This window comes from Festucalex cinctus, chromosome 19 (genome assembly GCF_051991245.1).
Source record: "Festucalex cinctus isolate MCC-2025b chromosome 19, RoL_Fcin_1.0, whole genome shotgun sequence".
Taxonomy (NCBI): domain Eukaryota; kingdom Metazoa; phylum Chordata; class Actinopteri; order Syngnathiformes; family Syngnathidae; genus Festucalex; species Festucalex cinctus.
The window spans coordinates 4,104,904-4,348,696 of NC_135429.1; the positions used below are offsets into that span (position 1 = coordinate 4,104,904).

Genomic DNA, 243,793 nt, shown 5'->3' on the forward strand with positions numbered 1-243,793 from the left:
CCCCCCTCTCCTTACCAGTTGACAGCTCTTTTGTCTCTGTACCCTTTCGTTGTGGTGCGTGAGCATCTGGGCGTGGAGCTCGCCCACTTTGCAGGTGAGGCCACCTTCATAAAGAGCCATCTCTCGCCACAGAACACCACAAAAGAAATCAACAAAAACACAAGAGAATTATTTCCTTTCTTGAACAGCCCAAAGACATTCAAGATTTCGCCGGAACACGAAGACCAGAAGGTGGCCGCAGAAGGATCCACGCCGCCAGAACACAAAGAGCAGACGACAGCCGCAAACAGGATCTGCTCCACCGAACAACGAAGACCAGAAGGTTGCCACAACAGGATCCGCTTCGCCGGAACACGAAGACCAGAAGGTGGCTGCAACAGGATCCGCACCGCCAGAACACGAAGTGCAGGAGGTTGCTGCAACAGGATCCGCTAAGCTGGAACACTAAGACCAGAAGGTTGCCGCAACAGGATCCGGTCGGCTTGAACACGAAGAGCAGACGGCAGCCGCAACAGGATATGCTCCTCCAGAACACGAAGTCCAGAAGGTGGCTGCAAAAGTATCTGCTTCGCTGGAAAACGAAAATCATACGGGTTCCGTGCCGCCGGAACATGAAGAGTAGTCGGTTGCCGCAACAGGATCCGTTCCGCGGGAACGCAAAGACCAGAAGGTCACCGCAGGAACACGTTGAGTAGACTGCGGCTGCAAGATGATTCGCTCCTCCAGAACATGAAGAACAGAAGGTGGCCGCCAACCAGATCTGCTTCGCCGGAACATGCCGGAACACGAAGACCAGAAGGTGGACGCAACAGGATACTCGCCGCCGGAACAAGAAGACCAGAAGGTGGCTACAAAAGTATTCGCTCCGTCGGAACACGAAGAGCAGAAGGTTGCCGCAGCAGAATCCACACCTCCCTGGCGCGAAGAGCAAAAGGTGGACGCAACAGGATCCGCGCCGCTGGAACACGAAGAGCCAGAAGGTTGCCGCGACAGGATCCGCTACGCCGGAACACGAAGATCAGAAGGTGGCCGCAACAGGATCCGCACCGCCAGAACACGAAGAGCAGAAGGTTGCTGCAACAGGATCCGCTAAGCTGGAACACTAAAACCAGAAGGTTGCCGCAACAGGATCCGCTAAGCTGGAACACTAAAACCAGAAGGTTGCCGCAACAGGATCCGGTCGGCTTGAACACGAAGAGCAGACGGCAGCCGCAACAGGATATGCTCCTCCGGAACACGAAGTCCAGAAGGTGGCTGCAAAAGTATCTGCTTCGCTGGAACACAAAAATCAGACGGCAGCGGCAGCAGGTTCCGTGCCGCCGGAACACGAAGAGTAGTATGTTGCCGCAACAGGTTCCGCTCCGCGGGAACGCAAAGACCAGAAGGTCGCCGCTGGAACACGAAGAGTAGACTGCGGCCGCAAGATGATTCGCTCCTCGATGATTGGCGGCCACCTTCTGTTCTTCAACAGAAGGTGGCCGCCAACCAGATCTGCTTCGCCGGAACATGAAGACTGGTGGGCACAGCAGAATCCGCTTCGCCGGAACACGAAGACAAGAAGGTGGACGCAACAGGATCCGCGCCACTGGAACACGAAGAGCCAGAAGATTGCCGCAACAGGATCCGTTCCGCCAGAACTTGAAGAAAAGAAGGTGTCCACAACAGGATGCGATCTGCTTGAACACGAAGAGCAGATGGCAGCCGCAGCAGAGTTCATGCCTTCCTGGCACGAAGAGCAGAAGGTGGACGCAACAGGATCCGCGCCACTGGAACACGAAGAGCCAGAAGGTTGCCGCAACAGGATCCGCTTCAGTAGAACACAAAGACCAGAAGGTGGGCACAGCAGGATCCACTTCGCCAGAACACGAAGACCAGAAGGTTGCCATAACAGGATCCGTCCCGCCGGAACACGAAGACCAGAAGGGGTCCGCAACAGGATCCGGTCAGCTTGAACATGAAGAGCAGACGGCAGCCGCAGCAGAGTCCATTCCTTCCTGGCACGATGAGCAGAAGGTGGTCGCAGCACGGTCCGTGCCGCCGGAACACGAAGAGCAGAAGCTGGCCACAACAGGATCCTCGCCACCGGAACACGAAGACCAGAAGGTGGCTACAAAAGTATTCGCTCCGTCAGAACACAAAGAGGAGAAGGTGGCCACAGCATCTTCCGCGCCTCCCTGGCATGAAGAGTAGAAGGTTGCCGCAGCAGAATCCACACCTCCCTGGCGCGAAGAGCCAAAGGTGGACGCAACAGGATCCGCTTCGGTAGAACACAAAGACCAGAAGGTGGGCACAGCAGGATCCACTTCGCCGGAACATGAAGACCAGAAGGTTGCCATAACAGGATCCGCACCGCCAGAACACGAAGAGCAGAAGGTTGCTGCAACAGGATCCGCTGAGCTGGAACACTAAGACCAGAAGGTTGCCGCAACAGGATCCGCTCCGCGGGAACGCAAAGACCAGAAGGTCGCCGCTGGAACACGAAGAGCCAGAAGGTTTCCGCAACAGGATCCGTTCCGCCGGAACTTGAAGACCAGAAGGTGTCCGCAACAGGATCCGGTCTGCTTGAACACGAAGAGCAGACGGCAGCCGCAGCAGAGTCCATGCCTTCCTGGCACGAAGAGCAGAAGGTGGACGCAACAGGATCCGCGCCACTGGAACACGAAGAGCCAGAAGGTTGCCGCAACAGGATCCGCTTCGGTAGAACACAAAGACCAGAAGGTGGGCACAGCAGGATCCACTTCGCCAGAACACGAAGACCAGAAGATTGCCATAACAGGATCCGTCCCGCCGGAACACGAAGACCAGAAGGTGTCCGCAAAAGGATCCGGTCAGCTTGAACATGAAGAGCAGACGGCAGCCGCAGCAGAGTCCATTCCTTCCTGGCACGAAGAGCAGAAGGTGGTCGCAGCACGGTCCGCGCCGCCGGAACACGAAGACCAGAAGGTGGCTACAAAAGTATTCGCTCCGTCGGAACACAAAGAGGAGAAGGTGGCCACAGCAGGTTCCGCGCCTCCCTGGCATGAAGAGTAGAAGGTTGCCGCAGCAGAATCCACACCTCCCTGGCACGAAGAGCAAAAGGTGGACGCAACAGGATCCGCTTCGGTAGAACACAAAGACCAGAAGGTGGGCACAGCAGGATCCACTTCGCCGGAACATGAAGACCAGAAGGTTTCCATAACAGGATCCGCACCGCCAGAACACGAAGAGCAGAAGGTTGCTGCAACAGGATCCGCTGAGCTGGAACACTAAGACCAGAAGGTTGCCGCAACAGGATCCGCTCCGCGGGAACGCAAAGACCAGAAGGTCGCCGCTAGAACACGAAGAGTAGACTGCGGCCGCAAGATGATTCGCTCCTCGATGATTGGCGGCCACCTTCTGTTCTTCAACAGAAGGTGGCCGCCAACCAGATCTCCTTCGCCGGAACACTAAGACCAGAAGGTGGACGCAACAGGATCTGCGCCACTGGAACACGAAGAGCCAGAAGGTTTCCGCAACAGGATCCGTTCCGCCGGAACTTGAAGACCAGAAGGTGTCCGCAACAGGATCCGGTCTGCTTGAACACGAAGAGCAGACGGCAGCCGCAGCAGAGTCCATGCCTTCCTGGCACGAAGAGCAGAAGGTGGACGCAACAGGATCCGCGCCACTGGAACACGAAGAGCCAGAAGGTTGCCGCAACAGGATCCGCTTCGGTCGAACACAAAGACCAGAAGGTGGGCACAGCAGAATCCACTTCGCCAGAACACGAAGACCAGAAGGTTGCCATAACAGGATCCGTCCCGCCGGAACACGAAGACCAGAAGGTGTCCGCAACAGGATCCGGTCAGCTTGAACATGAAGAGCAGATGGCAGCCACAGCAGAGTCCATTCCTTCCTGGCACGATGAGCAGAAGGTGGTCGCAGCACGGTCCGCGCCGCTGGAACACGAAGAGCAGAAGCTGGCCACAACAGGATCCTCGCCGCCGGAACACGAAGACCAGAAGGTGGCTACAAAAGTATTCGCTCCGTCGGAACACAAAGAGGAGAAGGTGGCCACAGCATCTTCCGCGCCTCCCTGGCATGAAGAGTAGAATGTTGCCGCAGCAGAATCCACACCTCCCTGGCACGAAGAGCCAAAGGTGGACGCAACAGGATCCGCTTCGGTAGAACACAAAGACCAGAAGGTGGGCACAGCAGGATCCACTTCGCCGGAACATGAAGACCAGAAGGTTTCCATAACAGGATCCGCACCGCCAGAACACGAAGAGCAGAAGGTTGCTGCAACAGGATCCGCTGAGCTGGAACACTAAGACCAGAAGGTTGCCGCAACAGGATCCGCTCCGCGGGAACGCAAAGACCAGAAGGTCGCCGCTAGAACACGAAGAGTAGACTGCGGCCGCAAGATGATTCGCTCCTCGATGATTGGCGGCCACCTTCTGTTCTTCAACAGAAGGTGGCCGCCAACCAGATCTCCTTCGCCGGAACACTAAGACCAGAAGGTGGACGCAACAGGATCTGCGCCACTGGAACACGAAGAGCCAGAAGGTTTCCGCAACAGGATCCGTTCCGCCGGAACTTGAAGACCAGAAGGTGTCCGCAACAGGATCCGGTCTGCTTGAACACGAAGAGCAGACGGCAGCCGCAGCAGAGTCCATGCCTTCCTGGCACGAAGAGCAGAAGGTGGACGCAACAGGATCCGCGCCACTGGAACACGAAGAGCCAGAAGGTTGCCGCAACAGGATCCGCTTCGGTCGAACACAAAGACCAGAAGGTGGGCACAGCAGAATCCACTTCGCCAGAACACGAAGACCAGAAGGTTGCCATAACAGGATCCGTCCCGCCGGAACACGAAGACCAGAAGGTGTCCGCAACAGGATCCGGTCAGCTTGAACATGAAGAGCAGATGGCAGCCACAGCAGAGTCCATTCCTTCCTGGCACGATGAGCAGAAGGTGGTCGCAGCACGGTCCGCGCCGCTGGAACACGAAGAGCAGAAGCTGGCCACAACAGGATCCTCGCCGCCGGAACACGAAGACCAGAAGGTGGCTACAAAAGTATTCGCTCCGTCGGAACACAAAGAGGAGAAGGTGGCCACAGCATCTTCCGCGCCTCCCTGGCATGAAGAGTAGAATGTTGCCGCAGCAGAATCCACACCTCCCTGGCACGAAGAGCCAAAGGTGGACGCAACAGGATCCGCTTCGGTAGAACACAAAGACCAGAAGGTGGGCACAGCAGGATCCACTTCGCCGGAACATGAAGACCAGAAGGTTGCCATAACAGGATCCGCACCGCCAGAACACGAAGAGCAGAAGGTTGCTGCAACAGGATCCGCTGAGCTGGAACACTAAAGACCAGAAGGTTGCCGCAACAGGATCCGCTCCGCGGGAACGCAAAGACCAGAAGGTCGCCGCTAGAACACGAAGAGTAGACTGCGGCCGCAAGATGATTCGCTCCTCGATGATTGGCGGCCACCTTCTGTTCTTCAACAGAAGGTGGCCGCCAACCAGATCTCCTTCGCCGGAACACTAAGACCAGAAGGTGGACGCAACAGGATCTGCGCCACTGGAACACGAAGAGCCAGAAGGTTTCCGCAACAGGATCCGTTCCGCCGGAACTTGAAGACCAGAAGGTGTCCGCAACAGGATCCGGTCTGCTTGAACACGAAGAGCAGACGGCAGCCGCAGCAGAGTCCATGCCTTCCTGGCACGAAGAGCAGAAGGTGGACGCAACAGGATCCGCGCCACTGGAACACGAAGAGCCAGAAGGTTGCCGCAACAGGATCCGCTTCGGTCGAACACAAAGACCAGAAGGTGGGCACAGCAGAATCCACTTCGCCAGAACACGAAGACCAGAAGGTTGCCATAACAGGATCCGTCCCGCCGGAACACGAAGACCAGAAGGTGTCCGCAACAGGATCCGGTCAGCTTGAACATGAAGAGCAGATGGCAGCCACAGCAGAGTCCATTCCTTCCTGGCACGATGAGCAGAAGGTGGTCGCAGCACGGTCCGCGCCGCTGGAACACGAAGAGCAGAAGCTGGCCACAACAGGATCCTCGCCGCCGGAACACGAAGACCAGAAGGTGGCTACAAAAGTATTCACTCCGTCGGAACACAAAGAGGAGAAGGTGGCCACAGCATCTTCCGCGCCTCCCTGGCATGAAGAGTAGAATGTTGCCGCAGCAGAATCCACACCTCCCTGGCACGAAGAGCCAAAGGTGGACGCAACAGGATCCGCTTCGGTAGAACACAAAGACCAGAAGGTGGGCACAGCAGGATCCACTTCGCCGGAACATGAAGACCAGAAGGTTGCCATAACAGGATCCGCACCGCCAGAACACGAAGAGCAGAAGGTTGCTGCAACAGGATCCGCTGAGCTGGAACACTAAAGACCAGAAGGTTGCCGCAACAGGATCCGCTCCGCGGGAACGCAAAGACCAGAAGGTCGCCGCTAGAACACGAAGAGTAGACTGCGGCCGCAAGATGATTCGCTCCTCGATGATTGGCGGCCACCTTCTGTTCTTCAACAGAAGGTGGCCGCCAACCAGATCTCCTTCGCCGGAACACTAAGACCAGAAGGTGGACGCAACAGGATCTGCGCCACTGGAACACGAAGAGCCAGAAGGTTTCCGCAACAGGATCCGTTCCGCCGGAACTTGAAGACCAGAAGGTGTCCGCAACAGGATCCGGTCTGCTTGAACACGAAGAGCAGACGGCAGCCGCAGCAGAGTCCATGCCTTCCTGGCACGAAGAGCAGAAGGTGGACGCAACAGGATCCGCGCCACTGGAACACGAAGAGCCAGAAGGTTGCCGCAACAGGATCCGCTTCGGTCGAACACAAAGACCAGAAGGTGGGCACAGCAGAATCCACTTCGCCAGAACACGAAGACCAGAAGGTTGCCATAACAGGATCCGTCCCGCCGGAACACGAAGACCAGAAGGTGTCCGCAACAGGATCCGGTCAGCTTGAACATGAAGAGCAGATGGCAGCCACAGCAGAGTCCATTCCTTCCTGGCACGATGAGCAGAAGGTGGTCGCAGCACGGTCCGCGCCGCTGGAACACGAAGAGCAGAAGCTGGCCACAACAGGATCCTCGCCGCCGGAACACGAAGACCAGAAGGTGGCTACAAAAGTATTCGCTCCGTCGGAACACAAAGAGGAGAAGGTGGCCACAGCATCTTCCGCGCCTCCCTGGCATGAAGAGTAGAATGTTGCCGCAGCAGAATCCACACCTCCCTGGCACGAAGAGCCAAAGGTGGACGCAACAGGATCCGCTTCGGTAGAACACAAAGACCAGAAGGTGGGCACAGCAGGATCCACTTCGCCGGAACATGAAGACCAGAAGGTTGCCAAAACAGGATCCGCACCGCCAGAACACGAAGAGCAGAAGGTTGCTGCAACAGGATCCGCTGAGCTGGAACACTAAAGACCAGAAGGTTGCCGCAACAGGATCCGCTCCGCGGGAACGCAAAGACCAGAAGGTCGCCGCTAGAACACGAAGAGTAGACTGCGGCCGCAAGATGATTCGCTCCTCGATGATTGGCGGCCACCTTCTGTTCTTCAACAGAAGGTGGCCGCCAACCAGATCTGCTTCGCCGGAACACGAAGACCAGAAGGTGGACGCAACAGGATCCGCGCCACTGGAACACGAAGAGCCAGAAGGTTTCCGCAACAGGATCCGTTCCGCCGGAACTTGAAGACCAGAAGGTGTCCGCAACAGGATCCGGTCTGCTTGAACACGAAGAGCAGACGGCAGCCGCAGCAGAGTCCATGCCTTCCTGGCACGAAGAGCAGAAGGTGGACGCAACAGGATCCGCGCCACTGGAACACGAAGAGCCAGAAGGTTGCCGCAACAGGATCCGCTTCGGTAGAACACAAAGACCAGAAGGTGGGCACAGCAGGATCCACTTCGCCAGAACACGAAGACCAGAAGGTTGCCATAACAGGATCCGTCCCGCCGGAACACGAAGACCAGAAGGTGTCCGCAAAAGGATCCGGTCAGCTTGAACATGAAGAGCAGACGGCAGCCGCAGCAGAGTCCATTCCTTCCTGGCACGAAGAGCAGAAGGTGGTCGCAGCACGGTCCGCGCCGCCGGAACACGAAGACCAGAAGGTGGCTACAAAAGTATTCGCTCCGTCGGAACACAAAGAGGAGAAGGTGGCCACAGCAGGTTCCGCGCCTCCCTGGCATGAAGAGTAGAAGGTTGCCGCAGCAGAATCCACACCTCCCTGGCACGAAGAGCAAAAGGTGGACGCAACAGGATCCGCTTCGTTAGAACACAAAGACCAGAAGGTGGGCACAGCAGGATCCACTTCGCCGGAACATGAAGACCAGAAGGTTTCCATAACAGGATCCGCACCGCCAGAACACGAAGAGCAGAAGGTGGGCACAGCAGGATCCACTTCACCGGAACATGAAGACTAGAAGGTTTCCATAACAGGATCCGCACCGCCAGAACACGAAGAGCAGAAGGTTGCTGCAACAGGATCCGCTGAGATGGAACACTACGACCAGAAGGTTGCCGCAACAGGATCCGCTCCGCGGGAACGCAAAGACCAGAAGGTTGCCGCTGGAACACGAAGAGTAGACTGCGGCCGCAAGATGATTCGCTCCTCGATGATTGGCGGCCACCTTCTGTTCTTCAACAGAAGGTGGCCGCCAACCAGATCTGCTTCGCCGGAACACGAAGACCAGAAGGTGGACGCAACAGGATCCGCGCCACTGGAACACGAAGAGCCAGAAGGTTGCCGCAACAGGATCCGCTTCGGTAGAACACAAAGACCAGAAGGTGGGCACAGCAGGATCCACTTCGCCAGAACACGAAGACCAGAAGGTTGCCATAACAGGATCCGTCCCGCCGGAACACGAAGACCAGAAGGTGTCCGCAAAAGGATCCGGTCAGCTTGAACATGAAGAGCAGACGGCAGCCGCAGCAGAGTCCATTCCTTCCTGGCACGAAGAGCAGAAGGTGGTCGCAGCACGGTCCGCGCCGCCGGAACACGAAGACCAGAAGGTGGCTACAAAAGTATTCGCTCCGTCGGAACACAAAGAGGAGAAGGTGGCCACAGCAGGTTCCGCGCCTCCCTGGCATGAAGAGTAGAAGGTTGCCGCAGCAGAATCCACACCTCCCTGGCACGAAGAGCAAAAGGTGGACGCAACAGGATCCGCTTCGTTAGAACACAAAGACCAGAAGGTGGGCACAGCAGGATCCACTTCGCCGGAACATGAAGACCAGAAGGTTGCCATAACAGGATCCGCACCGCCAGAACACGAAGAGCAGAAGGTTGCTGCAACAGGATCCGCTGATCTGGAACACTAAAGACCAGAAGGTTGCCGCAACAGGATCCGGTCTGCTTGAACACGAAGAGCAGACGGCAGCCGCAGCAGAGTCCATGCCTTCCTGGCACGAAGAGCAGAAGGTGGACGCAACAGGATCCGCGCCACTGGAACACGAAGAGCCAGAAGGTTGCCGCAACAGGATCCGCTTCGGTAGAACACAAAGACCAGAAGGTGGGCACAGCAGGATCCACTTCGCCAGAACACGAAGACCAGAAGGTTGCCATAACAGGATCCGTCCCGCCGGAACACGAAGACCAGAAGGTGGACGCAACAGGATCGCGCCACTGGAACACGAAGAGCCAGAAGGTTTCCGCAACAGGATCCGTTCCGCCGGAACTTGAAGACCAGAAGGTGTCCGCAACAGGATCCGGTCAGCTTGAACATGAAGAGCAGATGGCAGCCGCAGCAGAGTCCATTCCTTCCTGGCACGATGAGCAGAAGGTGGTCGCAGCACGGTCCGCGCCGCTGGAACACGAAGAGCAGAAGCTGGCCACAACAGGATCCTCGCCGCCGGAACACGAAGACCAGAAGGTGGCTACAAAAGTATTCGCTCCGTCGGAACACAAAGAGGAGAAGGTGGCCACAGCATCTTCCGCGCCTCCCTGGCATGAAGAGTAGAAGGTTGCCGCAGCAGAATCCACACCTCCCTGGCACGAAGAGCCAAAGGTGGACGCAACAGGATCCGCTTCGGTAGAACACAAAGACCAGAAGGTGGGCACAGCAGGATCCACTTCGCCGGAACATGAAGACCAGAAGGTTGCCAAAACAGGATCCGCACCGCCAGAACACGAAGAGCAGAAGGTTGCTGCAACAGGATCCGCTGAGCTGGAACACTAAAGACCAGAAGGTTGCCGCAACAGGATCCGCTCCGCGGGAACGCAAAGACCAGAAGGTCGCCGCTAGAACACGAAGAGTAGACTGCGGCCGCAAGATGATTCGCTCCTCGATGATTGGCGGCCACCTTCTGTTCTTCAACAGAAGGTGGCCGCCAACCAGATCTGCTTCGCCGGAACACGAAGACCAGAAGGTGGACGCAACAGGATCCGCGCCACTGGAACACGAAGAGCCAGAAGGTTTCCGCAACAGGATCCGTTCCGCCGGAACTTGAAGACCAGAAGGTGTCCGCAACAGGATCCGGTCTGCTTGAACACGAAGAGCAGACGGCAGCCGCAGCAGAGTCCATGCCTTCCTGGCACGAAGAGCAGAAGGTGGACGCAACAGGATCCGCGCCACTGGAACACGAAGAGCCAGAAGGTTGCCGCAACAGGATCCGCTTCGGTCGAACACAAAGACCAGAAGGTGGGCACAGCAGAATCCACTTCGCCAGAACACGAAGACCAGAAGGTTGCCATAACAGGATCCGTCCCGCCGGAACACGAAGACCAGAAGGTGTCCGCAACAGGATCCGGTCAGCTTGAACATGAAGAGCAGATGGCAGCCACAGCAGAGTCCATTCCTTCCTGGCACGATGAGCAGAAGGTGGTCGCAGCACGGTCCGCGCCGCTGGAACACGAAGAGCAGAAGCTGGCCACAACAGGATCCTCGCCGCCGGAACACGAAGACCAGAAGGTGGCTACAAAAGTATTCGCTCCGTCGGAACACAAAGAGGAGAAGGTGGCCACAGCATCTTCCGCGCCTCCCTGGCATGAAGAGTAGAATGTTGCCGCAGCAGAATCCACACCTCCCTGGCACGAAGAGCCAAAGGTGGACGCAACAGGATCCGCTTCGGTAGAACACAAAGACCAGAAGGTGGGCACAGCAGGATCCACTTCGCCGGAACATGAAGACCAGAAGGTTGCCAAAACAGGATCCGCACCGCCAGAACACGAAGAGCAGAAGGTTGCTGCAACAGGATCCGCTGAGCTGGAACACTAAAGACCAGAAGGTTGCCGCAACAGGATCCGCTCCGCGGGAACGCAAAGACCAGAAGGTCGCCGCTAGAACACGAAGAGTAGACTGCGGCCGCAAGATGATTCGCTCCTCGATGATTGGCGGCCACCTTCTGTTCTTCAACAGAAGGTGGCCGCCAACCAGATCTGCTTCGCCGGAACACGAAGACCAGAAGGTGGACGCAACAGGATCCGCGCCACTGGAACACGAAGAGCCAGAAGGTTTCCGCAACAGGATCCGTTCCGCCGGAACTTGAAGACCAGAAGGTGTCCGCAACAGGATCCGGTCTGCTTGAACACGAAGAGCAGACGGCAGCCGCAGCAGAGTCCATGCCTTCCTGGCACGAAGAGCAGAAGGTGGACGCAACAGGATCCGCGCCACTGGAACACGAAGAGCCAGAAGGTTGCCGCAACAGGATCCGCTTCGGTAGAACACAAAGACCAGAAGGTGGGCACAGCAGGATCCACTTCGCCAGAACACGAAGACCAGAAGGTTGCCATAACAGGATCCGTCCCGCCGGAACACGAAGACCAGAAGGTGTCCGCAAAAGGATCCGGTCAGCTTGAACATGAAGAGCAGACGGCAGCCGCAGCAGAGTCCATTCCTTCCTGGCACGAAGAGCAGAAGGTGGTCGCAGCACGGTCCGCGCCGCCGGAACACGAAGACCAGAAGGTGGCTACAAAAGTATTCGCTCCGTCGGAACACAAAGAGGAGAAGGTGGCCACAGCAGGTTCCGCGCCTCCCTGGCATGAAGAGTAGAAGGTTGCCGCAGCAGAATCCACACCTCCCTGGCACGAAGAGCAAAAGGTGGACGCAACAGGATCCGCTTCGTTAGAACACAAAGACCAGAAGGTGGGCACAGCAGGATCCACTTCGCCGGAACATGAAGACCAGAAGGTTTCCATAACAGGATCCGCACCGCCAGAACACGAAGAGCAGAAGGTGGGCACAGCAGGATCCACTTCACCGGAACATGAAGACTAGAAGGTTTCCATAACAGGATCCGCACCGCCAGAACACGAAGAGCAGAAGGTTGCTGCAACAGGATCCGCTGAGATGGAACACTACGACCAGAAGGTTGCCGCAACAGGATCCGCTCCGCGGGAACGCAAAGACCAGAAGGTTGCCGCTGGAACACGAAGAGTAGACTGCGGCCGCAAGATGATTCGCTCCTCGATGATTGGCGGCCACCTTCTGTTCTTCAACAGAAGGTGGCCGCCAACCAGATCTGCTTCGCCGGAACACGAAGACCAGAAGGTGGACGCAACAGGATCCGCGCCACTGGAACACGAAGAGCCAGAAGGTTGCCGCAACAGGATCCGCTTCGGTAGAACACAAAGACCAGAAGGTGGGCACAGCAGGATCCACTTCGCCAGAACACGAAGACCAGAAGGTTGCCATAACAGGATCCGTCCCGCCGGAACACGAAGACCAGAAGGTGTCCGCAAAAGGATCCGGTCAGCTTGAACATGAAGAGCAGACGGCAGCCGCAGCAGAGTCCATTCCTTCCTGGCACGAAGAGCAGAAGGTGGTCGCAGCACGGTCCGCGCCGCCGGAACACGAAGACCAGAAGGTGGCTACAAAAGTATTCGCTCCGTCGGAACACAAAGAGGAGAAGGTGGCCACAGCAGGTTCCGCGCCTCCCTGGCATGAAGAGTAGAAGGTTGCCGCAGCAGAATCCACACCTCCCTGGCACGAAGAGCAAAAGGTGGACGCAACAGGATCCGCTTCGTTAGAACACAAAGACCAGAAGGTGGGCACAGCAGGATCCACTTCGCCGGAACATGAAGACCAGAAGGTTGCCATAACAGGATCCGCACCGCCAGAACACGAAGAGCAGAAGGTTGCTGCAACAGGATCCGCTGATCTGGAACACTAAAGACCAGAAGGTTGCCGCAACAGGATCCGGTCTGCTTGAACACGAAGAGCAGACGGCAGCCGCAGCAGAGTCCATGCCTTCCTGGCACGAAGAGCAGAAGGTGGACGCAACAGGATCCGCGCCACTGGAACACGAAGAGCCAGAAGGTTGCCGCAACAGGATCCGCTTCGGTAGAACACAAAGACCAGAAGGTGGGCACAGCAGGATCCACTTCGCCAGAACACGAAGACCAGAAGGTTGCCATAACAGGATCCGTCCCGCCGGAACACGAAGACCAGAAGGTGGACGCAACAGGATCGCGCCACTGGAACACGAAGAGCCAGAAGGTTTCCGCAACAGGATCCGTTCCGCCGGAACTTGAAGACCAGAAGGTGTCCGCAACAGGATCCGGTCAGCTTGAACATGAAGAGCAGATGGCAGCCGCAGCAGAGTCCATTCCTTCCTGGCACGATGAGCAGAAGGTGGTCGCAGCACGGTCCGCGCCGCTGGAACACGAAGAGCAGAAGCTGGCCACAACAGGATCCTCGCCGCCGGAACACGAAGACCAGAAGGTGGCTACAAAAGTATTCGCTCCGTCGGAACACAAAGAGGAGAAGGTGGCCACAGCATCTTCCGCGCCTCCCTGGCATGAAGAGTAGAAGGTTGCCGCAGCAGAATCCACACCTCCCTGGCACGAAGAGCCAAAGGTGGACGCAACAGGATCCGCTTCGGTAGAACACAAAGACCAGAAGGTGGGCACAGCAGGATCCACTTCGCTGGAACATGAAGACCAGAAGGTTGCCATAACAGGATCCGCACCGCCAGAACACGAAGAGCAGAAGGTTGCTGCAACAGGATCCGCTGAGCTGGAACACTAAAGACCAGAAGGTTGCCGCAACAGGATCCGCTCCGCGGGAACGCAAAGACCAGAAGGTCGCCGCTAGAACACGAAGAGTAGACTGCGGCCGCAAGATGATTCGCTCCTCGATGATTGGCGGCCACCTTCTGTTCTTCAACAGAAGGTGGCCGCCAACCAGATCTGCCTCGCCGGAACACGAAGACCAGAAGGTGGACGCAACAGGATCCGCGCCACTGGAACACGAAGAGCCAGAAGGTTTCCGCAACAGGATCCGTTCCGCCGGAACTTGAAGACCAGAAGGTGTCCGCAACAGGATCCGGTCTGCTTGAACACGAAGAGCAGACGGCAGCCGCAGCAGAGTCCATGCCTTCCTGGCACGAAGAGCAGAAGGTGGACGCAACAGGATCCGCGCCACTGGAACACGAAGAGCCAGAAGGTTGCCGCAACAGGATCCGCTTCGGTAGAACACAAAGACCAGAAGGTGGGCACAGCAGGATCCACTTCGCCAGAACACGAAGACCAGAAGGTTGCCATAACAGGATCCGTCCCGCCGGAACACGAAGACCAGAAGGTGTCCGCAAAAGGATCCGGTCAGCTTGAACATGAAGAGCAGACGGCAGCCGCAGCAGAGTCCATTCCTTCCTGGCACGAAGAGCAGAAGGTGGTCGCAGCACGGTCCGCGCCGCCGGAACACGAAGACCAGAAGGTGGCTACAAAAGTATTCGCTCCGTCGGAACACAAAGAGGAGAAGGTGGCCACAGCAGGTTCCGCGCCTCCCTGGCATGAAGAGTGGAAGGTTGCCGCAGCAGAATCCACACCTCCCTGGCACGAAGAGCAAAAGGTGGACGCAACAGGATCCGCTTCGTTAGAACACAAAGACCAGAAGGTGGGCACAGCAGGATCCACTTCGCCGGAACATGAAGACCAGAAGGTTTCCATAACAGGATCCGCACCGCCAGAACACGAAGAGCAGAAGGTGGGCACAGCAGGATCCACTTCGCCGGAACATGAAGACTAGAAGGTTTCCATAACAGGATCCGCACCGCCAGAACACGAAGAGCAGAAGGTTGCTGCAACAGGATCCGCTGAGATGGAACACTACGACCAGAAGGTTGCCGCAACAGGATCCGCTCCGCGGGAACGCAAAGACCAGAAGGTTGCCGCTGGAACACGAAGAGTAGACTGCGGCCGCAAGATGATTCGCTCCTCGATGATTGGCGGCCACCTTCTGTTCTTCAACAGAAGGTGGCCGCCAACCAGATCTGCTTCGCCGGAACACGAAGACCAGAAGGTGGACGCAACAGGATCCGCGCCACTGGAACACGAAGAGCCAGAAGGTTGCCGCAACAGGATCCGCTTCGGTAGAACACAAAGACCAGAAGGTGGGCACAGCAGGATCCACTTCGCCAGAACACGAAGACCAGAAGGTTGCCATAACAGGATCCGTCCCGCCGGAACACGAAGACCAGAAGGTGTCCGCAAAAGGATCCGGTCAGCTTGAACATGAAGAGCAGACGGCAGCCGCAGCAGAGTCCATTCCTTCCTGGCACGAAGAGCAGAAGGTGGTCGCAGCACGGTCCGCGCCGCCGGAACACGAAGACCAGAAGGTGGCTACAAAAGTATTCGCTCCGTCGGAACACAAAGAGGAGAAGGTGGCCACAGCAGGTTCCGCGCCTCCCTGGCATGAAGAGTAGAAGGTTGCCGCAGCAGAATCCACACCTCCCTGGCACGAAGAGCAAAAGGTGGACGCAACAGGATCCGCTTCGTTAGAACACAAAGACCAGAAGGTGGGCACAGCAGGATCCACTTCGCCGGAACATGAAGACCAGAAGGTTGCCATAACAGGATCCGCACCGCCAGAACACGAAGAGCAGAAGGTTGCTGCAACAGGATCCGCTGATCTGGAACACTAAAGACCAGAAGGTTGCCGCAACAGGATCCGGTCTGCTTGAACACGAAGAGCAGACGGCAGCCGCAGCAGAGTCCATGCCTTCCTGGCACGAAGAGCAGAAGGTGGACGCAACAGGATCCGCGCCACTGGAACACGAAGAGCCAGAAGGTTGCCGCAACAGGATCCGCTTCGGTAGAACACAAAGACCAGAAGGTGGGCACAGCAGGATCCACTTCGCCAGAACACGAAGACCAGAAGGTTGCCATAACAGGATCCGTCCCGCCGGAACACGAAGACCAGAAGGTGGACGCAACAGGATCGCGCCACTGGAACACGAAGAGCCAGAAGGTTTCCGCAACAGGATCCGTTCCGCCGGAACTTGAAGACCAGAAGGTGTCCGCAACAGGATCCGGTCAGCTTGAACATGAAGAGCAGATGGCAGCCGCAGCAGAGTCCATTCCTTCCTGGCACGATGAGCAGAAGGTGGTCGCAGCACGGTCCGCGCCGCTGGAACACGAAGAGCAGAAGCTGGCCACAACAGGATCCTCGCCGCCGGAACACGAAGACCAGAAGGTGGCTACAAAAGTATTCGCTCCGTCGGAACACAAAGAGGAGAAGGTGGCCACAGCATCTTCCGCGCCTCCCTGGCATGAAGAGTAGAAGGTTGCCGCAGCAGAATCCACACCTCCCTGGCACGAAGAGCCAAAGGTGGACGCAACAGGATCCGCTTCGGTAGAACACAAAGACCAGAAGGTGGGCACAGCAGGATCCACTTCGCCGGAACATGAAGACCAGAAGGTTGCCAAAACAGGATCCGCACCGCCAGAACACGAAGAGCAGAAGGTTGCTGCAACAGGATCCGCTGAGCTGGAACACTAAAGACCAGAAGGTTGCCGCAACAGGATCCGCTCCGCGGGAACGCAAAGACCAGAAGGTCGCCGCTAGAACACGAAGAGTAGACTGCGGCCGCAAGATGATTCGCTCCTCGATGATTGGCGGCCACCTTCTGTTCTTCAACAGAAGGTGGCCGCCAACCAGATCTGCTTCGCCGGAACACGAAGACCAGAAGGTGGACGCAACAGGATCCGCGCCACTGGAACACGAAGAGCCAGAAGGTTTCCGCAACAGGATCCGTTCCGCCGGAACTTGAAGACCAGAAGGTGTCCGCAACAGGATCCGGTCTGCTTGAACACGAAGAGCAGACGGCAGCCGCAGCAGAGTCCATGCCTTCCTGGCACGAAGAGCAGAAGGTGGACGCAACAGGATCCGCGCCACTGGAACACGAAGAGCCAGAAGGTTGCCGCAACAGGATCCGCTTCGGTCGAACACAAAGACCAGAAGGTGGGCACAGCAGAATCCACTTCGCCAGAACACGAAGACCAGAAGGTTGCCATAACAGGATCCGTCCCGCCGGAACACGAAGACCAGAAGGTGTCCGCAACAGGATCCGGTCAGCTTGAACATGAAGAGCAGATGGCAGCCACAGCAGAGTCCATTCCTTCCTGGCACGATGAGCAGAAGGTGGTCGCAGCACGGTCCGCGCCGCTGGAACACGAAGAGCAGAAGCTGGCCACAACAGGATCCTCGCCGCCGGAACACGAAGACCAGAAGGTGGCTACAAAAGTATTCGCTCCGTCGGAACACAAAGAGGAGAAGGTGGCCACAGCATCTTCCGCGCCTCCCTGGCATGAAGAGTAGAATGTTGCCGCAGCAGAATCCACACCTCCCTGGCACGAAGAGCCAAAGGTGGACGCAACAGGATCCGCTTCGGTAGAACACAAAGACCAGAAGGTGGGCACAGCAGGATCCACTTCGCCGGAACATGAAGACCAGAAGGTTGCCAAAACAGGATCCGCACCGCCAGAACACGAAGAGCAGAAGGTTGCTGCAACAGGATCCGCTGAGCTGGAACACTAAAGACCAGAAGGTTGCCGCAACAGGATCCGCTCCGCGGGAACGCAAAGACCAGAAGGTCGCCGCTAGAACACGAAGAGTAGACTGCGGCCGCAAGATGATTCGCTCCTCGATGATTGGCGGCCACCTTCTGTTCTTCAACAGAAGGTGGCCGCCAACCAGATCTGCTTCGCCGGAACACGAAGACCAGAAGGTGGACGCAACAGGATCCGCGCCACTGGAACACGAAGAGCCAGAAGGTTTCCGCAACAGGATCCGTTCCGCCGGAACTTGAAGACCAGAAGGTGTCCGCAACAGGATCCGGTCTGCTTGAACACGAAGAGCAGACGGCAGCCGCAGCAGAGTCCATGCCTTCCTGGCACGAAGAGCAGAAGGTGGACGCAACAGGATCCGCGCCACTGGAACACGAAGAGCCAGAAGGTTGCCGCAACAGGATCCGCTTCGGTAGAACACAAAGACCAGAAGGTGGGCACAGCAGGATCCACTTCGCCAGAACACGAAGACCAGAAGGTTGCCATAACAGGATCCGTCCCGCCGGAACACGAAGACCAGAAGGTGTCCGCAAAAGGATCCGGTCAGCTTGAACATGAAGAGCAGACGGCAGCCGCAGCAGAGTCCATTCCTTCCTGGCACGAAGAGCAGAAGGTGGTCGCAGCACGGTCCGCGCCGCCGGAACACGAAGACCAGAAGGTGGCTACAAAAGTATTCGCTCCGTCGGAACACAAAGAGGAGAAGGTGGCCACAGCAGGTTCCGCGCCTCCCTGGCATGAAGAGTAGAAGGTTGCCGCAGCAGAATCCACACCTCCCTGGCACGAAGAGCAAAAGGTGGACGCAACAGGATCCGCTTCGTTAGAACACAAAGACCAGAAGGTGGGCACAGCAGGATCCACTTCGCCGGAACATGAAGACCAGAAGGTTTCCATAACAGGATCCGCACCGCCAGAACACGAAGAGCAGAAGGTGGGCACAGCAGGATCCACTTCACCGGAACATGAAGACTAGAAGGTTTCCATAACAGGATCCGCACCGCCAGAACACGAAGAGCAGAAGGTTGCTGCAACAGGATCCGCTGAGATGGAACACTACGACCAGAAGGTTGCCGCAACAGGATCCGCTCCGCGGGAACGCAAAGACCAGAAGGTTGCCGCTGGAACACGAAGAGTAGACTGCGGCCGCAAGATGATTCGCTCCTCGATGATTGGCGGCCACCTTCTGTTCTTCAACAGAAGGTGGCCGCCAACCAGATCTGCTTCGCCGGAACACGAAGACCAGAAGGTGGACGCAACAGGATCCGCGCCACTGGAACACGAAGAGCCAGAAGGTTGCCGCAACAGGATCCGCTTCGGTAGAACACAAAGACCAGAAGGTGGGCACAGCAGGATCCACTTCGCCAGAACACGAAGACCAGAAGGTTGCCATAACAGGATCCGTCCCGCCGGAACACGAAGACCAGAAGGTGTCCGCAAAAGGATCCGGTCAGCTTGAACATGAAGAGCAGACGGCAGCCGCAGCAGAGTCCATTCCTTCCTGGCACGAAGAGCAGAAGGTGGTCGCAGCACGGTCCGCGCCGCCGGAACACGAAGACCAGAAGGTGGCTACAAAAGTATTCGCTCCGTCGGAACACAAAGAGGAGAAGGTGGCCACAGCAGGTTCCGCGCCTCCCTGGCATGAAGAGTAGAAGGTTGCCGCAGCAGAATCCACACCTCCCTGGCACGAAGAGCAAAAGGTGGACGCAACAGGATCCGCTTCGTTAGAACACAAAGACCAGAAGGTGGGCACAGCAGGATCCACTTCGCCGGAACATGAAGACCAGAAGGTTGCCATAACAGGATCCGCACCGCCAGAACACGAAGAGCAGAAGGTTGCTGCAACAGGATCCGCTGATCTGGAACACTAAAGACCAGAAGGTTGCCGCAACAGGATCCGGTCTGCTTGAACACGAAGAGCAGACGGCAGCCGCAGCAGAGTCCATGCCTTCCTGGCACGAAGAGCAGAAGGTGGACGCAACAGGATCCGCGCCACTGGAACACGAAGAGCCAGAAGGTTGCCGCAACAGGATCCGCTTCGGTAGAACACAAAGACCAGAAGGTGGGCACAGCAGGATCCACTTCGCCAGAACACGAAGACCAGAAGGTTGCCATAACAGGATCCGTCCCGCCGGAACACGAAGACCAGAAGGTGGACGCAACAGGATCGCGCCACTGGAACACGAAGAGCCAGAAGGTTTCCGCAACAGGATCCGTTCCGCCGGAACTTGAAGACCAGAAGGTGTCCGCAACAGGATCCGGTCAGCTTGAACATGAAGAGCAGATGGCAGCCGCAGCAGAGTCCATTCCTTCCTGGCACGATGAGCAGAAGGTGGTCGCAGCACGGTCCGCGCCGCTGGAACACGAAGAGCAGAAGCTGGCCACAACAGGATCCTCGCCGCCGGAACACGAAGACCAGAAGGTGGCTACAAAAGTATTCGCTCCGTCGGAACACAAAGAGGAGAAGGTGGCCACAGCATCTTCCGCGCCTCCCTGGCATGAAGAGTAGAAGGTTGCCGCAGCAGAATCCACACCTCCCTGGCACGAAGAGCCAAAGGTGGACGCAACAGGATCCGCTTCGGTAGAACACAAAGACCAGAAGGTGGGCACAGCAGGATCCACTTCGCTGGAACATGAAGACCAGAAGGTTGCCATAACAGGATCCGCACCGCCAGAACACGAAGAGCAGAAGGTTGCTGCAACAGGATCCGCTGAGCTGGAACACTAAAGACCAGAAGGTTGCCGCAACAGGATCCGCTCCGCGGGAACGCAAAGACCAGAAGGTCGCCGCTAGAACACGAAGAGTAGACTGCGGCCGCAAGATGATTCGCTCCTCGATGATTGGCGGCCACCTTCTGTTCTTCAACAGAAGGTGGCCGCCAACCAGATCTGCCTCGCCGGAACACGAAGACCAGAAGGTGGACGCAACAGGATCCGCGCCACTGGAACACGAAGAGCCAGAAGGTTTCCGCAACAGGATCCGTTCCGCCGGAACTTGAAGACCAGAAGGTGTCCGCAACAGGATCCGGTCTGCTTGAACACGAAGAGCAGACGGCAGCCGCAGCAGAGTCCATGCCTTCCTGGCACGAAGAGCAGAAGGTGGACGCAACAGGATCCGCGCCACTGGAACACGAAGAGCCAGAAGGTTGCCGCAACAGGATCCGCTTCGGTAGAACACAAAGACCAGAAGGTGGGCACAGCAGGATCCACTTCGCCAGAACACGAAGACCAGAAGGTTGCCATAACAGGATCCGTCCCGCCGGAACACGAAGACCAGAAGGTGTCCGCAAAAGGATCCGGTCAGCTTGAACATGAAGAGCAGACGGCAGCCGCAGCAGAGTCCATTCCTTCCTGGCACGAAGAGCAGAAGGTGGTCGCAGCACGGTCCGCGCCGCCGGAACACGAAGACCAGAAGGTGGCTACAAAAGTATTCGCTCCGTCGGAACACAAAGAGGAGAAGGTGGCCACAGCAGGTTCCGCGCCTCCCTGGCATGAAGAGTGGAAGGTTGCCGCAGCAGAATCCACACCTCCCTGGCACGAAGAGCAAAAGGTGGACGCAACAGGATCCGCTTCGTTAGAACACAAAGACCAGAAGGTGGGCACAGCAGGATACACTTCGCCGGAACATGAAGACCAGAAGGTTTCCATAACAGGATCCGCACCGCCAGAACACGAAGAGCAGAAGGTGGGCACAGCAGGATCCACTTCGCCGGAACATGAAGACTAGAAGGTTTCCATAACAGGATCCGCACCGCCAGAACACGAAGAGCAGAAGGTTGCTGCAACAGGATCCGCTGAGATGGAACACTACGACCAGAAGGTTGCCGCAACAGGATCCGCTCCGCGGGAACGCAAAGACCAGAAGGTTGCCGCTGGAACACGAAGAGTAGACTGCGGCCGCAAGATGATTCGCTCCTCGATGATTGGCGGCCACCTTCTGTTCTTCAACAGAAGGTGGCCGCCAACCAGATCTGCTTCGCCGGAACACGAAGACCAGAAGGTGGACGCAACAGGATCCGCGCCACTGGAACACGAAGAGCCAGAAGGTTGCCGCAACAGGATCCGCTTCGGTAGAACACAAAGACCAGAAGGTGGGCACAGCAGGATCCACTTCGCCAGAACACGAAGACCAGAAGGTTGCCATAACAGGATCCGTCCCGCCGGAACACGAAGACCAGAAGGTGTCCGCAAAAGGATCCGGTCAGCTTGAACATGAAGAGCAGACGGCAGCCGCAGCAGAGTCCATTCCTTCCTGGCACGAAGAGCAGAAGGTGGTCGCAGCACGGTCCGCGCCGCCGGAACACGAAGACCAGAAGGTGGCTACAAAAGTATTCGCTCCGTCGGAACACAAAGAGGAGAAGGTGGCCACAGCAGGTTCCGCGCCTCCCTGGCATGAAGAGTAGAAGGTTGCCGCAGCAGAATCCACACCTCCCTGGCACGAAGAGCAAAAGGTGGACGCAACAGGATCCGCTTCGTTAGAACACAAAGACCAGAAGGTGGGCACAGCAGGATCCACTTCGCCGGAACATGAAGACCAGAAGGTTTCCATAACAGGATCCGCACCGCCAGAACACGAAGAGCAGAAGGTTGCTGCAACAGGATCCGCTGAGCTGGAACACTAAAGACCAGAAGGTTGCCGCAACAGGATCCGCTCCGCGGGAACGCAAAGACCAGAAGGTCGCCGCTAGAACACGAAGAGTAGACTGCGGCCGCAAGATGATTCGCTCCTCGATGATTGGCGGCCACCTTCTGTTCTTCAACAGAAGGTGGCCGCCAACCAGATCTGCCTCGCCGGAACACGAAGACCAGAAGGTGGACGCAACAGGATCCGCGCCACTGGAACACGAAGAGCCAGAAGGTTTCCGCAACAGGATCCGTTCCGCCGGAACTTGAAGACCAGAAGGTGTCCGCAACAGGATCCGGTCTGCTTGAACACGAAGAGCAGACGGCAGCCGCAGCAGAGTCCATGCCTTCCTGGCACGAAGAGCAGAAGGTGGACGCAACAGGATCCGCGCCACTGGAACACGAAGAGCCAGAAGGTTGCCGCAACAGGATCCGCTTCGGTAGAACACAAAGACCAGAAGGTGGGCACAGCAGGATCCACTTCGCCAGAACACGAAGACCAGAAGGTTGCCATAACAGGATCCGTCCCGCCGGAACACGAAGACCAGAAGGTGTCCGCAAAAGGATCCGGTCTGCTTGAACACGAAGAGCAGACGGCAGCCGCAGCAGAGTCCATGCCTTCCTGGCACGAAGAGCAGAAGGTGGACGCAACAGGATCCGCGCCACTGGAACACGAAGAGCCAGAAGGTTGCCGCAACAGGATCCGCTTCGGTAGAACACAAAGACCAGAAGGTGGGCACAGCAGGATCCACTTCGCCAGAACACGAAGACCAGAAGGTTGCCATAACAGGATCCGTCCCGCCGGAACACGAAGACCAGAAGGTGGACGCAACAGGATCGCGCCACTGGAACACGAAGAGCCAGAAGGTTTCCGTAACAGGATCCGTTCCGCCGGAACTTGAAGACCAGAAGGTGTCCGCAACAGGATCCGGTCAGCTTGAACATGAAGAGCAGATGGCAGCCGCAGCAGAGTCCATTCCTTCCTGGCACGATGAGCAGAAGGTGGTCGCAGCACGGTCCGCGCCGCTGGAACACGAAGAGCAGAAGCTGGCCACAACAGGATCCTCGCCGCCGGAACACGAAGACCAGAAGGTGGCTACAAAAGTATTCGCTCCGTCGGAACACAAAGAGGAGAAGGTGGCCACAGCATCTTCCGCGCCTCCCTGGCATGAAGAGTAGAAGGTTGCCGCAGCAGAATCCACACCTCCCTGGCACGAAGAGCCAAAGGTGGACGCAACAGGATCCGCTTCGGTAGAACACAAAGACCAGAAGGTGGGCACAGCAGGATCCACTTCGCTGGAACATGAAGACCAGAAGGTTGCCATAACAGGATCCGCACCGCCAGAACACGAAGAGCAGAAGGTTGCTGCAACAGGATCCGCTGAGCTGGAACACTAAAGACCAGAAGGTTGCCGCAACAGGATCCGCTCCGCGGGAACGCAAAGACCAGAAGGTCGCCGCTAGAACACGAAGAGTAGACTGCGGCCGCAAGATGATTCGCTCCTCGATGATTGGCGGCCACCTTCTGTTCTTCAACAGAAGGTGGCCGCCAACCAGATCTGCCTCGCCGGAACACGAAGACCAGAAGGTGGACGCAACAGGATCCGCGCCACTGGAACACGAAGAGCCAGAAGGTTTCCGCAACAGGATCCGTTCCGCCGGAACTTGAAGACCAGAAGGTGTCCGCAACAGGATCCGGTCTGCTTGAACACGAAGAGCAGACGGCAGCCGCAGCAGAGTCCATGCCTTCCTGGCACGAAGAGCAGAAGGTGGACGCAACAGGATCCGCGCCACTGGAACACGAAGAGCCAGAAGGTTGCCGCAACAGGATCCGCTTCGGTAGAACACAAAGACCAGAAGGTGGGCACAGCAGGATCCACTTCGCCAGAACACGAAGACCAGAAGGTTGCCATAACAGGATCCGTCCCGCCGGAACACGAAGACCAGAAGGTGTCCGCAAAAGGATCCGGTCAGCTTGAACATGAAGAGCAGACGGCAGCCGCAGCAGAGTCCATTCCTTCCTGGCACGAAGAGCAGAAGGTGGTCGCAGCACGGTCCGCGCCGCCGGAACACGAAGACCAGAAGGTGGCTACAAAAGTATTCGCTCCGTCGGAACACAAAGAGGAGAAGGTGGCCACAGCAGGTTCCGCGCCTCCCTGGCATGAAGAGTAGAAGGTTGCCGCAGCAGAATCCACACCTCCCTGGCACGAAGAGCAAAAGGTGGACGCAACAGGATCCGCTTCGCCAGAACACGAAGAGCAGAAGGTGGGCACAGCAGGATCCACTTCGCCGGAACATGAAGACTAGAAGGTTTCCATAACAGGATCCGCACCGCCAGAACACGAAGAGCAGAAGGTTGCTGCAACAGGATCCGCTGAGCTGGAACACTACGACCAGAAGGTTGCCGCAACAGGATCCGCTCCGCGGGAACGCAAAGACCAGAAGGTTGCCGCTGGAACACGAAGAGTAGACTGCGGCCGCAAGATGATTCGCTCCTCGATGATTGGCGGCCACCTTCTGTTCTTCAACAGAAGGTGGCCGCCAACCAGATCTGCTTCGCCGGAACACGAAGACCAGAAGGTGGACGCAACAGGATCCGCGCCACTGGAACACGAAGAGCCAGAAGGTTGCCGCAACAGGATCCGCTTCGGTAGAACACAAAGACCAGAAGGTGGGCACAGCAGGATCCACTTCGCCAGAACACGAAGACCAGAAGGTTGCCATAACAGGATCCGTCCCGCCGGAACACGAAGACCAGAAGGTGTCCGCAAAAGGATCCGGTCAGCTTGAACATGAAGAGCAGACGGCAGCCGCAGCAGAGTCCATTCCTTCCTGGCACGAAGAGCAGAAGGTGGTCGCAGCACGGTCCGCGCCGCCGGAACACGAAGACCAGAAGGTGGCTACAAAAGTATTCGCTCCGTCGGAACACAAAGAGGAGAAGGTGGCCACAGCAGGTTCCGCGCCTCCCTGGCATGAAGAGTAGAAGGTTGCCGCAGCAGAATCCACACCTCCCTGGCACGAAGAGCAAAAGGTGGACGCAACAGGATCCGCTTCGTTAGAACACAAAGACCAGAAGGTGGGCACAGCAGGATCCACTTCGCCGGAACATGAAGACCAGAAGGTTTCCATAACAGGATCCGCACCGCCAGAACACGAAGAGCAGAAGGTTGCTGCAACAGGATCCGCTGAGCTGGAACACTAAAGACCAGAAGGTTGCCGCAACAGGATCCGGTCTGCTTGAACACGAAGAGCAGACGGCAGCCGCAGCAGAGTCCATGCCTTCCTGGCACGAAGAGCAGAAGGTGGACGCAACAGGATCCGCGCCACTGGAACACGAAGAGCCAGAAGGTTGCCGCAACAGGATCCGCTTCGGTAGAACACAAAGACCAGAAGGTGGGCACAGCAGGATCCACTTCGCCAGAACACGAAGACCAGAAGGTTGCCATAACAGGATCCGTCCCGCCGGAACACGAAGACCAGAAGGTGGACGCAACAGGATCGCGCCACTGGAACACGAAGAGCCAGAAGGTTTCCGTAACAGGATCCGTTCCGCCGGAACTTGAAGACCAGAAGGTGTCCGCAACAGGATCCGGTCAGCTTGAACATGAAGAGCAGATGGCAGCCGCAGCAGAGTCCATTCCTTCCTGGCACGATGAGCAGAAGGTGGTCGCAGCACGGTCCGCGCCGCTGGAACACGAAGAGCAGAAGCTGGCCACAACAGGATCCTCGCCGCCGGAACACGAAGACCAGAAGGTGGCTACAAAAGTATTCGCTCCGTCGGAACACAAAGAGGAGAAGGTGGCCACAGCATCTTCCGCGCCTCCCTGGCATGAAGAGTAGAAGGTTGCCGCAGCAGAATCCACACCTCCCTGGCACGAAGAGCCAAAGGTGGACGCAACAGGATCCGCTTCGGTAGAACACAAAGACCAGAAGGTGGGCACAGCAGGATCCACTTCGCTGGAACATGAAGACCAGAAGGTTGCCATAACAGGATCCGCACCGCCAGAACACGAAGAGCAGAAGGTTGCTGCAACAGGATCCGCTGAGCTGGAACACTAAAGACCAGAAGGTTGCCGCAACAGGATCCGCTCCGCGGGAACGCAAAGACCAGAAGGTCGCCGCTAGAACACGAAGAGTAGACTGCGGCCGCAAGATGATTCGCTCCTCGATGATTGGCGGCCACCTTCTGTTCTTCAACAGAAGGTGGCCGCCAACCAGATCTGCCTCGCCGGAACACGAAGACCAGAAGGTGGACGCAACAGGATCCGCGCCACTGGAACACGAAGAGCCAGAAGGTTTCCGCAACAGGATCCGTTCCGCCGGAACTTGAAGACCAGAAGGTGTCCGCAACAGGATCCGGTCTGCTTGAACACGAAGAGCAGACGGCAGCCGCAGCAGAGTCCATGCCTTCCTGGCACGAAGAGCAGAAGGTGGACGCAACAGGATCCGCGCCACTGGAACACGAAGAGCCAGAAGGTTGCCGCAACAGGATCCGCTCCGCGGGAACGCAAAGACCAGAAGGTTGCCGCTGGAACACGAAGAGTAGACTGCGGCCGCAAGATGATTCGCTCCTCGATGATTGGCGGCCACCTTCTGTTCTTCAACAGAAGGTGGCCGCCAACCAGATCTGCTTCGCCGGAACACGAAGACCAGAAGGTGGACGCAACAGGATCCGCGCCACTGGAACACGAAGAGCCAGAAGGTTGCCGCAACAGGATCCGCTTCGGTAGAACACAAAGACCAGAAGGTGGGCACAGCAGGATCCACTTCGCCAGAACACGAAGACCAGAAGGTTGCCATAACAGGATCCGTCCCGCCGGAACACGAAGACCAGAAGGTGTCCGCAAAAGGATCCGGTCAGCTTGAACATGAAGAGCAGACGGCAGCCGCAGCAGAGTCCATTCCTTCCTGGCACGAAGAGCAGAAGGTGGTCGCAGCACGGTCCGCGCCGCCGGAACACGAAGACCAGAAGGTGGCTACAAAAGTATTCGCTCCGTCGGAACACAAAGAGGAGAAGGTGGCCACAGCAGGTTCCGCGCCTCCCTGGCATGAAGAGTAGAAGGTTGCCGCAGCAGAATCCACACCTCCCTGGCACGAAGAGCAAAAGGTGGACGCAACAGGATCCGCTTCGTTAGAACACAAAGACCAGAAGGTGGGCACAGCAGGATCCACTTCGCCGGAACATGAAGACCAGAAGGTTTCCATAACAGGATCCGCACCGCCAGAACACGAAGAGCAGAAGGTTGCTGCAACAGGATCCGCTGAGCTGGAACACTAAAGACCAGAAGGTTGCCGCAACAGGATCCGGTCTGCTTGAACACGAAGAGCAGACGGCAGCCGCAGCAGAGTCCATGCCTTCCTGGCACGAAGAGCAGAAGGTGGACGCAACAGGATCCGCGCCACTGGAACACGAAGAGCCAGAAGGTTGCCGCAACAGGATCCGCTTCGGTAGAACACAAAGACCAGAAGGTGGGCACAGCAGGATCCACTTCGCCAGAACACGAAGACCAGAAGGTTGCCATAACAGGATCCGTCCCGCCGGAACACGAAGACCAGAAGGTGGACGCAACAGGATCGCGCCACTGGAACACGAAGAGCCAGAAGGTTTCCGTAACAGGATCCGTTCCGCCGGAACTTGAAGACCAGAAGGTGTCCGCAACAGGATCCGGTCAGCTTGAACATGAAGAGCAGATGGCAGCCGCAGCAGAGTCCATTCCTTCCTGGCACGATGAGCAGAAGGTGGTCGCAGCACGGTCCGCGCCGCTGGAACACGAAGAGCAGAAGCTGGCCACAACAGGATCCTCGCCGCCGGAACACGAAGACCAGAAGGTGGCTACAAAAGTATTCGCTCCGTCGGAACACAAAGAGGAGAAGGTGGCCACAGCATCTTCCGCGCCTCCCTGGCATGAAGAGTAGAAGGTTGCCGCAGCAGAATCCACACCTCCCTGGCACGAAGAGCCAAAGGTGGACGCAACAGGATCCGCTTCGGTAGAACACAAAGACCAGAAGGTGGGCACAGCAGGATCCACTTCGCTGGAACATGAAGACCAGAAGGTTGCCATAACAGGATCCGCACCGCCAGAACACGAAGAGCAGAAGGTTGCTGCAACAGGATCCGCTGAGCTGGAACACTAAAGACCAGAAGGTTGCCGCAACAGGATCCGCTCCGCGGGAACGCAAAGACCAGAAGGTCGCCGCTAGAACACGAAGAGTAGACTGCGGCCGCAAGATGATTCGCTCCTCGATGATTGGCGGCCACCTTCTGTTCTTCAACAGAAGGTGGCCGCCAACCAGATCTGCCTCGCCGGAACACGAAGACCAGAAGGTGGACGCAACAGGATCCGCGCCACTGGAACACGAAGAGCCAGAAGGTTTCCGCAACAGGATCCGTTCCGCCGGAACTTGAAGACCAGAAGGTGTCCGCAACAGGATCCGGTCTGCTTGAACACGAAGAGCAGACGGCAGCCGCAGCAGAGTCCATGCCTTCCTGGCACGAAGAGCAGAAGGTGGACGCAACAGGATCCGCGCCACTGGAACACGAAGAGCCAGAAGGTTGCCGCAACAGGATCCGCTTCGGTAGAACACAAAGACCAGAAGGTGGGCACAGCAGGATCCACTTCGCCAGAACACGAAGACCAGAAGGTTGCCATAACAGGATCCGTCCCGCCGGAACACGAAGACCAGAAGGTGTCCGCAAAAGGATCCGGTCAGCTTGAACATGAAGAGCAGACGGCAGCCGCAGCAGAGTCCATTCCTTCCTGGCACGAAGAGCAGAAGGTGGTCGCAGCACGGTCCGCGCCGCCGGAACACGAAGACCAGAAGGTGGCTACAAAAGTATTCGCTCCGTCGGAACACAAAGAGGAGAAGGTGGCCACAGCAGGTTCCGCGCCTCCCTGGCATGAAGAGTAGAAGGTTGCCGCAGCAGAATCCACACCTCCCTGGCACGAAGAGCAAAAGGTGGACGCAACAGGATCCGCTTCGTTAGAACACAAAGACCAGAAGGTGGGCACAGCAGGATACACTTCGCCGGAACATGAAGACCAGAAGGTTTCCATAACAGGATCCGCACCGCCAGAACACGAAGAGCAGAAGGTGGGCACAGCAGGATCCACTTCGCCGGAACATGAAGACTAGAAGGTTTCCATAACAGGATCCGCACCGCCAGAACACGAAGAGCAGAAGGTTGCTGCAACAGGATCCGCTGAGCTGGAACACTACGACCAGAAGGTTGCCGCAACAGGATCCGCTCCGCGGGAACGCAAAGACCAGAAGGTTGCCGCTGGAACACGAAGAGTAGACTGCGGCCGCAAGATGATTCGCTCCTCGATGATTGGCGGCCACCTTCTGTTCTTCAACAGAAGGTGGCCGCCAACCAGATCTGCTTCGCCGGAACACGAAGACCAGAAGGTGGACGCAACAGGATCCGCGCCACTGGAACACGAAGAGCCAGAAGGTTGCCGCAACAGGATCCGCTTCGGTAGAACACAAAGACCAGAAGGTGGGCACAGCAGGATCCACTTCGCCAGAACACGAAGACCAGAAGGTTGCCATAACAGGATCCGTCCCGCCGGAACACGAAGACCAGAAGGTGTCCGCAAAAGGATCCGGTCAGCTTGAACATGAAGAGCAGACGGCAGCCGCAGCAGAGTCCATTCCTTCCTGGCACGAAGAGCAGAAGGTGGTCGCAGCACGGTCCGCGCCGCCGGAACACGAAGACCAGAAGGTGGCTACAAAAGTATTCGCTCCGTCGGAACACAAAGAGGAGAAGGTGGCCACAGCAGGTTCCGCGCCTCCCTGGCATGAAGAGTAGAAGGTTGCCGCAGCAGAATCCACACCTCCCTGGCACGAAGAGCAAAAGGTGGACGCAACAGGATCCGCTTCGTTAGAACACAAAGACCAGAAGGTGGGCACAGCAGGATCCACTTCGCCGGAACATGAAGACCAGAAGGTTTCCATAACAGGATCCGCACCGCCAGAACACGAAGAGCAGAAGGTTGCTGCAACAGGATCCGCTGAGCTGGAACACTAAAGACCAGAAGGTTGCCGCAACAGGATCCGGTCTGCTTGAACACGAAGAGCAGACGGCAGCCGCAGCAGAGTCCATGCCTTCCTGGCACGAAGAGCAGAAGGTGGACGCAACAGGATCCGCGCCACTGGAACACGAAGAGCCAGAAGGTTGCCGCAACAGGATCCGCTTCGGTAGAACACAAAGACCAGAAGGTGGGCACAGCAGGATCCACTTCGCCAGAACACGAAGACCAGAAGGTTGCCATAACAGGATCCGTCCCGCCGGAACACGAAGACCAGAAGGTGGACGCAACAGGATCGCGCCACTGGAACACGAAGAGCCAGAAGGTTTCCGTAACAGGATCCGTTCCGCCGGAACTTGAAGACCAGAAGGTGTCCGCAACAGGATCCGGTCAGCTTGAACATGAAGAGCAGATGGCAGCCGCAGCAGAGTCCATTCCTTCCTGGCACGATGAGCAGAAGGTGGTCGCAGCACGGTCCGCGCCGCTGGAACACGAAGAGCAGAAGCTGGCCACAACAGGATCCTCGCCGCCGGAACACGAAGACCAGAAGGTGGCTACAAAAGTATTCGCTCCGTCGGAACACAAAGAGGAGAAGGTGGCCACAGCATCTTCCGCGCCTCCCTGGCATGAAGAGTAGAAGGTTGCCGCAGCAGAATCCACACCTCCCTGGCACGAAGAGCCAAAGGTGGACGCAACAGGATCCGCTTCGGTAGAACACAAAGACCAGAAGGTGGGCACAGCAGGATCCACTTCGCTGGAACATGAAGACCAGAAGGTTGCCATAACAGGATCCGCACCGCCAGAACACGAAGAGCAGAAGGTTGCTGCAACAGGATCCGCTGAGCTGGAACACTAAAGACCAGAAGGTTGCCGCAACAGGATCCGCTCCGCGGGAACGCAAAGACCAGAAGGTCGCCGCTAGAACACGAAGAGTAGACTGCGGCCGCAAGATGATTCGCTCCTCGATGATTGGCGGCCACCTTCTGTTCTTCAACAGAAGGTGGCCGCCAACCAGATCTGCCTCGCCGGAACACGAAGACCAGAAGGTGGACGCAACAGGATCCGCGCCACTGGAACACGAAGAGCCAGAAGGTTTCCGCAACAGGATCCGTTCCGCCGGAACTTGAAGACCAGAAGGTGTCCGCAACAGGATCCGGTCTGCTTGAACATGAAGAGCAGATGGCAGCCGCAGCAGAGTCCATTCCTTCCTGGCACGATGAGCAGAAGGTGGTCGCAGCACGGTCCGCGCCGCTGGAACACGAAGAGCAGAAGCTGGCCACAACAGGATCCTCGCCGCCGGAACACGAAGACCAGAAGGTGGCTACAAAAGTATTCGCTCCGTCGGAACACAAAGAGGAGAAGGTGGCCACAGCATCTTCCGCGCCTCCCTGGCATGAAGAGTAGAAGGTTGCCGCAGCAGAATCCACACCTCCCTGGCACGAAGAGCCAAAGGTGGACGCAACAGGATCCGCTTCGGTAGAACACAAAGACCAGAAGGTGGGCACAGCAGGATCCACTTCGCTGGAACATGAAGACCAGAAGGTTGCCATAACAGGATCCGCACCGCCAGAACACGAAGAGCAGAAGGTTGCTGCAACAGGATCCGCTGAGCTGGAACACTAAAGACCAGAAGGTTGCCGCAACAGGATCCGCTCCGCGGGAACGCAAAGACCAGAAGGTCGCCGCTAGAACACGAAGAGTAGACTGCGGCCGCAAGATGATTCGCTCCTCGATGATTGGCGGCCACCTTCTGTTCTTCAACAGAAGGTGGCCGCCAACCAGATCTGCCTCGCCGGAACACGAAGACCAGAAGGTGGACGCAACAGGATCCGCGCCACTGGAACACGAAGAGCCAGAAGGTTTCCGCAACAGGATCCGTCCCGCCGGAACACGAAGACCAGAAGGTGTCCGCAAAAGGATCCGGTCAGCTTGAACATGAAGAGCCAGAAGGTTGCCGCAACAGGATCCGCTTCGGTAGAACACAAAGACCAGAAGGTGGGCACAGCAGGATCCACTTCGCCAGAACACGAAGACCAGAAGGTTGCCATAACAGGATCCGTCCCGCCGGAACACGAAGACCAGAAGGTGTCCGCAAAAGGATCCGGTCAGCTTGAACATGAAGAGCAGACGGCAGCCGCAGCAGAGTCCATTCCTTCCTGGCACGAAGAGCAGAAGGTGGTCGCAGCACGGTCCGCGCCGCCGGAACACGAAGACCAGAAGGTGGCTACAAAAGTATTCGCTCCGTCGGAACACAAAGAGGAGAAGGTGGCCACAGCAGGTTCCGCGCCTCCCTGGCATGAAGAGTAGAAGGTTGCCGCAGCAGAATCCACACCTCCCTGGCACGAAGAGCAAAAGGTGGACGCAACAGGATCCGCTTCGTTAGAACACAAAGACCAGAAGGTGGGCACAGCAGGATACACTTCGCCGGAACATGAAGACCAGAAGGTTTCCATAACAGGATCCGCACCGCCAGAACACGAAGAGCAGAAGGTGGGCACAGCAGGATCCACTTCGCCGGAACATGAAGACTAGAAGGTTTCCATAACAGGATCCGCACCGCCAGAACACGAAGAGCAGAAGGTTGCTGCAACAGGATCCGCTGAGCTGGAACACTACGACCAGAAGGTTGCCGCAACAGGATCCGCTCCGCGGGAACGCAAAGACCAGAAGGTTGCCGCTGGAACACGAAGAGTAGACTGCGGCCGCAAGATGATTCGCTCCTCGATGATTGGCGGCCACCTTCTGTTCTTCAACAGAAGGTGGCCGCCAACCAGATCTGCTTCGCCGGAACACGAAGAGCAGAAGGTGGACGCAACAGGATCCGCGCCACTGGAACACGAAGAGCCAGAAGGTTGCCGCAACAGGATCCGCTTCGGTAGAACACAAAGACCAGAAGGTGGGCACAGCAGGATCCACTTCGCCAGAACACGAAGACCAGAAGGTTGCCATAACAGGATCCGTCCCGCCGGAACACGAAGACCAGAAGGTGGACGCAACAGGATCGCGCCACTGGAACACGAAGAGCCAGAAGGTTTCCGTAACAGGATCCGTTCCGCCGGAACTTGAAGACCAGAAGGTGTCCGCAACAGGATCCGGTCAGCTTGAACATGAAGAGCAGATGGCAGCCGCAGCAGAGTCCATTCCTTCCTGGCACGATGAGCAGAAGGTGGTCGCAGCACGGTCCGCGCCGCTGGAACACGAAGAGCAGAAGCTGGCCACAACAGGATCCTCGCCGCCGGAACACGAAGACCAGAAGGTGGCTACAAAAGTATTCGCTCCGTCGGAACACAAAGAGGAGAAGGTGGCCACAGCATCTTCCGCGCCTCCCTGGCATGAAGAGTAGAAGGTTGCCGCAGCAGAATCCACACCTCCCTGGCACGAAGAGCCAAAGGTGGACGCAACAGGATCCGCTTCGGTAGAACACAAAGACCAGAAGGTGGGCACAGCAGGATCCACTTCGCTGGAACATGAAGACCAGAAGGTTGCCATAACAGGATCCGCACCGCCAGAACACGAAGAGCAGAAGGTTGCTGCAACAGGATCCGCTGAGCTGGAACACTAAAGACCAGAAGGTTGCCGCAACAGGATCCGCTCCGCGGGAACGCAAAGACCAGAAGGTCGCCGCTAGAACACGAAGAGTAGACTGCGGCCGCAAGATGATTCGCTCCTCGATGATTGGCGGCCACCTTCTGTTCTTCAACAGAAGGTGGCCGCCAACCAGATCTGCCTCGCCGGAACACGAAGACCAGAAGGTGGACGCAACAGGATCCGCGCCACTGGAACACGAAGAGCCAGAAGGTTTCCGCAACAGGATCCGTTCCGCCGGAACTTGAAGACCAGAAGGTGTCCGCAACAGGATCCGGTCTGCTTGAACACGAAGAGCAGACGGCAGCCGCAGCAGAGTCCATGCCTTCCTGGCACGAAGAGCAGAAGGTGGACGCAACAGGATCCGCGCCACTGGAACACGAAGAGCCAGAAGGTTGCCGCAACAGGATCCGCTTCGGTAGAACACAAAGACCAGAAGGTGGGCACAGCAGGATCCACTTCGCCAGAACACGAAGACCAGAAGGTTGCCATAACAGGATCCGTCCCGCCGGAACACGAAGACCAGAAGGTGTCCGCAAAAGGATCCGGTCAGCTTGAACATGAAGAGCAGACGGCAGCCGCAGCAGAGTCCATTCCTTCCTGGCACGAAGAGCAGAAGGTGGTCGCAGCACGGTCCGCGCCGCCGGAACACGAAGACCAGAAGGTGGCTACAAAAGTATTCGCTCCGTCGGAACACAAAGAGGAGAAGGTGGCCACAGCAGGTTCCGCGCCTCCCTGGCATGAAGAGTAGAAGGTTGCCGCAGCAGAATCCACACCTCCCTGGCACGAAGAGCAAAAGGTGGACGCAACAGGATCCGCTTCGCCAGAACACGAAGAGCAGAAGGTGGGCACAGCAGGATCCACTTCGCCGGAACATGAAGACTAGAAGGTTTCCATAACAGGATCCGCACCGCCAGAACACGAAGAGCAGAAGGTTGCTGCAACAGGATCCGCTGAGCTGGAACACTACGACCAGAAGGTTGCCGCAACAGGATCCGCTCCGCGGGAACGCAAAGACCAGAAGGTTGCCGCTGGAACACGAAGAGTAGACTGCGGCCGCAAGATGATTCGCTCCTCGATGATTGGCGGCCACCTTCTGTTCTTCAACAGAAGGTGGCCGCCAACCAGATCTGCTTCGCCGGAACACGAAGACCAGAAGGTGGACGCAACAGGATCCGCGCCACTGGAACACGAAGAGCCAGAAGGTTGCCGCAACAGGATCCGCTTCGGTAGAACACAAAGACCAGAAGGTGGGCACAGCAGGATCCACTTCGCCAGAACACGAAGACCAGAAGGTTGCCATAACAGGATCCGTCCCGCCGGAACACGAAGACCAGAAGGTGTCCGCAAAAGGATCCGGTCAGCTTGAACATGAAGAGCAGACGGCAGCCGCAGCAGAGTCCATTCCTTCCTGGCACGAAGAGCAGAAGGTGGTCGCAGCACGGTCCGCGCCGCCGGAACACGAAGACCAGAAGGTGGCTACAAAAGTATTCGCTCCGTCGGAACACAAAGAGGAGAAGGTGGCCACAGCAGGTTCCGCGCCTCCCTGGCATGAAGAGTAGAAGGTTGCCGCAGCAGAATCCACACCTCCCTGGCACGAAGAGCAAAAGGTGGACGCAACAGGATCCGCTTCGTTAGAACACAAAGACCAGAAGGTGGGCACAGCAGGATCCACTTCGCCGGAACATGAAGACCAGAAGGTTTCCATAACAGGATCCGCACCGCCAGAACACGAAGAGCAGAAGGTTGCTGCAACAGGATCCGCTGAGCTGGAACACTAAAGACCAGAAGGTTGCCGCAACAGGATCCGGTCTGCTTGAACACGAAGAGCAGACGGCAGCCGCAGCAGAGTCCATGCCTTCCTGGCACGAAGAGCAGAAGGTGGACGCAACAGGATCCGCGCCACTGGAACACGAAGAGCCAGAAGGTTGCCGCAACAGGATCCGCTTCGGTAGAACACAAAGACCAGAAGGTGGGCACAGCAGGATCCACTTCGCCAGAACACGAAGACCAGAAGGTTGCCATAACAGGATCCGTCCCGCCGGAACACGAAGACCAGAAGGTGGACGCAACAGGATCGCGCCACTGGAACACGAAGAGCCAGAAGGTTTCCGTAACAGGATCCGTTCCGCCGGAACTTGAAGACCAGAAGGTGTCCGCAACAGGATCCGGTCAGCTTGAACATGAAGAGCAGATGGCAGCCGCAGCAGAGTCCATTCCTTCCTGGCACGATGAGCAGAAGGTGGTCGCAGCACGGTCCGCGCCGCTGGAACACGAAGAGCAGAAGGTGTCCGCAAAAGGATCCGGTCTGCTTGAACACGAAGAGCAGACGGCAGCCGCAGCAGAGTCCATGCCTTCCTGGCACGAAGAGCAGAAGGTGGACGCAACAGGATCCGCGCCACTGGAACACGAAGAGCCAGAAGGTTGCCGCAACAGGATCCGCTTCGGTAGAACACAAAGACCAGAAGGTGGGCACAGCAGGATCCACTTCGCCAGAACACGAAGACCAGAAGGTTGCCATAACAGGATCCGTCCCGCCGGAACACGAAGACCAGAAGGTGGACGCAACAGGATCGCGCCACTGGAACACGAAGAGCCAGAAGGTTTCCGTAACAGGATCCGTTCCGCCGGAACTTGAAGACCAGAAGGTGTCCGCAACAGGATCCGGTCAGCTTGAACATGAAGAGCAGATGGCAGCCGCAGCAGAGTCCATTCCTTCCTGGCACGATGAGCAGAAGGTGGTCGCAGCACGGTCCGCGCCGCTGGAACACGAAGAGCAGAAGCTGGCCACAACAGGATCCTCGCCGCCGGAACACGAAGACCAGAAGGTGGCTACAAAAGTATTCGCTCCGTCGGAACACAAAGAGGAGAAGGTGGCCACAGCATCTTCCGCGCCTCCCTGGCATGAAGAGTAGAAGGTTGCCGCAGCAGAATCCACACCTCCCTGGCACGAAGAGCCAAAGGTGGACGCAACAGGATCCGCTTCGGTAGAACACAAAGACCAGAAGGTGGGCACAGCAGGATCCACTTCGCTGGAACATGAAGACCAGAAGGTTGCCATAACAGGATCCGCACCGCCAGAACACGAAGAGCAGAAGGTTGCTGCAACAGGATCCGCTGAGCTGGAACACTAAAGACCAGAAGGTTGCCGCAACAGGATCCGCTCCGCGGGAACGCAAAGACCAGAAGGTCGCCGCTAGAACACGAAGAGTAGACTGCGGCCGCAAGATGATTCGCTCCTCGATGATTGGCGGCCACCTTCTGTTCTTCAACAGAAGGTGGCCGCCAACCAGATCTGCCTCGCCGGAACACGAAGACCAGAAGGTGGACGCAACAGGATCCGCGCCACTGGAACACGAAGAGCCAGAAGGTTTCCGCAACAGGATCCGTTCCGCCGGAACTTGAAGACCAGAAGGTGTCCGCAACAGGATCCGGTCTGCTTGAACACGAAGAGCAGACGGCAGCCGCAGCAGAGTCCATGCCTTCCTGGCACGAAGAGCAGAAGGTGGACGCAACAGGATCCGCGCCACTGGAACACGAAGAGCCAGAAGGTTGCCGCAACAGGATCCGCTTCGGTAGAACACAAAGACCAGAAGGTGGGCACAGCAGGATCCACTTCGCCAGAACACAAAGACCAGAAGATTGCCATAACAGGATCCGTCCCGCCGGAACACGAAGACCAGAAGGTGTCCGCAAAAGGATCCGGTCAGCTTGAACATGAAGAGCAGACGGCAGCCGCAGCAGAGTCCATTCCTTCCTGGCACGAAGAGCAGAAGGTGGTCGCAGCACGGTCCGCGCCGCCGGAACACGAAGACCAGAAGGTGGCTACAAAAGTATTCGCTCCGTCGGAACACAAAGAGGAGAAGGTGGCCACAGCAGGTTCCGCGCCACCCTGGCATGAAGAGTAGAAGGTTGCCGCAGCAGAATCCACACCTCCCTGGCACGAAGAGCAAAAGGTGGACGCAACAGGATCCGCTTCGGTAGAACACAAAGACCAGAAGGTGGGCACAGCAGGATCCACTTCGCCGGAACATGAAGACCAGAAGGTTTCCATAACAGGATCCGCACCGCCAGAACACGAAGAGCAGAAGGTTGCTGCAACAGGATCCGCTGAGCTGGAACACTAAGACCAGAAGGTTGCCGCAACAGGATCCGCTCCGCGGGAACGCAAAGACCAGAAGGTCGCCGCTAGAACACGAAGAGTAGACTGCGGCCGCAAGATGATTCGCTCCTCGATGATTGGCGGCCACCTTCTGTTCTTCAACAGAAGGTGGCCGCCAACCAGATCTCCTTCGCCGGAACACTAAGACCAGAAGGTGGACGCAACAGGATCTGCGCCACTGGAACACGAAGAGCCAGAAGGTTTCCGCAACAGGATCCGTTCCGCCGGAACTTGAAGACCAGAAGGTGTCCGCAACAGGATCCGGTCTGCTTGAACACGAAGAGCAGACGGCAGCCGCAGCAGAGTCCATGCCTTCCTGGCACGAAGAGCAGAAGGTGGACGCAACAGGATCCGCGCCACTGGAACACGAAGAGCCAGAAGGTTGCCGCAACAGGATCCGCTTCGGTCGAACACAAAGACCAGAAGGTGGGCACAGCAGAATCCACTTCGCCAGAACACGAAGACCAGAAGGTTGCCATAACAGGATCCGTCCCGCCGGAACACGAAGACCAGAAGGTGTCCGCAACAGGATCCGGTCAGCTTGAACATGAAGAGCAGATGGCAGCCACAGCAGAGTCCATTCCTTCCTGGCACGATGAGCAGAAGGTGGTCGCAGCACGGTCCGCGCCGCTGGAACACGAAGAGCAGAAGCTGGCCACAACAGGATCCTCGCCGCCGGAACACGAAGACCAGAAGGTGGCTACAAAAGTATTCGCTCCGTCGGAACACAAAGAGGAGAAGGTGGCCACAGCATCTTCCGCGCCTCCCTGGCATGAAGAGTAGAATGTTGCCGCAGCAGAATCCACACCTCCCTGGCACGAAGAGCCAAAGGTGGACGCAACAGGATCCGCTTCGGTAGAACACAAAGACCAGAAGGTGGGCACAGCAGGATCCACTTCGCCGGAACATGAAGACCAGAAGGTTGCCATAACAGGATCCGCACCGCCAGAACACGAAGAGCAGAAGGTTGCTGCAACAGGATCCGCTGAGCTGGAACACTAAAGACCAGAAGGTTGCCGCAACAGGATCCGCTCCGCGGGAACGCAAAGACCAGAAGGTCGCCGCTAGAACACGAAGAGTAGACTGCGGCCGCAAGATGATTCGCTCCTCGATGATTGGCGGCCACCTTCTGTTCTTCAACAGAAGGTGGCCGCCAACCAGATCTCCTTCGCCGGAACACTAAGACCAGAAGGTGGACGCAACAGGATCTGCGCCACTGGAACACGAAGAGCCAGAAGGTTTCCGCAACAGGATCCGTTCCGCCGGAACTTGAAGACCAGAAGGTGTCCGCAACAGGATCCGGTCTGCTTGAACACGAAGAGCAGACGGCAGCCGCAGCAGAGTCCATGCCTTCCTGGCACGAAGAGCAGAAGGTGGACGCAACAGGATCCGCGCCACTGGAACACGAAGAGCCAGAAGGTTGCCGCAACAGGATCCGCTTCGGTCGAACACAAAGACCAGAAGGTGGGCACAGCAGAATCCACTTCGCCAGAACACGAAGACCAGAAGGTTGCCATAACAGGATCCGTCCCGCCGGAACACGAAGACCAGAAGGTGTCCGCAACAGGATCCGGTCAGCTTGAACATGAAGAGCAGATGGCAGCCACAGCAGAGTCCATTCCTTCCTGGCACGATGAGCAGAAGGTGGTCGCAGCACGGTCCGCGCCGCTGGAACACGAAGAGCAGAAGCTGGCCACAACAGGATCCTCGCCGCCGGAACACGAAGACCAGAAGGTGGCTACAAAAGTATTCACTCCGTCGGAACACAAAGAGGAGAAGGTGGCCACAGCATCTTCCGCGCCTCCCTGGCATGAAGAGTAGAATGTTGCCGCAGCAGAATCCACACCTCCCTGGCACGAAGAGCCAAAGGTGGACGCAACAGGATCCGCTTCGGTAGAACACAAAGACCAGAAGGTGGGCACAGCAGGATCCACTTCGCCGGAACATGAAGACCAGAAGGTTGCCATAACAGGATCCGCACCGCCAGAACACGAAGAGCAGAAGGTTGCTGCAACAGGATCCGCTGAGCTGGAACACTAAAGACCAGAAGGTTGCCGCAACAGGATCCGCTCCGCGGGAACGCAAAGACCAGAAGGTCGCCGCTAGAACACGAAGAGTAGACTGCGGCCGCAAGATGATTCGCTCCTCGATGATTGGCGGCCACCTTCTGTTCTTCAACAGAAGGTGGCCGCCAACCAGATCTCCTTCGCCGGAACACTAAGACCAGAAGGTGGACGCAACAGGATCTGCGCCACTGGAACACGAAGAGCCAGAAGGTTTCCGCAACAGGATCCGTTCCGCCGGAACTTGAAGACCAGAAGGTGTCCGCAACAGGATCCGGTCTGCTTGAACACGAAGAGCAGACGGCAGCCGCAGCAGAGTCCATGCCTTCCTGGCACGAAGAGCAGAAGGTGGACGCAACAGGATCCGCGCCACTGGAACACGAAGAGCCAGAAGGTTGCCGCAACAGGATCCGCTTCGGTCGAACACAAAGACCAGAAGGTGGGCACAGCAGAATCCACTTCGCCAGAACACGAAGACCAGAAGGTTGCCATAACAGGATCCGTCCCGCCGGAACACGAAGACCAGAAGGTGTCCGCAACAGGATCCGGTCAGCTTGAACATGAAGAGCAGATGGCAGCCACAGCAGAGTCCATTCCTTCCTGGCACGATGAGCAGAAGGTGGTCGCAGCACGGTCCGCGCCGCTGGAACACGAAGAGCAGAAGCTGGCCACAACAGGATCCTCGCCGCCGGAACACGAAGACCAGAAGGTGGCTACAAAAGTATTCGCTCCGTCGGAACACAAAGAGGAGAAGGTGGCCACAGCATCTTCCGCGCCTCCCTGGCATGAAGAGTAGAATGTTGCCGCAGCAGAATCCACACCTCCCTGGCACGAAGAGCCAAAGGTGGACGCAACAGGATCCGCTTCGGTAGAACACAAAGACCAGAAGGTGGGCACAGCAGGATCCACTTCGCCGGAACATGAAGACCAGAAGGTTGCCAAAACAGGATCCGCACCGCCAGAACACGAAGAGCAGAAGGTTGCTGCAACAGGATCCGCTGAGCTGGAACACTAAAGACCAGAAGGTTGCCGCAACAGGATCCGCTCCGCGGGAACGCAAAGACCAGAAGGTCGCCGCTAGAACACGAAGAGTAGACTGCGGCCGCAAGATGATTCGCTCCTCGATGATTGGCGGCCACCTTCTGTTCTTCAACAGAAGGTGGCCGCCAACCAGATCTGCTTCGCCGGAACACGAAGACCAGAAGGTGGACGCAACAGGATCCGCGCCACTGGAACACGAAGAGCCAGAAGGTTTCCGCAACAGGATCCGTTCCGCCGGAACTTGAAGACCAGAAGGTGTCCGCAACAGGATCCGGTCTGCTTGAACACGAAGAGCAGACGGCAGCCGCAGCAGAGTCCATGCCTTCCTGGCACGAAGAGCAGAAGGTGGACGCAACAGGATCCGCGCCACTGGAACACGAAGAGCCAGAAGGTTGCCGCAACAGGATCCGCTTCGGTAGAACACAAAGACCAGAAGGTGGGCACAGCAGGATCCACTTCGCCAGGACACGAAGACCAGAAGGTTGCCATAACAGGATCCGTCCCGCCGGAACACGAAGACCAGAAGGTGTCCGCAAAAGGATCCGGTCAGCTTGAACATGAAGAGCAGACGGCAGCCGCAGCAGAGTCCATTCCTTCCTGGCACGAAGAGCAGAAGGTGGTCGCAGCACGGTCCGCGCCGCCGGAACACGAAGACCAGAAGGTGGCTACAAAAGTATTCGCTCCGTCGGAACACAAAGAGGAGAAGGTGGCCACAGCAGGTTCCGCGCCTCCCTGGCATGAAGAGTAGAAGGTTGCCGCAGCAGAATCCACACCTCCCTGGCACGAAGAGCAAAAGGTGGACGCAACAGGATCCGCTTCGTTAGAACACAAAGACCAGAAGGTGGGCACAGCAGGATCCACTTCGCCGGAACATGAAGACCAGAAGGTTTCCATAACAGGATCCGCACCGCCAGAACACGAAGAGCAGAAGGTGGGCACAGCAGGATCCACTTCGCCGGAACATGAAGACTAGAAGGTTTCCATAACAGGATCCGCACCGCCAGAACACGAAGAGCAGAAGGTTGCTGCAACAGGATCCGCTGAGATGGAACACTACGACCAGAAGGTTGCCGCAACAGGATCCGCTCCGCGGGAACGCAAAGACCAGAAGATTGCCGCTGGAACACGAAGAGTAGACTGCGGCCGCAAGATGATTCGCTCCTCGATGATTGGCGGCCACCTTCTGTTCTTCAACAGAAGGTGGCCGCCAACCAGATCTGCTTCGCCGGAACACGAAGACCAGAAGGTGGACGCAACAGGATCCGCGCCACTGGAACACGAAGAGCCAGAAGGTTGCCGCAACAGGATCCGCTTCGGTAGAACACAAAGACCAGAAGGTGGGCACAGCAGGATCCACTTCGCCAGAACACGAAGACCAGAAGGTTGCCATAACAGGATCCGTCCCGCCGGAACACGAAGACCAGAAGGTGTCCGCAAAAGGATCCGGTCAGCTTGAACATGAAGAGCAGACGGCAGCCGCAGCAGAGTCCATTCCTTCCTGGCACGAAGAGCAGAAGGTGGTCGCAGCACGGTCCGCGCCGCCGGAACACGAAGACCAGAAGGTGGCTACAAAAGTATTCGCTCCGTCGGAACACAAAGAGGAGAAGGTGGCCACAGCAGGTTCCGCGCCTCCCTGGCATGAAGAGTAGAAGGTTGCCGCAGCAGAATCCACACCTCCCTGGCACGAAGAGCAAAAGGTGGACGCAACAGGATCCGCTTCGTTAGAACACAAAGACCAGAAGGTGGGCACAGCAGGATCCACTTCGCCGGAACATGAAGACCAGAAGGTTGCCATAACAGGATCCGCACCGCCAGAACACGAAGAGCAGAAGGTTGCTGCAACAGGATCCGCTGAGCTGGAACACTAAAGACCAGAAGGTTGCCGCAACAGGATCCGGTCTGCTTGAACACGAAGAGCAGACGGCAGCCGCAGCAGAGTCCATGCCTTCCTGGCACGAAGAGCAGAAGGTGGACGCAACAGGATCCGCGCCACTGGAACACGAAGAGCCAGAAGGTTGCCGCAACAGGATCCGCTTCGGTAGAACACAAAGACCAGAAGGTGGGCACAGCAGGATCCACTTCGCCAGAACACGAAGACCAGAAGGTTGCCATAACAGGATCCGTCCCGCCGGAACACGAAGACCAGAAGGTGGACGCAACAGGATCGCGCCACTGGAACACGAAGAGCCAGAAGGTTTCCGCAACAGGATCCGTTCCGCCGGAACTTGAAGACCAGAAGGTGTCCGCAACAGGATCCGGTCAGCTTGAACATGAAGAGCAGATGGCAGCCGCAGCAGAGTCCATTCCTTCCTGGCACGATGAGCAGAAGGTGGTCGCAGCACGGTCCGCGCCGCTGGAACACGAAGAGCAGAAGCTGGCCACAACAGGATCCTCGCCGCCGGAACACGAAGACCAGAAGGTGGCTACAAAAGTATTCGCTCCGTCGGAACACAAAGAGGAGAAGGTGGCCACAGCATCTTCCGCGCCTCCCTGGCATGAAGAGTAGAAGGTTGCCGCAGCAGAATCCACACCTCCCTGGCACGAAGAGCCAAAGGTGGACGCAACAGGATCCGCTTCGGTAGAACACAAAGACCAGAAGGTGGGCACAGCAGGATCCACTTCGCTGGAACATGAAGACCAGAAGGTTGCCATAACAGGATCCGCACCGCCAGAACACGAAGAGCAGAAGGTTGCTGCAACAGGATCCGCTGAGCTGGAACACTAAAGACCAGAAGGTTGCCGCAACAGGATCCGCTCCGCGGGAACGCAAAGACCAGAAGGTCGCCGCTAGAACACGAAGAGTAGACTGCGGCCGCAAGATGATTCGCTCCTCGATGATTGGCGGCCACCTTCTGTTCTTCAACAGAAGGTGGCCGCCAACCAGATCTGCCTCGCCGGAACACGAAGACCAGAAGGTGGACGCAACAGGATCCGCGCCACTGGAACACGAAGAGCCAGAAGGTTTCCGCAACAGGATCCGTTCCGCCGGAACTTGAAGACCAGAAGGTGTCCGCAACAGGATCCGGTCTGCTTGAACACGAAGAGCAGACGGCAGCCGCAGCAGAGTCCATGCCTTCCTGGCACGAAGAGCAGAAGGTGGACGCAACAGGATCCGCGCCACTGGAACACGAAGAGCCAGAAGGTTGCCGCAACAGGATCCGCTTCGGTAGAACACAAAGACCAGAAGGTGGGCACAGCAGGATCCACTTCGCCAGAACACGAAGACCAGAAGGTTGCCATAACAGGATCCGTCCCGCCGGAACACGAAGACCAGAAGGTGTCCGCAAAAGGATCCGGTCAGCTTGAACATGAAGAGCAGACGGCAGCCGCAGCAGAGTCCATTCCTTCCTGGCACGAAGAGCAGAAGGTGGTCGCAGCACGGTCCGCGCCGCCGGAACACGAAGACCAGAAGGTGGCTACAAAAGTATTCGCTCCGTCGGAACACAAAGAGGAGAAGGTGGCCACAGCAGGTTCCGCGCCTCCCTGGCATGAAGAGTAGAAGGTTGCCGCAGCAGAATCCACACCTCCCTGGCACGAAGAGCAAAAGGTGGACGCAACAGGATCCGCTTCGTTAGAACACAAAGACCAGAAGGTGGGCACAGCAGGATACACTTCGCCGGAACATGAAGACCAGAAGGTTTCCATAACAGGATCCGCACCGCCAGAACACGAAGAGCAGAAGGTGGGCACAGCAGGATCCACTTCGCCGGAACATGAAGACTAGAAGGTTTCCATAACAGGATCCGCACCGCCAGAACACGAAGAGCAGAAGGTTGCTGCAACAGGATCCGCTGAGCTGGAACACTACGACCAGAAGGTTGCCGCAACAGGATCCGCTCCGCGGGAACGCAAAGACCAGAAGGTTGCCGCTGGAACACGAAGAGTAGACTGCGGCCGCAAGATGATTCGCTCCTCGATGATTGGCGGCCACCTTCTGTTCTTCAACAGAAGGTGGCCGCCAACCAGATCTGCTTCGCCGGAACACGAAGACCAGAAGGTGGACGCAACAGGATCCGCGCCACTGGAACACGAAGAGCCAGAAGGTTGCCGCAACAGGATCCGCTTCGGTAGAACACAAAGACCAGAAGGTGGGCACAGCAGGATCCACTTCGCCAGAACACGAAGACCAGAAGGTTGCCATAACAGGATCCGTCCCGCCGGAAAACGAAGACCAGAAGGTGTCCGCAAAAGGATCCGGTCAGCTTGAACATGAAGAGCAGACGGCAGCCGCAGCAGAGTCCATTCCTTCCTGGCACGAAGAGCAGAAGGTGGTCGCAGCACGGTCCGCGCCGCCGGAACACGAAGACCAGAAGGTGGCTACAAAAGTATTCGCTCCGTCGGAACACAAAGAGGAGAAGGTGGCCACAGCAGGTTCCGCGCCTCCCTGGCATGAAGAGTAGAAGGTTGCCGCAGCAGAATCCACACCTCCCTGGCACGAAGAGCAAAAGGTGGACGCAACAGGATCCGCTTCGTTAGAACACAAAGACCAGAAGGTGGGCACAGCAGGATCCACTTCGCCGGAACATGAAGACCAGAAGGTTTCCATAACAGGATCCGCACCGCCAGAACACGAAGAGCAGAAGGTTGCTGCAACAGGATCCGCTGAGCTGGAACACTAAAGACCAGAAGGTTGCCGCAACAGGATCCGGTCTGCTTGAACACGAAGAGCAGACGGCAGCCGCAGCAGAGTCCATGCCTTCCTGGCACGAAGAGCAGAAGGTGGACGCAACAGGATCCACGCCACTGGAACACGAAGAGCCAGAAGGTTGCCGCAACAGGATCCGCTTCGGTAGAACACAAAGACCAGAAGGTGGGCACAGCAGGATCCACTTCGCCAGAACACGAAGACCAGAAGGTTGCCATAACAGGATCCGTCCCGCCGGAACACGAAGACCAGAAGGTGGACGCAACAGGATCGCGCCACTGGAACACGAAGAGCCAGAAGGTTTCCGTAACAGGATCCGTTCCGCCGGAACTTGAAGACCAGAAGGTGTCCGCAACAGGATCCGGTCAGCTTGAACATGAAGAGCAGATGGCAGCCGCAGCAGAGTCCATTCCTTCCTGGCACGATGAGCAGAAGGTGGTCGCAGCACGGTCCGCGCCGCTGGAACACGAAGAGCAGAAGCTGGCCACAACAGGATCCTCGCCGCCGGAACACGAAGACCAGAAGGTGGCTACAAAAGTATTCGCTCCGTCGGAACACAAAGAGGAGAAGGTGGCCACAGCATCTTCCGCGCCTCCCTGGCATGAAGAGTAGAAGGTTGCCGCAGCAGAATCCACACCTCCCTGGCACGAAGAGCCAAAGGTGGACGCAACAGGATCCGCTTCGGTAGAACACAAAGACCAGAAGGTGGGCACAGCAGGATCCACTTCGCTGGAACATGAAGACCAGAAGGTTGCCATAACAGGATCCGCACCGCCAGAACACGAAGAGCAGAAGGTTGCTGCAACAGGATCCGCTGAGCTGGAACACTAAAGACCAGAAGGTTGCCGCAACAGGATCCGCTCCGCGGGAACGCAAAGACCAGAAGGTCGCCGCTAGAACACGAAGAGTAGACTGCGGCCGCAAGATGATTCGCTCCTCGATGATTGGCGGCCACCTTCTGTTCTTCAACAGAAGGTGGCCGCCAACCAGATCTGCCTCGCCGGAACACGAAGACCAGAAGGTGGACGCAACAGGATCCGCGCCACTGGAACACGAAGAGCCAGAAGGTTTCCGCAACAGGATCCGTTCCGCCGGAACTTGAAGACCAGAAGGTGTCCGCAACAGGATCCGGTCTGCTTGAACACGAAGAGCAGACGGCAGCCGCAGCAGAGTCCATGCCTTCCTGGCACGAAGAGCAGAAGGTGGACGCAACAGGATCCGCGCCACTGGAACACGAAGAGCCAGAAGGTTGCCGCAACAGGATCCGCTTCGGTAGAACACAAAGACCAGAAGGTGGGCACAGCAGGATCCACTTCGCCAGAACACGAAGACCAGAAGGTTGCCATAACAGGATCCGTCCCGCCGGAACACGAAGACCAGAAGGTGTCCGCAAAAGGATCCGGTCAGCTTGAACATGAAGAGCAGACGGCAGCCGCAGCAGAGTCCATTCCTTCCTGGCACGAAGAGCAGAAGGTGGTCGCAGCACGGTCCGCGCCGCCGGAACACGAAGACCAGAAGGTGGCTACAAAAGTATTCGCTCCGTCGGAACACAAAGAGGAGAAGGTGGCCACAGCAGGTTCCGCGCCTCCCTGGCATGAAGAGTAGAAGGTTGCCGCAGCAGAATCCACACCTCCCTGGCACGAAGAGCAAAAGGTGGACGCAACAGGATCCGCTTCGTTAGAACACAAAGACCAGAAGGTGGGCACAGCAGGATACACTTCGCCGGAACATGAAGACCAGAAGGTTTCCATAACAGGATCCGCACCGCCAGAACACGAAGAGCAGAAGGTGGGCACAGCAGGATCCACTTCGCCGGAACATGAAGACTAGAAGGTTTCCATAACAGGATCCGCACCGCCAGAACACGAAGAGCAGAAGGTTGCTGCAACAGGATCCGCTGAGCTGGAACACTACGACCAGAAGGTTGCCGCAACAGGATCCGCTCCGCGGGAACGCAAAGACCAGAAGGTTGCCGCTGGAACACGAAGAGTAGACTGCGGCCGCAAGATGATTCGCTCCTCGATGATTGGCGGCCACCTTCTGTTCTTCAACAGAAGGTGGCCGCCAACCAGATCTGCTTCGCCGGAACACGAAGAGCAGAAGGTGGACGCAACAGGATCCGCGCCACTGGAACACGAAGAGCCAGAAGGTTGCCGCAACAGGATCCGCTTCGGTAGAACACAAAGACCAGAAGGTGGGCACAGCAGGATCCACTTCGCCAGAACACGAAGACCAGAAGGTTGCCATAACAGGATCCGTCCCGCCGGAACACGAAGACCAGAAGGTGGGCACAGCAGGATCCACTTCGCCGGAACATGAAGACTAGAAGGTTTCCATAACAGGATCCGCACCGCCAGAACACGAAGAGCAGAAGGTTGCTGCAACAGGATCCGCTGAGCTGGAACACTACGACCAGAAGGTTGCCGCAACAGGATCCGCTCCGCGGGAACGCAAAGACCAGAAGGTTGCCGCTGGAACACGAAGAGTAGACTGCGGCCGCAAGATGATTCGCTCCTCGATGATTGGCGGCCACCTTCTGTTCTTCAACAGAAGGTGGCCGCCAACCAGATCTGCTTCGCCGGAACACGAAGAGCAGAAGGTGGACGCAACAGGATCCGCGCCACTGGAACACGAAGAGCCAGAAGGTTGCCGCAACAGGATCCGCTTCGGTAGAACACAAAGACCAGAAGGTGGGCACAGCAGGATCCACTTCGCCAGAACACGAAGACCAGAAGGTTGCCATAACAGGATCCGTCCCGCCGGAACACGAAGACCAGAAGGTGGACGCAACAGGATCGCGCCACTGGAACACGAAGAGCCAGAAGGTTTCCGTAACAGGATCCGTTCCGCCGGAACTTGAAGACCAGAAGGTGTCCGCAACAGGATCCGGTCAGCTTGAACATGAAGAGCAGATGGCAGCCGCAGCAGAGTCCATTCCTTCCTGGCACGATGAGCAGAAGGTGGTCGCAGCACGGTCCGCGCCGCTGGAACACGAAGAGCAGAAGCTGGCCACAACAGGATCCTCGCCGCCGGAACACGAAGACCAGAAGGTGGCTACAAAAGTATTCGCTCCGTCGGAACACAAAGAGGAGAAGGTGGCCACAGCATCTTCCGCGCCTCCCTGGCATGAAGAGTAGAAGGTTGCCGCAGCAGAATCCACACCTCCCTGGCACGAAGAGCCAAAGGTGGACGCAACAGGATCCGCTTCGGTAGAACACAAAGACCAGAAGGTGGGCACAGCAGGATCCACTTCGCTGGAACATGAAGACCAGAAGGTTGCCATAACAGGATCCGCACCGCCAGAACACGAAGAGCAGAAGGTTGCTGCAACAGGATCCGCTGAGCTGGAACACTAAAGACCAGAAGGTTGCCGCAACAGGATCCGCTCCGCGGGAACGCAAAGACCAGAAGGTCGCCGCTAGAACACGAAGAGTAGACTGCGGCCGCAAGATGATTCGCTCCTCGATGATTGGCGGCCACCTTCTGTTCTTCAACAGAAGGTGGCCGCCAACCAGATCTGCCTCGCCGGAACACGAAGACCAGAAGGTGGACGCAACAGGATCCGCGCCACTGGAACACGAAGAGCCAGAAGGTTTCCGCAACAGGATCCGTTCCGCCGGAACTTGAAGACCAGAAGGTGTCCGCAACAGGATCCGGTCTGCTTGAACACGAAGAGCAGACGGCAGCCGCAGCAGAGTCCATGCCTTCCTGGCACGAAGAGCAGAAGGTGGACGCAACAGGATCCGCGCCACTGGAACACGAAGAGCCAGAAGGTTGCCGCAACAGGATCCGCTTCGGTAGAACACAAAGACCAGAAGGTGGGCACAGCAGGATCCACTTCGCCAGAACACGAAGACCAGAAGGTTGCCATAACAGGATCCGTCCCGCCGGAACACGAAGACCAGAAGGTGTCCGCAAAAGGATCCGGTCAGCTTGAACATGAAGAGCAGACGGCAGCCGCAGCAGAGTCCATTCCTTCCTGGCACGAAGTGCAGAAGGTGGTCGCAGCACGGTCCGCGCCGCCGGAACACGAAGACCAGAAGGTGGCTACAAAAGTATTCGCTCCGTCGGAACACAAAGAGGAGAAGGTGGCCACAGCAGGTTCCGCGCCTCCCTGGCATGAAGAGTAGAAGGTTGCCGCAGCAGAATCCACACCTCCCTGGCACGAAGAGCAAAAGGTGGACGCAACAGGATCCGCTTCGTTAGAACACAAAGACCAGAAGGTGGGCACAGCAGGATCCACTTCGCCGGAACATGAAGACCAGAAGGTTTCCATAACAGGATCCGCACCGCCAGAACACGAAGAGCAGAAGGTTGCTGCAACAGGATCCGCTGAGCTGGAACACTACGACCAGAAGGTTGCCGCAACAGGATCTGCTCCGCGGGAACGCAAAGACCAGAAGGTTGCCGCTGGAACACGAAGAGTAGACTGCGGCCGCAAGATGATTCGCTCCTCGATGATTGGCGGCCACCTTCTGTTCTTCAACAGAGGGTGGCCGCCAACCAGATCTCCTTCGCCGGAACACTAAGACCAGAAGGTGGACGCAACAGGATCCGCTTCGGTCGAACACAAAGACCAGAAGGTGGGCACAGCAGAATCCACTTCGCCAGAACACGAAGACCAGAAGGTTGCCATAACAGGATCCGTCCCGCCGGAACACGAAGACCAGAAGGTGTCCGCAACAGGATCCGGTCTGCTTGAACACGAAGAGCAGACGGCAGCCGCAGCAGAGTCCATGCCTTCCTGGCACGAAGAGCAGAAGGTGGACGCAACAGGATCCGCGCCACTGGAACACGAAGAGCCAGAAGGTTGCCGCAACAGGATCCGCTTCGGTAGAACACAAAGACCAGAAGGTGGGCACAGCAGGATCCACTTCGCCAGAACACGAAGACCAGAAGGTTGCCATAACAGGATCCGTCCCGCCGGAACACGAAGACCAGAAGGTGGACGCAACAGGATCCGCGCCACTGGAACACGAAGAGCCAGAAGGTTTCCGCAACAGGATCCGTTCCGCCGGAACTTGAAGACCAGAAGGTGTCCGCAACAGGATCCGGTCTGCTTGAACACGAAGAGCAGACGGCAGCCGCAGCAGAGTCCATGCCTTCCTGGCACGAAGAGCAGAAGGTGGACGCAACAGGATCCGCGCCACTGGAACACGAAGAGCCAGAAGGTTGCCGCAACAGGATCCGCTTCGGTCGAACACAAAGACCAGAAGGTGGGCACAGCAGAATCCACTTCGCCAGAACACGAAGACCAGAAGGTTGCCATAACAGGATCCGTCCCGCCGGAACACGAAGACCAGAAGGTGTCCGCAACAGGATCCGGTCAGCTTGAACATGAAGAGCAGATGGCAGCCACAGCAGAGTCCATTCCTTCCTGGCACGATGAGCAGAAGGTGGTCGCAGCACGGTCCGCGCCGCTGGAACACGAAGAGCAGAAGCTGGCCACAACAGGATCCTCGCCGCCGGAACACGAAGACCAGAAGGTGGCTACAAAAGTATTCGCTCCGTCGGAACACAAAGAGGAGAAGGTGGCCACAGCATCTTCCGCGCCTCCCTGGCATGAAGAGTAGAATGTTGCCGCAGCAGAATCCACACCTCCCTGGCACGAAGAGCCAAAGGTGGACGCAACAGGATCCGCTTCGGTAGAACACAAAGACCAGAAGGTGGGCACAGCAGGATCCACTTCGCCGGAACATGAAGACCATAAGGTTGCCATAACAGGATCCGCACCGCCAGAACACGAAGAGCAGAAGGTTGCTGCAACAGGATCCGCTGAGCTGGAACACTAAAGACCAGAAGGTTGCCGCAACAGGATCCGCTCCGCGGGAACGCAAAGACCAGAAGGTCGCCGCTAGAACACGAAGAGTAGACTGCGGCCGCAAGATGATTCGCTCCTCGATGATTGGCGGCCACCTTCTGTTCTTCAACAGAGGGTGGCCGCCAACCAGATCTCCTTCGCCGGAACACTAAGACCAGAAGGTGGACGCAACAGGATCCGCGCCACTGGAACACGAAGAGCCAGAAGGTTTCCGCAACAGGATCCGTTCCGCCGGAACTTGAAGACCAGAAGGTGTCCGCAACAGGATCCGGTCTGCTTGAACACGAAGAGCAGACGGCAGCCGCAGCAGAGTCCATGCCTTCCTGGCACGAAGAGCAGAAGGTGGACGCAACAGGATCCGCGCCACTGGAACACGAAGAGCCAGAAGGTTGCCGCAACAGGATCCGCTTCGGTAGAACACAAAGACCAGAAGGTGGGCACAGCAGGATCCACTTCGCCAGAACACGAAGACCAGAAGATTGCCATAACAGGATCCGTCCCGCCGGAACACGAAGACCAGAAGGTGTCCGCAAAAGGATCCGGTCAGCTTGAACATGAAGAGCAGACGGCAGCCGCAGCAGAGTCCATTCCTTCCTGGCACGAAGAGCAGAAGGTGGTCGCAGCACGGTCCGCGCCGCCGGAACACGAAGACCAGAAGGTGGCTACAAAAGTATTCGCTCCGTCGGAACACAAAGAGGAGAAGGTGGCCACAGCAGGTTCCGCGCCACCCTGGCATGAAGAGTAGAAGGTTGCCGCAGCAGAATCCACACCTCCCTGGCACGAAGAGCAAAAGGTGGACGCAACAGGATCCGCTTCGGTAGAACACAAAGACCAGAAGGTGGGCACAGCAGGATCCACTTCGCCGGAACATGAAGACCAGAAGGTTTCCATAACAGGATCCGCACCGCCAGAACACGAAGAGCAGAAGGTTGCTGCAACAGGATCCGCTGAGCTGGAACACTAAGACCAGAAGGTTGCCGCAACAGGATCCGCTCCGCGGGAACGCAAAGACCAGAAGGTCGCCGCTAGAACACGAAGAGTAGACTGCGGCCGCAAGATGATTCGCTCCTCGATGATTGGCGGCCACCTTCTGTTCTTCAACAGAAGGTGGCCGCCAACCAGATCTCCTTCGCCGGAACACTAAGACCAGAAGGTGGACGCAACAGGATCTGCGCCACTGGAACACGAAGAGCCAGAAGGTTTCCGCAACAGGATCCGTTCCGCCGGAACTTGAAGACCAGAAGGTGTCCGCAACAGGATCCGGTCTGCTTGAACACGAAGAGCAGACGGCAGCCGCAGCAGAGTCCATGCCTTCCTGGCACGAAGAGCAGAAGGTGGACGCAACAGGATCCGCGCCACTGGAACACGAAGAGCCAGAAGGTTGCCGCAACAGGATCCGCTTCGGTCGAACACAAAGACCAGAAGGTGGGCACAGCAGAATCCACTTCGCCAGAACACGAAGACCAGAAGGTTGCCATAACAGGATCCGTCCCGCCGGAACACGAAGACCAGAAGGTGTCCGCAACAGGATCCGGTCAGCTTGAACATGAAGAGCAGATGGCAGCCACAGCAGAGTCCATTCCTTCCTGGCACGATGAGCAGAAGGTGGTCGCAGCACGGTCCGCGCCGCTGGAACACGAAGAGCAGAAGCTGGCCACAACAGGATCCTCGCCGCCGGAACACGAAGACCAGAAGGTGGCTACAAAAGTATTCGCTCCGTCGGAACACAAAGAGGAGAAGGTGGCCACAGCATCTTCCGCGCCTCCCTGGCATGAAGAGTAGAATGTTGCCGCAGCAGAATCCACACCTCCCTGGCACGAAGAGCCAAAGGTGGACGCAACAGGATCCGCTTCGTTAGAACACAAAGACCAGAAGGTGGGCACAGCAGGATACACTTCGCCGGAACATGAAGACCAGAAGGTTTCCATAACAGGATCCGCACCGCCAGAACACGAAGAGCAGAAGGTGGGCACAGCAGGATCCACTTCGCCGGAACATGAAGACTAGAAGGTTTCCATAACAGGATCCGCACCGCCAGAACACGAAGAGCAGAAGGTTGCTGCAACAGGATCCGCTGAGCTGGAACACTACGACCAGAAGGTTGCCGCAACAGGATCCGCTCCGCGGGAACGCAAAGACCAGAAGGTTGCCGCTGGAACACGAAGAGTAGACTGCGGCCGCAAGATGATTCGCTCCTCGATGATTGGCGGCCACCTTCTGTTCTTCAACAGAAGGTGGCCGCCAACCAGATCTGCTTCGCCGGAACACGAAGACCAGAAGGTGGACGCAACAGGATCCGCGCCACTGGAACACGAAGAGCCAGAAGGTTGCCGCAACAGGATCCGCTTCGGTAGAACACAAAGACCAGAAGGTGGGCACAGCAGGATCCACTTCGCCAGAACACGAAGACCAGAAGGTTGCCATAACAGGATCCGTCCCGCCGGAACACGAAGACCAGAAGGTGTCCGCAAAAGGATCCGGTCAGCTTGAACATGAAGAGCAGACGGCAGCCGCAGCAGAGTCCATTCCTTCCTGGCACGAAGAGCAGAAGGTGGTCGCAGCACGGTCCGCGCCGCCGGAACACGAAGACCAGAAGGTGGCTACAAAAGTATTCGCTCCGTCGGAACACAAAGAGGAGAAGGTGGCCACAGCAGGTTCCGCGCCTCCCTGGCATGAAGAGTAGAAGGTTGCCGCAGCAGAATCCACACCTCCCTGGCACGAAGAGCAAAAGGTGGACGCAACAGGATCCGCTTCGTTAGAACACAAAGACCAGAAGGTGGGCACAGCAGGATCCACTTCGCCGGAACATGAAGACCAGAAGGTTTCCATAACAGGATCCGCACCGCCAGAACACGAAGAGCAGAAGGTTGCTGCAACAGGATCCGCTGAGCTGGAACACTACGACCAGAAGGTTGCCGCAACAGGATCTGCTCCGCGGGAACGCAAAGACCAGAAGGTTGCCGCTGGAACACGAAGAGTAGACTGCGGCCGCAAGATGATTCGCTCCTCGATGATTGGCGGCCACCTTCTGTTCTTCAACAGAGGGTGGCCGCCAACCAGATCTCCTTCGCCGGAACACTAAGACCAGAAGGTGGACGCAACAGGATCCGCTTCGGTCGAACACAAAGACCAGAAGGTGGGCACAGCAGAATCCACTTCGCCAGAACACGAAGACCAGAAGGTTGCCATAACAGGATCCGTCCCGCCGGAACACGAAGACCAGAAGGTGTCCGCAACAGGATCCGGTCTGCTTGAACACGAAGAGCAGACGGCAGCCGCAGCAGAGTCCATGCCTTCCTGGCACGAAGAGCAGAAGGTGGACGCAACAGGATCCGCGCCACTGGAACACGAAGAGCCAGAAGGTTGCCGCAACAGGATCCGCTTCGGTAGAACACAAAGACCAGAAGGTGGGCACAGCAGGATCCACTTCGCCAGAACACGAAGACCAGAAGGTTGCCATAACAGGATCCGTCCCGCCGGAACACGAAGACCAGAAGGTGGACGCAACAGGATCCGCGCCACTGGAACACGAAGAGCCAGAAGGTTTCCGCAACAGGATCCGTTCCGCCGGAACTTGAAGACCAGAAGGTGTCCGCAACAGGATCCGGTCTGCTTGAACACGAAGAGCAGACGGCAGCCGCAGCAGAGTCCATGCCTTCCTGGCACGAAGAGCAGAAGGTGGACGCAACAGGATCCGCGCCACTGGAACACGAAGAGCCAGAAGGTTGCCGCAACAGGATCCGCTTCGGTCGAACACAAAGACCAGAAGGTGGGCACAGCAGAATCCACTTCGCCAGAACACGAAGACCAGAAGGTTGCCATAACAGGATCCGTCCCGCCGGAACACGAAGACCAGAAGGTGTCCGCAACAGGATCCGGTCAGCTTGAACATGAAGAGCAGATGGCAGCCACAGCAGAGTCCATTCCTTCCTGGCACGATGAGCAGAAGGTGGTCGCAGCACGGTCCGCGCCGCTGGAACACGAAGAGCAGAAGCTGGCCACAACAGGATCCTCGCCGCCGGAACACGAAGACCAGAAGGTGGCTACAAAAGTATTCGCTCCGTCGGAACACAAAGAGGAGAAGGTGGCCACAGCATCTTCCGCGCCTCCCTGGCATGAAGAGTAGAATGTTGCCGCAGCAGAATCCACACCTCCCTGGCACGAAGAGCCAAAGGTGGACGCAACAGGATCCGCTTCGGTAGAACACAAAGACCAGAAGGTGGGCACAGCAGGATCCACTTCGCCGGAACATGAAGACCATAAGGTTGCCATAACAGGATCCGCACCGCCAGAACACGAAGAGCAGAAGGTTGCTGCAACAGGATCCGCTGAGCTGGAACACTAAAGACCAGAAGGTTGCCGCAACAGGATCCGCTCCGCGGGAACGCAAAGACCAGAAGGTCGCCGCTAGAACACGAAGAGTAGACTGCGGCCGCAAGATGATTCGCTCCTCGATGATTGGCGGCCACCTTCTGTTCTTCAACAGAAGGTGGCCGCCAACCAGATCTGCTTCGCCGGAACACGAAGACCAGAAGGTGGACGCAACAGGATCCGCGCCACTGGAACACGAAGAGCCAGAAGGTTTCCGCAACAGGATCCGTTCCGCCGGAACTTGAAGACCAGAAGGTGTCCGCAACAGGATCCGGTCTGCTTGAACACGAAGAGCAGACGGCAGCCGCAGCAGAGTCCATGCCTTCCTGGCACGAAGAGCAGAAGGTGGACGCAACAGGATCCGCGCCACTGGAACACGAAGAGCCAGAAGGTTGCCGCAACAGGATCCGCTTCGGTAGAACACAAAGACCAGAAGGTGGGCACAGCAGGATCCACTTCGCCAGAACACGAAGACCAGAAGATTGCCATAACAGGATCCGTCCCGCCGGAACACGAAGACCAGAAGGTGTCCGCAAAAGGATCCGGTCAGCTTGAACATGAAGAGCAGACGGCAGCCGCAGCAGAGTCCATTCCTTCCTGGCACGAAGAGCAGAAGGTGGTCGCAGCACGGTCCGCGCCGCCGGAACACGAAGACCAGAAGGTGGCTACAAAAGTATTCGCTCCGTCGGAACACAAAGAGGAGAAGGTGGCCACAGCAGGTTCCGCGCCACCCTGGCATGAAGAGTAGAAGGTTGCCGCAGCAGAATCCACACCTCCCTGGCACGAAGAGCAAAAGGTGGACGCAACAGGATCCGCTTCGGTAGAACACAAAGACCAGAAGGTGGGCACAGCAGGATCCACTTCGCCGGAACATGAAGACCAGAAGGTTTCCATAACAGGATCCGCACCGCCAGAACACGAAGAGCAGAAGGTTGCTGCAACAGGATCCGCTGAGCTGGAACACTAAGACCAGAAGGTTGCCGCAACAGGATCCGCTCCGCGGGAACGCAAAGACCAGAAGGTCGCCGCTAGAACACGAAGAGTAGACTGCGGCCGCAAGATGATTCGCTCCTCGATGATTGGCGGCCACCTTCTGTTCTTCAACAGAAGGTGGCCGCCAACCAGATCTCCTTCGCCGGAACACTAAGACCAGAAGGTGGACGCAACAGGATCTGCGCCACTGGAACACGAAGAGCCAGAAGGTTTCCGCAACAGGATCCGTTCCGCCGGAACTTGAAGACCAGAAGGTGTCCGCAACAGGATCCGGTCTGCTTGAACACGAAGAGCAGACGGCAGCCGCAGCAGAGTCCATGCCTTCCTGGCACGAAGAGCAGAAGGTGGACGCAACAGGATCCGCGCCACTGGAACACGAAGAGCCAGAAGGTTGCCGCAACAGGATCCGCTTCGGTCGAACACAAAGACCAGAAGGTGGGCACAGCAGAATCCACTTCGCCAGAACACGAAGACCAGAAGGTTGCCATAACAGGATCCGTCCCGCCGGAACACGAAGACCAGAAGGTGTCCGCAACAGGATCCGGTCAGCTTGAACATGAAGAGCAGATGGCAGCCACAGCAGAGTCCATTCCTTCCTGGCACGATGAGCAGAAGGTGGTCGCAGCACGGTCCGCGCCGCTGGAACACGAAGAGCAGAAGCTGGCCACAACAGGATCCTCGCCGCCGGAACACGAAGACCAGAAGGTGGCTACAAAAGTATTCGCTCCGTCGGAACACAAAGAGGAGAAGGTGGCCACAGCATCTTCCGCGCCTCCCTGGCATGAAGAGTAGAATGTTGCCGCAGCAGAATCCACACCTCCCTGGCACGAAGAGCCAAAGGTGGACGCAACAGGATCCGCTTCGTTAGAACACAAAGACCAGAAGGTGGGCACAGCAGGATACACTTCGCCGGAACATGAAGACCAGAAGGTTTCCATAACAGGATCCGCACCGCCAGAACACGAAGAGCAGAAGGTGGGCACAGCAGGATCCACTTCGCCGGAACATGAAGACTAGAAGGTTTCCATAACAGGATCCGCACCGCCAGAACACGAAGAGCAGAAGGTTGCTGCAACAGGATCCGCTGAGCTGGAACACTACGACCAGAAGGTTGCCGCAACAGGATCCGCTCCGCGGGAACGCAAAGACCAGAAGGTTGCCGCTGGAACACGAAGAGTAGACTGCGGCCGCAAGATGATTCGCTCCTCGATGATTGGCGGCCACCTTCTGTTCTTCAACAGAAGGTGGCCGCCAACCAGATCTGCTTCGCCGGAACACGAAGACCAGAAGGTGGACGCAACAGGATCCGCGCCACTGGAACACGAAGAGCCAGAAGGTTGCCGCAACAGGATCCGCTTCGGTAGAACACAAAGACCAGAAGGTGGGCACAGCAGGATCCACTTCGCCAGAACACGAAGACCAGAAGGTTGCCATAACAGGATCCGTCCCGCCGGAACACGAAGACCAGAAGGTGTCCGCAAAAGGATCCGGTCAGCTTGAACATGAAGAGCAGACGGCAGCCGCAGCAGAGTCCATTCCTTCCTGGCACGAAGAGCAGAAGGTGGTCGCAGCACGGTCCGCGCCGCCGGAACACGAAGACCAGAAGGTGGCTACAAAAGTATTCGCTCCGTCGGAACACAAAGAGGAGAAGGTGGCCACAGCAGGTTCCGCGCCTCCCTGGCATGAAGAGTAGAAGGTTGCCGCAGCAGAATCCACACCTCCCTGGCACGAAGAGCAAAAGGTGGACGCAACAGGATCCGCTTCGTTAGAACACAAAGACCAGAAGGTGGGCACAGCAGGATCCACTTCGCCGGAACATGAAGACCAGAAGGTTTCCATAACAGGATCCGCACCGCCAGAACACGAAGAGCAGAAGGTTGCTGCAACAGGATCCGCTGAGCTGGAACACTACGACCAGAAGGTTGCCGCAACAGGATCTGCTCCGCGGGAACGCAAAGACCAGAAGGTTGCCGCTGGAACACGAAGAGTAGACTGCGGCCGCAAGATGATTCGCTCCTCGATGATTGGCGGCCACCTTCTGTTCTTCAACAGAGGGTGGCCGCCAACCAGATCTCCTTCGCCGGAACACTAAGACCAGAAGGTGGACGCAACAGGATCCGCTTCGGTCGAACACAAAGACCAGAAGGTGGGCACAGCAGAATCCACTTCGCCAGAACACGAAGACCAGAAGGTTGCCATAACAGGATCCGTCCCGCCGGAACACGAAGACCAGAAGGTGTCCGCAACAGGATCCGGTCTGCTTGAACACGAAGAGCAGACGGCAGCCGCAGCAGAGTCCATGCCTTCCTGGCACGAAGAGCAGAAGGTGGACGCAACAGGATCCGCGCCACTGGAACACGAAGAGCCAGAAGGTTGCCGCAACAGGATCCGCTTCGGTAGAACACAAAGACCAGAAGGTGGGCACAGCAGGATCCACTTCGCCAGAACACGAAGACCAGAAGGTTGCCATAACAGGATCCGTCCCGCCGGAACACGAAGACCAGAAGGTGGACGCAACAGGATCCGCGCCACTGGAACACGAAGAGCCAGAAGGTTTCCGCAACAGGATCCGTTCCGCCGGAACTTGAAGACCAGAAGGTGTCCGCAACAGGATCCGGTCTGCTTGAACACGAAGAGCAGACGGCAGCCGCAGCAGAGTCCATGCCTTCCTGGCACGAAGAGCAGAAGGTGGACGCAACAGGATCCGCGCCACTGGAACACGAAGAGCCAGAAGGTTGCCGCAACAGGATCCGCTTCGGTCGAACACAAAGACCAGAAGGTGGGCACAGCAGAATCCACTTCGCCAGAACACGAAGACCAGAAGGTTGCCATAACAGGATCCGTCCCGCCGGAACACGAAGACCAGAAGGTGTCCGCAACAGGATCCGGTCAGCTTGAACATGAAGAGCAGATGGCAGCCACAGCAGAGTCCATTCCTTCCTGGCACGATGAGCAGAAGGTGGTCGCAGCACGGTCCGCGCCGCTGGAACACGAAGAGCAGAAGCTGGCCACAACAGGATCCTCGCCGCCGGAACACGAAGACCAGAAGGTGGCTACAAAAGTATTCGCTCCGTCGGAACACAAAGAGGAGAAGGTGGCCACAGCATCTTCCGCGCCTCCCTGGCATGAAGAGTAGAATGTTGCCGCAGCAGAATCCACACCTCCCTGGCACGAAGAGCCAAAGGTGGACGCAACAGGATCCGCTTCGGTAGAACACAAAGACCAGAAGGTGGGCACAGCAGGATCCACTTCGCCGGAACATGAAGACCATAAGGTTGCCATAACAGGATCCGCACCGCCAGAACACGAAGAGCAGAAGGTTGCTGCAACAGGATCCGCTGAGCTGGAACACTAAAGACCAGAAGGTTGCCGCAACAGGATCCGCTCCGCGGGAACGCAAAGACCAGAAGGTCGCCGCTAGAACACGAAGAGTAGACTGCGGCCGCAAGATGATTCGCTCCTCGATGATTGGCGGCCACCTTCTGTTCTTCAACAGAAGGTGGCCGCCAACCAGATCTGCTTCGCCGGAACACGAAGACCAGAAGGTGGACGCAACAGGATCCGCGCCACTGGAACACGAAGAGCCAGAAGGTTTCCGCAACAGGATCCGTTCCGCCGGAACTTGAAGACCAGAAGGTGTCCGCAACAGGATCCGGTCTGCTTGAACACGAAGAGCAGACGGCAGCCGCAGCAGAGTCCATGCCTTCCTGGCACGAAGAGCAGAAGGTGGACGCAACAGGATCCGCGCCACTGGAACACGAAGAGCCAGAAGGTTGCCGCAACAGGATCCGCTTCGGTAGAACACAAAGACCAGAAGGTGGGCACAGCAGGATCCACTTCGCCAGAACACGAAGACCAGAAGATTGCCATAACAGGATCCGTCCCGCCGGAACACGAAGACCAGAAGGTGTCCGCAAAAGGATCCGGTCAGCTTGAACATGAAGAGCAGACGGCAGCCGCAGCAGAGTCCATTCCTTCCTGGCACGAAGAGCAGAAGGTGGTCGCAGCACGGTCCGCGCCGCCGGAACACGAAGACCAGAAGGTGGCTACAAAAGTATTCGCTCCGTCGGAACACAAAGAGGAGAAGGTGGCCACAGCAGGTTCCGCGCCACCCTGGCATGAAGAGTAGAAGGTTGCCGCAGCAGAATCCACACCTCCCTGGCACGAAGAGCAAAAGGTGGACGCAACAGGATCCGCTTCGGTAGAACACAAAGACCAGAAGGTGGGCACAGCAGGATCCACTTCGCCGGAACATGAAGACCAGAAGGTTTCCATAACAGGATCCGCACCGCCAGAACACGAAGAGCAGAAGGTTGCTGCAACAGGATCCGCTGAGCTGGAACACTAAGACCAGAAGGTTGCCGCAACAGGATCCGCTCCGCGGGAACGCAAAGACCAGAAGGTCGCCGCTAGAACACGAAGAGTAGACTGCGGCCGCAAGATGATTCGCTCCTCGATGATTGGCGGCCACCTTCTGTTCTTCAACAGAAGGTGGCCGCCAACCAGATCTCCTTCGCCGGAACACTAAGACCAGAAGGTGGACGCAACAGGATCTGCGCCACTGGAACACGAAGAGCCAGAAGGTTTCCGCAACAGGATCCGTTCCGCCGGAACTTGAAGACCAGAAGGTGTCCGCAACAGGATCCGGTCTGCTTGAACACGAAGAGCAGACGGCAGCCGCAGCAGAGTCCATGCCTTCCTGGCACGAAGAGCAGAAGGTGGACGCAACAGGATCCGCGCCACTGGAACACGAAGAGCCAGAAGGTTGCCGCAACAGGATCCGCTTCGGTCGAACACAAAGACCAGAAGGTGGGCACAGCAGAATCCACTTCGCCAGAACACGAAGACCAGAAGGTTGCCATAACAGGATCCGTCCCGCCGGAACACGAAGACCAGAAGGTGTCCGCAACAGGATCCGGTCAGCTTGAACATGAAGAGCAGATGGCAGCCACAGCAGAGTCCATTCCTTCCTGGCACGATGAGCAGAAGGTGGTCGCAGCACGGTCCGCGCCGCTGGAACACGAAGAGCAGAAGCTGGCCACAACAGGATCCTCGCCGCCGGAACACGAAGACCAGAAGGTGGCTACAAAAGTATTCGCTCCGTCGGAACACAAAGAGGAGAAGGTGGCCACAGCATCTTCCGCGCCTCCCTGGCATGAAGAGTAGAATGTTGCCGCAGCAGAATCCACACCTCCCTGGCACGAAGAGCCAAAGGTGGACGCAACAGGATCCGCTTCGGTAGAACACAAAGACCAGAAGGTGGGCACAGCAGGATCCACTTCGCCGGAACATGAAGACCAGAAGGTTGCCATAACAGGATCCGCACCGCCAGAACACGAAGAGCAGAAGGTTGCTGCAACAGGATCCGCTGAGCTGGAACACTAAAGACCAGAAGGTTGCCGCAACAGGATCCGCTCCGCGGGAACGCAAAGACCAGAAGGTCGCCGCTAGAACACGAAGAGTAGACTGCGGCCGCAAGATGATTCGCTCCTCGATGATTGGCGGCCACCTTCTGTTCTTCAACAGAAGGTGGCCGCCAACCATATCTGCTTCGCCGGAACACGAAGACCAGAAGGTGGACGCAACAGGATCCGCGCCACTGGAACACGAAGAGCCAGAAGGTTTCCGCAACAGGATCCGTTCCGCCGGAACTTGAAGACCAGAAGGTGTCCGCAACAGGATCCGGTCTGCTTGAACACGAAGAGCAGACGGCAGCCGCAGCAGAGTCCATGCCTTCCTGGCACGAAGAGCAGAAGGTGGACGCAACAGGATCCGCGCCACTGGAACACGAAGAGCCAGAAGGTTGCCGCAACAGGATCCGCTTCGGTAGAACACAAAGACCAGAAGGTGGGCACAGCAGGATCCACTTCGCCAGAACACGAAGACCAGAAGGTTGCCATAACAGGATCCGTCCCGCCGGAACACGAAGACCAGAAGGTGTCCGCAAAAGGATCCGGTCAGCTTGAACATGAAGAGCAGACGGCAGCCGCAGCAGAGTCCATTCCTTCCTGGCACGAAGAGCAGAAGGTGGTCGCAGCACGGTCCGCGCCGCCGGAACACGAAGACCAGAAGGTGGCTACAAAAGTATTCGCTCCGTCGGAACACAAAGAGGAGAAGGTGGCCACAGCAGGTTCCGCGCCTCCCTGGCATGAAGAGTAGAAGGTTGCCGCAGCAGAATCCACACCTCCCTGGCACGAAGAGCAAAAGGTGGACGCAACAGGATCCGCTTCGTTAGAACACAAAGACCAGAAGGTGGGCACAGCAGGATCCACTTCGCCGGAACATGAAGACCAGAAGGTTTCCATAACAGGATCCGCACCGCCAGAACACGAAGAGCAGAAGGTGGGCACAGCAGGATCCACTTCGCCGGAACATGAAGACTAGAAGGTTTCCATAACAGGATCCGCATCGCCAGAACACGAAGAGCAGAAGGTTGCTGCAACAGGATCCGCTGAGATGGAACACTACGACCAGAAGGTTGCCGCAACAGGATCCGCTCCGCGGGAACGCAAAGACCAGAAGGTTGCCGCTGGAACACGAAGAGTAGACTGCGGCCGCAAGATGATTCGCTCCTCGATGATTGGCGGCCACCTTCTGTTCTTCAACAGAAGGTGGCCGCCAACCAGATCTGCTTCGCCGGAACACGAAGACCAGAAGGTGGACGCAACAGGATCCGCGCCACTGGAACACGAAGAGCCAGAAGGTTGCCGCAACAGGATCCGCTTCGGTAGAACACAAAGACCAGAAGGTGGGCACAGCAGGATCCACTTCGCCAGAACACGAAGACCAGAAGGTTGCCATAACAGGATCCGTCCCGCCGGAACACGAAGACCAGAAGGTGTCCGCAAAAGGATCCGGTCAGCTTGAACATGAAGAGCAGACGGCAGCCGCAGCAGAGTCCATTCCTTCCTGGCACGAAGAGCAGAAGGTGGTCGCAGCACGGTCCGCGCCGCCGGAACACGAAGACCAGAAGGTGGCTACAAAAGTATTCGCTCCGTCGGAACACAAAGAGGAGAAGGTGGCCACAGCAGGTTCCGCGCCTCCCTGGCATGAAGAGTAGAAGGTTGCCGCAGCAGAATCCACACCTCCCTGGCACGAAGAGCAAAAGGTGGACGCAACAGGATCCGCTTCGTTAGAACACAAAGACCAGAAGGTGGGCACAGCAGGATCCACTTCGCCGGAACATGAAGACCAGAAGGTTTCCATAACAGGATCCGCACCGCCAGAACACGAAGAGCAGAAGGTGGGCACAGCAGGATCCACTTCGCCGGAACATGAAGACTAGAAGGTTTCCATAACAGGATCTGCACCGCCAGAACACGAAGAGCAGAAGGTTGCTGCAACAGGATCCGCTGAGCTGGAACACTACGACCAGAAGGTTGCCGCAACAGGATCCGCTCCGCGGGAACGCAAAGACCAGAAGGTTGCCGCTGGAACACGAAGAGTAGACTGCGGCCGCAAGATGATTCGCTCCTCGATGATTGGCGGCCACCTTCTGTTCTTCAACAGAAGGTGGCCGCCAACCAGATCTGCTTCGCCGGAACACGAAGACCAGAAGGTGGACGCAACAGGATCCGCGCCACTGGAACACGAAGAGCCAGAAGGTTGCCGCAACAGGATCCGCTTCGGTAGAACACAAAGACCAGAAGGTGGGCACAGCAGGATCCACTTCGCCAGAACACGAAGACCAGAAGGTTGCCATAACAGGATCCGTCCCGCCGGAACACGAAGACCAGAAGGTGTCCGCAAAAGGATCCCGTCAGCTTGAACATGAAGAGCAGACGGCAGCCGCAGCAGAGTCCATTCCTTCCTGGCACGAAGAGCAGAAGGTGGTCGCAGCACGGTCCGCGCCGCCGGAACACGAAGACCAGAAGGTGGCTACAAAAGTATTCGCTCCGTCGGAACACAAAGAGGAGAAGGTGGCCACAGCAGGTTCCGCGCCTCCCTGGCATGAAGAGTAGAAGGTTGCCGCAGCAGAATCCACACCTCCCTGGCACGAAGAGCAAAAGGTGGACGCAACAGGATCCGCTTCGTTAGAACACAAAGACCAGAAGGTGGGCACAGCAGGATCCACTTCGCCGGAACATGAAGACCAGAAGGTTTCCATAACAGGATCCGCACCGCCAGAACACGAAGAGCAGAAGGTGGGCACAGCAGGATCCACTTCGCCGGAACATGAAGACTAGAAGGTTTCCATAACAGGATCCGCACCGCCAGAACACGAAGAGCAGAAGGTTGCTGCAACAGGATCCGCTGAGATGGAACACTACGACCAGAAGGTTGCCGCAACAGGATCCGCTTCGGTAGAACACAAAGACCAGAAGGTGGGCACAGCAGGATCCACTTCGCCAGAACACGAAGACCAGAAGGTTGCCATAACAGGATCCGTCCCGCCGGAACACGAAGACCAGAAGGTGGACGCAACAGGATCCGCGCCACTGGAACACGAAGAGCCAGAAGGTTTCCGCAACAGGATCCGTTCCGCCGGAACTTGAAGACCAGAAGGTGTCCGCAACAGGATCCGGTCAGCTTGAACATGAAGAGCAGATGGCAGCCGCAGCAGAGTCCATTCCTTCCTGGCACGATGAGCAGAAGGTGGTCGCAGCACGGTCCGCGCCGCTGGAACACGAAGAGCAGAAGCTGGCCACAACAGGATCCTCGCCGCCGGAACACGAAGACCAGAAGGTGGCTACAAAAGTATTCGCTCCGTCGGAACACAAAGAGGAGAAGGTGGCCACAGCATCTTCCGCGCCTCCCTGGCATGAAGAGTAGAAGGTTGCCGCAGCAGAATCCACACCTCCCTGGCACGAAGAGCCAAAGGTGGACGCAACAGGATCCGCTTCGGTAGAACACAAAGACCAGAAGGTGGGCACAGCAGGATCCACTTCGCTGGAACATGAAGACCAGAAGGTTGCCATAACAGGATCCGCACCGCCAGAACACGAAGAGCAGAAGGTTGCTGCAACAGGATCCGCTGAGCTGGAACACTAAAGACCAGAAGGTTGCCGCAACAGGATCCGCTCCGCGGGAACGCAAAGACCAGAAGGTCGCCGCTAGAACACGAAGAGTAGACTGCGGCCGCAAGATGATTCGCTCCTCGATGATTGGCGGCCACCTTCTGTTCTTCAACAGAAGGTGGCCGCCAACCAGATCTGCCTCGCCGGAACACGAAGACCAGAAGGTGGACGCAACAGGATCCGCGCCACTGGAACACGAAGAGCCAGAAGGTTTCCGCAACAGGATCCGTTCCGCCGGAACTTGAAGACCAGAAGGTGTCCGCAACAGGATCCGGTCTGCTTGAACACGAAGAGCAGACGGCAGCCGCAGCAGAGTCCATGCCTTCCTGGCACGAAGAGCAGAAGGTGGACGCAACAGGATCCGCGCCACTGGAACACGAAGAGCCAGAAGGTTGCCGCAACAGGATCCGCTTCGGTAGAACACAAAGACCAGAAGGTGGGCACAGCAGGATCCACTTCGCCAGAACACGAAGACCAGAAGGTTGCCATAACAGGATCCGTCCCGCCGGAACACGAAGACCAGAAGGTGTCCGCAAAAGGATCCGGTCAGCTTGAACATGAAGAGCAGACGGCAGCCGCAGCAGAGTCCATTCCTTCCTGGCACGAAGAGCAGAAGGTGGTCGCAGCACGGTCCGCGCCGCCGGAACACGAAGACCAGAAGGTGGCTACAAAAGTATTCGCTCCGTCGGAACACAAAGAGGAGAAGGTGGCCACAGCAGGTTCCGCGCCTCCCTGGCATGAAGAGTAGAAGGTTGCCGCAGCAGAATCCACACCTCCCTGGCACGAAGAGCAAAAGGTGGACGCAACAGGATCCGCTTCGTTAGAACACAAAGACCAGAAGGTGGGCACAGCAGGATCCACTTCGCCGGAACATGAAGACTAGAAGGTTTCCATAACAGGATCCGCACCGCCAGAACACGAAGAGCAGAAGGTTGCTGCAACAGGATCCGCTGAGATGGAACACTACGACCAGAAGGTTGCCGCAACAGGATCCGCTCCGCGGGAACGCAAAGACCAGAAGGTTGCCGCTGGAACACGAAGAGTAGACTGCGGCCGCAAGATGATTCGCTCCTCGATGATTGGCGGCCACCTTCTGTTCTTCAACAGAAGGTGGCCGCCAACCAGATCTGCTTCGCCGGAACACGAAGACCAGAAGGTTGCCATAACAGGATCCGTCCCGCCGGAACACGAAGACCAGAAGGTGTCCGCAAAAGGATCCGGTCAGCTTGAACATGAAGAGCAGACGGCAGCCGCAGCAGAGTCCATTCCTTCCTGGCACGAAGAGCAGAAGGTGGTCGCAGCACGGTCCGCGCCGCCGGAACACGAAGACCAGAAGGTGGCTACAAAAGTATTCGCTCCGTCGGAACACAAAGAGGAGAAGGTGGCCACAGCAGGTTCCGCGCCTCCCTGGCATGAAGAGTAGAAGGTTGCCGCAGCAGAATCCACACCTCCCTGGCACGAAGAGCAAAAGGTGGACGCAACAGGATCCGCTTCGTTAGAACACAAAGACCAGAAGGTGGGCACAGCAGGATCCACTTCGCCGGAACATGAAGACCAGAAGGTTTCCATAACAGGATCCGCACCGCCAGAACACGAAGAGCAGAAGGTGGGCACAGCAGGATCCACTTCGCCGGAACATGAAGACTAGAAGGTTTCCATAACAGGATCCGCACCGCCAGAACACGAAGAGCAGAAGGTTGCTGCAACAGGATCCGCTGAGATGGAACACTACGACCAGAAGGTTGCCGCAACAGGATCCGCTCCGCGGGAACGCAAAGACCAGAAGGTTGCCGCTGGAACACGAAGAGTAGACTGCGGCCGCAAGATGATTCGCTCCTCGATGATTGGCGGTCACCTTCTGTTCTTCAACAGAAGGTGGCCGCCAACCAGATCTGCTTCGCCGGAACACGAAGACCAGAAGGTGGACGCAACAGGATCCGCGCCACTGGAACACGAAGAGCCAGAAGGTTGCCGCAACAGGATCCGCTTCGGTAGAACACAAAGACCAGAAGGTGGGCACAGCAGGATCCACTTCGCCAGAACACGAAGACCAGAAGGTTGCCATAACAGGATCCGTCCCGCCGGAACACGAAGACCAGAAGGTGTCCGCAAAAGGATCCGGTCAGCTTGAACATGAAGAGCAGACGGCAGCCGCAGCAGAGTCCATTCCTTCCTGGCACGAAGAGCAGAAGGTGGTCGCAGCACGGTCCGCGCCGCCGGAACACGAAGACCAGAAGGTGGCTACAAAAGTATTCGCTCCGTCGGAACACAAAGAGGAGAAGGTGGCCACAGCAGGTTCCGCGCCTCCCTGGCATGAAGAGTAGAAGGTTGCCGCAGCAGAATCCACACCTCCCTGGCACGAAGAGCAAAAGGTGGACGCAACAGGATCCGCTTCGTTAGAACACAAAGACCAGAAGGTGGGCACAGCAGGATCCACTTCGCCGGAACATGAAGACCAGAAGGTTTCCATAACAGGATCCGCACCGCCAGAACACGAAGAGCAGAAGGTTGCTGCAACAGGATCCGCTGAGCTGGAACACTACGACCAGAAGGTTGCCGCAACAGGATCCGCTCCGCGGGAACGCAAAGACCAGAAGGTTGCCGCTGGAACACGAAGAGTAGACTGCGGCCGCAAGATGATTCGCTCCTCGATGATTGGCGGCCACCTTCTGTTCTTCAACAGAGGGTGGCCGCCAACCAGATCTCCTTCGCCGGAACACTAAGACCAGAAGGTGGACGCAACAGGATCCGCGCCACTGGAACACGAAGCGCCAGAAGGTTTCCGCAACAGGATCCGTTCCGCCGGAACTTGAAGACCAGAAGGTGTCCGCAACAGGATCCGGTCTGCTTGAACACGAAGAGCAGACGGCAGCCGCAGCAGAGTCCATGCCTTCCTGGCACGAAGAGCAGAAGGTGGACGCAACAGGATCCGCGCCACTGGAACACGAAGAGCCAGAAGGTTGCCGCAACAGGATCCGCTTCGGTAGAACACAAAGACCAGAAGGTGGGCACAGCAGGATCCACTTCGCCAGAACACGAAGACCAGAAGGTTGCCATAACAGGATCCGTCCCGCCGGAACACGAAGACCAGAAGGTGGACGCAACAGGATCCGCGCCACTGGAACACGAAGAGCCAGAAGGTTTCCGCAACAGGATCCGTTCCGCCGGAACTTGAAGACCAGAAGGTGTCCGCAACAGGATCCGGTCAGCTTGAACATGAAGAGCAGATGGCAGCCGCAGCAGAGTCCATTCCTTCCTGGCACGATGAGCAGAAGGTGGTCGCAGCACGGTCCGCGCCGCTGGAACACGAAGAGCAGAAGCTGGCCACAACAGGATCCTCGCCGCCGGAACACGAAGACCAGAAGGTGGCTACAAAAGTATTCGCTCCGTCGGAACACAAAGAGGAGAAGGTGGCCACAGCATCTTCCGCGCCTCCCTGGCATGAAGAGTAGAAGGTTGCCGCAGCAGAATCCACACCTCCCTGGCACGAAGAGCCAAAGGTGGACGCAACAGGATCCGCTTCGGTAGAACACAAAGACCAGAAGGTGGGCACAGCAGGATCCACTTCGCTGGAACATGAAGACCAGAAGGTTGCCATAACAGGATCCGCACCGCCAGAACACGAAGAGCAGAAGGTTGCTGCAACAGGATCCGCTGAGCTGGAACACTAAAGACCAGAAGGTTGCCGCAACAGGATCCGCTCCGCGGGAACGCAAAGACCAGAAGGTCGCCGCTAGAACACGAAGAGTAGACTGCGGCCGCAAGATGATTCGCTCCTCGATGATTGGCGGCCACCTTCTGTTCTTCAACAGAAGGTGGCCGCCAACCAGATCTGCCTCGCCGGAACACGAAGACCAGAAGGTGGACGCAACAGGATCCGCGCCACTGGAACACGAAGAGCCAGAAGGTTTCCGCAACAGGATCCGTTCCGCCGGAACTTGAAGACCAGAAGGTGTCCGCAACAGGATCCGGTCTGCTTGAACACGAAGAGCAGACGGCAGCCGCAGCAGAGTCCATGCCTTCCTGGCACGAAGAGCAGAAGGTGGACGCAACAGGATCCGCGCCACTGGAACACGAAGAGCCAGAAGGTTGCCGCAACAGGATCCGCTTCGGTAGAACACAAAGACCAGAAGGTGGGCACAGCAGGATCCACTTCGCCAGAACACGAAGACCAGAAGGTTGCCATAACAGGATCCGTCCCGCCGGAACACGAAGACCAGAAGATGTCCGCAAAAGGATCCGGTCAGCTTGAACATGAAGAGCAGACGGCAGCCGCAGCAGAGTCCATTCCTTCCTGGCACGAAGAGCAGAAGGTGGTCGCAGCACGGTCCGCGCCGCCGGAACACGAAGACCAGAAGGTGGCTACAAAAGTATTCGCTCCGTCGGAACACAAAGAGGAGAAGGTGGCCACAGCAGGTTCCGCGCCTCCCTGGCATGAAGAGTAGAAGTTTGCCGCAGCAGAATCCACACCTCCCTGGCACGAAGAGCAAAAGGTGGACGCAACAGGATCCGCTTCGTTAGAACACAAAGACCAGAAGGTGGGCACAGCAGGATCCACTTCGCCGGAACATGAAGACCAGAAGGTTTCCATAACAGGATCCGCACCGCCAGAACACGAAGAGCCGAAGGTGGGCACAGCAGGATCCACTTCGCCGGAACATGAAGACTAGAAGGTTTCCATAACAGGATCCGCACCGCCAGAACACGAAGAGCAGAAGGTTGCTGCAACAGGATCCGCTGAGCTGGAACACTACGACCAGAAGGTTGCCGCAACAGGATCCGCTCCGCGGGAACGCAAAGACCAGAAGGTTGCCGCTGGAACACGAAGAGTAGACTGCGGCCGCAAGATGATTCGCTCCTCGATGATTGGCGGCCACCTTCTGTTCTTCAACAGAAGGTGGCCGCCAACCAGATCTGCTTCGCCGGAACACGAAGACCAGAAGGTGGACGCAACAGGATCCGCGCCACTGGAACACGAAGAGCCAGAAGGTTGCCGCAACAGGATCCGCTTCGGTAGAACACAAAGACCAGAAGGTGGGCACAGCAGGATCCACTTCGCCAGAACACGAAGACCAGAAGGTTGCCATAACAGGATCCGTCCCGCCGGAACACGAAGACCAGAAGGTGTCCGCAAAAGGATCCGGTCAGCTTGAACATGAAGAGCAGACGGCAGCCGCAGCAGAGTCCATTCCTTCCTGGCACGAAGAGCAGAAGGTGGTCGCAGCACGGTCCGCGCCGCCGGAACACGAAGACCAGAAGGTGGCTACAAAAGTATTCGCTCCGTCGGAACACAAAGAGGAGAAGGTGGCCACAGCAGGTTCCGCGCCTCCCTGGCATGAAGAGTAGAAGGTTGCCGCAGCAGAATCCACACCTCCCTGGCACGAAGAGCAAAAGGTGGACGCAACAGGATCCGCTTCGTTAGAACACAAAGACCAGAAGGTGGGCACAGCAGGATCCACTTCGCCGGAACATGAAGACCAGAAGGTTTCCATAACAGGATCCGCACCGCCAGAACACGAAGAGCCGAAGGTGGGCACAGCAGGATCCACTTCGCCGGAACATGAAGACTAGAAGGTTTCCATAACAGGATCCGCACCGCCAGAACACGAAGAGCAGAAGGTTGCTGCAACAGGATCCGCTGAGATGGAACACTACGACCAGAAGGTTGCCGCAACAGGATCCGCTCCGCGGGAACGCAAAGACCAGAAGGTTGCCGCTGGAACACGAAGAGTAGACTGCGGCCGCAAGATGATTCGCTCCTCGATGATTGGCGGCCACCTTCTGTTCTTCAACAGAAGGTGGCCGCCAACCAGATCTGCTTCGCCGGAACACGAAGACCAGAAGGTGGACGCAACAGGATCCGCGCCACTGGAACACGAAGAGCCAGAAGGTTGCCGCAACAGGATCCGCTTCGGTAGAACACAAAGACCAGAAGGTGGGCACAGCAGGATCCACTTCGCCAGAACACGAAGACCAGAAGGTTGCCATAACAGGATCCGTCCCGCCGGAACACGAAGACCAGAAGGTGTCCGCAAAAGGATCCGGTCAGCTTGAACATGAAGAGCAGACGGCAGCCGCAGCAGAGTCCATTCCTTCCTGGCACGAAGAGCAGAAGGTGGTCGCAGCACGGTCCGCGCCGCCGGAACACGAAGACCAGAAGGTGGCTACAAAAGTATTCGCTCCGTCGGAACACAAAGAGGAGAAGGTGGCCACAGCAGGTTCCGCGCCTCCCTGGCATGAAGAGTAGAAGGTTGCCGCAGCAGAATCCACACCTCCCTGGCACGAAGAGCAAAAGGTGGACGCAACAGGATCCGCTTCGTTAGAACACAAAGACCAGAAGGTGGGCACAGCAGGATCCACTTCGCCGGAACATGAAGACCAGAAGGTTTCCATAACAGGATCCGCACCGCCAGAACACGAAGAGCAGAAGGTTGCTGCAACAGGATCCGCTGAGCTGGAACACTACGACCAGAAGGTTGCCGCAACAGGATCCGCTCCGCGGGAACGCAAAGACCAGAAGGTTGCCGCTGGAACACGAAGAGTAGACTGCGGCCGCAAGATGATTCGCTCCTCGATGATTGGCGGCCACCTTCTGTTCTTCAACAGAGGGTGGCCGCCAACCAGATCTCCTTCGCCGGAACACTAAGACCAGAAGGTGGACGCAACAGGATCCGCGCCACTGGAACACGAAGACCAGAAGGTGTCCGCAACAGGATCCGCACCGCCAGAACACGAAGAGCAGAAGGTGGGCACAGCAGGATCCACTTCGCCGGAACATGAAGACTAGAAGGTTTCCATAACAGGATCCGCACCGCCAGAACACGAAGAGCAGAAGGTTGCTGCAACAGGATCCGCTGAGCTGGAACACTACGACCAGAAGGTTGCCGCAACAGGATCCGCTCCGCGGGAACGCAAAGACCAGAAGGTTGCCGCTGGAACACGAAGAGTAGACTGCGGCCGCAAGATGATTCGCTCCTCGATGATTGGCGGCCACCTTCTGTTCTTCAACAGAAGGTGGCCGCCAACCAGATCTGCTTCGCCGGAACACGAAGACCAGAAGGTGGACGCAACAGGATCCGCGCCACTGGAACACGAAGAGCCAGAAGGTTGCCGCAACAGGATCCGCTTCGGTAGAACACAAAGACCAGAAGGTGGGCACAGCAGGATCCACTTCGCCAGAACACGAAGACCAGAAGGTTGCCATAACAGGATCCGTCCCGCCGGAACACGAAGACCAGAAGGTGTCCGCAAAAGGATCCGGTCAGCTTGAACATGAAGAGCAGACGGCAGCCGCAGCAGAGTCCATTCCTTCCTGGCACGAAGAGCAGAAGGTGGTCGCAGCACGGTCCGCGCCGCCGGAACACGAAGACCAGAAGGTGGCTACAAAAGTATTCGCTCCGTCGGAACACAAAGAGGAGAAGGTGGCCACAGCAGGTTCCGCGCCTCCCTGGCATGAAGAGTAGAAGGTTGCCGCAGCAGAATCCACACCTCCCTGGCACGAAGAGCAAAAGGTGGACGCAACAGGATCCGCTTCGTTAGAACACAAAGACCAGAAGGTGGGCACAGCAGGATCCACTTCGCCGGAACATGAAGACCAGAAGGTTTCCATAACAGGATCCGCACCGCCAGAACACGAAGAGCAGAAGGTGGGCACAGCAGGATCCACTTCGCCGGAACATGAAGACTAGAAGGTTTCCATAACAGGATCCGCACCGCCAGAACACGAAGAGCAGAAGGTTGCTGCAACAGGATCCGCTGAGATGGAACACTACGACCAGAAGGTTGCCGCAACAGGATCCGCTCCGCGGGAACGCAAAGACCAGAAGGTTGCCGCTGGAACACGAAGAGTAGACTGCGGCCGCAAGATGATTCGCTCCTCGATGATTGGCGGCCACCTTCTGTTCTTCAACAGAAGGTGGCCGCCAACCAGATCTGCTTCGCCGGAACACGAAGACCAGAAGGTGGACGCAACAGGATCCGCGCCACTGGAACACGAAGAGCCAGAAGGTTGCCGCAACAGGATCCGCTTCGGTAGAACACAAAGACCAGAAGGTGGGCACAGCAGGATCCACTTCGCCAGAACACGAAGACCAGAAGGTTGCCATAACAGGATCCGTCCCGCCGGAACACGAAGACCAGAAGGTGTCCGCAAAAGGATCCGGTCAGCTTGAACATGAAGAGCAGACGGCAGCCGCAGCAGAGTCCATTCCTTCCTGGCACGAAGAGCAGAAGGTGGTCGCAGCACGGTCCGCGCCGCCGGAACACGAAGACCAGAAGGTGGCTACAAAAGTATTCGCTCCGTCGGAACACAAAGAGGAGAAGGTGGCCACAGCAGGTTCCGCGCCTCCCTGGCATGAAGAGTAGAAGGTTGCCGCAGCAGAATCCACACCTCCCTGGCACGAAGAGCAAAAGGTGGACGCAACAGGATCCGCTTCGTTAGAACACAAAGACCAGAAGGTGGGCACAGCAGGATCCACTTCGCCGGAACATGAAGACCAGAAGGTTTCCATAACAGGATCCGCACCGCCAGAACACGAAGAGCCGAAGGTGGGCACAGCAGGATCCACTTCGCCGGAACATGAAGACTAGAAGGTTTCCATAACAGGATCCGCACCGCCAGAACACGAAGAGCAGAAGGTTGCTGCAACAGGATCCGCTGAGCTGGAACACTACGACCAGAAGGTTGCCGCAACAGGATCCGCTCCGCGGGAACGCAAAGACCAGAAGGTTGCCGCTGGAACACGAAGAGTAGACTGCGGCCGCAAGATGATTCGCTCCTCGATGATTGGCGGCCACCTTCTGTTCTTCAACAGAAGGTGGCCGCCAACCAGATCTGCTTCGCCGGAACACGAAGACCAGAAGGTGGACGCAACAGGATCCGCGCCACTGGAACACGAAGAGCCAGAAGGTTGCCGCAACAGGATCCGCTTCGGTAGAACACAAAGACCAGAAGGTGGGCACAGCAGGATCCACTTCGCCAGAACACGAAGACCAGAAGGTTGCCATAACAGGATCCGTCCCGCCGGAACACGAAGACCAGAAGGTGTCCGCAAAAGGATCCGGTCAGCTTGAACATGAAGAGCAGACGGCAGCCGCAGCAGAGTCCATTCCTTCCTGGCACGAAGAGCAGAAGGTGGTCGCAGCACGGTCCGCGCCGCCGGAACACGAAGACCAGAAGGTGGCTACAAAAGTATTCGCTCCGTCGGAACACAAAGAGGAGAAGGTGGCCACAGCAGGTTCCGCGCCTCCCTGGCATGAAGAGTAGAAGGTTGCCGCAGCAGAATCCACACCTCCCTGGCACGAAGAGCAAAAGGTGGACGCAACAGGATCCGCTTCGTTAGAACACAAAGACCAGAAGGTGGGCACAGCAGGATCCACTTCGCCGGAACATGAAGACCAGAAGGTTTCCATAACAGGATCCGCACCGCCAGAACACGAAGAGCAGAAGGTGGGCACAGCAGGATCCACTTCGCCGGAACATGAAGACTAGAAGGTTTCCATAACAGGATCCGCACCGCCAGAACACGAAGAGCAGAAGGTTGCTGCAACAGGATCCGCTGAGCTGGAACACTACGACCAGAAGGTTGCCGCAACAGGATCCGCTCCGCGGGAACGCAAAGACCAGAAGGTTGCCGCTGGAACACGAAGAGTAGACTGCGGCCGCAAGATGATTCGCTCCTCGATGATTGGCGGCCACCTTCTGTTCTTCAACAGAAGGTGGCCGCCAACCAGATCTGCTTCGCCGGAACACGAAGACCAGAAGGTGGACGCAACAGGATCCGCGCCACTGGAACACGAAGAGCCAGAAGGTTGCCGCAACAGGATCCGCTTCGGTAGAACACAAAGACCAGAAGGTGGGCACAGCAGGATCCACTTCGCCAGAACACGAAGACCAGAAGGTTGCCATAACAGGATCCGTCCCGCCGGAACACGAAGACCAGAAGGTGTCCGCAAAAGGATCCGGTCAGCTTGAACATGAAGAGCAGACGGCAGCCGCAGCAGAGTCCATTCCTTCCTGGCACGAAGAGCAGAAGGTGGTCGCAGCACGGTCCGCGCCGCCGGAACACGAAGACCAGAAGGTGGCTACAAAAGTATTCGCTCCGTCGGAACACAAAGAGGAGAAGGTGGCCACAGCAGGTTCCGCGCCTCCCTGGCATGAAGAGTAGAAGGTTGCCGCAGCAGAATCCACACCTCCCTGGCACGAAGAGCAAAAGGTGGACGCAACAGGATCCGCTTCGTTAGAACACAAAGACCAGAAGGTGGGCACAGCAGGATCCACTTCGCCGGAACATGAAGACCAGAAGGTTTCCATAACAGGATCCGCACCGCCAGAACACGAAGAGCAGAAGGTGGGCACAGCAGGATCCACTTCGCCGGAACATGAAGACTAGAAGGTTTCCATAACAGGATCCGCACCGCCAGAACACGAAGAGCAGAAGGTTGCTGCAACAGGATCCGCTGAGATGGAACACTACGACCAGAAGGTTGCCGCAACAGGATCCGCTCCGCGGGAACGCAAAGACCAGAAGGTTGCCGCTGGAACACGAAGAGTAGACTGCGGCCGCAAGATGATTCGCTCCTCGATGATTGGCGGCCACCTTCTGTTCTTCAACAGAAGGTGGCCGCCAACCAGATCTGCTTCGCCGGAACACGAAGACCAGAAGGTGGACGCAACAGGATCCGCGCCACTGGAACACGAAGAGCCAGAAGGTTGCCGCAACAGGATCCGCTTCGGTAGAACACAAAGACCAGAAGGTGGGCACAGCAGGATCCACTTCGCCAGAACACGAAGACCAGAAGGTTGCCATAACAGGATCCGTCCCGCCGGAACACGAAGACCAGAAGGTGTCCGCAAAAGGATCCGGTCAGCTTGAACATGAAGAGCAGACGGCAGCCGCAGCAGAGTCCATTCCTTCCTGGCACGAAGAGCAGAAGGTGGTCGCAGCACGGTCCGCGCCGCCGGAACACGAAGACCAGAAGGTGGCTACAAAAGTATTCGCTCCGTCGGAACACAAAGAGGAGAAGGTGGCCACAGCAGGTTCCGCGCCTCCCTGGCATGAAGAGTAGAAGGTTGCCGCAGCAGAATCCACACCTCCCTGGCACGAAGAGCAAAAGGTGGACGCAACAGGATCCGCTTCGTTAGAACACAAAGACCAGAAGGTGGGCACAGCAGGATCCACTTCGCCGGAACATGAAGACCAGAAGGTTTCCATAACAGGATCCGCACCGCCAGAACACGAAGAGCAGAAGGTGGGCACAGCAGGATCCACTTCGCCGGAACATGAAGACTAGAAGGTTTCCATAACAGGATCCGCACCGCCAGAACACGAAGAGCAGAAGGTTGCTGCAACAGGATCCGCTGAGATGGAACACTACGACCAGAAGGTTGCCGCAACAGGATCCGCTCCGCGGGAACGCAAAGACCAGAAGGTTGCCGCTGGAACACGAAGAGTAGACTGCGGCCGCAAGATGATTCGCTCCTCGATGATTGGCGGCCACCTTCTGTTCTTCAACAGAAGGTGGCCGCCAACCAGATCTGCTTCGCCGGAACACGAAGACCAGAAGGTGGACGCAACAGGATCCGCGCCACTGGAACACGAAGAGCCAGAAGGTTGCCGCAACAGGATCCGCTTCGGTAGAACACAAAGACCAGAAGGTGGGCACAGCAGGATCCACTTCGCCAGAACACGAAGACCAGAAGGTTGCCATAACAGGATCCGTCCCGCCGGAACACGAAGACCAGAAGGTGTCCGCAAAAGGATCCGGTCAGCTTGAACATGAAGAGCAGACGGCAGCCGCAGCAGAGTCCATTCCTTCCTGGCACGAAGAGCAGAAGGTGGTCGCAGCACGGTCCGCGCCGCCGGAACACGAAGACCAGAAGGTGGCTACAAAAGTATTCGCTCCGTCGGAACACAAAGAGGAGAAGGTGGCCACAGCAGGTTCCGCGCCTCCCTGGCATGAAGAGTAGAAGGTTGCCGCAGCAGAATCCACACCTCCCTGGCACGAAGAGCAAAAGGTGGACGCAACAGGATCCGCTTCGTTAGAACACAAAGACCAGAAGGTGGGCACAGCAGGATCCACTTCGCCGGAACATGAAGACCAGAAGGTTTCCATAACAGGATCCGCACCGCCAGAACACGAAGAGCAGAAGGTGGGCACAGCAGGATCCACTTCGCCGGAACATGAAGACTAGAAGGTTTCCATAACAGGATCCGCACCGCCAGAACACGAAGAGCAGAAGGTTGCTGCAACAGGATCCGCTGAGCTGGAACACTACGACCAGAAGGTTGCCGCAACAGGATCCGCTCCGCGGGAACGCAAAGACCAGAAGGTTGCCGCTGGAACACGAAGAGTAGACTGCGGCCGCAAGATGATTCGCTCCTCGATGATTGGCGGCCACCTTCTGTTCTTCAACAGAAGGTGGCCGCCAACCAGATCTGCTTCGCCGGAACACGAAGACCAGAAGGTGGACGCAACAGGATCCGCGCCACTGGAACACGAAGAGCCAGAAGGTTGCCGCAACAGGATCCGCTTCGGTAGAACACAAAGACCAGAAGGTGGGCACAGCAGGATCCACTTCGCCAGAACACGAAGACCAGAAGGTTGCCATAACAGGATCCGTCCCGCCGGAACACGAAGACCAGAAGGTGTCCGCAAAAGGATCCGGTCAGCTTGAACATGAAGAGCAGACGGCAGCCGCAGCAGAGTCCATTCCTTCCTGGCACGAAGAGCAGAAGGTGGTCGCAGCACGGTCCGCGCCGCCGGAACACGAAGACCAGAAGGTGGCTACAAAAGTATTCGCTCCGTCGGAACACAAAGAGGAGAAGGTGGCCACAGCAGGTTCCGCGCCTCCCTGGCATGAAGAGTAGAAGGTTGCCGCAGCAGAATCCACACCTCCCTGGCACGAAGAGCAAAAGGTGGACGCAACAGGATCCGCTTCGTTAGAACACAAAGACCAGAAGGTGGGCACAGCAGGATCCACTTCGCCGGAACATGAAGACCAGAAGGTTTCCATAACAGGATCCGCACCGCCAGAACACGAAGAGCAGAAGGTGGGCACAGCAGGATCCACTTCGCCGGAACATGAAGACTAGAAGGTTTCCATAACAGGATCCGCACCGCCAGAACACGAAGAGCAGAAGGTTGCTGCAACAGGATCCGCTGAGATGGAACACTACGACCAGAAGGTTGCCGCAACAGGATCCGCTCCGCGGGAACGCAAAGACCAGAAGGTTGCCGCTGGAACACGAAGAGTAGACTGCGGCCGCAAGATGATTCGCTCCTCGATGATTGGCGGCCACCTTCTGTTCTTCAACAGAAGGTGGCCGCCAACCAGATCTGCTTCGCCGGAACACGAAGACCAGAAGGTGGACGCAACAGGATCCGCGCCACTGGAACACGAAGAGCCAGAAGGTTGCCGCAACAGGATCCGCTTCGGTAGAACACAAAGACCAGAAGGTGGGCACAGCAGGATCCACTTCGCCAGAACACGAAGACCAGAAAGTTGCCATAACAGGATCCGTCCCGCCGGAACACGAAGACCAGAAGGTGTCCGCAAAAGGATCCGGTCAGCTTGAACATGAAGAGCAGACGGCAGCCGCAGCAGAGTCCATTCCTTCCTGGCACGAAGAGCAGAAGGTGGTCGCAGCACGGTCCGCGCCGCCGGAACACGAAGACCAGAAGGTGGCTACAAAAGTATTCGCTCCGTCGGAACACAAAGAGGAGAAGGTGGCCACAGCAGGTTCCGCGCCTCCCTGGCATGAAGAGTAGAAGGTTGCCGCAGCAGAATCCACACCTCCCTGGCACGAAGAGCAAAAGGTGGACGCAACAGGATCCGCTTCGTTAGAACACAAAGACCAGAAGGTGGGCACAGCAGGATCCACTTCGCCGGAACATGAAGACCAGAAGGTTTCCATAACAGGATCCGCACCGCCAGAACACGAAGAGCAGAAGGTTGCTGCAACAGGATCCGCTGAGCTGGAACACTACGACCAGAAGGTTGCCGCAACAGGATCCGCTCCGCGGGAACGCAAAGACCAGAAGGTTGCCGCTGGAACACGAAGAGTAGACTGCGGCCGCAAGATGATTCGCTCCTCGATGATTGGCGGCCACCTTCTGTTCTTCAACAGAGGGTGGCCGCCAACCAGATCTCCTTCGCCGGAACACTAAGACCAGAAGGTGGACGCAACAGGATCCGCGCCACTGGAACACGAAGCGCCAGAAGGTTTCCGCAACAGGATCCGTTCCGCCGGAACTTGAAGACCAGAAGGTGTCCGCAACAGGATCCGGTCTGCTTGAACACGAAGAGCAGACGGCAGCCGCAGCAGAGTCCATGCCTTCCTGGCACGAAGAGCAGAAGGTGGACGCAACAGGATCCGCGCCACTGGAACACGAAGAGCCAGAAGGTTGCCGCAACAGGATCCGCTTCGGTAGAACACAAAGACCAGAAGGTGGGCACAGCAGGATCCACTTCGCCAGAACACGAAGACCAGAAGGTTGCCATAACAGGATCCGTCCCGCCGGAACACGAAGACCAGAAGGTGGACGCAACAGGATCCGCGCCACTGGAACACGAAGAGCCAGAAGGTTTCCGCAACAGGATCCGTTCCGCCGGAACTTGAAGACCAGAAGGTGTCCGCAACAGGATCCGGTCAGCTTGAACATGAAGAGCAGATGGCAGCCGCAGCAGAGTCCATTCCTTCCTGGCACGATGAGCAGAAGGTGGTCGCAGCACGGTCCGCGCCGCTGGAACACGAAGAGCAGAAGCTGGCCACAACAGGATCCTCGCCGCCGGAACACGAAGACCAGAAGGTGGCTACAAAAGTATTCGCTCCGTCGGAACACAAAGAGGAGAAGGTGGCCACAGCATCTTCCGCGCCTCCCTGGCATGAAGAGTAGAAGGTTGCCGCAGCAGAATCCACACCTCCCTGGCACGAAGAGCCAAAGGTGGACGCAACAGGATCCGCTTCGGTAGAACACAAAGACCAGAAGGTGGGCACAGCAGGATCCACTTCGCTGGAACATGAAGACCAGAAGGTTGCCATAACAGGATCCGCACCGCCAGAACACGAAGAGCAGAAGGTTGCTGCAACAGGATCCGCTGAGCTGGAACACTAAAGACCAGAAGGTTGCCGCAACAGGATTCGCTCCGCGGGAACGCAAAGACCAGAAGGTCGCCGCTAGAACACGAAGAGTAGACTGCGGCCGCAAGATGATTCGCTCCTCGATGATTGGCGGCCACCTTCTGTTCTTCAACAGAAGGTGGCCGCCAACCAGATCTGCCTCGCCGGAACACGAAGACCAGAAGGTGGACGCAACAGGAGATCCGCGCCACTGGAACACGAAGAGCCAGAAGGTTTCCGCAACAGGATCCGTTCCGCCGGAACTTGAAGACCAGAAGGTGTCCGCAACAGGATCCGGTCTGCTTGAACACGAAGAGCAGACGGCAGCCGCAGCAGAGTCCATGCCTTCCTGGCACGAAGAGCAGAAGGTGGACGCAACAGGATCCGCGCCACTGGAACACGAAGAGCCAGAAGGTTGCCGCAACAGGATCCGCTTCGGTAGAACACAAAGACCAGAAGGTGGGCACAGCAGGATCCACTTCGCCAGAACACGAAGACCAGAAGGTTGCCATAACAGGATCCGTCCCGCCGGAACACGAAGACCAGAAGGTGTCCGCAAAAGGATCCGGTCAGCTTGAACATGAAGAGCAGACGGCAGCCGCAGCAGAGTCCATTCCTTCCTGGCACGAAGAGCAGAAGGTGGTCGCAGCACGGTCCGCGCCGCCGGAACACGAAGACCAGAAGGTGGCTACAAAAGTATTCGCTCCGTCGGAACACAAAGAGGAGAAGGTGGCCACAGCAGGTTCCGCGCCTCCCTGGCATGAAGAGTAGAAGGTTGCCGCAGCAGAATCCACACCTCCCTGGCACGAAGAGCAAAAGGTGGACGCAACAGGATCCGCTTCGTTAGAACACAAAGACCAGAAGGTGGGCACAGCAGGATCCACTTCGCCGGAACATGAAGACCAGAAGGTTTCCATAACAGGATCCGCACCGCCAGAACACGAAGAGCAGAAGGTGGGCACAGCAGGATCCACTTCGCCGGAACATGAAGACTAGAAGGTTTCCATAACAGGATCCGCACCGCCAGAACACGAAGAGCAGAAGGTTGCTGCAACAGGATCCGCTGAGCTGGAACACTACGACCAGAAGGTTGCCGCAACAGGATCCGCTCCGCGGGAACGCAAAGACCAGAAGGTTGCCGCTGGAACACGAAGAGTAGACTGCGGCCGCAAGATGATTCGCTCCTCGATGATTGGCGGCCACCTTCTGTTCTTCAACAGAAGGTGGCCGCCAACCAGATCTGCTTCGCCGGAACACGAAGACCAGAAGGTGGACGCAACAGGATCCGCGCCACTGGAACACGAAGAGCCAGAAGGTTGCCGCAACAGGATCCGCTTCGGTAGAACACAAAGACCAGAAGGTGGGCACAGCAGGATCCACTTCGCCAGAACACGAAGACCAGAAGGTTGCCATAACAGGATCCGTCCCGCCGGAACACGAAGACCAGAAGGTGTCCGCAAAAGGATCCGGTCAGCTTGAACATGAAGAGCAGACGGCAGCCGCAGCAGAGTCCATTCCTTCCTGGCACGAAGAGCAGAAGGTGGTCGCAGCACGGTCCGCGCCGCCGGAACACGAAGACCAGAAGGTGGCTACAAAAGTATTCGCTCCGTCGGAACACAAAGAGGAGAAGGTGGCCACAGCAGGTTCCGCGCCTCCCTGGCATGAAGAGTAGAAGGTTGCCGCAGCAGAATCCACACCTCCCTGGCACGAAGAGCAAAAGGTGGACGCAACAGGATCCGCTTCGTTAGAACACAAAGACCAGAAGGTGGGCACAGCAGGATCCACTTCGCCGGAACATGAAGACCAGAAGGTTTCCATAACAGGATCCGCACCGCCAGAACACGAAGAGCAGAAGGTTGCTGCAACAGGATCCGCTGAGCTGGAACACTACGACCAGAAGGTTGCCGCAACAGGATCCGCTCCGCGGGAACGCAAAGACCAGAAGGTTGCCGCTGGAACACGAAGAGTAGACTGCGGCCGCAAGATGATTCGCTCCTCGATGATTGGCGGCCACCTTCTGTTCTTCAACAGAGGGTGGCCGCCAACCAGATCTCCTTCGCCGGAACACTAAGACCAGAAGGTGGACGCAACAGGATCCGCGCCACTGGAACACGAAGCGCCAGAAGGTTTCCGCAACAGGATCCGTTCCGCCGGAACTTGAAGACCAGAAGGTGTCCGCAACAGGATCCGGTCTGCTTGAACACGAAGAGCAGACGGCAGCCGCAGCAGAGTCCATGCCTTCCTGGCACGAAGAGCAGAAGGTGGACGCAACAGGATCCGCGCCACTGGAACACGAAGAGCCAGAAGGTTGCCGCAACAGGATCCGCTTCGGTAGAACACAAAGACCAGAAGGTGGGCACAGCAGGATCCACTTCGCCAGAACACGAAGACCAGAAGGTTGCCATAACAGGATCCGTCCCGCCGGAACACGAAGACCAGAAGGTGGACGCAACAGGATCCGCGCCACTGGAACACGAAGAGCCAGAAGGTTTCCGCAACAGGATCCGTTCCGCCGGAACTTGAAGACCAGAAGGTGTCCGCAACAGGATCCGGTCAGCTTGAACATGAAGAGCAGATGGCAGCCGCAGCAGAGTCCATTCCTTCCTGGCACGATGAGCAGAAGGTGGTCGCAGCACGGTCCGCGCCGCTGGAACACGAAGAGCAGAAGCTGGCCACAACAGGATCCTCGCCGCCGGAACACGAAGACCAGAAGGTGGCTACAAAAGTATTCGCTCCGTCGGAACACAAAGAGGAGAAGGTGGCCACAGCATCTTCCGCGCCTCCCTGGCATGAAGAGTAGAAGGTTGCCGCAGCAGAATCCACACCTCCCTGGCACGAAGAGCCAAAGGTGGACGCAACAGGATCCGCTTCGGTAGAACACAAAGACCAGAAGGTGGGCACAGCAGGATCCACTTCGCTGGAACATGAAGACCAGAAGGTTGCCATAACAGGATCCGCACCGCCAGAACACGAAGAGCAGAAGGTTGCTGCAACAGGATCCGCTGAGCTGGAACACTACGACCAGAAGGTTGCCGCAACAGGATCCGCTCCGCGGGAACGCAAAGACCAGAAGGTTGCCGCTGGAACACGAAGAGTAGACTGCGGCCGCAAGATGATTCGCTCCTCGATGATTGGCGGCCACCTTCTGTTCTTCAACAGAAGGTGGCCGCCAACCAGATCTGCTTCGCCGGAACACGAAGACCAGAAGGTGGACGCAACAGGATCCGCGCCACTGGAACACGAAGAGCCAGAAGGTTGCCGCAACAGGATCCGCTTCGGTAGAACACAAAGACCAGAAGGTGGGCACAGCAGGATCCACTTCGCCAGAACACGAAGACCAGAAGGTTGCCATAACAGGATCCGTCCCGCCGGAACACGAAGACCAGAAGGTGTCCGCAAAAGGATCCGGTCAGCTTGAACATGAAGAGCAGACGGCAGCCGCAGCAGAGTCCATTCCTTCCTGGCACGAAGAGCAGAAGGTGGTCGCAGCACGGTCCGCGCCGCCGGAACACGAAGACCAGAAGGTGGCTACAAAAGTATTCGCTCCGTCGGAACACAAAGAGGAGAAGGTGGCCACAGCAGGTTCCGCGCCTCCCTGGCATGAAGAGTAGAAGGCGACGGAGCTGCTGGACCGCAGCTGTGCGCAGCCGGTGAGTGTTGTCCATAAAATTGATGTGTCCGGAGCACGCAGTCAAGATGCAGCAGAGTACAGATTACAGCTTCCGGTGTAATCCCGGGGTGACATCTCTGACGGAGGTTGTCCCCCTGGGCCTGCTGTCATTGCGACCCTTACAACGGTGGCTAAACAGCTTCTGTCAGGACTCATTGCTGGACCGTCGACGGCGACTCCATGTGTCTGGTTACTTCCTGATTACTCTTGCACCGTGAGGCCGCTGGTCTTTCCTGTCGGCGGGCGTTCTGCTGGGTGTGGTGCCGGCCCGCTGCAAGGTTGTCACCACCGATGCCAGCCTCATCAGAGGGTCCTTTAGGAGGACCACACACTGCTGGTGGTGGCCGCCTTTGTTTTCCCTGCTTTCTTTCAGTCCTCGTTGAGTCATTGTATTTGCTGCACCATGTTTCCTGCACCTGTGAGTCCTGCCTGTTTTCAAGTAGTAGGTTTATTCCCAGCTTTGGTTTGTAATTTTTATCTTGTGTTGTATTCTGTTTGTTCTATGTTTAAATTAAATTATGATTAAGAGCACACCTGCCACACCTCACTCTGCCTCCCCACACTTGGGTCCACAACCTCCCACAAACCCTGACAGAATGACTCGACCACCGATGGACCTAGAGGGGGCGATATCGAAGCTGTTGCTTCAAGCCGAGGCAATGCAGATTCAAAGACTTTTAACTGAGTCTTCGGTGGATGAAGCCCTGCGGTGTCTGGCTGCGGCCAGAGAATTGCGGTCTGGCGCACGCCAGCCGCTCTCTGGCCCTGTGCCAGCGGCGCGCGTCCTGCGGCCTCCACCCGACTCTGCTGAGGTGGCGCCGCACATCCTGCTGCCGCCACCCGACTCTGCTCCGGTGGCGCAGGTCCTTCTGCCGCCACCTGACCCAGTCCCGGCGGCACACGTTCTGCTGCCGCCACCCGACCCAGTTCTGGCCTCGCATGACCAGCTGCCTGCTCCTGTTCCGGCGTCTCATGACCAGCTGCCGCCACCTGCTCCTGGCGGCGCACGACCTGTGGCCACCCTCTTGTCCTTGTCCGTGGCGCACGCCCTGCAGCCGCCTTCACCCCTCGTCTGGCGACTTGGACGCCCTCCTGAACGGCCCCGCCGGGCACCCCTTGTCTGGCGACCTGGAAGCCCTCTTAAACAACGGCACTGCCGGGCCCCCTTCATCCGGCGTCCTGGACGCCCTCCTGAACGGCCCCGCTGGGCCCTCCTCGCCGGGCATCGTGGATGCCCTGTTGAAAGGTCCCTCTGGGACGGATGGGTGGGCCATGTTCCCGCCTATGTGCCCCCTTCCGCCCACGTTTTGGGACTCTTTGTGTTTTCATTTGGACATATTCGATCTGTCCCTTAGGAGGGTGGGGGTGGGGGTAATGTCATGGTCTGTGTTATGGTTTTGTTTATGGGTCATGTTTTCCTTGTGTGTCTCTTTTTTTGTCAGTGTCTCATCAATTTTTATCATGTTCTCCTGTGCTTGTTATCCCGTTCCCTTGTGTTACCCAATCAGCTCCCCAAGCCACTTGTGTCTTGCCCAGGTGTCTCTCGTTGTCTTGTTACCATATCTATTTAGTTCCCTGCTTTCTTTCAGTCCTTGTCGAGTCATTGGGTCCACAATCTCCCACAAACCGTGACAAGAACAAAATCTCTGGGATTTATTTATGACTAATGTTCCCGATTTCCTCCCAGACCATCATGAGCATCACGGTGTCCAACGTGACCTTGGTGGACAACGGCATGGGCATCATGCCCATGATCTACGGACCACCCTCTCTGTCCCACCAATATGCTGACAAGAAGGTCCGCGTGGAGGTAAGACTTCAACAGCGGTTCTCTTTTTATACGCTTGCCACACCTTTTCATACCCTCTGCTTTTTTCCCCCCAGAATGCCGTGGTGGTTGGCGGAAGCCCCCACTTCAACTGCTCTGGCACGCTCGACACGAACGACTTCAACACAATCAGTAGCAACCTCCATCGAGCACCCAGGCCTGACAATGGTAAAAAATTATATACTGTGTATTATATTAATGTATAAATGACACAAACTAAATTGGCATATTTGACGCAATTTAAAAACTACATTTACAATTTGAATTAAATATGTCAAACTACATTACAAAATTTTTATGTAAAATATTAATTTTAAAGGGTTATATTGAAATTGTAAATTAAAATTGAAAAATCAATTCTTAAATTCAATTGAATAAGTACATTTCTTTACAATTAATCAAACTAAATGTTTAAATTAGCAAATTACAAAAGTAAAATAAATTAATAAATGACATACAGGTACGTCAAAAAACTCAAAATGCGTCAGTGATTTCGTTTGTGCTTGGTTCCAGGTGGCAAATCAGGAATCTGCTGGCCGTCTTTTGCGTCCGCACACAACAATGCTCCTGTGAAATCCTTTCACGGCAACATTAACTACAACGCTATAACGGGCCTGATGGAAGTGGCAGGTGAGTTGCAAAAATGACCTTGACCATACTTGCAAACTTTGGGTTGTGAAAAATAGGGAGATTTCTTTTTCATCGGCCAATCACCGATCTTCCAAAATTAAGGAAATCGGGGCCAATCAATCGGCCGGCTGATCCGTCGGTGCACCCCTACTCACAAGTTCCTCACCGCGGTCCCCCTCATCCAGATTCGACATTTGTGGGATTCGGCCATGCATGCTCGGGCCAGACCAACGTGATGTTCATGACCAACCCTTTCAACGAAGACCTGCAGCACCCCGTGCATGTTTTCAACCTGACCATCGTCAACAGCACCAAGGACGGGCGAGTCTTCATACATAGGCCCGATGTCAGGTAAAAAATAAATAAAATAAAAAATTATACCACGTTTACGTCAACATGGCGGAAAGGAATTTCTCAAGGCTTTTTTTCCCCATTTTTAATGTTATATGTGCGTGCACGTGTATGTCAGCAAAGTGAACCCGGCTGACTGCGTGGACATGGATTGTGACGGCAAGAAGAAGACTTTGCTGCGCGACTGGGACGGTTCGTTGCTGTCGGTGGCAGGCAGCGTGGTGCCGCAGTCTGAGTTCGAGTGGAACGGAGACCCCAGGAGGGGGCTGGGCGACTACCGCATCCCCAAGGTCATGCTGATCCACCCCAACGGCACCCGCATCCCCGTGGAACAGATCGCCCCGAATAAAGGTAAACCAGCGGGCAACCTCATTGCCAAACGCGAAGTAATTGTCATTTCATTTGCAATGTGTAAATTCAAGTGAATTTGTAAATCATAGGTTTTTAAACTAAATAAGAAAATGATCATACATTTGTCAATGAGCAGACTTCCAGACTTACTTTTTCGGCGTCTTCTTCGTCATCAGGCGTGATCCGATCCAACTGCACGTACGTGAGCGCCTGGCAGGCGTATGAATGTTATGCGCTCAACTACAGGATGCTTGTCATCGAAAGTCTGGACAGCGACACGGAGACCCGACGTCTCAGCCCTGTGGCGGTGCTGAGCGAAGGCTACGTTGACCTCATCAATGGTACAAGCCATTCCACGATGTTCACGTGAATCCTGTTGGATATAAAAATTACATGGTGTTGTGACGGAATAGAAAGACCAAAATACGAGCTCAACATGACAAAGACAGTACAACTCAATTTAAAAGGGGGACTGGTTTGGACTTCCATTGACAGATCTAAACATTACTTCTCCTGAGTAATGAATCAGTACAACAACCTACATTTACTGTAATCACCAGTCTCAAAATGTATCTGTACTGCAATTAATCACGTTGACAATAAGCTCATGCGTCAATATCACTAGCCGGGCTTACATGGAGCTCGGGCTGGATGATAAATCGAATTAATTAAAGTCTTAAGCACAAGTATTTGGACGTCACGCAACCCACACGTAGCAAACCGGAACCGGAATCAAAGCTCATGTGCAAAAATAGTCCCGTCTCTTCCGTGGCATATACCCCATAAGCACACAATTCTCGAGTATGCTATTCTAAATTATACTTAAAACACAGAAAAGAACACATTAATATAACAAATTGTGTTTAAAACAATTAATTACTTGGTAGAAGCTAATCACTTTAGCACTGGACACATGCTTCCACGGCGGCGTAAAAATTCGGACTTGGTCTGTGGACGTCGCAAAATGGCAACCCATGAAATGTTTGTATATAGCCCTACGGAAGATTCGAGGGACCAAATAAGTACAACACACAATTATCGAGTACGCTACTTAAAACACCGAAAAGAACACATTAATATTCACAAGTTGTGTTTAAAACAATTAATTACTTTGGACGAAGCTAACTTCAAAGAGTGGCGCGCGGAGAGCTGTCAATCAAATCAGCGCCAAAGCTGAACGAGTCACCGAAATGGCAAATACACAGTACAAATAGTAAAATATAAAACGACAAAAAAAAAAAAAAACAGAATAAAAAAACAAACAAACAATATTTAGTCTTCTCACTCTGGTTCTGAGACGGACAAAATCACTTTAGCGGCGGCGTAAAAATTCGGACTTGGGCTGTGGACGTCGCAAAATGGCAACCCATGAAATGTTTGAAATGTTTGTATATAGCCCTACGGAAGATTCGAGGGACCAAATAAAGTACAACACACAATTATCGAGTACGCTACTTAAAACACCGAAAAGAACACATTAACATTCACAAGTTGTGTTTAAAACAATTAATTACTTTGGACGAAGCGAACTTCAAAGAGTGGCGCGCTGGGAGCTGTCAATCAAATCAGTGCCAAAGCTGAACGAGTCACCGAAATGGAAAATACACAGTACAAATAGTAAAATATAAAACGACAAAAAAAAAAAAAAAAGAATAAAACAAAAAAAAAAAACAATATTTAGTCTACTCACTCTGGTTCTGAGACGGACAAAATCACTTTAGCGGCGGCGTAAAAATTCGGACTTGGGCTGTGGACGTCGCAAAATGGCAACCCATGAAATGTTTGAAATGTTTGTATATAGCCCTACGGAAGATTCGAGGGACCAAATAAAGTACAACACACAATTATCGAGTACGCTACTTAAAACACCGAAAAGAACACATTAATATTCACAAGTTGTGTTTAAAACAATTAATTACTTTGGACGAAGCGAACTTCAAAGAGTGGCGCGCTGGGAGCTGTCAATCAAATCAGTGCCAAAGCTGAACGAGTCACCGAAATGGAAAATACACAGTACAAATAGTAAAATATAAAACGACAAAAAAAAAAAAAAAAGAATAAAACAAAAAAAAAAAACAATATTTAGTCTACTCACTCTGGTTCTGAGACGGACAAAATCACTTTAGCGGCGGCGTAAAAATTCGGACTTGGGCTGTGGACGTCGCAAAATGGCAACCCATGAAATGTTTGAAATGTTTGTATATAGCCCTACGGAAGATTCGAGGGACCAAATAAAGTACAACACACAATTATCGAGTACGCTACTTAAAACACCGAAAAGAACACATTAACATTCACAAGTTGTGTTTAAAACAATTAATTACTTTGGACGAAGCGAACTTCAAAGAGTGGCGCGCTGGGAGCTGTCAATCAAATCAGTGCCAAAGCTGAACGAGTCACCGAAATGGAAAATACACAGTACAAATAGTAAAATATAAAACGACAAAAAAAAAAAAAAAGAATAAAACAAAAAAAAAAACAATATTTAGTCTACTCACTCTGGTTCTGAGACGGACAAAATCACTTTAGCGGCGGCGTAAAAATTCGGACTTGGGCTGTGGACGTCGCAAAATGGCAACCCATGAAATGTTTGAAATGTTTGTATATAGCCCTACGGAAGATTCGAGGGACCAAATAAAGTACAACACACAATTATCGAGTACGCTACTTAAAACACCGAAAAGAACACATTAATATTCACAAGTTGTGTTTAAAACAATTAATTACTTTGGACGAAGCGAACTTCAAAGAGTGGCGCGCTGGGTGCTGTCAATCAAATCAGCGCCAAAGCTGAACGAGTCACCGAAATGGAAAATACACAGTACAAATAGTAAAATATAAAACGACAAAAAAAAAAAAAAAGAATAAAACAAAAAAAAAACAATATTTAGTCTACTCACTCTGGTTCTGAGACGGACAAAATCACTTTAGCGGCGGCGTAAAAATTCGGACTTGGGCTGTGGACGTCGCAAAATGGCAACCCATGAAATGTTTGAAATGTTTGTATATAGCCCTACGGAAGATTCGAGGGACCAAATAAAGTACAACACACAATTATCGAGTACGCTACTTAAAACACCGAAAAGAACACATTAATATTCACAAGTTGTGTTTAAAACAATTAATTACTTTGGACGAAGCGAACTTCAAAGAGTGGCGCGCTGGGAGCTGTCAATCAAATCAGTGCCAAAGCTGAACGAGTCACCGAAATGGAAAATACACAGTACAAATAGTAAAATATAAAACGACAAAAAAAAAAAAAAAGAATAAAACAAAAAAAAAAAACAATATTTAGTCTACTCACTCTGGTTCTGAGACGGACAAAATCACTTTAGCGGCGGCGTAAAAATTCGGACTTGGGCTGTGGACGTCGCAAAATGGCAACCCATGAAATGTTTGTATATAGCCCTACGGAAGATTCGAGGGACCAAATAAAGTACAACACACAATTATCGAGTACGCTACTTAAAACACCGAAAAGAACACATTAACATTCACAAGTTGTGTTTAAAACAATTAATTACTTTGGACGAAGCGAACTTCAAAGAGTGGCGCGCTGGGAGCTGTCAATCAAATCAGTGCCAAAGCTGAACGAGTCACCGAAATGGAAAATACACAGTACAAATAGTAAAATATAAAACGACAAAAAAAAAAAAAAAGAATAAAACAAAAAAAAAAAACAATATTTAGTCTACTCACTCTGGTTCTGAGACGGACAAAATCACTTTAGCGGCGGCGTAAAAATTCGGACTTGGGCTGTGGACGTCGCAAAATGGCAACCCATGAAATGTTTGAAATGTTTGTATATAGCCCTACGGAAGATTCGAGGGACCAAATAAAGTACAACACACAATTATCGAGTACGCTACTTAAAACACCGAAAAGAACACATTAATATTCACAAGTTGTGTTTAAAACAATTAATTACTTTGGACGAAGCGAACTTCAAAGAGTGGCGCGCTGGGTGCTGTCAATCAAATCAGCGCCAAAGCTGAACGAGTCACCGAAATGGAAAATACACAGTACAAATAGTAAAATATAAAACGACAACAACAAAAAAAACAGAATAAAACAAACAACAAAAACAATATTTAGTCTTCTCACTCTGGTTCTGAGACGGACAAAATCACTTTAGTGGCGGCGTAAAAATTCGGACTTGGGCTGTGGACGTCGCAAAATGGCAACCCATGAAATGTTTGAAATGTTTGTATATAGCCCTACGGAAGATTCGAGGGACCAAATAAAGTACAACATACAATTATCGAGTACGCTATTCATTCTACATTATACTTAAAACACCGAAAAGAACACATTAATATTCACAAGTTGTGTTTAAAAACATGCTAAGCGCGGCTAACTTCAAAGAGTTAGCTAAGAGCTGTCAATCAAATCTGTGCCAGGGCAGCGCGACAAATAAGTACAATATAAAGCGACAAAAAAACAAAAAAAAACAATATTTAGTTTACTCACTGTGGTTCGGAGACGGACACAATCACTTTAGCGGTGGACACATGCTTCCACCGCGGCGTAAAAATCCAGACTTCGAGCGCCAAGCTCAATCGCTGTTGAACCAATGGGCCAGCACCCAGAATGCATTGCGCAGTGCGCGCCTCACTCAGTACTGTACACCCATAGTTAACTTTAATACTTAAAAGATGTTTATCAGGACGTAAAAAATAACAGTTACATCTTCAGGACGTGGCGCTTGGAATTAAGGTAGCCTCGAGTCTAGTTAAAAGAAAGTAAAGTTCGCCCACTTACTTTTACTTTGCTTCAGTTGCATCGTTATTTAGTTAGTTACTTTGATATATTTAGGCTTACCTTTATTTGCTATTGTTATAGTTACTTGTGTACAGTTACTTGCTTACAGTTACCGTTAGTTAGGTAAGTTACTCAGTTACTTACAGCTTGTTACAAATTGGGATGTGTCTGTGTTCACAATGAACCAACATTCAAACGATTGTTAAATGGGAATTGGCACACACCTCCTAAAGAGCTAATCTCGATGTTCACTTCACTGCTGCACTCGATTCACATGAATCCTTGCAGATGTTCCCCCGTTGTAAAAGTAGCGTGTGCATGTGTGTGTGTCCAGGCCCCCAGGATCACGGCTGGTGTTCAGGTTACACATGTCAGAAGCGAGTGTCCCTCTTCCACAGCATCGTCGCCACGGGACACGCCGCGGACGTCTTCTTCACAAGCAGCAGTCCTAAGAAGCTGCGCCTCATGATGCTCAACGCCGACGAGGATGAGGTCAGAGTACATCATGTTCTGGTTTTTTTTTGTGTGTGTGTGCGTTTGGTGTAAAAAGTTAGGTTGTTGATGGCTTTGTTTGTTGCTTGGTCCCCCGCAGCACGTGCTGGTGTCCGTCTTCTACTCCAGGCCGCAGCGGATGGACGTTTATGTCGGCAACCAGCTGGTGGCGCCCACCAACGCCGAGTGGAACGACGACAACACCGACTACATTCTCAAGGAGCCCACCTTCGACGGTACTGCGATATTGTATGGTGTTTCCTGTTCTGCGTTAGCATGAAGCTCCTCCTTTTAATCCCCTGAAAGAGTTTGTCAAAGTGTTCCACGTTTTGCCCGCAGACCAATACGTCCCGGAGCTCAACGTCTCCACGCCGCACGGCTCCAACTTCTTTGATCGGGACTTCAAGATGTTGAAGGTCCTGCTGAGAGGATCACGGCCCGTGGAGATCCGGATGTCACCCTTGCTCTTTGTCTCCTTCGACCTGCCCGCCATGACCGAGGAGCAGTTCTTCGGTGACAGGCTGGTCCGCAACCTGGCCGCCCTCTTCGGCGTCCCGTCCAACAATATCCGGATCACCAAGATCATCCGGGAGGACTCCAGGCGGCGGAAGAGGTCCACGGGCCTGACGGTGGAGTTGGAGATCAAGAAACCGCCGGTCCAGCAGGTCTCCAACACCACCGATGGTGAGATTTGGATCATGGCGGGCTGCTCGCTAGCGAGCTTCGTAAGTTTGTGGTTCTGGGTTTGAATCTCATAGTGTTAATTTTATCCGCTGTTTTGAAATTTAGTCTCAGTTTTAGTCCCGTTTCAATCACGTTTGTTCGTTTTTATTATAGTTACCCATCCCGTTTTTTTTCAGTCCGTTTTTAGTCGACTATAAATATACCATTTTAGTCTTTATTTTAGTCCAAGAAAACAATTTTATTCATCTAGTTTTAGTCAACAAACAACTGTCAATGTCTTAGTCTAGTTTTAGTCAGAATAATCATTTGACCCCTGCATATTTTTTTCTTTTTTGTCAGCAGTATGTTGAACACTTTGGATCTAAAACTATTTCACATAAAATTTTCTCTGATCTTTTTGATGAAAAACAATTTGTCACACAAATTACAGCATGTCAACAAGTGGCTACCATGCGTCCACCAGGCTATAAGCTAGTAAGTTAGCTAGCATTAGTTAGCGGTCGGATTAACATTATTGTTGGAACTATATAGCCGTTGGATTAATGTTACATTAACTATAATTTATGTCCATAGACTTAGTCCAGTTTTTATGAAGTGAAGTACATTTTCGTCTCGTTTATTAGTCGACGAAAATGCAGACTGATTTAGTCCCACTTATTGTTTCCTAATGAAGGGTTTTTGTCCAGTCTAGTGAAAAATGTGCGTTGACGAAATGATTTTTGTTTTGTTTTCGTTGACGAAATTAACACTAGTTCGCTCTCATCAAGCAACATTTGACCTTTAAACCTTTAAAACCTTTTTTTTTTTTTTTTTACCCTAGACGAAGAGGACTTCAAGCAGTTGCGCAACATCGCCGACAGGTTGGGTCAGGCGGCGGTGTCGGGCAACCTCAGCCAGTCCATCGGCTTCAACGTGTCGTCGGTGGGAATGGTGGCGCCGCCGCCTCCGACTTCGGACCCCCGCTGGAGTGAGGTAAGACCGGAATCACCTGGAGTGACAAATAACGATTCATACAACCTTGGCTTCCACGTGCAGGAGGCCTCCAAGGAGCCGACGAGAGAGGAAGCCGAGGTGAGCCACGTGTCCAGCGTGGAGAAGCTGCTGGTGGTGCAGGAGCCCGTCGCCGGAACCTACGTGGGACCGTTGACGCAGCAGCCGAGCCTCATGGCCGTAGACCAGCAGGTGGGCTACTACATTGATTTACAACCCTCCCAATAATTTTTTATTTTTTTTAAACACAACCAAACTCTATTTAAGCAGCAATTTAGTTTGATTTGATTTATTTGCATCAGGGACAGTACATATTAATAATATGCCGGAATTAGACAAAAGGCTATTTTTCATCTGCAGTCCCGAGCAGGGTTATTATAGTTTGGGAATTTTTCATTTTAGTTAGTTTTTATTTCGTTTTGTTTTTTTAAATTGAGTTAGTTTTAATTAGTTTTCATGGTGGTTCTGTTAGTTTTTATTAGTCTTAGTTATTTGATAAATGCTTAGTTTTAGTTTAGTTTGAAATAGTTTCAGTATTATATTTTTTTTTAAATGTGTATTGTGCACAATATTTCAAAAAACATCATGGGAGAGATGTCATCTGAAGGTGGTTTTCTATTGGCTGCTGCTTCTGTGTGACACACTTTCAAACGTTATTAATTCCGGTTAATATCAAAATAAATCGACTTAAAATCATCCCCAAAGGCTCATGCATTAAATTAATTACCAAAGACTAAAACAAATGACATTTTTTGCTATAATTATAATTAGTTTCAATAAAATGTAGTTTCAGTTAGTTTTTGAAAAAGCATTTCCATTTTTTTTTTGTCAAATATTTTTGATGTTTTTCATTTGCTTAGTGAATACAACCAGGGGGGATAACACATACAAAAAAAAACAAAAAACGTGTTAATAAACAAGTTGCCATCAGCTTTTGCAAAGCGAGAAAAAATATTCCTACAAATTTCCATCCAAATAAGGTAAATGAAAGGCAACACCGAAACAACACGTTCAATCACACATTCACACCATACATTCCAAAACTGAGGGAAAAGCATAAAATAGTTAAATAATAAATTGAAAAAAAAAGAAAAAAAGGGGGAAATAATAAAACTAAATAATAATAATTATAATAATAATAATAATAATAATAAGTAAATAAACAACAAAAGATTAAAAAGCGGGGATAAACAAGTTATCAAAAAAATGTAATAATTTTCCTTTTTTAAAATTTAATTTAGTTAATGAAATTGTTTTTTTTGTTTTTTTTTTTTAAAAAGTTTTTTCGTTAGTTTTAGTTAACTAAAATAACCTTGGTCCCGAGACAGATCATAAATGTCACTCGAGTAAAAAATAAATAAAATCCATAGGTAACACATTCACGAAAATACTATTAAGTTAAAATTACGTTTAAGCAGCAATTCTTTCACATACCACAAGAGGGAGCCCGTGTACCAGTTTTCAATTTGACCCCCAGGGCGACTGTGTGTCGGTGGGCGTGACCACCATGACCGTGACGGCCAGCCTGAAGGATTCCACCAACGCCAGCGTGGACGGTCTTGAAGGCAACGCCACCATCTTGTTCAGCGGCTGCTGGGCCAACTTCAGCGACCTGTCGGTGGTCAACGGTGGCGACAACCTCACCATGGTTTTCCGCTTGAAAGATCTTGTGAGCGCCCACTCGCAGGAATTCAGCGTCCGGGAGATTCCCGTGCCCGCCCCGACGCCCTTCGCCAACGTCACGTGGACCGACGCGCCCGACAACAGCGTGTTCGGCGCGGGCAACGCCGTCGCGCCCGGGAGTTTGTGCCTGGTGAGCGTCGTCTACGCGTTTGCCTGCTGCACCGACGACTTGCCCCTTTGTTAGGGGTGGGGGCGCTGTTCAGGGGTAAAAAATGTGCCAGGTTAATCCATCCGTTTTCGATGTGAATATTTAATCATAATAATAATTTGGGTTTATATACTCAATATGTGATTCGCTTCTTTCTTGCTTGTGCAATTTGTGAATGCTGAAAGCATTGTTTTGACATGCATCTCCTTCCACATAATTCATCCGATCCATTTGAAATTAAAAACTCGAAGCTCAATCAATTGTCACCTGTGGCACAATTTTTAACTGCCTTAAATGCCAATTGATGAAAAATTCCCCATTCACATAATTTTAATATCATTCTGTAACATTCTATATATTTGATCAGAATTCCACACTCTTGCATATTTTTTTTTTCCATTCAGCATTTCAGCATTCACACGCAAATTCTCCAGAAATCGCAAATGTCTGATTAATAATAAAAGCTATGATTTTTAAAATTCATTCTTGTGTGTCAATTCATGAATTGGTAAGGGGGGGGGTATTAAACGACTTGTCGCCAGCTAATTGGTGATACATGTAAACAAACAAGCTGAAGTCTATCAACATGTTCAGCAGAAAAAAAAAAGCATTCGGTCGAGGGTGTGCCCCACTTCTCTCATCGAAAGTCAGATGGCATTAAAGACAGTAAAATTTCTACAGTGCGCAAGTTTAAAAAACAAAACAAAAACAGTACTCTGTCCATGGTCCTGAACTCCCGAGGAGTTTTGCGTCAGCACCACAAGAGGGCAGTATAGCTCCATGGCAACTTCCGCATGCATCTCATACAGACTCCCAAAGCAGCCGGAGTACAATGAGCTTCAAAAGTCACAATCAGTGAAAAGAAAAAGAGAAAAAAGAAAAAGAAAAGGCATCTTTTCTGTTCCCTCGCCAGGGGAGGGGTTACTCCATGGGACTCCCACAAAGACTTTTACGGCCTTCATGTGAGAGGGGGGGGGCAACACTTGACTTCGCCTACGTTTACGTGCGCACTTTGCGTGGACGCCAGCGTGTGTGGGGCCCCTTCCTCCAGGGTCCCCATGGACCTCTCTCTCGTGGCCGCTCTGTGCGGGGCTCTGGTGTTCGCCTGGCGGGTGCCCCCCGGCCGGCCCCTCGGCGTCTCGTCGCGGCCGGCCAAGGCGGTGAAGCAGTCGGAGCTCCGTGTGGAGCCCCACGACTACATGATGTCCATCTACAAGACCTTCTCCACGGCCGAGAAGTTGGGACTCAACGCCAGCTTCTTCAGGTCCTCCAAGGCGGCCAACACCATCGCCAGTTTTGTGGACCGCGGACAAGGTACATTTCTTACAAGTTACACAGTTGTTTTTGTGCGGGTTTTATGTGACGGTCTTTTTTTTTTTTTCTTAATTTAGTTTGTTTTGCAGACAATTTTATTTGATTGCTCTTGTTTTTGTGTTTATTTATTTATTTGCGTTTGGGGATTTGTTTTGTTTTTTGTGTTTATTTTGTTATGTTGACCGTGAACGTTGTATTTATTTTCTTCTGCTTGTTGTGGACAATTGGTTTTATTTTGATTTGGTGTGTGTATTTTTTTGTTTTCGTTTGTCTTTTGGGCAGTTCATTTGCTTAGTTAATATTTTTGGTGTGCAGTTTTGGTTATTTTTGTTAATTTGTAGCTATTGGTTATTGTGGTGAGTCTTTTTTTTTCTTTTTTTTTGGAGGACAATTTAGGTTTTGTTTTGTTTTTTTGCATTTTTTTAATTAAAGTTTTTATTTTATTGTGCAGGACATTTAGTTTTCCTTGTTTTTGGGTGTCCTGTTTTTTTGTTAATTGGTGGACGTTTTTGTTACCTGCTTTTTTTTGTGTGTGTGCATGTTTTGTGTACATTTCTTTGGTGTGTTTTGTGGACAACTTGTGCGCATGATCATCTCACAAATAATATAATTCACAATTTTGAATTTATTTATTTACAATATTGTCCTTTTGTGTCCTTTTAGCAGACAATTTTTTTGGTAGGTTTTTGTAGACAGCAGGTGAGGATTGTCCACAATAATTCACTTGTCATTTTGTGTTTGTTTCATCTACATGGTTTTTGTATTTTTTATTTTTTTTTGTGTGGCCTATACATGTTTTTAACTTTAGTATTTTTTTCAGTAGATTTCTACGTTCATTTTGTGGATTTTGACAAGGTACAATCTCACAAATGACAAAATATTGCCTGTGCATTTTTTTTTTTTTTTTTTTTTTTTAAGTGGGCTGTTTATTCTGATTTTTGTTTGGTCTTGTTTCGTTTTTTATTGTTTGTGGCTAATGGACAATAATCTGCATAGCCAACCTAAAAAAACAAAACAATATTGCATGTATTTTTTGTTTTCTTTGCTTTCTGTTGTTTTTCTTTTGCACACAATTTTTTTTGTGTGTGGACTTTCCTTGTGATTTTTAAGTTTTGTGGACTCTGGACAAGACACCACAAACAAAGTATTTTTGTATTTTTTTTTTAGTGAGTATGCATGGTATAATTTTTGACATTTTGTTCCAGGTACTGTATAAAAAAAGTCACATGGATTCTTTTATTGATTGCGCTCCATCTTTCCTCAGACGAGCTCCCGCTTTCTCCTCTCGAGAGGCAACGTTATCTCTTCGATGTGTCCACCCTGTCGCAAAAAGCCGAGGTCCTGGGAGCCGAGCTGAGGCTCTACACCAAATTGTCGGGCAACGTTGGCCTGTCCGAGTCAGTGGAGCTTCATCTGCTCTCGTGCCAGGACCGGCGCCCGCTGGACTCCAAAACCCTGGAGCTGCACGAATGGTCCAGGCCCAGATGGGAGGTCCTGGACGTGTGGGAGCCGTTCAAAAAATGGAAGCAGAAGGAGGAAGGGAGCGTCGGGAAGCATTTCTGCCTGGAGCTCACGGCCACGTCGGACAACTCCGAGGGGGAGCTGGATCTGACCTCGCTGGGCTTGCGCCGGCACGCCAGACCCCGGCAGAAGAAAGCCATCCTGGTGGTCTTCACCAGATCCAAGCGGAGGCAGACGCTTTTCGCCGAGAGGCGGGAGCTTCGAGCCCAGGACCGTGCCCCCGGGTTCAAATCCGGCCGCAGCAGGCGGACGGCGGCGCCCGGGAGCCGCCACGGGAAACGTCACGGCAGGAAGTCCAGGTCCAGGTGCGGTAAGAAACCACTACGGGTCAACTTCCGCTTGCTGGGCTGGGACGACTGGATCATCGCCCCGCTGGACTACGAGGCGTTCCACTGCGAGGGCGCGTGCGACTTCCCGCTGCGCTCGCACCTGGAGCCCACTAATCACGCCATCATCCAGACCCTGATGAACTCCATGAACCCCGGAAACTTGCCGCCCAGCTGCTGCGCTCCGGCCAAGCTCAGCCCCATCAGCATCCTCTACATCGACTCGGGCAACAACGTGGTCTACAAGCAGTACGAGGACATGGTGGTGGAGGCGTGCGGGTGCAGGTAGGACCTTGGACTCTGGAACCTCAATCTTTAAATCCATTTCAGCCCTTTCAGGATTGAGAGATGTGTTCATGATTAAAAATAAAAAATAAAAAGTTCCTTGCAGATTACACAGCATGATTATTTCACGGGTGTGTCGTAGGTCGCCCACAATTAAAGACCACTTGGAAATGTGCAACTATACCGAGCAATACAAAAAACTTCACATTTTCCAGTGGCCTTTTATTGTTGGCAGCCAAAGGCACACCTGTGCAATAATCCATCCATGCCGCCATTTTCAGTACCACTTATCCTGTTCAGGGTTAAGAAGTGCTCGGCAAAGGAGAGGTGCTCACTAACTCAGATTTAGATATAAAAGAAGGTGAAGTCGTACAACATAAACTAAAAGAAAATGCCAATCATCCATTTCAAGTAGTTTAAACATTCAAAGGGGTCAAATTGCTCCCAAAGATAAGAAGAGCGTTAATAGGAATATTTGGGGGGCGGGGTTACAAGACTTGAGACCTCTGCCAAGGCCTCACATTCTGAATTTGGATTAACATCTAATTTTGAAAAGGAGGTTTTGTGTAGTACAGCTAAATAACAACAATAACAAAAAAAAACATGACAAAAAGTGACTTGGTGGAGGTAGCTGGTCCTCAGCCAAACAGCTTAGCTTCGAAATAAGACCGGATCTGGTTAGCAGTTAGCATATATTGCTGTTTGACACATGCAGCACTCCCATAAATCATTCATCGAGCTCAAACAAAACCCTTACAAGGATCATCAAGGATCATTTTGGGGCAATAGTGCTGCGCAAAAACTAACTTGACAAGATTCAAGGTTCTTCCAATTAGCGTAGCTTAGCTTAAAAACCGCGTGCAGGTTAGCAGTTAGCCTATAGCGTCGTTTTCCACATGCAGCACTCCGTTCGCCACACAAAATGCACCTTTTAAAAAACAACTTACATTTTACACACTTCATCTAATAATGCTGAACTGTTCATTTAAAGCCATAAAATACCAAATATACTCCAGCTTTTATTTTATTTTAATTGCATTAATCAATGGACAAATACGTTCCAGCTACTTTATCATTTAGCAGGTTTGTAGCCAATGGAAAGTCATTTATAGTATAGCGTGCAAATGTGGGAACATTTCAATGCGTGTCCTCAAATGTTGCTGTTTGTTTTCTTTTCTGATGCACTGATGTTAAATCGCACCGCATGTAAATATTTGATGCGCAAATGTTGCTAATTTATGTTTCCATGAGTAAGTTATTGCGAATGCATGTTGGATGTTTTTGTATGCTGTCAGATAATAGCACATCTGTCTCATTAAAATGATCATTTCAGACTAAAGAGTTATATATTTGTTTCCTTTTTCTTTTATATTTTTGAATATTGTGTATTATTGATTTTTTTTCCCACTCTGGCAATATTTTAAAATTGCTCAATTAAATAATTATATTCATATAAAATGTAACAATATATATAGAGAGAGTAAACACATTAAAGTACATATAAAAATGTCAAAGTTTCAATGTTTTATTTACAGTTTTTTTGGGGGGGATGAAATCCTAACTGAACAAAAAAACAAGGGGCTCTGGGATAGAGCCCTGAGGGACATCTTATGAGTTTAGCCCTACAGTCAGAACCGAAACTAGTCTGCATGGACGCAACTCTTCCTGTCTCGTGTCAAAAAGTGCTGCGGGGGTCAAGATGAGGTCAGCAAGTGGGCCCAGCGCCACCTTGCCTGGGTGGCCTCGGTGTGCGCGCCCGCTAATACTGGACAAACAAATTGACGTACAGATGCAACGGGTGACCCCTCTTTAGTCTACAGTGGGACAATGGTGGAGGAGGATCCCGACATCAGATTAAGGCTGGCTTCTCCAACCCGGGGTTCAAAGTTCACGCGGCCTATTGTCTGCTACTAAACAACCCCCAAAAGGCTGGAATGGAATGCCCAATGACAAGGTGAGATATATATATATATATATATATAAAAAAAAAAGAGGGGACAAAAGAGCGGAATGGGCCGTCTGTATAGCGGCCCCCGCGGAGGCGTTCCCGCTTTCGGGAAGATTTGCGGTGAGATGGAGCGATGTACAAAGACGCGCGGGTTATCAGCATGGAAGCGGCGTCAACGTCTCGCACATGCGGACAAAGACGAGGCAGGAGAAGGAATTTCAGTCTGGAACGAGCAAAGAGGACTCGACAGCAGCTTGAGGAAAAAGCCCCGCACTAAATAAACTCGCAAAATTACATTTTCACACTTGTCTGTTAAAATCCGACCTTCGCCTGGGGAAACTCGAAGACTTGAGCAGCAGTTTGAGGAAAACGTTTAATATTTTAACCAGCAGGTGTGCCTAATCAAGCGTAGCGGGAGGAAGTCTCACTCACATAAACGCGCACTCCATGATGGGATTTTGGGTGTGAAAACAACAACAAGGGGCCCCAGGTTGGAGCCCTGAGGGACGTCTTATGACTTTAGCACATTAGCAATGAAAGCTAAAGCGAAACGAATGTATGGCTGGCCAAGTTACTGTTCTTTTTTCTCCTTTTACTGTCACATAGGAAAGATGATGAGGCCACATGTTTGCAATCGTACTCACAGCTGGTTCTCGTGAGTGCACTTGACATCCTTCCTTGTGTGCAAAGAAACTTCTGTGTGCGTGCATGTGTGTGTTTACTAAGTAAAAACAGAGCGAGTGTCTCTTACAGGATGACAATCAGACATTTTGGACGCGAGTGCCGTTGGGTTAGGGTGATAAGAGCGGGCTAAAAGTGTTGCTTTACAGTACGGCTGCACTCGGAAACACAAAACAGATGAAGCCCCTCGCTAATTAAAAGTGTCTGCCGGGATATCCTATGAAGAACAAAAAATAACATAAAAATAATAAAAGTAATAATAATAACCCAATTTGGTGAGCAGGCTTCATGCAAACAGGTGAAAAAAACAAACAAATCAACAAACAAAAAAAAGCCTACAGGTCCAAGTTTGGATTAGGGTCTCAAATTAGGGTTTCAAACACGGCGAAGTAGTACAACAGGGTTTCAAATTTGAGTTTCAAAGTGTTTTAAAATAGTGTTTCAAATGAGGGTTTCAAGTCTGTATTTTTAAGGTGCAAACTAAAGTTAGGGTTTTAAAGTAGTGTTTCAAGCCTTGATTGGCACGTCAATTAGCGCAGTAAACGCTTGAAAAAGTCGTAATATAACAAAGATTTCCTCTTGACTAAGAAACAGTGGGGGCGGGGGGCGGGCACTCGGGTGGTGGTGGTGGAGGGGGGCTTGCATCAATAAAAGTCAAAAAGGTCTTGATTGACTTTGACGGCCTTTTGCCATTGTAGGGTAACCCAAAACGTGATGCGGCGCCCACATGAGGTGGGACGGGAAATGCAAGGAGACGCCGACGTGCTCACAGAGGAAGTGTTGATGGGGGATGGGGGGGTGGCGGGGGGGGACACTGCAGCCCACCACAGGCTACTAACTTTTTTTTTTTTCTTGCAAGCATTTGTTGGTGTTCTTCAAGGCTGTATCCCAGAACCCTTGCAATTCTCTAAAGTGGTCTCTCCCAGACCCTCAGTAACCCCCCCGGCAGCCTGGCTGGCCCTTTTTGACCTTTAGGTGTTGATTGCTTTGCGAGCGCTAAGTCTTTCCCGCTCGCCAGAGTTGAGAGGTCAATGAGGCGGCGGGGCCTAATGACAGCAAATAGCGTCAATCACCTGAAACGCCAAAAGACGACTCGCGCACTCACACTTGCGCACGCACACAGATGAGGAATGTTGGGAATCCGGTACGGGTTAAGCCACTCACACTGTGCGGACGCACACACCTTTTAAAAGCGTAAATGTTGAGATTTGTTTCACCAAAGTATGTGAAATACTTTTATTGTGAAATCCTGTCACACATGACTACTCTTATTGTGAAATGTGTGGAACCAAAATCATGTTTCTTCATTCGGTAATGTGACTTATTTAATTGAATTGCTTGTATCTTTATATATTTTATTTATAAATGATCAAAAGTATTCCTAGCAAACAGAAAATGCCTCAGATTTTTTCAATTGTAGTATATGTATCTATTTTATGTTGTACTATAATATATACACAATACTGATTAAGTCATATTTAATTACAATACCTACTATATTCTTTATAACTATGGTCCTATTCTTTACTATTTTATTTATATTTACTGTTATTTTAAAATAAACAGTTTTTTATTTTATGTATTAATTCAATTGAATTTATTTTCATGTATTTTCCTTTTTGAATTAGATTACTCATCAATTTGACTTTTTTTTTTAAATTATTTTTTAATTAAATTGCCACTTTTTTTTATTCTTTCTATTTTTTTGTAAAGTAATTTTTAGGCTTTTTAATTTAATTGATTTTCATCTCTTTATTTATTTATCTATTTATTTATTTATTTTTTTAATTAAGATAATCTATTTTATTGTATTACATTTATTTTCTTTTTTTCAAGTAAATTACCATTTTTTTTTTTTTTTTTTTTTATATTCATTTGAAAGTTCCTGGCTGCCTCAGCCAAAGCAAACCTGCTATTGCGATTTAATCCTTAAAAAGATTCCGTGACAAATTGGAGTGTGCGTGCGTGTCACCAACAGGGCAGCAGCCAAGCAAACATCAGTTTTTTATCAATCCAAAATATTTATATAATGGTTTAAGGACCACCGACATGGTCCTACTGGCTTTTTGATTCAAATGTTACAAGGCAAGGTGTAGAAATAAAAAAAATATACATCTCGTGCACACTTCTATGCTGGATTATGGCAGGAACAACCTGTCAATCAAATCCGCGGTTGCTGTACGGCAGCCAAAAGTGAAAGAACAACACCGAGGCCTTCACTTTTTTTTTTTTTTTGACACTTCACATTATTCGCTCATATTTTCCACATGTTCCTAATGCGGCGTGTGGAAAACATTTCCCGCACACGTTGTTTTGCATCTGCACTTTCCATGCCTTCGCCCTTCTCTTTTCCTTCAACTCCGCAATCATTGTCGCTTTATGGCGGCCATTCACTCATCGCCGTCCTGCTCAGACGGCGGCGGCGTCCGCCACTCGTAAAAGTCCGTCCATGTGGTCTCGGACAAAGAGGAAAGAAGAAGCCGTAAATTCTTGGGAATTGTGAACGTCCGCCGTGTTGACCTCTTGACCCCGCCCGACTGTTTACATCGAGGGTTGAATTGTTTTACATTGTGTTCGTTTTTAGTTTTCGAAAATTCTTTCGTTTAGGTTTTTTTTTTTTTTTAGTGCAATTTTAAAAAACAAAAGGTCACGAAAGGTCAAACGGTACTTTCTGTTTCATACTGTGTTAAGTGTTAACATTTTTGTCATGCTTTGTTTTTGTTTAGTTGTTTTTTTAGTCTAATTAAAAAAACAAAAGGTCACAAAAGGTCAAAAGTTACCTTCTGTATCATACTACCCCTGGTGGCTTAGTGTGTTATTGTTTTGTGTTAACCTTTTTGACCTTGCAACAGATTATTTGCATCCATTCCTTTTCAAAAATCAAATTTGAACCGTCCGAGCTGTCATGGCGACGCAGTGAAGCAGACGACCACCACACGGTCATGGGAATCAAACATGGGCAGCACATTTTTAGCCACTCATTCCCTGGCAAACAGCAAATCCAGATTTCACAGTGGCATATTTTTACCAGTAAATTGATGTATTAAGGAGCTATTTTGCGCAAGTCTGAGCTAATAAATCATCTCCGTGTTGCAGTTTAGAGCCTTAAAAGCTCAAAAGAGAGTTTGTTGATTTGAAGGCCCAAAACAAATGGCGCGTACTTGGCGCTGCTTACTCCGAAGCAGCTGCAGTGCAGACTGGCTGATATAATCTTAAAATAATAATAGTTTGTTGTTTCGCAAAAATTCAATTTTTGACTTTCATCAATGCAAGTTTTTATTCTCGTCATCAAAAGTAACACATTACCTCGAGTGAAGTAGACTGCCATCGTGCCTTGGGACTGTTTTCTCCAGCTGGTACTTGGGCCGAAGGAATTTTGTACACTTCCAAGTAGCAGTCAGTGCAAAACATGGAGGCTTCTGCAAGAAAGCCACAAAATGTCATGAAAAGCCCAGTAGAACAGCTGAACATTTTTATTTATTGATATTTAATTGTATTTATGCATTTATTTCTACATTTGAATCTCATTTTTATTTTTGTATTTTTACTTTTATTTATGGATATATATATTTTTTTGTTTTTATTTCCATTTATAGTTATTTTTTGTATTTAATTTCTGATTTATATTTTTATATCCATTTTTATTTTCACTTTTATTTATTTATGTATTCATTTTTGATAGTTTCGGTCTTCCATAGAATGTTGCCTTTTTTTTCTCATGTTCATCATCATCTCTGTCATTTCCAGGCCTTGCTGGCTAGTTGAAAAGTTGAACACGGGTCAGCTGGCGGAGGCCCTCAAGGCTCCCCCCAAAGGCCCCTAATCCTTTAGTTTGTAACTGACTTCATGAACAAAGTGAAAACACCATCTTGATCTTTTAATCCCTTCAGCGCTACCAGCTACTTGGAAGAGCGGCTGCAGTGCTCGCGTCCACCGCACCCCGTCTCCCCAGCGCTTCTTCGAGACGATCGATCGCCGTAAATCCTTGTCGGCCCGCCATTTTGTATCTTAAAACGTTTGCGATTATCAGCCGGTGCAGTGTGGAATCAAACAAACGGCTAGGGGAGGATTGGTAATAGATCATGCCGCATACTTTTCTGTGGAATCTGCGTGTGTGAGTGTGTTGTGGCATGTGATAGAGATTGAGTTTCATAAGGCGCTCTGCTGGTTAATTCGCAGTGTTTATCTCCACACACACAGTTCTGGACTACATTTGACACTCGTTTATAGGCTTCTTTTATCTTTATCTACTTTTTCCATCACATCCTCCTTTTTTTTTTTTTTTTTTTTTCCCCTTCCCACACATACTGTCCTCATATTCTCAAATGCCTTGTAACACATTTTTTCCAAAAACAGCCAATTCTGTGGTTTATTAACTCGATAACGCATCATCACGCCACTTCACAAACCGGACTGCAGCAGGTTTGCAGGTAGTGAACAATTCTCCTTTATTGACACTCCCACTAAACAGAAAACAAGCACATAGCTTTGCCTTAATTTAGGGAGTTTAGCTTGAATGCTATTTAAAAAAAATAAAAATAAAAATGGAAAAGGTCATAGACGGGCTAACAAAAAGCATCAGTATCGAAACATTTACTGCACACAGATAATATAATACTCACAGGTGTATGCATGTATGAATTATACTGCCCCCAAGTGGCCAATGGGTGCACACCAGAATGAGCAGTAGAATGTCCATTGAATTGAAGAAAAAAAAAAAAAAAAGTGGTAAAAGGTTTCATTATTTACAGTCTATTTAATTATGGCATTACCATATGTTATTATAAAGAGAGTGGTATATCTTTTTTTTATTTTTTTATTACAAACATGGCACAAAAGTAGTTTCTTATTTCCCAATAATTTGTTAACATGCATTTGATAAGTCGTTTTAAATTTTCTCAGTAACTATAACTGAATTTAATAGGGATATGAAGAGGTTATAGAGGTCATTTGTGTGGTATAGAGTGAATAACTTATTTTTTTTTTTTAACATTATCTGAATGGCACTTTTGATTTTATTTTCTTCCAGTTTTTACTCCACATCTCCACACAAATATCCTTAGTTTAAAAAAAGGCCTCAACTGTGCAAGACACTGAACTTTAAATCCAAGTTTGGAGCACCACCTAGTGGTGAAATTCCACCTTTTTATTCACATGATTTTATCGAGTTTAACTGGAGTGCCAACCACAACATACATTAATATTATAATGGAGCCTATTAATCATAACTGTTGTAGTCTACGGTACAAGGCAAACAGAAGACTGACTCACTTTTTTTTATAAAGTTGTCTTTTTTTAGGGGAGGATAAAAGAACTTTCTGTGGTCGACATATTGAATTTATCCTGCAAATTAGATTTTACAAAAATGTCATGGATATGGCTGAAGATGTGTAAGACTTGCCTGTTCTCAACCACCATTATTGTCCGCATGTGTGATCTGTTTTGCGTCTGCCTTGATAGCAGTAACAATGTCTGTCGAGGCCTGGAAGGATTCGCGGCCGCTCCGTGCCACTGGGGGACTTAAAACAATACATTGAGAGCATCTTTTTTTTTTTTTTTTTTTTGATGGCTCGGCCGCAAAATGCGAAAAACATATCACGTTTCTCAAATGGAACACAACAAAAGAGGCGTACGTGGGAATACAAGAATGATGCTGGGAAAAAGCGAAAAGTGCTCATTTTGTACAGCAGGTGCGGGTGAGAGCGAGCGCAACAATTTTGCTCTGACCAATTAGACAACAGCATGATGTCTCCGCTGAGCGTATTTTGCAATCTGATTGGTTAATTGATGTGAAGAGTCTGAAGACACTGGTCATGATTCTCATGATAACTAGGAAGCAGATGTTCAAATTTTGATGTGATCACTTCCACAATGTTCCTTGGAAATCACAATGTCCCATATTAGTTCGGCACCCACAAATTTGTCTATTGGCGATTTTTAAAAACAGATTTCCACCTTTTTTTTGTTGCTTTCATTTAAAAAAAAAAAAAAAGTTCCTTTTCAGAAAGTTTAAAAGAGCTAATTGGTCAGTCCCGACTTGTAGCGTAACTTAAAAAAAAAAAAAAAAAAAAAAAAAAGATTCAGAAATAGAGCTTAGCCATGGCCTGCAGGAACTTCTTCTTGCGCTTCTGCGCCGCCAGCTGCAGAACCTCCTCAGGGTTGCTCGTGTTCAACTCGGCCTGGCCGATGGCTTTAATCTGGAACGGACGACGTTTCGTTAGGGGCATGCCTGCGCATTTGTACAGCATAATTTAAACGGGATTTTCCACAATGTGTTTTTCTAAAATAAATTTAAAAAAAAAAATTATGAATGCAAAATCTTAAATATGCTACCCTTAAATAAAGCAAATATTTCATATATTTTTTTTAAAGAGAAGTACTGTTTGTCCAGTGACTTTTTAACAATTTCGTTAGCATGCAGGTGTACCTAATAATCAGGTAAGTCGAGTCATGCAAATCACAATTCTGTGTGATTTCTGCTACTTGACCTCAGTTTGCCACTACATGTCACAAATGAATCATATTTAAGGCTGAATTGCAAATATAGAGTGGATATAAAATGTCTGCACGCCCCTTGTTCAAATTCCAGATTTTTGTGATATATATATATATATATATATATATATATATACACACATATACATATATATATAAAAAAAGCAATCACATTCAAACTCATGTAAAATGCCACTCAGCACATATGCCACTAATTATTGACTCTGACTAACCCCAAATAAGGTTCAGCTGTTCTTTTAGGCTTTCCCTGATCATTTCTCTAGTCACATCTTACAGCACAAGCCATATTTTGATTTTTTTTTTTCTTGATCTTGTTTTGTTACATGACAAAAACCTGGCATTTCACCACTGGGGTGTGTAGACTTTTCATATCCATTGCTATTTGATGCTGCTTACCGCTATTTGTCTCTTTTCCGTTTCACCGCGCTTGTGATGGATGTCTGAACACAGTCAAGCTTAATAACAATCAAAAAAAATAAATTAAAAAAAAGAATGTAAATTTAAAGTGGACCATTTGAGTATGGATACGCGTGAGGTATTCCAAGATGGTGACATCCCAAATGTAGTCGTAGAAGGAGTCCATGGCGTCGTGGCTGCATCCAATGTCACAAACAAGGTCATGTCGTGCACCTTGGGGCGGTCAACGTTGTGTGAAACAAAATTGTACCTGTTCTGTTCTTGGAGTGCTTTGAAGGCCGTCATGTAGTCCACCTCCCTCAGGAACTGACACAGGACCGCCACCTGTGACACGCAACACATGTGCACAATCATATTCTGCGGACTATCATGAGGGTTTCTGCAAGTATCTGAAAATCTGATTTAGTGCTTTTTAATGCCATTTTTAATGTAATTTTAATGCCTACATCATATTGTATATACATAGACATAGTATACATACATACAGTAATATATGTAATTCCATAATTAAGCAATTCAAAAAGTTATTTGAAGTTAAAAATACATATTATGCAGTTAAAAGTAGTGTGAAGCATGCGTTGAGGTAGTTTTTCTGCCACTAGGTAGCATTAGTGTTTCATGTTGGACGTTGGTGACAGGAACAGTACATTTTTTTCCCCCCAAATTTAGAGCAATTTTATTGTGTGCGTGCATCAATTGGATTTAGATTTTTGATGCCACTGGACAACACATTTAATGCCTTTTAACTCATTTGCTCCCAAACACTTTCTATTTTAAACGTTTTGAGTGTCCCAAAGATGTATTTATAAGTTTTTATGTTTCTTTTTATGCTAGAGCATACAGAAGTCTTTGATGCTGCCACTGAACTGCAGAGAACAGTTGAAGCAAAGGTATTTATTATGAAAACGGCCAGCGGGTGGCAATAGAGTATAAGAGATCAACCAGGGCCATGTTGCAAAGGAGCTGATTTCCCCACATTTCTAAACAGATTTGTGATTCATGATGAAACTTCGCTATATTGCTGCAAAACTGAAACAGATAGAAATATACTTTCTTTTCCTGTTGAAAGAAGAGACTTTAATCTTTCATTTGGGAGGGTCCATGTTTTTATAGCAATAGAACACAATATTCTGTGGGCCTTGCAAAATCAGTCCAAATCCAATCAAACGGCCAGGAAGGAATGAGTTAATGACGTTGTTTAAGGGCTTAATTTTGAGCAAAATCCATTTAATGACTTTAAATGCTGATTATAATTGCATCGAAAAAAATACATTGCTTTCTTGAATAAGTGGGGAAATACCACCAATACTAATGTGTGTGCGCATGTGAGATGTTGTGTGACCTGTGTGTGGCAGTTCATCATAGAGCAGCACTTGATCATCCTTTTCAGAACCTGCGTAGAACATAAAACAACAATGACGAGCGGCCATAGGGAGCACGCGCACAGGTGTGCAATCAAAGCAATCCGTGCACCCACCTGGTCTGTGTAGACGTCAGGCGGTACGGCTTTGGTGAAGAAATCAGACGACACGCCGCCGGCCTGGAGGTACAAGTTGAGAGCAGCCGAGTACTGATTGGTTGCTGAGGGGGCACAAGGCGACGCCAAAGTTCAAGTTGAAAATTGCTCATATCACTGAAGGGTTTTTCTTTCTTTTTTTTTTTTTTTTGCGTTACCAAAATAAATGTCGGCCTGCGTGATGAGCCACGATTGGTTGTTGGGGTTCAGCGTGAGGGCGTAGGTCACCAGCTCCTTCACCGTTACGGCTACCGCCTCCACGTCCACCGCCTGGATGCTACACGACACATGCGAGATTCGACTTGATCCCGATTACTCCCGATACGAATCTATAAGTCGACTGTTTTGATTTTTTTTTAAATGAAATTTAGAAAACACTAATCAGTAAACTTGTACATGTACACTGTAAGTTTTGTATGAAAATATATTTATCTGAAACTCCAGGCTTGTAACTGTTAGCCACTGTATTTAACAAACAGGTTGTAATCTGTTTTATGTTTGAACAGCATTGAAATAAAATATTAAAGCTTAATGTCTCATTAATAGAACATTCTTCCATGCCTAACGTGTGAATCCTAACCCCAAGATGTTTTGTTGAATATTCCATCAAAAATAGATGTTTAAAAATCGATTCAGCCGCATATTGAATCAATACGAGAATTGAATAATAAAAGAATAATACTAAAAAAAATAAGAATCTAGTGTGTTACTTGGGCAGAGACGTCGGCCAGATGGTGAGGTGCTCGGCCGTCACTTCGTTGACGATGTCATCCTGTAGGGGGGCGCGACAAAGCCTCAAGTCAACATTTGAACAAGCCGATGTTGTGAGGAAGAAGAGAAGAGTTGCTGAGTCGTACCCTGACGATGCTGTGCAGCCTGACGAAGAGTGAGATCAGCGTGGTCAGCACCAGCGGCTCCTAGCGCACAAACCCAACGTCACCTCAGCAACGTGACATCAAAAAACAACATTTTGTTTTGCATCATATCCTCACTCTGATCTTCTTGACGAACGTAATGAATTTACTCCTGGAAGGACAAACAACCGCAAGAGAAGGAGGATTCATTTGCTCATTATTTGTTTCGTATTTTTGTCAAATTTCAGAATGCGTCGGTGGCACCTGTGCAGGATGCCCATGGAGGAGTCTCGGTGCTTGATGAGCGCCACGCGTCCGTCGTTGCTCCTCTTCTGCTGGACTGAGACGCTGCAGATTTGCACCACCGCGTCCCAAAGCTCCTTGGCCGTGCGGCGGCTCTCTTTGGGACCGGGGAGCTCCTTGCACGTGGACGCCAGCAGCTGGCCCAGCTGAGCAGAATTGGAGAAAAACACTTTAAATAAATGTTGATTTTAAATTGGACTGTGTAAAATTGATCAAATCCAGTTATGGATTTTCTTTCTTGTCAACTCAATGATGCCTTCATTTGGTTTTGATTTTCTAGAAGGGCCATTTAGTTTGGATTCAACACACTGTTGTGTATAGCACTTTGTATACAGCAAAATAAAAAAAAGTAAAGAAAGTTAACAAAAACACATTGCAAGAAAATTACAAGAAAACTCAGCTAAGAAGAGCGATAAGCTTCTTTGTTGGGACATACTACGGTAGATCGAGTTTCAAAAATCCAGCAGAAATGCCTAAACAGGCAGACACAGAGAGGGAACGATTGCGAGTGAGAGAGCCAGTGAGAGGGACAGCAAGAAAGAGAAAGAGAGATACATGCACATACGTTTAAATGTTCATGTAGCCATTTGTAAGAATTGGCGGCGCGTCACCTTGACGTAAGGGTTGCTGACGACAGCCGAGGGCGGCACCTGTAGCGTCAAGTAGTCGTTCTCCCTCCAATTCAACATAAAAGCCACGCACTCCTCGCCAACCACCTGCCGCAGAGGAAGATCTGCACAGAAAACAAAACAAAAAAACAACAAAAATCATTAGAGCCTCACCAGTCCCACCCGGCAGAAGCCCCGTCGGTAGCAACAAAACTCGCCGCGTATCCTCATCTCCAGGTATCCGCGCACTCTGCTGACGAGGTCGGGGGGCGGCCTCTCCTTGCTGCCGTCGGCCGCCGCCGTCTCGTGGGCTCGCACCTCCATCAGCAGCAGCTCGTTGAGCATCACCTGACGCAGGCGCGGCGAGAACTCCGTCACCAGCTCCAGGCAGGACGAGAACAGCTGCCGCGCGTGCAGGAAGTCCTGACAAGGAAAGGCTTACGCTTATAACGAAAAGATGTCGGGCGTTGATCAGTGGACAAAAGTCCTGAACTTGATGATGTGGCAACAAGACAATGATGTCATGATGACATCATCCTTACTCTAATGGCGATGCAGTGGAGGCCTTTCGCCATGAGGATGTAGACCAGATCTTTAGTCAGGTTGTCTTTTATGGCCAGGATCACGTTGATGTAGTCTGGAGGAACTTCCCACTGGAGAGAAAAAAAGTTGTAGCTGTCGCTCTTTGTATTTCCCCCACTGTCCTTGAATGCAACACGAGTCCGTATACATCGTCTACCTTGCTATTGACTCTCCAGAAGGGTCTGTCCGCTATGTCGTGGAGCTCGTTGAGGATCTGTCTGATCCTTCGCGGGTCCAAGCAGAGGATGAGCTGCTGCTCCAGCTGCCCGACGCTCACGCTGGCCGACGCTGCGGAAGAACGAACGAGGCCATCAGCGACGTGTTTCCGCCCCACGGAGCGGTGCTCGCGCCTACCCGGGATGTCGTAGAAGGAGGGCAGTGGTTTGGCGCTGAGGTTGACGGCGGCCGAGCGCTTCCTCATCTGCTCCACCAGCAGCTTCCTCTCCTCCTCCCTGAGGAGCTCGCTGAAGAGCTTGTGAGAGGAGACCACGAAAACCAGGGGAAGCTCCTCCAGGCTCCCGCAGACGGTGCTGCCGCAATAAGAACGAGAAATGCGGCGAGGCTGAACATAATGACGAGCGTTGACGCGACTCACTGCATGAAGGTGGCCATGTTCCTTCGGGATGTTTCCGACGAACGTTCCTTCTCCAGGGACCGCGTGCACACCTGCAAGATGGATGGATTCAAGTCACATCAGGTACTAGTATTAATTTTATCAGCCATTTTTAAATTTAGTCTCAGCTTTAGTCCAGTTTCAATCATGCTGGTTAGTTTTTAACATAGTCAACCTCAACCTGTTTTCATTTAGTCCACTTTTAGTTGACTATAAATCGAGCATTTTAGTCTTTATTTTAGTCCAAGAAAACATAATTTTATTAGTCTTGTTTTAGTCAACAGAAACTGTCAACGTTTTAGTCTCGTTTTAGTCAGGACAATCATTTTACCCCTGTATATTTTTTGTCAGCAGATAATGTTGAACATTTTGGATCTAAAACTATTTCACGTCCATCGATTTTAGTCCAATTTTTCTGAAGTTAAGTACATTTTTGTCTCGTCTTCATTAGTCAACAAAAACACAGACTGATTTAGTCCCAGTTATTGCTTTTTAATGAGGGTTTAAGTCTAGCCTAGTTTTAGTCAGGTGAAAAATGTGTGTTGACGAAATTATTTTTGTTTAGTTTTCATTGATGAAATTAACACTTTTATATACACCCAAACAAGACAGTTAGCCTCACGTTTACCTCTAAAATAAAGTCCACCAGGCGCTTGCTGGGCTTCATGAGCAGCTGCTGGAAGCGCACGCCGAGCACCTCCCCCTCCAGGGCGTCGCGCACGGCGTTGCACACGCACAGCTGGAGGCACACCTCGTCCAGGCCCGTCTCCCTGCGTGACACCACGTTGACTGTTACCGATACGGACACGTGTTGGGTCAACGCAGGACGTGTTCTCTCACCCTTGCTGGGCCTTGTACAAGACCTCCCGAAGAACGGAGCGTCTGAAGTGCTTGGGCAAAGTGCGGCTGATGTTGTCTTTGATGAACGCTTCCACCACGGCCTGTGACAGAGATATGCGTTATTCAGTGGTTTGTATTCAAATAGCCAAGAGTTACAACACCTCGACATTGATGCTGCCTTCTTTAGCCCGTCACTGGCATTTTGTAGTGAGTGTTAGCATTAAGATAACTCATCAGACAAAAGTTATGTGGACTTTCAAAATTGAAAATGCGAGCACAAAACACAACTGGGTCACCCAGGTGATGGTAGAAAGGTTTACTAGAACATCTAATCTTTCCTTTAAATGGCAGCAGTTGTTGCAGACTGTTATTATACATGAGCATGGCTTTTATTTAAGATGAGCTTGAATGTGATTGGTTCATTCTGAACACAGATACATGCTCCAGTGTGTCCACTTTTGCAACCACATTATCTGTGTTGTTTATTTGTACTTCCCCTCTTGAAAGGATTTTTTTTCATTTAAGTTGTACAGTTGTCGTATTTATTTATATTATTAATTTTGGCAGTTTTAGTCCTCTATAATGTCATATTAATGACGATATAATAGCTTGTGCTCATTTGTCATATTACAAAATCCTGGCATTCGAACACGGGTGTGTAGACTTTTTATGTCCACTGTACAATCAGGGCGGCTCTGGTGATTTCTCACCTGGTAGTTGCGGGCGCCGAGCAGCCCGTTGATCTGGTCGTAGTGTGTGGTCTGAGAGTCGCACGAGTCGCAGTCGCCGGTCAGTGCTTTGCAGGCGTTCCAGTAGCCGGCCAGGCGCTCCTCGTCCAGGTGGACGTGCACTGTGGAGTCCAGCTTGGAAAACAAAGATGGAGGACAGGACGTGTGCGTGTGTGTATCATAACACGGCAGACTGACACCAGTGCCAGCGTCAGGGGGCTAACGTGTGGTTGTACCTTCTTCAAGAGTTCCTTGGTCTGCCTGAAGTGGTCTCTAGCTTTCTCAAAGGCCGGCTGGTCCGTGCATCCTTGCTGGAAGAAAATGGCGCCCAAGTCATAGTGAACCTAAAAATGGCAGAAGGCGAACACCGTTTAAGTAGGAGTGTGATTATATCGATATCCCAATAAATTGTGATACTTTGTCTCCTGATAGATTATCCATACGCCTATGCAAATATCGTGATATTTGTAGTGAATATACAGCCACTATAACAGCTCTATTGTTCATTACTGAGCAATTACTTGGCGGGCCACTAGTGGGAGCGCCTTGTAAGAGTGGTGGGGAAATGTACGCAAGTCTTCAGGTGAAGAGGACTCATGAGCTTACTTTTACTTACGCAAGACATTTATCTACCCAGCAAATGGCTCAGTTTTGCATACGTTTCTATGAAAAATATATATTATATCTTCAATTTTAACATTTTAAAACATATTTTATGTTTCGATTTTTTGAAGCACACAATTTCTGAGAAATATTCATATTGATTTAAGTAATTTATTTACTTCTGCAAAACAAATCGTCACAGTTTATTAAATGAAACAATCGACTACGCAAGTGACTGACATCCTTGCATGACAATAATGTTTAAGGAAGACACAAATTTGTTGACAGAAGGTGGTCTCTGTTAAAAAGACATTTGTATTTGTTTAAAAAAAAAAAATAGAGTAACGTACTCACTGTGAAGAAGACACCAGTTAATATTGTGTTTCAGTGATGGTACAAAAAGAAACTATTTTCACACTGAAAAAAAATCAGTTTATGTCTTGAGTAGTTTTATCGTAGATTATTGTGGATTTATTACCTGACCAATGTATCTATAATCGCTTTATCATCATATCGTGAGATAATTGTTATCGTGAGCCTTGTATCATATATCGTATCATATCGTGAGGTACCTAGAGGTTCCCACACCTACGTTAAAGTAGTGATGCCGTCAAGAATAATAATAATTGTGATTTTTCTTCTTTTTTAGTAAAGAAAATAAAGATACACCGGGGAGGTTTTTGTCATCCTGTCAATACGAGTTTGGGGAAACAAAGCATTCGGGCCTACCTGGCAGTGCAGCTCGTTGGCACTGATGCGGAGTCCAGCTGTGGAGGACTCGGTCTCGCCGTTGGCGGCGGCCGTGTCGGCGGCCAGCAGATCCAGAGTCCTCATGGTGTGCACGTAAAAGTCCTTCTTCAGACGCAGCGCCCCCGCCAGGACGCTGATTGAGTCGCTGGCCTGCTCCTTTAACTGAACGCACAAAACGGCATGAATGTGGGTGGCAATTGTAATTCATCGCGGCGAGTTTTGCTTGTTCGTTTAAGAGTTCTGCCAGATTTTTTTTATTTCAATGTTTCTCACCACACTGAGAATGTTATCTGTCATCTCTTTTTCCTGCTGCACAACACTCAACCTACAAAGAAGCACAAACAAATTCAAGTCTGTGTGAGGTCTAATCGTGATTGAAATGCGTCCATTGCGGGAGAAAACTTGCATGTTCATCTGGTGCGGTCCCGGTTTGGTCTGTTTCTCCGGAAAGCTGCTCAGCACGATGGTTCTGATGGCCCTATAAAAGCGGGAAGACTTCTTCATTCTGGTGATTTTAAATATGTGTGTTGTCTTACCAGCGGTTGTAGATGAGGACGGCCATGGCGGTGGTGGGTGGCAGCGTGGAAAGATCCAAATCTACGTGTTTCACGCCCGCTGGCACTTTGCTCACACACAGTAGCTCGTTGAGCAGCATGTTCAACACGGGGATGGTCAAGCTGGCAAGGGGACAATATTTTTAAATATTGCCCAGGTGGCCAAAGCATTCACACCAAAAAGAGCAGCACAATATCCATTGAATTAAGCATAAAATGTGTCACAAATGGTTTAAATACACATTACAAAATGTAGATTTTCTTTTTTGGCGCACCCTTTTTCCAGAGCATCCAGATCCCACTTCATGAATGCCGCCACTTTGAGTGCCAACAGCTTCAAGGTGCGGTTCCTGCGGTTGTCGGCGGGAGGCTGCACTTGATTCTGCTCGTTGACAGACGGCTTGGACGCCTGCTCCAGGAACTGGATGACGAGCTGCACCCCCGTCGGGTCTGAGGAGGCGCACGAGCATCATCATTGCCACGTTGGACAACATGTTATCCGGGGAATGTTACGATGCTGATTTCTCACCGGGATTAGATTTCTGCAGGTGCTTCTCCAGCAGGGACGCGTCCAGGAGGAACTCAAACCAGGAAGTCTGGAGCGGCGTGCTGGGCCGGCTGCTTGTCACAGCGGCGACCCGGTCGGCCGCTTCCGCACTCATCCTCCACTGATGAACACAAGTCAAATATTTGATTTAGGAAATGTTTGAGATGTTTGATGTTTTGAGAGTTTCTCTTGGTTCATGCTGCCCAAACAAAGCTATAAAAGCTCCAATTATAAAATTAATAAAAAATAAAATAAAATGCCACATTTATGTGTAAAATTATTTTCAATAAATGCCTTCCTAGTACGAATCTGTTTCAGAAACAACTGCGGACTGAGGGGTACTTTGTATTAAGCTAGCTAGTTTGTCATGTTCTGGGCAGCCCAACCGGGCGGGGTTGTCTTTGTCATCAATCGAGGTGTAGTGTAGTGTAGTGTAGTGTAGTGTACGCCGGTACGTCGCAGCCGCTGTTTTGAATCGAGCGCACCCCTCAGTACGCTGTTATGTTTGTTTACGGTTTATTTTCTCGTAAAATGAAAAACTTTAGAGCCCGGCACATTAACCGGAAAGTGAATTATCTTACCTTAGTACGGTAACAATAAATATAACAACATAGAAGGTGTAAATAATCTCAAAGTGGTCTTAAATGTTTGGAGAGCTCCGGAGAACTGCTGCTTCTCACGTAATTAGTTCTGAGGAATGGATCGCCATTGCGTCGCTTGGATTTCCGGTTCCGGTTTGTCTTCGGTCGGGAGAATATTGCGCCACATTTTGCGCATATTTATAGCATCCTGAAACCAAACAAAAAATTCAAGATGGTCTAACTTTTTTTTTCGATAATGCACTACACAACCATGTGCAAATATTACTGTAGCATAGTTATTTTATTTACCATATACAGGCATGCAATACCTCAATATTGATCAGACCCTGTTGGTTGTATTGCATTACATTGTTTTTGTAACAAATTTGATTTTCTTACAGGATGAACGTAGTATCGAATACAAAAGAATAGTCATATATATATATATATATATATATATATATATATATATATAAAAGTCACACTATATCATACAAAAATGTCAGTTTATTTGGACAAAATCTTGAAGACACGTAGAAAGGATGAAGAGTAAATCAAACAATAGTTTAACGAAAGCTAACTTTCCGTACAGGGTGGGCATTCAAGGATGGACAAACAAATGCGCATATAAGGCATCAGAAGCAAGAGATGCATGAAGGCAAAAATATCAACAGCCTACAAACACACACTCACTTTAATGAGGCACTATTAATGTAACAATATATTTTTGAGTTAGCCAAAAAATTAAATGAAAAAATAATAAAATAAATCATCATATTCACATTATGTGAATACAATGACTGGAAACCCTCTTTATCTATGGCCTGATGTAGAGACAATATTGGCATCTCAGGAAATCCAATGAGTTTCCGCAAACAGGAACAGTGAATGCACATATAAAAAAAAAAAAATTACAGTACAGAGACTACGGGGTGAACCACCCAAAAGGATATATTCACTTTTTGACTGACCATTATTCATACGTTTGTTGTTTTAGCTGCATATACATGTACGGTATGGACAGTCACAATTTGAGGAGATTTTTAGGGCAAACTGCATTATGGCATATTTCATCTCAAATCATACAGTCCCACTTTTATGGAAAGCCAGTTTAACATTACTAGTAAGACAATTGTTCTACTAGTGCGCTGAACTGTCTTACCACTGAGGACAAAGTGCATACGAGTACACAGATCTCAAGAATATTAAATAAATGCTCAAGTTCAGCTGCCTTCTTTTAATACTGGAAGGAGATGACCGCGTTGACTCTGTAGACGTGGTAGGATCGGTTGCAGAAGACGCGGGTGAAGTAGTTGGTGTAGGGCGAGCGGTTGGTCTTGATCTCGTGGCAAAAGCGGCGATGTCTGGAGAAGGCGTAGGTCTCGCCGTTGTCGTGAACCACCTGCGGCGGGAGGGGAAGGATGCAGGAGGTGGGGGTCGTACTGTAGATAAAAGAGGAGTGTGGGTGCGAGACTCACGTGTCCGTTGGCGACGTCCAGCAGGTCCTTGATGCGGCAGCCGCGGTCCGGAGTGAAATCGTTGCACAACGACTCCTCCACGATCATGTAATTTGCCTTGCGGGAGGTCAGGATCTTGTACACCTCCTCGGCGGAACGCATGGAGTATATCTGGTAGGTCTGAAATGCAGTGAATCAAATGAAAAGAATTAAACAGTTCAGCATTTTTTTTGCTTCATTTATGTGAATTCTATTTTGCTGCTCCTTCTGGTGTGTGCACCTTGGCCACTATAACACATAAATACAGATACACAGGCAGCATTAACTCAACTTACGTTTGTTATGGCAAACCGAACACTGTCAGAGCGATTCTCATTCTTCAAGTTTAAGCGTAACTCACGTCCTCACTCCTCCTCAGCATGTCTGCATCCGAGTGCAGCGGCAAGCTGGTGACGGCGGCGCCAGAGCCCGACTTGATGGCCCCCAGGAGCTGAGGGCTGCCCGCAAACACGGCCGCCGCTGGAAGGTGAGTCCTATGAGGAGGGGGGGGGGGGACGATGACTACGTTGACTACACGCTCACCTGAAGGAATACTCACCGGATCCAGCTGATCATCTTGGCCGCATCGGGATCATAGAACACCTCAAGATCGGACAGGTCGGTCAGGACGCGGGGGCAGTACTGCCGAGGATGGAGAATAAATTTGATTTATTATTATAATCAATGCCATCATCATCATCACTATTAATATCAAAGTCTCACTTCTTGCCACAAGCTGAACCCGATGATGCTCGGGACGCCGATGCTTAGGATAAACGACTGCAAGGAAGCAACAAAAAACAAACAAAGGATGGAATTATTATTGTTTTCCTTCTTATTTTCTATAATTAATCATTTGTATTGTAAAAGATACTGTCAGTGTTTATTGTTTTACATTCGGTTTTTAGAAACAAATATTGATTTTTTAAAATACAAATTATGGACAATTACAAAATAAAAAATATTTTTTAAACAAACTTATTAAAAAGATTAAAAGTTTCTTCTAAAAGATTAAATGTTTCTTCTATTTAAAAAAATAATTATTACAAAATTAATTTAAAAAAGAAAAGAAAATGTAACAGTAATTTTAAAGGTTTATAAAAAAATAATTATTTTCCCTACAAAATCGGTTTTCACTGAAACAGTTTAAAATATGTAGGGTGGTATTAAAAACACAAATTATCAAATAATTTCATATAAATTGTAGACAATTACTTTTAAAAAAAAAAAGACATAAAAAAAAAAAGATAATGTGATTTAAAAGAAATTAAGTATTTTCTCCATAAAATTGTTTACTGGAAAAAAAAAAGAATAAATAGTTATACAGCAGTAACAAAAAAATAAGAATAAAAGATAATTATTAAATAAATATTAGGTCATCAAAATGTGCTTCAAAAAATATTCCTACAAAGTCAAACAATTTCGAGTTTAACCAAAAACTGAAATTGTAGAAAGAAAATGTAATGACGAGACATTATTGCTGTGTAATGCAATGTAAATGTATTCATGTTTTAGCCTGAAGGCCTCTCACCAGTACAACAGGATGGACCGACTTGACCTTGAGCCACCTAAAGACGGTCATCCAGAGATCTGGCGAACACACGCCAAACGCCGCAAATGCACACATGTACGGCGTCCAGAAGTACTTCATCCTTCACCAGGAAGAAAACACGTTTGAACCAGTTACGACAAACTGTTAGCAGCAATTTTATCCAACCCGTTGAAGAGCAGCGTCAGGCCGCCGAAGATCAGCGTGTGCAACACGTGGTAGACGACCTCGGGACGCTCGCCCACGTGTCCGTCTTCTGGCCGCCGCTCGCTGCTCTGCGTTGCTTGACTGCTGATGAAAGGAGGAAGAGAAACAAGTCAGAGATGAATAGAGAAGAGACGAGTCGAGAATCGGTGAGACCTGAGTCTGGTGTAGACGGCCTGCAGCGCGGACACGCCGCAGACGGCGAGCACGAGCAGGTAGAAAGGCAGAACGGACGCCTGAGTGAGGCGCAGGAACAAATCCTGACCGGGAGACTGAAGACTCTCTTGGCACGCGAGGAAGTTGCTCACAAAGTCACTGCAGCACATCGAATGTGAAGCAATTATAATGCGTTGAATTATTACATTTCGTAGCAATTGTAAGAGGAAATAAGACAAATTGCAACAAACTGAATAACTCAAGTGATACACAAAAGAGTCACCAAATTAAGTGTTACCGTGATTTACAATACACGACATTTGCTGAAAACTGTTAAGATGTTAACTTTAAGCCAAGGTTATTTTAGTTAACTAAAAATAACGAAAAAAAAAACAAACTAAAATTAAAAAAAACAATTCCGTGAACGAAAAAAACAAAAATGCTTTTCAAAAAAATGAAAACTAACTGAAACTACATTTATGTGTACAAAACTAACTAAAACTAACTATAGCAAAAATGTCTGTCGTAATTTAATGCATGAGCTTTTGGTGATGATTTAAAATGTGATTTTTAAGTAGATTTATTTTGAAATTAACCGGAATAAGGACGTTTGAAAGTATGTCACACAGAAGTGACGTCATCGAGCAGCAGTCAATAGAAAAGCACCTTCAGATGACATCACGACCATGGTGTTTTTTTAAAAACTCCGCTCAAATAATACATGTAATAAAAAAATTAAAAAAATAAAAATAAAAAATAAATAAAGATGAATTGACCGAAACTCAATTAAAAAAATAAATAAATAATATATATATATATATATATATATATATATATATATATATATATATATATATATATTTTTTTTTTATTAATTTCTTTGTAAAATAAATAACATTTTCCCCCTCACATTTTTGCTCAGTATCAACATTCAAACTGCCCCCAAAACAGTCTGTGAGGCTTACTTTGTCGCGTTGAGCCCAAACTTCACCTCCAGGAACTTCAACACAAATTCACTTTCACTTACAGGCACGACTTTCTGCAAGTTAAGAGAATATTTAAAAAATAAAATAAAAAGTGCAACAGAAAACATCTATTACAATTTGATTGTTCTCCTAAACTTCGTTAAAGTCACGTAAGCACCTTGATTAAATAGTTGAAGGTGATTCCTGTGGTGAAGACCAAGTGGAAGTGAAGGAAAAGTTTCATCACTCTGGCCACCAGAGGGCCCTTCTTCATCTTTTGCTGGAAACAACATCATGTTACTCACATACATATTACACAGTAGTTGGATCATGAGAATAAATATGCAAAATTTAACAAGCTTATACTCCATAAGTAGGCTACAATACCTGGAGGTACCTCGCCAGCCTGGAGCCAATCAGGAGGCTGAGCAGCGGCGAGCCCAGCAGCGCCATTTTGTGAAAGTGGAAGAAGAAGGCCATCAGCAAGGAGCTGACGTACACCTTATGGATGTCGGAGAGCTGTGCAAAGAAATGTTGATCATTATGAAAAAGTCACACAAGCAGGAAGAAGACGTGCCGTACCTTACGAGGTGGCACCAGGTCCAGTGAGTCAAGTAGGAAGAGGCAGAAGGCTTGGACGAAGAGCACGTAGTGGCTGTGCTCCCACACGAGCAGGAAGGTCAACGTGGTGGCGCTCATGGTTAGATAGCAGAACAGCTGAAAGCAACGGTTGGACATTACAATTGGGGAACAAGCAAAAAAATTGAGCAAATTGGAGCTCCATCGCAATGTTCTCAAAAAAATAAGCCTAAGACAAAAAAATAAAAACATTGGGGGGGAAAATGCCACAAAAAGTCAAAATATTTGGAGTTAAAAGAACGTTTTCTTGATGTCAAAAAGTTTGGAGTTCAACACTATTTTCTGGATTTCAAAATATGGCTTGAAACGTCAAACTAATTGTAGTTTGAACGTCGAACAACATTTCATGGAAAAATAAAATGCCTCAACAGTGATGTTCTGAAAAAATATGATATTAAATAAAATGTTATGAGAAAATCTGCCCAAAAAGTCAATGAATTGGGAATTCAAACTCCCTTTTCTGATTTAAAAAAAAAAGTGCCTCAAAAGTCAAACATTTCAGAGTTCAACCAAAAAAGTATACAATTAGGAATTCAACCACAACTTTCTAAATAAATATGAGTGAAAAGTTGAACAATTTGGAGTTCAAGTACGGTAAATTGTTCTGGAAAATAAGCAATTTGGGAAAATGTGACTCCAAAGTCAAACAATTCGGACTTCAAAACTATTTTCTGAGAATGGTAAAGGGTAAGTATACTGGTACCTTCAAAGACAAACAATTTGGATGTCAACCTTGTTCTAGAAATATACACCTCTAAGGTAAAATAAATTGGAGTTTTATGAGTTTTATGTCTCTTGTGTGACCTGCCAATGGCCAAAAGCTAAAACCAATTTGGAAGTCAGAAATCAAATAATTTGGAGTTCAACCAAAAAAAAAAAAAAAAAGTCTCACCTCAGCCACCAAGCCAATGTTATTACACAGAAATCCAGTGAGTGCCGCCACCTGACAGGCGTAGTACGGCAAAGCCCAATTCTCCCGCAGAGGAACCGCCTGCTCCACTTTGGTGGCGTCAGGTCTGTGATGGGGCCGGAACGGACAGGAAATCAACAGCCAAGACTCGGTTTCAAAGTCTCCGACTGACGGCGTCCGTCCAGGACTGACCTGCTGATGACGTACCAGGCCACCGTCAGCACGCCGGCCACCCAGGTGCCGCTCATCAGCCAGCTGCAGGCGAACAGCGCCGTGGCGTACACCGCCTGAAGCGCCAATACCGTACCCACGTAAAAGTAGATGGGTTCCACCATATCCTGGAAGGCACCCACAGTCACAAATTCCTTTCCAAAGCATCAAAAGTCACTTTCCCATAATACCCTTTAAAGCTGACCTGGCTGCCGGAGACTCTGTAAATATAGCTGGTGATGACTTCAGGATACAGAGAAAGACGCTCCACGGCGTTGATGGTTTGTCCCGCCACAGTCCTGTCATCCTTCATCAGCTCGAAGAAGGCTGTCTCGCACACAGAAACAAAAACAACAAATACTGTTTGACTTGTTCAGACCGGCCTGGTTTTCCAACCACACGAAGGGAGAAAACAACTGGCACCTCTATCGAAGGACGTCGCCGCCAGCATGTGTTTGTAGTAGTAGTAGTAGATGGCACTGCCGCCTTGGAAGGTGAGCTCTCGTTCCACTTCCTGAAAAAGGTTCATGATTGTGTACATTTGTGCGACACGGCTTCCCTCATCCAAGGCGCAGGTGTGACTCACCTGCCTCATCGAGAACCAGAACTTCCTCTCGTGAAATGCCGAGAGGTAGGCGGCATACAGCGTGCCGCACGCCACCGCCGCCAAGCATCCGAACAAGACCCGCAGCACACGCTGAACAGTGCTCACTGCAGAAAAATGAAACAATAATTGTGTTAACATGGCACCATATTAGTGATATGTGGAATGTTCATTATATGTTGGTATTCAGGTGAAACGTAATGTAGAGTTATGTAAAAAAATAAAAAATAATAAATTGAGTATTTCATTAACAAAGTGGATAAGTTCTGTGCTGGTGAATGTGGACTAATTTAGGAGATAATGGTTAATAAAATCACCCGTGGGGCGCCATGGGTTCAAATCCCAAACAGCCTATCATCTCTGAAGGTTGGGTTTAGGACTAGGCTGGTCATGACGATTGCAGTCTATCTTTGATGGCAAAGCAAAATGAAAAAGTACACAAATGTAGTGAAGCGAAGAATGAACTACGCCCAGTGCATGACTCTGTCCAGCGAATTTGCCGTTCACGGCAAAAATAATGCTAGCAGGAGAGTTGCCGATCACGGCAAAAATAACCACCGGTATAAAGAAATGAACTTACACGCAGAAGGACGCTTGGAGACTCTGACCGTCGACTCTTGTTTGTTTGAATCGTTTTCTTTCTGCTCACAATGTTCGTCCTCCTCGCCTACTTTGCGTTGTTTCTCTTCAGCCTCTTCATCTTCTACTTTACCATCTACTCCATTACAAGAAAAGCTTCAGCCGATGCCAACAACACTCACACAGAACTTACCAATTACCATCACTTCGGGGTTCTTGCTCCTCTTCTTTGGCCACCTTGAAAGTCTCCGACGTCCGACATCGCAACCCGGTCATGGCGAGGTAAATATATATATGTATTTTTTTAATTACCTATAATATTATCTGGCGTTCAAAGGTAACATGCTAACTACTTAGCCAGTTAGCAGGTAGCTAATGACACCGGTCAATCCAGATTGACAGGAAAAATTGCGCCTCTCGAAAATATTGTGTTCAGTGTTTACATCGCCATATCGCTATTTATTAATACATCACGACAAAACTAATGTGACGATTCAAACGCAGGAAAAGATGTGACTTGGCAGCTGGTGACACAACCCGGAAGTGGTAATCCACCGGCAACCGATATACGCATGCGCAAGTGAGCCCAGTGGTCACGCGTGGCAACAAGGTAAAACCGGGGCCAACGTACGCATGCGCGAGCAATATTGCATTTTCCCAATGATGCACACAAATAAAAATTTGACATCTCGATCCACATATGACATCTTTGTGTAAATTATCATGTAAATAGATAACGATTAGCACCACCTGAGAGGCATTATTATGTTCATATATTAGAAACATGAAATGTAATAGCATGATAGTGTGTTACATAGCGTATCCATCCATCCATCCATTTTCCATCCATCCATCCATTTTCTTGACCGCTTATTCCTCACAAGGGTCGCGGGGGCTGCTGGTGCCTATCACTGGTTGCCAACCAATCGCAGGGCACACAGAGACGAACAACCATCCACACTCACACGCACACCTAGGGACAATTCGGAGCGCCCAATTAACCTGCCATGCATGTCTTTGGAATGTGGGAGGAGACCGGAGTACCCGGAGAAGAACCACGCGGGCACGGGGAGAACATGCAAACTCCACCCAGGAAGGTCCGAGCCTGGACTCGAACCGGAGACCTCAGAACTGGGAAGCGGACGTGCTAACCACTCGACTACTGTGCCGCCCGTGTTACATAGCATAAGCATTAAATTAATGTCTAAGAATTAAAAAAGCAGCTATTTTTGTAAGGAATTAAGTTTTTATCCGATTTAGTTAAGTGTACCCAATGTTTTGCCGGCAAAAAAAAAAAAAACAAACACACACACACACACACATTTGATCCACATTTTGATATTACTTACTCAAACATGCTTAACAAATACATTGAAATGATGAAAATAAGCTTAAGAGATATTAGAGTGCAACTCCAACATTTTCTAGATGTAAACAATAAAACTCACCCATGGAAAACCTAAATTGGCACAAGTCGTAAAATGACACTGTACATGCATGCTTGTGTGCACATAAGAGCAAAACTTGCCATTTGGACCCAAACTAAAACACGTTTGGTCCCAAACTAAAAAAAAAAAGTGGAGCCAACAAAAACGACTCCTTGAAAACGTTCACATATAAAACACATCCCCCACCCCTCAACATTAAACACGGTTTAGAAGGCATCTCGCCAAAAATTTTCTTTGAACAAACTGGTTTGAACACTGAACACATTTCTCCTGGTGGCAAAGATTACTCGGAACTCTCCTCCAGTTTCTCGCTGGGCTTCTTGGTCAGCCGCCATTCTGAGTTGAGGAGCGAGACTGACGTCAACACCAGCCGACATTTTAGGACTTTGGTACGTGGTCGATTACCTGCTTGACTTGCCGTGGCGGCAGCGGCTTCCTTAATCTCGCACCTCTCGAGCTTGATGCGGAGAGTTTTGGTCACTTGAGGGTGTTTGATGGTTGCCATCAAGGGCTCGTCTTCTGAGCTGACGTCTGAGGAAAACATCATTCGGCTTCACTCCCAAAACTGCTCTGCATTCTTCAAAGATACTTGAAAAAAATAGTTGCAAGGAAGACTAGCCAAAGAGGCAATACTGACTGAGCTGTTGTAAACTAGCTCCACTGTTTTGCAGCCATGTTGTTAGTGGAAGCAGTGCATATGAGCAAAAATTTTAAATTGAAAAAATTTATCGGCAAAAACAATGAATTGTCCAGTCCAGTGATTCTTAACCTTGGTTCGATTGAGCTCCAGGGGTTCGCCTGTTTGAGATATTTGTACTGTTTGTTACAATGTATCATCCTTTTCAAAGATGCCAAACATAAAAATTTGGAAAAAGAACACACATTGTTGCGAAAACGAGACAAAAATTACATTAATTGGCAGAAAATATCCACTGTTTTGTTATTTGAACAGCCATTTTGTGTGCTAATGATGTATGGTTCATCTTGTGCACTGATAATGTGTATGTATGAAAATGTGTGGAAAAACTTGTGGGTCTCAGTACCACCAACAACATGAAGAACTACTGCCACCAAGCACGTTGTAAGGCCCGACCGATATAGATTTTATTCAGATTTAATGGCCGATGTCTTAAAAAATATATATTTTTAGTCCCTTAAAGGGATACTTTACTTATTTAGCCATTTTTGGCAGCCAAACATTAATATTTTGCCTATTTTCATATACAATTAGTACCTTCAAAAACACATTTTGCAACCACTCACAGCTCATCTTGTGAATGTCACATGACCAAACCTAGAAAACAGGTGTTATACTGGTTATATGGCCCTCGCACATAATTCCTCGTTTTTACGCCTTACCTGGAGTTGCCTTCTTCTTCCCGCCTTTGGGAGCCGCCACCCTCTTCTTGGGGGCCGAGGGCTGTTTCTTCAGCTTGGACTTTTTCTCCGTTTGGGATTTCTTCACCAGATTGACGAGGGGCTCGTCGCCCGAGCTCTCGTCAGACTGACCTGCTTCTAAGTAGACAGATGCATTATTTTTTGTTTTGTTTTTTTACACATATTACGCTTACCAGCTTCAGCCTCTTTTTTACAGTTTGCTTTAAATCAGGCTTGTTTTGAAGGGCTTGCACCCCTCTACTGCGGGGTGTGCCAACTAGTAACACGCCCCTCTTTATTTTACCTCGCCTCTTTTTCGACGCACTGCCTTGTGACGCGACGCTCTTTTTTCCTGCCTTTTTCTTGCCCTGCGCCGGCTTGGTCTTCTTGGCGATGAGGTTGACCAGGGGCACGTCGTCATCCTCGTCATCGTCATCGTCATTGCCGTCATTTTCTGAGCCGTCGTCTGAGGACGAAGTCTCCTTTCAAATCTGACGTGTCGGCGCTCGAAATGGAGCATCGCGTTGCACATTCCCGAGCCTTACCTTGTTGCGCTCTGCTCGCGCGCTTGGCTCTGGTTTTCTTGCTGTATTTCGCGGGGGGCGTCTGCTGCCGATTGGCGATTGCCTTTTTCCTCACGGTGCCTGCCAGCTGGTTGTCGTCCGAGCTTTCGTTGCAAGACTCTGTGAATTTGACTGGGGGGGGGGAAAGAAAAAAAAATAATCATGTCATTCCACCGTGCCACCCTAGCATATTTCAATTTTCAAAAATTCAATTTCCGTCTGGTGACACGCACCCCTTTTCTTGGCAGCGTTTCTTTTGGATGGGGTCCCAGTGGCTTGTGCGGAGGTGCTCGCGGGCACATTTTCCTTCTGCTGCGGCCTGAGCTTCTTGGCGGTTACACTCAGAGGCTCATCGTCCGAACTTGCGTCCTCATCTCGAACATCTGGACAAGGAAAAAAGAAAGAAAGAAAGAAAGAAAAGGCGGGTTTAGGTGAGAGGAAAGCGTTTTTTCCGAGACAAAAGATTTCAATCGAGGCTGGAAGACAGGTGTGACTCCTTGTGGGGATGCAGAGAAAGGTCTGGATGGAAAATAATCGTCTGTTTTTTTTGTTTGTTTATGCCATACCTACATTACAACATAAGACAAAGATGATGACGCACACAAATTTTGTAAAGTTCAACAAATAAAAAAATACTGTTGGTTGTTAAGTTATCAGAATTTTATTCTGCCAATTATCGAAACTGGCGTTGGCCTAAAAAAAACAAAAAAAAAAACATTTTGTTTATTACCTTTCTTCTTCTTCGTCTGAGCAGATTTCTTGGGTGGTGTGAACTTCTTGACAGCTTTGGTTGGTGCTTTGGCTTTCATCAGAGGACCGTTGTCGGAGCTGTCGTCTGCTTTTAGAATCACAAGCAAAGAGAAGTTTAAAGCAAAAAAGAAAAACAAAAATCAGCAACTTGTCTAACCTGCATTCTTAGATTTTTTGCCATGAAATGGGGATGATCTGTTTTCTTTCTTCTTTGTCTTCATCTTAATCAGCGGCTCATCATCTGGTGAGCAAACACAAGCTCGTCAGAATGCGACAAGGAAGAATATACACATAATCCGACGCCTTCACCGCTCTTGTCTTCGGCGTTGGAGCTGTGCGCGTCCTCGGTGGACTGCTTGTCCTTTGTGGCTCGCCTCATCACGAGGTCCGAGAGGGGAAGGTCGTCGTCGGAGCTGGAGTTGTCCTTGCCTGCAGTGCAACATTCACCACAACGACCAACGGCCGTGGAAAGTGTTCAGTTAGTTTAAAAGAAGTAGTAAGGTGTAAAATGGTTAATAGAATACTGTAACTCAAATGATACGATAGCTCCAGCCTTTTCCGACTCACAAAGTTATCCCCAAAATCGGGGGATTTTGCTTTGGTTTCTTACTTTACTTTTTGCAACTGTTTTCACATTTGTTTGATCCAGGAATGGATTGATATATTTCTTGGTTGGCATAGATAGCATGGACCTTGTCATCACACTGCCCGCATTTTTAACATCATTGAGATGAAGACAACACCAAACTATTGATTAATAGCATTCAATTGATTAACAGCATTCAAACAGGATGCTCTCAGAGGGAATTTGCCACAGAATGTCATCAGCATGTTGTAATGATTTACATAAGGACTGGGATAATCAAAGAAAGGCACATAAGTCCATTCCTTTATTTGGATAGACTTACCATTCTCAATGTACCTTGTATCGCAGCTCACTACATTTTTCAAGGAGCTTGCCCAACACTGTATTCTGCATTTAGTAAATAATATTTATAATTCAAATAGTTGGTTGTGGCAAAATGACGTTGAATGTGTATTATTACGAGCACATGTCGCTAACGTAATACCACCTTTACACACACGCGTAAGCTAAACTAAATGTAATAAGCTAAACGAATGACTACCTGGAGACTTAAGTAGCGTACCGCGGCGGTCCATTTTGTCGCTGATTGGGAGTGAAGCTGCTCATCCAATGTATGCACAAAAAATAAAAAATAAAAGGGGCAAAAACTAGCTTAATTCGCAACGCTAGTAGCCCGCTCGTCCGGTGTTCTGTCGCTTGACCAGCGGCAAAGTTTGGATAATTTGTTCGACGTGTTATAACGAAAATAGCACGAAGTGAACCGAGAAGGCTCGCTTGTCTTGTTGGAGATGCGGCACAGTCGACCTGCTCCTCCTCACCTACTACACCTGACTCGCTCGCCTCACCAACGGCTGTTTGAAGAGAGTAGAGACGTACAGGGCTCTGTTTTGTGACGTCAATGCGCGGGTTTACCGTTTGTTTTGGCGTGAGTGTCGCTTGAATGTGACGTCACATACTTGCCTTTTTGGCCGCAAAGGAAACGCGGTGGGGTATTTATCCAAAATTATTACAAACAAAAACAAAACAACAAAAAAACGACAAAAAAAAACAAAACAAAAAAACTCTTAACTGCTTTATAATTTAAAGTTTTTAAGCCACGTGCGATTATATTGTACTCAACACCTCAAATACAACTAAAATGCTAAATAAATAAAGGCTACTGCACTTGGAAATGTAAAAATATACTGTGCTGGGGTAAAATAAAAAAAATAAAAAAAATATTAAAAAAAACAACAGGAAAATGCATAGCAATATGCATAGCTCCAAGCTTCATTATGATTGATTGCAATGTTTTATTTATTGCACGTAAAAATGACTCAATTCATGACCAAGTATTTTAAGTTATTGTTGGCAATCTTGGTTGACAAGCTAAAAGAGTCGATAAAAATGTAGCCAGCCACTCATGGCAGTTTGTAGCATGGTTTATTACACAGACAGTAAAGCAGATAAATACTATCATATGTGACAAACAGAAACGTCTCGAAATGTCACATATTTGGAAAAACAAAAACACTGGACAAACGTCAGAGACAGTGAGGATATTGTGCTGTTGACCAACTTTAGATCTCTCCACTCAGGGGCAAATACATAATGATTAACAGTTATTATTTTTTTTAATCAGGTAATTTACTGTACTGCCTGCCCTGATGTCATCCCTGAGAAAGTAAAGAGTTTGTTACATTATTCACTAAACAATAAGCATATTTGGCTTTTGGAGTGAAATTTCAGGAGGAACCTAAGATGACATTTACTTGTAAGTCTTTCTGTGACTCTTTCGCATCTGTAAGTTGCTGGTGACACTGAGGTAAGGGCTAAAGTTGACTTGTAAAGGTTATAGTGTATTTTAGTTTCCTCCAAAAATGTCACTCAAGCCTTACTATCTCATACTTAATGTGAATTATTTCCAAACACATTAACTAATATTACCTCTTCCTGCTTTGGCTCAAACAGGCGTCCCGAATCAACTAAAAGTGCTACGACAGACATACTCTGACTTATTCTACACATGCAACCTTGCACACGCACAACACATCACCGGCCATATTAAACAATGAAACTTAAAAAACAAACAAACAAACAAAAATCTTATTTTAGTTTTTAAATAACGCAGGTCAGTCTTGCTGGTTAACGGCGAGTTTAGCGACACTTGATTCTCAGGAGTTTTCAACCGAGCCAGGCAGGTCCATGCTTATTTATTTTTATTTTTTTTCACGCTGTGTTTCGACTGAGCACCAATGTTTTGCTGAAGCCCTTGGTGGTTCACGTGCTGTATAAATGTGAGCGTGTGAGACACAGTTTGGTGGCGTTTCAACCCGTCGTCGTCTGTGCTGGTGAGTTGGGAGCGCTCAGTGAAGTCTCAGAGAGCGGCCATCTTGCTGGCCTCTCGGACCCCGCTCAGGTAGGCGCCGGTCACGGTTTGAGGGAAGTGTCGGTTGGTGGCCTGGGAAATAAATAAATAAATAAATCCAGTTTCGAATGTTTATTAGTTGAATTAAGGGCCACATTTGGTCGAAGAAAATATTAATCATGATGAATTTGATAATATTTGCAATAACAATTAGGACAATCATTTGTTTTTTTTGTACAAAACAAGAAAATGTTTAAATGTAAAAAATATTAAGACAAATTTCTTTGAAACACTATAATTATGCAAGTTCCTTTTGGACCAAACATAATTTATTAAACTAGTTATTTTAAAATAAAAAAGGTGCAAATATATAAAATTAGTATTAATAATATTTTATTTGTGTTTATGATTAGGCCGGTTTTGTAATTGTGGAGTGTATTTATTGAATTTTGATTAATTGCACAGCCCTACCTAACACCAATTAAGTATAACTAGCATGTAGCGTAGCAGTATATACGATATGAAGGTCACGATTCGATAATTATTACGATATTGTGGAGGGGGGAGTTGGCGATATATCAAAAATATCACAAATTGTAAAAAATAAAATAAAAAATAAAACTCGTACTAAAAAAAGCACAATATTGTGCATTTGTACATAACAGCAATGCATATAAACCACCTACAATCTCTAATAAATATATTGAGACACTTATTTTCTAATGCAAGCACACATTTTTCGCTTCACAAGCAAATTCCCCTTCATCTGACAATTAGCATATATTTTAAACATAGAAGGCCAAAACATCCCTAATGAAAACTAAATTACACTAATAAACTAGCCACTAGAGGGTGCTAGAACTGCACAAATGTAAATCAAACTGACTTTTTTTAACAGATGTTCCTTTTAAATATTGCGACCATGACAACGACGATATTGTGGCAGTTTTAATATCACGATATCAAGATATTGTATATTATCGTTACATCCCTATACGATGTATGTGAATAAATGTATAGAATAGGCCAAGGATCTAGATTTTGACTCTACCGACCAATCACAATAGCGCTTGTTGATTACATCATCATATCTGCCATAGTGTGAAAATGGCTTAAAGCAAGCCTGACCGCCACCTAAAAATGACATTTGGGCAGCTTGTTGTACCTCGCCGGCGAAGAACAATTTCCCCTGAACGTCCTCGGCGATGATGTCGTACGCCTCGCCGCTGCCGCCCATCTTTACGAAGCTGTACGACATCTGCGACCACGCGTCTTTGCTCCAGTGTGTGACCAAGAAATGCAGAGGCTCCGGGACTTCCTGTTGCAGGTGGTGAACAATATTTTGGAAATGTTAATATTAATGTCCGTTTCCGTGTAAGCAAAGAAATACGACATCATTACCTGCTCCTTGAAGAGTTCCCGCAGCACCTTCATACACTCGCCAACGACGTCCTTGTCCTGCATGCCCTGCACGGCGGCGACGGCGTCCCCGGCGATGACCGACATGAGCACGGCCTGTTTCCCCTGCACGCAACACACGTGGATGCGATCGCATCAGGCAAAGGTGGACTTAATGTGTTGAATGGGGGGGGCGTCAAACCTGCGGGTCCATGTCGTAGAAGACGGTGAACATGCCTCGCTTGTCGGGAGTCGGCGGGATGTGACCAAAGTAGTCGGCCCCCTGGATCTTGCTGTCCCAGAATCTGTATGGGAACTTCAGAGCGATCTGTTGGCAAGTTTGAGAGCTCAAATTCACATTGTGGATAAAGTACACAATCACCTGATTACATTTGAATTTTAACATGAAAGGAAAATACAAGCAGTAAATGTCTTAAATGCATCCAGTCGGTTGTTTTTATGTGTATTTTATTAACTATGAAGTGGATTGGGTACTAAATGTAGTCAAGTAAAAAAATAAATAAACAAAACAGAATAGTTATTATAGTATACAGCACAGTATATATTTTTTTATTTATTACATATGTTTTTTTTCATTTTGGTATGATTTTTAGTTTATTATGAATGCTTTTTCATTCATCATTTGTGTTTTTTTTTCCATTTGTAGTCATTTTTTTCCATTAAAAGTATGTTTTTATTTACTTGTTATACAGCACAGTATATATTTTATATCTCCGGAATGCAATGTCATGGAGCGACGGGACAGACACAGTTGGAACGGTCTCGTCGAGACAAATCCTCGGATGCCCGTATGTCCTCGGTCGGACGTAGGGTTCAAGAGATACGGCTGCATAAATACCAAAAAAATAAACAAACCAGAAAAGCTCTCTGTTTAAAAAAAAATCAAAAAATCAGCGAAATACCGAGGCTTCGGGGGAAAAAAAAAAAAGACTTAAAAAGTGCGGACAAAAAGCAATTTAATAACATTTGGAACTTTGCTGTAACTGCGTACCTTTTCGATGATGCCTGCTCCCAGACTGTGGATGGCTTTCATTTTCCTCTCGGGAAGCGGCGGGATGAACTGGATAAAATTCTTCTGTAGCAACGTCAGCGGCACTGTAACCAGAACCTAAAGAAAGAGAAAACATTTTAAAAGCACAGGGGCTCAACAAAAACGCTTTTCTAACTCGCTTTTACCTTCTTTGCTGTCCACTGGGAGCCATTCGAACAAGTAACCCGTACGGTATCACCTGAGTAGTCAATGGTCTTCACCTGAAATAGATTTAAAAAATAAAATAAAATACAAAATAAAAATCATGTTTTCATCATCATACGCGTGTCATTCATTCAGTCGTTTTCCCAAACAAAACGGGAAGTACAAAAAAACAAAAAAAAACAAAAAAAAACAACAACTTGTTTTCTCAATATTCGTTCCAAAAACAAAAATGGAGAACGAGTCATTTTCCGATTTTGTGCAAAAATTGAATATATGGACGGGCAATTTGGGACGTTTCATCCAGTTTGGATATTTGCACTTGACGTAATTTGCGTGACTTGGAAGCAAATTTTTGTTTTTTTTTAAATCTGACTCGTGGTCGTGCACTGATATGTATATATTACTGGATAAGTGCTAGATGCTAGAAGACGCAAATCTGGTTAGGATTGTCCTACCGGGCACTTTTTGCGGATGTCCAGACCCTCGGCTAGTTTGTGGAGCAGAGTGCCGTAGCCTTTGGTGAGCAACGTGTGGTCTCCTGAGAACTGCGCAAAGAATTCGTTGTGGTCCCAGGATCTTGCGGAAACCTGCAAGCGTGCATAAGACACTTAAAAGCGATCCTTTAATTTATGCCTGGATAAAAATCTGCAAAACAAATCTGACCTGGTTTAAAGAGCTGCCACAGGCGTACTCCAGGTTGCTGAGGTGAAACTGAAGCACTTTTTCCTCCAGCTCACTAAATTGGATGCCGGACTCCTGAAGAAAGTTCTTCTTAAGCTCCTGCACTTTTTCTGTCAAACAAAAACAAGAGTTTTAGTTTCTCTCTATACATTTTGGGTCAAGGGTCAAGCACCTCCGAGCGGCGTGTCCTGGCTCTGAGATTTGTCCTTCCTCCATTCGGACACCACGTCCAGAATGGCGTTGAAGTGGAAGTCCATGCGCTTGTCGATGGCGGGGTCGGTGGCCTGCCCGCCCTCCTGAAACAGGTCGCAGCGGTCGCCCAGTTTGTGCATGCGGATGCCCATCTGCGGATGCACATTTCAGTTTTAAAACAGACACGCCAGTCTTTTGCAATCATTTCTTAACAGCAGCAGACTGCCTCCAACTATTCTGCTGCGATACATGTTGTGGTTCTACAGATTTTGAGTCATCTTCAAATTAGCCAGGCTATGTGAATGAGAGTGCAAAGCAAAGCATTCTTCACTGCAAGCAGAAGCAGTTCTTCATTGCAGCAACTGTATGACAACTTATTATTTACAATTATTCCTACAGGTTGCAAAAAGTGTGCTCAAGAGCCACAACAAATTTCCCCCGACATGTTTTTGGGAAATTTGTTTACGTCTCACTCACCTGCTCACACATGAGGCCCACTGGGTTGTTCACGCAGCCGTTGACGATCTGCGCGCCGCGACCCACGACGACGCCCAGCGCCGTGTCGTCCCACACGCGACCTCCGATTCTCTCGCGGGCCTCCAACACCAGCACCTGGAGCCAGTCCAGTGGAACATGTAAGATGTGACAGAATCTGTCTAAAATCTATGAATGACTTTTCCTGCATAAAAAGTCGTGGACCATAATTGTCCTTGTAAAATCTTAACTCTTTTACTGCCACACGTTTTCGAAAAACAAAACAAAAAACACAACCCCGACAGTGCCAGCCGTTTTTGAGCATTTTAACTCATCTTTCAAGGCAAACAGAATATTGTGTTCCTTTACTACATATGACAACGCGGGCAGAACATGAAAGATCGCATTCCATTCTTTCATTAGAAGAAAAAAAAAGTATCTTTCTATCTTATTCCGTTCTTTAGTAATCGCCATTTGAAAATTGGTCATTTGAGTGACAATGAGCGAAAACTGAAAAGGAGAAAACAAGCTTTTTGGGAAAAGATAATTTTCTCCAAAACAGTGACATTGACGCTAATATTTTTTGTTTATTGACGCACTGTGAATTAGGTTTAACGTGACAAAGGCTTTGATCATTCACGTCATCTTTGAAAACGTTCTATTTCATCAGATTCCCTCATGTTTCATTATAATTCCATACATCGGCAGCCCATTGAAAAGAGATATGATGCTGCCATCTGCTGGCCATAGTTAGTGTGTGTTTTTGATTCCACAACCCATTGACCAGGCAGCGCTCCAGAAGACGTTGCACTGCTCATTGATGAAAAAACAAAACAAAAACGTAGTTGACGTCATTTAACGTTTATTGTCGCTTCAGCCAGATACACACGTCACCATACGTACTTTAAACAGTTGATTTCAGAGGTCACAAACCTGAGTGCCAAAATTGTGCAGCTGGCGTGCGGCGGCGAGCCCCGAGGCCCCCGCGCCGATCACGATGACGTTCTTCTGCAAAAAACATCAGATCAGAAAATCATATGGTTACTGCTTCTTGTTACATTCACTTTGTTTTTCGCGGGGCCAGCACTCACCGCGCGATGCTTCTCAGGCAGCAGGGGCCGCTGGGCCGCCAGCACCCCCGTGTTGACGAGGCCCTTCCTGGTCATGAAGTGGAGCACGCGCTCCATCTCCTGGACGCAGCGGACGCGCACCAGCCCGCGTACCACCACATGCGTGATGCACTTCTGGACAGTCAGCACCTCCTTGAGAAACAAAAAAACATTGCAGCTGTCTCACTTGTTTTGGTTTTGTCCATACAATCATGATAGAAATATTTAAGGGATAGGATCCAAAGAGTTCAAAGCAAACACGGTGAAGCAGCATTTAGCCGTTATGCTGCTCACCAATGGAATAAGCTGCCAACAGATACCTTGCAGTTTGTGTGCCAGGAGGCCAGGATGAGATTGCGCAGTGCCAAATACATGGTGGGATCGCGGGAGAATTCCGGAAATTCATAAAGCTCGTCCAGCTCCATCATGTCGGGCCTGACGCACAGAGCCTTGCCGCACTCGTTGGGCTGGTAGAAGGGCTGGAAGTACGGACACAAGCCTGCGACTGAACAGAGCGGGACAACCGGTGATGAGAATTTCCGGGAAGTTCATGATGATGATGACGTCAATGAGGTTCACACGTACGTACTTTGGGGCTGCACGGCCCTGCAGTGGTCGGCCCTCAGCTCGCTCAGCGAGGCGCCGCCGGGTGAGCTGGACGGGCTCATGCCCACGCAGTCGGGATAGTAGGCGGCCAGGAAGGGCGTGGCCGGGCTGTCTTTGAACAACGGCGGCAAAATGAGCATCGAATGCCACCAGCTGTCCGTCACCTCCGCCACTCTCTGACACACAAACATGAGCAAACATTGCCGTTATTCAAGAAACGTGAAATGTGGGGACCTCCCACATTTCGGAGAAAAGTTAAATTCATCATAAATACAGTTTGGACATTGCTAATTTGATTTTTTTTTTTTTTAAATGAAGGCTCGCAAGCCTGTATTATTCATTTACCAAGTCTTCTGGCTGGGAACACTGGTCCGGCCCTTCGCTCTGTTCACAGACAGACGCATGATGTCACAACACTTTTCTGATTGTGCTCTCCATTAAATATTGTTTATAGCTTGTGGTTTCACCTTGACATTGTTGAACTTCATCCCACAGCGGTACGTGGCTGCCAGCGAGGGGGTCAGCTGGATCTCCTTGGTCAGCTGACGCCACTTCCTGCAATCGGGTTTGGTGCACTGCACCTAAACAGCACGCGTAAAAAAAAACAAAAAAAAAAACATTCCTGCATCAGTGACGGTGACGGTGATGACGAAGTTGTCCACGCCAAGTTGGTTACCCAGTAGGGAAGCTGCTGGTCTGCCATGAAGGCTTTGAGACTGGGCTCGCTTTTACCGTTACTCGTCCACGCTTTTTTCCAGGCGGAAAATGTTTCGTAGCCATCTTTGTGACTGGGAAGAGAAGAGAAAAACATAGTTATTGACTTCAACATGTACAAATTTAATTGTGTAAAATGCGCTTTTACCTTCGGTAGTAATGGTCGAAGCACTCGTTGCAAAAGTGCTCGCCACATGACAGATGGTACCAGCGGGATGTGTATCCATTTTTAGCACATCTGAGTAAAGAAAACAAATCTATAATAGAAATTTTGTTTTCTATAAATGCAGTTGTGCCTTGAGATAAGATTATAATTAATGTGTAAATGCAAAAACTGGGAAAGAGGCATCATAACACAGAGAGAGTGAGTCAAATAAGGTTTTCACCGGTCAGAAGCGCTTGCAAAACAGACGGGATACGTGGCCGAGCAGCCGGCCTTCTCACACTTCCTGTATTTCTTCTCTGACAGGTCATCTTCCTCTTCTGTGTCAGTCGCTTTCCTTTTGCTCTGAAAGTACACAAATGCATCATTATGTTATCGCTAGGGTTGATACGTGTTTAGTTAATACAGCTCAACTTGGAATAGCTGCACAGTAGACCACCACAAATGGATAATCGGGGTTAGTTGGTGATTATCAAAGCGAGGCTTTGAAAAAAAAAAAAGAAAAAAAAAGTGCCCTCTCGCAAAAAACAAAACAAAAAAACTTTGCGTTATCTCACAATATTTGCGTTATCTCACAATCTTTGCGAGGGAACGCAAACATTTTTGCGAGCGAACCCAATCTTTGCGTTAACTCGCAATCTTTGCGAGAGAACGCAAATGTTTTTGCGAGGGAACGCATTTTTTTTCCCTTACCATATCACCTTAGGGGCGCCGTAGGATTTTGGCCTGTTTTACTGCCACTTCTCCTCTCCCCTCACCCCTCCTCAACCGAGCAGTAAGATGTATGGGTTCATTAAAAGGAAGGTTAGGATACTAATGACGTGAGTCTGGGGTGGGTCGACCACTGCACCTGTCCAGGGGGAGGGTTGTTGGCACGCTTCACCCGAACGTTGGACTGCCTCCCGGAGGATCGCAGGGCCTGGCCGTCGCCCGGAGACTCCCCGGAGTTCCTCCTCTTGGCTCGCCGGGCGCCGGAGCCGTTCCCGGGGTAGTCTGATGAACAACAAGCCCCACCAACGATGAGTCAGTGACATGTCAACACTGTGGAACAAAGCGGTGCTCCGATCCGGCCTTTTGTCGCGGTGTTACAGACAACGCGGCGGTTCTTAAGCTTCAAACCACGAGTAGTGAACACAAATACGGGCGAGTTAACGACACATAAGTGAGTTTAGTATCCTAACGTGACAAAAACACATTTCAACAGCTCTTTAGTCAGCCATGTTGTGTGAGCGTGTCACGTTTAGCATGTGGCTAACAGCATTGGCTATTGCTTCACTGACCTGCGTCCGACAGCATGTTGTTGGAGTCGAAGTGCTTCTGGATTTAGATGTACTTTATTTTAATTCTTCTGTTACTCTTCCAAGATCTCCACTCGTTGCCCTTTTATTGTTGTGGTAAGGATAAACGCGTCGTTTGGTTTTGCGCGAAAACTACTACCGGTTTGGGGAGGAAATGGGCGTCTTCTTTCGAAATTTCTTTTAGCTCCTCTCGGCCGCCGTAGCTGTAGTCTGTCACCATGGCTACCGCAAGTCAAACTTCCTCCATGGTGCCTTTCAGTAACTTTGGAAGTTTGAAAACTAAGGCGGATAAGACGCCAGTTTCACGACTGTCGAAAGGACATAACGCCTGACGCGTCAGTAACATAATTGTATGCGCTAGTGTGGATTTTTATCACGCAATATACCGGTAGTAGCACATGTTGTTTCGTTTTTTACACTACAAATACTAAAGTAAACGATATAATACGAATAAACTAAATATAAAATGCATTTGACGCACTCTACACGCTCTAAATAGTTAGAGATATAATTTAAAATGATAAAGATTTTTAGAGTTGATATCCTTGTCCAGTTGCCTTTCTTTTTCGATCGTGAAACCGGAATTTTGTAATTTCCACGGGACATTAATGCACCATCATCGTTCTGTCAGCGTTTTGACAGCCACTTGATGTTTGCGTGTTCATAGGTTGTAATCATGTTCTCCGTCGAGTTTCTTTTTATAAAATGTCCCCTTACATAGCTATTTCTGTCGAAGTGTTGTCTTTTGTCACATTTCGGCGTGGTTTGTCACATTTTTGACGTCGTTTTGGCTGAATCGGCGGCTCGTGTCAAAAATGGCAGGTGTCGAATGCTACCCATGAGACAAGTTTGTTTTGATTTTATTAAAAAATGGATTCGTGTGAAGTTGTGCTCAGAAAGAAAGCGGAGGTAGCTGTCGTCCGGCCCAGAGTACCAGACCATGTCGAGCAGGTAACTCAGATTTTTATTGTGTTTGTAACACGCAGTATGTAACTGCAGTGCATATTTGACATCTGTCATAAAAGTTTGATGTTTTACATTTATCCACCAATGCAAATAATGATAAAATATTCACAAATGTTTTTTTTTTTATGTCTTTGTCAGGTCTATCCAAGACATCTGGACCTTGGCAAGGTGATTAGTCTGCTTGAAGACCCCCTGACAGTAAGTCAAGTTTAGTGCACTTTTTTATCTTATTTGCAGTGGCGTGCAAAAGGGGTGGGGATGCACCTGAGAGTGCCCTCCAGGTGTGACAGAGAAGTATCAATAAACATCAAAAATAGTCTTTTGCAGGCCAACATCAAATGCATGCCAAACTAAAAAACTCAACATTATAATGCTCTGTCTTTATTTTTTATTTTTTTTAGACCAACATGCTGGAGAAGCACATTTTTGTGCTGAAGAAGCTATTTAAGAGGAAACAACAGGGCTTTGTATCCTTTCTTGTGTCCTCCTGAGTGCTCCCCAGGTGTATGCGAGGATGGAAATAGATTCCCAGAGAACCCCGAAGCGCTTATTTATCGGCACTCATGACTGTCAGCTCTTTTTTTGCTCCATGACAGAAATTTGATTTCCTTGACGTTGTCAAGCTGCTGAGGGAGCTGGCGAGCATCTCAAGGATCATCAAAGTCTGTGGCGAGAAGGCCGACAAGCAACCAGAATATTGCAGCATTCTGTGTGAGGCTCTGAAAATTAGCAGGTAGGAAGCATGCATTTGCTGTTTTTAAATGAAATTTTGTTTCTTGAATATGTTGTTTTTCTTCCTTCTAAGGCTTCCCTTCTTGAAGGAGAAAGTGTCGGATGAGCTGAACTATGCTGAGGATGTCAAGCAGTTTCTCTCTCGCATGGGTATTGAATACAAACAATGAGTTTATAAATGTATCATTTTTTTTTAATGATTGCAAGTTTCCCCAGAGTAGAAAAATATTAAAACATATATTTCTAAATATTAAAAAAAAACTGTTAAAAAAGTATTACTTTAATTAGTTTGTTATTGGCCAATAATACATAATTAAAATAAAAAATTTTAATTTCATTATTTACAGTTTATTCATTGTAATTATTCAATCAATTAATAAAGTCACCATTTACTAAAATAAACAGAAATTTTGGAATGATATTTCATTATTTATAATAATTTAATCCGAGATGAGTTTAAAAAATATATATCTGTGCAAAATAAGTTAAGATAGTGTATTTTAAATAATACATTGTTTGTAATTTTAAATGTATACAATAAATCATTCCTAGAGGATGTGAACAAAAATGCATGTTTTTTAAATAAATTATGTAGCTATTCAGAATATATATGTGTATTATGTATTTAAAATACTGTATAATTTTATTTATTTTTATAAAAGTAATAATATTGGCAAATATTAAGTTTTTTCATTTTTAATGAATTTAAATAATTATTTTTCGTTTTTAATGTTATTATTTAAATATAATTAAGTAATTATTCAAATGAATAAAATATTTTACCAACACTTTTCCAAATCAATTCCTAATCAATTTGAGGATCAACTAAAAAAGGGTTAATTGAAATTATTCACATTTTATTTTATGCAATAGTCATTACAGCAACAAATATTACTTTAATATAAATGCTCACATGTGGCCCCTGGCCATACTTGAATCACTTTTGTATAATTGTTTTCTACAATGTTTCTGATGAAGTGCTTATCTCTAATCCAGCTCTCACGTTCGTGTTTGTGTGCGTGTGTGTGCACAGGCTACCTGATGGGGGTGTCGGACGGTGAGGTGAGGCGTAAGGTCGTGGAGTCGGTCAAGTCTTACTTCAACTGTTCGTCCCCCAGCAAACCGCCGCTCGACGGTACGGTCCGACCCGCCTACCCAACGTGTCAGACTGTCCGTTACTGCAACCGACTTGTACTAAGTCAGCTTCTCTTCCTCCCTTTTTCTTCCACTTGTCATCTTGTCACTCATCTTCATCTTTTCGTTTTCCCATCTACATTTGATATCAAGTATTTGTAGTTTGAATTCAGTTGAGTGTTTTGTTCATATGTAAAGTGACAGAGACACAACAATAGGAACACTCGCACAGTCGGACATCGTAAGATTAATATCTTCCATAAAAAAGCAGAATTTGTGTGCTAGATTTTATTGGCTGGTGTACCTAATGTTGTGTCCTGGTCATTTCACGTGTATTTTGGCTTCATTTGGCACATCGTTGGGATCACCAGGGCCTCAACCTACGTCCCCCGGCTACCGTCTTCAGCTTCTGGAGCACAGCGATCTGGCCAAGACACTCTTCCTGTCCATAGCGGCGCTGGAACATCAGCCCGCCATCAAGCTGCTGCTCCTGCAAACACTTCGGATGCTCTCCAGCACATCTGGTCAGTGCCGAGGGGCTTACTGAAGCTCCTTCATGATTACTGGACCACCTTCATTAACAAAACAAGGGTTCTTGTGTCAATGTCAGCGGGTCGACGTGCTGATTAGCATAAAGTGGATAGAACAAGTCTACACACGCCTGTTGGAATGCCAACTTTTGTGATAAATAAAGGAAAAAAAAGAAAAAAAAAACGAGCCCAACATAAATCAGTTACATTTTTTTCCCCCCACTATTAATATTGTAATTAAAACAATACATCTTTTCGTTGTTTTATGGCAGTTTTTCCTCATCTGGGACTTGGGCTTTAGTCAAGGTTGAGGAAATTATCAACATTTTGAAATAACAGTTAGTGCTAGGACAAAACCTTCAGGCTTTGAGCAAAAAGAGACAGGAAAAGCCTTCTAGAACTGCTGAACTAAAATCAAGGTTAATGAGAGGCATTTGAAATGGTGCAGCTGCATGCTGACTCCCATTTAATTAACACGAGTTTGAGTTAATTCTGAACACAGCCACATCCCCAGTTCTAAGAGGGTGTGCACACTTATGCAACCATACCTCATTTGTTTATTTTTATGTCCCCTTTTGCATTGGTGGAAGACGTTTTGTTTTATCTTGGTCTTCTTTTTTTTCTTTTTTTTTAATAAATCAGACAAAATTTTGCATTTTAACAGGGGTGTATAGACTTCTTATAATAATCACTGCAGGTTACTAATCCTATTTTACCTCCATTCCTAGATATGAACTGCGCTTTAATGCTGAGCGTGCGAGGGGCCGAGAGCATCTGCCTGCGCCTGAACGAGCCAGACCCGTCCGGAATGATCCTGTTCCACTCTTCGGAAATCCTCTGGAACCTTCTGGAGAGTGGCAACAAGGCTGCAGTGGCCGCGCAGCTCAACAGCTTGGAATGTGCCGTGTATGTCGGATCCACGAGAACAAATCCGTGAAGCCCGCTAACCCTTAACCCGAATCCTCACACAAATAACTAGCCTTAACCCCACAAACTCTAACCCCCTAATACTAATCCTAACCCCACCAACCCTGTTGTTGATGTTTCGCTACTCTGTCTCTCCACTGGTTTTAGACCTGCTTAATGTGAATTGGAACTACAAAAATAAAATTGGCTTAATTTAACCCTAGTACCACTACCCCAACAAACCTTAACCCCTGAACCGAACTTCAGCAATCCTAATCCCAATGCAGGGAGTCCTCGAGTTACATCGGAGTTCCTTTCCTATGCTCGCGATGTAACTTGAATTTCAACTTAAGACAAATTTCCCCATTAAGGTCAATATTTACATCAAAATAATTTGCATTAAAAAAAAATAAAATAAAATACTTTAAAATAGTAATAAAAAAAAATAAAATACAAGTTTTTGCCGGTTTGTCGGTGTGTCCCCTTTCTGCGATCTTTTTATGATGTCTATTTTCGTTTCCATGATAATTGCTTTTCTTTTGGCTGGACCAACATTAATAGAAGACGTAGCTTTCTTCTTCTTGGGGGCCATGATGTGGAAAAAAAGAGAGCGAAAAAGCCACAAGTGCACAAGCGCTAGCACTAGCAAAGGGCGAAATAGCGGACGAGGGGAAAACACTACGGACGAGGAGCCAAAATGGCAGACGGGGCCAAAATGGCCGACCAGGCGTAACCGTTGTAAAGTCCAAACGCCTTAGGTTGAGTGCTCCTTAACTTGCGTCTGTCTTAAAAAAAAAGTCTTATCCTATAAGTCTTATCTCTCGCTTTCTGTCCTGTAGATCTCTGAAAGAAGCCTTTAACCACGTCCTGTTGAACACTTCCCGACATGTGGACCTTCAACTCCGCAACGATCTGCTGGTGCTCACCACTCTCTTTGCTGAAAACTCCTGCGCTCTACTCATTGTAAGTGATGTCATGAGGGTTGGTAGAATTACGTTTACTGAAGAAGATAAGTGCCCTGCGATTGGTTGGCAACCAGTCCAGGGTGGCCCCCGCCTACTGCCCAGAGCCAGCTGAGATAGGCGCCAGCACCCCCCGCGACCCTTGTGAGGAATAAGCGGTCAAGAAAATGGATGGATGGATGGATGAAGAAGATAAGGTTAGGGGTAAGGCAAATAATGATCCCATTTTGTTTTTTTAGGAAAGCTTCTTCGCCAAGCAGCTTGTTGCGCTCAGCACGTTTCCCGAGCGTAAGGCAAATTCCCACCCCGTTCCATGTGAATCGTTTTGGATTTGACGGACGCATACATACTCTTTTGTGCTTCCATCTCAGTGAAGAGTGACAGCAGTTTGGTGGACAAGCTGAAGCTGACGTACAACATGGAGGACCTGCAAATGAAGAAGCTTCTGTTAAATCTTCTGGTTGTGATGTCCAGAGATCCCGCGACCATCCCGGTGGCGGCTCCTGCTTCTGCAAACGTCAAAGCATATATCTAGATAATGACATGATTATATCAATGTTGTGCTATTGTGGCGTAGATCTTCAAGGAGGAACAAGTGATCCTGGCTCTGCTGACCCTGGCCAAGCCGCCCGCCGGCCCCTCCGAGGCGAAGCCGGTCTCTCGTGACTGGTCGTCCGTCCAGATGGAAGAGCTTCAGCTGCAAGCTCTGGCAGTCCTCGCTACTGTGGCCCCGCTGCTGCTGGACCAATACATGGCCTGCTACGGCAATGTGGCCCTGCTGCACCTGCTGGACTGGTGCACCAGGCAAGGTGAGACGCCAAGGACGGGATGAGGGCTCGTGAAGCAAAAGCCGGGGGACTGAAGTCCCATGACTTGACGTAGGTCCGACTTTGGTCTAGGACTTGCGTGACGACCAAAGTCCTGACTTGACTTATGACTTGGTGTTAGTGAAAATTGAAGCAAGTACATGACTTGACTTATGACTTGCTTAACCCAAGTACTGACTTGACTCAACGGGCTTTCTGATTCCAGACGGCTACTGTGGACAAGGTCACAGCTTCCATGCTACTGGAGGACGAGGCAGTAAGAAGGCTCATTTGCGCTACTGCATCAGACTAATGAGATCTGTCACCTCGCTGGATGACAAGACCCTCAACCAGGACCTGTGCGACCAGGGAACCATAGAACTGATTCTAGGTCTGTGAGGGTGGTTAAGGTTGAGAATGAAGATCTTATAAGTCTTATAGTTTTGGAATTTTCATTTTAACTAGTTTTTATTTTGTTTTATTTTTGTTTTTTTAACTTTGTGTTTGGTATTTGTTTTTTCGACAGAAAAATTTTGTTTTGTTTTGTTTTGAGTTTTGTTTTTGAAATGTTGTTAGTTTTAATTAGATTTCAGGGTGGTTGTGTTAGTTTTTATTAGCTTTAGTTATTTAAAAAATGCTTAGTTTTATTTTTAGTTAGCTTCAGTATTAGTTTCCATTTAAAAAAAAGTGTATTGCTTGTGTGCAATATTTAATAAACACCATGGTAAAATGAAAAAAGTAACACATTTTTTACCTAGCATCCAATTCGGGTTAAATGTTAAATGACAAAACAGGCGGGCCGAGCCATTGAAGGTAAAAGTCAAGCACGCAAAATTGTTGCCTAGAAGCGACGTCATCCGAAAGTACTTTTTATATTGGCTGCTGCTAGATGATGTCACTTCTGCGTGACACATTTTCAAGCGTCCTTATTCCCGTTAATATCAAAATAAATATACTTAAAATCACATTCAAAATCATCCCCAATGGCTCATAACTGTACCAAAGAATAAGATGAAGGATAGTTTCGCTATAATTATAGTTAGGTTTAGTTAGTTTTGGAATCATAACATGTAGTTTCAGTTAGTTTTCGTTTTTTTAAAAAGCATTTTTGTTTTGATTTTATTTTGTGAAATTTTTTGAATTTTAGTTTTCGTTTTTTCGTTCGGTTTTGTTAACTAAAATGACCATGGATAGTAGTTATAGTTAGGCATTAGTGGGGTGAGGATTAGTACATTTGGATTAGTGGAATTCATTTTAGTAGGGTTGGGGTTAGGGTTTGGAATTATTAGAGTTAGCACATATTTGGGTCATGGTTTTGCTGATGGTTATGATTAGTGCAGTTAGAATCTGTGTTCTATAAGTACATTTAATCCCTCACCGAAAATGCCCTCCGACTCATGCATCAACTCCTCAGGGCTTCTGATGCAGATGGAGTTGAGCTCCGGCGATGAGGATGCGTTTACCGTCGAGATGAAATCAGACATGCAGGTCATCCTCTCAGCTCTGTGTGAGAGTGACATGCACAGAAAGGTAATGGCGGCACGTTAAAAGTTTGAAAACCCAGAGGAAAAAAGTTATGTCTGACACAACGTGGCGTTCTCATGGCAGGAGCTGTTTGGGTCCGAGGGCGTGGAGATGACCGTCCACTTCCTGAGGAGAGGCGCCGACATGTTCTACAGTGGCCTGGGTCACAACAAGCTCCTCCTCTCAACCTTGATGTGCGTGCGGTAAGTGTAGCTAAAGCTAACGGTTTTTACTCTGTTGCTGATCATGACGAGCGCTCACTCTTGAAGAAATGGTCGCACCATTGGAATTTGGGTTATGATCGTTACGGTTAGGAATTGGGAGTTAGGGTCTAGGGTAAGTGAGGCTTGACTTAATTAATATGAATTAAATGAAAATGGTTCATTTGTGTTTACTTTGTTAGCACCTGCATCATAGGCTGCTGCCCGACAGAGGATTTCTTCCTAACCCATGATGGTGTTTTGGTTTTACTGGACCTGCTCAGTGTAAGTGACCCAAACCCTCATGACATCCATGAAGATTCTTTGGGGGGTCTTTACCAGGGATATCATAGTTTTAGAATTTTTCATTTTAGTTAGTTTTTATTTCGTTTTGAGTTTATTATTATTATTTTTTTAATTTACAGTAGTTAGTTTTAATTAGTTTTCATGGTGGTTCTGTTAGTTTGAATTAGTTTTAGTTATTTAATAAATGCTTAGTTTTAGTTAGTTTCAGTATTAGTTTTTTTTTTTGTGAAGTGTACTTGTGCGCAATATTTTAAAAAAACACCATGGGAGCAACGCCATCTTTTGGTGCTTTTCTAGTGGCTGCTGCTAGATGATGTTGCTTCTGTGTGACACACTTTCAAACGTCCTTATTCCGGTTAATATCAAAATAAATCTACTTAAAATCATATTTTAAATCAATCCCAAAGGCCCAGTTATTAAATTAATTACCAAAAACTAAAACAAAGGAAATTTTTGCTATAATTATCGTTAGTTTTAGTAAGTTTTGTAAACATAACATGTAGTTACAGTTAGTTTTCGTTTTTTTAAAAAGCCTTTTCGTTTTGATTTTATTTTGTTCACGAAGTAGTTTCTTGAATTTTAGTTTTTTCATTAGTTTTAGTTAACTAAAATAACCTTGGTCTTTACTCGAGGGGTTCTTAAAATTTGTGGGTCTAGAAGCTCCTTAAAGGGGAGACATTTTTAACCTCTGCCTTGATTCTCATTTCAAGTCGAGTCCCAAGTGCGTCCACAGTGTGGTCCTGGCCACCCTGCTGGAGCTGTGCGACAACCAGAACACAATCCCTCGCATCCTGAGCTGGAGCGACGGCGGTGGCCAGACGGCTCCGAGTCTCCTGCTACGACTGTGGCGACGGGAGGAAGAGGAGTTGGGAGTCAGCCGGAACCAACACGGCGGGATCATCGGTTTGTCTGAATTGGCAACTCCAAATAACAAACCAACACGTGACAAATTTTTCTACCCTACACAAAGATCCTAAGCAGCCCATCCTGGCTCATCGGAAGGTGGACGACGCAGAGCTGATGTCGACTCTGGACACTGCGAGCGCCGCCGTGCTGGAGATGCAAGAGAACCCGCTAGCCAAGATTTACTTGATCTTCTGCAGAATTGGTAAACTGGACACGGGACAAACAAATCAAACACGCAAATACAAAATGAGGCTGGCGGCCAGGCCAGGGTGGGCCTGTGATAGGCTCCAGCATACCTGCAACCCTAATGGTCTCCATAATTGTGATTGATGTCAATCTTGTGCAGGTTTCGAGGATCTTCCGGGATTGTCCGTAAAAGATAGAGTGACCTTGACTATCGTCAAAAGGTACCTTGATTTCAAGGTAAGAACAAAACAGCTTGAGAATTATTCTTCTGACAAATCATTCGCCATTTTTGGGGGCCCCAACATGCCTGAAAATGCACCATTTTTGGCAAAACCAAGGACCTGGTGACATTTTTGTAGTTGCAAGAGTCCCAAACACCACATCCCAAAGCTTACTCAACAGTGCCCCCTAGAAAAGTTAGAAAAAAAATCAGCCCCAAGCACCACTTTCACCAATCACCACAAAATTGGGTGGACGTGTGAGAACCCATATCTCAAATTAAACAGCAAGTCGGAAATTTTGGTTTGAAACACCGAAAAAAATATTTGATGACGTGACGCAGGTGAGCGAGGTGTGGGACGAGATCAGCCGTGAGCTGAGCCTGGAGGGCATACGACCCGTCACGCCGGACCAGGAGACTCTGCGCATTGCCCAGCAGATGTCGCAGCGCACGGCCGAGGAGGTTGTCGCCGAGCAGGAAGAAATCTTGCGGCAACATGCCCAAGAGGCCAACAAGGAAGAAGAACTCGTGTATGAAGAGGTGAGAATATTCAGCAGCATCAGCAAAGGCAATGAATGACAAATTTTACTGCAGCGTACCGTCGCTGTGTATATTCGTTAGATTTGAGGGTTGTTCTCTGTTTGTTTTTTTTCTTTTTTTTTTTTGCAGATGAAGTTTCACTTGAAGCAACGTCAGCTCACAGCCAAGTCGTGGAGCAACTTTGTCTCCAAGACGTCCAACTATGACATCCTCAAGGTTTGTTTTTGTCCTTCACCAATTCACCTTAATCCTACTCTGAAAAGCTTTTCTCTAGAAAGTTTTGTTCGTCTCACTTGCAGGAAATCAAAGAAAAGAGGGAGAAGCACATGGAGTCCATCAGGACTGAACCAATGGAAGAGGATGTGGCACGGCGTCACGAAGAGGTCTGACACTAAAACTGAAATAATCTACCCCTGTTATATTGCTGTTTTTCTGAGGAACGACTTCAATTATTAGTTTTGAACAAATATTTTCCCGTCCTGATTCCAAGGGCACCTAATGAAGGTTCCAGTGAGGTTAGACCTCATTCGTGTCAATAACTGTTCTCCAACATAAGAAAGTAGAAACAATTTTCACCAAAATGAATTAAGATAATAGCAGAACCTTATAAATGACAAACATGGCGATCTTTAGAGTATATTTTCTCGTGATTTTTTTGTTGTTGTTCTTGTTTGTTGCAGCTTTTTATCGGGAAGCTGATGGTGGACACGGACAGCGACGGCCGAGGCAGCGTGAACTTAAAGGTGGTCCAAACTCCTGTGATGGCGGCGGCGCACGAGGAAGCCTTGCGCGCCCCACGGGAGCCGCGCTACTTCAACACGGTCCCTGTAAAAGACTAAACAGAGACCAAGCTCTTTTTATAAATGCAAATTCTGCCAACTTCATTTGTATTATTTTGTGATCAAAAATATTTTTTCCATTTTGATTTCCCCCATTGTGTTGCATTTCCCTCAAGAAAAATAAATACTCTAATTAATGGATACTATATACCAGTGATTCATATAGTGGGTACATACCACTAGTGGTACACACGCTCCCTCCAGTGGCACATTTAAAAAAAATAGTTGCGGAATTAAAGCTATTGAATGCAGAAAATTGAATTTCGAATCGCTACTACCACCTGTGGCCAAAAAAATGAAACTGCATTTTCCCTTCTTCACATACATAACTCACATGACATCACATCTGTTTACAGATGGCGGGAAATTCAAACCCGAATCCAGTCTGAAAAGTACTGGCCAGAGGCTTGCAGGCGTTCCCATTATAAACAGCTAAGGCGTTAATAGTTAAATAAAGGGTCAAATATAAAGGCAATTGCAAAGATATTTTTGAGCAAATTGTTACAATGTGCAGCTTTCAAAACCAATAATAAATGAGATACACCAAACATATTAAGAAGGTTGTAAGCTATAACACTGAGATTATCGCCATTGCTTCTCCAAAGACGACCATTTTTCTTGTGTAACATCACAATCCCAGCTGCCCTCGTTCTCAATACAATGTCCAAGAGCTTGAAAGTGCAGCATTGTCACCTCTGGCATTCTCATTGTGCCATTAGAACACTTGTTGTGGTGCTTTCCAAGGGAATGGGAATGGCGCGGACTTACGTAAGTCACCGCAGTGCATTAACACAAATGTTCCTTCAAGCGTGCATCCATGCCAGACAGGACAGGTCGCAGTATAAAAGCCTCCTGCAAGCTGAAGCCACTTTTTGCTGGTCCGGGGGCGAGCTGACAGACTGTTTGGATCCAATGCTGAGGTTCTACAACTGCTTAAGGTACAATTGTGACCCTTTTGAACAGTTTGTTTAAAATTAAGTTGTTTTTTTTCACAGTGGAATGACTCAAAAAGTGCATGAATTTGTGTTGATGTTGAAAAGTTGCAGTCGATGATGCTGTCACCCCTCTATGAAAGGTGTCCAACAGCAGGAATGATCATCAGACTGGGAAGACTGACCCCAGGTTACTTCCGTCTCCTCCAGGTTGGTGCATCCCTTCCTTTATTACTTCTTTTCAAATGTTCTTTGAGCTCATACGAGGACATGAAATTGTGTTACGTAAGCCCCTGAAGACAGCAGGAAGCTAAAATAAGTCATTCAGAGAACGTTCGGCTTTTACTTTATTCATGAAGCCAAGCCTCTTTAGTAGATCTTCACAGAGGATAAAGAATATATGCATGTGAGTTTTGTTATGTTTGTTTACATGTGTTCTTCCCGTTCTATTCTTTCTCATATGAAGCGGCAGATGTCCGGCGAGGTCCGCATGCAGCCTCCGAGCAGCCTGGTCAACCCGTTGGCCGCGACCATGGCGGCAGCCGGCTCCTGCGTGAGTCTCTACAGTGCTGTACAGATGGTGGGCAGGATGCATCTGGACCAGCATGCCGACATCTGAACGCCACATTGGAACAGATACCATGATTGTGAGAGAAAGTCGAGAGTGGTGGAGGATGAGGATTCATCAGGAAGGTTTTTGTAGCGTCTGAAGGATTGTTAGCGTCAAGGATTTTTTTTTACATTAACAAGCACACAAACAGTCGCAGGGTAAAAGTTCCAGAACCATAAGGTGAAAGTCTGCAATATAAAGATCATATATAGAACTTCTACATGGTTTAAACACTGCAAAACTGATTAAAACACTTTTTAAAGCACTTGTCACTCCTAAGCTTTTTATTTCTCACTTCCAACTAAAGTTCACTGTAAAACTGACCCATAAAACTAAAAATAATTAAACATTGCACAATTAAACACCAACATGTTCGACCAAACTATTGAATTTTTGCTAACAAAAGTTTGCTAGCTTAATGCTAACACGTAATGCTAATGAGATAGGTTAGCGGAAATTAGCATAGATGCTACGCCGGTAATTCTAAACCTTCATACAACCCAATATACTGTAGCAATGATACAAATAATGAACCCCCTAATTTTTTTTCAGTTTACACACTTTAAGACTTTTCTTTTGACTCGATGTGATGTTAGCGCTAAATGTTGCTTGTATGTGAGTACTTTTCATGAATAAAGACAATTTGCTGCCTATTTGTGTGTGCGTGTGCTTCTCAATGAGAACATTTTGTACGCGGTGGACCACACAAACTGTATGGAATCATTCATGCGAAGGACAGTCAGACCGCAGAGGAATTTTACTGACACACTTGGACACCAACCAGTGAGGCACTGTCGCAGTGTGAGGGCTGCTGGGTTCAGGTATCAAAGGGTTAGGGTTTCAAATTTGGCTTTCAAAAAAATTGGAGTTTCAAAAAAGGGTTTGGGTTTTAATACACAGGGTTTCAAAGAAAGGTTGCAAAAAGAGGACGCTTCAAGGTTTTGTAGTCAGCAGAGGGAGCACTTCACTACCTGAGGAGGGGGAAGTAGGATACCGGATGGTGGAGGAGAAAGACTCTCTTTTGTTTTTTTCTGCTAATGACCCAGGTTACATTTAGCTCTTCCCCTACATAAAAATATATTACAAAAGTTGAGATGTATCACTTCCTGCCCCGATTCACTCACAAAAACCAAGAAGACTGCATTATTTAAAACAACCTCACAGTTTTGCCATTGACGTCAGCTAACACATGATGGTAAATGCCATAAAGAGGCTAACGAAGATTATTGATTTTGCAGCAGCAGATATTTTGTACAGATACTATCAAAGGCAAACATTTTTTTTATCCTCTGCCAAGAGCGACTAATACAAGTATTACTGTAGCTTACTGAGTAAATGTCTCTTTCATGTATACCTCTATGTGTGAATTATACTGCCCCCAGGTGGCAAAGGCATGCATCCCAGAATATTTTTTGGGGGGGAAGGCATGCCGTTTTTAATTTTTGCATAAACTAAAAAAAAAAAAAAATGGTGCAATCCTATTTTAGTTCTCAGTAGTTCAATTGTGATTACATTTGTTTTTCGTTACGTATTTGGCCAAGCTACGGGAAATGTCACATTTGTGTGACAAATCTCTGCCATGTTGATATTTAATCCCAGAGTCCTTGTTTATTTTTACGATGGCTCCCATGATGCCCGAATTCCTCACAGACATCATTTTCACCAAGCAGCGCAATCCTCACACTGAGGAGGAGGGGGATGACGAGGAGAGCGAAAAGGCTGATAGTCATCTCCATGGAAACAGCCCAGCAACAGGCTGGATGCTGGCGGCCAATCAGAGCCTGCTTTGTCCCGCTCTCCCCTCCTATCAGTGTGGGGACGTGTGGTGAGATTGGGCCCGTCAAGGTGAATGTTGATTGAGGCGTGACCAGCCGCGTTCACTTCCTGAACACACCTTTGCTAATTGTTCATGTTTTTATTATTACGCCACTTCTTTGTCCCGCTGCTCCTGTTGCATTTCTCAAATGGACTCACACCACTGTAACAAATAATCAGGACAACCTGTGCTATTATTTTTCACATTTTTCACAATTCTCAAATAGAGGCATTATACAATTGTATATCATCCTATTGAGTGCTTTTTTTTTTCAATTAAAAACAAAAACAAACAAAAAAGTGTATTTTTGTGTCCTGGAACAAATTAACGGCATTTCCATTCATTTCAATGGTGAAAGATGATTTGAGTGGACATTCTCTACTCTTAAGCTAGACTGTCTGGAACTAATGAGGTGGACTGCAATGCATTATGGGACAGGTGCTGACCCGTGCTCATCAGCCCCTCTCCAGCAGAATCCCCAATAATAAAACAATTTTTTAGCTTGTCCCAGTCATTCCATCAAAGGAAAATCAAACCCCACCCCTCTGATTTTACGTAACACTCCAGGGCACCCCGGCCCTTCACCACAATGCATTGTGGGGTGATGCATCGACACTCGATATTTGTTTGGCATCTGCTGTGCGTGTGTGTGTGTGTGTCACATGACCCGCAAAGTCTGGATGCGGTTGCCAGGCAACAACAGCCTCTCGCCTGTCCTCCTCTCACTCGCTCTTTTAGAACATCAAACAGTGGTTGTGTGTGTGCGCGGGGGGGGTGGGGGGTGCGTGTGTGATAGATGAGGTTTATTTATAGAAGCAGTCTAAAATTAAACTCACCATCTCCCCTTTTCACCCTTCGATAATCCCTCACATGGTTGTCGCCAACCTCTCCGCTACATTCATTCACATAGATGACAATGGGAACGGGGTTTGTGTGTCTGTGTGAGACTCAAAGTTGTTGCTTGCCAGTAAAATATATGCCTTTTCACTAATAATATGTATTCGATGTTAATTATAAATTCATACAGCAGTGCCTTGACAGTTAATGTAACAATACAAACAGGCATAAATTCTTTGAAATCCTTTTCATATTGTTTTACTCGTTAGGTTTTCGTCTCCACCTGTTCTCTTCAGTTCCATTCCTTGTGTCAGCCAAACAACTCTCTCGTGTCTTGTCAATTTGTCTTTTATTATTTATATTTTGGGACTTTTAAGTCTCCCACGTGTCTTATTTGTCCGTTTGCTTTTGAAAATAAAAGATTCTCTGCTTCCCTGTCGTCGCTTCGGTCCTCCCTTATTCTCTGACAGAATAGCTCAAACGCTAGCGTGCTAACATTTAGCATGTTCGTTAATACAATGCTAACATGCTAGCAGCTGTTGTGCTTATATAAAAGCAGTCTTCCGTTAAAGTACTTGACACAGTAAATTAATTCATTCTTTGGGTTTATTTGTTGTTTATCGTAACATCCGCTGGTGGATCTCAAGGTCTTTCGTTTCTCCTCCTCGCATCACCGAAGTCGATGAAGTTGATGAATGGCCGATCATTTCCTCCCCAAGGTCAACCCTCGCCTGTGTTTGTGTGTTTCCGTGTGTGTTTGTGCACGAGAAAAGGAAGCCACATTATCACGGACAATCACAAGGCAGACACAGAGATGGATGTCTGCGCTGACTTCATTACTCAAGTGAGATGAGCACTGGAAATAATGTTGTCATCGCCGCCACATGCAGAAAAAGTACTCACAGGCTGTACTTAATTACTTGTGTACAAGTGTAGCTTTAACTCCCATACATATAATTAGCATAGACGTTAGAGTAATTATAAACCTTCAAACAACTGCTTAGAGAAACAATGCATACAGACAGAGCATACAACAATACGCACAGACATAAAAAGTCTACACACCCCTGCTTAAATGCCACGTTTTTCTGATATGAAAAAAAAAGTTTTAAAACTTTTCCCACCAGTGTTCTATTACCTGTAAAAATCGATCTTTTCAAGGTTTTTGTCATTGCATAAGAGTTCACACTCTCTTATTACTGGGAAGTAGCTGAATTTGACGTTAAATGGGAGTCAATGCACACTGGCCTCCAATTAAAGTGTCTAATTAACCATACATAAATTATAGATGTTCTAGTAGGCTTTTTCTTTTCCTCCTTTTTTTCTAACTGTTTCGAAATTTGGACTTACCTGTATAGTGTAAAAATACATTTAAAAAATGCTTAAAAATCTGCGATATACGAGGCGCATCAGTGTGAAAAAAAAAATGCTTCCACACCCGGAAAAATATTGGTACAGAATTTCTACCAAAAGTTTTCCACCCAGGTTGTCAGTTTCTTAGCCTTCCTCTTGTCCACCTCATGCATGCTGGGGATTACGCAACAATCATTGTGTGTGTTAGGAAGCAAAACGTAAAAGACAGGGAAAGACCCCTCGCTCTCCCTCCTCACTCTGCTCCGTCAAGGTCGTCCACAAGGTCGGTCCGGACACATTTCCTGGCCGATGATTGGTTGTTGCAAAAGCAGAGCCAGGGACTTAAAGGGACAGATATTTTGGTTGGCTGTCTTGCACAAAGCGTTTATAGATTCTCCATCACGACATTTGTAAGATAATTACACCATTAGTGTTGTTGTTGTTTTTTTAATGGGATGAGTAAACCTTGGTAACCTGACACTTGTTGCTATGGTGACCGAGTCTAGAAACAACAAGAAAAAGTCCGTTGTAAACTGTTGGATCTCCACAATCCATTTTTTGGCGCTCTCTGCTCTCATTTTAAATATTAAGTTTTAATATCATGAAGTCATTTTCTCCTCCAGCTTCAAACTGTCACCACAATAAAAAAGGAGATGCTTTTCATGCTGTGTGCTTGACTTCCCCTCTGCTCCCGTTATCAAATGATGGATGAAACAGCTGCAGCGCCGACAGAAGAGAAATCAGGCCATGCTGCAATTATGATGGAAGCCAATATTGATCCCATCTGACACACGTTTGCTCATGTGTTTTATAAGTCATGCCTGACTCTTATTAATCTTTATAGTTCATGTGTGTGTATGTGGGATAAAAGCATGCATGTAATTTTCTAATCTTCCACAGCAGGTGGAAAATAATCACGGCAAAAATAAAAGCCTTCTGTGTCCTTATTAGTTCACTGTTATGCATGGCATCTTTTGTCGTTATGTGCGCCAAAATATCAACCAGCTTAAACCTGATTAACTGTCTGTTTTCTTTTAATTTAAATTGTCGCCACAGTGTCCACTTATTTTACTAATGAAGAGATGTTTTTACAGGGGAAATACCAAGTACAAAACAGATTATGGCTGTAAGATATTTGTGTGAATTTGAAGAGCAACTATGGCAAACTAGTAGAAAAATAGGACACACTAGTAGAGGCCCTAGGTAGTTGAACAACTACCTGTACATGTGACTGTACGTGATTTTTTTCACTAGTGACTTCCATTTCATGTTTGACATTTCTGTGCAATGGTTGAATGCGTGCACTATGACAACCTTCCATGATAATATGATATTTCTGCACGCTAGTCGAAGGACAAGGACATGCTAGTAGAATTACTCGTGCACTTGTAGAATTACAAACATATTACATATTATTATCATATTACACAAAAGTAAAAATAGACATACTCTTACTTTTGTAAAATGTTTGGCTAACTAGCCAATTCTGTTTTCAACTGTATTGTATTTTTTTTTAACACAAGTATATGTATGCTATTTTAGCACATGTGCATTTACAGATTTATTTTGACATTTCATCTTTAAAAAAAAAATAACAACAATGTTTTGAAACGACTTTTCTCAACAGTTTCTGTATTTGCAACGAGCTGTTGCTTGGTTTGGCTCTATTTCCTTGCGCGGAATCCGGGAGGGGGGGGCGGACCAGCCACGCGGAAGGACACGACATCCGAACATCTGCCCGGCTCTACTTTCTCCAGCAGCATCATTTGCCGAAGAGGAAGCAGACAGCAGCGATTTTGACTCTTTAATTTTTTAACACTTCTTCATGACACTTTTTATGTCTCTTTAGGGCGGTAGCCGACAAGTGAAGGGAGACCTTTTTTCTTCGCCCACCTGACGAGCTTTTTTTAAGCGGACAAGTGCACCTGCTTGAACAGAATCTCCTGGTGAAGCCAACATGGGGGTAAGAACGACATTTGTACACACGTTTTTTTTTCAAGCAAAAATAGCTTGTCTATTTCTGTTTCTATGGTGCTTACGTGCCGACCCGCTGTTTGCGCCACATTTGTGAGCTGCATCCAGTTGCGGAGTAACTGCAATAACGCGTTACATTAAGGGCACGTATTAATTAATCACGAGCAAACCTTTAATAGCCATAAACACAAAGTTGAGATTTACAGTGAGTGGGGACAGGGAGATGCCACGTTATTAGGTTTAATGGCACCCGTGTCGAGATTCTAGTCGTGAATATAGCAACAAAACATTGACAAATGTAAGAAAAGACGATCGCCATTAACCAGGCGACGCCATTTAGTCAAAGTGTGTGATCACAGATTGGAGGCTAGCAGCCATTTGTCTGTCATTCTCCCATTGAGCGTATTTGTCTTTATATAATACACTTGCATATTTGGATTAGTGTTGTGACTCCCCACGATGACAAAATGTGTGCCCTAGAAGTTACATGTATGATCTTGTTTCCAATTTATAATACAGGGTGTACATCAAGTCACAAAAGAACAATGCACAACGCATATCAGACAGGGTCCTTGATTTCTTGCCATGTTCTCTGTAGTCTCCATCAATGGCAGCGATGGCATCACTGATGCTTCAGACGTTACAGAAAGAAATCCAAGCAAGTGATGTCTGGTGAACAAGCTGGCCAGGAAAATGGGCTATTCCTTCTAATCCACCCGTCAGGAAATGTTTAGGGGCATACAAACGTGCCCCTATTAATCCTTTTTTATTAAATTGAGATGGGACATGAACATGTTGCATATTGGGGCGTGAAAATGTCTCCCTCACTTGTTGAAAATACGCACCATCTGTTTTCAGGATGTGTTTATATGAGGCCTCTGCCATCATCATGTTTGGCGGACCCCTCAGTCTCGTATTACATTTATTCATCCCACAATGGGGAAATTTAAAACAGCAAAATAACAGTTGAAGCGCATATGGGATATGAATAGACAAATACGATGATGATGGTATAATTGCAGTCAAAAGTAGAAGAGTGTTAGTGTTGTGTTATGCTTGTTGTGACGACCACAATTTGCTGCATTAGCTTGCAGATATCTTGGCATAAACTTTTGCATTTCTGACCACCTTTAAAAAGCCTGATTTATATCTCGAGTCTCTCATAATGATTTGAAAAGTCTTCAAAAAAGAATCGTCAGTCTCATCCACATGAAGAAAAAAATTCCAAAGTTGCACATTTCGACTCTGCGAACAACCCAGGCTAAACTTAGCTCCTCCTCGGCACACTTCAGGCAGACAAATGATCACTATTGTACCAATTTGAGACAAGAAAAACCCTGCCTGGAAGATGCCTGGCAGGCTACACGGTATGTTCAACCAGTGGACATTCTAAGCTATTATCGCAGTAATAGTCATCATGTATAGTCACGATAGACTCCAGTCCTATTAGCGCTACGCTGACACACAGTGTAGCGAGCCTCCCATTGCATCCAGTCCTTCTAACGAAGTGTGATTGGCAGGGGCCTTTCCTCCGAGCTGGATTCGAGTGGGTGGGAGGCGGCAAGCTGGAAACGTGGGATGAGAAAGAGCATTCAGGCCAGGCTGGAGAAGTTGTGCCGCTCCGTCACGCTTTGGCCAAGAGCACGCTCGAGGCTAAGTGCCAACGAGCGGGATACTCTATGTGTGTGGGATTTTTACTCTGGAGGAGGAGGCGGGGGCGCAAAACGGGAGGCGGGGGCGGGATTGACGAGGCATCTGAGGTCAATCAATCGGGAATCCTCTGACGATGAGGCTCGGGCGAAGGTCAGATTGGGATTGGCGTTCCTGATTGGAAGAGCGAGGATGGCAAAGGGCTGCGCAAACGCCGAGTCACCTTGAGGAGGATTTTGGGAAATCGTGTGCGGAGGCATAAAAAAAAAAAAAAAAAAAACGTGACAGGTGAACATATTCATATTCAGGGTTGTTGGGAATCATTTCCTACCCGCTATATAGATCAGGGATTAAAAAAAAATTGTATAACCCAAAAAAATGAAGAGAAATGATGATAAATATTAAACGTATGTTTTCCATGGAAAACGGTGAGAAATTCAGAAAAAAAACTGTAGAAAGCAGGAAAAATCCAACATTTTAAATTGTTATATTACCATTCACCCCTAGATGGCAGATATGTCTTACTTGCGCGTACACTAGATCTTTTATAGCTTTTTACTATAATGTGAGTTAGCCAAAGAATTTGTTTGCTGATTTGGAATGATTTGCATAACATAGTACCTCAATAATGTACAGTATAATAAAACCACTTGTTTTTTTTAATGGATACTTAGGTCTAATATGTTACCATATTTTAATGTGATGGATTTTTTTTTTTTTTTATAGTCCTTGATGTAAATAGATTAGAGAAGCAATGCATATTATATAGTGACTTCACCATTTTGTACTACTATTATCCCCTATATAGCGCCCTCAATGTATCCCACAATGCATCTTGCCCAGTAAAGCAGTCCTTTAAAGTCCTTTAGTTGCTAATGGTAATCTATCCCTTGATGCATTGTGCCAAATCAGAAAGAACAAAGGGATGAAAATGGCAGTCGGAGACGGAGAAGGGGAGCAGTGGCAGCCGCCATCTCATTTGAATGTCAGTTGAGCAACTCATCACAACACGGACATAAAGTGATTAATTGTATATTTTTGTAATTATTGTAGTAATTATGCCATAGCAATGACGAATTTAGTGTTCCATAGCTACTTTCCGTCTATGTCGTCCACTTTATAAAGTAATACTTCATCGTGATTAGCATGTTGGAAATGAGTGAATGATTCCAAGCTCAGCCATGGGGAGGTAATAAAGAGGATGAATGCTACCCATAATGCACTTGGTGTGTCAACCATTCACTGCGAAAGACGGATGATGTGATATTTCACGCGGGAGGTCTTGTTAATGAGATGTCGCTGCCTCGCGTTTTGTTCATTATAGAACAAATTATCGTATCTGGCGCAGTGAGGAAGTCGCTGTCAAATACTTCATTTCATTCATTGATGATTGATGATTCATTTCATATTCAGCTCTAAATAAAGAGAAAAATTGGCAAAAAAAATCAGGTGATTTCAGGTGAGTTTTTTTTTGTAGATTTTTTTTGATGGGCGGGGGATATATTAAAAAAAAAAAAAAAAAATCAACAAATATCACCAAAAAATTGGCAGATTTTTCCCGATTTTACCAGCGGCAGATTAAATTGACCAGCCGATTAACCATTTGAGCCCTAATAAATTCTCTTTATTTTGGTATTACATACCTTTTTCCTGACATTTGTTTGATCGTACACAGAGAGATTTTTTAGACATGTGCTTTAGCCCGATAAAGGTTGGGAGACATTGCTGTAATCCATGCCGCGCCCAATTACCCGAGTGCATTTGTACTCAAGTTGTTAAGTAAAGCATCATTAGCCTTAAGTGCCTTTTATCTTTATTTAAAGCAATGCTAGCAGTTCTTACATGTTTTTAATGTCATCTTTGGAGCACTTCATCATCATTCATCACTTTTGTGGTGACATTTTATGCAGAATCAAAGCCGTGTTAATGCTTGAGTTGTGTGCTCAATGCTCATACGTTAAGACCAAAGTGGATATTTGAAAAGCGTCCACCGTTGGAATATGCGCAAGGCTAAAAACTTCAAAAGTTTGATCCAGATTTGATCCAGATTCAGCAACCGCTTATGATCATTCTATGCTGTCAATAAAAAACCTCAACACAAAACACGAACGTGCTTGCTAAATACAAAGCGCATTTTCTCTTCATTGTGCATGTTGCATAATTAGTCAATATTTGGTCTATATATATTTTCCATCTGAGGCCGAGTGTGTGAGTTTTGAATCGATGAAAACGCGGCACTGTGAGCTCACACTCACTCCAACAGTGTGCAGTGACGTCAGGCCTTAGCCACAGACTCGCGTTACACTTTCGCACAAGGTACATCATTAAAAAAAAGAAAAAAAAAATCCAGCACCATCTCTCCTTCTCTTCGCTGTCCTCCTGGAACTATTTAAAATTCCCCTGCGGATTGGATGCTGCAAGGATGACATCACACCTGCCGTTAGCTGTCAATCACCAGCAACTGGCATTTTGTAGCAATGCTAATGGTAGCTAATCACCAGAGACTTTCATCTGCAACTGTGTGTAATGTTTGAATGGTGCGTATGCAGTCATCATGTTGTGATTAGACGCAAGTAGATAAAAGTCAAGAAGCAGATGGGGCGTTCCCAAAGGAAGTGAATGTCAATGAAGAAGGGGGTGGGTACGGAGGCATGGATTATGGAGAACCCCCTCCCTCATATAGAGCACTTTCTAGGTCGACTGCTCCACTGATCTGTGTGTAATCCATGATTTGTGCGTGTGTGTGCGACATCGACAATCCACCAATCAAAACCAACCACCCATCGCTCGGCATTCTCAACTGGACGATGTCGTCAGATAGTGACTAGTCTGATGGTCTTCTATGACAAACTGCTACTCACAGGTCACTTAGTTTTCTGTCACGTGATCGTTTTTTTGCTTGTCTGGAGAAAGAAAGGTCTTTGTCCACAAGGTTTTTGACCTTAGGTGAAGTTTTATATATCAAAAGTACTAGAGATATCGGTACTCTGTATCGGTGAGTATTCCAAGACTGAATACTCATGTCGTTGTCTGAAAAATGCTGGTATCGAACATCCCAAGTCTATATAATTACACACATATCCCAATAACACAAATCCCGGTAGATGGCAATGTTGCATCAATTTGGATTTGAAATTAGCATAGGATAATGTACAATTGATTGTTTTACTAGCGTGCTAATGTTACGAAAGCTAGTTGACTCAAATTGACTCCATTTAATGGCCACACGGGGCGCAATAATTGTATTTTTTTTTAACAATTCCCAATGAGCATGCCACGAGAATAAGCACAATAAATGAGCGAGGAAGTTGGCTGGGAAATAACTCGTGCTAACAGTTTATTGACACGCCAGCATGTACCTTACAGCCTTACTTGTGGTCACGTTCTGATCAATTTGACTTCATTAACCCTGCAGCTAGCCTGGAAAATGTCCTGAAACAATAACAACTGCTGCCAGCTATTTCATAAACCACAATTAAAACGTAACAGTACCACATTACATGGAAAGTTGAAACATCAATTATGCTCTATAGTGTATTGAAACTATGCAAATGACTGATTTAATCTGGACTATTGATGAGCCTCGTTAGCGCTAAATTGCACTAGCAGATAGGATCTCCACATTCTCTTGGCTCCTTGGTTGCTCTAAATGATCACATTGCGCTCAGTGGTGAAGTATTCATCCGCGCAGACTTTTGTGATTGAAGTTTCTGATTAAAATGCAAATTAATCCACGGTCATGCTCGACTGAAAACGTCGTGTGCGTTGTTAGGACTTTGTAGGAGCAGTGGACATCAAGTGAATGTGGCAATCAGACCTGCTGAGATTATTGTTGTTCACTGGGTTAATCTGCCAGTGTAGTAAACAGCTGTAATCTGATGGACGCCGCATGACAGATGGCAAACGCACACAACATACACACTGCAACAATTGAAAGACTCTTCAAGTAAGGTCTTTCATTGAAGGAGATGGAGGGAACATTGAGGTTAGGCTGCATTTGTTTGCTGCCTAAACAGGTTGCCATAGAAACAGTGTTTTCAACTATATAATAAACTATAAATTTTGCAATACAGTACTGGTCATAGCTACAAGGCACACTGATGTTAAGTAAATGGAAAAAAGCATCCCATAATGACAATATGAAACAATAAAATTCCGATAACCAATTCATCGTCCCAAAAAAAAATTGTAAAAAATAAATGGGTAGATTCTTGCTGATTACGAAAGAGCTAATATCTGCCAATTAATCGGCCGTGGCGCTAATTTTTAATACATTAAAAAAAAAAAAAAAAGTTTAATTCTGTTATTATGGGCTGTCGTGTGCAGAATTTTTAGTTAAAAAAAAAAAAAAGTGCGCCGCTATGACGACTTTTCGAAATAAATTATCCTTAGATTGAACTTTTTTCTTGTTTTGTTGTCAGTATGGACGGTCGGACAGCTATCGCGTGGCCACCACGCAGGACAAGGATGAGAAGGAGTCGCCCAAGAAGAAAGGAGGCAAGGGCATGGACGACCTCAAGAAGGAAGTCCCTATCGTAAGTTATCCGGTCAATATTTTGAGAACATGAGTAGAGAAGGCGTCCTGTGCACTTTCTGCCATCTAGTAAAAGTGATTTTAATTGTTCTGGCTGTCAGTATACGTTGTCGTCATAGATTAATGAACAAACCTTCACATTGTAGGTTGACATAGGTAAAGTTGACCAATTGTTTCCGTTTAAACTCTTCAGACGGAGCACAAAATGTCCGTGGAGGAAGTTTGCAGGAAATACACCACTGACATCGTGCAGGTAAGTCAACATAACACTGAGCACTTGATGGTCTCAAGAGGCTATTAATCGATATTAAAAAACAATGGCGCCCGGTCCAGGGTCTGACCAACTCCAGGGCTGCAGAGTACTTGGCGAGAGACGGTCCAAATGCCTTGACCCCACCCCCTACCACCCCGGAGTGGGTCAAGTTCTGTCGCCAGCTGTTTGGCGGATTCTCCATCCTGCTGTGGATCGGCGCCATCCTCTGCTTCCTGGCCTACGCCATCCAGGCAGCCACGGAGGACGAGCCTGCCGGGGATAACGTGAGTGCGGGAGGTCCAAACGGTAACACGGTGCACTGGGTTAAGTGCTGACTTGCGGGCTGCTGCTCCCCGCAGGGAAGATCGTGTGCGAGGCAGCGCTTTGTTAACAAAACAGCAGCGGCGGGTCATGTACTGCCATGTGGGGGGGGCGTTTGACTCCTGCCATTAGTCACGGCGTCCTTAGCAGGGGGAGTTTCAGGGTCAGAGCGCATGCTGGACTAAGGCGGAACTACTATGACATACACAGAACCAAATGGAAATAACATTTGGTCCATCTCAAGTAGGACTGTGCAATTAATCGAAATTCAATTACAATTTCAATTACTACACTCCACAATTACAAAATCATCATAATCATAAAAAAAAATATATTAATCCTAATTTTCGAGTTATTTGCACCCTTATTAATTTTAAAATAACCAATTTAATAAATGATGTTTTATCCAAAAGGAGCTTGCATAATTATAGTGTTTCGAATCATTTTATTTTCTTCTTTTGTACCAGAAAATTAAATGGTCATCCTACTGCACAGTGCACATGGTGCACTCCAACTTCAAGTTTTTGCCAACATAAATAAATACATATTATTTTAAATATATATTATAAATTCTGTTTGGTCCAAAAGGAGCTTACGTAATATTATAGTGTTTCAATTTTTTTTATTTAAATAAATTTTAATTTTGAAGGCCTAAACATTTTGTTTTGTACCAAAAAATAAATCATTGTTTGAATAATCGTGATTATTATTTTTTTTCCATAATCGAGCAGCCCTAATCCCAAATTGATCATGGGTCATGTTTTGTTCATGATATAACCCCAAAAATGGGCCAGCCGATATAATCTACCAATATTAGTGATTTTAAATTTGTCAGTAATGAGCAAAAATTCAGCTGATTTGTTAGTTTTTTTGTTTTATTTTGCATGGTCTTTAACCAAGAGATTCACGCCGCTCTCTTAACCGAGGACCTTCTTGTATCATCCAGTTGTACCTCGGTATCGTGTTGTCGGCTGTCGTCATCATCACTGGCTGCTTCTCCTACTTCCAAGAAGCCAAAAGCTCCAAGATCATGGAGTCCTTCAAGAACATGGTCCCCCAGGTACTTCACCACACAGTGCATGGCTTGAAACAGTGGAGAAAGTCATTGTCACGCTTGCCTGTGTGTTGTTCCCAGCAAGCCCTGGTGATCCGCGAAGGGGAGAAGATGCAGATCGATGCCGAGCAGGTGGTGGCCGGGGACCTGGTGGAAGTGAAAGGGGGAGACCGGATCCCCGCCGACCTCCGCATCATCTCCTCCCACGGCTGCAAGGTGATGATGTAACGCTGTCTCATAGGGAGAACCCTAGTAGAGGTTTCAATCTGAATCCTCACCTTGGTTTTACATTAACTACAGGTGGACAACTCCTCCCTGACTGGCGAATCGGAGCCTCAGACCAGGTCGCCAGATTGCACCCATGAAAATCCTCTAGAGACCCGCAACATTGCCTTCTTCTCCACAAACTGTGTGGAGGGTAAGACCACCATTTGAAAGACTGTGACAAGGGTGGGCAGGGTTTTCTGCAGGTACTCCGAATTTCTCTGACGTTTCTATTCCTTTTTTTTTTTTTTTTTTTTTTAAACCACAGTGATTCTCAAAGTGTGGTAGTGGTACGCTGGTCCCCTCTAGTGGTGTGCGAAAGAATCCCTTATGTACAGTTAGGTTTTATTAAATAATTTGTGAATATATTGTGAATAATAAAATAAAAAAAATGCCAGAGCACGAAACTGAACTGTCCTTCCATCCTTTGTCCAGGCACAGCTCGCGGTATTGTGGTGTGCACGGGTGATCGCACGGTCATGGGCCGCATCGCCACCCTCACCTCGGGCCTGGAGACCGGCAAGGTGAGCTTGCCGCTTGCTCGCACCGCGTGATGACATCACTCATCTTCTGCATTCTACAGACGCCCATCGCCAAGGAGATCGAGCACTTCATCCACATCATCACCGGCGTGGCCGTCTTCCTCGGCGTCACCTTCTTCGTCCTGTCGCTGGTCCTGGGGTACTCCTGGCTGGAGGCCGTCATCTTCCTCATCGGCATCATCGTCGCCAACGTACCTGAAGGTCTGCTGGCCACCGTCACTGTGAGTACCACGCAAGTGATACAGCAAACGTACGGCCAAGTCTTCAAGTCAGATTTGGTTTTATTGGACATAGGCCTACAGGGAAGAGAGCCGTTTGTTTTTCCTAAAAAACTTGATTTTTTTTTTTATATAAAATGCAAATAACAATGACACAAGTCATAACCTGTTTTGATTTTTCCCCTTCTGGGATTGGCATGATTTCAACTTTTGAAACTGTTTTTCCCCCACCAACATTTTTTCCTCCAAAATTTACTTGCATCCACAGAAATAATAGAAATAAATATTTTTCCTCTACGAAAAATGTGAAGTGAAAAACTTGTTCATAACCATAGTCATTAATAAATTAACATTTTAAATGTTCAACACTTGACGTCAACTCATCTCAAATCAACTTTATTTATTATTGAAGATTGTTTTAGAAAAACAATCAAAACTGAATTGAAAAAAAAAAACCTAACAAAATTAAAAACAACATAAGGAAATAAAACGCTAACACAAGCAAGGATGCAGTTTGTACTATGAAAGCCATTTTAAAAAGTGAGTCATCCTGACAAATAAACTCAACTAATCGAAAACACAAAATAGATCATTCAAAACAGCCCGCATGATTGTATTGACTTGTTTGTCGCTTCACCTCTCTCTGTGATTGTAATTTCAGTGCTGTGTGTTTGTTGTGCTTTTGTGTACGTTAGTATTGTTGTTGTTTGTGTGTCTTCAAGTGTTGTCGTGTACCTTTTTGTGTCTCTCTTTCAGGCCAGTCACGTCCGATGTTTGTCTGCAGTGAGACCGACTAGCTCATGTAATTTGGCTAACATCTGTTAATGCATTAGTCGTGTTTCGCCCTCGCGTTTGGCCGTAGTTGTGCATCGTGATAACTTAACGCACCGCGGCTCTGCTTGACCGCTTCACTCACTGCAGCCTGGCCTGTGAAAGATGCTTTTGACTTAAGCGCATTTTGCTATGGGTGGGGGGATAGGATGGACATCTCCAGGTATACTGGGTGGGTTTAGGTACAGGGTCTTCTGTATTCAGGTATAGTATGGTCCCAAGTTCGTTGTGGTTTGTTTCCTAGCTGCCTGGAGGTGTCCTATCTGTTCACTAATAGCTTCCCAAAGAGGTTAACGTTTTTTTTGTGCTGTTGGCCTGGTAGGTGTGTCTCACGCTAACTGCTAAGCGAATGGCCCGTAAGAACTGCCTGGTCAAGAACCTGGAGGCGGTGGAGACGCTGGGCTCCACCTCCACCATCTGCTCAGACAAGACGGGCACCCTGACCCAGAACAGGATGACTGTGGCACACATGTGGTTTGATAACCAGATCCATGAGGCCGACACGACCGAGGACCAGTCAGGTAAATAAATATTGGATGGATGGACGGACGGACGGACGGACGGATGGACAGACGGACAGACGATTATCACAATATTGTGGGGATGTTGGCGTGATAAAAAAAGCTCACAATACTGTATAAAACTCATGATATTGTAAAAAAAAATATGTATATGTAATATATAAAATGTATATAATAACAGCAGTGTCAAAGAAATAGGCTTGGCCATGTCATGTCACATGTCACTGTCATGTGTCCCTACTAGCTCAGCGGTGCAAAGTCACATGGCCTATGCTGCGTTCAGCTAAAGTGGATGAAAAGTAATGTTTTTGACAGATATGTTGAACAATATTTTCTGTTATGATTAATTTATGGAAGTGAAAAATGATGGATTTATGGAAGTGATAACTGCTGCAGTGGCCAAAACATTCCGAATTAAAATTAAATTTCAGTCATAAACTAACCACCAGAGGGTGCTAGAACTGACAAATGGAATACAACCTCGACTTTTTAAGAGATTTGCTGCTTTTAATATCGTGACATGATGAATTTAAATTTTTTTCTTTTAATATTGAAATATTGTGATATTGCTGTTATCGTTACATCCATAACAGACAGATAGATAGATTAAATGGACAGATGAAAATGAGGAATTTCTCCTCAGGCTCCTCCTTTGATAAAAGCTCCACGACATGGGTGTCCCTGGCCCGCATCGCCGCACTGTGCAACCGCGCCGTATTCAAGGCCGGCCAAGAGTCGCTGCCCATCCTCAAGCGCGAGGTGGCCGGCGACGCCTCCGAATCGGCGTTGCTCAAGTGCATCGAGCTGTCTTGCGGCACTGTCAAGTCCATGAGGGACAAGAACAAGAAGGTGGCCGAGATACCCTTCAACTCCACCAACAAGTATCAGGTTGGTGCAACCCAGTAGGACCTTTCCTGGCCACAAGATTAGGTGCACACACTAATGGCAATTTGTGCTTTTCTTGGTCGCCAGCTCTCCATTCACGAGAGCGATGATGAGTCCGACAAACGCTACCTGCTGGTGATGAAGGGAGCCCCCGAGAGGATTCTGGATCGCTGCTCCACCATCATGTTGCAGGGCCGCGAGCAGCCAATGGATGACGAGATGAAGGAGGCCTTCCAGAACGCTTACTTGGAACTGGGAGGCCTGGGGGAGAGAGTGTTGGGTAAAGATTGGTGTTTCTCAACACTTTTTTTTTTTCTTCAGAATTTACATGAGGAGAATCTGAGGTAATACTACCTAGCAACTTTCACCATATAATACTTGGGAAAAGCACCACAAGCTCAAATTAAAGTTTGAACTTATGGACTTGGAAGTGTTAGTGGTTATTATCTTATTAGAGCACATTCAGAAAATTGCTCTGGGAGAGACTAAAAACAGAACATTACCAAATGACGGGACTCACAGAAATGCGGAATTGAAACCAATTAGGTTGTTATAGCATGACTTCTTCTTGTGATTGTCTCCAAGTAAATCAGGCCCCTAACTCGTCATCTTTGTTGATCCTGCCAGGCTTCTGCCACCTCTTCCTACCCGAAGAATCCTACCCAAAAGGCTTTGCCTTTGACACGGACGATGTCAACTTCCAGACGGACAACCTTTGCTTCGTGGGCCTCATGTCGATGATTGACCCGCCGCGAGCCGCCGTCCCCGACGCTGTGGGCAAGTGTCGCTCTGCTGGCATCAAGGTGAGGAATCACGTTCAGATTTCTTCTTTTTCTTCAATCCACTCAACTCGTTTGTTATCCTTCAGGTCATCATGGTGACCGGCGATCATCCAATCACGGCCAAGGCCATCGCCAAGGGCGTGGGCATCATTTCCGAGGGCAACGAGACGGTAGAAGACATCGCCGCGCGTCTCAACATCCCCGTGAGTCAAGTGAACCCTAGGTGAGAGACGGACATCCATATGTGGTCACACACATTCCAAAATTATTTGTAATGGTCCCAATGTGCTCTTGTAGGGACGCGAAAGCCTGCGTGATTCATGGAACAGACCTGAAGGACCTCAACCAGGACCAGATGGACGACATTTTAAGGAATCACACAGAGATCGTCTTTGCCAGAACTTCACCGCAACAGAAGCTCATCATCGTCGAGGGCTGCCAGAGACAGGTACAGCGAGAGCACAAGCGGCCATGTAAATAATTCACGTGATTCATACTAGTTTATTTTATTATTTATAATAAATCAAATTAACCAGTTTACGTTATGTTAAATATAACTAAGTAAATGGAAAAATTCATTTGGACTGACCAATTTTAGGGGAAAAAAAAATCAAAATGACAGGACTGTGTAACAATGTTTCCTCGTTGCCAGGGCGCCATCGTGGCCGTGACGGGCGACGGCGTGAACGACTCTCCCGCCCTCAAGAAGGCCGACATCGGCGTCGCCATGGGAATCTCTGGCTCGGACGTATCCAAACAAGCCGCCGACATGATCCTGCTGGACGACAACTTCGCCTCCATCGTCACGGGCGTGGAGGAAGGTGAGCGGAACGCAGCAACGGAGGAGAGCCGGGATGTGACCTGATTTGAATGTTTTGCCCCCCCGCAGGCCGCCTCATCTTCGACAATCTGAAGAAGTCCATCGCCTACACGCTCACCAGCAACATCCCCGAGATCACGCCCTTCCTCTTCTTCATCCTGGTCAACATCCCGCTCCCGCTGGGCACCATCACCATCCTCTGCATCGACCTGGGCACAGACATGGTGAGTACGGTTATGTGGTACAACCGTAGGGACGAAAGTATAGGGACACATGCCGCCAACAGGAAGAAAATATGGAGGATAGTCATTTGTAAAAGCATGTGTGACGTTAGAGGCTCTTGTGGTACCACCTGAAGTTGTTTGACGGGCCTGTTCTTACGCACCAAAAGTATCATCAACATGCTGCAAGAGAAAAGGAACTTCCTCATCGTGTTATTGCCTGTGACAAAAATGAGTTAGTGTACGGGTAATTTCAGTTTTTAGATTTTAATCAATTTTTTGTTACGTTTTTGTTAGTTTTTTGTTTTTGCAGGTTTCGTAGTACAAAATGTACCTTCATTGTTGCTAAACTTGCAATATATAATATTTATATATTTTTAGGGACTATTTTTTCAATAAAGCAACAACAGCATATTTGTTAAAACTGCTGTGACCTGACAGTAGTACATGAAGATTGAAGAAAATGTTCCGATAGATAGAAAATGTCCTGTCCTTTTACCTTTATTTAAAAAAAAAAAAAAAACAGTGCTATTGACGAAAAACAATTAGAGATTTAGGATAAACTCATTTTTACAGTAGGCAAATATTTACACCTGGAAGAAAGTAAAGAATTAAAAATAAATAAATAAAAGTCACTTGAAGAACAAACTCACGACATTCAGCTTGGGAGACTGCCACACTATCACCTGAGCTATGCCCCTTCTACTGTTTCCAGAGACCAAAAACATAATTTGAGTGACTCTATTATTTTACTCTCTTCCAAGTTAAAATATTACTCTAAATCTGAGTCTATTTGGTCCCACTCTAAACAGAGTCAAATGTACGCTACAGAATTTACTGTGTGTAAACAAAATTGTAACTCTAATAAAAACAACAAAATCAACAATTAAGAAGAGTACACTTGCCTTGATTTGCCTTCCTAAGAATAATATGAAACTTTTATGTGGTCAGGTTCCAGCCATCTCACTGGCGTACGAGGCGGCGGAAAGCGACATCATGAAGCGTCAGCCCAGGAACCCGATGAGGGACAAACTGGTCAACGAGAGGCTCATCAGCATCGCCTACGGACAGATCGGTGGGTGGTTCGATTTAATGGCTGCCACCGTTTCGTTTCGTCTCCTGATGTGCGGCCGTGTCTTCAGGTATGATCCAAGCTCTCGGCGGCTTCTTCGCCTACTTCGTCATCATGGCCGAAAACGGCTTCCGACCCTCCGTGCTGATGGGAATTCGCCTTAACTGGGACGACCGCTCCAACAACGACCTGGAGGACAGCTACGGCCAACAATGGGTAAACGAGCCAATCAAGTGTTTTGACATTTTAATATGTTCTCCAACATTTCTTCACTTCAGCTTCACCACCTAGAAAAACTGCATTCTCTGGTTTTGTATCAACATTTGAACTTTCACAGACGTATGAGCAGCGCAAGATCGTCGAGTTCACGTGCCACACGGCCTTCTTCGTCAGCATCGTGGTGGTGCAGTGGGCTGACGTCATCATCTGCAAGACCAGACGCAACTCCGTTTTCCAGCAGGGAATGAGGTCTGGCTGTTTCGATTATAATTGCTCGGATTTACAATCACCATACATACAGTACATGTTGGGTCTTCTTCCAGTTGTAGTTTCCACTAGCAGCCACTAGGTGGAAGCAAAGCACTTGCTTTTAAGTCAAACACAAGCCACTCGATTAGGTACACCTGCAAAATCTAGCCACCGACCAGAAGCAGAAGTTTACAAAGATAATCATGCAGACTGTCAGAGAGAGAAAGTATTGATTATTAAATAAGTGTTATTCCTTTTACTTGTATTTTAGAGTGACACTCATATTTAGCCAGCATCTGTCTCTTCGATTGCCTGTTTTCTTTCATTGATGGTTTGACTTTTCCCACAGGAACAAGATTTTGATCTTCGGCCTGTTTGAGGAAACGGCCCTCGCCGCCTTCCTGTCTTACTGCCCCGGCATGGACGTGGCGCTACGGATGTACCCGCTCAAGTGAGAAAGAGATTCTCTCTGAAATCTATTGCTTCTTTCACAAATGATTTACACAACACAGTAGAGGCAAGAGGTTTTTGCTCTTTGTGCCTGCTAAGTCACCAATGGCTAATTTGAAATTAGCCCACACTCACCTACATAGTGTGTGTATTGATTATGTAGTGCACTGGCCCCTGTTGACACCAGAAGGAGCAGCGTAATGTCAACAGGCATGGAAGCATGGAATCCTAACACACAAACTGTTGAACTTTTCAGGGCCAGCTGGTGGTTCTGCGCCTTCCCATACAGTTTCCTCATCTTTGTTTACGATGAGATCCGGAAGCTCATCTTGCGCCGAAACCCTGGAGGTAAGCACATACACATGCATCTAGGACTCGGCGATGAATCAAATAATCCAGAAATGTGCTGACACTGCTGTTTTCTTCTTCTTTTTCATCTTCTTTTTGTGGCGTGTTCAGGTTGGGTGGAAAAGGAGACATACTATTAAATTATCAAAACATCACAAATGTCTCATCATCCCCCAACCCTCTCTCACCTACCCTTGTGTCTCACCCTCCTTCCTCCCCCCTCTCCCCTTTCTCAACCTCACCCCACGTCCACCGCCGGCCCCTCCCGTGCTGTCAGCTGATTGGCTCGCACATTACAAATGCACGTGCTAGACCACAATGTGGCATCCATTGTTGTCGTTTACATTTAGATAAGTGCACGTTGCCACGGTAACGAGCTGGCGATGTTTACTCTTCCGCCATCTTCTTCAACCTAAAAAAACAAAAACACAAGATGGCGCTGGGACCAACGACGGAGTGGGAGAGGATGTTGGCGTGCGGGCGAACACACACACACACACACACACACACGCGCGTCCTCTCCGTCGCTTTTCTTCCCTCGACATTCAGCTCAAAACTGCCAACCGCCGCCATTGTGCCGATGCTCGTTGCCATGGCGTCCAAAGTCGCCGTCGTTGCCGCTTTCCAAACTCCACTGTTGTACCGCGCCGCTTTTCAGAAATCCAGAACGAGAGTTGGACACTTTTTTTTTGGTTTGTTTGTTTCAAGCTTGGCCAGAATGATAGTTAAATGGCTAGCACATCTGCTTCACAGTGCTGAGGTTTTTGGGATACGAACGCCCTCTTCTTCCCTGTCGCTCTCCCCCAATCGATCACTTCCTCCTGCATCCCCCTTCCACAGTGTTTGATCTGCTTGTTTTTTTTTAACAGACGACTGACTGGCTGTTGTTCTTATTTTTTAAATATTTTTATTTGGAAGTGAGTGTAAGAGCTGCTTGTTATCATTTGCACGTGACGAAGCACACTGTCTCTCCCTCGCCCCTCGTCCTCCCCCTCGACACACCCCCACCCGCCTAATGTGTTGATGCTTGTCTTGTTTGTGAACGCCGTGCGACACCTGCAGTACTTGTGAAACCACCAGGGGTGGGCAAATGGAGCTCAAGGGCCATGTTTGATTTTTGAAAAGAGGGCAACTGGGCCAGCAAATTTATAGATGATATTTATAAAAAACAAATTAAAAAAAGTTTTACTGTAGAATGTCAATTTTTTTTTAATTAAATGATGAATTATTGTATTAAATCCATCCATCCATTTTCTCCTTACAAGGGTCAGGGGGTGCTGGAGCCTATCCCAGCTGGTTTCGGGCAGTAGGTGGGGTACACCCTGAACTGGTTGCCAGCCAATCACAGTATTGTTTTAAATTATTTCCTAAAACATAATTTGAAAAAAAATGAACGTATACATACATTGCTTACTACAGTGGTCTATTTTAATATTTGCATTCAATCATCGAACCGGTTATGTAATCAGATAAATGAATGAAACAAAGACAGACATTTTTTTTTTAAATTAAACGAATGCAATAAGAAAGAAAATGTTCATATTATTAATGTATTTATTACTTAATTTAATTTTATGTGATGAACCCATTTGACCTAATTTAAAAATCATTCTTCAAGATCAACTTTTGAATTTTACTGAATGTTTTATTATTTGAAATCCATTAACCTGAAAGTAGAAAACTGATTTTAATTAAACTACACTGGCATTTTTGTAAAATGTATAACATTCTTCTTCTTTTTTTATTTGAAAGAGTAATACGGCAAAACATTTATTTTTAATAGGATTGAAATTGACAACAGGAAAGTATTTCAGGATAGCACAATCATTTGACAAAACCTAGCAATAATAAGAAAGAGAAATGACATTGTCCGTGTTTTGTCATATTTCTCCCCAAATGGCCAAAACTTAACAAATTCTGTCAGGGTGTGTAAACTTATGAGAATAACTGTACAGCTAAGTGAATGCATCAAATGTTACAGACGAGCCACACTTTGCCCACCCCTGCCACAAATCTACTTTCCTTTCCGCCCTCTGTTAACAATTAGAAAAAGTTCCAATCTATGTGTGTCCTGGGAAAAAGAGATTTCGCTCCCGATTTCACAATTTTAATCGGTGGAGCAAGATGATGACTTCACTTATGGAAACAGCAGCAAAAAAACAACAACAGAAAACATGCAATGGTTAAAAAAAAAAAAAAGTAAGGAAATGAACTAAAATAGAAGATATCTCTTTTTTCACTTTGCTCTCCATTTTGTTTTTGTGTCTTGAAAATGGAAATAAACGCTGTGAACAGTTGTTACTGACGTCTCAGGTGTCCTGGCCTCTCTTTTCCCAAACATTCACAAATACATTTGAATGCCTCTCACCTCTCATAAGACTTGAAGTTAGGGCGGCGCAGCCTTTCTATAGATCAACAACTGATTGTTCAGTCTTGATGTGAAGAGACTGGCCACCCAGGACTCTCCTTCCTCTGCATGTTTGTCATTACCGCTATGGGTGAGTACACGACTCGTGTCGACTTTGTCTTCATATAAGTAATAAAAACACTTTTAAACACATATCTTGAGATAGAGCAAGATCAATGGATTGTAGTTCCAAAGTAACAAACTTATCATCTCATAATATACATCAAGAATCATGCCTGAAAGATGTACATTATAAAATGAATTTAGAGCTGTCATTTTCTGTAGACATAAATTGCAGGATTGCAGCGGGTGAAATATAATACAAAAAAGGCTGTGCTTTATTTGCACTACATTTAGCCTCCATCAAGTGGTCTAAAGGGAAATTGCACCCAATATAAACACGACTTAGACCAAACTAGTTACTAACTACAATGACATTCAATAATTTTCAACAAAAGCGGCTGTGCTGAAATATTTCCTGTTCTGTTCTTTCAAATGTTCGCTAAAGTGTGCCGCCATCTAGTGGTTCACAGTGAAATCACAACCCACCGCTCTTAATCGTAGCTATTCTATTTGTTTGGCCGGAAAACCCTTGTAACGAGTAAATTTGATCCTAATTTTTGTAATTATTATTTTCTCGACTTGACTGCAACAAATCAAACTTTTGACTTCTTTTCCAATGTGTTGTGATCATGGCAGAATTTTGAAGTGTGTCTGTGTGTGCGTGTGCAGATGGGGAACTTTTCCGGACCAGGAGTCAAGTAACTGAGCAGAAAGAAAGCGATTGTCAGAGTTGAGGTTCACCTTGAGTTGAGGTGTTAAAAGGCGCGGGGGAGAACAAGCAAGAGAAGCCGCTTCAGGTTGGACACTTTCACTTCACACTGCTTCGCTGCGTGCGTGCGTGCGTGCGTGCGTGCGTGTGTGAAAGCGTGTGTGTGTGTTTCATGAATACTATTACAAGGCTCACGGAGCAAGAGAGTGGTGCTGCACACACCTCAAAGTGAGGACATAGGTCACCTCTTCTGTCTTGATTCCTCCTCTTGTTCTACACATACGCGCACACACACTTGATTCTGGGCGCACGCACGTGTGTGGCGCCGAGGCACCACAAGGTCGCAGTGTGTCAATTCATGTCTCCATGGTGACCGAAGCCATCATGAATGATTAGGTAACAATAACAAGACTCAAAACCCGGACCAGCTGAATAGAAGATACGTCACAGGCCTTACTGAAGCATTGTGACTTCATGTTTACGGTTGTATTATACTACCCCCAGGTGGCCAAGGTGCACAGTGTGCACAAGAAGGAACAGCACAATGTCCATTTAATTGAAACAAAAATGTTTTATGGTTATTCTTCACATTCCAGTATGTGTGTAGTACAATATTATAGTTAGCTGTTATTCTTAAGGACATTTGGGAAAAGACAGGGTCACTCTGATATATATATATATATATATATATATATATATATATATATATATATATATATATAATTTTTTTTCAAAATCTCCAAATTCTTCAAAAATTGTAAGTCTGATAAACATTCAGAATGCACTTTCTATGAAAAAAGGTGGGAAAAACAACCAAACCTAAGATAAAAGTTACAAAATATCAAAAAAATAATTGCAATCAATATTATAAATATATATTGAAATCCATGGATCCGGAACAGTGAGTATCCTCCTGACTACCAGGAAAAATATTGTCCAATCACGTTTATTTTGATATTCCCCAATCTTTCTGAAGTAACTGGAATACTATTTTGCATAGGTAACGATGAAGGCGTCAAAGCACTACAACTCAGGCATTTACTTTTTGTATTTTGACACACGCTCACAAAAGTACCAAATCTGGCAGAAATGATGGAAATTGAAGCTACTTGCTTCAACTTTGACATTCTGACAGAATGAAAAAACAAAACAAGGGAAAGTAGATATTAAAGTCACACACAAACATAACAAAAAAAACACACACGCCCCTCTCAATCTCCTACCTACCTGATTACACACACACATCTTTCCATCTCTTACCTCCTCTAAAACCTTTTCCTCTCTCCTACAAACACACACACACACATGCCTTCTTTTTTTGTCAAGACACCCCCCCCCCACACACACACACACACGCCAACCCCCTCACCTCCCCCCAGTAATCTGGCTGGCCCGTGGCCTCCTCTCTCTCGCTCCACTGTTCTGTGTGATAGAATATCGATCGCTTCGCCTCGCCTTGGCGGGGAGGGGGGGGCGTGTTGGGTGTGTTGTATGTGTGTGCGGGTGCACGTGCGCGTGTGTGTGTGTGTGGTGGTGGTCAGATGAGCTCCATCCAAGGTTGTTACCAGGGCAACGGCAGGATGGGTCAGGGGGTTGCCATGGCGCCTAGGTCGCCGGGTCATGGGGAGGGGTCCTGGAGGGCTCGGAGTGTGTGCGTGTGTTAATAGGGAATGAGGTGGGGGTGCAAATGGGGGGTGGGGTTAGGGATGAGAAAGAGGTGTCCACTTGTGCTCTTTTCATTTCATTTTTTTCATTAATTTTTCATCATTTGTACAACACACTAAAAGTAAAGCACAGTCATCATCATCATCATCATCATATTATTATTATTATTATTATTATTATGAGAGAAAATTACTCAGCAAATACTGTATATACTAAATAATCTATTATATATATTTTGTTTACGGTTATGAAGCATTATTTTTATGACTGTTTTTGCACTGTACTGTCGAGTAAAGTCATTTAAATGAAAAGCAAATCTTAGTAAATATTCATTTTAAAGCATTTAAATAACATAAAACACACTAAGTGCACATTTTTATTTTATTTTAAAAGGCCTAAGATAAAATATGTAAATTTATTTTTGCTAGTTTTAATAATGTTATGCATAATGTGAGTGATGCATTCCATGTCAAATGGTTTCATTTTATGGTCTTATTATATTGATTTATTACTGTAGTTAAAAGAAAGTATTTCTTAAAAAAAAAAAATCTTTAAAGGCATTGTAGCTTTAACATTAATAAATAGAATTTATAAGCAGAATTAAAAAAATTCCATTAGCATATGGACTGATTCTGAGTTGGAAGTTATTAAACATTTGTCAAGACACATTTACTATATTTATTCACATGAATTGCAAAACTAAAAATGACTCTGAAATGAATATATATTCATATATGCAGTAAAATACCGAATTTTCATTTCATCTTCATGTTTCATAAACGGATTTGCACAAAAACTATTATTTAAAATGGTATTGTAACTATTACATAAGATCAATATACACAAAATGACTCAAAAATTGTTGTACTGTACTAATTAATTCACATTATAATGAATCGTCGATTAAGGCCAAATCTATGTAGAATGAATGCATATTTATTATGTATGAATAAAGAAATGTTCCACTTGTCTTGGAAATCAAATACATATAAATGTATAAATGTATTTGTAAATAAATGCACAAACAATTCAATGTTTCCATTTTTGCTAAGTCGATTGACAGTAAAGAGTTTGGAATTGAATCTGACAAAGGAGCACCTTCGTCCTTAATGTTGTCATCCGGCCACTGGGGGGCAGGCTAGGCTCTTTTGCATTTTACAATTGTGTGAATACAATAAACAACAAAGTTCAATGTCTTTTGATCTTCTCACATTGTCCAACTTTTTTTGGTTTACGAGCAAGCGCAGGCCGTTGCCGCCGGTTGGACGCCACCGCAACAGACGGGACAGGATGTAGACATCTCATCACCTCGTGGCATGTCGCCGTGGCAACAGTGAAGCTGCTCCGAGGCGGGAAACTCTCATGAAAGACGCGTATTGATTTTCAGTTGAGAAGCTGTAGCAGAAAAGGTAGAATTCAACGGATCCCACCTTTTGTTAGGGCTCGGCAACTATACGCAACTTTGGTCGTCCTCCATTTTATGCTTGTCTTTTCCTTTACCTTTTTCTTGTCTTGTTCTTTCTCTTGCTTTTTTTGTCTCTTCTTTTTCTTTCTATCTTTCCTTCTTTCTTTCTCTTCACTTCCTTTCTTGTCCTTTCCTTGGTCTTTCGTTTTATTTCTTTTATTTGTTGTAATCTTTTTTCTTGTCTTTCTTCAGGTTTTTCCTTTTCTTTCTCTGCCCTTTGCTTTTCTTCTTGACCCTCTTTTCTTCATTTTTTTCTTACTCTTTGTTTGCTTCTTCCCTTATTATCCTTCATTACTCTTTTTCATGATTACTTTTCTCTTTTTTTTTGGTCCAATTATTTCTCTTTACCTTTCCTCTTTTTTCCCCTCTTCTTTCTTATATCCTTTCTTTCCTTTTTGTCCTTTTTTCTTTTCTTTTCCCTTTCCTTTCCTGATTGTCCTTCTTCTCCCCTCCTTTGCTTCTTTTCTTTAGCAGGCTGCGAGAGTCCAGATGGGCCGCGGCTCCTTTTCTTCTCCGGGTGGGGGGGCCCGGCCGCACGTGCCGAGGACACGCGGGGGCCTCTCGGCATTTCATTTAAGACGCCCTCCCGCCTTCTCTCCTCGTCCTCCTCTTCCTCTTTTCCTGGGTTCTGCGGGTTCTCCGCTGCACACGCTCACGCTTTGTTTGCTTGTGCTCGGACTCGTATGCGCCTCTTCTCGCTCTCTCATCCCTTCATTGTTTCATCTTTATGATTTTTTATCATCATCCACTCATTCTCTCATCTACTTTCTCTTCTCATCTCTCATTGTCTCATCCACTCATCCGCTCATTCTGTTCTCTGCACACCTCTGCTCACCTTCTCATCCTTTGGACAGAGGTCCAGTTCTCCTGTCGACTCATCATTCTCTTGTCCTCTGGTCGTTTTTGTTCTTTTATGTTTACATCTACATCTTCTCATCATCTGGCCTCCTCATCCTCTCATGCACTGACATAAGGACATGTCAGTGTGTGGATTTGATTTCAACAGATTCTGCTGTGCTTTTATTTGTCAATCTTCTGCACTCACCTGACACAATATCACGCACCTGGATGTAACGTATTAAAATAATTGTCAATCAAATTGTGTTGGGCTGCACTGTATCACATGGAGAGCTGTTTATGTTACCATTTTTGTTTTGCTCGTGCACCTAATGAAGTGTCTGGTGCATGCACATCACATTATAATTTCATTTATACAGTGTTTAATAATTCCCAAATGGAGAATAAATTCTACCTCTAAACAGGCCTATGCTATTATTATCATCACTTTTATTATTGTTCAAATTTTGATGTGCCCTTTTCCCCAGATCCAAATGTGTCACACAGTCATTTTTAATCAATTCAATGAATGATTTGTCCAAATTTCCACAAGTGGATTATTGTTTCTTCATTCTCGTATTTTTTTTCTCTCATTATTTAAAATACATGCGAAGGTCATTTGCATACGTGGCGTTTCGATTCCCACGCGTGTTGTATTAGTGCCGCCTGACTGTAATTGTTATCGAATGACGACTTTATTTCATGAGCTAACCGCTGCGTAAATCGATGGCGACAAGACTGGAGCAGTGGAGCTCATTACGACAAATCAATTAAAAGGCCGAGACGCTGCGGTGACGTCACGCGATTTCCATTCATGGGCCTTTCTGGACGGAGAAGACACGCACGCGCCTGCAGATATCGATCCACGAGCGCGCGCACGCACGCACGCGTCGCGTCTCCTGCAAAACACTGTACGTGGATGTGAAATAATGTGTAATACGCTGTTGCTTGAACATGATTCGTTGCAAAATGAAAGGTACATTTTTATTTATTCTTTTATACATTGACAATTGTGCATATTTTCAGCAAATGTGCCTTTTCATCGTATGCATGCATTTGAACCGCATTTTGAAATGAAACTTATGCGAGTAGTGATAAACAACTAACATTAATCTGCCACGTTGATTTAACTAAATTCATTCATTAGAAAAATGCAAACATTTTAATTTAAATACTAGTATTTGTTAAATTACTCATTCAAAACGTGAGGTATGTTTTTTTTTTAATGAGGCTAAAATACTATGCATGATCATTTTAACTTAATTGTTTTTCATTTATATATCTTTTTTTTATGTAGACTCTGCAGTGATAATAAATATGCAAATAATTTTGAAGAGTACATTTTACGAGTACTTTATCATATTTAAAAAAAAAAAAAAGTTTTTAATTTGTATGGCTCTGCAACCACGATTTCCTCCACATACAGTTCGTGCCTCTATGAAATGATCTGTTATCAAATCACTGTATATCTCCAAGCTTATAATTTGTGAGCTACTGTAGAAAATTCTAATTTGTATAAAAAGATAATTGCGTGAATTGTAAACATCTAACAGGTTTATTTAATTTAAAAGAGGACAATAACATAACAACAGCAATGTTATTGTGTCTGCAGTGTTGACTTGATGTGTTTCTTTTAATTTTATTTTATTGATTTTCTTCCTCCCCAGCTTGCTCGCGCGAGGCTGACCCCGCCGACGTGACGTCAGAGGTCAACATGTCACTGTCATTACCACCACCTGGCGACGCCGCACTGTATGCTAGCTGCGTAAGGAAGCCATTAGCCTATAGCTTCTGCCGCAGCTAATTAGTGAAATGCAAAACAATCACAATTCTATCGTCTTAACTGTCTCTGCAGCTCATTTGTGGCTTCTGGCTTTAAGTTTGGGAAAAACAACTCGCAGTGAAGCCACTTAACGTGAAATAACAGTAGATTTTATCGTGTTTTTAAGCGAGGCTAATTGCACTTAGCCGCATTTGACGTGATGTCTGCTAATGTTTTTCTCGGTAAGATAGCTGGTGTACTTCAGAACAAACAAGTGAGCAAATCAATCACATATTTAGTGTGTGTTTTCGTCTTTTAGCACATAAGCTACAACAACTGTTTGATTACCTATGAACAGAGTAAGTAAAAAAATTACAATTTGGTGGCATTTAAAAGTTATTTGTGGCACTTTCAAGTATTGAAAACAACTACAAGCGTTTGGTTTTTAATCTACGGTAGCTTTAAATTTGGTTAATCATTAGGTAATCATAATTAACATTATTATGGGAATGTTCTGGCTTGACATTTTCACAGTAAGTATCTTGACTGATTGCTGTTCCATTAAAAAAATAAAAATAAATAAGTGAGTTATACAAGATATTTGTGTTGTTTTGCTGTGTGCAGCCCCAGCCAGTCGGGTTGTTTAATAGCATCTCCTCCTCCGTGGCTAATAAGGATCATGAGTGTCTGCTGGCTGATAAGCGGCACACCCTTGCTGATGCTGCCTCTTCAAAGACCCCCATAACCCCACCACCATCACTGTGGACCACATGAACTGATATCAGCTGTAAGTATGAGCTTTTCTTTCATGCTTGCTTTGTGTGTGTGTATTTTATTTTTTAAACGTATACAGTAGCACAATCATGTCCGCAAAGAGTTGAATAGGAGCAGCTGGACGTTTCTTTGCCATTGAAAAATGAAAAAGTTTCACCTTTAATCCAAAAGGATTCTTCAGGTTTAAATCTTTGCTGTGAGGGAGAGTTCAAGACTCAGCAATTCATTTGTATCTTAGCAATCACGGCTATTGCTTTTGTGGACACTATTGGTCAAATTCTGGACATCTTGTGTGAGCCATCTACGTCAAACTAGAAAGGCCCACTCCTGCAAGATGGTCATTCACCAGCCACACCTGGCAACTATCACAACCCCCAGAATTACACTGGAGCAACCGACTGACCAACTGACCAATCCATTCATCAGCAAACCAATCAACTGACCAACCTACGAAACCAATTAACTAATCATTGGACAATCAACTGACTGACCAACCAATTAAGTGACTAAATAACCTACCAAATAATTATTACACAACTAACCAACCAACCAGTCAACCTGCAAATAATGCAATCCACTAATCAATTCATCAACCCAACATTATGTCCAACATACCAACAATCAAATGAGTAAACAGCTTGCCAACCAATTGATAAACAGATTGTCTTAATAGCAATTCAATCAATCAGTTAACCGTTCAACATGCCAAAGCAACCAATCAATTGACCAGTCAACTTACCAACAAGTCAATGAACCAATCAGTTTACCAACCTGTCTAACCAATCACTCAAATCAGTTCACAAACTAACCAGTCAGTTGACGTAACAACCAACCAATCACAATTTACCGACCAACGTGCCAAACCAACCAGTGATTTGCCGAATGAACTAAGCAACCATCCAAACACACAGCCTATCAATTGCAACCAATCAACTAACAACTTACCCACTAACCAGTCACTGACTGTCAAATCTACCCAACCAGCTAGCCGACCAATCTTTCTCTCTTCAGTATTGCGATCTTGTCTGTGACATCACAGGAAGTCCCGGGTTGTTTGACTCGATGGAGCAGGAAAACACTAAAACTCCTCCCGGATTGATTTCCAATAATCCTCGCAATCCCGCATGTGTGATACAGGCTGGGAATTGTCACATGCGTGTGTGTCGTTGACTGCCTGTCGCCGTGGCGATAATAGCCTCTAATGAGAAATTAACCCCCAGATAATGAAGAAGCGGGAAGCCGCTAGCGCGCCCATCGATTGCTTCCGCCTTGATCAATAGTGTTGCGGCCTGCTCTTCGACGGCGGCGGCGACGACAAGCGGCTTGACCTCGTCGCCTGGGAAGCGACCGGACAAATCCGACGCCCCCCCCCCTCCACACACACACACACACACGCACACACACACACACACACACTAGTGAGACAGTGTGTTGTCCAGCTGCTTAGAATGCGAGCGAGCAGTTGTGCCCTCTGGGTCAAAGGTCAGCACCATGCCAGACGTCTGACCCTATCCACCAAGGGTTGACCTCCAGGGTCACGGTTGTGTGTGTGTCTGTGTGTGTAACTGTTTGTGTCTGTGTGTGTTTTAGTGATAGAGCCTTAAAGATCGAGCAAAAGGACAGATGGAGGAGAAAATGCCAAGTGAGTGTTAATGTGTATTTATTTATAGTAATATAGGGCTGGGCGACGGGCGTTTAATTAAAAAAAATTATTTTAGTACATTTTTTGTTCTCCCTTTTACATAAAAAGGAAATGACAAAGACATTCAGCAAGAATTTTCATATATTGGGAATTAGATATGTAACTATTTTTGTATGTAACTATTTTAGATATTTAACTATTTTAATTTATGTATCAAATATTATTACAAACATAAATAAAAATAAAATAATATACTTTTCAGGCTGATGTTAAAAAATATTTTATTTGATACCTGAAAATATTACTAGACGGGAAGAAAAATAGTTATTTTAAGGATCCAAAATCTGTAAACTTGTAAGGCCACAACAAATACTTTAAACATCCATTACAGAATTTGTGAAATTATAAGGCTGCAATTGTCCCAACTTAAAAATATTGTTCATGTTACCTCCCCCAAGGAAGTTGTTACTTGTACCATTTATAGTTATCTATTGTGAATCTTTTTCGTTAATTCTTGACATTTCTCTTAATTTCCCAGTGAATAATTTTCCTCTCCAAGTGTTTTTTTTTTTTTTTTTTTTTTAACACAATATCTAGTATGTATTAATGAGCCAATCAAATGAAGGTTTGCTGTGCCTTAGCGGAGGTTGTCCTTTTGCAATTGCAGTGAATGAATCGTCCAGCCCGGTCTCGTCTCCTGCTTGCAGTGTCCTCGCTCGGCCGCCGTGCGCTGCTTCAAAGACGAAGGTGAGTGCAAGGAGGAGGAGGATGAAATAGAGGAGGATAAAAGCGGGGCTGGAAATCCGGCTGGTCGAGCCCCCCCCACAAATGCCCTCCCCTCGTCACATTCTTCTTCTCCAGCTTTCGCGCTCTCCTTCACCCCTTAATCCCTTACTACTCGGCTGCATATGTTTCCTAATCCGGCCTGCGTGTGTGGGAGGCCCGCCTTCATCCGCCTCCTCCGTCGCCTTTTCTCTCTCGCGTTGTTGCATCACGTCGCTTATTTTTGCTCACAGCTTCAAATACTCGCGTATGTGTGTTCTTTTTTTTTTATTTTTATTTTTTATCTTTTTACATCCACTCCTCTTTTGCGTCTTCAATCGTGACAAAAATCCATGAAAAGTCAGTACATCTTTTGAATGGATAGTGAACCCCTGTTTAATATCGGAGATGCGTTCCAGCAATAGGTGAGAATCTGAGATATAGAGGAATCATAAAAAACAAACAAAAATCAACACACTTAAACTTATTAATCGCCACTTTTTGAAGCATAGGTTGGTGAAACTGACACCAATAATAATAATAGTAAAATAGAATTTCCCCCAACAGAAGTCTATTGTAATGCTAGCATATAATATGAAATGCCAAGGACAGGCTAAAGGAAATTAGCATAGTTGTTGCATGGGTTATAAAACGTCAAACAACAACAACTGAGGCAAATTTGGAGCAGCAAAACAAACCCGAGCCCGACCATGACCCCCCCAAGAAAATGAGTAAAAAAATGTAAATAGGTGGGAAATAAGTAAAAAAAAAAAAACACAAATATGCAAGGCTTCTCCTTAGATTCTCTCTGCTGTGTCGGAACAATTGATGTTCAAATCGGCCTTTAACATCATCTAACAGAAGATCGCTAGCTCAGCGCTAACATATAATGCGAAACGCCATAGACCAGCTAACACAAATTAGCATAACACACATGGAGCAGCAACACGCACAAACAGAGCATAAGGAGAATACTCACAGACATACTTTCTCTCTTCTTTGTGGGAACAACTAATGTTCCAGTCGACCTCAGTGCTGCCTGGCATGTTGTGGTGCAACGTGGTACTACACCAAAGAAGAGCAACTCCACAGTATACTGTAAAAAAAACTATCAAAAATTATGACAATAATTTATTTGTTATAACTATAAACAAGCTTCTTTTTTTAAAGGGTTTTCAAAAACAATTCATTTCATTTTCATTCGTCCTTTTCTTGCCAGTGCTCTAATTTTCTCAAGTGATTTTCTTCTTTATTTCCCTCATTACAGCTGCTCTTGAAAGACTCACGCACATGCGAGAACACGTTTTGTTTTTGTCCGCCGTCCTGCCCTAGCTTTGCCTCGTCTCTGAATAAGTCTTTTGTGCAGCCTTGTATAGGCACATGCCAAGTCAAGTTATTCCTCCCCAGCTTGAACGGAATTAACAACCGTCCACCCAAATAATCAGAAAAAAAGCTCAACAAAATCTTGTACTAAATCATGACAATAATAATAAAAAAAAAAAAAAAGTCTTTAAATAATTAAATAAAATGCACACATTTTAAATAATTAAAATAAAATGAATTCAAAATAGCGATTAAAAAATACTTTAGTCGAAAAATGTAAATAAAAACTTCAATTTGATATTTTATTAAAAACTTGTGAAAAAATATTTCAATCACCATTGAGTGTAAATGGATTACTCGTTGCGGCACCATTCCTAAAATTGCAATATTGATATGATTGTAGAACATCTCTTTGAGGAAACCAAGTCTTTCGCTCATAAAAAAATTTATATTATAAAAATATAGGAATTAGACCTACTGTACATAAAATTTGTATTTCATAAAAGAAATATTTACATACAATTTAATATATATATATATATTAAACTTCACTCAGACCCCCCCCCCCCCAAAAAAAAAACAAAACAAAACAAAAAAACGCTAAGTGTTCGAGCATGCTTGCTTCAAGCTGTTTTTTCTCACACCCAGTTGAAATTTACTATAAAACTCTGTACTATAAAAGCAGTGTATATTTAAACACCAAAATGTAAAAATAAAAGTCCCCTATCCTAATGCTAACATACAGTACAGAACACCATAGACCGGCTAACACAAATTAGCATCAATGTTTAACGGTAATTACAAGTCTTTATAAAAGCGCTACAGTATGTTAATTGCGCGTGAACGTTTTTGGGCTTTCCCCAGCACTTCCTGCTCGTCTTGGGAGGCGTTTGCGGCCTCGTCAATAGTGTCGTATCGATAGGTTAATAGGCGGCGTGTCACGTTCACTAACTCCCTGATTAGTTGACACTTCACTAATCCACACGCCGGCCTGAGTTATTGGGGCGGCCCATTGATTTCCGCGCCGCCACCAACCGCGGGGTCGGAAGTGAGCCCGCCGCTATCGATTGGCCTCGCAACAACCCTGCACGTGCACACACACACAAACACACACACATACATGATGAAATAAAATATAAGATTTATTTATTTATAATGATCAATTATTTATTTATAATGTTTAATTGTTTTATATTTCAACCATATTTTGAATATTGTTAGAAAAATTATTAAAAAAAAATAAAAAAATTAACAAATAGAGATGATTTAGTACAGATACCATGTATCGCATTGGGCTCATACTGGCCTTATTTGAAGGTATCGGTACTTGTGGAGGCTGACTTGGCCGTAGTTGGTGCTATGCTGCGGCAGTTTGACACATCTTCATCTGCCTAGGAAATTTATGTCATTGAGTTCAATGAAATTTTATATATCAAAAATACTAGAGGTATTCATACTTGTTATCAAAACGCGAATACTCATACAGGTGACATTGAACATTATTATTATAAATTATTTAATACATTTTGCACTCAAAATATTTTTTAATTCTTAACTATTTTTTACAATTTTAAATAAAATTTGAATGGTTAATAAAATCTTTGGAAAAATATGTAGTACAAAGGAAATTGTAATTATAGTAAAATATTTTGATATAAAATACTGTTTGTTATATGTTTTTTACAATTATAAATGTGGGAACCAATGATTAATTATAAAAACAATTTTTTTGAATGACAAAATATGATGAGTATGATGAAAATGAAAATGATTTGAATAGATTCCAAACATGTAAAAAAAAAACGTTTTTATAATTAAATACATATTTTAGTGTTCATTCATAATATATATTTAAAAAAATTTGTTTTTTTAATATTATGGAACATGAAATTAAGTTTTTTTTTTTTTAAATAAATAATTCAAAAAAGAGAACGCCTCACAGTGGTAGCCAGAATGTAAAATGTCCTGCCTCTGACAGGCTCTGTGATAATTAACCCTTGAAATATGTTATTAGCAGTAAATAAACACTATTACTGTGTGTAGGCGTGTGCGTGCATGTGTGTTGGGGTGGGCGTACGGGTGTGTGTGTGTGTGTGGATGTGTGTGGCGTTGCGTGTGTGCTCCAGTTGAAGGTGGTTAAACATTTTTCTTCCTTCTTAATTGTTTTTACTCGGGCCATTGGCATCCCGATTAGGCGCCATTGATTCCCCTCCGCTAACTTCATTGATTTCTACATTTCTCATTGATCTCCGACTCTAAATCTGCCCGCACGCGTTCACTGTGGCTCCTTCTCGCATTTCTGTGTGTGAATGTGCGCGCGTGTTTGAGTATGGATGCACGTATTGCCTGTCCATACTTTGATACATTTCCACTAATCACACTACGAAGCTTCAGACATAATTTTTACTTTCTGTTCATTGGCTGACACTCATGTCATTCACCAGGCTGGGCCCCGCCTCTTCAAGCCATACACACTCAAATTCACAAATAATACGTTGCAGAACGTGACGGTCGTGACCCGAAAGTGGACAACAGTAATACCTGGCTCTCACGTGCATATTCTTTTGTTAAAATCCCTTTTGAAAATTATTCCATAGCTGATGGCCAAGCATAGTTTGCGCACCCCCACCCACCCTCCTATCTTTAGTAGCAACATTTTTAAGCCGTGCGTCTCCTTGTATATCTCCGCAAAACTGAGCACACCCCCTCTGACGTCTTTAAAAAAAATAAAATAAAAAAAAAATTAAAGATGATTTTCAGAGGCAATAGTAATAAAAGTAATCGTTTTGGAACTTTGCGGAACATCCCTTTAACATACATCTCTGCCGAATTGGTGCGCACCCCGTCTAACACCCTAAAAAAAGTTTAGTTTTTTTAAACCTAATTTAACAAATATTATAGGGAAAATGATCAAAATTTAATCCCATTCGTCAGAAATCCCATATTTTTTAAGGGTACCCCATTGAACATGTCTGCACACCTAATAAATAAATTTACTACTATTGCGCAGCCGTTCCCAAACTTTTGAAGATGCGCACCACCCAGGCACACATGCAATGCAATTTTTTTTATTTTTTTTTAGCTCAAAATGAAATGTTCCATTTTTAAAGCCAGACAACCTCCACCTCCTCCTGCAGCATGCTTTTATTTATTTATTTATTTTTTAATTTTCCCACCATTTTCTGCACTCTCCTCATGATCCTCTCACTGTTGAAGTCTGTCATATCACACACTGGCAGGCAGACAGGCGCGTCCGCACGCTGGAGGTTACGCCGGCTCGCAAAGCCGCATCCGTGTCATCGGCATTACCGCCGGCCTTGATGGGGGCCGCGTTTGTGCCGAGCTAAGCGGTTTAGGCTGCGCCCGATCGGGGCTTTCACGCGTGTTACGTCGTCTTGGGCGTAAGTCGGCGTGTTGACGTAAAATGAGCGCTTTGTTACGCGCGTTGTTGTGCGAGCGATCTGCGATGCTATCGCTAAAGTGGCGCGGCGGGCGCGTTTGACTTGTTTTTGCGCCGCGCGGCCCGACTGTGAGTAATGGATACGCGGCAGGCGTATTGGCAGCAAGAGGAGCAACCTATTGACGATCTGTCATCATTGATTACTTTGGGTCAGCGGGCCATGCTGGGCCAGAAAGCTAGACGACAACACGGAGATGCGCAAAATAAATACCTTCACTTACCATTTGTACTCCTTTCGTGCCGTTAAAAACCACAGAATATTTTTGTTAGTCATTTGTAATAAAGATACAACATAACTAAAGACAATTCAAATAAATAAGCTGAATCTATAAAATCTTTCATGTGTTGGATCGATGCCTTTAAGGGGCGTGGCCCAAGTGAGTGTCACCAGGAGGTGGAGTCTGCCGGTTACTCTTCATCTCTGATTTTGTATTTTTGTGTTTGACAAGTGCAATAGAGTGCCTTATCGTCTGGTGTTTGTATCTGGAGCTCGCTCGCAACGTAAAGCAAAAAGTAAAAAAAAATAAAATAAAAAATAGGCCAGTCGACGGCTTAAAACTGGAAAACCCGTGTCACTCATAAGTCACCCTACAATTTTTAATAATTGTCAATATTAATAGTTGAAACTGTAAATTTGCCACAAAATATGACCTAAAAACACTTTATGATTTCAAATTCATCTTTCAACATAAAAAAAAAAAAAAGAAATGACAAAACAATTGTTGTTCACACTGACCTGCAAGAAGCAGTTAAAAAAAAAAAAACTGTAATGTGCATGCCAGACCACTAGTTGGCGATATTCATTATATTACTGTAATTAAATGCAGAGCAATGTGACGTTGAATTTTGAATCATTTGCTTTAAGTTTTCTATGCCGATCTCTGTATATTTACTTGAAACCAGTGAATGGCACAAACAAAGGTTGGCCACCACTGAACTATGCTGGGAAAAAAATAAAAAAATTCATTCATTCGTTGAGTTCGACTTCAATTTTGTCACATTATAGTCGACTACAAAAAACGTTGGCAAATGTACACTTTGATGGCGACCCGTTCAGAAACTGAACCATGTTTCAAAACGTTAACATTTGTTTATCCAAAATAAACAAATATCACTTTGTAGTTTGTCGGAAAAATATCTTATAGAACCGTTGATATTTGATATCCGTTAGGAGTGAAATCGACCAATCAGATTTGAGCTTGCTCTGTTTCCGTGCAGACAAATCATTAATTTTGCTTCTTTTGTGGCATTGTCCCATCTAAAGCGTAACATAAAGTAAAACCGCTGGTATCCATGGTAACGCTATGGGCTGCACTCCAGACTTTAGTCATTATTCATGGTTTTTTTTTGTTTTTTGTTTTTTTATATATCTAGCCATACTTGTGGTTTTGTGTTTGGTTGCTTTGGCACGCTCATGCTATATCGCTTGTGACATAATTGTGCGTTCGTATTGATTGCAAGCTAGCCCCCCTACCTACATAAAAACCCCCATATTGATGAGTGAATTTAATTCAACCACCTCGTTTGTCAACACGACACAGCCATTTAACAGTGATCTGTCTGAGACACGCATCTAGTGCATCTCTCCTAAAAGACGATTCGAGACGTATCTTGATACATACGATTTGATACAATAAGATATCTACCTATCTATCTATATAGAGATAGATTTATATCTAGATGGATGATTGATGGATATATATGTGTGTGTGCGTGTGATCACGTGCATTATGGCATGTGTCCAGTATCCGTAAAAAATAAAAAAGTATATTACAGGAGGGACGGAGAGAAAAAAAAGAACATATTGCTATTGATGAGGCCCACCGTGCGCCATATTGCTCACCTCTCCCCCACACATATATACACGCGCACACACGCACACTCTCCCCATCTGCGATGGACGCACAACACACACTATATTTTTCAAGAAATAATTGCTTTTGTCTGGAAGGAGTTGGGATGTGGGGGCTCCTCCGCGCTCAAAGCCTTTTATCTGCAGAGGGGGGCTCCGGAGGGCCGACCGGTCGCTGCGTCCGCTCGCTCGCTCGCTTGCTCATTGGACACGCAGACGTCATCTGTCAATGGGGAGGTGGGAGGAGGAGGGGGGGGGGGGGATATTAGCTTGTTGGGGCTCCTTTGTGAGGCCATACTGAAGGACGAGGGCTCAGTGGAGGGCATAATATTAGGGACACCTGCACTAGCAACAAATCTGCCAATACAAAAGTGATTATGCTTCATTTTCATTGATTTTCATTCATCTGGCCCGCCACACGTTTTACATGATCAAGCATTTTGCATAAAACTGGTTCATTAACATTTTCATGCAGTTTTTGTTTTACTTTTTTTTTTTTTTAATTCATTTTGCTCATTAAAAAATTCATTTATTTGAAATAACGTAAAAATATTGAAATTTAAAAATAGGTCAAATGTGTGTATAACATTTAATTTTTTTTAACATAAAATAATTACTTGCCAATTTTCATCGCATTATTTTAGTTAAATTTAATTTACCACTGATTTTATAAAAAGTATTACATATTTTATAAACACATTTGTATTATTTTTTTCGTCATTTTTTTCCAATATTTGTAAAATGTTTATTACAAGAATAAAGTTATGATCCAATCTCATTTTAATTGTATTTTTCTCATTTGCCATTGTATTATTTAATATTAATGGAATTTATAATTATCTATCGATTTATTTAATACAATAAAATGCAGTCCAACACAGTAGAAAAATACACATTTTTTCCATCTTATTTTATTTGTTTATTCATGGATTGTTTTACTCAAGCTACAAAGTATATGTAAGAGCAAAATGCAAAATGCTTGTGTCAAATAACTTGCCCTCATTTTTAAATGCATCATTTCAAATGAATGCTTTACAATGAATTCTTGAATGATTGAATAAACATACCTCATCTTGAAATGACCTGTCCCGATTTTGAGCTCCGACATTTTCCCGGCCACGGCTGCTGGTCGTGACGCGTCTGAGCATCCGTTCGGGTATCGATAGCGTCCGAGTGAGCTGAGCGGCGCTTTCGCCGTATCCGTTGCTGTGTAAAGCGCCGGCAGAGATCCTGCGGGGGCCGTAACGGATCAATAACTTATTAACACCCGGTCCCTTCAGGAGCGTGCGAGGAGGAGAGCGGCGCGCTTGATTATTGACTGCCATATTTACCGTATTGATTAGCGTATTTGGAAGAATCTTTATTGGCGCTGATGATGATCTGTGGCGCTTACTCACAGTACATACTCAACATCTCTACTTGCTATTTTTGCTACTAGCATCGCCTACAAATGCTCCTTGCTGCCTTGACTTTAGTACTTTATTGTACTTTATAAAAACATATCATAATATCATCCTGAAATAAAATGTCAATAATTAAACAGTGCATCATGAGTCATGATAATTCAATGAGCTTTGTTCTACTCCTTCTGAGCATGCTGTGGCCAACAGGGGGCAGTATAATACAAAAGACGACAGTACACAGATTTGATGATGTAAAACAATGTCGTAACTACAGAGGATAAAAAATATACCCCCCCTGTGTTGCTACTGCTTGTGGTCACGTTGGGGCTGATCAATTAATCGAATTAAAATCGACATGCAATTGGGGGCGTGGGGGCGGGGGCAGCTTCATTTCAGTTAAATTTATTTGTATAAGTTAGCAACTTTAATGGAAGTAGATCAATAAACTGACTTTCTTATTAATTCATGCGCATTTATTTTAACAACTTTGAGGTATATTTTCCCCCGGAAGTTTTGTATCAGCTCCAAATTTTAACACCTATGGAAGGTGCAAGACACTACTGTAAATATGTAAACATGAGAAGAGAGAGAGAGAAACCGAGCGAGAGGTGCACCTACTGAAATATACATCAAACGTGTGTGCATGTGTGAGTGTGCGAGGAGGCGATCGATCGATGCTCTCCAAGCTGATGCGATGATGTGATTATTGGCTTCATTGTAATGACGTTTTCGGAGGATCAATTGGCTGCATGCGCGCGTGTACGTCTCTGCGTGTTCCAAGACGACGAAGGCTATTGACCTGTAAATAGAGTCCAAACAGCAAGACTTTTTGTTTGCTGCCATCCGACAATGAATTTGAATTCCTCACTTTGAATTTGAATTTCCCATTATGAATTTGTATTACAAGGTTGCATTTAAAATTCTGTGTCAAATTCAGATGGCACAATAGTTTAGAAGTATATCTATGCTTGCTAATTTTGATTTTTTTTTTTTTTTTTTTTAAGTGTTAAACCATAAAAAAAAAATCTTTCTGGGGGAAAAAAAATCAGTAGGAAAAAAGCTATCAAATTCACGCTCACAAAATTTAAACTAAAAAATTCTAATGCAAAAATGGAATTTCAACTCCGATCACTGTTACATTTTGAATTCCTTAGTTTGAATGAGAATTACCGATTTTGAAATTTAATTTCCGATTTAGAATTTAAATTTCAGATCTTGAATTATAATTTCTGAGTTTGAAATTTAATTTCCAACATGTTTTTTAACCATAAAAAATGGTGTAAAAAAAATAAATAAATTTTTTTTTAAATTACAAGGGAAAAACAATCTTTGTCAAAATTCAAACTCCGATTGAGGATTTTTGAGATGCTGACTTTTTTAACACTGTGAAAAAAAAACTATTAGAAATTCCAGTTCCAATGCTGAAATTCTCAAAAAAAAAAAAAAAAGCACTTCCATACGTTTGGCCCTTTCACCTTTGTAAATAACTGATCAATGCGTGTATATGTCTGTACGGGAGGGCCATTGGGGGGGGGTCGTAGAGAGAGAGAGAGAGAGGGAAAAAAAAGCGGGGGTTGGGGGTGTGTGTTAAAGCGGGGGGGTGGGTGTCTCTCTTGTCTCTCGTATCCCGGACGAGGCGCCTGGCGAGCAGCAGAGCGCGTTGAGGCTGCGCGGCGACGGAGCGCGACCACCGTCGTTAGTGGTTGGGGAGGGGGGAGGATCTCACCGAGCACCAAAGAATCGAAACCACATGGATTTACTCATCGATTGATCAGCTAATCGCCGTTCGGGGGTGGGGACGGAGTCTCACTTTTTGTTTTCCATGCCGTTCATTCGAGCGGAGAAAAGGACACTTTGCCTGCGAGCGGGGGGAGCCGTCGAGGAGCCGCGATGCCGTCTTTACGCACAAGAGCGGCAGCGTAGCGCCTCACCTGCACTCCCCCTCCCAGCTTTAATTGCCACCGCCAAAGAGGAAAAAGAACCAAAAAAGAGATAAAGACAAGAGATTAAAAAAAAAAAAAAAACACTCCTTTTTTTTCTTTTTTTTTTTGTCCGAACAGAAGATCCGAGGGAGAACTAAAGACGAGAGGAGAGGACAATAAAAAAAGCAAGGAGCAAAAGAAGGGAAGGGGTCCCAGGTCGACGGAGGACCATGTTTGTCCCCCTGCCGGTGCCCTTCGTCTTTCAGAGAACTGCGTCCGACTTCAGCGCCTGGAGACTAAAGTCGTCGCTGGCGCCGCGCTCCAGCCCCGGTAAGACTCAGTCTCGTTCTCGGGATTTGGAAACCTTCAAATGGTGAATAGTCGCAATAGTTGTTACATCAGAGAAATGTCATATATTCTTATGAAATCAAAATGAGGGTGAGAATTTATCTTCACCTGGAACATTTTTTTGAAATCCACCTGAATTATAAATCAAAAGTTTTCCACTCTACCGTATGTAGAATTCACAAGCAGGTGAACCATGGAGGGGATTTATCATTTATTTATCAAAGTATAACACATTCCTTGAAAACATTTTTTTTTTAACTCAGTTGAGCTTATTAAGTGTTTCAATGCAGAATTTTGCATTTATTAGCATATTTGTCCATGTTTTCCTCATTCCCAATCCCGCTTGTCTCCTCCGGCCAGGTTCATGGTCATCTATCGATCAGTGGATATTGATCCGGGTCTGGGAAAGGTGGGGAGTGGGTGGGTGGGTTAGTTGCTCTGCAGAAAGTTTGGCGGAAAGGAATACTATCGCCACTATGTAACCGTGATAAAGGAGTGTAACAGGCTTTAAAGAATAGACGAGATCATATCGCCGGATTCTGAATGTGTAGTTTTATGGTTCGTCATGGTCACGCGTCCTCCTGTTTTCTTCCCGTTCACCTATAAAACGGTTGTTTCGAGTGGGTGCCCACTTGAGTGTATGCGTGTGTCACATTTGTGAAAGCATTGCCAATCATGGTCGTTTGCAAGGAAGTTGCCACATGAACATTATATATTTTGCCATAATTTCTGCGTGGTGTATTGTGTAATCAACATTTATTCATAAAAAAAAGAGAGAAATTTTGGGGTTCAATCCCCAAAAATGTCAGTTTTTCACTAATTCCAGTGAATTTTTTATTTTTTTTTTGTACAAAATCCAACTAAATTCTTAGTTGGCCTGCCTCCATCCACTATGATAATTTCTTCTTTTATATGATTAGTTAGTGTAGAGAAAAAAAACATTTTAGTCACCCTGATAACATTTTTCACTGTAGTTTTTTTTTGTAAATAAATAAATAATCCTACACATTTGGAAAGAAATACTGGACTCATTAGCCATTTTCAGACGATATTTGTCTTTAATTAATGTGATAATTTCATTATTTATCATGTGTAATTAATACCTAAAAACCCATTTTGCCACTTGCTATCCAACAGAAGACGGCATCGCGCGTTGCTCAGGAAACGGGTAACGACCAATCATGGCTCAGTTTGCTTTACATCACATGACCAAACCCAGAACACAGGTGAGCCGTGATTGGCCGTTAACCCGTTTCCTGAGCACGGCTGATGTCCTCTTTAGTTGACAGCAAGTGGCAAAATGTGTTTTTAAAGATATTACCGTCATTTCCGGACTATAAGCTGCAACTTTTTTTTCCACACGCTTTCAACCCTGCGGCTTATACAATGCGGCTAATTCATGCATTTTTTTTTGTAACGGACGCCAGGGGCGCTCGATCAGAAAAGGTAAGAGTGAGACAGGTGGAATATATGCGTCGAGGAAGACGATTTAAGTTTAATGTAACTTTGCGCTTTGTGCATGAATGAAATTAGCATGAACAGACCCTCATCATGGAAATTACAAGAAGTCTCAGTCTCAGTGACTTCTCCCGGTATGTTATTTTTAACCAGCCCTGTTAGTTACTACCATATTGCTGCTGTGTTACTGCGGCGTCACAGGCACTGTTAGGAAAGAAAAGCTAAGGTATATTATTAAACCTTTGAAAACTTTTTCTGTGTACCGTCTTTCTTTGTAAATATCTCATTTCAATGTGGGCACGTGCGGCTTATAGTCAGGTGCGGCTTATGTATGTACAAAATGAGTTTTCCTTTACAAATATACTGGGTGCGGCTTATAAACAGGTGCACTCTATAGTCCGGAAATTACGGTAATTTTACATGAAAAAATGATCAAATTAATTCTAGACAAAATATTTACTTTTTAACTGCTGAAGATGGCTCAATGAGTAAAATATCCCTTTTACGGCTTTTACTGACTCCAGCTACCAATTTTTTAACCATCATTCATTCAAGTCGCTTTATTTTGTGTGTCACCTCGAGTTATTGTAGTGATACTAAAATATTTGTAAATTAAACTCACTGATTTCCCCCCCCCCCCCATTAATTCACTCTGATGAACAGTTTCCAATCATGGCAGTGCAACGTCCCACTAAATTTGATCAAATGTTGCCGCCACCACAAAAAAAAAGAAAAAAAAGTCAGTTTTCAGTCTGTTTCCACCTGTGTCCCTTTTAAAACGACTCATTCCCAATGTGTGGGTGCGTGTGTGTGTTCAAGTGAGACTCGAGGTGAAAGTGTCCACCCCCCCCACACCAGCACTGTCCCCATCCCCACTACACTGGCTCAGTCCATCCAGGCGGAAATATCTAATGGCCGCCGTGGGGTTGGGATGGGGTTTGGTGTGTGTATGGGGCGGGGGGTTGGGGTTGCTGGTGGATTTTAAGGGGGATTGGGGGGGGGCGAGGGTTTTTTTTAAGCGTGGCGGGGTAATTCAGCCTATCACCTTAAGTAGGTGTCAACGGCAGGGGGAAAAAATGGCAGCGGGTTTAATGAGTGCCGCTAGTGGACGTTTGACGGGCGACACGTAATCACTGCTTGGGGGTGGGGGGGCGGTTAGGCGCTGCTGGGGTCACTTTGTCTGTCCACGCTTTAAGAAATGAAAGTCAAAGAAAAGATGAATAATGAATGAGGCGTGTATGCTAACAGGGCGAGAGGATGTATGACTGAATGCACTTTATTAGGTACACCTGCACCCTGCTAATGACGTCCATTGTACAAACATTTCCCCCTTCGACTTTTGATTGTCACTGTTAGAGATGTATTACTGCACTTTTATTTATTTACTTTGCTCATTTTATTGAATGCATCCTTCGTGGCTCTAAGATCCTTGAAAAAGGGGTTGGGAAAGATGACGTGACCATGGTTGTTTTTGTGAAGATTGTTTTCGCCTATTAGTTAAGCAATTGAACATGATTTTAGTCTTGTTTTGTGGCGAGGTTGGTACACAACAGGATATGATAGAAATAAAACATACAATAACAATTTGAGCAGTTCAGTGTTGTGCTTAATCAAGATTTTAAATTCTATTATTTTTTTGTGGTTTTCCTGAGTAGTAAAACTGTATAAACTTAGCCTTAACTAATTTGCTGCCAAAAACGTGCAAATGTGTTCTATTGTAAATGTTTTAAAGTGTCCCAAAGACGTATTTATATGTTTTTTGTTTTTGTTTTTGTTTTTTTTTTGGTTAGAGCATACAGAAGGCTTTGATACAGTCTCTCAACTGCAGTGACCGGGTGAAAAATGGTAGTAATTACAAAAACGGCCAGCAGTTGGCAGCAGAGTATGAGATCAAAGAAGACCATGTTGGAAAAAAAACTCAATACTAAGTAGATTTGTGAATAATGATAAAACTTCGCTATACTCGAATGCTAATTGCTGCAAAATGGAAACATAAAAATATACTTTATACTTTATTTTACTACTGCGAAAGAAGAGACTCTAATCTTTTTTTTTTTTTTTTGGTAAATGCCATATTTTTATAGCAAAAGAGCACATTATTTTGTGGGTCTTGCAAAATCAGTCACAATCAGTAAAACAGAGTGAGGGGGTTGCTTCAGTGAAAATGGCTGCGAGTGAATGACTAAAAATTGATGTTTTATCACTTGTAGTTGTCAATTTTCAGGGCTTTAAGCCAAGATGGCTGCCTTAGAGTGCCTTGTTGTTGGCCGTGAGTGCCATTTATAACCATTTTGTTCAACTTGACGTTCATTTTGGGTGCAATTCCACTGTCGACCACTAGATGACAGCACAATAATTTAGTTTGGTGTCAGCTTGAAAGATGACGAATGAAAACAGGAAGTACTGTGAGGTCAGCCTAGTTTTTGCTTATTATTATTGAATGTTAGGCACCTTAAATCTTTGTTTTAACGCCGACAGAAAGTGACGTTTTATAAGTTTATTTTATAATGTGCCTCTTTGGGCATGATTATGACATATTTGAGATGAATTATTGAGAGGAATTACAGTTGGAACTAAAACGCAACAAAAAATGGTTGTTTTTTGTACAGTTGTCAAACGATTACATTTTTTAATCAGATTAATCACATTTTAGAATTTTGATTAATCATGATTAATCAATCACCATCTTTCGCCAAATTTAAAGAGCATCTCGTGTGGTAATTCTTTCAACATTTAATGTTATGAGGACGTATTCAACATTGATCCACTGCACACGCTCATCCTCCTGTTTCTAATCAGTTAATTATTTGCATAATTTATAATGGGGGGGAACTTACCCAACTATTTTGATATGAACCAATATTCTGAATGTCATACACAAACATTTATTAAATGCACCAAGTTATGTTTCTTGCTCCAACACAATCGATGCTACCTTTAACATAGCCATCCGCCATGAAACAAAAAGGGTAATCTGGTCGAAATTAATCGTGTGATTAATCTGCATTAATACATGATCAATGCAATCTTTTTTTTTTTTTTTTTGTGCTGAATTAATTAGTTAACAATTTAACTTTGACAGCACAAGTTTTTTGGGGTGCTGGGAATGGATTCATGTAATTTGAATTCATTTCAGTGGGCGCTTACTGTAACAGTTGTGCTAACATAACCGCTTGGCAAGGAACTAAAGTGTGGATCAAAAGGTGGGGCACTCATCCCCTCCGCCCCCCCATCCTCGTCTGGTCTTTCCATCTCATCCCGTCTCTCCGGAGACTTGGCAGCCGCCAATCCTCGTCGGCGCTCTGGTTTGTGCCGCCAACTCCAAAGCCCCGCCGGTGGATAAAACAAACCCCCCCTCGGCGCTCTCTCGTCTCCCTGGTCGACGTTGAATTGGATTTGCCCGCCGCGGTCCGGGCCGCCCCCCCCCGTAAGCCACTTTAGCTAAGTCTGTTAGCCGCAAGTCCACCTGGCTGTGATCGGCACCTTTTGACCACGTTTGTGCATCTGTATGATTGCTTGCCGCCTCTCACTCTGTCACACTCTTAACTCTTCCCCCTTGGTGTTTATACGGGCGAAAGACGACGCATTCGGCAGACGCTAGCATGAACTCGGCTTACGGGCTTTTTCTCAGCTCGACCTCGGCTCAGCCGGGCCCCGAGTCGCATCGCCTCATCAGCACCTTTTCAACTGGGTTGATAGAAATTCATCATGATTTCGCTCTTCTTACGGCTTCTCCCCTCCCTCTGAATTTACTTGGTGTTGCTATGCTGCTGCAGGGCACTACCTCCAGACGTGTAATTCGATAAATTGATCAATACTATATTTTTTATAGCACCTTTTATGCTTAAAAAAAAAAACACAACATGAAGTGCTTCACAGAACAGGGAACAAGAAAGAGAAAGCTAAGAGAAGAAATACGTAACATATTCGTACGCCATGGAGCAAACTAGTTCCATGTGCACCGTTTGTGACTTTCAACATCTTCAACCGAAGACCCCTTGGGTGGACAGACGTTGCCATGACAACAGCACCAACACGATTCCTCATTGGTCAGGCTAGCATTTTTTTTCCCAGGAGAAAGCATTTATTTTTCACATTATCGGACACATTTAAAAAAAACAAAACTAAATCTAATACTGAAACTAACTAAAATTAAACTAAAAATAAGTATTTATTAAATAACTAAAAATAATAAACAAAACCACCCTGAAAACTAATTAAAACTTAACTAAATTACAAAAAACAAATTCAAAACAAAATAAAAAACTAACTAAAATGAAAATTCCAAAACGATGATGACCCTGGTCATCTTTCATTTCATTTTCAAGAAAGCTGCCTGGAGAATCAAAACATTAGGGGTGTCACGATTCGCCAACTCCACGATTCGATCTAAATTTCGATTTTGGGGTCACGATTCGATTTTTTTTTTGATTTTTTTTTTTTTTTTTTTTTCGCTCCCCCACTTTATAACACAGAGGCATATGCTTCTGTAGGCTAAGGCTAGTCTATGATCATTGGTTCTATTCATTGTACAGTAAATCTTATTTCAAAAGATCGGCTACATATAGGTGATACAATTTCCATATTATTTTTGTGTAAATTTATGTAATATATGATAATTGACATTAGGCAGGAATGATCAAATTCAAAGAATTTATTTACAATATAAAGTTAACCGTCTTGTTCTTACTGAAGTGTAAAATAAAAAATAAAAAAACAAAAACAAAAAGTCACAGTGGGTGCCTGCCATCTATTGACTGTTTTTGGTTACAACAGTGTGCTGTGCGTTCCTCTTAAAATAATGTGCAATGTGCAACAACAACAAAAAATATATTGTATCCAAAGTCATGGAACAAATACAGCCTGAACAAACTATATCCCAACATTTACAGTTGCTGGGCATACTGTAGCGTGGTTCAAGTACACTAATTAAATGTTTGAATCCAGCGTTTTCCAAGGCTGCAGGTCTGCTGCTATAAATAGACCTATGGATCTGGCGTTTCGCGCGAGCTGAAGTGTGTGGAAGTTTCACTGTAAATGAGGATGAAATAGTTGGTTGGACCGTTGTTTTCCCACTTCTAGTTGAATTTGATAAATCTAAATCTTTGTGATGCCTGCGTAAATGTCCCGTCATGTTTGTCGTGTTTCCCGTTGTTATAGGCTGGCGGCTCGGGCCCGCCGCCGGCTCCGCTCCCCTAGTATGTATGTGTGTGTTTGTGTCGGCTGGTGCCCGTATAATGGTACTTCAGTTTGAATGCGCCAGCGCGACACTCTGATTGGAGGACTGTGCCAGCGCGACACTCCGATTGGACGACTGTGCCAGCGCGACACTCCGATTGGACGACTGACGATCGAATCGTGTGTCCTCTCTTCTATTTCGATGCTCGAAATCGTGACGTAATTTCGATCGATTTCGATAAAAAATCGAAATCGTGACACCCTTACAAAACATGCTTGCGATCTAGAGAACAAAAATGAAATTCAGAAAGGGGGGGGGATGCAAAACTTATAAATGTAAAAAAAAAAAAAAAAGATAAAAATGGCAATTTAATGTCAATGTCAAGAAAAATCTGTTATTTTATTTTCAAGTCCCTGTAAAGTGAAAAAAAATATAGTGAATTTGACACAACCCTGTGAAATGTGATGGATTTAAAAAAAAAAAATCATCAAGTAAATAAAATGAGCCTTCAAAAGCATGAGAAATCAATTAGTTTTCTCCTCAAATGCTATGGGCGTGTCTGCTGAAGGCCACTGTATTTACAATATTTGCTAAAGAAAGACTCTAGCCTCCTGCTAGCTCGTGTGCTAACAGCGTCAGGTTTAGTCACAATAACAAAGTAACGTGCAATTGCGGTGAGCAGCTAACACGAACAACATCACAAAATTGTGGCACCATTTTAGCTACACCAAAAAACAATCTTGAAATTTAATTAGCTATTAGCTTGTTCATTGATACCACTTTCCATAACTACAGGAACTCTTTGGGTTCTCTCAATTGTTTAAATTTTTTCAATTTAGCTTTGAAATTCCCCCCAGACATGTCAACGACGTCCCTGCGCTCATTATCCCAACCTTCTTTTCATTTGGGGGTCCGCCAGCATCCGATGTCTGAGGCTGACAGGAAGTGGCGAGACACACTGACCGCAGTATGCTGAGGCAAGACGGTGGACGTCACTTTTTAGTGAAAGTTTGAGGGAGAAGTTCTGAACACACGCACACAATGCTTCGCGGCGTCGGATAACAACCTCCGTCTCACACCCTGGATTTTTACCTCGCTGTGCTCAGGAGGGGGGGGGGGGGGGGGGGGGGGTGCTGGTGCTGGTGTCTGGACCAAACTGCCGAAGCAAAGGCCTGGACTAATTGGCTCTACGGGTGTGTGCGTGCGGGTGTGTGTTAGTGTCTTCCTGAATCTGGTCTGGCACTAGCTGCTTTTATTAGTTAATAAAGACATAACGCTTAAGTGATAATCCTCGCATTCTTTCAGGAGCACGTAATACTGATGAAATTTTTTGTTGGGGACAGTTAATTAAGTGGCTAATATTGCACTTAGTACTTGTTTCTGACACCAAATATACCAAGCTGTGTACGATGCAGTGCACATTTGTTTGAAGGAGAGCCAATTAAAAACATGACGTGACATTTTAAGGTTAAAAAAAAAAAAAAAACGGTCCTATATGTAGGACCAAAACTGCCAAAATTCGAAATGAATAAATGACTAAATAAATAAATAAATGACTAAAAGTGAAAATAAATATGAATTTATAAAAAAAAAATATAATTTAAAAATTACATCTAGAAAAATAAATATAAATGGAAATAAATCCGTTTTTATTTTCACTTTTAGTCATTTATTTATTTAGTCATTTATGTATTTATTTTTTTGGCATTTATCTTTATTTAATCATGTGTTTATTTAGTCATTTATTTATTTAGTCATTTATTTATTTTGAATTTTGGCAGTTTTGGGTTGTACTGCCAAGTCGAAATGTTTGTCAAATGAGGGGGCGGTCCTAAGCATGTGTTGGGTTGGACTCCGCCGCAGCAAACTGCCTGTCATTGGTGGAGTGAGCAGCTCGGCGAACAAGGAAGTCTCGCCGGCTTGCAATGGAGAGCTCCACCAATGGACGACAATCGTGTCCACTGTCACGTCAACTTGCGACTTGAGTTGTTAGACAACAAGTGAGAGCAGACAGTGGTCATGATTGCTCCATTGCTGGACAAGTAATCAGGGGGAAAACGCTTTTATAATACACTTTAATGCAAAATTAAAATTAATCCGATTAGTCAATTAATCGATTCTGAAAATATTTGATAGTGACAGCACTAAAACTGAGATATGCAGTTTGTTTTACAGGTCTTTTCCGGGCTCAAACAGAGCAGAGCGATGGTACCGTTCTGATCACATGACCAGTCGCAAATTGGAAATTCTTTCTTAACTGCCACTTGGGACTGCACATAAAAATTAGCTGCAAAGCTATCGTTTTATACCGAGCATTGCAAATATGGATTTTAAATTCCGACAGTCGGCATAAATCTAGTTGAAGTTGAACGTCAGTAGCTTGTCTATAGTTAAAGCTAGGTACTTAGCTAACTAGCTAAAGTCACACATCGACTAACTAGCCAATAAATATAAAATTATATAATATGAAAATTATATAAAATTTGTTTACATTCTTTTCTTTTTAAAGTATATTTTATGTGCTTTGAAAATGAAGGAATGAATTGAAAGCATTTCAAAAGGGAAAACTTATTTGATGATGACAAAATTGAGTTACTGAGTATATTAAACTTTCTAAGTCAAGGTAGCAGTGCACTTATTCATTCATGCCAAAAAGTAGTGAATGTGCAAACAGTATAAAACACCATAAAGTCACAAAAAATGGGCTTTGTGCTTTGTGTGTGTGTGTGTGTGCGTGTAAAAGCGGTGGATGCACGCAGGTTGACGATTCAATAATTGCACGTTAAGGTCACATGGGCGATTTATCTGCAAGCAGCTCACAGCGGCCTATTGTGTGATTGGTTTTAACCTACCGCGGTTATTGATCAGCACCATTGACTTGCTTCCCCGCCGACACGAGTGTGCGTGTGTTGTGGATGTGAAGGAATGCGTGCGTGTATGGATCAGATTTTAAAAAGGGGGAGGCAGGGGGGCGGGAGGGGGGCATCGTAGGCGAGCAGCGGCGCTAACGTGATTGCCAATGACAAAGCGTCCGGGCGGGTTTGTTAGCTCCATAATGGGGAATCAATAGACACAACACAGATGTCAATACAACATGCTTTATTGCGTTAAGCTGCCTCACTCGCGCTCATGCCGCGCTATACACACACATGCGCGTGTGCGCACGCACGCACAAGATGCCCTGTGATTCAAGCGCACATTAAACACACACAAGATGCCTTGAGCTCACTTGATTCATTCACTTTGGCTTGTTTTCATTCCAAACACAGCATTTATTATCAAAATAAAATTCATATTTTCACATTAAAACAAAAAACTTGAATGGCAAATATCAAAATTGTGATCGCACTCATTTTTAACAATTTTAATATATATTTATGCGTATATAAATCTAAAAAACTCAAATAAAAATAAACAAAATTAAATTAAAAAAAATAAAAATATCTGTGTATATAAATATGAATATATATTTGTCACATGGCTGCACAAGTCACACTTAAAAGAAAAAAAAAAGTCACCTTTCCGCCAAATATAAATATAAACGTACTGTACCGTCAAATATCATAGCAAGTGGTGTCGCGCGCCATTTGACAATATGGCCGCTACCCGCTGCTCGTGTTTGAACTCGGCTTCACCTCCGTCGTTACCGTGGAAACATTGGTTGGCCATTAGACACACAAGCACGCAAGCAAGCGAAGTCAAGGTAAACATACAACACACACACACACAGAGCGGTCATCTTTGTCCTGATGGGCGCAGAAAGCATTAGCGGCTAAATTGGCTGCACTCAGGCTATATTTTGACGGCCCATCGTGCGTGCGTGCGTGCGTGATTGACAATTACGTGCTAGTGTGCGTTTACCTACGTTTCTTGCTGCCTTTTGTGCTACTAGTGCGTGTAACCTTGCACTTATTTACTTTCTCCCCTGTTGCGCCGCTTGATAATGACACCTCCTGGCCACAGGGGGCCACCATTCTTTTGATTCAACGTCGATGCGACACTCAGATCGAACACACTATGAGTGTGCCCATGTGTTGGCATTCCTGGACAACATCAAAGCTGTATAGAAAAGGAAAAAAAAAGAAATTAAAGAAGCTATATAGAAACCACAAATGTCAATTCCCTTCCAGACGACAAAAGGTCACAAGATGGCAAACTACTAATGACACGATCATGGCAACCCGCAACTATCTAGTGCCGAAAGTGTGAGTCAAGTTACATTATGTTCAAGTTTTAAGTCTCAAGTCTTGCCTTGAATAATGACGTCTGATTTCTTGAGCACCAAAACTTTCTCTGTACATTCACGACTGTGCTCAACAACAACAACAAATAATCTGTTTCCTGTTTTTTTTTTCTAAATTGGCTGTTCTCGTTGCCGACCTTTTATTTGTATTTTTTTGCATTTGTGGATCTCACTCTTCATCTTTCCTTTTTTCCTTTAGTCTTTCCTCTGATCTCTTGATGTCTCCATAATCCTGTTGGTATTCAGATGTATCTGGGGTTGGTGAAAGATTCTGGACTTGTAACTCTGTAGGTGTCTGATTGGTGTTGGATCTCACGTTGCTTCATCTTTCCTTCCTTTGATCCTTCCTCTGGTCTCCTGACAACTTCACGACTCTTGCGGGACTCTGACGGATCCAGTTAAGGTGAAGGGTGTTGGATTTATAACAGATTCCCGGTGAATTACAGGACAAACTCTCATGCATAAATGGCCCCCAGGCTGCTGGTTTGAGGCCCCTTTCCTAGCAGCATTGTGGCTTGTCAATAAGTAAATTTCAGTCTTGCCAGTTTCAAGTTTTTTAACTACAACTGATCACTGATTTTGCATAAAAATGCAGAATATCTGCCAATGTGATCCAGCCAATCAGATCTGTGTAAAGACTAGTTCCAGTAAATCAGATTGGTAATTTTTTCAAACCCAAATAAAGTGTACTTCTTAGCTAATTCTGTGGATTAGCCGCGACCTTAACGACTTCTCGGCTAAAATCCCGACAGTGTGCACGTTAATTGCTTTCTCAACCCGCGCACCCCTTTTCCAAGATTATTTTTTTCAACCCTTAAATTCTGCAGTCGGATCTGGTTAAACGATAAGCGTCTTACGCCGCTAATCCCAGATCACCGCCGCTATGTCATCTGGAAGTCTTCTCCGGCGACCTGTCCTTATCCCGACACCTCTCTCGCACTCACTTTGCACACATTGTGCCGCCACAAACACAAATCCACTTGGTGATTGTTGAGTTTTGCGTGCGGCGTCCAGAGATGTGCTCACTTGTTGTTGTTGTTGTTGTTGTTAGCTCGCATAGCAAATCCGCCGGACCTCCTCACGGGGGTCTGCCGTAATGAAGCCGCCGTTCGGTCCCCCACCGGGCCTCTCTGCCTGTGCGTGAGATGACGCTGCGGGATGCAGACGCTCAAGTTCTCTGATGTTTTAAAAAATATATATATTTATATATAAAACTGTGTGTTTGCGTGTTTGTGTACTCACTGCCGTAATGTTATTCATAAACCCTGAGATACAAGTAATATTTGTGTGGTTTTTTTTGTGGTAAATAGAATAAATATACTTGTGAATATTTTTGTATTGTGTCTCGATGGGTTAATGCATCTGTTGCTTAAAAGGTCATCAAAGTGTGAGTATCAGTGCTAATCATGAGCCTGTTTGTGGCATTTTCCATTGTGTGTTAGCATTAAGCTAGCAGAAGGCAAACTTGTTTTTTATTATTATTATTATTACACACCATGCAATTCTCTTAGCAAAGAAATTGGTTCGCATCTCTCAAAAATCACAAGTTCACCAAAAGTATCACAAATGTGACTATAACTCAGCGACTGTCTTTGCTATTCATTAGCGTGCCTATGACATTTTGCATTGTGTGTTAGCATTAAGCTAACAGAAGCCAAAGTTGTGTGATTAACTGAATGACGTGTAATTCTGTTGGCAAAAAATAAAAAATAAATGGCTTGGGTATAACGACATCAAATCAGATTTTATTTTGAGGCCATTCCCCCCAGTCGTACTTTCCTTTGTGTGTGTATGTTGGGGGGTGTCAACAATGGCCTTCCTTCCCGCAGCAGCGCCACATTTAGCTAATAAAGTCAGATGACACATGTGGCGGTTAGTCCAATTGGATCTTTTGTGTCCCCTTGGCCGCTGGTCAGCGCAGTTTTGGGGGCCTGCGAGGGGCTACTCAACCCCCCAATTTAATTTAGCAGACACGATTTATGCTAATGAAGGTCATGGAGGGGGTGGTGGGGGGGGCATCTTGTCCTTTCTTGGCGTGACCCCCCGCCCCCCTCCCTCCCTTTGAACTGGCGATTTTTATGTGAAAAATGTAATATCATACAAGGGAGGGGCTTTGTATGTATAAATGTGTTGGGAGGGTGGGGGCGAGGTCTGCCAGTGTGTATGTATGAAAAGATACACGTCAAGGGACTACAATGAAAGATGGAGGAGAGAGCCCAGTTGGTGTTCAGGGTTGGACAATGTTTTCAATAAATTGGAGTGCTCTGCTTAGTGCTTCAATCTGCTCAACTAACGTCAAACACACATGCACGAACATGCACGAACTTCACACAAACGCATACACGTATTCGCAAACTGTAGATGCACAATACATCACATGAACATGAGATGTTCCAAAGACCGCTAAAACATGCAGCTACTCGTCATATTTTAGTTTAAAAACAATTGATTCATTACAAATCCCCTTGATTGGTTTTGAAGCCAGTGGGTCAGTTTGACCCTGAATAGGAGAGGTGTTCAATATTTATTCATCCATTGAATTATGCTTTTTCATCGACACTAAATACAGATTCAAATGGTTTGTTGAGAAGTTATTAAGAAATTAAGCCTTTAAATTGAATACAGTGCACATTCATATGAGATGGCAAATCATCTTTCCCTATTAAAATGAATGGAAATGGCATTAATCCGTTCCATACAGTTGAGTAAACGTGACATAACTAAACATACAGTAATGACATAATTGAATAGAATGTAAACATTTAACAGTTTTTGTCACTTTTTTTGCTTCAATTTGCGTTATATCGTTCTATTAATTGTCTGCCAATCTGTGGCATTTTGCATTGAGTGTTAGCATTAAGCTAAGTGGATTTAGCTATTGTAAACATCCCATAATTACAGTGTGCGTTTCATTTGAACTATATGTACAAGACTTGCTGTGTACACACTCTGAACACATCATGAGGTACACAATAAAGAGTAACCCAATACAAAACTGTAAACAATAATTAATAGCGTAGAAAATAAAAATGTTAATTTTTGAAGGTATTCATTGACTAAAGTGAATTTTTGAAACCCTATGTAAGAAAAAAAGGGCAAAGCTGCCTTCTAGTGATGTTTTTCCCATCTCCTTGATTTAAAATACAACTTAACCCCTCTCACACACACACGCACACATGGACTATCACACATGCGCATTATCCCCATCAGATAAAGCAGGAAAACTGGCTCCCAGCTCTCCTCCTTATCACCATCCTCCCTCCTCCTCCTCCTCCTCCGTTTTTTATCCTCTTTTATTATCCGCCGCTTCTTTACCACAAATGAAATGAATCTGTTGTAGCACACCTCGCCATCCTTCCTCCACCTCATCCCCCCGGCGCGTCTCAATCTCCTCGTGACTTTGACTCGTCACTTTAACCTCCCTCGTATTGCTCGCCTTAGCGCCCTCTCGCTAACGCAGGCTACATTCCGGACAAACATACGTTTACCAGCCTATCAGGGGACTGTCATTTGACACTGATTAACAGGGGACTTGGGTTTATGGTTATTTTTAAATGGGGGGGGGGGGGGGGGGTAGAAGCAGGCGGAGTGAGTATGGGATTGAACACTCGCGCACTTGTGAGTCCCCAGGGCATCTTAGACATGACTTTAGCATGATTTCAAGCACGCGTTGAGCCTTTTTCCTTATTCACTCTGAGTTTGTGAGATTGTAATAACAAGGTCCCACTCACGGCGCACACACGCAGACTCGCATACACAGAGTGACGTTGACATGTTGCGGCTCGCTTCAATCCAGCACATTGACATCAATCTGTCCCGCGGTGGCTGTTAGCAGCAGCTGTTTCTTTAGCGGGCGCGCATCTTTCATCAAGGCCCGTGAATGGAAAGGCGCTGTTTAAACGCTCTCACAGACACACGCAAGCTCACACTTTTTAGAGAGAACAAGACAGGCGATATTGGCAGAATTTAACCCTTTTGGTGCACCTTATTTAGACACGCGACTAAACTGGACAAAAGAAATTAAAACTGCGCACACTTGCTAGTGTATCAGGGATTTAAAAACATTATCCAATTGGATTTTTTTTCTACTTTGCAATTATTTTTAAGGTTGTCTTCCCATGTATTTTTTAACAAACACAAGCAATAAAGTAATCAGTATTATAATAAACTATCAGATTTATCCTGAATGTTAGTTTTGGCCTTATAGATTAGTCTTGTGCAAAAATAAAGACACATAAACCATCAATTTATATCAAAAGAGGGTTTGTTTAACTCAATCGCAGCCATTTTCACTGAAGCAACCCCCTTCCCGACTGTTTTACTGGATTTTGACTGATTTTATAAGGTCCGCTGTTCTATAGCTATAAAAACATGACACCTACCAAAAGAAAGACTTCTTTCTTTAGAAAAAAAAAAGTTTATTTCTTTCTGTTTCCATTTTTCAACGAGTAGCATTAGAATATAGCGAAGTTTCATCACACTGTGAAAAAGAGCTTGTTGCAACATGGCCCTGGTTAATCTCTTATACTCTGCTGCCACCTGCTGGCCGTTTTTGTAATAACTACATTGCTTTAAGCAACCTCTTCATGTCAGAAGCTGTATCACACTCTTCTGTATGCTCAAGCATAAAAACATAAACGTATAAATACATTTTTGGGAGTGAAGGACAAAGTATAAAAAAAAACAAAAAACTAAACGTTTTTGGGTTTGAATGAGTTAATATATCAATTGACTCATTCACTGCCAGTGACGGCTATAGACGTCAAAGATCCATTTGAACTGGACTCTCAGTGATGAGTTAAAGATATTAACGTACTGAACATTGTGACTTGCCATCTTTTAAGCGTTCTCCACGACATCCCATAATTGTACTAAACAAGTGTAGCATAAGTTAGCATCAAGTTGTAAGTCGGATGACAACAATAATGCAAACAAATGTCTTGCTTTATCACTTCAACTTTTCATATTTCTTGAATGAATGATGTGTAAACATGTAGTCTGCACTTTTAAGCACTGAACTTATAAAAAGCCAACGGACTCGCCAAATTGAAATTGTGCAGCCTTTGCTATACGAAAATTGCATTCTCCAACATTGCAATGTTGATGAAGCACCACCTATGTTATTTTATTGAACACCAAGCCAAAAATCAACCAATTTGGGAAAAACTTGCCGTACCTGTGAGTCAAATCGCTGTACAGGGAACCTCCACTTTTCGTGCTTTGCTTCACCTGTTCGCCTTGGCTTCCAAATTCCTTGCACTTTATTAGCATGGAGGTTGAATGAATGAAAGGTCTACATATGAAAAAAGGCTGGAAGGGACACTCGGGGAGGGGAGGGGCGTATGTGTGTGGGGGGTTACGAGGGATAGAATGCGCACAGTTGCCTCTAATGGTTCCCCCTCGGGGGTTCAGCGACCGTGCGAGCCGGTGCGTTGAAATAGGACAGGTGACCCCCTCCCTCAGTGAAGAAGTGGTATGAATATGGTAAACCCGCCGTCCGCTTGGCAGCACGATTCTCTTCCAGTAAAATGGCCCCCGCGTCGGTGTTCCCCCGGGGGTACGCGCTAAGAAGATTCTGCATTTAGGCCCAGCACTCAGTTCCCTCTGTGCTCTCTGGGGGGGGGGTTTGAAAGGGTCCCCGCCCCCTCCCTCAGTCTTCCCCCAATCTATCTGGCGGGATGGTGATAGCGCGTTACGCAGCCCAACGCCGGCTTAACGTGGACCGGCGTCCGAAACAGTGCGGCTGTCGTGATCTCGTGCCGGAGCATCCATGTCACCGGCGGGCGGACTGACCGAGCCGCGTCCACTTAGCTTAGCCACGTGCGCTAGCCTCAGGCTGCACGAGAGCTCCATCGGCACACATACGTATACAGTGCTTAGAGAAAGTCGACACACCCCTTTTAAAATAGTGCAATCGCCATCATCCTTATACGTACAACAGGGCTAACTTCTGTCATGTATTGGCTCTGTGCTATTTGTGACAACAATCTGCCACTTTTTCTGGTCTAATTTCTGGTCCTTACAGTTATGACCTTCCAGCTTTTATAATAAAGACCAATTGATTGTGAGTAATCACATCTTTTTCATTCAACTGGGCTAATTTCTGGCAAGTACTGGCAGAGTTCTTCAATCTCTCATCTTCATGTGTCCATGTCCTACATTTGTTGACAGTCTCCTGTTTTCTTCATACGTCTGTGCTCATTTCTGTCAAATAACTGACCTTGTCCTACACGTAACAACAATTTACCACCTTTTTTTTTCGCCCCATCTGGGCAAATTTCAAGTCCTAAATATGACAAACAGCGACTCATACATCTTGGACTCATTTCTTCTTATGGCTGGCGAGTTTAGCAAAGGTCTACAATCCCGCATCATCTTCATGCTTCTTGGATAATTGCTGATCCTATACGTGGGTTAATTTTTGGCAAGTACTGGCCATGTTGTATGTCTGAGTACAAGCTCCCGTCTTCTCCTCAAATCCTGGCAAGTGGTGACCGTGTTTTATGTCTGGCAACAAACCTTCGTCTTCGTCAAACATCCAACAGGGTAATTTCTGTTCCTACATGTGACAGCAATCGCCCATCTTCTTCATCATGCTGGTTTTCTGGCATTGTCCTCCATCTGACAACCTTTCATATGCCCTGGCTAATTTCCTGATGCTACACATGTTGGTCATATTTGGTCCTGTTCTAGGCTCAGTTCTGGTCCGTTCAGTCAGCGTCCTGCATGTAACAACAATCTCTTGTTTTTCTTCCGACATCTGTGGCTAACTTATGGTTGCTGTGCCCTTCCATTTTCTTTTTTTGTCAATATAGCATGAAAATAACTCGCAAGCCAATTTGTAAAAAATTAGACAGCAATTATTGAAAAGTGTGTCTTCGTGTCAAATGGTTTGTGCGTGTGTGTGTGTGTTGGCATAGTCCACCTGCCCATGTGTGCCGTCATCTTGCACCCCCCCACCCCCTCGTCACTCCGCACCACAGCCTTTGTGTGATCGTCAGTTAGCGTGTGTAGTGTGTGTGTTGTTGGGGTAGGTTCGAGAGGGGGTTAACCCTCACCCTTCACCCCATGACCCCAGCCCTCCCCCCAGCGTTGACCTTCACCCCCCCCCCCCCCCCCCCCCCCCCCCGCCCACCCACCCATTCATATGCAAGCCAGGCGTCATCGGGGCCATTCTTCTTCGTCTTCCACGCCCGGCCGGCCTGTTGTGGTGTCATGTCTCAAGTTCAAGTGAGAGAGAGAGAGGGTGGGGTCAGGGGTCAGTGGGCGGGGCTGGGTGGTTAGCTGACCAGACGGACGCGCAGACGGCGGACTTGACTTTGGGCCGCAGTGATGCTGCCGCTGCTGCGGGTGCGGAAACCAAAGCCATGAAAGTGGCGAGCATGTGCGTTGAAATATTTCGGTAGTCTTCATTTTTTGTCTGTAGACAATAAATGTGATGTCACTATAGTACCTTAAAGATGTATACGCTTGAAATATTATGTAACTATGGTCTGTTTGTGATACATAAATGTAATATGGTGTAAATTTTTGTTAAGAGATGTATGCACATCCAATGATTTAAATATGGTATATAAGAGATGTATTCAACATACAAACTATAAATATATTACAAAATTAGGTAAATAGGGTATATTAGAGGCGTAATAGCTATATACACATTAAGTATGATGCAAATACTATGCACATTAAATACAATGTAAATATGGTATGTTAGAGGTACATACATTAAATGTGATAAATGAAGTATATACACACATTGAATATTATGCATATGTGGTACATTAGAGATGTATTAAATATATAAATATGGCACATAAGAGGTGTATACACACAAGTAAGAAAAAAATGGTACAGTCGAGGTGTATACACATTACATATGATGTAAATAAGCTACATTACAGATCTATCAAACAAAATCTGGTCAATAAGGTACATTCGGGGTTCATACACATTAAATATAATGTCAGTGTGGTACAATCGAGCTGTATCAAAGGCTAAATATTCAAACATGATACAAAATATGGTACATTAGATGTGTATACACATTGAATATGATGCAAATTTGGTATAGTCGAGGTGTATGCACAATAAATATCTGGTATTTTATAGTATGTACAGTACATACATTAGATAAGATGTACAAACATTAAATATATGTATTAGGTGTATACAAATAAGTATGATATGAATATGGTACAGTAGAGGTGTATGCACATCCAATATGATGTAAAGATGCCATATTACAGCTCTATCGAACATACAAAAAGTGGTCAGTCACTCTTAATTGGGCGCTTAGACCGTGCAGTGGAAATCTAGCTTAACACAAACGTGCTCATTTAATGTCAGGCAAACACCTCCACTGATGCACGCACACACATGCACATACCGTCCTTCAATGTGTTTGTGTGCCCAAAATAAAGCTTCCAGTGACAACAACAATTTTTTCTTAAGCAGAAAACCGCCTCCATTGTGCGCGTGAGAAGCAAACGCACTAAATTCTCACGTCGCTACATGCTATTGAATCCTTTTTTTCCTCCCTCTCTGGTGACATTTGAACCCGGCCGCTTGTGTTTGCGGCCTCCTCCCACGTAATGGCGGCGGCGCCGACTTTGATAAAAAGAAAAAAAAAAACATCCCGATTGACGCCTGATTGAGCCGGCCTGCAAGGTTACAAATGGAGGAAGACCTCCGGCACCCGCGTCGGACGCTAATGGCCGAGCGAGCGCGGACGGGTGGCGTGGGAGCGCAGGTTCCGAGGCGTTTGGAGACTCTGTAATGACCTCAGCAACATGGCGTCTGCACCAGTTAGAGATAAAGCCTTATAGTAAACCAGCGGGAAAGTCCTGTATTAAATCTTGCATTATTTTTTTTATATATACAGATTACCGTAATTTGATGTTTTGCCCAAAAAAAAGATCCAAATTTGTCAGCCCGTATTTGTACGAGTTGATAAAAATTGCAAAAAAAAAAAAAAACATTTAAAAACATTCACCACTAGCTACAAATTAGCCCATATGGTTGCGTGAGTTTGTTAGCCACTTTAGCTTGTGGCGCTTATGTGAACACATGATGGCATTTGCATACGGTCGAGTCGCCAAAGGTAACAATTGTTGTTGAAAGTTGAAAGTGTGAGAGGATGTGGAATTTTCATTAAAATATATGGCAGCTTTTCCAAACTTTTTTTTTGTGTGTTTGTTTTACAACCATTCGATGATGTCATTATGCTGGCTTTTCTTACGATCCTTTGTGAATGTGCGTCAGTGAGCTTCACATAATTAAAAGGACAATGTTTAAAAGTAATTTCAAAGATAAATCAATAAAAAGTAGCTTACTAAAATTACTCCAAGAGCATTCAAGGGAAATTAGGGTAATATCTATACTGTATTTTCTACAAAGCCCATTCTTGCGAAGTAGCAAAGCATCATGTGAGGCGTAGTGGGTCTTGGATGTGAAATGTTACATTCATTATAACGTGCATTAACATGAGCTAATGCTTTGTTAACTGGTTCCAGGGAACCATTACGGCACCAGGCTCCTTTTGCTAAAAATTAGTTCCCGTGTTTTAGCGCTCTTTTGTTGCATTAGCTTGGTCGTTAGCCACCATTAGCGCATACGCCGAAAGCACTTGCAGGTGTCATTTATCCTAATTATTTCTAGTGCTCAAACAGTGGCGATGGTCAACTTGTGGCAACAAAATAACAGCCTAAGAATTGTCATGTTTATTAAATATGAAGTGTAATCAGAGTTATACAATTAAGCCACTGAGAACTCGAGTGGGCTAACCACATTTTTTATCATTTTGCAGGAGAGGGATAATCTGAGTGATTTATATCTCGGTGATTGACGGCTTTGAATACTTCTTCTGATTTTGGACTTTGGTCATTTTGTATATTCATACTGGATCACATTTGATGTCGTGATCTTGAGTTTCAAGTTTTGGATCTCGAACTCTTTTTGAGCCTTTGCCTCCTTTGTTGTCGTGCAAATTCAGCAAGTTTATCCTCTTTCTAAATTAAAACCTGACAGAGAAGCGTTTGCTCTTTCTTCAAGAATATCACTTTTTTTTTTTTTTTCTTTCTCTTCAGCGTGACATGCCGCCTGGACCTGTTGTCAGCCCGTCTGTTCAATCACTGTCTTTCAGCATCTTAAGTGATGTCACTTTTCTTGCTTTTTTGCTTGTTTTGACCTCAGTGTCCATCAACTTGACCAGCACTCTAAACGTTGCACTGTGAAGAACATCAATTATATGCTCCGTTAGGGATGTAGAGGACTTTAAATATGATGTAAATGGTCTACTCAATCGAGTGGGTGCCATTTGCTTATTGTAGCACTCTTAAAATCATCTCAAATATCTTTTTTTCAACTCTTAATCTGATGATACATCTTTTTTTTTTTTATGTCCTTGCTTTTGTTTGGAGGAGTCATGGATCAGCGATAGTGTTTTCTCCCCAACCCAGAGGTTGTGGGTTCAATCCCCGGCCCACGTGACCATGTTGAAGTGTCCTTGAGCCAGACACTGAACCCCCAGTTTTTTCTGATGCTGCGCAAGCCCAGTAGGTGATTGGGAAAAACAGTGTGAAGTGCCTTAATAGTTGGAAAAGCGCGAGTACAAGTGAAAGACCATTTGCCATTTATTTTACTCACCAATAAATGGGCCCGTTCAAGCTACTTAATAAATTGACTTTGCGTTTTTGTTTCCCGTTTTTCTCTCCTTCACCATGGATGCTGCTTCCTAACACATATAAGCACACATATCCTCCCCATTCCCATTCCTATCCTTTCCTTCCCTTAGGAGAAAACGAGCGGGGGTCCAGGAAAAAAAAAACGTAGGGGGGGGGTGTTTGAGAGGACAGAAAGATAGCCCAGATAAGCAGGATTCTAGTGAGGTAGGAAGGATGGATGGACGGACGACGTGATGGCTCAAAAGAATAAAGAGTTGACTGTGAAGGGATGTGGTTTACACATGCACACATGCACACACACACACACCAAAGACAGACAGACAGACAGTGAGGCATTAAAATTCATGGCCTTTTTTATTTTCTGTGCTGAAAATCAATACTGTCTACTATGGATGAGGTGAGATGTGGACAACAGCAGTTGCCGGCCAGTGCGAGTAGGGGGAGGGTGTGCGTGAGTGTTTGCGCGTTTGTGTGTGTGTGAGGAGTGAGGGGAGGTGGGGGGGCTCGTCAATATTAGCAGTGACACGGCCACTGCAGGCCAAGGTAGAGCTGGATTGGAGAAGGGGGGGGTGGGGATGGGTAGTGTGCGCACGTGTGTGTGTGTCGGGTAAGGTTCATTAAGTCTGACCAGCAGCAGGCCTTTTGGCCGGCGTGGTGGCAGCAGGCTTTTGTGCGAGCACACGCACCCTCGCAGATGGACGTCCTGATGGATATTAGCCCCCCTTTCTCCATTGTCATTTGCCAGCGCCATCGTTTAAGCCAATGGGACGAGTGTTTTGAGTTGATGTCTGGCAGATGTCGGGACGTTGGTAGTTGCGCGCGCCAAACTATTGTTGCAACACGGGGTGGCTGTGGGGGTCAGCCAGCGTCTCATTCTGGAAATGGAGATTCTTCCGCATCTGAGAGGGTCATAAATCTTCCCCCTGTCCCTTCTGGTCCTGCACGATTATTGCATTTCATTCATTTAGGTCATAAGAATTCTATGCCGCGAATGTCCCATATTTGCAATTATGTTTTGATATTTTTTTTCCCACTGTTTGCTTGTATGCTAGTTTGTCGAAATGTCCTTACGTGAAGCAAGTTAGTGGTGCAAGAAAATATCGCTGACGTTAATTGATTAATCAATTAAGGATTTAATATTTTTGGGTGTGCAGACTGACTCATTCATACACACCGTAGTGTGATTTGTAGTTGTTGAAATCAAACAAAAATCTTGCAGTCGAGGGAAAAATTATGGAATTCGAAATGACCGCCAAAAAGGATTTCTGCTTGCGTTTTCATAAAGCTATACTACTAAATATAAGGAATGAAAAAAATATTCATAAATAATTCAAATGTGAGTCACATGACTTCTACGAGCCAATCAACAAGAAAGGATTCTCTTAATCATCAAATCAGAAATGTTAGCCCACTAGCATAAGTGTCGTCTTTACTTACTGTTACAGTAGCAATTAGCGAGTAAAAATTTGCCCACTTTTTTAATTTTTTTAAATTTTTTTTATTTAAAAGTTATCCAGGTCAAAGGTTGAATTGAGGCAACCGGGCTCTTTTTGTTAGTTCAATTTGTTTCTCTTTGTCTGAAGACATTCATAAAGCCTGAGGCTAGCAATTGCATTATGCTAACACGATAACAAAATAAAACATTACGAAATATTAGTGAATTAGGAAATTACTAAATATTTAATTCTTCAAAAACTATTTCAATAAATGTTTTAATTAGATTTGTATCCGTAAATGTCATTTTTTTTTTTTAAGTTTTTTATTTTTAGCCATAGAACACTATTTTGTGTCCCAATTTGACTGCTCTCTACAAAATCATACAAAATACTCAATTGTTCAAATTCAACGTAGTTCATTCAATGCTTACTTTTATGTATTGTTGCATTATTTTTATCACCAACTTTTTAATTCAACTTCAATTCAGCGCTCACGCCATTGAACGTGTTAAGTTAGGAGGACTTTTTGTGTTTGTGATGCCGGTTGCCACGGTGACGAAGCAGGTAGCTAGCACAGAGAGAAAGAGAAAGAGAGGGATGCATCCGTGCAGGTAGCGAGTGAGTGAGCGAGCTAGCGAGGGGAGCCTGCTGGTTTTGAGGTGTAAAGCGTCATAAATAATGGAGGCTATGCCTCGCATTGAAATGCAAAGGCTTCCACTCGGCCATCAGCGCACAGCTAATGCTGCCCTTTTTCGAACCCTGAGCATCCTCCTGTGCCGGAATGTCAAACGTAGACGCATGTACAATACTCTACAGTAATAAAACAAAACAAAAAACACGAATATAAGTAAACAGAATGTGAAGTATTCAACAGTTTGTGCAGCATGATAATTCATTGGGCATTCTTGTCTTCGCCACCAGGGGTCAGTATAATTACAAAGACATACCACACATAGATTTGAGGATAAAGAATGTAGCCATGTGAGTATTTTGTACGCCTGCCTGCACATGTTACTACAGCTGGTGTTCATACAAGTCGTTAAAAGGTTTATAGTTAATGCGACAGGGATGCTAGTTCTGTGTGTTAGCATTAAGCTCGCACCCATTTTTAAGGTAAACTGACTTCATTAGACACTCAACATTTAATTTGCTTTGTTTCATGAATTGTCTAGCATCTGTTGTGGAGTTTGTTGCCACCACAGCTAGCACTTGTATCCCAAATTATTACAAATACTCGTTTGTGGCCAACAATTTTGGTATAATGTGTGCACAAAATGCAAAATTGTAATATTTATCTAATTCCTGGATGGCTGAGTCAGCAAATAGCGCGGACGTTCTCTAGAAATGCCATTTGTAATAGAGGTGCGCTCCATTTGCTTACCCTGACGTCCAACTTGTTGATGGGAAAGATATTAAACCCACAACTGAATATTTCATGCACACGTTATACCTATTTTATGGCTACAAATTAGCATTTAGTGGCTACTTTATAGCTAAATGTTGGCCACGGTTAAAAAAATGACACACACTTGAATAAGTTGTGTTTAGTTCCTTATTATGTCACGTTTTGCATCTTTATGACCAGTGGAATGTTTTCACACGTGTAGGTTTCCTCTAGCCATCATTAGTGTGGCTGTGTGCATGTGTGTTTGTGTGTAGTAACATGCCACAGTCAGCTGCCGAAAAAAAAAAAAAAAAAAGCTGGACATTCAGCCAGAATGTGGATGAGGCTCCTAACTATGTGTGACTTAGCACAGCTGCTCATATGTAGCCTGCCTGTGCGCGTGTGTGTGTGTGTAGTTGTACACAATAACACAACATTCCCACTCCAGGGCTTTTGCAGCGTGATGCATTTACAAACAAAAGTGCTTCAGATTTTAGTGTTAGTCCCACTGATATTGATTTCTTGAGGCCGATGCCAATATTAGTATTTGACAGGACAAAAGTCCGATAAGCGAACAATTGGCTGATTAAGTCAAAATGTATCTAATGAATCTTTTTTTTTTTTTTTTTTTTTTTTTGGTCCCTTAATGTTTACAGCAATAAAAATGTGAATTGGAGGCAGAGCATTTGACTTTTTTTTTTTTTTTTTTTTTTACAGTGCTTTGTATTGTGGTAGTCGATATATATAAATAACAATGGGGGGGGGGGGAATCTTTTATTTTTTTATTTTTTGGTTCAGGGAAGTGTTTGAATGTCAGTATTTTTGCCTCAAGTTCCAGTGTCTCAAATTAATGTGTAAAAAAAAAAACAGCTAAAAAATCTCCCCCCCCCCAATTATGAAAGTGCTAATATCGTTTAACCGGTTAAATATGTTTGTATCGTATGGATGCACAATATATACATTTGTGTGATGACATCCTATAGAAAATTAACATCCATCCATCCATCCATTTTTCTAAAAGTAAAATATAAAATTGTTTTTCTAAAAACAATTTTTCTTTGTTGTTGACTTTGGACCATTCATATAAAAAACAAACAAACAGGTAAACAGGTAAAAAGTTTGTCAAATAAAAACTGTCCGGTGTCATAAGCGGCGTTTGCCTCGATCTTCATCTCCTTCAAACCTCTCGGGCTGTTGTGCATCATCAACGTGGCAAACGACGCGCGCAGGCGGACTTGGAGGCAATCTGGCGTCCGTCCAAAGCATTATGAAAGCTGGCGCGCGCTTGAGAGGCGTTTAAGTGCCATTTGGTCTCCGACCTACAATTTCTAACGCCATCGGCTGACCCTGGCCAAGGAGTTTGTGTGTGTGTTGATTGTTAAGGGTGTCTTTAAGAAATCTTAGATATATATATATATTTTTTTTTCTCTTTGAAAACAAGCTAATGTCAGTGATGCTTTTTCAGTGTTGGGTTAGCTAATGTCCCCAATTTGGGTTACATTGGACCCAGCAATTGTATAAATGGGCAGCATGTCAACGGGAATGTTCAGCGCTATCGACTCTACGACGAAACTAACTTTGTCTTGGGCTGGAATTCCCGATGCCTCGGCTGAATTTTCACCGGGCGACTTTCCTTAGCCGTGCCCGGCCGGCTCTCTCCTACCGCCGCCGCCGCCGCCGCCTCCTCCTCCTCCGTCTCTATTGATCCGGCCGTAGTTTTCCGTCTTGGCCGTGCTGGCTGGCTGCCTTTAATCAATAGAGATAATTGTCTGCTTTCTCTTCATGCCAAACACGCTGTTTTTCTCAATGAGCGCTGCTGGTCTTTCCCCGAAATAGGGAATCCCTCTGTTAATGACAGGAGATAACCCGCTTTCCTTACCGATTTTTTTTATTTATCCCCCCCCCCGCTCACCCCCACCCCACCACAGTTTCCCTCGCTTATCGATTAGCGTGAGATATGGCCCCGCCTGCCCCCGACAACTCATGTAAACAGCGCTGTGAGTCCAGACGTGGCAGGACAAATATTCCCGTTGACGAATGCGTGACACCGGCGGCAAATCGCACGGGAGATGCTAATGCGACGCTAGCTTTAGCTTCTTGTTTGTTTTGAAGGCACCGGGACGCCCTTAAATTTTGGAGTCCGACTAAATAACATTTTTACAAAGAGTTTTTTTTTTTTTTTGTGCAACTCTCTTCTTGCTTGTAAATATTTGTCAATACAACTTTATTATTCATCGAAGTCGTGAACTCAATGTGTGCGTGAATTAACACAATAATAATAATAATAACATAACACTAATGTTATGTACAAAAGCACAATATTGTGCTTTTTTTTTTAGGAAGAGCTTTTTTTTTTTTTTTTTAAATATTGTAATCTTTTTAAAATATTGCCAACCTCCCCACAATATTGTGATAATTATCGTATCGCGAGCTTCATATCATGATATCGTGACATTCGGATATTGTTACATCTCTCGTTAGCCGTAGACTTTTTTTTTCTTTTCTTTTTTTTGTATCTCAGTTTTATTTTATATTAGTTTCTCTTCTTCGAGACTAAGTTTACAGTTTCTTCATTTGGTTTTTTGATGTTCTGATCTAGATGGTTCTACTGATGTTATTTTAATATATGAACCCCGCTGATGCCATTTTGAACTTGTGTACATTTTGTGTAGGTGTATACTAGTGTAATGAACTAGTGCAAATTATGTGTCTGTGTGTGTGTGTATAAAAGTGTGTCAGTGCAGAGAAAATGGACCCTTATCTAATTTGTACTGGTCACCAGTGTGAAATGGCGCTAGGTCACTCAGCCGCTGTGTGTGTGTATGAATCTCTCGTATGTGCACACGCGCATGCTTGGAGTCGGCAGACTAAAGGCAGTGATTACGGCCTCGATGATAAAGACACTTTGCACTTTGCGCAATGCAGAACGTAACGCTGAGAAGCATGTTGTGTTGTCTGTTGCTGGTTACACACAAACACCGTCAAGCATCAAGAGACAGACTTGCATTAAATTGCTCGTTATTGTCATCCGCCACCAACCGTTGTCACCCATATAATCGACCACATCCATTCTTCCGATGAGCTTGCAATCACCTCCACACACGCAAATGCATCTTTAATATGTGCATGTGTTTGTATTTTCAAATGTTTTGATTGGACTGTATTTCCTGGTATAGGAAGGAAGTAGTTGCCAACGGGTGGGCAAAGTCTGCCCCACTGAGCATTTACATTAGCAGGAGTACGGCAACACATATTACGTCACATTAATTTTGCTGGGTTTTATTGTACAAATTGTTGATTTAACATTATTCATTCATCTAATTCATTGATTGGTGTAAATAACAGAAAAAGTTGTTTTTTTTTAAATATTTTTTTCCATCAATTTTATTACATTCTTTATTCTGTTATATTTTTAAATTGTATAATTTAATATTATTTAAAATCTGCTATTTCAGTTACAAATTTGTAACTTTTTTTACTTCTATTTTCTATAAATAGATGGTTAAATTAATCATAATGGTTTATTATTTTATTGTATTTTTCATGTTTTTTGTATTAGGGCTGCACGATATTGGAAAAACGTGATATGCGATAGAGTTGCTGAATATTGCAATTCGATATTATTGCGATATTTAACATGTACCTAAAGAAATGACATTTTTTTTAATCTAATGAAATAATTACATTTTTTTTCATGCGGTAAAATAATCACTCAATGTATTCTTAATTCATTGTAATTACCTCTCGATAATGTTCAACTATTGGATGGCAGTGCACATTTTCGTTAAGTACATTTTCGTGAAGTGTTCCAACTATGTTTTGCATTTGCATTATTAGGGTTGGAACACCCATGGAACTAGGGGCGTGGAAATCAAATGAGAGGGCGAGGAGGGGATTTTTTTTTTTTCAGAGAGTACAGTAGTGAATTGTATCAGTCAGTTCCTCTCCTCTCTCCTCGCGAGCTTCGAACTGCGTGTCTTCTCTCCTTTTTTGTCATGTTTAAGAAATGTCAAATAGGTCAACCTGACAGTCTGACTGGTCAAATTTAGATAACAGCATAAAAATCCATATCAAACTTATTGCATGTCTTTATTGTCTTTGCGATATGCATTTTGCATGGACCAATATCGCAATATTGATATTTTTTCGATATATTCTGCAGTCCTATTTTGTATCTCAATAATTGTTTAATTGGCTGATAATACAATAAAAATGACTTTGCTAGCTCAATGCGAAAACACAATGGGAAAAGTTGTAGACCAGCTAATAATTATTATATACTTCATTTTTACACAACACAGTTTAATAGTTCAACAAAGTTTTAAAAGTAACAAACAGGCATATATTGTTTATCCTCTGCGAAGAATGACAAATATTAGTGCGGCTTACTGAGGAATCAAGAGGGCACACCGGAAGCCAACTGTTTTTTTTACCCCCTCATTCTTTTTACTGTAATTATGCCAATATGGGAAAGACTTCAGCAAAAATTAAAAAATGTTTTCTTTTGTGTGTGTTTTAACTTTGAATGAAAGCCACCCCGCGAACTGCACAATTGTGCGTGCGCGTGTCGCTCACCTTCTCGCTCTGCTTCCTCTCATCTCATCCCTTCCATCCCGAGGCCACACTTGGGACCCCTGCACCCTTAAATCCTCCGCTCTCATATCACCCAAATTTGGAACGTGCCCGTCGGCGTGCCTGATCCCTCCCTTGTCGCGCTCGCTCCCGCCGGATTAGGGTCAGCGGTACAGGTGTGTGTCGGTGTTTAATGCCTTTTCCATCCGTTTGTGATATCACTTGTGCTCTTTCAGCTCTTAGCTGACTTTGCACCAGAGCTGGATATGTAATTATGAATACTTTATGAATAATAATCTTTTTATGTCAATATTTCTCACAAGGTAGGAAACAAAGTGAGCAAGGGTGCAGATACTGTAAGTTAATGAAGGTTACAGTGGCAAAAGTAGCTCCAGTTTATATCTATAGCATTCCTTGGAAATCACAATGTCTCGTCACTGGTGAGCTATTTTTAGACATGGCCTGCAGCCTACTTAATGTGGTCGCAAGATACATATATACATACAAACATTTAAACAAAAAAAGTATGTCCACATGTAAAAACTGCAAAATGTGAAGCGGCGGCACGAACCTCAAGGGCGCCGTGCCGCTGTTGAATCTTTTTCCAACTAGCGTTGACAGTGATTTGCGGAACGAGCGAAAGGAAAAAGCGCACGCTTGGCCGCAGAGGCGGAGGGGGCCTGCAAAAGGGGCCGGCACGCGCGCGGGTCCGACTCCCCCTTTGGCGGGGCCCCGATCGATACCGACTCAGAGCAATAAAGCTTCCCCCCTGTCATCTCCGCGGAATACAAAGCAGAGCGGGGTGGAGGGTGTGTGGAGATTTGAGGGGGGAAGGGGGGGGGGGTTCTGTTCCGCTAGCCACACCAATTTCCTACCCCCCGTCCACACTCCCACCCCCACCACCTTTCACCCCCTCCACCCTTTTCCAAGTAGCCCCCACCTCCATCTTGCTTTCCCTCCCGACCGTCCTTCCTTCCTCCTGCCGCTAGTTTATAATTAATGTTGTTTGAATAAATACGCTCAATAATTCATCGGCGTGATTTAAGCGGGGGATGACGCTTCGGAGCAAGGATCGCATCCTCGCTGTTTAAACACAAGGAGGGAGAGGGGGGAGTGAAGAGGCATTAACCGAGCGAGAGATGGACGGCGAGGTGAGGCCAGACGAAAGGGTCAGACCGCAGCCGCCGTTAATTGGCAGACAATTTAGGGCGGCGGCAATCAACGGGCCGACAAGTTGACAACATCGGAAACGTAAACATTGGAAGGGCAAGTGGCCTCATTCCCATTTGGTCTGTCCTAGGACATTTGGTCACTGTACTGTTGGATTAAGAAACAAAATAGTCAAGATAAATGTGTCTATCATTCTTTGCCGCCTGTCTCCATTTTGGCCTTTGGGTCGCCATTTTGTTGGTCAGCCGCCATTTAGCTTCCTTCGCGGCGTGGCCGTTTCCGCCGAAGTTTTAACATGGCAGCGGCTGTGGCTGCCTCTTTGCCTCCTTGCTTTTCTCCTTTTGCGTTTTCATTCGCCACCCCCCCCCAATCCTCCGGGAAAGGCCGGTAATAATGGCGACGGAAAGGCGCTGCCATTATTGTCTTGTCGGGAGTCCGAGGGATCGATCGGCGCAGAAATATGTGGTGCGAGAAACAGCCGCCGCATCCGATATAATAAACACTCCGGGGACACTTTGTGCGTACGTGCGTGTTTGTGCGCGTGCGTGTGCTCGTGCATGTGGACGTTCTTGCGTTCTAAACCTTGAAAAGTGTCCTGCCTGTGGACACTTTTACAGGAAGTCTTAAAACCTTGTGCGCGCCTGTTTGTGACTGTGTGCATGTGCATTTAGCAGTTTTGTGTGTGCGCTTGTGTGTTTCTATTTGTGACTTTTGTGTTTTGTGTGTGTATGTTTGTGTGTTTGAGTTTGTAAATATGTATCTGCGTGTGCATGCATGTGTATGAATTCGTGTGCCGTGTAGTTTTGCGTACGTGTGATTCTTTGCATGTGTATGTGTGCGCGTGTGAGAAGAACCGCCACATGTTAGCATGCTGCGGCTAGCAGACGCGCTTATCCTTAATGATCAACACACACACACACACACACACACACACACAGGTGTACACGCGTGCACATACACAACGCTCGTTCCGGCTGTTGCCTAGCAACCGCCAGTTTTGTGTGTGAGTCTTAAGTGTTGTCCAAGCTTGGCCTGACCGGGTTGAAGTAGTGAGAAACACCTCAGAGGTTCAATGAAGACAATTTGCAGGATTAGGACGATTATTATTTTTATTTTATTCCGAATGTTTGAGTGGAGTTGAATTGCTTTTGAAACAAGTTAGTCACAACTGCGTGAAACTTTGTGCTGGTGACGTATTTATTTTCTGGCTGTGAATCCCAATAAAGGTGATTAGCTCGCATTTTTCATATACTGCATTTTTTTCTTTGTATTGTATTATTATTATTTTGTTTTCTTTCGGACATGTTATTACAACAGATTTCAACGATGCCATCATTTGCAACATCCGAAAAACGGAAGATTTGGGGTCCCCAATAGACAAAATAGCAATTACATCATCACACAATGTATTTTCCAGAAATAATAAAACTCAAACAATTCTCAAGTCACTAGCTTGTCTTGTTTTCATGCTAACCAGACACTGAAGTTAGCACTATAGCTTGTTCGTGTGTTTTCCTGAATGTGACAGTGGGCAGGTGGAGAAGGCAAGGCGGCAAGCAGCTTGACGGTGTGTGCCTGAACTTTGACCTCCACACGCCAAACAGCGCCGCCCGCGGGCCCCCCTCAACTACACACACACACACACACACACAAACGAACTCACGCGCCGTCTGTCACGGGCCCCTGACAGGCGTAACTGAGGCGGGGTGGGTGGGCAACAAAAGAGGAGGTGGGCGGGGTGGAGGGGCCAGTTTAGGACCCCTCCAGCCATCCCATTATACTCAAACACACACGCGCGCGCTTCAGCCATTATATGGCCAGTCTCACAAAAAAAAGGCCAATTTAGGCATTTTTCTTCTTTGTGTTACATTTAAGTTGTATTTCTTTTCATTGATACATGTTGGATTGAGAATGGTTTGTCATGGATGCGAACGGATGCTGTACCTAATGATGTGGCCTGCTCGTGGAGTGTTCTTCTTTTGTGCTGGAAGGTGCTGCCACCATTTGGCGCACTTGTGCAACTGCACCCATCCACTCTCACTTCTCCACGTCCACAATTTCCCCAAACTTTATTGGGCCAAGGCGCATATTTGATATGAGAAAACATGACAGCATGCCATCGTTAGGATGCAGAAATGCAAATTTTAAAGATTTTAAAAATGGCAACAAAGTGTGATAGGAGTGAAAATGTCTGTGCATCATTTCTAGGTATTATGAAATAGAAGATGGACAGGAAGTGAGAGCATTTGAGCCAAAATGGCGTCAGGCGGTGCTGAGTAATGTGCCGTGCTGGAGTAGGCGCCGTCCTTGTCCCGGCAATTACCGCCTCGGTCCCAGTTGTCAACAGTCCACTTGATTAAATCTGTCAATCTTTGTGTGATGTGTCTTTGTTTTTTTTGTTTTTGTTTTTTAATTGAAGACTCAGTTGCAGTTAATAGATTACACCTACATGGAGACTCCTAAAGTGTCGTGTTGGGTTTGATGATATGTGCTTAAAATACTTTTTTTTTTCTGCACAAAAATACAGATTTATTTCAAGACCCACCAAAAAAAGACATTTACAAAAAAAAGTCTGATTTGGCTCATGTTGGCTGTTTTTTAGTGAAAGTCGGCATTGCTTTTTGAAAAAGTTGCTAATTATAGCTTCCAAATTGTTGTGCTTTTGCCAACGAGCTTCTTCCCTTTTGTAGCCATGTGTAAGTAGTGCACATTAGCCAAGACGTGTTTTAAAATTTGGAAGAAGAAAAAAAAAATGTTAACTCAAATCAATCAATCAAATAAATAGCCCTTTCCGAGTGCTCATTTTGGATTGTTTTTCTCTGTCCGCTTCTTCCCTTTCACGTCATTTTTTTTTTTTTCTGTTCCTTGCAGATATCAGAATGTCCAAAGCAGAGGAGGAGAAGGCCGGGCCGGACTATCACGCCGATGGCTCAGGTCCCCCCCCAAAAAATTATCCCATTGGCTGTTTTTTTTTTTTTTATCATTATTATTATTATTATTATTATTTTCTTGTTTTTTTTTCCCTTCTGTCATTTAACATCCTTCTTATGTTTCAGACTCAGACAGAAACAGTCCAGATGACCAGGTGAGTCTTAAAATATTAATAAATATGTTAATTCAACAGGATTGTTTTAATGTGAGGATTTTTATTGCCAATAATAATAATAATAATAAAACATAAAAATTGTCATATACCTTTTATGAGATATGACCATGCTTTCAACAGATGCAAAATTCAATCCCATTGTGTTTTTTTGTCTCACTTGTGCATGCAAGTAAAATTGTATTATGATTATTTCTGTATAAATGTATATTTAAATAGTGCTATTTTTTTTCTTCCACAAGCTGCAGCCGATGGAAAGCAGCCCGTTCAGCCTTTCGCCAACACCAGCCAGCAAGGTGTGTGTGCGTGCGCATGTGTGCATGTGCACGCGTGTGGGCCTGAACATATGAAGAGGGCGTGATAGCTTTTCGTCCCTTTAAAAGATGCTATATAAAGCTTATACAATAGATATTATAATATACTATTTGGAATTAATACGAATAAATGTCAAATAACTGCATAATTATGTACGTAGATAAATCTAAATCTGGGGTATTATTGAATGATTTATTTATTGCATTGATTTACCAATAATTTCTCCTAAAATTGGTTAAGTAAAATGTATTTTTATTCATTGATTAATTACATTTTTTTTGTTTTTTGTTTTGTTTTGTTGTTAAAAAAATAGTAGGGTACGAATTTTACATATTTGACTATGAATAATTTAGTTTAGATGCAATGAATTTGCATCTTGTTTTTTGAACTCATCTACAAAAGACCTGAGCCATCTGCCCATTTAAAAAAAAAGTCAACTATATTGTGTGTTTTTTTTTTTTTGTCAGGTGAAGGCTGAAGAAGGTTGTGAGATGACCCGCAGCGTCGTCCCGCCATCTTCTCAGCAGCAGCAACAGCAGCAGGCACAACAAGCACAGGCGCAGGCGCAGCATCACCACGCACAGCTGATGCTGGCCGGCAGTCAGCTGGCGGGGGTGAGGACGCATATTAGCCACATTTGGGTGGGAATATTACGTAATTGATTTTATCGATTCATTTCTGTTCATTTGCTTGGCCGACATTTGTCGCTGGTCTCGGCTGTTGGGCACTGCCGCTTGCCAACAGACATACAAAAAGGTTGTTGCCAACTTTTATGACCCACTTAGTAACTATTAAATTGTTGGGATATAACGATAACGGCAATGTCGTGATATCGCGATATTAAAACTGCTACAATATATCGTCGTCGTCATGTCATGATATTCAAAGCAGCACATCTGTTAAAAAAAAAAAAAAAAGTCAGGTTGATTTCCATTTGTGCAGTTTTACCACCCTCTGGTGGCTAGTTTTTTTTTTGTGCAGTTTAATTCTCACAAGGCATGTTATGGCCCTTTTATGTTTAAAATCCACACTAATGGTCAGATGAAGGGGCACGTAATATGCATTGCCAACCTCCCCAGTATATCGTGATAATTATTGTATCGTGACCTTTATATCGTGATATCATATCGTGATGTTTAGATACCGTCATATCCCTATTATTCACTAAGGATGAAGGGGGGAAAGCTGATCAATCGGAAAATCGTTTTTGTAAATTATTAAAAAATGTATAATGTGCGTTTTGTATAAAGAAGGGATAATGTCGATTAAAATCAGAATTCTAATTTATGTGAAGAAATTAATTTCTTCCTCTATAAAAGAAAATGTAATTTACTTTTTCTAAGGGAAACATTGTTTAAAATCGGAAATTGGATTTTTGTGTAAAAAGGAGTTGTTGTTTTTTTAATTAGCAAAGGGAGAAACTGCAATTAAAATTGGGAATCATATTTTTGTTTTTTTTAAAAAAAAAAAAAAAAAAAAGTGTGTGTGTGGGGGGAGGGGGGGGGGTCTGAGATTTAATTTTAAGGTGATCTCTCGTCAATTGTCTTTCCTGCCTTCATTTTCTACAGACAAAATGTAAAACATTTAGGCACTATGGTGTCCGTGGAATGAGTATTTGCTCTGTTTTGTTATATTATTTTTATGTGACTCCGTGTGTTTGTATAGGAATGTGTTTTGAATTATGTTTAAAAGGAGTATAGAGAATATTTTATTAATTTTTAATAATTTAATAGTTTTTTTTATTAATTTAATATAGTTTTTTATGAATTTAATATAGGTTTTATATGATTTTTGATATCTTTGAGTAGATATAGATTTTCTCTCTCTCTCTCTCTCTCTCTCTCTTATTTGTTTATTTATTTGAGATATGAAAAAAATCATGCATTCATTCATTCATTTTCTGCGTTTTATCTTTGCAGCTGGCCGCACTGCTGCCGGCCCAGCAGCAGCTGCTCCTGCAGCAGGCCCAAGCTCAGCTCCTGGCGGCCGCCGTCCAGCAGTCCCACGCCGCTCACGCCGCCGCCCAGCAGCAGCACCAACACCAACAGCAGCAGCAACAACAGCAATACCAGAGCCAAACATCTCAGCAGCAGCAGCAGCATCAACAAGCCGCCAAACAGGAAGTGACTGTTCAACCTCCGCCTCCTCCACCGCCTCAGCTGGCCCTCTCTCAGCCAATCCAGCTCACGGCGCAGGTATCAGCAGCCAATCGCAGCGTCCCAACGCAATTACGAGGAATTTATCAACTTTTTTTTTTGTTTTTTTTGTTTGTATGTTGTGGTCTTGCAGGACATCCAGCAGCTGCTGCAGCTCCAGCAGCTGGTTCTCATGCCAGGACACCCGCTCCAGTCCCCGGCCCAGTTCCTCCTTTCGCAGCCGCCTCCCCAGACTCAGCAACAGCAGCCGCAAGGTACCTAGCACATGATGACTGCTGAATAAAAACAACTGTTGAGGGTAGAAATTGATAGTGATGTTTGTTTCCCGTCACAGGTTTGCTCTCCACACCAAATCTAATCCAGCTACCTCAGCAAAGCTCGGCGGGGCTGTTGACGACGACACCCCGCCTGAGCCTCCAGGCACAGGTGAGCAGTGAGAGAGAGAGAGAGGGCTGGTGTTAGCGGTTAGAGAACCTGCTTGCTCAGCCCACGTGTTTCATTTGGGCGAATTTCCTGGTTCGAGTAGGAGCTCTTGAGTTTGTCCCAAAATGGCTGCTTCAATCCAAAATGGCCGACTTCCTGCTCAATTTCTGGTGTGGGTCCTTGTGACATTGATGTCCACCCAATTTCGTGCTTTGAAACTTTGAAAACTTATTAGCTTGTAGCATGGAGTCATAATAGCCAATTGATAGACTGTAATTGTGTGTGAAATTGTTTTAAATCAAACATTTTATGTGAAGTAGTTTTAGATTAGATGGAAATGTTCAATATTATCTGCTGACAAAAAAAAATAAAATGGAAAAGGGTCAAAATGATTGCCCTGACTAAAATGTTGACTGAATGTTTGTGTTGACTAAAATTAGATGAATAAAAATTTTTTGGACTAAAAGAAAGACTAGAATGCTCGAGTTATAGTGGACTAGAAGGTGACTAAATAAAAATGGGATGAGGTTGACGATGATAAAAACCTAACACGTGTGAATGAAATTGGACTAAAACTGAGACAAAATTTAAAAATGGCTGCTAAAATCAACACGACTTCCCCACCTGTGTTTCCTCCAGCAGAGGGAGAAGAGCAGCGATGTTGGCTCAAGCGTCAGCGCCCCGGTAGCAACCACGGGCGTGGGCGCGGTGGCGGCGGTTGTGGGGTCCTCATCCGGCTCGGGCGGCGCCATGGTGGCCTCCCTGAACTCGGCCTTGACTCCCGGCGGCCACCTGGGGGAGGAGCCCAGTGACCTGGAGGAGCTGGAGCAGTTTGCTCGCACGTTCAAGCAGCGTCGCATCAAGCTGGGATTCACACAGGTACGACATGAAGCCCACTCTCGGTTGATGTGTCTGTGTGCGCGACTTTAATTTTCTGACACAGCGTATGTGCGTGTTCTCACACAGGGCGACGTGGGCGTCGCCATGGGCAAACTGTACGGCAACGACTTCAGCCAGACCACCATCTCGCGCTTCGAGGCCCTCAATCTGAGCTTCAAGAACATGTGCAAGCTCAAGCCTCTGCTGGAGAAGTGGCTCGGGGACGCAGGTGAACACTCGCTCACTTCGCCTCGATCCGGAGATCGAGCTCAGGACACTCTTGGGATCCTTTGAAAATTCAGCCCCAGAAGCCAGTTGCACTTAGAAATGTCAAGTGTCCATTTTAGGGCCATATTCAGAGTAGGTCACAGGGAATCTTTGAAAATTCTGCCCCCGAATCTGGTTGAACTCGGCAACATAAAATTTGCTGTGCATGTCTATCATGAGCAGACCCACAAAAAAGTCTCAAGAAGCCATGCCCGAAAAGACACAGGGAGTCTGCTATTTTGGTTTGAAGATGACGTTTTTGCCTCATTTTGGCCTTTTCAAGTGGTTCTTCTAAGACAAATTTGCCACAACACATTTTTGGAAAATTCAGCCCCTGAATCTGGTTTCCCTTACAAACCTGAAATCTGGTAAGCATGTCTGTCATGAGTAGACCCACAGAAAAAGTTTCAAGAAGCCATGCCTCAAATGACAAAGAAAGTCTGCCATTTTGGTTAGAAGTGGCCATTTTATGGTCATTTTAGAGGTGCTAATTCAAATACGTCACAGGAATTTTTTGAGAATTCAGCCCCCAAATCTGGTTTCAAATAGCAACATGAAATTTGGTAGGCAAGTCTATCATGAGCAGACCCACAAAAAAGTCTCAAGAACCTATGCCTCAAAAGACAAAGAAAGTCTGCCATTTTGGTTAGAAGTGGCCATTTTAGGGCCAGTTTCATAGGTGCTAAGACAAATATGTCACGGGAATTTTTTTAAAATTCAGCCCCCAAATCTAGTTTCACATGAAACATGAAATTTAGTTGGCATGTCTGTCATGAATACACCCAGAAAAAAGTCTGAGGAAGCCATGTCTCAAATGACACTGGAAATGTGCCAATTTGGTTAGAAGTGGCCAGTTTTTGGGGATCCTTCAAAAGAAAAAAAGTTTTTGTTTTCGTTTTTTGTTTTTGTTTTTTTGAAGTGGCTATTTTAGGATAATTTACAGGTGTCACGCTTAATTGGACAAATTTGCGATGCATAATCATGGGGAATTACATTTCATCATCATTAGGCAGCAAATCTTGATGACCTGCCCCTAAAAGTCATCCTAATTTCCTTGGTGGAGGTAACCGCTAATGCTTTTTGGTGTTGTGTGCATGTGCAGAGACCATGGCAGTGGACAGCATGCTGCCCAGCCCCTCTTCCATCACCTCCCCACTGTTGGGCTTGGAGGGTCTGGCGGGCCGACGGCGAAAGAAGCGCACCAGCATCGAGACCAACGTGCGCGTGGCGCTCGAGCGCAACTTCAGCGCGGTAAGCGCCCACCTGTGGCATCGCATCCCGCTCGGCTGGTGATCTCACGCCGTTTGTCCGTGCGCTCTCAGAACCAGAAGCCTACCTCGGAGGAGATCCTGCTGATGGCCGAGCAGCTCAACATGGAGAAGGAGGTGATCCGAGTGTGGTTCTGCAACCGGCGGCAGAAGGAGAAGCGCATCAACCCGAGCAGCAGCAGCAGCACGCCGCCGCTGCCCGGCCAGACCTCGCCCGCCGTCACGCACAAAGCCCCCTGCTACAGCCCGCACATGGTACGTACGGCCCACACCTTTCGCCGGCGTCGCTTCCTTTTTCTTTTCCCAACCACTCTCCCCTCGATGTCGGCAGATATCCAGTCCAGGTGTGTCTCAGGGCAGCAGCAGCCTCAGCACAACAGGTGAGCAAGTAATCGGCTTTTTTTCTGATAATCGCACCATGTTTTTGTGGTTCAATAAAAACATAATACAGTGTAAGTGGCAGGGTTGTAATCATTTTGGATTTTGTTTTGCTTTTTAGGATGTTTTTTTTTTTTTTTTTTTTTTTTTTTTTTTGTGGGGGCCTTCTTTTCAGTTTAGTTTCATTTAGTTTTAGTATTAGTTTTAGTCTTTTAGGTATAGATTATTTGTTGGGTGTAAGATAAAATAAAAGTATTGTGTAATAAAGACTAAAGTTTCCACATTGTGCAACCTTCCTTCTTCTGTATGGCGGAATAGTTAAAGTATCCCGAAATACTAGTTTTAAAATCAATCCCAAAAGTTCATGAATGATGCTAATTGAGATTTTCACGATAATTTTTGCTAATTTGAGTTAATTTTGTAAACATAAAATATAGTTTAATTTTTGTAAACCCTTTTTTTTTTATTTCGTTAATGATTTTTATATTTTAGCTTTAGTAATTTAATTGTAGTTTTCGTCAACTATAATCACCTTATTAATTGGAGCCTCAAAACGTTGTTTCCCTAATAAAAATATTTTTTTCAGTTGATCAAAGCCAGGTTCTGAGTCTTATGAATATCACGTCAAAAGTCATGAAATGTCTATCATCAATTTTTTTTCTGCCAGGGCGAGTCCCAAGTCCTAAAATTGTTGACTTGAGTCTAACCGGGGTTAATTCATGTGACTCGGGTCCCCCACCTCTGGTGAGCAGTAATTCACGTTCTTATTAAAGCTTGTCCCACACGAGCCCGTCGGCGAGATGAAAAATGGGATGGCGTCTTTGTGCGCTTTGATGAAACGCCGAGGAGGCCGATGACTTCTCCGAGCGCGAGTCAACATTGATTGTGTTGTGAGTGACACATAAGACACTTTGGTGATTTCCACTGTGTGACATGTCGCCTCTTCTTCGTAATCACCCGGTAGATGACAGTCTGCAAAAACATTGCGCTTTATTAGACGCCACACAACAACAGCAGCGACGTGTCCGTTTCATGGAGACCGCAACAACACAAAACATGTCGAACATGACATGTCCGCGTTTATTTCATACAATGCATTGTCCATGTCTATTTCCTGGAAGTCAGAACCACAACTACAAGTACGGACATGTTTCTTTTTAGGAACAACAAGTCAACGTCTAATACCTGGGAAATATATTTGTGTCAATATTTTAGAAACGAACGATACTTGTACTTTAGGTGTCCATTTCCTGGAAACCTACAATGTTCGTGTCTATTTCCTGGTATCATGTCCTGTCCGTGTATAATTCTTGGAGACCAGCAAAACAAATGCATATTATTTCCTAGAATACGTGTCCATGTCTATTTCCTGGATCTCAACCTAGGTTATTTTAGTTAAATAAAACTTAATGACAAAAACTAAAACTAAAATACAAAATAAAATTTAAAAAACAAAAACTAACGAAAACAAACTACTGTATAATTATAGCAAAAATATCCTTCGTTTTAGTCTTTGATAATTCATTTAATGCATGAGCCTTTGGGGATGATTTTAAATGTGATTTTTAAGTAGATTTATTTTGATATTAACCGGAATAAGGACAGGTTTGAAAGTGTGTCACACAGAAGTGACGTCATCGAGCAGCAGTCAATAGAAAAGCACCTTCAGATGATGTCGTTCTCATGGTGTTTTTTAAATATTGTGCACAAGTAATGCACATTTAAAAAAAAAACAAAAAAAAAACTATTACTGAAACAAACTAAAACTAAGCATTTATTAAAGAACTAAAACAATTAAAAACTAACAGAACCACCCTGAAAACTAAAAATTAAAACTCAAAATGAAATCAAAACGAACTAAAATGAAAAATTCCAGAACTATAATAACCCTGATCTCGATGTCCACCCAACAGTGTCAATTTATATTTCCTGGAATCAAACAACCCAAGCACATGTCTATTTCCTGGAAGCCAACATGTCCATGTCTATTTATTTCTAAGAGACCAATGACACATGTACAAGTCTAATTCCTGCACTCAACAACACTCATGAATTCTTCCTGGAACCCAACAATGTCCATGTTGGGAGACCAATGATTTCCACATGTACTTTGTAAAACACAGCATGTTCCTTTTTGTCATGTCTCTGTATCTCCTCTTTCATTGTCTTATTTTTTCTGCCCCTTCTAGCTGCCACTTTGTCGCCGTCGCCCGTCAGCTCCGTGGCAGCGGGATCCACGTCCTCCTCTTTGACTCCGCCCCCTCATAGCACAGCCAGCCCCGCCCCTCCTATTCTGGGTACTCACAGCCTCAACACCGGGTGAGTCCACCGCGCAGCAAACAGGCCTGCGTTAATTGCATGCAAACAATAATTGGAGGTTCTTGATCATGTGACTGACGGTCGCAGGAACACGATGATGGGAGTAAGCACAGGGATGAACCAGGCGCTCATGGGCAGCAATCCACTGGCGACCATACAAGGTGGGTGTTTTTATATGTGGCAGATAATTGGGTCTAGGGACCTTAAAGCTGACATTGATTTGGTATGTTGCAATTATGCAATGATGTAACAAACTGAGTAACTTAATTGGGTCTGTCTTCATGTATTTGTTGTTGGTAGTATATTGCCCCCTTGTGGCCATGAATTGCAATTGACATTTTAGTGGTCTTCATGGTCCACTGCCAAAAAGTTATCGACAGCACTTCTTTTGATCCCTTTTTTTCCACAATGGGAAGAGAAATTGAGTAGTCAGCGAAACTGAATGTGTGTGCGTGTTATTGTGCCTCCCTCCATTGTGTCCACGCTGAATGTCGTGTTGCTCAGTGGATTCGGTCAGGATGAATCAAATCCGCACTAAAAGAAGTCCTCTGCACTCCTTCCAAATCAATGAGACGTCACAAAGGATGTTTTGCGGCGGGGGTTGCGCTTTGAAGCGACCTCCTGCGGGGAAAAAGCCAAATGAAGGGATGATGTGGAGGATTTGCGCGCGAGTCACCTGAGCTAGCATTGTTAGCATGTAGCGAGTGCTGAAGTGGAAACTCGGCTCCGTTTTGATGATGGAGTCACTAGTGAATATCGATCCACCGTGTCCTACTTGAGAAAATTGAGTTGACTTCATTTTTTTCTGTTCTTCTTATCAACATTCAGATCCCTTCTAATTTCTCGACTGACTGATCTTTTTTCTTCTTTCCATCCTCCACATCTTCTTTCTTTCTTTCTCTCTTACTGTCTCTTCCCTTCCTGCCGTCCCGTCCCGGCCCTCGCCAGCAGCGCTGGCAGCGAGCGGCGGTCAGCTGTCAATCATGGAGGCAGGCGCGGGTCACATGATTCTGGGCGGCGGCCCCGGCGGGGTGCCCCCCTCGCTGCGCCCCTCGCTCTTCCTCAACCGCTCGGCCCTCCTGCCCATGGCGACGGGCTCCATCTCCATGGCGACGGCGTCCCCGCCCGCCATGGGGCTGGTGACCGGCCCGGCGGGGGGCGCCCCCCGGTTTGCCTTCGCCCAGTCGCCGCCCGCCGGCCCCGCCCACCTGCTGGGCCCGCCCTCGTGCCCCGACGACTCGCCCTGCTCCAGCCCCGCCTCCTTCTGTTCCTTCAGCGAAGCCTCGCCGCCTCCCCTGGGCGGGGCTATGGCTGAGTGACGGCGACGGGGCGGAGACAGGAAGCTTTAAAAAAAAAAAGAAAAAGTCGCCTTTCAACCAAAGCCATCTCTCGACCTCGCCAACGTCCTCCCAAGCCAAAAAAATGTACACAAAGGACGAGGAGGGATGGCGAGGAGGCAGAGAAGAGGAAGAGGCGACTCGAAACCAAAAAAAAAAAACAAAACCACGTGGCGCTGAGGAGTGTCAGGAAGTAGACCAAGTGCATGATGGGAGGCGACCAACACCAAAAACCAAAATCTACAAATACCAAAAACTCAAAACCAAATAGAAAAAAAGACAACAACAACAAAAAAAGAAACGGAGAGAAAAGCTTTAGACGTTTGCATTCCGATCCACCCGGGATCGCGTTTCCGATACATCCCGACTCCATTTCCACGCATTCTCATTTCACTCAGGATGATTTCAATTGATTTTCTCTTCCACTCATCATCGCTCGCTATGACACCTAGCGTGACGTTTACATGACGAACGTTCTACCTCGCCAAACGCGCCGCTTGTTTTCACCACCAGGAGGAGCGGACGGGTGGGGCTTCCGGCCAAGTCTGCTCACTGCAGTCATGTTAAGATGCTTGATCTGCGAATTGTTCTTGATTAGTCAACACGGTTAAGATTTAATGCTAAAGCTATCCAAGATGGAAGACACGGGCGGGTTGCAAAGTCAGTCTGACAAGGAACAACGGATGCATTACATTTTGTTACAGATTTTGGAATTGATTTAGGGCCATTCACCCACTTGCGGACATACGTTACACCCCACTTTTGCCTATGAGAAGGGTAATAAAACACGCTAAATTACTTCTATATGCTGATAGCGAACGTAAGGCGCAAAAAATCATATTTATAAGGTCTCAATCATGAAGAACAACAGAGTTGTTGTCGCAAACGTGACAGGAGAATGGCCCTTTACTAACAAAGAGCAAAACCAAAAGTAGGTCAATTCACTTTTTTTGGTGGTTGTTGTATACTGAAGATGTTTGGCTTTCAGATCAAAAAATGAGACAAACGTTGAGAACTCCAGCATTTCTTTCTTCGTATTTTCATCTCGATATGTTCAACAACTCCTTTCTCTCTCAGCTTCAAAACGGTTTGCTTTTCTCCCTTAAACGGATCTCGTGTAGCAAATAGTTTTCACAGGTGAAACGCAAAGCCAAAAACGAGAACTATCCACTACATTTGCCCAATTAAAAGTGGGTAGATTAAAAAAATAAAAATAAAAAATCAATTAAAAAATGGAATTGTCATCTTTTGCTCTCACACCAAAATGTCTTCAGTTGACAACCAAAAAAAAAAGATATTATTGGAGCAGACTGTTTAACCCCGCCCACCTGTCATTCAGGAATTCCTCAATTTTCCTCTGAGCAATCCAGGTTTGCAACCAAGCTTATAGAAGAGAAGTGAAGTGGCAATAAAACAGACCAAACCCTCGGAGAAGTCCAACAAAACTCCAAAGCTACATTCCGTGATGAACTAAACCCCCACCCGCCCATCCAGATGGGATGCGTTTAACAAACGTCCACTTCGTCGTCGTTATCCGCTTGCCTTATATGTTCTGTGCCAAACCAAAAACAAACAAAAAATATATATATATCTTTCAGTCTATCAGGAAGTTCATCGCCTTCATCACCAGCAGCAGCGGGAAGCGTAAAAGTTTGCTCAAACCAAAGTTTTCATGCCAGGGCGCAACCTACGGGCAATTTGACACATTTATTTTCTTATTTATTTATTTATTTATTTGTTGACAATGGCCTCCATACTTCATCATCTCCATCATCATCTTCATCATCTCCCAGCAGACCGTCACTCTCGGATACCAAAGCCTGGCCTGTGGCAGCCGCCGTCTCACCTGAGACACGCGCGCGCGCACACGCACACACACACATGCCCAAACTGAAGAAGAAGAGGAAGAGGAGGAGGTGAAGCACTGCCCTGCCCTCCATCCCTTCCTCCCATCCTTCTCCCCTTTGTCTCCAAAGATGTTCGCATCAAAGGACCAAAACGTAGATGAGGAAGAGGAGGAGGAGCTGCAGGTGGTTAAAGAGGAAGATGGAAGCGGTGCGCTGGGAGCAGGAAAAACAAAAAACAAAACAAAACAAAAAAACAAAGCAAAAAGTCAACCCAAAAAGAAGCAAACGTGAGTGACTGACACCCTGAAACCAAATAGGAACAAAGAGGAGAGTGGGGGGGGCGTGAGGGGGGCTCTCGTATGTGTGTGTCTATAAATGTGATGTTCTCGTATGGACGCACTCAAACCCCCCCCCCCCATCCCGCCCCCGTTTTGATGTTTCTTAGACTTGTAGTGACTCTCAGAGAAAAAAAAAAAAAAAAGTATTTTTTTTTTTCCTCCCATTTTTTTCTTTGGCTTCTCATGGTGTTTTATGTCTGATGATGATGATGATGATGATGTGCAGGATTTGTCTCATGACTAGATATGGGGCGGGAGGGGCGGGGCAAAGGGAAGGGGGGGGTATGGTGGTGACGTCCTACCTATTTTCATATCTTTTACTTGTGATTTATTGATGAGTGGAGCAAAGTGTGAAGATGTAGCTTCCCGCGACGAGGAGAGAAACGTAGAATGTGAAGAAGAACGCAAAAAAAAAAAAAAGAGCCAAAAGTGAAACAAACCCAAAGTTTTTCAACGCAAACCAAATGGAACAAAACCAAAACCCGCGCACAAACTGCAGGACTGGCTGAGTGTGCGTTTTTGCGTGGATGCTCGTGTGGTTCATATTCCGTCATAACACCAATAATAATACATTTTTGCATCATAATAAGATGGTGTGATGAAGTATCACCATTCACGTTTATCTGACTTTTTATTAGGGCCTGACTGATAGATTTTTTATTTTTTTTAGTCCGATTCCGATATGCAGAATAAAATTCCATCACCGATTAATCAACAGATTAATTTATAGAATATAGGATGAATGAAAAGGCGGATTTTTTCCATTTTTTTTAAGCGCTAATATCAGCTAGTTAAATCGTTCAGGCCTAAATAATAATGATGAGAAAAAATACTGACGATGATCCGGGCGGAATGTTTTTGCTGTTTCTCATAGGAGGAAAATTACCAAAAAGCTTTACACGGAAAACTATTTGTATTTATTGTAAAAAGTATCCATTTGTACCGTATTTATTTTGTGTAGCCCCTAAAGTGACATGTGACGGGGATGAAATATGTTTCTCTTTTTTTTTTTTTTTTTTGATGAGGAAATGATCTCTTTCTAGCAAAAAAAAACAAACATTCTCATTAGGACGAGAAAACATATTTCACTTTTTCCCCTCCCATGTCACTTTAGGGGCTCCGTGTTATTTATATATTTTTTTTGTATTTATTTTTTTATGTATTTAATGAATTTTATTTAAAACGTGTTATAGTTTTGCAGGGCTTGCTGGGAATCATCTACGTATTGTCATTTTTTTTTTTTAAACTCATTGCGGTTGAGTTGACGAAATAGTGCCATGAAGAAAGTGACTCAACAAACGTTTTGACTTTGTCATCTGTTTTTCTTATTTGTTCATTTTCTGGGTCGAAAAGCTTTGCGACGTCCTCGGACGACAGTTACCTCGCATTTTCTCTCTCTCTCTCGTGAAAACCAAATAAAACGTTTGAGCTTTAACGACTAGTGTGAACTCAGGAGCGGAAATCAACTACCAAAGTTTTCAGAAAAGTCCACAGTAGTACAACCTTCAGGATGCGTTCATGTCCAACACGTTCGCCTCTAATTTCTTTTTGTCACGTGAATGTCTTTCAGCTTTTACTCCGACAAACGTCGCTCGGCTAGCCCTCGATTTTATTTATTTTTTCTAGCATGCAGCTTCAATCCAAAGTTCGATGAGAGGACGGTAAAGATTTTACTGCTAAGGAAGAGAAAAACCTCAATAGTAAAAACCAAAGAACTCCACTCGATCTTTTCCTTTCTTGTAATGTAGATTCCTGCGTTTCTATTTATGATGATGATGATGATGATGATGATTATTGATGAAGATGATAATGTAACAAAGGCCACTCTGGAAGCTTTGAGATCTTTTCTCCTTCATGATGATGATGTTTTTGCAGCCCGGATGTTTCTCTGTCCGAGTTTATGCGGTGTCCCTGAACGCATTGCCTGGTGTGTGCCTGTCGTTTCTGGGGAAGGGGAGGAGGGGGGGGTGAAAGGTTTTTTTGGGGGGTTGATAAG

General features: G+C 46.9%; 10 protein-coding genes across 33 annotated transcripts in view; 5 read left to right on the forward strand and 5 right to left on the reverse strand.

Moving 5' to 3' along the window:
* nudcd1 (NudC domain containing 1) overlaps positions 1-1,436 on the reverse strand; it is a 16,980-nt gene extending 15,544 nt beyond the window's left edge. The window contains exon 1 of the mRNA XM_077507534.1: positions 16-1,436. The gene's annotated coding sequence lies outside the window, so the exon portion shown is untranslated. The remainder of the gene's footprint in view (positions 1-15) is intronic.
* An 84,859-nt stretch (positions 1,437-86,295) lies between these two features.
* On the forward strand, positions 86,296-97,295 carry pkhd1l1.2 (PKHD1 like 1, tandem duplicate 2). Of its 2 annotated transcripts, XM_077507452.1 has the most exons (12): positions 86,296-86,704; positions 86,779-86,890; positions 87,236-87,352; positions 87,538-87,703; positions 87,822-88,054; positions 88,231-88,395; positions 93,150-93,307; positions 93,408-93,543; positions 93,647-93,991; positions 94,812-94,963; positions 95,027-95,173; positions 96,459-97,295. In XM_077507452.1, exons 1-12 carry the CDS (start codon positions 86,561-86,563, stop codon positions 96,846-96,848), a joined length of 2,265 nt encoding a protein of 754 aa, XP_077363578.1. In that variant the 5' UTR covers positions 86,296-86,560; the 3' UTR covers positions 96,849-97,295. The 2 variants fall into 2 exon arrangements, with proteins under 2 accessions (XP_077363578.1, XP_077363579.1); XM_077507453.1 differs by lacking the exons at positions 86,296-86,704; positions 86,779-86,890 and having other exon boundaries at positions 87,455-87,703.
* Positions 97,296-97,640: 345 nt separating this feature from the next.
* Positions 97,641-101,597, forward strand: gdf6b (growth differentiation factor 6b). Its single transcript, XM_077506699.1, has 2 exons — positions 97,641-98,126; positions 99,391-101,597. The coding sequence occupies exons 1-2, from the start codon at positions 97,871-97,873 to the stop codon at positions 100,260-100,262; spliced, it is 1,128 nt and encodes a 375-aa protein (XP_077362825.1). The 5' UTR covers positions 97,641-97,870; the 3' UTR covers positions 100,263-101,597.
* Positions 99,272-119,056, reverse strand: ints8 (integrator complex subunit 8). Of its 3 annotated transcripts, none has more exons than XM_077506698.1 (30): positions 118,999-119,056; positions 118,301-118,439; positions 118,047-118,221; positions 117,754-117,894; positions 117,624-117,695; positions 117,491-117,542; positions 117,197-117,379; positions 116,101-116,208; positions 115,847-115,999; positions 115,137-115,237; positions 114,925-115,066; positions 114,279-114,349; positions 114,038-114,213; positions 113,841-113,971; positions 113,644-113,754; positions 113,320-113,524; positions 113,105-113,226; positions 112,455-112,639; positions 112,329-112,362; positions 112,194-112,253; positions 112,047-112,108; positions 111,495-111,613; positions 111,298-111,401; positions 111,163-111,213; positions 110,071-110,144; positions 109,932-109,996; positions 109,800-109,843; positions 108,289-109,084; positions 106,194-106,306; positions 99,272-100,305 (listed from the first exon to the last, which is right to left on the reverse strand). In XM_077506698.1, the coding sequence occupies exons 2-28, from the start codon at positions 118,431-118,433 to the stop codon at positions 108,968-108,970; spliced, it is 2,991 nt and encodes a 996-aa protein (XP_077362824.1). In that variant the 5' UTR covers positions 118,434-118,439; positions 118,999-119,056; the 3' UTR covers positions 99,272-100,305; positions 106,194-106,306; positions 108,289-108,967. The 3 variants fall into 3 exon arrangements, with proteins under 3 accessions (XP_077362824.1, XP_077362822.1, XP_077362823.1); XM_077506696.1 differs by having other exon boundaries at positions 118,900-119,013; XM_077506697.1 differs by lacking the exons at positions 99,272-100,305; positions 106,194-106,306 and having other exon boundaries at positions 107,319-109,084; positions 118,900-119,013.
* Positions 119,057-119,388: 332 nt separating this feature from the next.
* LOC144006957 (putative C-mannosyltransferase DPY19L4) lies at positions 119,389-126,771 on the reverse strand. Of its 2 annotated transcripts, none has more exons than XM_077506100.1 (19): positions 126,412-126,771; positions 126,213-126,347; positions 125,615-125,739; positions 125,452-125,542; positions 125,234-125,355; positions 125,011-125,156; positions 124,801-124,924; positions 123,852-123,986; positions 123,657-123,788; positions 123,448-123,549; positions 123,270-123,343; positions 122,305-122,463; positions 122,113-122,232; positions 121,927-122,047; positions 121,119-121,175; positions 120,955-121,037; positions 120,757-120,889; positions 120,378-120,536; positions 119,389-120,301 (listed from the first exon to the last, which is right to left on the reverse strand). In XM_077506100.1, exons 1-19 carry the CDS (start codon positions 126,485-126,487, stop codon positions 120,137-120,139), a joined length of 2,259 nt encoding a protein of 752 aa, XP_077362226.1. In that variant the 5' UTR covers positions 126,488-126,771; the 3' UTR covers positions 119,389-120,136. The 2 variants fall into 2 exon arrangements, with proteins under 2 accessions (XP_077362226.1, XP_077362225.1); XM_077506099.1 differs by having other exon boundaries at positions 122,113-122,235.
* A 758-nt stretch (positions 126,772-127,529) lies between these two features.
* Positions 127,530-131,831, reverse strand: LOC144006958 (uncharacterized). Of its 6 annotated transcripts, none has more exons than XM_077506103.1 (10): positions 131,477-131,831; positions 130,659-130,778; positions 130,507-130,590; positions 130,330-130,437; positions 129,833-129,982; positions 129,582-129,731; positions 129,341-129,502; positions 129,019-129,171; positions 128,065-128,190; positions 127,530-127,995 (listed from the first exon to the last, which is right to left on the reverse strand). In XM_077506103.1, exons 1-10 carry the CDS (start codon positions 131,508-131,510, stop codon positions 127,943-127,945), a joined length of 1,140 nt encoding a protein of 379 aa, XP_077362229.1. In that variant the 5' UTR covers positions 131,511-131,831; the 3' UTR covers positions 127,530-127,942. The 6 variants fall into 6 exon arrangements, with proteins under 6 accessions (XP_077362229.1, XP_077362230.1, XP_077362228.1 ...); XM_077506104.1 differs by having other exon boundaries at positions 129,019-129,174; positions 131,498-131,830; XM_077506102.1 differs by having other exon boundaries at positions 129,019-129,174; positions 130,330-130,434; positions 131,477-131,829.
* Positions 131,832-132,340: 509 nt separating this feature from the next.
* Positions 132,341-141,325, reverse strand: kdm1b (lysine demethylase 1B). 2 transcript variants are annotated; one of them, XM_077506098.1, is made up of 21 exons: positions 141,116-141,325; positions 140,686-140,828; positions 140,059-140,180; positions 139,821-139,910; positions 139,635-139,746; positions 139,426-139,539; positions 139,304-139,342; positions 138,942-139,134; positions 138,673-138,857; positions 138,335-138,505; positions 138,177-138,248; positions 137,247-137,381; positions 136,750-136,921; positions 136,560-136,687; positions 136,352-136,483; positions 135,878-135,952; positions 135,693-135,809; positions 134,883-135,008; positions 134,684-134,806; positions 134,448-134,600; positions 132,341-133,375 (listed from the first exon to the last, which is right to left on the reverse strand). In XM_077506098.1, exons 1-21 carry the CDS (start codon positions 141,129-141,131, stop codon positions 133,292-133,294), a joined length of 2,502 nt encoding a protein of 833 aa, XP_077362224.1. In that variant the 5' UTR covers positions 141,132-141,325; the 3' UTR covers positions 132,341-133,291. The 2 variants fall into 2 exon arrangements, with proteins under 2 accessions (XP_077362224.1, XP_077362223.1); XM_077506097.1 differs by having other exon boundaries at positions 138,177-138,251; positions 141,116-141,324.
* Positions 140,644-154,085, forward strand: cfap69 (cilia and flagella associated protein 69). 3 transcript variants are annotated; one of them, XM_077506096.1, is made up of 26 exons: positions 140,644-140,858; positions 142,020-142,084; positions 142,238-142,297; positions 142,501-142,566; positions 142,723-142,832; positions 142,905-142,981; positions 143,865-143,966; positions 144,337-144,489; positions 145,224-145,401; positions 146,241-146,364; positions 146,603-146,651; positions 146,735-146,856; positions 146,941-147,172; positions 147,396-147,560; positions 148,584-148,699; positions 148,778-148,896; positions 149,097-149,178; positions 149,910-150,102; positions 150,170-150,307; positions 150,452-150,528; positions 150,854-151,051; positions 151,181-151,267; positions 151,351-151,434; positions 151,732-152,828; positions 152,966-153,032; positions 153,289-154,085. In XM_077506096.1, exons 1-24 carry the CDS (start codon positions 140,855-140,857, stop codon positions 151,888-151,890), a joined length of 2,760 nt encoding a protein of 919 aa, XP_077362222.1. In that variant the 5' UTR covers positions 140,644-140,854; the 3' UTR covers positions 151,891-152,828; positions 152,966-153,032; positions 153,289-154,085. The 3 variants fall into 3 exon arrangements, with proteins under 3 accessions (XP_077362222.1, XP_077362221.1, XP_077362220.1); XM_077506095.1 differs by lacking the exon at positions 140,644-140,858 and having other exon boundaries at positions 141,492-142,084; positions 152,931-153,032; XM_077506094.1 differs by lacking the exon at positions 140,644-140,858 and having other exon boundaries at positions 141,492-142,084.
* Positions 154,086-159,174: 5,089 nt separating this feature from the next.
* Positions 159,175-176,951, forward strand: LOC144008145 (sodium/potassium-transporting ATPase subunit alpha-3-like). Its single transcript, XM_077508234.1, has 23 exons — positions 159,175-159,401; positions 165,484-165,597; positions 165,790-165,849; positions 165,930-166,133; positions 167,117-167,230; positions 167,306-167,440; positions 167,525-167,642; positions 167,924-168,012; positions 168,072-168,251; positions 169,402-169,600; positions 170,244-170,488; positions 170,573-170,765; positions 171,113-171,288; positions 171,354-171,490; positions 171,565-171,715; positions 171,920-172,088; positions 172,157-172,311; positions 173,260-173,383; positions 173,451-173,596; positions 173,718-173,848; positions 174,198-174,299; positions 174,555-174,646; positions 174,758-176,951. Exons 1-23 carry the CDS (start codon positions 159,396-159,398, stop codon positions 174,784-174,786), a joined length of 3,069 nt encoding a protein of 1,022 aa, XP_077364360.1. The 5' UTR covers positions 159,175-159,395; the 3' UTR covers positions 174,787-176,951.
* Positions 176,952-183,535: 6,584 nt separating this feature from the next.
* LOC144007106 (uncharacterized) lies at positions 183,536-243,232 on the forward strand. 12 transcript variants are annotated; one of them, XM_077506421.1, is made up of 20 exons: positions 183,536-184,087; positions 184,179-184,341; positions 185,919-185,970; positions 186,638-186,717; positions 196,831-197,022; positions 230,039-230,101; positions 230,224-230,252; positions 230,513-230,566; positions 231,053-231,199; positions 232,505-232,780; positions 232,875-232,995; positions 233,076-233,167; positions 233,804-234,043; positions 234,131-234,272; positions 235,413-235,561; positions 235,633-235,833; positions 235,910-235,958; positions 238,146-238,275; positions 238,363-238,436; positions 239,224-243,232. In XM_077506421.1, exons 5-20 carry the CDS (start codon positions 196,923-196,925, stop codon positions 239,592-239,594), a joined length of 2,238 nt encoding a protein of 745 aa, XP_077362547.1. In that variant the 5' UTR covers positions 183,536-184,087; positions 184,179-184,341; positions 185,919-185,970; positions 186,638-186,717; positions 196,831-196,922; the 3' UTR covers positions 239,595-243,232. The 12 variants fall into 12 exon arrangements, with proteins under 12 accessions (XP_077362547.1, XP_077362553.1, XP_077362558.1 ...); XM_077506427.1 differs by having other exon boundaries at positions 239,227-243,232; XM_077506432.1 differs by having other exon boundaries at positions 241,211-243,232.
* Positions 243,233-243,793: the final 561 nt, after the last annotated feature.

Excerpts from the sequence above, each read along its gene's own strand:
- LOC144006957 (XM_077506099.1), bottom strand. The coding sequence starts at position 126,487 with ATGACCGGGTTGCGATGTCGGACGTCGGAGACTTTCAAGGTGGCCAAA. Across the intron at positions 123,789-123,851 it reads ACCTGGTGCCACCTCGTAAG|CTCTCCGACATCCATAAGGT; the intron begins GTACGGCACGTC and ends TTCTTTGCACAG. Across the intron at positions 120,302-120,377 it reads TGGACGTCGCCAACGGACAC|GTGGTTCACGACAACGGCGA; the intron begins GTGAGTCTCGCA and ends CTCCCGCCGCAG.
- ints8 (XM_077506698.1), bottom strand. The coding sequence starts at position 118,433 with ATGAGTGCGGAAGCGGCCGACCGGGTCGCCGCTGTGACAAGCAGCCGG. Across the intron at positions 115,238-115,846 it reads TCGGCGCCCGCAACTACCAG|GCCGTGGTGGAAGCGTTCAT; the intron begins GTGAGAAATCAC and ends TCTCTGTCACAG. Across the intron at positions 113,525-113,643 it reads TCCACTGCATCGCCATTAGA|GACTTCCTGCACGCGCGGCA; the intron begins GTAAGGATGATG and ends TTTCCTTGTCAG.
- gdf6b (XM_077506699.1), top strand. The coding sequence starts at position 97,871 with ATGGACCTCTCTCTCGTGGCCGCTCTGTGCGGGGCTCTGGTGTTCGCC. Across the intron at positions 98,127-99,390 it reads TTTTGTGGACCGCGGACAAG|ACGAGCTCCCGCTTTCTCCT; the intron begins GTACATTTCTTA and ends ATCTTTCCTCAG.
- pkhd1l1.2 (XM_077507452.1), top strand. The coding sequence starts at position 86,561 with ATGTTCCCGATTTCCTCCCAGACCATCATGAGCATCACGGTGTCCAAC. Across the intron at positions 88,396-93,149 it reads CTACGTTGACCTCATCAATG|GCCCCCAGGATCACGGCTGG; the intron begins GTACAAGCCATT and ends GTGTGTGTCCAG. Across the intron at positions 93,544-93,646 it reads CAAGGAGCCCACCTTCGACG|ACCAATACGTCCCGGAGCTC; the intron begins GTACTGCGATAT and ends TTTTGCCCGCAG.
- cfap69 (XM_077506095.1), top strand. The coding sequence starts at position 142,004 with ATGGATTCGTGTGAAGTTGTGCTCAGAAAGAAAGCGGAGGTAGCTGTC. Across the intron at positions 145,402-146,240 it reads AACAGCTTGGAATGTGCCGT|ATCTCTGAAAGAAGCCTTTA; the intron begins GTATGTCGGATC and ends TCTGTCCTGTAG. Across the intron at positions 150,308-150,451 it reads CTTGATCTTCTGCAGAATTG|GTTTCGAGGATCTTCCGGGA; the intron begins GTAAACTGGACA and ends AATCTTGTGCAG.
- LOC144008145 (XM_077508234.1), top strand. Across the intron at positions 166,134-167,116 it reads ACGAGCCTGCCGGGGATAAC|TTGTACCTCGGTATCGTGTT; the intron begins GTGAGTGCGGGA and ends TGTATCATCCAG. Across the intron at positions 170,489-170,572 it reads ACTCCACCAACAAGTATCAG|CTCTCCATTCACGAGAGCGA; the intron begins GTTGGTGCAACC and ends CTTGGTCGCCAG.
- LOC144006958 (XM_077506101.1), bottom strand. The coding sequence starts at position 131,510 with ATGGACCGCCGCGGTACGCTACTTAAGTCTCCAG. Across the intron at positions 130,438-130,506 it reads CAAAAAATCTAAGAATGCAG|CAGACGACAGCTCCGACAAC; the intron begins GTTAGACAAGTT and ends TGATTCTAAAAG. Across the intron at positions 127,996-128,064 it reads CGCCACGGCAAGTCAAGCAG|AATGGCGGCTGACCAAGAAG; the intron begins GTAATCGACCAC and ends TCCTCAACTCAG.
- kdm1b (XM_077506097.1), bottom strand. Across the intron at positions 139,540-139,634 it reads ACCAGCAGCTTCCCTACTGG|GTGCAGTGCACCAAACCCGA; the intron begins GTAACCAACTTG and ends CGTGCTGTTTAG. Across the intron at positions 137,382-138,176 it reads TGCACAATTTTGGCACTCAG|GTGCTGGTGTTGGAGGCCCG; the intron begins GTTTGTGACCTC and ends GACTGGCTCCAG.
- LOC144007106 (XM_077506421.1), top strand. The coding sequence starts at position 196,923 with ATGTTTGTCCCCCTGCCGGTGCCCTTCGTCTTTCAGAGAACTGCGTCC. Across the intron at positions 230,102-230,223 it reads CTATCACGCCGATGGCTCAG|ACTCAGACAGAAACAGTCCA; the intron begins GTCCCCCCCCAA and ends CTTATGTTTCAG. Across the intron at positions 231,200-232,504 it reads CCGGCAGTCAGCTGGCGGGG|CTGGCCGCACTGCTGCCGGC; the intron begins GTGAGGACGCAT and ends TTATCTTTGCAG.